A 288358-nucleotide genomic window follows, 5' to 3' on the forward strand; every position below is an offset into this window, starting at 1 on the left:
TCTTTTCAGCTTATTCATTAATCCCCCTCTTTCTCCCCCATACACCCACATGAGAATAGGATAATAGGACATATATTCTATTTCATTTTGACTGTATCTCTAATTACAGTTTTTAAACACAGCCACAGCTTCAGAAAACACTCGTTTAATGAAATTATCACTACTGTTTCGCAGTGCGCAGCAAGGTGAAACCTTTGATTTAGGCAGGGTGCTTAATGTAAACGCACCAATGTTTACAAGGTACTTCCTCAGAAGTACAGCCTTACACTTGCACAGCGTAAAGGGAGCCACTTCTAACTGCTGTTATTTCCCAGCCCTGCAGCTGGTACCTTTACTGAGTTTAATGAAAGTTCATTTATGTCACAGGACACACCAAACAACCTATTTTGGTTTTTATTCTCCTTGCAAGTGCATTTTGCATCAAACTCCCGAGGAATCCTGCAAGCTGTTGTTTGCCTGTTACGACATGCCCTCGTCTCCCATTTCAACCAGTTGAAAAATAATCTGAGACTTTGGTCCTTCCCCAGCTTTTGTTGTGTTAGGCAGTCACCTTTCCTCACATGCTCAGGAAACCATCGTAGTTGTGTCTTTGTCTTTAGACACTGGGCACTTCCCTGGCTGTTAAGAGCTTTCCAGTTCCACCCAGTGCTAAAAAATCAGGGGAAAGAATGCTACAGGTCTGCAGGAAATAAAAAAACCTAACAGTTTTGCATCACCCACTTACTTAAAGATGATCCAGAGCCTTGGCACAAGGGTAAGAAAGCCATTTTGGTTTACAGTTTTCTGCGCATTACAGTGAGGCCAAGGGACGTTTTCTGTGTCTCTAAAGTGATCTGCACTGATGAACTGCTGCTGAGATAAAGATCGACTCCCTGAAAGATGTTGATGGTGAGGGAAGGTAAAGATGGTGGAGGAGCACTGGGCAGCGGGAGTACGAGAGAGCAACTAAAAACCATGGGTTTGGCAAGTGAGGCACTGCCAGGGTTGGGCTGTTTGCCCAACCTCTTTGGTGGGGTATTAACTAGCTCCTTTTTCAGATATGACTTCACAGGAACAGTCAAAGAGCAAATCAACACCCTTAGCTTCCTCATCGCCGCAACATCCTGCATTCCCCAGCCCTGCTGTTATGGCTGACTGACCTCATGGGCATAAACACGAAATTGAATTCCAGGATGCCTGGACAGGGGAATCCTCCGTGCTTACCCTTTTCCAACTCAGCTTCCCAGCATGGTACGATGCTGTGGTTTGAGACAGGATGGTCACAAGTTACGAAAAAAGGAAATTCTGGTCAAATCTAAGGGGAAAAAAGTGTTTACAAAGAAAGCGGTGAAGCACTGGAACAGGGATCCAGAGAGGCTGTGGAATCTCAGTTCTTGCAGAATTTCAAAATGTGTGAGAACAAGGTCCTCCGCAACCTGATCTAACTCAGAGATTAGCTCTGCTTTGAGCAGAGCTTGGCCCACCTGGCCTCCAGAGGCCCCTTCCAACCTCAGTCTTTCTATAAGGCTGTAATTCCAAGTTTGCTTTGTTCCAAATGGAAAAAGCAGCACAAAAGTTGTGACGCTTCTAGCAAAGCAAAATTACTTTTGACACAATCAAACCATTCCATGTTGGTTTCAGTACAACATCTATATATGTATAAAGAGCCGTAGAAATTCTGTCTTACCAGTGACATTTCTTTTATTGTTATTTCTTCAAAAGTAATAAATAACAAATAAAAAATTTAAACAATTTAACTTTTTTTTTTTCTTCAATACTAAATTGAGTTGATGCGTTCCTGGGAAAGGCTTTAGTTGTGCAAAAACAGCACGTTCCAAGGAATTTTTGTCCCATAGGAAAATTTTTATCTACTTGCATCCGGTAATTGTTCTATTTTTTACTTTGAAAAGACCTCAGTTTGATCACTGCAGCTTTCCTATTCTGGTTTACATTTATTTCTAACAGGAAGGCACATCTGTCAACAGCTGAGTATTCTGCTAGTAATTAGAAATCTAATCCAGCATGCAATATCTTTTTCTAGCACATTGCAAGAACGGAAGAAGGGCGTTTGGGACAAATTAGAGGTATTAATATGAATGTGTTTCACATACTAGGCATTGTTGAATCGCCATGGCAATTATCTCCATGGAGATTATTAAAATACCGATTTCTGGGTACAATGGTAAATGTTTCCACTATTGATCATCTGGAGATCCCCAAATCAGTTGGTAATAGGTGTATCTTAGGGGCCCTGGCTTTCGCAGGAAGTAGAATTAGCTTGGATGCAATTTTGATTTGACATTTCCTGAGTTGTCGTAGGAACTGTTCAAAGTTCACTTTAATTCACTTTCACCGTTTTCATTCAGCACGAAAATTTCAATTACGCCATTTACTGTGGTCAAAAGAAGATGACAAGAAATGGAGTGGCTCAGAATTTCTGCAGCTGTTCAAGTTTAGTGTAGATATTAAAAGAATACTGAAGACCAAGGATATATACAGAGTCTTATAGAACACAGGCTTTCAAATCGTAATTTGCAGACACCTGGGATTCTAAGGACGACTACTAAGGGATCCATGAAACACTACTAAGGAAAGCAAACTTATTGTTAGTAGGCTTAAATTCACTATTCAGGGACCACACATCTAGCAGAAAACCTACATCTCGTAGCTGGAAACCTCTGCATGGAATAGATTTGCAGCTAAGTGTGTGAGTAGTACGTGCCTCCTTTCTGCGAATGATGATTTATTTCACAACAATCAGTCAAGGAGGGCGTGAGATCCCATCACACCAGTGTGGGAAGAAGCCGGCTCTGATTCTATTTTTGCTGCTGCTACTAAGCTGCTGTCTGACTTGGGGCATGTTGCTTCCCTTCTCTGTGCCTCTATCCCTCCCCAGCCTCTCTGAGTCCTGCCTTTCAGAATATAATATCTCCAGGCTAGGGGTGAGGAGATATCTATATGTATTGTTATGTATTATTGTACATCTATTTATATAGATGGAACACAACAGAGCCTCACTCCTGACTAGACTCTTGAACCACCTGAACATTTCTGTAATCTTCCCTATCATAACAAACATTTCCATCTGTCTTGCTTAAAAAAAGACACAAATTTTGATTGTGAGTATTTCACAGGCCCAGGTATCATTCTCTATTTTTTCTGCCTCTGATTTTGCTTTAGTACCAGGAATCCATCCATTCCAGGAGTTCTGCAATTTTTATGGACTCCAAGAAATTGAGCTAGCGTCTTTCTTTACACAGTTTAATTCTGTTTGCTTTTGGAGAGGTGTCTTTATTATTTTAGAAAGAGTCGGCAACAACAACTACCTGACCGGAGACTTTGCCTCGCAGCAGAACAAAACACCCTGCGCAGTTCAGAGCATCAGCGTTATGACATGGGAAAGCACCGTCTCTGGAGCTCTCCTCCGTGGGTTGTTGCAGCGGGTAAGGCCTTGAGGCTGTGCTATGTTGTGTGCTCTGGACTCAAACCGTACAGGAAAACAATGAGCATTATCACTAATGAATTCATTACCAGTTTTCCCTTTCAGCACAGATTACATTTAACAGCCATAAAGATAAAGCAACTGTACTGAAGGACGAAAAACTGAAGGATGAATAACACCATAGCTCAGAAAGGGCTCTGTCCCTAAATACATCAGTCAGAGCCTTCAGATTTGTAAACACTGTAAACATCCACATTCACTCTCCATCGGGGATGACCTGCAGGAGTAATACAATAAACTGCTTCAATTCTCTACAGCTCACGATGGACTAAGCTCGCTGCGAAATGACTCTTTCTGGGAAGCCTCTCCCTTGTTTACTGCAATTCCTTGTTTTCTGGAAGAGCCTCTGCAGGATAGTTCTGCCTCTTGTGAATGTGACCTCAGATGTCTCAGTTGTTATTTCTATCACTGGGAGGATTTAGCAGCACGGCCAAGGGACCACAAAGAAATGTCCCCAGTTAGCGTGAAACATTCACTTGGCACCTTTGTCACAAAATGAAGCTACTCCTTGAGCCGAAGTGCCCAAATGGAAATGGTAATTAAACTTCGTTACACAATAACATGTGTCAGAGAAAAGGTGTCTTGGTGAAATACTGAAAGCAAATGCACAGATGGCTTCGGGCCACAAAAAAAATCCAGAAAAAGTCAAGAAAATCTGCAGTCAGGGATCAATTCTTTTTCTCAATAGGAACTCGGTTTGGAACTGCTACTTGCTTTACAGGAAAATATCATTTATTTCCTTAAAATCAGAAGCTATTAGCCAAAGGAATTTATTAATCACCTTGATTTGCCAAGCTTTTCCTTGCTGCAACAAAGTATTGAAACTTTTTCAGGCCTGACCACTTCAGTCATTTACTACCAGCGAATGTTGGGCAGGGGCCAGCTTAGGAAATCTTCACATGATGGACTGGGGAGGAACAGCTCTCCATTCCAGCCACAGCTGGAATGTTTCACAGCTGCTTCCTCACTCGGCGATATCTCATTGGACTCTTAAGTCTTTCCAGTGCTTAAGGAAGAATTATTTGCAGTGATTTGCCTGTGCAGCTTTCCTCGCTTCCCTGATGAAAGGGCCAGGAGAAATGGCTACCCTGATCATCTCCGAGTGCCTCTGAAAAAGCACTGTTTCTTTTTACAAGCATCTTCCCATGCTTCTGGATTAAGTCCCTGGTTCTGTGATCATTAATACCAGACGTCTGCACTGCTGATCTGCCAGAAGCACACATTTGATGTGGATCAGACATCAGCACATGATCGTATTTCTGGTGAAGTAGCTGGAGAGCAGAAACACAGTGTTTACACGTTTACACTAGTTTTCCCCTGCTTAGAAGAGGACAGACAATTTCTGACAGAGTAAAAACTTTGCGGCAGTGGCTGCAGAAGATGCCTCATCTGGGAGTGAGACTTCTGGTTCAACGTAAACTTGTCATTATTTTTCAATACATTTGAATAGGCAAGTTTGCTTACTCTGGATCAGTGCTCTGTGCTACGTGATTCTGTGTCATGACTTTTCCCATCCAACACAAGGAGCCCTTAAGCTGGGTTTATTGTATTGTTGAATCATGACCTCAGGGATTTGCAAGAGAAATGAGCTGCAGCCAAGTGCCAAAGATTTTAAGGCAATTTACAAGTGGAATCTTGGCCATACTGAAGACAACAGCAAAACTCTGTATTCTTTTTAGGGACAAAAACACTTGATTGCTGAAACATGAACTTTCTGTAGGAACACATGGGCCAGGTTCAGTGTGGCTTGAATTTCTGGCCTGAATCTCCAAGGAGACGAATATTCATTCTCTCAGAATGATGGAGAGCCCACCCCACCCTTCATCTGGAAAGGGGGCTGGAGCAGACTCACACTGGGATCCTGAGCATTGTAAACACTTTCCCACCCACCTTCCTCACCGACAATGCCACTCTGCAGTATTTCTGCCCCACTACTGCAATTTATGGCTCCCACATTTACCCTGGTTCAAGCATTAGCTAGGAAGTGCTAGAACGATCTTTGTTTTGAGGAAGGTGTTTAAGCCTCCCATATCTCTCATAGGTGTCCTTCCAGCCAGTGACTAAGTGGTCTGAGCTGGATAAAAGCCACTTCTCCCATCTCTCCCTCAGATTCGTTTCCTAGACATTTTGAAAGGCCCAAGGTCCATTCTGCTGCAGAATGCAAATATTCTGGAAAAGGAGATATAATGTGGCTTATATAAAACTGCAGGGTGGGGAAAGAACCCCTATTCAGATCCCATCAAAGCTTTCATGCATATTGACATCCTTAGCAAATTTTCCATTGCCAAATTTTCAGAACCACTAAACCAGCTGAGTTACTTTTTCATGTTACTTTGATTAAAACATGATTTTTTCTTTCAACCAATAAATGAACTTAGCTAGAAAATGACTTGTATTAGTAGAGTGTACCGGTTGACTCAAAGACAAGTTAATTACAGATTACAATGCAGAAGACCTTTGCTTACTTGAAGGAGAATCCTACAAAAAAAGAAAAAAAAAAAATAATGTGTTACCTCTTATTAAATTAAATTGCCTGTTACAGGGGATGGTACTTTATTCAACATGAAACAGAGCTTAGATGAAATGAGGAAGGAAAGGAAAAAACAAGACTGAGAAGACACTGGGAGAAAAAGAAAAAAACATACTAAAATGAAATTAAAAGGCTAAAGGAGAGAATGAGTTTCTTTTGCCGTATTCTTCAAAAGGATCCGGGGGGGGCTATGGAACACATTGATGCAAGAAGGAAGAGGACAGAACTGAATCATGCTCTATACTCTGCTGATTTAAGGGAATTTCTGCTACAGTTGCAGCAGCTAAGTCCGAGCTGGGCTCTGATTTCTACCAAGAAAAGGAAGTTCTTAACCAAAACAATTTGCAGCTACCACAGACTCCCTTGTAATTGTGCTTGGGAGCAAGGCAAAACCAAGGGCACAGCCTGAGCCGACTAGGCTGCGCCTTGCTTTCAACCCAGAATATCTTCATGCAGAACATATAATTTCAAAAACTACCTTTAAACACTAGGCTGGTATAATTCTGCTCTGTGTTGATTCCTTCCAGATTATATATGCAAATGTTAATTATGTAAGTAAATTTGTCATGGATGCAATTAATTACATGAATTACACACTGTCATGAATATAAACACATGTGTCATGCCCAAGGCCAGGGAGAGACGTGGCTGAAATTCAGAGCAAGACCTTATGGTCCCATTTTAATGACAACAGCTTCTTTGATAAGATCTCTGGATAAGTCTTTCTGCAGATTAGAGCTACTTGTTCCAGTATGGGACCATTCAGAACTGGAAAGTGTTCCCAGGCTTGACCTCTCAGGTCCAAAAACATGGTATCACTAACGGAATTCACCCAGAGAAGAAAAGATAAAAATTGCAAGGTAAGTTTTCCATAGCCATCTGTGCAGCGCATGCTTACAGAGAGTCCAATCATTTTGAGGGCCATTGGGTTTCATTTCAGTGTACAATCCACCTCAAGCTACGGGATCTGAAAAAATTGTGCGTGAATTCAGATCAATATAGTGATACCAGGTTGTCATCTGTGTTACCTGACATTGCTTGCATAGGATAGAAAATTATAGCACTACAGTTATAATTATGTTCTCAGAATCGTTAGGTATTGTGAGCTAGTTGGATACCTGCACTTCGCTCTCTTACTGTTCTTTCCTCATTCAACCTTTCATTTATCCAATATCTGGGAAATGAATAGCATATGAACCAAACACTACTTCACATCTGATAGTCATCCAAAGCTCAGTATAGCTTGATTCATTTTTGAATATACCTTCAGCTCTAGGTCAGAAAAACTGTAGTAATGACAGCTTTTTAGACTCATTTCAGCATTTCACATAAAGAGGGATTTAAGTCCCTGCTTCTCACAGCACATCACTTTTATTGTCTGTATGGCAGGTCTGGACAAGCCTGAATTCTCTGCCTATCAGCCAGCTCTGCTTTAAACCACTACTTGATCATAAATAAAAAAGGAAACTGTTCCTGTAAATATCTGGAGACTTATGGAGGCCTAGGAGTGCAGTGGGCTTTTTTTTTTGTTTTTTTACAATGACTCAGTGCATAGATTATGGCCTAATCACCAGAAAAACACAACACTTAAAACCTTTCCAGGGCGCATGCGTTTTACACATTTGGATTGTCCTGTGTTTTGTAATAACGAGCTCTGAGAGAACCACTGAACAGTAATTTCCACATGTTTTCATGGCTGTAAAAGATGAATACACAATCCTGTAATCCAAATGATGGAAAACATCTGTAGATGCATTTGCCTATTTAAGCTTCACAAACGAGGAATGTCTTCATAATGAATTCTCTGAAAATAATAAAATGTTTCAAAGGTGTCATTAAAGACATAATTTAGTTTAATAAACCATCATTACAACATAAAACCAAGCTTGGCTCAGAAATTATTGCCAGTTTGCACCTGAGTCTAGACTTCCCTTGTGTCTCTATTGGCACGGCAATATGTAGGTAAAGGCTTGAGGCAATTTGGTGAGATTTCCCTGGTGGAGAAGGGCAGGCATACGCTCTGCACTACTGCATGTCCAAGGGGTCTCAGTTGCAGTGGTACTGTGGGGCATCAGGAAAGATGGGGGCAAGCTCCTGAGCAAGGCATGTTGTGACAAGACAAGGCGGAATGGCTTTGAACTAGAGGAGGATAGATTTAGACTGGATATAAGGAAAAAATTGATTACAATGAGGGTGGTGAAACCCTGGCCCAGGTTGTCCAGAGAGATGGGAGATGCCCCAACCCTGGAAACATCCAAGGTCGGGCTGGACGGGGCTCTGAGCAACCTGCTTTCGTTGAAGATGCCCCTGCTCACTGCAGGGGGGTTGGACTAGATGGGCTCTAGAGGTCCCTTCCAACCCAAGCCATTCTATGGTTCTATGATCAGGCTCTTTCTAAAAGGACCTTGACATGTCCCACGAGGATAGAGGGAGCCTTTAGACTGGTAACGTTGGAAGAGATGTGGAGGAATTTTTTTTCCCAAAATCCCTCTTATTCTAAAGGAATTTTGAGGAAGAACAAAATATCCAGCATATATGGACTCTAACCTAAGGCAATCAGGTCCTTCACCCAAACAGTGCTCAGATGTATAAGATCTGAGAGTTGCCCTACTACAGATTTATCCCAGAGCTGGCGACTGAACAGGGATTTTAAAGCCAGTCTGGTGCGTATCTGGGATGTGCTGGCCAGCCAGACATAAAGCCAACCATGTCTTAACTGGTGCCAGTGTTCCCATCAGGATGTAGGCTATTGGGGTGGATACAATGCCTTCCATGTTTACATACTCCCTTCACTTGTCACTGCTTAACATTGCCTAACTAGCAGCTTTACAGAATGCCTTTGGGACATTCTTATATCTGAGCAGTGCCATAGAAAAGCAGTGTTGGGTAGGTCTTGTATAGCATCAAAGTCCGAGTGGAGCTGAGGAAACAGAGCACTTTAACCCTAATTTGACACATTATTAAATTCAAAAAGGACAGGGAAAAAATATCCTCATGAAAGGGGACTGCGATGAGTCTTTTTTTTCCACAACCTGCCAACAGTAAATTAGTATTCAGTGTGCTCTGAAGGAGGAAAGCTTTTCTTGCACTGCACCACTTCAAAAATGCTTCTTCAGAAAGTGTTTCTAAGCATGCAGGGAATAGCTGAAGATCTTGAAAGAAAGGAGCGCATTCAAACCAGCACTTGGCTCTTGCGAAGATTTTAGCTTTCTATGACCCCATGTCCTCCTATTCTTCTGTAACTACCATCCAAAAAGAAATATTTTCACCCAGCTGGCATCCCATGCAACAAAATAAGCCAAGATCTTTGTGAGAGGTACTGTGTTAACTTGTAAACCGAGCATTTCTCTGGGATTCGGGCACTCTGAGCTCTGATTCCTTCATGTGACATTTATTCCCAGCAGAGTGACACTGGCAAGTCACAGATGGGCTGCGGCAGGGCTGGCTCTGGCCGGGGCAAGGTAGGCAGTTACCAAGGAGAGCCACGAGATCTCCTTGAGTGGAAAGTCTCAAATGGCCACTGCAAGGGGCTGGAGGGAGAGTGGTTTTCCCTGCCCCAGCTATTGCCAGTGCCACTGCCACGTTCCCCAGGGATCTCGGCTCAGCTCTTCATGTACATTCTCCCTTTTGCCCTTTCACTGGACAAGGGCCTCCATACCTAGGCCATGTTCCCGGAGTGGTGAAATTCCCTTTTGCCTACTAGAAACCTTGGAAAGATCCAAGTTCCAGCTCATTTCCATTGCTTTGATTTAGCTTAACGTCAGGTCTTTATTTCCCTTTAAGCTTTGAGTTCTTTTACAAAATTAAATCATTTACTTATCTGTTACTGATAATTTCCTTATTTCCTTCTCTTAGGAGATCAAGTGAGATATTATCTGTAAGCACCTTGAAGATGTAAAAGTGCTTATTACTGCATTTGGGAAGTAAACAGAATCGAAGTTACAGTGTACAAATGCTTCAAAAAACCCCCAGACACCACCTCCTGCCTCCTGGACACTGCTCCTTCTGACCCTGCATTATGTGCTGCTGTTTATCACACTACACAAGTAACACCAATTGTCCAGATGAGGACAAAAGGAGACAGCATTTAATTCAGAATCTCAGTTTATTCCTAAATATATCCTCTGGGATCCAAAGCTTTCTTTTCCCTGAAGCAGAAAGGGAATCTTACATCTCCAGTTTCTGGCCTTTTCTGGCCTTGCATGTGTAAGTAAACAGCTCTGGTTTCACGACTTGAATACCATGGCCTACAAATTACAGCATGATTCAGGATGCTGCTTCATACGCAGTTCATCTGTCCCTTCTGCAAGGCTACTAATTGCTGGGAGCTAGACAGGGCAAACTGCTGGCACTTGGTACTTCAGTTTAATCTCTTAGTGCGCGGCAGTCAACGCCCTGAGGGAATGGAAAGGAGGTGCAAGGTGGAGCCTTTCCAAATTTAGGTCAGGAACGCAGAGCATTCGACAGATGGGTTTCCCTGTTCTCCAGTCTACAGTAATCGAAGAATTATTGTGCAATTAGTGACAAAATAATATAGAGCAGAAAATAGATTCAGGGTAGATGTTAAAATTAGGGAGGGGATATTGACGGTGGCAAAAAGGTGTACCGTGATGTCACTTGGTTTATGTCCTTTTACCTCCTGGACATAATTCATCTTGGGGAAGGAATATACTCTGGAACAGGGGTCTTGCCTTCTTTCACTCAGCAGTTTTTGCAGCCAGGCCTTTGAGGTCTCCTGTAATATGAATCCTCAGTTGCCTGAACTGTATTGACCTCCCTGTACATTTTAAAATCTTGTTTTCTTCTCAGAGGCCACCCTGTTGGCTTTTCCAGAGCTTCTTTTCAGACTTGTCGTCTTGGAAAGATTTCAGTCAAAGCAACCGGAAAAAGAAAGAAGCCTCAATTAGAATCGGTTTTCATTGCTCGTAAGTGATGCATCTTGCTGATCTTTCAGTGAATCTATTAACCCTGGTCACCGTGAGGCTTTAATTTCCCCAAACAGCAAGGAGAAATTAGCCACCGAAGGGCCTCAGCTGCAAAGCTTTGCGCTGTGCAATGAGGTTGCAGCTAGACTGTGCATCTCTGTGAGCTACTGGAGTGCAAGGTTCATCCGCCAATCCACGTCGCAACAGCAACCCAAATGCATCACTTCACCTCCAAACTCAGCAAAACAACATACGTTTAAGCTGTAGGAGCAAACAAGCACCAGGACCCTTTTCTAACCCTCAGAGAAGCGCAGAGAATACAGCAAAGGAACAGTAATGTCCGCAGACCTTTGATTCAGATACCTTGTACCTTCTTTACAAAGCTTACAGGGCTTTTCTAGGGTATTGGCTCTCTCCAGAGCACTCTGTGCTTCTCTGACACAAAGCCAAGGCTGCTCAGCTAATGGTTTTACAATCCAAATAACTTATTTTATCTGATTATTTTTTGGCCACTTGAAGTTAGGTTTTGAAACGGCTCTTACAAACGAGCCATCTGAACTGATAAGAATGTGAAAAATTAACTCAGGTGCCTTTCAGCGAAACACCCTGAGTCAGCTGCTGCTGTGGAAGAAACGACCGTGCTGCGCCTAGAACAGGAAGCACCAAGACCTCTTTAGCCCCTTTTTTTTGCATCTAAACAGGAAATTGTGTGAGCATGGTTTAAGGAACAAAGTGGAGAGCTCTGAGATCTGAACTCTGCCCAACCCCAGAGATGGCAGGACTGAGCCTGCACTCCCAGTTTCCAGCAGCTCGGAGGAGTATGCCTGAAACAGGCTGTCCATTGATCTGAAACACGACGATACGACGAGCAATTCAGCACCTTCTCTGTGTGCAACAGAAGCAAAAAGAATTGAACAAGAATAGAAGATGTGTTGGTTTTAATTCTAGATCAGTGATAAGGAATAAGGAAAACAGTTCTTTCAACGCGCTGTCTCTATGGTAACTGTAACAGGGCACTCACTACATGTATTTGATCACTGCTTCTTGAATTGCCCAGGAAACATACATATATCTTCTATATGAACTCCAACATATGTTGATTTGAGTAATCGCACAAAAGACGTGAAAAAAAATGGAATTAAATTATCTAATTTCAGACGTCAGTTTTGCAACTAGACAGCCCAAAACCCCCTCTTTTAACTAACCAGCTTTTTTATTAGTGGGAAAGCAATGAGTGGGAGGGAAATATTCCCTCCAGTGAAAAAGTCTTGACCTTTGTGGGCAGGAGAAGACATTTATTTTTTTTGCCTATGCCAGAGCTGTGTCTACTTTCTCTTCCGTAAGCCCACTGTCTCTCCAGCATGGCTGTAAGAAGGCGGCGTAAATTTTGTTTCTCTGACCAATGATTTCTTCCTGGCCATATAGAAAGGCAGAGTACCTTTTGCTAGATCAATCTGCAGCTTATCAGTAGGGTTGAGCGCATGGTGTGACAGAACCACATGACAAGCTTTGAGGGAGTGCATGGGACAGCCTTCCTTTAAAGCCATCTCCTTCTCTGGAGACACAAAACATGAAGCAGGCATTGAGTTTTCACTGGATCTTTTTGAAATTCATGGAACTCATCTGGACTTCCACAGTCTTTAGTTCTGGCCCTAAGGGAAAACTTTCAATCTCCAGATATATCACCTCCTCAGCACTTCAGCTCTTTTTCCTGACCTGAGTGTGGCATTTCACATCATTTCAAAGGGACAGAGGTGGAAGGAGAGGGTGAGAATGAAATCACAGATAAAAGCAGTGATACAGATAGACATATCTGTAAGGATGAAAGGAAGTGGCTCAGGATGACGAGAACCTCCTTGGCTGTGTCTAACTTTTAGTGACAAAGTATGTGACCTTGGAAATCTCCAGAATGACAAGGAAGACCTCTTCAGTCTAAAATCTTGACATTTTCTTGTTCTGTAAATGTCAGACAATTTGCTGTCACTAAAGCACATTCCAGCGTCAACAAACCTCACTATCTAAAAATATTATTTTTACTGTGAGGTACATCGAGGTAAGCATTGACTCCAATTCGACTAACTACTCTCTCTATGCAGTTACCTACTTAGCATAGAGCTATGAATCGCAGAATCAATAAGGTTGGAAAAGACCTCTAAGATCATCAAGTCCAACCCCCAACCCAACACCCCCAGGCCTCCTAAACCACACCCTAAAGTGCCACGTCTACATGATTTTTGAATGCTCCCAGGGACAGTGACTCCCCCACCTCTCCGGGCAGCCTGTGCCAGGGCCCGACCGCTCTCGCAGTGAAGAGGTTTTTCCTAATATCCGATTTAAACCTTCCCTGATTCAACATGAGGCCGTTTCCTCTCGTTCTATGGCTAGTAACTTGGGAGCAGAGACCAGCCCCCCCCTCACTCCAGCCCCTCTCAGGCAGCTGCAGAGAGCGAGAAGGGCTCCCCTCAGCCTCCCTTTCTCCAGGCTAAACCCCCCCAGCCCCCTCAGCCGCTCCCCAGCACACTTGTTCTTCATGAAGTTTAATAGTGAACATGTGTGCGACATGCTTTCGGCTCAAAGATAAAAGGCTGGTGAAAGACAGTGTCACTGTGATAATGGCTCTTATCATTAACCATTTAATGATGTAGTTCTGAAAATGGTACCGTGAAAGTTTTCTTCTATACCACGCTCAGCAGTGGCAGTAATGCTGGGGGCTTTTGACCATGTTTTGTTGTATGCTTCAGTATGCACTTCCCATTAAAGAAAGTCTGTTCTTTCTCAGTTCCCCTCAGAAACTGTCACCTCTCTTGAGCTGCTGGTGTCATTTCAAGTCTGCTCTCACAGGGCACGTGTACCCTTTACGCAACACGTATCCTGGGAGACCAAAGGTCTTCCATCCCAAAAGCCTCCCAAGTCTGAAGCATGAACGTGGCCCAAAAACAAAAGTGAAAAGGAACAAAAAATGATAATGCTAAGAAACAGACTGGGTTCAAGGCAGATTAACTTACAAGGGGGTTTCCTACTTTTCTTTCCACTGAAGTACAAGGAAATAAAAAAACAATTAAACCGCTTAATTTACATCCTGAAACCAGTAACAAAACCATTTTGGAAGCCAACTGAAAGTGATTGTGTAGTATCTTGTTAATTCTTGTAACGTCTCTGGAAAACATCACAGTGGGCTCTGCTCTGGGTCCAGACACCCACAGAGCGGCTGCAGCAACTACTTGGAGAGCAAGTCCTCCCCAAACTCCCAGGAATACCTTATTCAGGACGCTAAGCTACAGACCGCAATCATTCTTGTGCTTATTGCAAGTGGTTTTATGTATTATAATGTCCTTATTTCAAGGAATCAGTGGCCTCAGCTGACTCCAGCATTCCTAACTCACACTTTTGCTAGCGACAGAAGTAAATGCGATTTTAAAAGATTTTGGGTCAAGTTCATCCATGTTTAATGCATCAGGGAATGATCTGGCCCATTTTGTGCATCTCAATTTGTTTGAGTGTTTAAAACAGCAACTGTGTCTGTATCCGAGCAAAGAACAAGACTTTTGTAGTCAAATGTATATAATTCATGGGGTTTACCGCACTAATGAAAATGCAGCGGCTTCGTGGCTGCGACCTGACATAAACCAATGAGTTTTTACTGTGAACGGCTGCAGCTCACTTAGGGTGCTACGCTGAGAGGAGTGAGAGCAGGAGCGTCAGCACGGCTGGGGCGCTGATGAGGCTGGATCTTTGCCAGCTTCCTCTTGGCAGTGCCTTTGTGCTGTTTCCTGTTTCCAGTCCCAGGCCTCGTCCTTCCTACTCATGGCTCCATCCTCTTTTCTTTTACCCACTGACACTCCACCTTTCCACTTTCCGCCACGGAGGTTCTTCATACTCTACTGCTACGTCCTGCAGCAGCAGCAGCTTTTCCCTTCCTCTCCAGCCACCCTCCTACTTCCTGCCCCATCCTTCTTCAAATCTGGGGTTTTGACACTGATTTCCCTTCTGATCCCTTCCTACACACGTTTCTTTGTTTCCTGTACTTATCCCTGAAATGTTGGTCCCACCTTGCTGTTTTCCTGTGCTTGCCTGTCTGGGTATGTGCCAGGAACTCCGGTCCTATGAAAGATCTAACAAATAACAGCATGTGAAAAAGGGCAGGTAAGGTCCAAGCACCAGCTGAGGGATGAGGTCTAGTAAAAATGTGTTTTATAAAAACACAAAACGGATAGCCCAACAATGAAAGTACGTGCGTGTTTCACACTCAGAGCAGACTGAAATCAAGGTGTGGAAGAAAGTCTAGTAAATTTAGCTGATGACCCAGGGTGATCCACTAGATCTACTTTATCCTTTTGCAGTTTACTCAGGCCATTGCCTCATCTTGGGGGTCTTCATAACAAACCCCACAAGCACACACGAACCCTCCCTCCCACCCCAAACCAAACAGGGTTAGTCTGTATGTCTTAGTCTGTGCTCTGTGTATTGGTCTGTGCTGGGCCCTCCTGGCGGACGCGTAGTTCCAGGAACCACTGGTGTTTCAGGTACTGGCTGACCAGCTGGAACTGAGAAGAACAAGCTGGAAATGTTCAGCTGAAATTCTTGTTACTGAGTGGCAGAATTATGAGCATTTGTTCTCCAAAGTCAGTGATAAATGCCAAGAAATTCTGAAGTTCTAGGCCTGCCTGTGAGAGCGCCTACAATGGCCACATCACAGAGCATCCCTGTGTGCTAAAATACCTGACGTAATCTAATACCTACCTGATATATATCAACAAAAATATTTTAAGTAGATGCTGTAAAATGTAAATGAAACTTACTAATTCCTCATCCACTTTATCCTTACAAAGGAATTTTTAAGTTTATGAACATACCGTAATGTACCCAGGACACGCTGTATATCCAGTGACAGATAGCTAACTCAGATGAAACACAGAAAGCCTTCACGTGTGCACATAACAGCAGCTGCTCATTTAGGATATCAGACCAAGAATAGTATCCGTTTGAAACCCCAAGAATTTAGGTCAGGAAAACAATTACCCAAGTTGGAGTTTGTCCAGGTTACCTGGATTACTGCTGCTAAAAAAAGCACAATGGGACCATCAGTGAGCACGAGTGATTAGGATCTGTGTTTAGCAAAAGCTTTTGAAGAGGAATGTGCATTAAGCATCCCATTCCAACCAACTTTTGGTACGAGTTGTACATCTGTTTCATTAAAATCTCCCCTTTACGCTGCAGCATTCAGCTGCTTTCTGGCTAATCACAGCAGTAAGCGTAATTTATTTTTACCCAAAGTTTAAATGCAAAAAGTTACATATCATTGTGGTATTCTACATTATTAGAAGAGGTACTAAATGCTAAACAACTGACAGCTAGACATCTCTTTTTGCCTTTTGTTTTGGGGCTGTCTGTGGTCTCAGTTCTGCAAGGAACCTCCAGATTGAACAGGATTAAGGGCTCTCCTTCCTATGGGACCTAAGGTGGTATTTCCAGCTCTAAACCTATTAGAAAGTCAATCAGTTTCCCCAAACCTACTGCAATATGCACCTGTAAAGCACGTTATATTTCCAAATGTAGGTTAAGAGGGTAAAGTGGGTAGCAGTCTTTGCACGACGGGTGATTTGGTCGAACATCCTTGGGCACAGTTCATCTCTGTGCTCATGCCAACTCGCGCAGGCTGACCTGCTTTTTTAGAGCCTGTCACAAACCAACACTTCTCTTTGCCTTCTGTGCACTTAGCTTTCAAAGAAATTAAAAATAAGGAACCTCTTATTCCCAGAACAATAGTTACTGCTAAAGGACACAGAGGCAGATTTGAGCATGTTCAGGGTTGAATAATTCCTACCAGTTTTCCTTTCTGTGCTGACCCCTTGCAGGCCTATTTGCTGACTCACAAATCTTTCCATGTGGCAGACTTAAAAGACTTTATTATAAATACACTAATAATCTGAGCTGTCGCTACTGCTAGCTGCTAAGCTCTTTGGGGCACCGGTAATAATGATTTTCTTATATTCTTTTATTTTCTGTAAGGGAGAGCTAAACAGAATGGATTTGTTATCAGACACCTGCCCTGTAGGATTCTACAGCTACTTATTCCTACTTCCACTTTGCGGGAAAGCGATGGATTGCCTTGGTTATTTACTTTGGTTATTTTGCAGACAGAAAAAAAAGCAGCTAATGCTCCCTCCTTTGCCTGGGTGAATTGCGTTATGCAGCAAGAACTGTTGCAGTTATTTATTCTGGAGGGCTGTTGTACTTAACACAAGGGCCCAGGGAACACGTATCTGTGACTCCGCAGCTTGTCAAGAAGCAGAGCAGTCGTTTCTCCACGCCTTTTAACATGAGCAATGAGAACAGGACTGCACAAGCTGCCTCGTGTCCTGGAGAGAGGCTGCGACTTCACTTCAGGAAGGATGCCGCGACTGGAGCTTTACCATATACGGGAAAAGGAAGTCATGCTAAGCCTCTAGCTAGCAAGAGTTCATTGCCAACTGTTATATCCGCAAGGCTTCGCTGCCCACCCTTCAGCCTTGCTCTGCTCCTTCCAGCACCTCAGCCTAGAGGCTGGCAGAGTAGAGTAGCTCCCCCATTCATATTTTTATTCTGTGACACTAATCAAGTAGGCTAATTATATATATGCCAGGGTTGACACTGGCAGGAATCATGAAGTCAGAACCACCCCCCACCCCCTCACACTTCACTTCTGCTCAGACCCAGAGTATTATTAATCCCCTAACACCAATTCAGTTTAAGTCCGTTCTCGTAGTCATGGCAAACGCAAGTGCAAATTAGACCTTTGCCCCTAATTTGCACAGGCGCCTGAGTCTTGAACATTACGCCTCTAGAGATCCCCTTGGGAAAATGGGTCAAAAATCAACGACAACATATGCTGCCGCTATAAAGGAGTGTTTCTGCAAAACCTCTGCTTTCTTTGAGAACACGTCGATTTTCATGCATTAGCATGTAAAAAACTCCCCAAAACATTAATTACTTTGAGGTGGTTAAATTATTCTGCTTTGACTTTATGCCCAGGAAGTATTTTGGGGTTTCATACATATAGTTCTCTTGTGCATTTTCATTGAGAAGTAATAGGATTGATACTATAACTATTGCTAGATTGCTACACCCTGCAAACATTTGCTGTGTTGCATGCTTGAGGGAGAAGGGGTAATCGCTCGTGAAGTATTTCTGTGGGAGAGCCTTCATGCTGCACCACTCATTTCATATGAACTGCAATTTATTCGTTGTCAGAAATAGCATTTGAGAGACTACAGCTGGTCAGACCTGGTATCAAAACAAATAGAAGGAGATTTTCCTACACTAGGCATGAAGGGCACTACTGAACCAACCTCGCTATTTCACAGATATATTCATAAACCACAATCATATAAGGTTGTATGATTAAAATGTACATTCTGTTCTTTAAAACTCAGACAATAACAATATAACCCCTCACATCACCTTTACTTTCTATTTAGTATTTAGTTCCTCAGATTGTTCTTATTCACTTTTGGCCATGCTGATCTGCTACTTTTGTTTAAAAAGAAAATAAAAAAAGCAAGATCTCTCTTTTCATTATATCAAGGAAGTAAGAGACAATCAAAGCCAGATTCGTCTGGAAGCTCACCGAGGCATGTTCTTTAGAGAATTGAAAAAGCCTTTTTGGCTGAATTTTCCCTATTTCCTGTTTCAACTGCTACGATCCAGGAAATCCCTCCACCCGTACAGCTGGTCCCCTTCCAGCCAAGGGATGCAAGTGCAAACATGCTGTTCTACACGTTCTGCACACCATATCCCTTTGTGTGAAGTCTTGGATCAACTAGAGGGAGTTGTTTCAGCAAACAGAATCACCTGAGATATATGAGGGAAATTCAGGTTCATACCTATAAAGATCCTCCAGTTTCTGCCAATTGATAATGTTGTGGTAAATTCTGGGCAGGTAGCAGAAGGATCGGTTGTGTAACTATGGAGCCACTGATAATATCCAATGTGACTCAGAGCAAATAAAGGAGAAGTTTTTCTCAGAAGCAGAGAAAATATTAGCCATGTAGGAATTCCTTCTGTCCAAGGACATGAAGGTCAGTAGGTTGAACAGAATTGCTTTTCATATTTGAGTTCGGGGGAGGAGGATGGTTCTGAAGTGCAGCCAGCATACAGAGAATAAAATATGATGAGAGATCCCCCTGAGCTATCCTGCTACATTGTGGGCAAGCAAAGGAATTCCCCAAATCTCCTGTTCATCACAAAGCTCGTCTGATGGACAGAGCTTTGTATAAACATGTTATTTGCATAAGTAGGATAACGATAGAAAAATTAAAGGTTGATTATGAAACTGTAAACAGATAAGCAAGATGGGACCAAGCAAGCAGCTGGAGACACAAAACCATCACAGCCCAAGAAGTAGCGAAACAAATTCCCATCCACGGAAGCTCACAGCACTCTTCCAAGCTGAGGCTGGAGGTGTGCATGTAGCTAACAAGTAGCTGCTTCTGCAATCAGGTTAGTAACCTTTTGGAGCAGAGTGTAAGGAATAGATGAGGCAATAATCTCTTCCAACACTTCTACAAGATTTAACAGAGCTCATCGCCCAGGGCCCTAGGAGTTTGGCAAACAAAAAATGCACCAAAGCTTTTCTGGCTGTAGTGAGGGAGTGTCTTTCCAAACAGAGCAATGCAAGACCAGCCGTTATTGACCTCACCCCACCAAGATATTCTGGAACTGAAAAGAGCCACCAGACTGGGTGATTTCATTGCAAGGATCCTGCTGATCTGAGTAACTGGAAAACAAACACCTGATATTCCCACTGACTCCAAGGGCAGCTGCATTTGCTCAGCCTCTCAAAGCTGGGTAACAAAGGGCTCCCAGTACACAAAGGGTCTGTGATAAAGCTGCTGTAGGCCCATCTGCTCAGAAGTGATTCTGTGAGGGAAAGAGGGAGAAGAGAGAGAAAAGCCCTTAAAGTATGAGCCTTTCTGGGTTTTAGCATGAATCCTTTACAGTTTGTGATTGCGGTTGCCATAGCAATCCTGAGCCTTTCTGAATAAAGGTAGATCTGAAGCAACATACAAGTGGGCAGTGTTTGTGCCCTCTCTGGCATCTGCACACACTCAGAGCAGCCCTCCTGTAGCTGCCTGGGCACCTGCAACTGCCTCCAACATCACCAAGCAGATGCCTGCATCCCAAACTTTGGGTAAGGATTAGTACAATTAATTAGCACAACTAAGAAGTGCCTTTTAAACACAATTTCTTATTTCAAAGTCTGTTCCCCAGGCATGCTAAGGCACCTTCTTTCTTTGGAGAGGGATGAGGAATAGAGGTTGCTGGGCACAGGCAGTCAGCAAAGCTGGGCCTTCAGAGCAGGTTTTCAGGGTCTCATGGAATGGTCTCACTGGGCTGATTCAGGGCGCAGCAAACCCGGGATCTAGACTCTTGCACAGTGAAATCAATGAAAGCTTGAAGGGACCTGCAAAGAGCAGGACTGAATCTTGGATGGGGGGGGGGGGGGGGGAAACCAAACAACTAAACTGCCCCCTCCTGCCCCAAAACACACCAAAGTGATTTCTTTGGGGTACTGAGAACAACCAGCACCCATTTACTTGCTAGAGCACACCTGGCATCCCAAAGCGGACCTTTAGCTCCCAGATATATGGAGGGTGAGCATGTCATCCTGCAGGCAGTTTCTCTGGGGTCATATACAAAAGAAAGCCTGTAGCTCTGCACCATTATAAATGAGAAAGAGATCCCATAGCAACTTTTATTCTGCAACTTTCAAACAAACTTTTACAGCAGGGAAAAGGAGAGCACAGGAGGTAGGTGTAAAACTACAGCCATGAGGGTATTTGTGCTTTGCTCACATTTCTTGGCACCTGGTTGCATTGTTATTTGTACGGGAGCTGAAGCCAACACTTCTACAAGTCTTTCTGATCACTAGAGAAGGCACTAGCAGCTACGGTTCCAGCTCAGCACCAAGAGAAGCAGCTAATATGTTAAACCAAAAATAAAGAAGGTCAAAGCAGCCAGCTCCAGAGAGCTGTGAGGCCCACTGGGATTAAGAGGAGAGATTTCCAAGAGAGCTGGCATAGACCCATTCTTCTCAGGCATGTTCTTTACTAGTCTGAGACCTGGCGTTTGTTAACACAGCCTTGTATGTCCCAGGGGTTACCCGCTCTCTAAGAAAAGCCGAGATGGGGATGCAGGAAGTAGCCAGCTTATCCTAGCACCTTTGGAGACCTTTGCAATGCACCTGCTTTTGGTGCATAAATTAGTTTGCATTAATGGGCCAGGGTGGCAAGCACATTGACTTCTTCCTTCTCAAAGGCCTGATTTGGACAGTCTGTTTTAAGTGGGAGTTCTCAGCTCAGGGCTATTTGGAGAGAGTTTCCAGAGAATATATTTCTGAAGGCATTCTGAGGAACTCCTAGGAGTTTAGTGACACTGCAGTAGTAGTAAGATATCGGTAACACAGCTGTGAGAGCCAAGTAAACATGATCTAGAACCAACTCTTTCATTGTGCCAGAAGAAGCATCTGTCTGACTGTTTAGATAAGCCAAGTGAAAGAAAAGAACAGGCTATATTGGAGGGAGAGGAACCCCCCCCACCAAATATTTTTAAAAAAAGTAAATTTCCAGCCTAACCAATTCCACAGTTCAGGACACTGGATGGTCAACTAGAGAGTTACATAAGCTGGCATTGCCCCTAAGGCAAAACACATGCCAAACTTCCTCTCTGGCCTTTGTCTAGTTATTAAATCTTTGATCTGTCACAAGCCATGACAGGTCTCACGGAGGGTAAAATCCACAGCCCTTCTTCAGGCTTTGGTACTCAATTTGTATAAAAGCAACAGGATCTACTTCTGGGATCTGAGTGTTAAAGAGGCAAATTATGATTGCTGTGAAAACTCTCAGAGCAACAGGGACTGGATTTTGTCTTTGTTCATCAAATACTTAGGAAGTAACATTCTTGGTGAAAATGCCTGAACTTTTCATGATGTTAGGAAGGGGAAAGAGTTCACCTCCATTAGCCAAAAACTCCACAGTAATCTTGCTTGAGAAGTCAGAGTGTGGCCATTCAGGAGAAGCTGCAAGAGAGCAAGGCTGAGTACTAGAACTTTGCCTAACACTTGAAACAATGTCAATCCTTCATGTAGATTGCAGAATACATTTTCTTCTGTAGACTCACATGCATTTTTATTCTGTTACTATAGAGTTTACCCACTTTTGACTCAAAAGCCAAATAGCCTGTGATGCTAAACATCCAGCTACCAGCAGCACAGCTTTTTTTAACCAAGCTCTTGTTTAATGTTAACTCTGGTATAGTGGCTTTTTAATACCCCCCTAGATTCAGTATGCTTTGTGTTGCTGCAGCTCCGGAAGGGCAGTTATTGTGCACATTACAGCGGGTACTGCATTAAACATCTGCTGTGTGAAATCAGCACACTCTCCAGCTGAGCAAATTGCTGGGTGGTGTTGGGACTGTGCTTGGTGCTGTGGTCATTTGCTTGACTATAAAAAAAAAATCCACCTCTCATGCAAGCCTTAACAAGGCCCTCCTGTGGGTGCCAGCTGTCCGGATGGGAAAAGCACTGTAATTGGAGTGATTAAAAGCTCACAATGGCAACAGACATGCTTCTCCATTTAAGGTGGAGTGAAACTGTCTTACAACAGTGACATGGCTGCTCTTGTAAGGCCTGAAAAGTTGTCTCAGTCATCTTCGCACCAGTATTTTCAGTTCTGCAAAGCTCACCCCTACAAGTTGGCACCTACGTAAACACTTCCCATAAATACTGGGGAACTGAACCACAAAGGGGTCTGCTAACTTCCAAGCTGTGCTGTGGATCTGTGTGTGTAAGATTTTCTACACTTTGGTATGTTATTACAATAGTGGTAATTTTGGTACTTAATCAGTGAGGGCTTTTATTATTACAAAGAGTGCAGGAGCAGTAGCCTAGGAAGGAGAAATTGCCACATGCATTTGATAGGACTCAGTAAAATCTCAGAGATAAGGATTCAGAATCTCAGTAGAAAATAGTGCCATCCACAGCAACAGAATTACAGTTGATTTGAACTGACTACACCAGTGAGCTGTCGCAAACGAATCTGCTTCTTTTTCCCTCAAAACGTTGACCCAAACAGTGTGGGTGGTATAATATCTGACTATTATCTAGGTTACTAGAAAATAGTTTCACCTCTCCCAGGCATAAAAGAGACCTTGAGGAAAAACAAACAGTGCTGTCCTCTATCTCAGAATGCCTTCTCTCCATGCACATTTCACACTGGATAAAAATAGCTTTAAACCCTGAGTTAAGTAAGCTTCTTATATTTGAAAAACCTGTTTCAAGTGGATGAAGGAGGTACAACTGAGACATCATAAAAAGGCCTTTGGTTTCAGCATCTGCAACTTGAAATGCCATCCTGGTATCATTTTGTATCCAAGAGGGAACTAACTAATGTTGAGACACTGATTGCAAAGAGCAGAGTAAGCATGAATATGGAGATGTGTGGAAACAGGGTGTGGCTGTCTAGTTCTCCTTTCTACATTTCTCTCTCAAGATCAGACTAAGTTCCTTTTCAAGACTAACTGGAAGCCGCACAAAAAAATAATTCACAGGGTTAAAAACCTCCAAAATCTATTCTGCATATCTCAGCAATACATCATACATCAGGAAAAGATAGTAAACTTACAAGTTGGTCAAGATCTTGGCTACAGAAGAATTATCTGTGATCAGGCCATTTCCATAGCTTGTAATTTTGAAACTCTCTCACAAATACTAAAGGATTTCTAGAGACATGCACTTTGCTTATTTCTGTTGTAGTTATTTTTGAGTTATAGTTCAAAGGAAAGTTGAGGAAAGTCAGAACAGGATATGAGATTGCTTGGTGCATTTTTTTAATCTGTAGCACATGAAGCACCAGAAGTCTGTACATTACTCCAAAGGGACTGAGGGGGGAACTGAGAAAAGCAAGCCCATTGTCTTTCTAAATTTATTTATCAGGGGTCCACAAACAAAAAAGGGGTGGGGGGAAAAAACCATAAGCAAGATATTTGAAGACCCAATTCTATTGCCCAATTCTACTAGTCTGCTCCTAGCTGGCTACAACGTTTCAGGCAAGCTTGCTCACTTGTGTTTGCCTCAGTTTCCCCTTGTCCCCCCACCCCCAAATGACCCACTGAAAGAAAGTCAGAAGGCTAATCATCTCTTGCAATTACCCGCACCAAGATCACCTTGGAGGATTATGGCCTGAGTTCTGAAAATTGATCTTTGCAGGACTAGAAACGAAAGCATTCTTTCTTACTATCTATTACGTTTCCCCTACGAGCCCTTTTGGCCAAAACCAGAGTTTCTGCTTCTACCTCGGAAATTCCCACAGAAGAGGTAGCTAGCTGATGGAGAGGACTCAACCACCCTAGAGCAAGCCACTCCCACATCTGAATCCCTTTTGTGATGGGGTCCAGCTTAAAAGTGGAGAAGTCTGTTGGATCCCTCACCACACCCACTTAAGCCTAGGTACTACAGCTTGTGGAGGCCATGCACAGATCAGAGTCTAAAAAGGAGAAGAGTTGGAAATAGTAGCCAGAATTACTTCTACATTTTTCCAGTTTCTAATGTATGGAACAAGCAAAAGTATTTCACATTAGCAGATAAGAACTTAAAAATACGTATGTGCAGGAAAAAAAGAGCAGATATTATATAGAGACATGAGAATGAGGCAAAGGAATCCTTACTGGACAAAGAAAGAAACTGCTCTCAAAGGACTGCAGAAGGGCATCACTGCCCCAAACCCAGGGTTTTATGACACACTGGGCTTATGACCTTTCAAGATACTCCATCCTTTAAGGCAGCAAGTCTGTGTTAGTGGTACCAAAGAAATCCCAAGTTGGATCCATAACCCCCTGAGTCCGGGACTCTGAGTATTCCAGTGCAACAGCCCAAGCTGCCACTCCCTTACCAAACTTAAAGTCAACCCACAATAAATTCACAGTTTATTTCTGAGAAGAGATCCTCCCAGACCCCACTCCCAGCATCACATGTACTTGGCATTGTTACAAATAGGGTCACAGACCAAAAGACCAGGAAGCTAGATGAAAATTAGGTGAGTGGACAGAGTTAACATGTCACAAAACAGTTGCTTCTCTAGCCGGAGCTGCACCTTCTACCAAACAACCCTTCTCAGATTGATCTCAGGGTTGTGCTTCCTTTTTATGAGTGACTGGCTTCTTGGTCAGACATTAGCACAGCTTTCAGAAGAGCTGCAGTATTTTTTCCCTGTTCCGTACAGAGAACCCAGCCAACACCACAAACATATCCCTCAGACTGGATTTATGTGGCTAAAGCCTTCACATCACATCACCAGCTCACGATAATACAACCCTTTTCTTCCTTACAGGTGCCCAAAAGTCCACAATATAAACCTGTCATAAGACTGATCTGGATTTAAAAACCAGGTCATTTTTAAGCTGGATCAGTTTCCCTGACCACTTTGCTATATGACAAATTCCTTTGACGAAACTGAGGGCAGGACAAAAGCAGGAACAAGTGAAAATGGAAGAAGAAACTAGGAGGGCAGGAATACACTAATCCATCATTACCACCGAATAAAGTCATTCAAGTCATAAAATCACTGCAGAAATTACATTACTGTGTCTTAGGCAGAATTAGGTATTAACACTGATGATAGGTAGTTGTGGAAAGATGCTTGTGCCCTTGGCCTCAGAAGACTTCGACTTGAGAAACCCCCAACTGAGAGAGCTACTAAATGCCTTGAACCAGAACAGGCACATGCAGCCATTCTTTCTCAACATGACAATGTTTTGAACATATAGATGTAAAGCCCCTTAACTAAGATTTTTACATCCCAGCATGATAGCTCTGAAAACTCTCAGGTAGGGATTTCAGAGTTCCATTTTTAATTCCCCTTCTTTCTTCTAAAGAATTTAATGAGGAAATATCTTGGAAATCCTGGAAAAGGACAGGCCTCCTGTGCCTATTCAGTAATGAGTCACAGGCCAATTCTGCCAGTTTGTTGGTACCTGGAGAGGGCTTTCTGCTCCTGTTGTGCAGTCTGAGAGTAGATAATAAGAAATTATGGCTAATTTAACAACATACCTGAATAAGACAGAAGTAAGCAACACAAGACTGCCATAAATGTAGAACTTACTTGAATTTTCTTTAGAACTTTCCATGGGAGAATTTGCCAGCATGGAAGAATCCTTTGAAGAAAAGGAACAAATGTGTGAGTCACTTGAAAAAAATCTCTCATTTTAAACAGAGAGCTGATTTACCCACCCACTCTAGTAGGGACAGGTATTCAGCCAAAAAATGTAACTCTACTGCTTCAGTATGTTAGTGTCTCATAAGACAATTTATTTCTGTTGTCCAGGCAGGCTGGAAATGGCTGAAGAGCAGGGAAGCTGGCCATGCATGCTCTACAGGACATAAACTGGAAGCAAGGGAAGTATCTCTCTGCTGAAGGGCTAAAAACCCCCACTTCCAGTCTTCATTTATTTCAAAACATAGACATATATTCAGCAGGATTATAACAGCTTTATAAAAGAGACAGGACATGTCTCTTCCCAACAAAAATCGACAGTGATACTGAGCAAGCAAAGCCAGCTGAAGATCATTAAAGTATTCAGCACATCATCACATAGCCAGAGACCAGCTGTACCCTACCCTTACTTGAGATAGTAGCTTCTCAGGGTGCTGCATGTTGCTTTAGGGGTGCCAGCCTGCCTAGGACTGTTGAGTAGCTTACCAGCTCTGTACAACACAGACGTGCCTACAGTTACTAAAATACACTATCTACTTGGGAAAGACAGAGAGTTTAAGGACACCTTCATTAAGGGGAAAAAGAGGACATTTACAATCAGAGCATGATTCCTGGGCTCAGCACAAGAATTATAGGTGAAACTTTGTGGCCTTCACGATGGAAAAAGCAGAATAAAGCACTATAATGATCTCAGCAGCTTCAAACAATTAACACTGTAGGGCAAATAAGGAGATAGACTTCTGCATGAAACCACAATAAGAAGACTAAACAGATTCAACAACTGTCACATTCAACAGGCAGTGTTTCCACACACTACGCTGAAGCCTTCCCAAAAACAGAACTGTAAGTTCTCTCCCTCAGACTAAACAGGGCACAAGAAGTGATTTGGACTCGAGCTGTGTATTATGCACAGTAGAAAGACTATACTGGGGAATGCATTTTGTACCAATTTCAAAACCCCAGTATAAGACGTAGATTGTTCATCTAATTTCTTTGGCAATTTCTTTTCTCACATATTAACAGATCTCTCACGTAAGTTTTTCAATGTTGCTTTCAGTGGGAATGTCACCTTCAAAAGCACATGGCACTGGGTCTTTAAGAATTAGTGGGATGGTGTGTACTCTACAGCAATGAAAAGGCAGCCACACAAAATGATAGGGAGCAGAAAATTTAGCTCAGGAAAAAGCAGACTGAACAAGAAGTTCCTAGAAAGAGTATTTGATATACCTTCATTTAACATTTAAATCACCAGCCTCTCTAGTCATTCCTAACGCATATCATCATGGGGAAAACATTTTAACTTTTCCCTCCCCACTAACAGTTGCAGGTGGTGGTTCTCAGCTTTGAAAGTGTTATCCCCGATGTTGTCACATACCTGCTCTCTTTTCACACAAGTGTTTTGCTAGAGCTTGTTAGAGAAAGCTAATTTCCAACCCTGTTTTTTACCTTTTGTATTTAAATGCATAACTGAGAACACGCCAGGTATTAGCTTGCTCTAGAAGCCATCCAATCAATAAATCTAAATACTGAGAGTTTAGAGAAACTGCCACACTGTCACTTTACACATCTATTACTCCCCATAAGCTCAGTTTACCAGCAAGCTGGGATTTATTTATTTCAGAAATTTATGAATAATTTCTAACAACAAAGCCATCTGAGAATTCTGCAATTTGTCAGCAAACAAAGGAAGTGGCAGAATTTCTCAGATAAATTATTTTTAATGAATTATTCAGTTTCCTGGATAATGAAGTAGAGAACAATTTTACATTGACAGACAGAACTAAGATAACAATCTAACAGATATTTTTCATCTTTTGTTTCTACAAAATAACAAAGACTAGAAACGTTCATATTTGTATCTTTCATCACTGCCTTTAGCACCACTATGACCCAAAGCAGATTTAACTTACAGCATATGATGAAATATTTACTGACATGGCATTGCATCACAGAATTTTTACTTTTTTCTAATAAAGCAAAAATGGGCTCTAATGAATTAAAGAAAAATTACAATAAAACATCTCTAAAAATCTTTAAAAGACTAGTTTGCCAACAGAGCATTCCTTCTAGCAGTCTTACCCCAGGACCTATTCAAAGCCAATCAATCAATCACTCTCCATCCTCATCATTTCCTTTTAAGCAATAGCTGGAAATAGCCCCATCTGCTTTAAAAATCAAAGAGCAGCAGCTGGTGATCAGTCATCTTCATAGAATTCTGTGAGACTTAAGGATATTGTCCTGAGCAACTCAGTCAAAATTAATTATAACCTAGATGGAATTAATTAGCGGCTATCCTTATTTCGTCTCCATTGTTGTGCAGACAATTGTTTAGCTACTCCTCACATGACTTGGTAATTACAGTAAGATGAAACCACTTAAAATGAAATGTCCTGAATGGGCTTTGATTTAGATTTACAAGAGCGTGTTTGTGGAGGTGGGGGGAGAAAGAATGCTCTTCGTTAAATATAGAGCAGATCTACACACACACACACGCAACGATTTGTCAGTTCTTGTTATCGCTCAGTTGTGGCATCAAGACAGAAAAGTTACTTCAGAACAATGCATTTCAGCAAAGCTACATGAGAAACACAAACAGCTGCTTAGATAGTTGGGAGAACACAGGCCCATAACTATAAACGACCAGGACTTCAATACGACTCAGATCATTCGTATGGCTGCGGGCTTGGTGTATCTGTTCTGAAACTAATCCATCAACTCAGCAAAGAAAAAAGATTATATCTAGCCAATGTATAAATATACACAGCTATAATGGCGTGCATGTGTCTGTAGATGTGTGCTTGTAACGTATATTTATTTTACAGACGCATTCACATCCATGTGCTAACTGGATAGCATGCTTTTTTTTTCTTTTCTGCCAGTAGGCTTTCATTTCCTAATTATTGGGTGTTCTTCCAACATGACGATCAGCCGTTAAAATACTTTGCAGCTGGACGTGAGAAAGGTGCTGGTGATTTGCCATACTTAATGAGAAGATATCTTAAAGTTAGAGGAAAATCCAGTCTTATATTCAGAAGTAGCTTTTTTTGTTAATTAAAAAGAAGAAAAAGACTAGCTAGGAGCAAGTTATCTCTATCACAGAGAAACTTTGATGGAGTTCTGCTGTAAATTTTAGAAGATTTTAGATTCAGGAAATCTTCCCCATGTGTTTGAAGGTGTAAGAAACCTGAAATCACTCACATGTGAGAAACCAATAGTTTTGTCTTGCACTGTGGGAGTGAGTTCCTCCAGGCGCTTCAATACCGATCCAGACCAAATGGCTCTAATCAGCATTTCCACAACCTACTATCAAGGCAGGCATGTGCCTACAAGCGATGCAGACGCTTCCCAGACTGGCAGATTTCAGAGACAGCTGAAAGCAAAGAGTCTCATCAGGACTGAAAGAGACAGTGCCAATTTTCTGTTTGGTTAGTAACCACTGCTCTACTAAACTACTAACATCTTTGATTGGATCAGAGGAATCGGATTCTCGAGTTTGATAGTATAAAAAACATTTGAGAACAGCAAAAAAAAAAGCGCCTCTTGCATTTAAGAGTGAGGCAAACCCACCCATCTAGCTGTAATCTCTTGGTGACTTCTCCCTATAAACATAGAAAAGCTAAATTGTTCTAAAATAATAATGTCTCGTGCACATGAGCTTGTGGGAGGCTACATGCGAGATGACTCTCCCAGCGGACACAAGTGCTTCATGCTTCCAGGGGTAATAAATAAGGTATCCCTTGTTGTAACTGGCAAATGCATCCTTGGCACTCCTGGGAATTAAGCTAAGCTGAGTCTAGCGCACAAAAGTGAAGGTGGAGCTGAATGCTTGATTTCTGTGGTGCCTGCTACTAGAAGACCCAGAGGCCCTAGGCCATGGAGACGCTATTTTCAGAGAGTGAAACACTATGAAATTATCATGAGTTTCAGATGTATAATACATGAGGAGGCAGCGAGGTCCGGGCTCAATCTGTCTGCTCTTACACATAGTGGTTCATGATAGAATTTTTGCCTCGTCGGTCATGTGGCAACCTCAAGAGAAGGAAGGCAACAGCAAAGCAATTTGGTCCTTCTCAATCGCAGCAAACTGCTCTAAGCGGTCAGCTTTCTCCTTTCTGAAAACCTCACACACTGGAGCAACACGTTTGGAAAGTAAAAAATCAGCGAGTGTTCGGGACAGATTATAGTTACCGGGGGAGGCATTTCACTGGGAGCCCTCCAAGGCATTCGAGATTAATCCAAAACTTTTCTGAGAGCAATTCAAGTTCAAATGAACTCTCTGCACCAGTGCAGCCGTCTCTGGTGCCACACTGCCGGTTTTCACACGGAGGTACAGTTATACCTAGTATTATGGCTTTGTGTACTAAAATGGCAACAGTAATACAAGACAAAATGTTCAGAAAAATTTTAAACTGAAAAAATTACACGACTGTTATGGTTGTCACAGATATGCAGGAACAACTAACGGTAGCAATAAATGAAAATGAAATGCAAAGATGCACTTTTTCCTTGATTCTAACAATCCTATGACAATATGACTTGATTTCAAAACATACAGATTTTCCCTTCTCTAGCCTCTGGACAACAATCACTGAGTTGCCTCCCAGAAGCACTGCAGTAAAATATTAAAACTACTGTAAGCAGGGAAAGATCATCAATTACATTATGTTCAGTAGAGCATGGCAAAGCTCGATTAATACAAATAAAATGAAATATGTGTGTTTTAAAGATGACCTCTTCTCATTATGTAAGTGGTTTAATGAATAGGAATTTTAGTTTAAATCCTAACTGGCCACAAAAGGTTCTCCATAAATTAGCAAAAAATCTGTGGTTTATTTATGTGAGTAAAATCCTAAATATTTCACACACCATTGTTTAAAGGTATCATTCCACAATACAAGTCTCATTTTAATCTTAACAGCATAAGACAGAGTATTTATAGTTTCTCCTGCTCTTGAAGAGGATTTAAAAACCTTGTGTCCCAAACAGCCACGCTATAATTTCCCACATTTAATTAGAAAATAGATGAGATCGGTTTATTTAAACCGGTACTTGAAGTAAGCAATTAAGTGCTTCACTAAAGAGGACTATGTGCTGTAAATCTGGCCTTTCATTACACATACAGTTCCTAGCACAATAGGTTTCTAGTAGCAGACGGAGGCTTGCAGGCATTGCTTTAATAAAAATATGCTATTTAAGAATATTGTGATGTATTTCCACTGCCTCTGGGGCACTTACGCTAATACAGTCTATTATCTGTCCTTATTACATAGGACTAAGTGTGCAATTAATTGGCAATCTGTAGTGGATTATGGAAACGTTCCAGATGGACGGGGATTTATCACAGTATTTTTCAGCAGCAGCTACTGTAATTTCCTAAGTTTGGTACACCGAATTTACCAAGAATTGATTTCTTTGTCAGGTAGGTCTTCTGAGCAAGAATTTCCATTTCCTTTTACATCAGAGGCAACAGCTCAAGATGTAGCACAAACCACCTGTGAGATAACACAGTATTGCTACAGCAGACATGTCTTTGTGATCAGACGCACAATAGGATGTGTGGGCTGAATGCTCCCTCAAGAAATGAAAATGCTATCAATTGACTTAGTTAATATTTTGCTCCGTGGGAAAAACTCCATCAGGCAGTCTGGAGTTTCATTAATCCATGGCACTGCATGCGCTGAGGCAGCCTAGGCGAAAGAAAGCCGCTGCGTGTTTAATTCTCCCCCTGTGCCAACCCTCCTTCGCAGTTTGGGGGCAGGGGGGAGCTGTTAGCCTTTCTAGCCTTGCCTTCCAGTGCCGCTGTGGTCAGGTAACGCAGGATAGAACTGGGCTGGCATATGCGGAGCTGTGTCACAGATGGCTCTGCTCTCGCCGGGGCCGACAGGAGGGAAAGCTCTCCTGGAAGCTGAAGCCAGACAACACCTAGAGGAGGCCAACAGACCTTGGCAATACTTCACAGGCTAGGGCAGGGGTTTTGAACACACCACTCTCCCAGGAGCTGTTCTTTAAGGTATTCAGATAGGTGTTATTGTGCACAAAGCCTGTCAGTGTGCTCTTTTTCTTTAGGGAGGTAGAAGGTAAATGTATGGAGAGCTCCTCCTGCTCTTCATTGTTTCAGCCATTTTGAAACAACCAGACCACGAGCCCCTGTTTCGGTGCATGGTGCCTATGCAGCAAACGGCAGGAGAGACCACAGGAATAACCCCTCCCACTGTATCACCCTTTCGGGCAATTCCATACAGTTCCTTTCCTCCAGTGGCACTATCATTGTTCATTAGACAACCTAGGCTGGTGCGGATAAAAAGCCACCTTCAAATAGCACTCACGTTATATAGCAGCTCTTATTCCATGGTCTCAAGACTTGTGTTTTCTCCCCTCAGCATAAACACACAAGAAAGCTACTAAAATGCATGAAAGAGAGATATATTCTTCTTTGTCTAGGTATACAGTTCCCTAATAGTGAATAGCTTACTGCTTTTTCTATACGCTTAGCGAGTATCAAAATTCTTGTAAAGGTTTATAAATGCATATTTGCACAGACCACAGTTCAGCCGAGTAACCTAACACTCATGTGAACTGCATGCCCTGCTTTAGGAATTTTCAGTTTAATGTAACTTAAGATACACATCTGACTGTAAAATAAAATATCTTTTTATTCTTCCAGCTATACCTAAGCCTTCTGCTGCTTTCCCCTCCTCTTTGGCACTTGTCACTCACATTTATTTTCAGATTGATAATTGTCCCCTTTACATTTCCATCAACGGACCCACACACATCCAGTGAATCTCCAAATTGCTTTTGCCATGTGTTAGCATTAATAATTAATGAAACCAGCTGACCGTTCCAAGTGACCCATTAGCACATCAGGGCAGAGATGAACCAGAGGAGATAGGACTCATTTCTGAACCTCCAATTTCAGTATCAAAGTTCAAAATCAAAACACCATCAGCAACATAGATCTATTTCTCTCAAGAGATCTATTTTTTTGTGAGAGGTGGCCAAAACAGCCCCACAGCCTGAAAAGCAGATATTACCATGCTCAGGGCTTTTTAAACATCCACTATTGTGTTCTCCTCCAGTATGCGACATTTCTCAGGGCTTTTCTGACTTTTAAGTATCATCCAGGCATTTAATAATAATCAAAAAGAGAAAAGGAATCGGAAAGGGAAACACATATTAGCATGAAAGATTAAGCGGAATGAATATGTATAGGACAGAAAAAAAGAATAAAATGCTGGTATACAATGGGATGCCACAGAGCAGAGTGGGAGGGCTTCTGTTTATTAAGTGTTGATATAATGGATTTAGATAAAATTGGATAAAATCCAATTTAAATGCTCGAATAAAAAGACTTGAACGACCAGCTAGGGAACAGAATGGGTTTCTGCCTCTCAGAGGTCAGATCAATGGGTGACCGACCACAGCTGCAGAGGGTCTGACAGCAGAATAAAAAATAAAAAATTACAGGGTTAGATCAAGTCTGCTTGGTCTTTTTAACCCCATTCTTTGCTGTTCTTCTAACATACGAGTTATCCTCTAGCACCAAAAAAGTACCAATCACAGATGTCCTAACAGAGTTGATATAATTTTTATCGTGACTCAAATTATGTTAGCTTCTATATGCGTGATCCTAAGAGAGTACTATTCAATTTTACAAAAATAATTGATGCTTCAGCAACCAGACAGTAAATTCTCCCACTGAGAAAAAGCAAACAAATAAATGACAGCTCATAAATTTATTCCAAGTCATGAGAAAAGCTTTATTGGAGATAGCACTGCAGAGCTTATTATCAGCCTGCTGTTAATGAAGGGCTCCCTGCTTTAGGATTATTTAAGGATGACTGACTCATGTTACATTTATTTCATCTAAACTTGTCCTGGGCTACATGAAAAGCAGGAATCAGTTCACTATTTGGAGGAATTTTCAGACAGTGCTAAAAAAAAATAATTCAGAAATTCAACACGATGCTTCTGTGGGGTGCACTATCGTGTGAAGTTGTATCACAAGAAAGGAAGACAAACTCAAACATGTAAAAATCATGCCTTTTCCAACGCCCCCGGTTATAAAACCATGACAGTGTTCTAAGTGTGATAGCAATTTAGAGAGGTAAAAGTTGATATCTGGAAAGTTAAAAGTGCAATACGCAAGTGCGTTGATTTTACTGTTTTCAATTTACTTTCTATGTCCTTGCTTTAGTCAAAGCAAAACTCTAGCACTCACCACTCTTACAATCAGCCTTTGCAGAATGCGAGAGCTTTCTTAAGAGTCATCCGACTGCCACAGGATCCATGCGTTTTCCAGCAAATGACTCACTTTTTTAATCCCCTACATGTAACAGGAGGGCACAGAAACCCAGCGCATTTATATGGTTTCTAGTTGGCTGTGCAGCTAGAAATTGCACTGCTATGACTTCATTCCCATCAAGGGACTTGCTGTTACGGCAGGCTGATCATCACATTTTAGTCATCACAAAAGGGAAAACCTGTGCATGGTTATTTAAGGCAATCACTAAATCACTTCTGTGTTTTGTCTGATATTGATTCACTTTTAACTGTGCTTGGCTTTCAATGATGCTTAGGTATGGTCGGCAAGCCCATCCTCCCATGAGATGCATTAGGTATTCCATAGTTAGGGACTACGTGTTCTTTGTTTGGGATTCAAAGATTAGTCTCTAACTGAAATTACAGATAGGATCTCTCTTTGCACGGGTTACAATAGTATGGATAAAACATGCCTAAATGAGATACTTCTGCATTCGGTCTTAATGGAGAATACCTAAGCTACACTTGGATCTTCCACTCCAAAAGATGGCCTGGGAACACCAGCATTTGGATTAAACAATTGGAACAACCCTCTGCTAGTTGAAGGAACAGCTAGATCATTTATCATGCTGCTCCCAGCTCAAATGCAAAAGAGATTAAAATGCTGTAATACAACGGTACCTTAGACATTATGGTTCCATAAGGTCTTTTACTCACATAAATTAAGAAGAACTCTATGGTAAGCCAAAGACAAACATTTCATCTGCAACCTTAGTGGACTGCACATTTGGAGGTACTTATTACCCACAATGATGTAGGTTCATCGTGATTCTTCTCTGCAGGAAAAGAGAACCAAGACCCTCTCCAGGGATTTTCTGAGGAGTTTGCAAAAACCGCCTCGTCTTCGTTTTAGAACAGCAGTTACTAAACCACTTGTACCAGGGAGCACCAGCAGCTGTCTATCCTCATTTTTTTCCTGGAAATGCTAAAAGTGCAAAAAGCACTAGAAAGATCCGTGCAAAGCAGCTGTGGATTATTTATGACACCTTTAGTGCCCACAGACTCAAATGCACTGTTTCACACTGAAGGAATATGGCTGAGCCGTGAACGATCTATGAAAGAAACAGTCCCAGCAGCCCGTTACTACAAAAGGGATCTACTGAGGGGAAAAAATACAGGTAGCGAGAGTCTGTTTCAAACCGTAAAGTGCATTCAGTACTAATTAATCTATAAAGTTACCATATGAACAGCCTGGCTAGGTCCTCTTTGTTTGCTTATTGTCCTATGTGCCAACACAGTGTTATTCAGGGCTACCAGATCAGTTTGTTAAGTACCTAACAGTGTGGTATATGGCTACATTTCCTGCAGTTACATATGCGCCTGACCGTCTGGGTACAAAAAAATCTGACTCAAGCCCATGCTACGTCTGCAGTGCCATTCCTCTCATGCATTTCTCACTCATGTTTCAAAAAAACTGGCTGAAGTTTCTGGTTTCAGGTCTGCAGATTGTCCTTCAAGGCAATCGTTTTGCTTGCCCATCACGCTGTTACTGAGAAAGGGACAGCAACTCTTTCCCACCCAAGATGAAGCACGGGAGAAGAAATAGCCTCAAAAATCAGACCTGTTGTCATGGAAACCAGAACAAGGATTTTTGAGGCCGAATGGGATGCATCTATAAATCAGAGATGAGGAAAATCCTACCCATTTATAACAATACATTAAGTGGAAAATGTCTTTATTAGAGGAAGCCAGATATTTACTAGCTCAACAAATGCTGCAATGTAAAGCAGTATGTGAGTAATTATTTTCTGCAATACAACATGATCTCGTCAGCACCAAGGGTACATGTGTTCGAGAGAAAGGCAGTAGTAGCCATAGAAACAGCCGGCTCTTCCTGAGTGGAGGTATCGTGTAACACAGTTTTGGTGGTGGCCTGAGGCTCCTGCCAGCTGTGTGGATGCTTTTGTGTGCGAGGGGGTTTTTGGTGCCCCTCAAGACACTGGAACCAGCACGTTTTGTTCTGCGCAACTCCCCTGGTTGGGAGCTGCGCTGGCTCTGAAAGGAGGTACCCAGGGGAAGGAGGTTCCTTCTGCAGGATGAGAATGAAAGGTGGTTCCAGGGGTATTTGTAACAACAATGCCATTTTTTCCCTGTGCTGTTAGAAAGCGTATTGCTACAGCACTTGAGTAAAGTCAGGGCCATTATGCTCTGCACTCTTTCAATACTTGTACGGACAATCTCTGCCACAGCACGCTTGCAGCATGACTCCACTCACTACAGAGAGGTACAAGAGAACAACTAACCTGCCTGAGGCCATACAGCAAGACAAGGACAAACCTTGAAAAAAATAGTTTTTTTCACTCAGAGCTTTCCCACCTCTTAGTTCAGGAGCTTATTTTAATCCCCTGGTGGCTCCCAACCATTCACACAGAGTGTTTCACCTTCTTTCTGCCCCCACCTTGAATCTCCTCTTCCCCACGTCAGCTGCCTACAGAGCCCAACCTAAAGGCCTGGCAGAGCTTGTTGGTTTGGAATCTGATCTGTGACATGCCTCCTGTTTAATGTTGGAAATCACTGCTTTAAGGTGCAACTTGAGCCCTGTCTGGGACACACGCACTCTGAGTCAGCTCTAGCAGCAGATGACTTACATGGCAGGCCTTCAAAGCTATCACAGCTCTCTCTTACGATCTCAATCTCACCAGTACCTTACTCAGTATAAAACCACATTATCCTCCTGCTTGTTTAGTACATAATAGGGCCCAAGCTGTAAAAAGCCAGTCTGACCTTCGAGACAGCTCATTATACTGTGGAGAATAGTTGGATTTACAATTTAAGACCATTTGTTGTTAATGACGGTTTTACTCTAATGTAATAAAGTACAACTTGAAAATAGAAAACACAGAGAACGCTGGTATGTTCTGCTCTGGAAAGCACCCATGACACAGAGCCGTGAAGGTACTGGACTATCCACACATGGGATAAACACAGAGATGGAAGGGATTTACTGCCCAGCCTTCCTCCCAGAGCCTATAGCTCTGGTAGCCAGGACAGCTGCACCTCACAGGAAGCTGCTCCAGAACCAGGCTTTTATAGCCCAAAGTTGTGACGAAAATCCTGTACCTGGAATAATCTGGCAATGCTGAAATGTACAGGGATGTGGATGTATCCATGGAGGCAGCAACCTCTGGGAAAGGCATGAGGCAGGAACAGCTTCATCTCTCATGCCTTAAGCTGGTGTCTCACCTTTTACCAGATGCTCCTGGAGCAGAGATCCCAGCACCAAGCAGTCTGCAACAGCTTCGTGCTCTGATAACCTGCACCAATTTGGCAAGTGTTGCTTTGGGCAATAAACATCCTGTTGTGGGCACCTCTTTATGCAGTGAAAGGTAAGCCAAGGACTTCAAACTCCTATAAACATGCTTAACCTGGACAGAAATGAGAAGCAGGCAGAAAGATGAGCTACGTTGAAAAATAAACTGCACTGCACAAAAAAGAAATTGATAGATAAAATCCAGGCCAGGTGCTGGGGAAGAAGCTAGTGGTATGGGAGAAGAAGCTGCAAGTAACAATTAAAGCAGTGCAATGCTGGTTGCACAAACACCTTAAAATTACAAGACATTTATTAGTTTACTTAATGACTCTTAAAATCACACAAGCCCTGATCCTGTTTCCATCACTTCTTTTCAAAACCTAAGAGTTCACCACAGAGCAGATGACAAAACACGGCTTTCTTGTTGCATGGTGGGTGTAAACACCGTATAGTGCCAAGAAACACAGCTGTCCTGCTGAAAAAGACTTCCTTCACCAGTAACTACAAATCTAAGATGTTTGTAGGGGGTTTTCTCCCACTGTGTGAAGAAAGAGACAGAGTCTGTAGGCAGTAAAGAGGTGAACAAGGGTGAAAATGAGTTCAGGAATGTTACTAAGACTTTCCCATCTCCCAGTCAAACACTTTTTTTTTTGTTTGTTTGCCAGATACAATGCTCTAGAATTGTTTGATTTTTTTTCACTGTATTTCCACCTTATTGTCTTTGCTGGTGTTAACCTTTCCAGGGGCTTGGATCGGCACACCAGACAGCCTGACCACAAGAACACAACTGTGACAGCATACTGTGAGACTATCTCTGTTCACATCCAGTTCAAAAAATCTGCAGTGCTACTATGCTTAGTGTTGCCCACATTACAATTGAAATAGATGAAATGCAGGCTGTGCTTGGAGGAAATGAGACCTTCTGTTTCCATCTGGAGCAAAAGGAACCTCTGCTTTTCATCCTGAAGTGCTATATATGGAAAGAACTAAATTTATGAATTGTGATGCTCTGTGGAAAACTTCCTTCTTAGAACAAATACCCTAAACAAATTCTAAAATTCCTTCATGGACAGCAGCCTTTATAAAAAGCAGAACAAAACAAACAGAAACAAAACCAAGGACTTGATATTCAGTGAGAGACAGAATTCTCCCATTTGACTCCTTTATTCAGTTACAGACTTGCTCTACTCCTCTAACAGTTTTACTAAACACAGATTACAAACCTTTGCAAACAATACAGAAGAGTTAGGAAATGCAGTAAGTAATCCAGTGTATTTAATTCAAACAAGGCCTGGGCGAAGGACAAAATAAACAGAAGTTGGTTGTGTACAGTTTCTAAGCATCACAAATTGCATATTTCATGGAGAAGGTTCCCTTGTTAAGGATTATTTGCCTTGTTAAATTTAGTCTAGTTTATATGAAGATTTTAGCAGACGGTTTCTTAAAGTAAAAGACCTCATACTCCAACCTGGGCCACAGGCCTTGTTATGAAATACGTTATAAGTGCTGTATATCAAACTACATTAAAAGCATGCTAAAATGGCCAACATAAGCATCCCAAAACTGGGAAATGTCGGAGCTTAGGACAGCTTCTCAGCTAGTCTTATCACCGGATGAACCAGGAACTCTCTTTCGCAGTTTCAACAGGTACAGCTTCAGAGCAGCACACGCCTGACACCCGAGGCGTGTGAAGGCCTGAGAGTTTCCACCACACAGCCTGCAGAAGCGGAGAGGCCTTCAGATGGGCATCCTGGCTAACTTCTCTCTGCCGAGTGAATCCCCCTTCACTCTGAAGTAGATGGGTATTCTTCCAGTTTGATGCACAGTCCTATTTCTCAGTTGCACGAACAATCACAGTTGTATGCCAAGCAGGAGCAGCTATACAAACAGCTATACTGCTTATGTGTGTGTCTTGTGAACATCTGACCCAGACTATATTCTCTCATATTTCAGCTGGCCTGCCTTTCCTGCATTTAATAAACTGAAAGCAAGCCAACTTGTAAGACATTGGAATCAGCTTTTTCTTTATGTACATCTCTTCTAAGAACAACAAAGTACATCTAGTTCAACATTTTTTGATTGTCAAACTATATATGTATTTAGGCTAACTGATAATCTGCAGTATTTTATAAAGAAAATCTGGGTAACAAGAGAGTAATGTTTTCCTCCAAATTCTCCCAAAGTGGAAGCAACAACAGTATCTCTTCTCCTCACTCCAGAGAGCTTGTTTTTCATCCCTTTTAGCGCTGTGTCCAGAAGTCAGCATGGTCAACATGTCATATCTTCTTTAGTGCTCCATACATAAGTTTTCACACACGAATTATCCCGCCTTTTGTCTATTTGATCTAGCCATGTAAAAATTCCACCTAACTCTTCCCATGAAACAGCTCTGAATCATAGAGTAATCCAGGATTGAAAGAGTCTCTGGATCCAACCCCCACTCAAAACACAAGGCTTGGGCAGCCTAGGAGAAGTTCATATTCCCCCCTCACTATGGGTCATACATTTCTTCCAGTCACCAGGACCTAGTCCACAGCCCAGAGTAGTCTTTGTGATCTGTATACATGCAAGACATACTAAAATTTAGTTTAGTAAAGTTAGGCATTGCAGTTTTGCTGTAGACAGAGGCTGGCATCTTGGTGACAATGTTTCCTCTCAGTTAATAGGCTATGACAGGAGGCTTTTATCCTACCTGTAAGTACATTGTCAAAGGTACTGCATATTACCATTGTTACCCAGCATCAGATTCACCTCTTCACTGCACCCTTTCTTTTTCCTTTTATAGACGGGAGTTGGTTACTTGCAAGCAGAGGTTTTTCTAAAGGGAAGTGCAAAGACTTGCAAAACCCAGAACTTCCTTTGTGACTACCTAAGAATGCCATTCTGATTAGAGTCAGACTCTTTCTTTTAGCCATATATGGCAATCCCATAAAAACTAGAAGACAAATCAGGTAAGTAACTGCAACGTTATAGCTGTCACAGCAGCCAACTGAATGCAGAACTGAACAATACATATATAAAAGGGCATCAGCGTGGAGGTTTGGACTATACCTTTTAAAGTCAAAGGAATTTTGTGCTGAGGTCACAGTACAGGATGATCAGTGGGCTGAGCCTACAACTAGTTTCATCAAATACAAACATTTTTGCAGGATTTCACTTACTGCGACTGTAGGTGGCTTGTAAAAATTCAAGTCTACAATCAAGACAGGAAACACAGAGCCTAATGGCATTAAAAAAAGTTCAATGACTTTTGTGTTCACTAGACCCTAAAATATGAAAAAGGGTCCTTTATAATTTAGCTCCACTGTTTTCACGAGGTCAAGTTTGACCTCTTCTGCAAAGGCCAGAGTTCTGTAACTAAAATGCTGAGTAATAACTGGGAAGTTAAAAGTATCAAAGGTGTTCCCTCCATGTGACTTAAAATACTGTTTATTTAGACTAGGGGCTGGAAGAAAGCTTTGGAGCCCAATGGCTTGTTTTGAAGTCTAGTCCCAATCTCCCCTTCCCAATCGGGGAATATGCCCACAAAATACCCTGCCAAAAAGTGCCACTGACGTGATATCACCATTCTTTTAGAGTTCACAAAATTCTCTGATGCCTGTGGCCTGAGAAGTCTGGTTTTGTGCTCAATGTATGCGTGAATGCAGCTAATTATAAGCTCTTTGGAACAGAAATCATCTGTATCTCTGTGTCTGCCTAGCCTTTGGTGCAAAGGGATCCCATTCTCAGCTGGTCTTTAATAAGAGCAGTGTCAGGTACGTATCATATTGAATCAGAACGATTCTCTGCATCACTGCCACCAGAAGGTAACATAGGTAACAACCTTAACATATATATACAAGACTGATGAGCAGCAAAATTTCTCTCTGTTCTAATTCAGGATAGGAAAAAAATAATTTTAAAGAAACCAAAAGGTAATCTAGGTAAAACAGATATGCTCGATATAAACACACAGCTGCTCAGCTCATCATTTACATTTTAGGCTGTTACCCTGCAACAATTTCCTTTAACTGAAAGAGAATATTATTAGAATTACCTGGAACTAAGGCCATTTAGATTTTCTATAGTCTTGGCAAACTAATAAAACCAAACCTACTCCATTTTATGCAAGTCAAAAGCAGACAGTGTTTTAAACAAAATATTTTGGGGTTTGTGTGTTTGTTTTTTCACTCTGCAAACAAATACGCATCTATCACTAGCTCAAAAAATTAGCCACAACTGTTTCCAGAACCCTTTTGTGTCTTCTTCCTCTTTTTATACACCAGCATACTCTTGAATGTCCTTAAAAGGCTTCCTAGTGTATTCTCTCTTTCTTACTGGCAGAAAGAAAGCAACTTGAAACACCCAACTAGCTCAGCTAGAGCATCTGAAAATACTTGTGAGGAAGTGACCAGTCATTTAAAGTGTTGCAAACTATTACTATTATGGACCAGGTTTCTAGCTTGACTTTATACACTTTCGGTGCAAAAAGGCTATGAAAGTGTTAGCCTGTGACCTGGAAATCCCCCACAGCAGGAGCATAATCTATGCAATTTAGTGTTAGTATCTTGTGGCTTTAAGAGTATGCCTACCCTGCAGATTACAGCCTAGTGTTACAGACAAGTGACAAAATGCCATCCAGTAGCAGCAGGAAGCTCAGTTTAGATTGACAGGCAGGACAAATAAACCCACAGTTTGTAGAGTTACCTCTGTTACAAATGGGCAAGACTTGAATGAAAGAGGGCAAGGCAGCACACATCATCTTTGCAAAAGCGGCTGCTTGGAGCTAAGGAAGGCCACCTACTCTTCAGTGGCTTTTGGCTGGTTCTGAGCTTAATAGTTAGAGAAGAGAGGTCAGGAAGTCGCCACACCATTTGTGAAGATGATACTGGTCAGTCAGTCTGCCAGTCAGTCCTAGCTGGCTGGCAGTCAGTCTTAGCACAAAGTCAGTTAGACTAGAACATCTAGTCCTGTATTTCCACACCGAAAAGATATCCTACAGAGTTACAATATGAAATGCAACCCTTAAAAAACAGAACAAAAAACCCCAAAACAAACCCAACACTCATTTGCATGTGAAGCAATACATCCACAGAAACTTTGGCCTTTAAAAATAAATTACAGAAAATAGGAAAAACCTAACTTGAATTCAAAAGCTTTGTTTTTCTTATTCTGTATGTTTCATTTTTCTTCTCAGGCATTGACTGGAAATTCATTAATACTGATGTAAACCAAACCGTCACAGCAGACCTTTCCAAGGACCTGCTTATATAGCCCAGGGACGGAGCTTCACCAGGAACGGAGTTTTGTCCTCATGGTCCATCTTATGTTTGCGGAGTTAAGGGGAAAGAGATTAAAATAATGCCTTATAGGAGCCTTTATTTCTACACACATACAGTCTCTAAACGTGGGATCTAAGCACACTTTGAACAGTGTTGAAGCACTCAGTGTGGGCTACACAGCTAACTTCTTAAACATACGATGCCACCGTGTGGACAATAAGTTTCAAGCAGTTTCCAGATGAGCTTTGCTGAATTTGTGCTCATATTACATGAACTTCCCATTCATTTCCTCAGGTTTTGCTTGCCATGTCCTGATCCTGCTGCTCCTTAGCTTCTGTGGCTCTAGCGATGGCCATAACAAACCTGAATCAGTATCCACTTATTCAAACATCATCATCTTGGAATTCTGGTCAATGTGTTTCTAACTCTAAGCTGGCAACAAGAAGAATATCCTACAGATTTTTATAAAGTTTTGCATACCATAAAGATTTAAAAAACAAAACCAGGTATTTTTACAACTTAACTTTATCAGGATTTTTTCTTGGTGCAAATGAACAACAAAAAAAAGGGACCTCTCCCACAGGTAGTACAGATAATTTTCTTTCTTTTGTACGTATAAAGGAACATAGATGCTTCCTGTTGAAAACGCACCAATCAGACTATTATTGAAAGTGAAACACCTAAGCTGCTAACCTGTTCCATAGTATCTGGTTGCAGGAACACAAACAACACCAGCTTTGTGAGGATCTGCACGTCTTACCCCTGGCTGGAAGGAGGCCTCTGAGCTCTGCCTGGCTGCAAACAAACCAACCAGAGTTAGATGAACCACGGACAAACAAGGCATCGCTGCTATGAAAGCAAAGGCCTTGATATGTTACAGGAACCAAACCCTGTGGCTGAAAGTACAAGGGGAATACTGCTGAGTAACGTAACTGAGAGGGAAAGCTCTTGATCTGAAAAAAAAGTGAGTTCTAGGACCAGTTTTGCCAACACTGAGCCTATATTTTTTCTCATAACTATTCACGCCTCCTGCTGAAGGCATGGCAGATCCCAAAGCGCTGTCCCTGTAACCTTCTGTGCCTCCCTCAGCCCTTGTACAGACTTTTACTTCTCAGCCTGCAGACTGGTGTGAGTACCAGCCACGAGATAGATGCTTAACATATTAATTGAAAAGTTCTCATGTTTTCTCTCCACTCCCTATTGCCATGGAAACTCCCCAGAGCCTGACTGTATACCTTGAAAATGACATATATGTGTGTCTATGCATATCATACACAGGCACCCACACATTTTTCCTTCCCCAAAGTCTGTTTCCAGCACAGATCAGGGCCAGCAACGCCTTCCCCTACAGACCCTTCTGGGACCCGCCCTGGAACTTTTTAAAACCGCTTCGTCAGGGGGCACCAGGGCGCTTCAGGTGTCTCTGACAGGGGCCGCCGGGGGCGGGCGGTCTGCCCCAGCTGCAACTCTGAATCTTCACCTTTTCTTGAAGGTTTTAGGGCCAGGGAGCCTCAGGGAGGAGAAGAAAGGAGAGGAGAGGGAGAAAGAGCCGCCTCAGGGAGGGCAGCAGGGCCGCCGCGGCGCCGCTCGGCTCCTCAGCTCGCACGCCACCGCCTCAGCACTCCCCAGAGCGGCCTCACGGCACCGCCCGCCCCTTCCCTTGGCGTCGCGGGGCCGAACAGCGCCGGTCCCGCCCCGCCGCCGTCATCCATCCTCCTCATTCATCTACCTCCAGCCCCCGCCGCGGCCCAGCGCCCGCCCCCGCCGCGCTCCGCCCCAGCCGGGCGGCCTGCAGGCGCCGGAGGGCGCCGGCCCCGTCTGCTGGGGCGTGTGTAAAAGTGGAGGGGCCGATCCAGGGGGGCGGAGAGGGGCCGGGGGTGCCGTACCGGTAAGCAGAGAGGTGGGCCCGCTATACCGTGCCGTGTCGCCCCGGAGCGGGGGCTTCTCGCCTCATGCCCATCGCCGGGGTGGGGAACGCCGGGGCTGTTGCCAAGCGGGTGGGGAGGGACGGACTAGGCGTACCGGGAAATAAACCGGCAAAACGGCAAACCGCGAGGGGTTTTTGCCCGGCCCTGCACCGATCCTGTCGGCGGCCCCGCTGCCGAGGAGAGCCCCGCCATGCGGGCGGGAACCGCCCCGGCTTGTGCCTCCCCGGGCTGAGGGAGAGGGGTCAGAGACCCCCTTCCTCCAGCGGTTCCCTGCTTAAATTAATAATGTCTTCACGGTCTGTCCCCCAGGTGACAGTCGTTTCCATTAACCCTTTGGCGTTTACCCCACGATCGACGGCTTCCTCACAGGCAAACACGGCTTTTGGGCCTGTACTGGTCAGTGAAGGTAAAGAAGCCCAACCCAGCCTCTTACGTACGGTTATTTATCAAAGTTAATATCAGTTAATGACAGAAAGATTGGCTTAGGCTAAACAAAGAGTCCTTCTGAGGCCACCGAAGGGCTGTGTGATGGGTTTGTCTGCAAAAAGAGATTTCCGTGGAACTGGGAATCCTGAACCAAAAGTGAGGTGCCAGAAAAGATGTGGAATTTGTGGAAAGAAAACCACAAAAGGATGGTTTATTCTGCTTTTGATCTTTTTTATGTTGATGCCCCAGGAGTCTGCCTACCCCAGATAGATGGGAAGGCTGTTTACAATGGTGAATGTCATTGCGGTTGTGGTGGAAATTCGGGTTTCAGGCCCTACTGTGGCACTGTCAGGTCTCTGCTGTGCTGTGTGTTTGCCCAGACAGCACTGAAAAATTAGTCTCTGTCATGCAGGTGAATCCTGTGACAGTGAGAGAAATCATAATTGTAACATTAATTATATAAAGCAAAAAGAAAAACCCCAACCCCCCACCCTCCCCTTGCCAATCTTAATCCTTTGAGTACCAGCTCCCAACAATTTATTGACTTTGTATGAAGCTGTGTGTTTTTGATAGGTCTTGAGTCGTCTTTGTAAATGTTTTTGTTACTGTGCTTCTTGGCAGCTTTTTGAGTGATTTTTGTATTGCGTCCTTAGAAAAAACACTCTCATGTCATCTTCAGAGACTTTACAGCGACAGTGTTTTAGTACCACATATTATTGGCAGACTTAGCTTTAGTCCATTAATGCATCAGAAAGATGTAGCGTAATCTGTCATAAATAATCCATAATCAGGCTATTCTCTTCATGTTACTGATGTATTCCAGCTGACAGACTTATGGTCACTTTGTGGAAGCTAATTTAAGCTTTAAATCATATTGGTTTTTCCATTTGGTAAGACTTGAATGAGGTTGGAATCAGTAGACAGGGTGTTTTTAGCAAAGAGCTGACAGATTGTTATTTTCTAAAGCATGGTTGCTGTTCACGGATGTTCTTCAAGTTCATTAAGTCTAAGTGACTACAGAGACTAAACAGTAGTTTTAATAAAAGTTTCCTGGAAGGGTAGTAATTTGCTCCTCTTGTAAAACTTGCGCTAGTATGGTAGTCTGTTTGATATGTCTTTCATGGCTATTGTGATACCTTTCTGTGTTTACCGGGTTTTTTTTATTCCTTTTCCTTTGTTTCAGGTTGAAAAGATGGGAAATGCAGAAAGCAATGCCTATCGGAATCACCTTTCCAGATTTCTTCCTGAGGAGCGGTCTGACATTGATGGAGTATTTGATACCTTATCAGGATCAAGTGGCTCAGCTGGAGCAAGAAATGGCAAAGCTACAAAGAAAACTGTGACTCTGGCAGCACTACAGGCAAGACAATCTATTATTCCTGATATATCTGGGACGTGGTGCATTGAACGTAATTCCAGAAAGAAACTAAAGACGTGGCAGTAGTTACTTTTTAAGGACTGTTCGTCTCAATTTAATACTTAATGTTTTGGGGCAGGATGGATATTTAACTTTTCTTAAGGTTTAACATTAGTAGTGAATTTCAGGTTTGTATTTCTCTCTTGCACTGTTGGGTCAATTTGCAGCTTTCCCAATTCTGAAGTAATCTGGGATGTATGAAAATATTTTTACAGAAACCTGAAAAATGGGAAGAATATTCTTCCCCTTGGAGTCTATAGCATGTGATTATTTACAGCTTTTCTTGAGAAGCTGTCACAAACTCAGTTTGTATTTGGTTATATCTTTCTTCCTTAACTGCATCACTGTCTCTAATCTTTTCACTTGCAGTAAAAGGAGAGGATTCAATTTTGCTTGATTAAGCTGTGGCTGCCAGTGTTAGCTAATTAACATACATTATACTTTCGGATTAACTTTGCATTCATTTTCTAATCAAGAAAGAAGAGGAAAATGATTCATTGCAATACTTGAGAACTTCAGTTAGGCAGGAACCGAGTGGCCAAATGAATGTAGCATTACAAGTGTGTTTTTATATATGCTACACAGTTAATGGAATCAAATTAAAACTCCAGGAAAGAAGCAGGATATTTTAAGGTATTTAGCAATGCACCTGCATACAGACCAGCTTTAGCCTTCCTCCAGCCTGGCTGTTTATGAGCTATCACCAGTGTGGAAGCAGTGTTACTGCTGCCGAGCCTTTCAACCCCAACGTGACCGAGAACCTGGTCCTTGGTGTCTGTTGTTTGACTGGGACCTGGAAGAAGTTCTCTTTCTAGCTCTGCCCCTAGATCAATGTGACGTTTGATCAATGTTTGTCTTTTCCCTTCCTGCCTTTTTGTTTGCCAACTTAAATGAAAATCTTTTAAAAGACTGCCTGGAGGTGCCCAATTCTTTAATGCAGGGGCTATTGCGATGGCATGCCTGCCTCCTAGGTGTCTATGCTCATGCCTGAGCTAGACTGATACGTGGTAGATTTGATCTAGCACCAGTCTGATAACATTGATGAGGCCCCAGGCATAACCTCATGTACTCTGCATAGGCTTAGTGCTTTACTAGAAGGAAACTACCTGGCTTCTGGACCAGAGCAAGCTGCACTGCATAGCTTGGAAAGCAGGTAGAGCAGGTATCTCCAGATACTTTCCTAAAGCAATTTAAGACAAGAATTCTGAACTGTCAGAGGTGTTTGTTAGATATGTATTAAAAATTCCCTTTTTACAGTCCTCTTTTTTTCACACCCCAGGTCTACTCATTGGAATAGCTATAAGCATAACAAAACAGTGCAACAAAGTTAGTGGTGGGTGGGAAAGGGCAGGGAGGAGGTAGATAGTGCTGCAGTGTGAAGTAAAAAGCCCCGAGTATAGAGTTTTTAATTATGTTCCCTGCTTCTTGTCTCGCTTCAGCCTTATGTAGCACTTTTAGAAAGTCACAGCTGTACCCCCTGTGACTGTCCCTCCCTCAACATGAAGCACTTCAATGTGCAAGGCTGTGGCTGCTAGTTCTGCTTTTACCAAAATCAATCGGAGTTTTACCACTGACGTCAACAAAAGCAGGGTAGAGCTTGGCATATTGGATCTCGCCCTATATGCACAACAACAGCCATTAACATCAGATAGGAACGGCCCTGGTGGCTTCAGTAGGAGTGGTATTGAGCCAGCAATAGGTTGGTAATAGCAGCTCCACTGAATAGCGCTGGAGTGCTTTTATGCAGGTGGAGCTCCATTGATTTCAGCATAGTCCCAACTGGGCTACACCCCTGCACATAGGAGTCAAGTCAGGTGTCCAGCATGTTACACACAGCGCTTGGCGCAGTGAAGACACTGTGTAATCATGCCCTAGTGTATGGATGTATTTTAGATGATTTATTTTTAAACCATGTAATTATCTTGAACACTGTGAAAGTTTCCTGAACCTAGAGTCAGCTTCTTCCCACAGCCCTGTGAAGTACGATGATGTGTACCACTTAGATTTCAGTTCAAAGGGCCAGTCATGCAATTTAGACGAATAAGTTTTGATTTCAACTGTCTTAACACCAGGGATGCCTTATAAACATCATCAGGTGATCTCAGTTTTGTTCCGTGCTTGAATTAGATGTTGCTATGCAGAGGGAGCCTTCTCAGAATTGTTTCTATGTGTGCATGTAGGGTTAAACGCATGGCCTGCATTGTCTTGAGGCCAAAACTGAGATATGGAAAAAACTTTACTTTCTCTTTGTTTTTAAGTATCTGTGAGTTTCGCTATCAAAAGCAGGGTTAAACCACAATTTTAAATGTTGAACGGGCAGAGCTGTAAATCTTTGCAACAAAGGTATCATACAGAAATCCTTTGCTAGTACTCTGTTAGCACTTTACAGTGGTGGTTCTTTAAGTCCATGGCATTTGTAGAAAAACGGTATCAACTTAAATCATTAAATCGTATTGGAAAGGAGATACTATAAAAATAGATTTTTTTTTTTTTTTCCTCTTGGAAAACCAGTCCTTTGACAAAAGTTTGTTGCTGATAGTAGATACTTGGTATTGAAATCCTTCACATAATGGTGTATCTCAGCACGTATTAGCTGGAATATATTAGTTATTCTTCATTTTTAAAACATGTTCTTTGCTCTTTTTCTTTGTAGGCATATGTGCGGGAGTCATTACCAGAGCAAATGACTGTTCGGTTATACAACGGAATGAGAAGTATTGACCTGACTGGGAAATCATCTGGGCTGAGTGAACAGATTGCTAAGGAGCAGTTTCTAATTTTTATGTCAAACCTCTTAAAAGGGAATGCAGATGAGAAGATTACCATAATAATGAGAATGATCTCCAAGACAGAAGAGCCTGTGAAGGGCAAACAAATCCTAGAGGTAAACAGGCAGTTTAATGGATGTTGGGGGGACAGTAAAAGAACAGAGGTGGGTAAGTAATTTGCATGTAATCTTTAGAGCACAAGATTCAGAACAGGGATTCTTGACTTTTGCATTTTTTTTAATCCCTTTACCACTGACTTGCTGATCTGGGACAAACAGTGTAGGCAAACCAGGTTATCTGGGATGACCGTTTCAGCTGTGGGCTTTTCCATGCTGACTTGCCTACTCTGAGAACCAGGACCTGGATTTTGGGGAGCGCACTGGCAGATTTGTTGGTGGTTCACAGGCTGACACAGGTGCAGAGACTGGCTGTATTTAAGAGCCAGCAAGGGTTGTGGTGTGGCTGGTGCTTCTGGGAAATGAACAGAATGCTTTCTAGAGCTTTAGTTGCAGAACAGATGCACAAATCAAATACGTAGCTTGCAAGGTGGAAGAGTGGGATCTCACAAAACAGTAATTCATTAACAGCTTCTACCACTGCAGAATTTGGACCTCCCCTCCCTCTTTCATGCTGCATTTCGTGAAGATGCTTTGTGAAGTAACATTTACAAAATGTCTTGATAAAGGATATTTTTCAAGACCTATGACACTGAAAAGACGTTTTTGTTATTTCTCACCCGTCATGAGAAGAGATGTTTCTGCCATTGGGATTACAGCACCACTACTACCTGACTTTATTTTCAGGAAGTCCTTTGAAGTTCTTTGCAATTTTATTTAAGAAATGACAAAATGGTGATGTTTTAACCTTTTAAGTTCACAGAGGATCTGATCATGTCTGTAATCCACGTACTGAGCTACAGGAAGGAACTGAAAGGTTGGAATTTGGAGAACACCAGGGATTCTGCAAGTGGAGTAAAGGCTCTGGCTTCTCAGCTGCTGTCAGAATTGAAGCTTGCAGGTAAGTAGCAGTAATGCAGTGTAGCCCAGAATGGCACAGAGCTCACGTAATCACTGATCTCACAAGAATTTTTCACTTTGGGTCCCATCTTTGAACTTAACTGGTGAGACCAGTACTTCAAACCTAGTGCTTTGCAAATGACTTGGGAATCTTATTTATTTTACCTTACCATCTTTCTCTTCTAAATTCAGGAGAGCTTTGGTTTGATGTCCCAGTTTAAGCGGATGTGCAAAACTATTTGTCACGGAACATGCCTGCTTTACAGATACCTGACTTGCACGTGACAGGCATTTTGATGCATGTGCATGTATTTATGACTGTACGTCCTTTCGCAAAGCATAGGTTTACCTTTGCACTGTTGAAGTAATAGATTTTGCTGTCTTGCATATAATGTAACCAGGAGTCCGTGTTTCTTAGACATGATAGCCCAACAATGGATGTCACAGGCAAATGTTTCTCAGTTCTGTGGATGCACCTGTTTAATGTAGTTGAGACTTCACTGTTGCTGGCTCCTTTCATGTCCATCAAAATAATGGATTATTGTGTTTACACTTAAAAATCAACCGATTATTTTCCAGAGGGAAGGCACAGACTGGGAGGCTTACTGCTATTCATGTGTGTCTTATTATTTAGATGGGACGAAACCTGTGGGTCCTCAGCTGATGGAGACGAATTTTGATCAAAGTGTCATTGAGGACTGGGTGTACCGAGTTCCACAGATTTCAGTTTTCCTCAGTGTTGTTATCAGGCAAGGCCTCCATGTTCTGCATTCTCTCCCAGACCAAACCAAAGACATAGTCAACCTGGTTCCAGTCTGCAAAGGCATCAAAAGAAGAGGACTTGTCAGTCTCTTCGACATCCCATCCATCATATACATCAACTCCCATCTGCCTGCAGAGCTACAGCACAAGTGGCAGCTTTTATTTTCTTCTAGGCTTCACGGAGAAAGCTTTTCACAGTTATGTGGGCATATAGTGAACAAAGGTCCTTGCATAGTGATCGTAAAGGACTTAGATGGTTATATCTTTGGTGGGTTTGCATCTCAGTCCTGGGAGGTGAAGCCACAGTTTCAAGGTAAAACTCACTTTTCTAGTATCTCATGGCTCTGGTAAACATTTTATAGGTACAAGAATCCTGTCCCCTTAATGGATACTGTCATTTTGCTTTCATGAGACACAGCATTTCTTATACTTCTAAGTGTATTTTCCTGTGGCAAAGATATCACTTATTTTTGAAAAATAAAATACATGCTAAGTTTTTCGTGCTTTGTACCCAGTCAGGCATATTGCTGATTAATGTTTATAGTTTGTCTGTTGTTTGTTAAGACTTTTAAAATTGCAGATCTTATTGATCGTGGAACAAGTTTTCTTTTCAGTGAAATCAACCCCTGTAATTGCACAGGTTGAAAATGAAATGAAAATGAGGGAAATACAGCATAGACGATGAATTAGCGTTTAAATGAGATGTCCAGCAGATGGCAATCTTCCATCTCAGAACAGCTGAGCCAAACGCTGGGTTAAGCCTCCTGCTGCCATTTGTGCACTGTCTTTGTTTCCCTTTTAAAATCCAGCAGAAAAAGGGTCCTTTGGACAAGCTAAACTTTTTGTCCCCTTGAAACCTTTGGGGAGAAGAGAGGGGTTTTTTGTAACTCTTTGCAAAGAACTTCTGTGATGGCTTTCTGAAAAAGAATTGTACTCTGGATAATCTGGCCTGCTGTGAATCCTCACTTTTGCTACATTAAAAACTCAATCCCTATACTTAATTAGTATTTGATAACTACCACTCGGGTCAGTTCATATAATGTTAGGTTACACTGATTTCAAAACATTTTCCTTGTATTTTTTCCTGATAGAATAATATGTAGCATACTAGACATCATGCCACAGGGGCCTCTGAATACCAGAGTGGGCATAATGAAAACTGTACTCTAAATCATTGACCCTAAACTGATCTATATATCAGTATAGTCAGAACTAAGGGTTTCTGCAGTCATATCGGTTTGTATGGGTCTAGATGTATCATACAATGCAAGGCTGTGGTAGGTGTACCCTTACGTAGAAATGTAATGTACCAGTCATGCCTCTGACTCTGCCCTCGGTCACAGCCATATAACCACATTGATTTCTGTGACCCTGCACAGAGTTAACTGAGAATAAACAATAACTCTAGATCTTGATGAGAGACAGGTATTGGCTTTCTCAGATTGCAGCTGCTGTCTTTGATTTATTCAGTTGCACTTCTTCAATATTTTTTTCTTATCCTATTTGTAGGCACGTTATTGCATGGCCAGTTGTCTGACCTCAGATGCTTTTCTCTGTACAGGTGACAACAGATGCTTTCTGTTTTCTGTTCTCCCCTCTCTCGCTGTATACACGTACACGGGGTATAATGACCACTACATGTATTTGAACCATGGCCAACAAACGATGCCAAATGGACTTGTAAGTATTTAGAAATGACAGTTTGGAAATTGGATGCGTGGCTGGCGTTTAGAAGTGTTTCAGAAGCAAACAGAAGCAAAAAAGCTTCTGTTACTGTGAGTCGATTTGTTTCACTTGTTATCCTCTGGGGAGGTTTTATCCCTTCTCTGTGCTGTTTGTGCCTCACTTTAGTAGGAGGATTTTATTTTTTTTTTTATTAAAGCATCAAAGTGTGAACTGTGGATAACAAAGGAGAATAGCTTACACTACTGATAGAGTCTACTTTTCTTTACAGTTAATATCTATATTGAAGTACTGAATCAATTAAGATAGAACTTATTTGTGTCTGACCCAAGTAGGTGGGCTTTATTTAGGTTAGATTTATGGAGCTTCTGGAAAGAAATCTTCTTACGAAGTTTGGTTATCACGGAAGCCCTTCTACTGCTCCTCTCTGTTGTCTGCAAGAATTGACTGCGTGTGTCCACATCACTGAAGCAGCACAAGCCAGCTGATCTGTGTAACTGAGGATCCTTCCACTGGCTGTTCTCGCTGCCACACTGCCTTTTAAATTATGGAAGGCTGAGAAAACCCAACAGAATTAGAGTACGAGAGTTGCATGTAGGCTCCTGCTCTTGTGTAATTACAGTGGCAGAAGCTCCTTTTACTCAAGTCTCCGAATGAGCTCTCCAGATGCAGAGGAGTTTCTACAGAGCCACAGCTCATTGCCTACTTTTCAAAGTGCCTTCCAGTTTTGTGGCATGGGCTCATAACTTTGGGAATTGCAGCAGTCTGGAGTAAATTTGCTCTAAAGAAAGCCTGCAACAGCAAATTACAGTGTTTCTGTAACTACTTTTCTAAATGGAAAAGAGGCAGCAAAACTGAGCGCTTTCACCCTGTTTATGATGGAACTGTTAGTCAATAAACAAAAGCCAGTGAGGTAAATTTCCAGCACAAGATGCAGCTGAAGTGCTTGCAGGTACTGGTATTCTGTAAAGTGTAGAGGGAGGGCGGTGTCACTCAGGTAAATTCTTGTTTGTCGTCAGGAATACTGGATTTGGGTACAGAAGCCCAGGTTTACTCAGAACACCCTTTTTTTTACTGACCCATGGAAGTGTGGCATAAATATGGAAAATAGCAATTTATACTCTAGGTTTCATAACTTGCCCAGTCTGTTTTAAATGTGCAGCAAGTGCTTAGTGCGCTCCTTTGGTTCACAGGGTATGGGTGGACAACATGGTTACTTTGGACTGTGGATAGACAGTGACTACGGGAAGGGACACAGTAAAGCAAAACCTCGCTGCACCACCTACAACAGTCCCCAGCTGGCAGCTACAGAGGATTTTTCACTGGATGCCATGGAAGTTTGGGCAGTGGGAGACCTCCCTGAAAACGCAGGGGTAGGTGAACAAAATTGAAACCTGTGAAACTGTGTCCTGGTTGGAACGGCAGATGCAAATGCAAAAATTGCAGTTGCAGTTTTTCGGTTAAAAGCTCTCTCTCCATTGTAATGAATGTTTTCTTTAACTGGCCCTGTGATGCAGTATATTTGTAGCAAGCAAATGGCAAAACAGTAGCGGAATTATGGAGGGTGGCAACAAGAAATAACATCAGGAGTCCTAAAACGAGCGAGTCGGAGGAACCATGCTTTAGTCTGAATTTCAAAAGGCCTTTCTGATACTGAGGAATGGTCTCTAGGAGGAGCCTCCTTGAAGGGCTTCACTAAAACCCAGTATTTGTAAAACAGAAAGAAAGCGCTAGAAGCTCACAAATAAAGCCTGACCTATAGTTCAGGAAGATAAACCAAGTGTGCAGAAAGACTAGCATAAAGCTATTGACATAGATTTATGTAATTTATTGTAAAACAATAGTAAATTTAAAGTTAGTGATAAGGAAATCTTTTGGTTTATTTCTGGGAATGAGGAGACCTCTCGCCAGTCTCCTCTGTCCCTGTAATTTATTCTCTTATTAAACTCTCTGGTCTGCACATTTTAGTGGGTTTGGTTTTTTTTCTAAAATCTTTATTTCTGTTCATGCTAAACTCATGTGCTCTGTCTGTTCAGAGGACACATAGCTCTAAAGAGAAACAGAACAAATTTTTTACAAAAAACGTTGAATTGTACTTGAATCTCTTCTTTATAAAAAAGTTCACCTCTGCACTTCAGACTGAGGTCAGGTTAGCCAGGATGTTCTGGCTGGCTTGTAACCTGAATAAACTTGAAATAGTTCATCATCATCTTAGGAAAAGTTTATGGCTATGTTGTGTAACTATGGCAGTAAAAATCATTTGATGTATCCCAATGAATCTTAAATTCCTTACGTTAAAAGTAATATGCTTTATTGTGACAAGCTTGCAAACCAGATTACTTGTGGACTATTGAGTACGTCACTTTCTTGTAGCCTGATAGTGATTAATTCATAATGACATTTTGAGTTGACTATATTTTATTTTGTTTTGAAGACAAAAGGTAAGAAGAGTATCCTGGATGTAGATCCTGAGGCTCAGGCCTTATTAGAAATGACTGGAAAAAGTCGTCAGAGCGAAGGTCTGCGAGAACCCGTTGAAGAGGATGAAGATGATGATAACTAAAAAAATCACAGTAACATGAAAAACCCTGCCTTTTTCCCCCCTTACATTTACCTAATCACCTGGACGAAGCTTAAGCCTCATTCTTATGCAATATTTAGGTCCAATACACTATCCTGCTTGAAGGGTTTTGTTTGGGGAGGACAGAAAAATTAACTGAGTACTTAGTCATTAGATATCTCTAAGTTCTAGCTGAATATGAATTTGCTAGCATTCCTGGTAGATCCTGTTTGCATACAGAATTGAAAACAAAAGACAAAGTTATTGACAGTATGGCTCACTGACTTGGGGAACTGATATGTATTTGTATAAAGACCGTTCAAGACAGTGATTAAGGCTCTTATACCTCAGCTGCACATATTTATTTGCATGCAATGAAATTAGTCAGCGAAACTGAAATGTAGAATAGTCCATGTGATATAAAGGCTGCTAATAATTTGCATTGCTCCAGTTAAAGCATTAGATTTCGTGTTTTCTAAGTCAGATTTTCAGCAAGTGACTCTATATGGGCTGTACGATGTCGGGAATGCTACGTATACACCATCCAATTTTAGAATACTACACCTTAGTGCTTAAGATGTTTCTGTAGAAATTTGCCTCTTGCTTTTTAAACTTAGTAGAAAGAACAGCTGGAGTCATTCAGCCATATTTATCCTAAGAACGGGCCATACCTCAGCAGAAATTCTCTAGGGAAGGTGCCCTCTGTAGTAGCCTCACTTGAGACTGGAGTAAAAGATCAGGCTGTAAAAAGGATTAAGAAAGAAGTATCCACAGTTAATTGGGAGTAGTATCTGCAGATACCTTGTTAAAAAAAAAAAATAATCAGGGTTATGTCTGTAACATGTTTAAAGAAGACTTCTGTACACTTTATTTCCGTGTAATTAATCATTAGCGTATTATGGAAGAAAAATGCCCACAATGTGTAATGTGGTCAGTTGGGGTTTTTGCTCTGTTTTGTTGGCTGTTCACCAGTCAGCGCCAGTGTTGTCAGGTCTCTCATACTCAGGGCTTTTCTACTTGAAAATGTTCACATCTGTCAGTAATTACGAGTCTGACCTTGCTAATTCTATGTGTAATTAACTTGTCAAAAATAACCCTAATTTCTGTCAGGCACTGTCATTTCTAACTCAGCAAATTGTGTTTGGTTATTAAGTACGTGTGATCGTCAGCCTTTCTCCTCCTAAGGAGAGGGACTGTATCAAGCCCCCTTTGTCCTAGCATGAGTTGGTCTTCTGTGCAGCTTAGACCAAAAACTGTGCTGTAACAGTTACTATCATGTGGCCTTCCTTCAAATTCTTTCCCTTAGTATCATCTTATATGTGGTCTTTTTTTTCCACCCCAGGTTTTTCATAGGGAGCCAGATTTGAATATTTTGAATAATCTGCACTCGTGCCTTAATGTAGAACCCATTTTTAAAAACTTCTATTAAGTGATATGAATTTAGCCTTGAAAGGAGAGCATGAAGAAATCTCTCCAACCAGACATCCTAGACCTCAACTGTGCATTTTGTATACAACCTGAACTAATGATTGGGGCATAGATGCTATCTGGTGCAGTACAGAGCATGCTGTGAAAGGCTTGAGCTAGTGTCCTCTTATCTTGTATTTGCTTCAATAAACCAGATAGTCTCCCAAGTTCGTAACACAGAAAAAAATTTAAGGATTAGAACAATTACACCGATACTTTTGTATAATTTTCTTCTCTGTATATTTTAATAAGAGTTTTAAATGGTACAAAGTAGGGAGTGCTATATAGACAGCACGAAGTCCACGAAGCTCGCTGTAAGCGTGGTGATGGTGGCTTTTGTTGTAACATTCTCCCACCATGAGTCTCAGAAGTATTCTTCACTTAGGCACTCACTAAGCATGCTAAATACCTGAAGGGGATGGCATACAGGAATGAGACAGCATTGAATTTCTGCAGTTGCACATAAAATAAGTAACTAGGCTTTCTTTTCCTTCCATTACAAGGCAGAGACTTTTCTTTGAGGACTGAAACCAGTTGGAAGGATTTTTAAAATAACAGTGAGCAGACACCTTTGCAGACTCTGTCTGGGGAGGGTGAATTGCACAAAACTACTCTTCAAAAATAGTTCAGTGCCCAAGTTTTTATTGATTTAAAGTAAACATCAGTATAGAGGTTTTCTAGGCTATGATGCCAATATGTAATCCTGTTTAAACATCCTCTTATGAAGATAGCATAGTGTTTTAACTGCTGAAATTTTGTTTTATGACAAGTTTGTATTTGAGACTCTCCATCTCCACTTTGAAGTGAAGGTGTTAAGCTGGGGCAAGAAGAAAACTGACGCTCTGGCACTTTCACCAAATGTATCAGTGCAACGTTATTTACTAGGCAATTACTGATCCAACCAGCAGGTGGGATTATTCAAAATTGTTCTTTAAATGTAAAAGATTGGCTTGGAAGAGACTCAATTTTTTTTTTTTTCCCTGACCCTAATCTGTGCTTCGTATTCATGCATCAAAAAATGCCCAGGAAGCCTTTGTCAGCAGCGGGCTTAGCTATGACCTAACCACCTCTCAATCACTTTTGTGCAGCTGTTGATCCAAGTGCAAAGCTTGACATCGCTGCTACGTATGCGAGTCATCGCTGTTCTCATGCACTTGTGCAAGGGAGTCCCTTCCCCATTAACTCCATCCACTACTGTGCGTTGGGTCAGATCAGCCTGCCGCTTTGCTCCTATTAGTCACTGCAGCGTGCGGCAGAAGCTGACAGCCGAGGGTTGGCACTTCAGCTCCCTGCTCTTTGTTTGACACCTCCCCACAGTTTCCTTGAGAATCTTGCTGAATCACGGCTAGATACCTGGGGATGTAGAAACACTACGGATTGGCGACAGGAGACGTGCTAGTGAAGGCAGGTCTTTACCAGTCTTCTAATTTAATATGAAAGGACGGGTCTAAATCAAGAGTCTTGTGCAGATACTTATCTGTAACGTTTTAAAATGTAGATTTTATTAATAAAAATCATTTTGATTTAAATAAATATGCACAATAGACTTTTCTGTACAGGTGGGAACTGTGTTATTTTGCCTGGGACTATCACAGCATTCTTGACATATAGATCAATGTTATAAAAATGTACCTGATCTTGGTTTAAAACAGGAGCCGCTCCAGAGGCTTCTGTAGACAGTTCAGACAGCTCAGGCAGAGCACGTAGGAGGAACAGACTCTGGAGTAGGAAGGGCTGTCAGTACAGCTTCACGTGAGTATCTTCAGAAAGGATGTGCGGCGTCAGAAGACAGTGCATTTGCATTATCAATCATCACAGCTCTGTCCCAAGTACATCTTTAGAGGAAGGTCACATCAGTTCTGACACCCCTTTGTGTGCTTCGGTCGGCAGCAGCGTTTTTCACAGAGTTTGACGAACTCGGACACAATGAAAACGGAGGAAGCCATGCCGGTCAGAAACAGCAGGTCTGCCGAGAGGAAACAGAGCGGAGATGGAGGCAGTGCCGAGAGGAAACGGAGCGGAGATGGAGGCAGTGCACAGCTGGACTTTGTGTGGGGCAGGAATCCCCGGCTAAGGGCCTTCCAGCAGTCGGTGTTTGTGCTGCTCTAACTCCACAGACGTGTGCCCTAGCTGTTCTTTTGCTGGCTGTAGAATTAGAGAAACGACTGCGATAGATGGGGAATACCCATACAGTCGGTGTAGTCCACTTGATGGGTGGCAACCTCTACATGAATCATTTGGGCGCATTGCACCCTGCTTCTAATGACAAGCCTAATGGAGGTGCAACACAACGTAGCGTAGCAGAGTTTGCTTAGGCTAGTTCAAATAGTAAAATATGTGTTGCATTTCAGCTAGGAAGCATTTACCCTGCATTTTGCATAATGATCCTAGATAGATTTATGTAAAGAAATACCATCAAAGGGAGCTTGTGGAGAATCTTGGCATGCCTCCATTTACATGCATTTGTGCGCAGTAAATCAAAATTCAAAACCTAGACTGGAATAATATCATTAAATGCTACTACTGTTTGTGCATAGCTTTGTGTATGTATGCGGGCATAGGAGCTATTGATTGATTCCCCCTACCAGCAATCTGTTGGGAGCTATCATGTAACAGTTTGGCAATTGCATCTGCTTTTTAAAATAGCTTTAAAGAGAAAAAAAAAAACCATATTATTTATTTGCAACTTACCTAGTGCTCCTAAATTCTCTGTCTGGAAGATCTTTTGTAATGGACGGACGTATATAACAGCCAGCTGTCCCAAAAATGACCCGAGCACAGAATACAAGAACATGCGGTTTCGAAAAAAGCCTATTTCAAATACCAACTTTGTCTAGAGAAGGAGGGAAAAAAAAAAAAAAAAATGAGAAATGTAACAGTTCCCAATCTCCTGTTGGCACTTAAATATCGTGCTGTTTCTTTGCACGGAAACTCTGTTACTTTTTAAACTTACATGAACGGTAACTTAGGCAGAGCTATGTAGCTGAAAGTGTAGTTGGAGTTGAACTATGATGGATAACTTTATTTATAAAGGTGATAGAAGTAGTGCCGCTTTAAGTGACATTAAAAAAAAACCCTTCCTTTGCAAAATACTAGTATTCTAATGTTTATGTTAGAGTTTTGAGACAAGAACTTATTGCTGACAGAGCAATCTCACCTGAGAGCGGCAGGTCAGGGCATTGAAGAGGTCAAAAAACACAAAACAGGTAAAAGTCATTGTTGTGGTTCGAGGAGTTATGCCACTTTTTGGATTCTGAAAGCACATGTAAAAGTTCAGGTGTTAGTTAAGCCTTGCAAAAATAAGTCAATTCAACAGATGAGTTAAATATTCCCTGTAATGACCCAGTCAATTCGAAGGGTAGTAAAACCAAAGGAATAAATCTAGTTCTAGCTGTTACAGACAGCATTAATCTCTCTCTGCTAATTGTTGCGTTTGTGATCTGATCAGCTATATTTTAAATTCTTAAACTGATGTGGAATTCCAGTGAAGAACATTCTAAATTAAATTACTTAAAATGCTACAGTAACAGTTACTATTTACTGACAGCAATTCATAGTACTTAGGTATGTGGCATTTCCTACTTAAATGGGAAGCTAGAGGCGGAAAGACCTTTAAGCTTTGAAATCATAAGTAATAGGTTTCCTGTTCTAGGGAGGAAGCTCCAAATTAGGGGCAACACAGGAAGGCAGAAGCAGAGCTAGGAGCTGACCCTGGTGTCTTAACCCTCCGCCCGGACTGATCCTTCCCCACCGGGTGTATTTCAGGAAGACCTTTGTGTGTACTTCAGAAACTGCCCTTCACTTTTTTCCCTACCCTGATGAAAACAAGATACAGTTGCAGATTTTCCCCACCTCCTTCCAGAAGACAAAGAGGGTTCCACTGATGATAATTATAGCTGACATGAAGATTTTCAAGATCAATGATTTGCTGAGTATAGTATCCGTGATACGTCGGGGTGGCTGTTTGATAGTATCTCTATCAACAGGTTCAACTCCCAAGCTGCCTCAAAGAGAAGCAGAAGGACGTGTTTAGTTAATGCGCATCGTCCCGAGATGGCACTGTTGATAAAACAGGATGGATCTGGGGGATGAAATTCCTTGAAGTACGGCATGAGAGGTATTGGTGTTCTGGCAGGATTACATAAGGCCCCAGATTTGACCTATGCCAAAGGTCATGAGCTGTTAAAATAATATATTAGACCACGTCATAGCAGTATCCCATCCCAGAGGGTGAGCTAGTGGTGAGACTGCGGACCACCTCGCTTCCACGCTGTGGAAGTAGTAATGGTAATTAGCAGTAGTGGTAATTAGCGGGCGGATGAGGTTCCTAAGTCTTGTAATTTTGGGGCATATGTGCCCAGCACTCTGTTGCCGGTCAGATCTGCAGGGCTACTAGCCGGCGACGCACTTAGGACAACGGACTATTTATAGTAAAAAGTGAAATAGTTAAGTGACTCTACCACAAAACAGCAATATGTAAAGCCTCAGCAAAACCTGAAGCAAACACTTTTGGAGGCCCCAGGAGGAAGCAAAAGTACAACTTGTCTTCGCGAACCACCAGATCATTGGCACATTGATAATAAATCACAACAGCTTATGTTCCTAAGCCAAATTCAGACATACCAAACCCAAGACTATTTTGCTCATTTGACTCTTCCATACCTCTGGGCTGGCGGCCCGTCCATGATGATGTTGATCCATAGGATCTGCATAGCATTGAGTGGATTTGGTAGGTTGAGCACTGTTGACAGAGTAATTAGGCTCAGCGCTGAAATGCTCCTGCAAAGCACAGAACAACATTATACTGAGTGGCCTCGCCTAAAAGGTGCCTTCACTGGAATCGAAGCAAACAGGAACTTACGTGCTCAACTGGAACCGGACAAAATTTTTTATGTTGTAAAATATTCCTTTTCCCTCTTCTATTGCATTCCTGGAGGGGAAAGGAGGGGTTATGAAATAACTAGTACTCACGCTATTGTACACTGAGCTCCCTGTGGTACTCAAAATACAACTTGTCTTCTCTAGCACTTATTTCAGACGAAATTCAAACCCCAGCTTGGGAGAAGGACATCCATGCAGCATCCCAGTTAAAATGACTTTATCAGGACCAGTAGATCTGAAAAGCCTGGTTCATATGGCCAGGTCTTGGTTCAAAAAGCAGGCATGTGACCTATTGCTATCCTCACTCTGCCTACTCTGTCTGTTGTTATGAGCCAACAGAGCGTTACAAATCATGTCTTTCCCCTATGAGCTTCCTGGATGAGGCAGAGAGCACAAGTTACAATATACCCAGACTTCTGGGCGCTTTCAAATCCCCAGTTAGCTACAGCGGTGAGAAACCAGGGCTTTTGGATGAAAGGTAGCTTTGGCACCACCACTTGAAACACGAAAAGTCATTGCTGTGTACGCACCTGAAACTGAGCCAGACCCACACTAGGTATCTCCACTCACTGCCTGTGACTTCCAGGCCCTGCGTCATTTCCAGGGCGAGTCACCTGACAGACTCGTTGCAATGGGTAGCCGGAAAGCATCTGAAGTAAGAAAGCGTCCGATAGTAAGAAAGTGGCTAAACCTACATTACTGTTGAGAAGTCGTCATCCACGAGAATCATGTTGGCAGCCTCTTTGCTGACATCTGTACCAGCTCGTCCCATTGCAATCCCGATATTGGCCGATTTAAGGGCCACGGCATCGTTAACACCATCTCCTGTCATTGACACAACAGCACCAGCCCTCTGCAGAGCCTGTGAGAGTGGAGACAAGGGAGGCTCTGAAGCCAGAAGAGAAGTCAGTCCTGTGGACAATCACAGGATTTGCATGTAATTTTGAAAGAGCAGAAGCGCTATGTGACTTTGAGGGTTAAAGCAGACTCAGCAGCCCAATGAGGACAAAACCCAGACCAAGAATTAAGAGCCTGGATTTTCAGGAGTAGAGGGAATCTCGCAACTCCAGCAGGAGTTAGAAGAGGTGAGTAAAGTCCTGAGAAATCATTCTCTTGATATTATGCTTGCTAATATCTCATTAGTGTCTATCAAATGTAAGAGAAATGCTAATGCCTTCGGTGTAAATAGTGCAAATGCTTTTGCTTTTATGGTCCTTTAGATTGAGCCGATCCTATCTTGGAAGGCCAGGCAGCCTAGAGAACCGAGGGACACCCCTTACATCTTGTTTTTGTGATGCAGACAGTGGATTTGAGAGGCTCTTAGTACCTTTATGATTTTTAGTTTGTGCTTTGGACTTGTTCTGAAGAAAATGGAAACCTGAAAAACAAAAAATACAATCCTATATTGGATGCTATGGAACATGGAACCAGGCCTTGTTTTTGTTATCAAAACCATTACATTTTTGACAGTGGATGATAGCTCTGCCTCTGCCAGTTGGTCCAGCTCTTCCCCAGACATGGCTTTCAGCTTCCCATTGCAGAGTCCAATATTCTGTCCTGCAAATAAAAGCCCCAAATGAGATCTGCCCATCAGCTCTGGAAAAAGCCAACTATTTCCTGACTCAAAGAATAGAGGCAGCAATTAAAGAATTTACTGGGAAATACTTCTGAACACGGGGCATTGAGAGGGCACACAGCGCTCCGGCTCTGAGCCGGGGCGGTCACCCTGTCCTTACTCAGCTGGGGTTATGGAAGCAATACAATACCCAGAACTGGGGCCGATACCGACTCTGCCGTCCTCCTCTCTGCTGCTGGCTCTGTGTATTTCTAATGGCACAATGCAAAAATGGGCTGCGCAGAAGGGCCAAACATTAGCGGGGTCTCTAATTAATCCCAGCAGTGCCATCTGTCTCATTGAAGGGTTTTATGCTGAGATTTTGCCATTTCTGGTGCTAAAATAGTGGAATTAAGCTACTGGATTTTGGCCCATAGTCCATAGCTGCTCTGTTACTGCATTTTATATGATTTGTTTCAATGGAAAAGCAAGAACTCAGAGGCATTTGAAGCCTCTATTGCACACACAGAAAGAATGAAGAAGTTGATTATTAAGCGATGTAACGTTTGACTGATCTGACAGACATAATAGAGACCCACAGGAAAGAAGCTAAGTTTGCTACCTATAGCCACAGCAGTTTCCAGGGCATCCCCAGTTATCATCTTTACTGATACACCAGACTCAAAAAGGACTTGGACAGCTTCTCTCACTCCAGCCCTCGGGGGATCAATGATTCCAACCAGACCTAAAAATGTTAGTTTGCCAAGTTCCGGACCTGAAGCCAAAGCAAGTACTAGAAACAGAGAAGGGGCGGGGGGGGAAGAAAAGACTAAATTATTAATATTGTGTTTCCATACATTACAATGAACATTCAGAGGAGATACTAAATTGACAGTTTTCCGGCAGAAGTCATTAAAAACAGATCTTTAGTCATTATATTCAGATCTTGTATAGACACAAAAATTTGGCCTGGTCAAATAATACCAGTTTATCTGATTCAGAGCATTTCTGTTTCACTTGTTTCTCTTAGGATTTATTTCTGTCTAATTTAAGTCTGTCTCCCAAGTCTTGCCTAAAAACAGATGGGTTAAACTGGGACAGTGCAATGTTAGACCAGACACTCTTAAGCTACTGTCTTAAACAATAGCGCTCCTGTAAAAACGTAAACTTTTTTTTTTTAATCTAAAAATGTGAAATGTAAATTAAGTTAAACCAGTGAAACTTCCATTGTGTAAACATCAAGGCTCTGAACATTTTGTTTCTGTTCTTGGTGCCTAACCATATCATTCAATCACTGTTAAATCACTCAAGGATATTTTGCCGGGGGTTCATGTCAGTGTTGCTTTGATGATTGGATCACAAGCTCTCAGCAGCTGCCCGAGCTAATCGCTTTTCTTCAGAGCAGTAATTTGCCGTTCACAATGGCAGATGATCCTGATATTGTAAAGCAAGCTCCGTACATGAGTTACTAACCGCAAGACACAGGGCTGGAGCATACACGCATTAATATACCGTCTTCCAGACCCGGCTGCCAAGGCTTGCTCTTATCTACTTACATCCTGGGAACACGCACAGGAGACGGCGTCTTTGTTATTGTGTGAAAGTCTAAGAGGTTTCTGAAAGGATGTTTCTAGCGTTGAAGGCAATGGCACTTATATAAAACCTTCTGTGGGCTGTGCACTGACGTGCAGTCAGGATCAGGAGATCATTAGATTTGGCCCTAATAAAGAATTGAACCAAACTTCAAATAAAAATCTCGGTGCACAAATCCATGTTTTGAACCTCTTTCAAAGTTGCTTTTTGTTGCTCTTGGAACAGCTTCTCTAAAAGCAAAACTTGGCAGAGCAGCGCTTAGATCAGGTTCAGCACAGCGGTTTTCAATGCAACATTCAGACCGTATCCCAGGCAATCGCAACACTCCACCGAGGGAAAACATTCACCGTTTCCCATGCTTATTTTCAGTTCCTTTCAATACCACTAATTTAAACCCAGCAAAAAAAAGATGAGTGGAAAGCAAGCATCCAGCAGACCTAAGACGGGCTGCTTGGCAAACTCTCACAAGTATTTTGAAGAGATCGTGCAAGTGATGCTAAGGATCGAGCCCCTGTCCAGCCTGACCAAAACCGGGCAGGAAAGCACTAGGGCATGATAACCTGTGAGCTTAAGTGACGCAGGCAGTAATGACTGACCCCGTAGTCCTGAGGAGCCCATTCGTTTTTCTTCCTGCTGGTAGAAGCCTTTCTGCTGGGGTGTAAGCGCTAATGAGATGCCACCGCTGTTATACAGAGTGCAATATCGAATCACTTCTTCAAATGCGCCTTTCATAAAGTAAATATCATCCTGATCCTTTAAAGTAAGGAGGTGATATACTTCATTAAAAAGATAAAACAGAGAAATGAGCACATTTTAAAAATACTGATAATGCATACGGCACCCTAGATTTACCTACATCCTAGGTAAAAAAGACCTTTTGTTTGCTCTTTTACCTGATTTGTAAAATGTCCAGGTGCATGTATTATTCACAGGAGGTGATATTTTTGCTCCAGCCATTTTTCATGCTCAGCCATCACTGACAGAATGAAAAGGTTGGTGATTTCTTTTAAACTGGACTACATTATCAGCCAAAACGAACTCCTTAACCCGGCAAGGGAAAAATGGCCAACATTTTCTTCTAAACATCGTATCTTTCTTCCCCTGACAGTTATCTCTGAAAAGCTTTTGTTTTCCTGCTCAGACCACTGTATGAACAGTGTTATCTTCTCCCATTCAAACACAGCTTTACAAGCTAAAATTACAGCCAAGTTGGGAATTTTGAGGTTTGCTCAGTTTTTCTCCTGACACAGGTAACTTTTGAAAACATTATTTGCTGAAGAGATACCGTTTTGTGCCCATTGTTGAAGTGCACAATTAGAAACACGAAACCAGCCAACACCAGTGTTTGCTTTACCTGATTTTTCAGCGTGCATTTCACAGCCATCCACTTTTGTTCAGAGCTAAACGGAATTTCCTTCTTTCTTACATAAATATCTTTTATGTCAGCTAATTCCATCTAAAGGAAGATAAAACAAAAAGAGCACTGTAACGCCGAACAATGCCAAAGCTCGCATGTATTTGCCGTATTACAAGCATTGACTGATGACCACGTACTTCCAGGCAGTCATATGCCACAGAGCTCCAGAGGAAGCATGAGGAGAGTAAAACTCATTTTTCAAACTCATCTTTTCCTTTTGGTGCCTGATATGGGGTAAATTAAACTGCAGTTTGAAGCTTGATCCCCGTTGATTTTTGCAAGATCTAGGGAGCTGCACTGCCGTCTCGGTGGGGCTTTGGGTCAAAGAAGACTCAAGTCCATTCCCTAAACCTGTGGCTAAGGGGTGGGCAGAGCTGGTTTCTTCCACCCCAAGCTCAGCCTCCCCCACTGTGGTTATTTCCCAGCCACCCTTCTTGGACGAAAAAGGGAAACTGCAAATCACCGAGTGGTCAATCAGGAATGTGGTTTCAAATTATTTCCTGAGGGGTTAAACTCAAAAAGCAGTTCTCCACAAGACGACTCTTCAGCTATGAGGTACGACAGTCCAAACCAATACACGCCTGCTTTAGCAGCATGTGCGGTGCTCTAGGGGCAGGGGTAGCGATCAGAAGCAGCTTCCAGTCTCTCTCTCTCTCTCCCCTGGCTCCTGCCAAACTTAAAAATAATTATAAAAACAAAAAATAGAAGAGACAACCCCCCTCGTATTCTGCAATCTCTTGGCTACTGAATGGGGGAGCAGAAGGAAGATTTTAAGTTAGCATTTAGGGAAATGAAAGGTTATTGTTTTACAGAAAAAAAAAATCATGGTTTCACTGAGCTACAAGCTTTAAAAACAGGAGGTAAGAACAGATGTTTGCAGGTGCATCGCTTCATCAGACACCTTCTGTGCTTTACAGCCCACCTGAGGACTGTGGATCACAGGCTGTGTAATGCTGATTAGATGTTACCTTGAAGTGTTTTACGGCCCTCTGCCTATGAGCATGGGTGCAATATTAATAAAAAAATCCTTATCTTACATAATTGTGACTAGAAAAAAATAAAAAGCTAGCAGATGACCCAAATCAATGATAATCCTCTGCCATGCTTTCTCATACGGCCTGTTCTTGCTCATTTTTCGCTCTCGTCTTCCTCCTGAACTCTTAATCAGCATGTGCAGAAAATGTAAAAAAAGCAGTCCCATCTGAGCCCAAAAGAAATCCATTAAGCAGCGTAATTGCACCCATTAACCAAGCAAAACAATTATTGCTGTTAGCGCAGAAGCTCAGGGAAGGTGTTTGCCTGTGACAAGAGGTTTATATAGGAGAAGTGTAGATCTCACCTTGGGGAAGAGAGTCAAGGGAAGACTAAAACTGGCCTGGGGGTTTCAAAGAAGTCTGATCACTGCTCTCAGAGCTAACAATTCCAGCTTTTTTAATTTCTGGAAAATTTTAAATCATGACAATCTTACCTTCATTGCAAGGGCAATGAGAGCTCCTTCTGTGGGCTGTCCCATCACACTGTTCCTCCTGATAATGGCGTTATTGACCACGCAGCCAGCCTAGAGAAAGGGACATATTTACGTGGGGTTTTTTTTCATAACTGAATTCATAGCTTTTTCATCTCTTCAGATGAAATAATGAGAGACTGGAGAATGAAAGCAGCCACATCCCAAAAGATGTGCTATTCCCCATAGCAGCGTCTCTTGAGATCAGTTCTTGTGCTTTCTAAACCCACTTATTCCATAGGATATACCAATATTTTGGTAAAATGTTACATTTTGGATAAATGAACATCAAGCAAAACATGACGTGTATCTAACCAGCTCAATAAATCATGGAAATGAAAACTTAAGTCTCTCCTACTATTGCTTCTAGTGTGAGGTATGGACTGAATAAGACCTAATCTGCTTTTGAGGTCCCAGCTCAGATCATTTCACTACCCAAACACTCCACTTTAGCCTACAGTTGAATGCTTGAGATTTTATTTAATGCAAACACGAGACCCGGAGACCCTCACAGTACATTTATATATTGACTCTGTAGCTAAAGTCTAGAATCTGTCCACATTAAAAACCTGATTTTGGTAAAATTAACCGGTCTCTCCTCTGCCACAATTGTATTTTTATCCAAAATGTTATTGACACTTTAAGCTGATGATTCTGGTCTCGCTTTATATGTCTTATGATTGCTACCTTTCACCCATAAGCTCCGTGGATTATATCACAATTACTCAGAGCCTTTTCACGAGAACGCTCTAGCAAGGCGGTTCACTTGAGAGTGACGAAAGTGGCTCTTTTTCACTCTTATAACCCAAAGTGATTTGTGCAAATGAAAATTGAAAATAAGCAGGACAAGCTGGTTCATGATTTATACTTACCTCCACTAGTTTCCCAACTGAGACGTTGGAAAATTCTTTAAGAATCTCCTTTGATGGCAGGAGATAAACATTTCCTTCTCCATTGTAGCCCACCCCACTGACCTGAGGAAGGAAGAGGCAGAAGAGGCAAATGTCCCAGTGCCAGGCAGGACTATACTACATCTGTATACATGGAGGTGCGCCAGAGAAGATTTCTGATTTTGATGGCACGCTGGGATTATTCTTCCTAGCTCAAAGCAATGCTTATAGGAAAGGCTGCAGATAATGACGGTATAATATTACAATAGCTGTACAGGAGCAAAGAGAATCAGCTTGTCTTACACTGAACTTGTTTGCCATGAGTTCAGAGTCTCTTGCAGCTCAGTCGAGAGACCCAGCCCTTCGGTAGCCCTGGGTGCACTGGTTTTACCCTGCTGCTGACTGGCCTGTGACTCCACTGCCCTACATTGTGCATGCCTGCATTTTTCACCCAGTTTGCACACAGGTAAATGAACAAGTGGAAGGATCAGGTCACTCGGATAACAAATATTCCTAGAGAAGATGGGCCCGCAAGGGTCAGCGGCAGGTTTCAGTATCTGCAATAATTGCAGAGAGCAGCAGATGATGATAATGAACATCTTTATTTACGGCATCTGAGCAGCTTTTGCACATTCAGCCCAACCTCTGCCTGTCTCCAGCACCTCAAAAGTCCCTTCTTTTAATGGAACCGGTGACGTGCTAGAAACTGCCTGTTTTGGCCCTGTCTCAGCATTCCTGATTTGGGCCTAATTGAACTAAAAGCTGGCCTTACTGAGCTTGAACAGGAAAGTCCGAATTACCGCCTCGGCCATACCTCTGCCTGGAACCCATCTGAGGTCACGAGCTGAGTCACCGTCATCTCGTTGGCTGTCAGAGTGCCTGTCTTATCTGAGCAGATGACATTGCAGCAACCTGATGCAGGACAGTTTTTAATCAGAGCTAATAAATAATGCAACCGAACAATGGGATTCGGGGCCCCAGAAGAGGGAGAACACGTTTCCCTAATGTTACTTGAACTGTGTCAGTGAGAAAAGGGAGAAAATATTGAGAAATGGATGAGTTTCCTAACAGGGTGTTGTAAGACAAGGATCTGAGCACACATCAGGGTATCGTGCACATAATTTGGATGTGAGATGTGGAGGAGACATCGGAGGAGGGCCACATCATCTTGAGCATCATATGGTGGGTGATCAGAGAGGGCTCTGATCTCCAGAGAGTTGATCAATGTTTCTGAGGTGTAATACCACGCAACAGAACAGCTGTTTTGTTCTGAAAAGACGCGTCGAATGCCCATTCTGCCACATGCTCCCTCAGATGGGCTATTTATTCCTGACTTAGAGAAGCAAGGGTTAACAGCCCTTCCCTGCCTCACCAAGGGATTGTGAGGGTAGATGTGTTAAAGACTGCTACAAAAAAAAAAACTTTAAAATGCACAGCTACTAGCAGGAGGTGCCCCACTTGTGTTCTGCTCTGTGACAATCCCGTTTCAGTAAAGCACACTTCTTCCAGGGCCCATTTACACCTCAATAGAGCAATGGAGTGACTTATCAGAGTCACCACATTCAGACTAGTTGCCATTCCCAAGAAGGGGAGAAAATTACTTTAATGCAAAAAGGAAACAGACTCCAACTCCCTTCTAAGTCGAATATCTTCCCTGGCTCTGGAGCCAACCATGCTGCTTAGGCACAGACCCCAGGAGCATGATGACCACCAGGTAGAAGAGAATAAAGCCGATTGGGCTGCAATTAAATTAATTGCAGTTTTGAAGGATTAGCACAGAACAAAGCTATCACCTCCAGTATTTCATTTTTAGTTATTGACAATTAAAGAATCAGATAAAGAAGAAGGATTATTTTTGTCCTTTTCAGAAGCTTAACAGACAAGGCACAATTAATGTGTGGGAGAGCAGAGTTTTTGCCATGCTTCGACTGCCTTGCAGAGCATCCGGGCATCTGGCAGTTACACCTATTTGGGCACAGCCCTACTGGAACAAAATTCTTCATGAGATAAGGCCGTTTCAGATGCCCTGGGTCAAGGCAGATCAGACAATAAAATAAGGGTGATAAGTTTCCTTAACTGCAGAACAAACAAGGGCAGTTCAAATAATAGCAGCATTTCCAAGGAAGACAGGTTTTTAACTGAAGGATCTGCCTGTGCAGCAGGTATTTGCGAGTGCACAGGGCAGGGTTGGCATTTAGTGTACTTTGTAATGAGGGGTACTAAATACACAACACGTCTTCTCCTTCGTATAACTGCCATACTGACCAAGGGCAGCGCAGGAAGGCCTGGAATACAGTGACCTGGGAATAAGGGCCAATCGGAAGAGAAGGGGAGGTGGGAGAATCATTTCATTACAGCTCATTCTGCCCTGCAGTTGTGAGGATGGGCTGGGCGCCCTCTCAAGGTCCTCCCTCTCCGTTTTCCATGGCTTTTAGGGTACCAGGGAGATGGCCACACAGGCTGTAGGAGGACAAATGGTTTTGTTTATGCCACCAGGCTCAACTTGAGGGGCTGCAAGATTTTTCAGCCAGATACTGAAGAAGCAGACAGGACGGACCTGCAGGATGATCCCAGAGAATGGGGAGGAAGGAGAAACCAAGCCTTTCAACCCAAGCAGGGCACGCACATCTGCAGAGGGGCTCTGGTCCCCATGGGCCAGTGCCATGGATTGGGTTGCACCATTCCTAGTACCTGCCTGTTTTAATGTGACTAAAATAAGATAAAAGGGTGAAAAACACAGGGTAGAAAATGCATTTAAGTCTGAATGGGTTGCTCTGGCCCAGTAAGCGTATTCCAAAGTTAATATTTTTAATCAGGCCACGGCTCATTCGGCCAGCCCGTTGCTATTCGGTTCGGATTTTCAGGCCTGGCAGACGACCAAGCTGCGTGGCCCCTTTGCCGCCTTACCTAAGGTTTCTACTATGGGCAGCTTCTTCACAATCACCCTTTTCTTAGCCATGCGGAGAATGCCCAGCACCAGCGTTACGGTGACCACGATGGGGAGGCCCTCTGGGATGGCGGCCACCGCCAGGCTGGGGACAGCGGAGAGAAAACAGCTTCAACACAGGGATCAAACTACAAGTACCGACAAAAATATGTCAAAGGGACATTTCCACGGGGTGAGTTTTCCTGCTCATATGTGTGTATCTGAATGGGAGAGTGCAGTGCTAACCACTGGGACTCCTGGCACACTGTAAATACAATAGCAGGATATTTATCCAGCTGTTCAACATTTTTCTGGATGATTTTGACAGAGCAATTACTTTTCTTCTTTACATTGCCAAAGAGCGTTAATTTCTGGCTAAGTAGGGATTTAGGGGTCAGATTTCGTTTCATTTATTTAACTTTCTGAGGATGGAAGTTGAATATTCCTTAGTGTCATGGCTCACATGCTAGTTACTGGCTGCTGGCCACACTCAGCCCCTCATCTCCTCTCTTACACGTGGGTACAACTGTGGCGGGACAGAATCAGGCCCCCAGACGTCCCCAAACTGCACACACCGAATAGAAGCAACACTAAAACCTGCAGCACCCGACGTGCTACAAAAATCCAGACACAGTCTATGTCTGTCCTTCAGTTATTCCTTGGGTAACTCTGAACGCTTCTAGGTAAGTGCAAAAAGTAATCAAGGAGGACTTTTGAAACCATAGGCTTCTCTCCAAAACTCAGGCTTAACTACTTTTCTTTGCCACCACATCCCCCCAGGGGACAGGAAGGTGGGCACGGAGCCAGGTTGGCTTCTCTGTTGTCTCCTTATCTGTGGTTTTGATTTTATTTCCATGGAAAACTTTTTTTTTTTTTTTTTTACACCAAACAACAGGTTTCGTGGGTACTACCAAAACACGTGGTTTATTATGCTTGATTAAGAGGTTGTGCATGCTTTTTATGCCCTATAAAATGCACATTCCTATCTTTAGACGTAAATCCAGTAAGATCATCAAAGACCAATATTTGCTGTTGCTACACTCCCACTAAATTCATAGTACAGAAAGGACATTCACAGCAGGATGAGGTAGAAAACCCAGTGAAGATTTTAAAAATACTTTTCCAGAATTAAATAAACCCTAAAACTTGGGTTTTTTCTACTAAACTGCTGTAAAGCTCATATTCATTTCACCAGTGCAGGATCAATACGTATTGATGAAGGGTCTTACTCAAGTTCTCCTTTGCAAAATGTCCATTGTTTTGAACAGGGAGTTGCCTGGGACACGTTTCACTAGAAATCAAAGAGAGAGGTGAAAGGTGGTCTCCAGTGCTCACCTAACTCCAATCGTGAACATGCTGAGGAGATGCTTCCCTTGTAACCAGCCAATAAGCATTATTAAACCTGGTGGGGGAAAACCGTCTGATTAAAAAACCTCAAGAAATTTATAAATCTCTAACCTGCTTTAGCTGTTGGTGGGGAACCGAGTAGGCAGGGAGGCCCCCATTCTCTCTCCTTCCAAAGTGTCTCTGCTTGAATCCCCAACATTCAGGTAACCCACATCAACAAGTACTTTTGAAAAAAGTGGCCCTGGAGCACAGAGGCCTTTCACAGCTGACCATGCAAGTACGAGCATTGCACCCGACTCACCGATTATGCCGAAGGAGAAAAGAGTGAGTTGCTTGCCCAGTCTGTCCATGCTTTTCTGGAGAGGTGTTTTGGGGGTCTGGAAACATTAGAGTATAGCTGGTTTTCTTTGCTTGTTACATGAGATAAGAAGATGACACTCAGCCCAGAACGACTGACGCACACAGTCCTGGTTATCATTTACTGGGGTTGCTACAGCTGCCCGATCTATCCTAGCGCTTCCCCACCCCAAACCCCCAGCGGGGTCTGCTGGGCACAGGCTGGCCCACAGGGAGAGAGTTGCTGCCTCGGTGCACTCAAGACAGGCAAAAAGTAGGAGAAAAAGAAGAATTATATTCAATTACAGCTGGGGAGCCAAGGTAGGGACAGACTAAGGGCTAAAAAAGGACCGTATCGATTGAGTCCAGGACTGGATAATGTGTGTGCAAGACCTCTGGGACAGGGGTGAAAAGTCTGGACCACCCCCATCCTTCTCCCAGAATCTTTGCACACACATTACCCAGAAGTGTCTGCTTCTGCTTCGCTGTGATTTTTTGCATTAATGGCTCAAGAGTTAACTAGTTTCTAGATCCTCATCTGTGTTAGCTCAGAGGTCTGGCCCGTGAAATTTTGCCACGTGTAAAAGTAAAATTTTATATATGTAGTGGAAAGTGGAGGCGGGGCGGGGAGAGAAGCAACCGTGGTGTTTGGGTGACTACCAAGTTAGACACAAGCTGAGCATCACAAGTCTGGATTTAGAAGCCTAAATCCTGCTTATAGCCTTTTTTGGATACAGCACTTTGGTGTCCCTCAGTCACACAGGCGTTTTGAGACAGAAATAGAAATGAACGCGATGCATTAACTCTTGGAACTGCTCCTCCTCACAAGCTTTCATCCAGAACATCTACCATTTCCAGAGAGACACAGAGACTACTTTACCTCTTCAGCTTGCATCATTTTGAACACCTCTCCAAACTGTGAATTTTCACCCGTCCCAATAACTACGCCCTGAAAAGAAGGAAAAAAAGAGAGGGGAAGATGAAAAACTCTGGAGATTCTGTAACTAATGTTGAGGAAAAGATCGAGGCTGACAGGACTCACTTTTCCCTTCCCGTATCGCACCAGGGTCCCCATGAAAACAACATTGCTCAGTGTGGTTATGTCTCCGGCTTCCAGTAAGACACTGTCAGACTTGTTGCAAGGCTCAGCTTCTCCAGTAAAACTGGATTCATCCACCAGCAGATCTGTAACCTAAAAAAGGCACATTTCTGGCACTAAGACAAGAAATTCCCGAAACAGGCTCTTATATGTATAGCTGTATTTACCTCTATCAGCCTGAGGTCTGCAGGAACCCTGTCGCCAACAGACAGATATATGATATCTCCAGGCACAAGCTCTCGTGCTAGAAGATGCTGCAGTTTTCCTTCCCTTAGGCTACGTGAGACAAATGGAAAAAGAAGACAGGAAAGCAGGCTGTGAGGTTTTAATTCCTTCTGCAGGCTTGGGAATGTGACTGGAAAGAAAGCAACAGCCCTGCCTCAAAGACCTTCCAAAGTAAATAAGAACATAAAATCTTCATAACGGTGAGGAGAGGTGATTATGTTTAGTTTGGGCTCAGTTTTAATTCATAAACAGACGGCCAGGTTATGGGAGACTTGCATTTCAGCAATAAGTGACTTAAACTGTACTTATACAGTAGATAGGAGTGACAAGATGGTGCGCATTCCTGTGGCTCATGCTTTAAGGAATGACCTGAAGATTCTTTAACCTAAAAAGAAGCTTTTTAAAGCTAGAATTACCACTGGCATTTTACTTTTGTATTAAGAGTACAGCCTTTCAAGTGGTTAGATGTTTACGGTGTCATATCATAAATAAATAAAGAACAAACAGTGGCATTTGTAAGATCCAAACCTGGATGAACTTTGGACCAGAAGAAAACCCCACGCTGCTTTTGCAGTGCAGGGTTCTTCTGGGCCTCACAGCTTATTTATATTTAATAAAACTCATTTGCAAAGACATAAAGAGGAAAAGTTTTTCCTGTAATCTAAAGGACTGATACAGAACATCAAGGGAGTCAGGGAAGTGATATCTGACAGACCTACAACTGCTCCATGGGCAATGGTGCTTGTGTGTGGCTGATCTGCACCAAAGCACCTGATGTAGTGAGGTGGGGGGTGGTCTCTTCTCCCAAGTCACTAGTGATAGAACGAGAGGAAACGGCCTCAAGCTGCGTCAGGGGAGGTTTAAGTTGGATATTAGGAAAAAAGTCGTCACCGCGAGAGTGGTCGGGCACTGGCACAGGCTGCCCAGAGAGGTGGGGGCGTCACCGTCCCTGGGGGTGTTCAAAAAACATATAGACGTGGCACTTCAAGGCATGATTTAGGAGACATGGGGGTGTTGGGTTGGTGGTTGGACTTGATGATCCTAGAGGTCTTTTCCAACCTTAATGATTCTGTGAGTCTCTGTGTCTGTGCCCAGAACGTACACACAGTGGCAGGCAGGCGTGGGCGAGGAAACCGAGCCCGTGTGCGCCACCATTCGTAAGTCATTTTGTGCCAATCTCCTGGGGAAGAGACTACCCTAAAGCCAAAGAAATATGTAGGTGAGGTTTCTCCTGCACAGGGAGTCAGCGACATGCGAGAGGCTGCAGGGATGCTTATGCAGGGTGTTCAGTGGGACATTTCTGGCACCCTCCTGCCTCTCAGCATTTATTCAATTCCTCTGGGTGCCTACTTTAAAAACCAGAGTTATTTCATCTCCTTTCACGGTGCCTTACAGCTGCACCCACACACGGTGCCACCCCTGCAGGCACTGGGTTCTCATCACATGCACGACAACTTGAAGTGATTTTCTTCACCGCTCGGTTCTTCCCTCATAACCCGCACCCTGCTACACCCCACCAAACCAGGGATGCCTCACCAGTTGCACTCGGGGGGCACCAGCTTGTTAAGCTCTTCCAGAGATTTTTCTGAGCGATATTCCTTTTAGACGAGAAGGGAGAAGAAAGCCAAGTTACACGAGCGAGCCCGCTCATGGCAGCCCCGGCCGCGGAGCCGAGCTCCAGCTGACGTACCTGGATGAAGGCCACGGTGACCACGATGAGCACCGCCTGCGAACAAAGAGGCGTTACAGGCACAGGCACACCAGCTTCAGAGAGCGAAGGGTTGGGTTGCAGGAGAGCTACCACCTACCATGGCGATGCTTGCGGCGTCCTCGTATTCTTTCGTGATGACGCTTACTAAAGCGGAAGCCAGCAACAAGAGAATGAGGGGATTTTTAAACTGAAAAAATAATTTAAAAAAGCAATATAAAGTTAAATATGGCACTGCCGAAGCTGAGCTGGCCTCAGACCTCTTCAGATAGGATTAGGCATGTGGTTTTGCTGCAGAGAGCCTCCTTGCCCAAGACAGCAGCATCGCTCTGCCCCGGCAGAGGGTGCAGCACCCGTGGTTGGGCTGAAGCCAGGTCCTGCGCCCGTACAGGGGACGGGTGGCACCGGGGACAAGCAGGGCAAGGCAGAGGCTCACACCAAATGACACCAGTTTCCTCTTTTCCCCTGTTTGCACAGGCCAGGCTCGCCTTTGCAGACATGCAGCGCAGGACTGAGTCTAAAAGCTTGGAGGCACAAGAGACACAAACAAAAACTTCATTGTCTTTTTAGAATTTGAAACCAGAGATCCCCTTCCCCGCCCCCCCCGCCCTGCCTTCTTTTTCCTCTTTTCTTTAGTTAATCTGCTAAACTCTGTGCTGAACCCAGGGCTCCAGGAGTAAGATCCTCACTTATTTTACTTTTAAACACAGATTTTAAGGGCCTTTCTCCTACCTGAGAAAGTTACAGCTCCATTTAGATAATGTGGGAACTGACGTAAGGGAATTAAGTCAGGTAAAGAGAAAAGTGCCCGTTTTGGGTAACGTGTGGCGATGCACGGTCAGAAACCCAAGGTTTAAATGTATTCCTTGTTGAAACCAAACGTGAGGGTCCCTTCATTTCTCTTTAGAATGACTGGGCCAAAGGGGGTGCTTTACAAAAATAGCAGCTGGAAGAAGCCACGTCAAGTGTCTGCCGAGGGACGACGGTCAAGTGCAGAGGCGTGAATGGTGTGGGGCTGCAAGCAGCCCTTCCAGAGAGACCAACAGGTTGCAGAAGGCTCAGAGGTGCACTAAAGAGTGAGTTTGGTGTCCCCATAGGAGAAACACTTTGTTAAGGATGAGTAGGAAAAAAAGCACCATCTCACTTTCTATTAAGAATAAAAGAGTCCTTGAAGAGACCGAGCGATGATTACAAAGTGCTTAAAGAATATTGATCACAGAGGAAAAAAGGGATAGTCCATGAAATAAAAATAAAGTCTTTCAAAGCAACTAAAATCTTCATGATCCAGCTAAGCAAGAAGAAAATTGGCCAAATAACTGGTTGAAAAGAAACAAAAACCAAAGACCCTTCTTGTTTGGTTAAAAAGCTCTGAAAGGGAGGTCAAAGATGCGTTAAATGCTGATGAGAACCAGTTAATAAAAGCAAAACTCAAGGATAACTCAGCTAGGGAAAAACAAGATAGCCAATACCACCTTCTGCCTGGCTTTTTGGGGGCTGCTGGTTTGAAATCGTGGATCTTTGCTGCACATGGCACCGCGTATTAATGTATCTGTTACTGATGTATTGCTGATAGGGAACCAACGCTCACCTGAGCTCCGCAAGTGCCTCTGCTTTTGCAGGCGTTTTAGGACTTTCCTTCATGGGGGTAACTGAAACCAGAGTGGCTTTGAGCTACTACTGGTATTCCTCAAGCCTTTCATGATTTTATCACTTGCCTTAAAGGGAATAAACATGCTCCAGAAATCAGGCCACTCATCTATGGCTTTTGATTTGTGGGCTGCATGGAGATAAAAAGGTTTATTTTTATTTTAAGATGCTATCTTCACGTTAAATGACCCTGCATCTGAATCTCATGATGGCTTTCCCAGGAGAACAGACAATCTCTGTAGCTGGGGCACAGCCCCTTCCAAGGTTGAATCTGTGGAAGCAGAAATCCTGAATATTTCAATGCAGAGACACACTCAGGCCAAGCCAGCCAGGGGTTTTTGCCAGGAAATAAGAACATGTGCAGAAAATCCTTACCTGGTCTAGATATTTCCTCCATATAGGCTCCGAATTCTCTACTGAAAATTCATTCCAGCCATGTTTTAACCTGCGCTGTAGCACAGAACACTCAGAGAGTCCGGTTTGCAAGTCAACCTAGAGGGAAATTAAAAAAAACAACCCAACCCAAACATTACATATTGTAGAATAGTTATAGGCAATGTTGTGTTAAAAACCTGTAAGTAGACCGGGCAAGATGTTCGTGGTTCAATCCCTCACATAAAAATAAATCTATCCACTGTTTTTTTGTTTAGATATTTATTTTTGTTAAACTATAATGCTTTGCCACCTACCACTACAGAAACCCATAAAGTAAGCACAAGGTAATTAAAAAATTATTTACATAAGTGAGAAGCCATATAATAGATGACAAATTAGAACTCTAAAATAGTAAAGGAAAAAACTGATTTCTAGTTTCACTGTACATTTAAAAAAAAAAAAAACAAACAAAAATACCCTGAAAAAACTCAAAGAGAACAAACGGAGGAGGAATAAGATCTATTTTGCCTGGATTTAAAAAACCAGCAAGGTCAGACACCAAAATATCGCTACACGTTACAGCTTTCCCTGGTCATGGGGACTCAGCCTTTCTAAATTTCCATCTATTTTTCGTACATGTGGTTAAGTGTGAGTTATAACATCACACTGTTTCTTTTCCCAAGCGCTAAGTCGAGGGCAGACGGAGCGACTGGAGTTTCCTTCCTGAGCCCCCGTGTCCCTCCATCCCTCCGGCTACGTCCGTGCTGCGGCTGCAGGGAAGCTCGAGCGGGGCCGGGGCAGAGCGGTGGGGCCGGCCACCGCACACACCCCTGCCAGGGCCGATCTCCCCGCTCCGCGTGGGCAAACGGGTCTCAGCACGAGCCAAGCCAGGTGACGGCTACAGCTTTGCTGTTTGCTTGGGGTAGGGTTGGGGAGGTGAATCGGTGTCTGATGATTCAAACCGCAAGCAAGCCTTTGAGAAGTCATCTAGGACAATAAACGTGACGAGTTTTGCCTCTGAAATGAAACCTGCTACAAAAAGAAGGGGTAAAAGTGCTGCGTGCGTTCGCACAACATTTTCCAAGGAGCTACCGATAACTTGAGTGGGAAGCTGCACAGCCTGCACACGGGGCTCCTCCGCCAGCCTGGGCGCAGCCCTGCCAGCGCTTCGTTTTCCAGGCTGGACAATTGGGCTCTTTCACCTGCAGCTCAGAGCCACTCACTTCAGTGAAATCCTTCCCCAGGACAAAGGGAAGCACAAACGCCCAATGCTGAGCCAAGGCGAGGGTCCGTCCCACGCGAAGGCAGGGGCATTGGGCAGTCCAGGAGTTTGCACGTGAAACCAAAGACCAGTTTTGCTGCTCAGCCTCTTCCCAGAGTCAGATTACACGGACTGCCTTGCTCTGTTCACAAAGACCTCTACAAACCCTTACATTTAAAGCTTTTGCCAAGTCTTCTTTATGGCGTTTACATGCGTCTTTTGCGGGCAGAACCGTCACCTCCTCCTCCTGCTGCTCAATTATTTTCAGCTCACACTCCTCATGGGTCTGAGTAAATGAGATAAAGCAATTGTTAGGCAAGAGCACAGTTCATAAAACTATTTAAGCATCTCTCTGTTTCTTTCCTTAATCCCATTCCCTTCTGTCACCTTGCCAGCTGTGTGGCTGGGCCCCCCATTTAAGAAGGGCAGGGAACTGCTGGAGCAAGCCCAGCGCAGAGCTGCCAAGGGGATCAGGGGCTGGAGCATCTCCCTTGGGAGGAAAGGCTGAGACCTGGGTCTGTTCAGCCTGGAGAGAAGGCTGAGGGGGGATCTCATCAGTGCTTATAAATATCTGAAGGGCGGGTGTCAGGAGGATGGGGCCGGGCTCTTTTCAGTGGTGCCCAACGCCAGGCCAAGGGGCACCGGGCACAAGCTGGAACACGGGAAGCTCCACCTGAACATGAGGACAAACCCCTTCCCTGTGCGGGTGCCAGAGCAGGGGCACAGGCTGCCCAGAGAGGCTGTGGGGTCCCTTCCCTGGAGACATTCACCCCCCGCCTGGACGCGGCCCTGTGCCCCTGCTCTGGGGGTGCCTGCTCAGGCAGGGGGTGGGACGGGGTGAGCTCCAGAGGTGATCTGTGATTCTGTGACTTCACAGGTAGCTAAAACACTTCCTAAATCATAGCACTTCATAACATTTACTAATTAATCTTTATGACAACCTCAAAACCTGGTGCACATTCTTGTAGTGGAAAGAAAGACTATTAGGAGCTGGATCACTTAAAAGACAAGAGCACACCAACGCTGTGGTCAGAAAAGCGTGCCAGGCTCTGCTGTTTGCATGTATCCTGCATGAGATGAGCATTTTTCTGTGCCAGTGTCTCACAGCCCACTGCCCGCTCAATGGTCAGAGCATGGGAAAAACCTTTTCCCCTGTTAAAGACATTAATTTATTTATTATTAATAGATGTGAGATAGAAAAATCTCTGAGCCAGTGGGAGAAAGCAAAAGCCGCCTCTCCCATCTCCATGGCTGTTTTCTTCCACTGCTGGCTGTGCATACACCTCCAAGCAGGACAAACCCTTCCTGTCCCATCCAGGCAGCCCGAGGGCTGTGCCGAGCTCCCAACACCCTGACCTCCCTTGTCTCCTTTTCCAAAACACTTTTCAGAGCAGTGGCATTGCCTGAAACTTCAGCCAGGCACACGATGGAGACTGTGTCAATGCTGCTGCGGGGTAAGTATGGAGAGGGAGAAACCTCACCCTTCCCAAGGGACAGGAGAATCCCATTGCCGCTTGCTTTCATTCATAAAGCACAAGACCGCGTGGTCATTACGAGAGGGACCCCGAGGGAGCGCAGTGCTCAGCCCCCAGCAGAGCTCAGCCATGCAGCCAGTTCACACTCGGCAGGGCAGGAAGAATTTGGCACCGGCTCCTTGCTGCCAGCACCCCGGGGTGTTCGCTGGGGGAAATGTTCAGGTCCGGCTCATAGCAGCACCTGAGCAAGGCCTTGGAGGACTTCAGAGGTGCCTGAAGCGGTATTTGGAGAATTAGCCCTGCCATAAATATTCAAGAGGTTTTTAGAAGCATCCAGCGTTTTGCAATCTAAAGACAGAGATTGATGCAGAAAATCCCTTTGGCTGTTCACTCATGCCAGTAACAGAATTGGTTTCTGTCTTGTGGCTTTGTAGCAGAGGAGATGGGAGCATCTCTAAGCCCTGCTCTTTAAAAAGGCTTTTGCCAGTTCCATACGTTTCAGCCCCCTTTTTATTGCTGTTTACTGACCCACGGCACAGCTGCTAACACACGAGACGCTGGCACTGACCTGCTCCCGGAGCAAACGCAGAAGAGTTTGCTGTGATCCCTCGGTCCGTGCAGAGCTCATTTAGAAGCCATTTTTGCCCCAGGAGCAACCAGCCTTTCCAAAACCCCGGCAATTTCTCCAAGATTTCCAAGGATATTCCACTTCCGTGAATCCCTCATGCTGACGACCACGATTTGCCCAAAGAACCTGCAGCATTTCTCTGCTGTTTTGAGGCCTGCTATGTCCAGGCAGCACCCTTACTTCAGCATTTTCTTAACAGACATCTCTAAAAGGGACAAAAATGCCCTTCCAGTGATTCATTCCACCTGTGTGTCCTACTTGTGCAAGTTCATCTGTTCCCTGTAACTTTGTTGACTCCCAGACCCTACAAGACTGAAAGCCACCCATGCATCTAAGGAGGTCGAAGGACTTGTTGGGAAGAAAATATGGGGTTGTAACATTTAGAAATGTACCTTGCATCCATTACTGTGCTGATTTGATTAATGCTGGTGGCACATGAAGGTGTCAAGGCACAGCCTTGCCTTGAGGAAGTTTAAATTTTAATTAAAGGAGCTGGAGGGTGAGAAGAGACCCAGACACGATGGTGACATGCCTCCAGTCCCTGAGCCAGCGGGGGAAGCCAGGGCTCAGGTCTAACACTAATATTTACCTTTGAAAAGGCGTGGAGGAAATGAACGACAAAAGCCTATGGATGTGCCCGAGCCATACACTGGCAGCTCCTGCAGATACATTAGCAGCTCCTTACAGGCATGGGCTGCTGTGAAATGAACAGCTTTATTGGGATGAGCTAATTTGCATTGATTAGCTTACACCTGTAAGTGATTTCCCCTGGATGAATGGGGCACAGCTTTTCCTACCAGAGGAACAGCTCCAGTGATGCATCAGTGCAGCCCCATCGCTCTTCTCTTCTGCAGAGCGCCTTTGCCCCTAAAAACATCCCACCCGGTGTCTGGTAGACACCAGGCAGAGTCCTGAGCAAACACCTTCATAAACTAACCTCTCCTTGTGCATTACTTTCCTTTCTATTTACATTGTAAAATGGATGCGGGCTAGCAGCACTATCCATTTACGTTTTTAACCTCTATCCTTTAGGCATAACTCAAGCACAAGAGCGCACGGCTCCATACAGCAGGGCAGAAAGAAGTAAAAAGAAAAACAAAAAAAAAATGATTAGTTTATCTGTTGCTTTGCAAGGCCAGGAGATACTGGAGGCTGTAAAGAGCAGCTGGTCATGGTGGGGAGCCCTGCAGCACCCTGCCCCAGAGCACCTCGGAGCAGAGCCGGCGCTGCCGGTACCTGTGCCGCTGCCGCCTCTTCCCTCGCCCCGAAACAATCCATCAATTGTTGTGCTGAGCAGCCTGCGTGGGAAGGAAGAAGGCATGGGGCTTTCTGCAGAGTACTTAGCCCTTTCTGTGCGCTCTGGCAAACAGCCCAAAAGACGAGTTCTCGGGATTTCCCCCAGACCTCTGCCTTTACCAAGGTTTTGCATATTTTTTCCCCCCATCTTGGATTACTTTGCAGCAGCTAATATATCATAATCCAGTCAAAAGTGGGCTGGGTTATTTAGTTTAACAAGAAGCCCTTTAAAAGATTAAGCAGAAACCCTCTCCCTGTATAATCTTCATCCTTACTAAAAGAAACAAATCAAACCATTCCCTCAAAAGCCCCTTGCGTTGCTTTTTTTGGTGCACATGGCAGGCGGAGGACCTGCGTTTCAGGGGTGCAGGCAGCATGCAGAAACCAACCCAGAGCAAACCACAGCCCTGCAAACGACAGGCTGCCTCACTGGGCTTCATTATCCGAGCCCCCCGCCATTTCCCACCCACCGCCGCGGTTTCAGCTCCTGTTGCGCAGTTTCTCGCTCCCCCATTGCACGTCTAGCACAGAATTGAGGATTTTCTATGTGAAATAAAGCCTCTGGTCTCCTGGCTTGCGGATATAAGCCTCAAAATTGACACTTTGATTGTTCAAAAAGCCAAGGTTCTCCCAGAAAAGCTGACTTAAAACTATTCCCTGGATTTTGAGTTGCTCCCAGGGGTAATGGAGGGCTGACTTGGGCTGGGTGGGCAGTGCCCAAACTGTGGGCTGATTGCCCCCAGCTGAACATCCCCCTCCCCTCACCCCCACTGGTCTCTTCCTCCTGCTCAAACCTGCCTTTTCCTTTTTTTCCTTAATTATAAAAAAAGATTTTCCAGCTCCCATTAACCTAAAGCAAAGCCTCTTGAGCTGAAAGGTGGCATTGCCATCCCTGCAGGAGAACCCCGTCACTACAGCTCCACAGCCAGCAGTTGAGGAGCTTCCTCACCCACACAAACCAGTCCCTCCCAGGCCCAAAAAACCCCCAAAACCCCAAAAGTTTATGGCAACTTCTTAGATAAGGTCTCCTAGGAGGGAGGTGCTGCAGCCCTCAGCCCAAAAACCTGTGGGAGCTGGAGTTAACCCCCTGCCTGCTGGAAGCTTTTTCAAAAGCAAGGAATTGGGCTTGACACCTCTAAGGGGCTGAAAACGTGTGTGTAAGTGAAGTCTGTGTCGCAGCTGTGCAAAGCCAATCCCATGGTCTTCCTTTTTTCACCGGGAAGGAAAGCTGCACTATTTGATTTATTTTGAGGGCATATAAAAAAATAGGTACCTGCACAGTAATAAAACGGTTCTCATAAGATGCTCTGCATATCCAGGAGGATATGGAGCCTGGGAAAGTCTCCAGGAGATAAATGTTCATTGGTGTGAAACCTGAAACGGAAAAAAGCCTTGACCCAAACTGGAATAGCAATTCAGGCCTGACCGTAGGACAGGGCTGGGAAATACCCGTGCTCCATCTCACGGCTACTGACTGTGGAATAGATCAGGTGTTGTGGGGGAAGGGTCAAAAGGGGTTTTGGTGGGGAGAAACGGAACAATTGCAAAGGATAATTCCTAGGAGCTCCAAAGAAACTCTGAAGATCTTAATGCATTAAAATCTACTACCCAGACGTGCCTGGGGTAGAAGCCAGCTGTTTCTAAAGCTAACAAGGGAAAATCACAGCAGGTCGCTGGTGGGTTGACAGCGGAGCTCCATGATGAACTCTTCTCCCATGCTCTCCAGGGATGACGCTCTCCAAGACCTTAAAGGTGTTTTTATCTTGCCCTGGGATCCAGTTATTCTGGGATGGAGGAGGCAGAGAGAGACCTGTGCCTTCATATACGGCTCCCTCCCACCGGCACCTGCCTGTGGCTCCTGCGGGACCAGCATCACCAGTCCTAGGGGCACCGTGTGTGGAAATGGAGGCGTGGAGATGGACAGATTGCCCTGGATGGTGTTACAAACCCCACCCATATCATCTGGTTAAAAACTATTGGGGGTGAAGAGCTGCAGCCCCCTGGGAAATCTGCCCTTGACTGTGTCCGTTGGGTGCACTGGGTGCCACGGGGGTGACCCTGGTACATGGTCAAAGGGAAAAGGAGATGTGACCCACACAGTGCACAGAGGGTTTTTTACCCTCAAACACACGTACATGTGGGTGCTCAGAAGAAAAATCTTTGGATGTTCTTCAGATTTCTGAAGGAAACACACGGTTCTCATAAATCATGGATCGGCAGCACAAAAATTCCCTGTGATTCTGAATGGGCCACTGCAGAAAAAGAGTTGCAACCGTATGCGACAGGGTCTAGACATGGGCTGTGCTTGTGCTTTGATGTGAAAGTTAACTCTTCTACCCTCTCCAGGTAACAGCATGGCCAGAGCCTGTGAGCTGGCCATCACCTCACAGCTACAAGCACAGGGGCTTTTCCTTCGCAATTTGTGTATTTATCCTGGCTTGGGTCCCATCAGATAACCTGGCTCACATCCTTAAGGCCCAGGACAACCCTTTGACCAATATACTTAAGAGCTATAAGATTTAAAGTGCTCTGTTTTCAAATAAAGAAACAAAATACCATCCTTAGAGGAAATGTGAATCATTTACCAGCCTAAATCATAACCTGAGAATATGTTCTTGATTTATCAAGTTCCTGTTGTCATTTCACCTTGCTGGTTACTTTCTACACCTGCAGCCAGAAGGCTGGTCATTTCCCTGTCCTGTTATAAATGTATCACACTCTGCGCAACAGAAACGGTACCACCAAAGAGCAAGCCAGACTAATTGCTGGTGGCCTCCTGCCTGTGTGTGATCAGAAATCTCAGCTTCCCGTCAAAGCGAGATGGTTACAGACACTTTCTGTAACCCCAACAAGCTCTTCCTTTCATGGGCTTTTGGGCTATGGCTAGCGTAGAGCAGCATCACACAACACGCAGCTCAATGTCTTATTTTCTTCTCCTTGTAGCGCTGACCAACCCCCATACTGGAAAGACGAGACTCAGAAGGGAGCAGAGGATTAGCTGAAACAATATCTGAGACAAGACCTCAGTCAGACAGTCACAGAAAAGAATGTGAATCTCTTGAAAGTGTGGGGATGGTCCTTGGGGATGGGACAGGACTGAGGGCTAAGCCTACATGCTGAAGGACTTAGACAAATCAGGTTTCTGTGGGAGGGCACCCAACCAATCTGTCACGTGGGAGAAAAAAAAATGGGGCTTAAGCAATGGAAATCCCTGTGCTGAGAAAATGTGATAATAAAATAATCCTGGACCTGAAGGTTTTGTGGTAAAAAAGCAAGGAAAACAGCAAATGTGACACCTAGACCGCCACTGGCCACTCTTTGGTCCATCTGCACCGAGGAGAGGTAGTGAAGGGAGGAGGGGAAAAAATCAGTGTTCACACATCAGCGTTTTTCAAGAAAGGAAGGCGTTACTTCAGAGCAGACTCTGCAGGTCTGAGCTAAAGCTCTTCTCAGGCACTCGTTACCAGCAACGACTGCAGCAACAGAACAGAGAGACGAGGGGTCACAGCCCTTCCACCCACGACCGGCACCAGTGGCAGGGGGGACCCCTGGGGACAGGGTTAGCCTTGCTCTTTATTCACCCTTCTGCTGCAACAGCGTTTGCATTTTGTACGAGCACTCCAGAAAGCCTCACGCAGCGCCCATGGCCCTCCCGGCAGCCGCTCTGCTACGAGTTGTGTTGATTTTGAACCTCGTCGGTGCACAGAACAACGTTCCTGGCCAGGACTTTGGCCTGAGCTATATGTCCTGGGAGTATCGCATAGAAACAAGTATCCCCATCTCACTCTGCTGCCTGGTAAACATCATTAATCTCGTCCCCTGTTGTACAGGGAATGACTCAGCACAGCGAGAAGAGAGCACAGCGGCGGTAATATCCAGTTACCGGTGGGACAAAGCAGACAAAGTAGACAAATTTAACCCCAATTACACAAATTATTTCAGCAGGTCCAGGCAAGAGGCATAGGCAATCCTCACCTCCTCTTCCGGCTCGCCGCTCCCAAGGGGCTGATATTTCTGCACAAAGCGGAAAAATGACCTTTTCTGGAAGAGTTTGGTGAAACCTCCTTCCACCATCTTCGCTGCGCAGCGGCGGGGAGCGCCCCGGGGGCCACCGGGACCGTGCCACCTGCTGCCGGCAGCGCGGGCTCGAATTCCCTCGCAAGCGCAGGGCTATGGTTACAGGCGGGGAGAGGCAGCGTTTACCTGCTGCCAAGTCACGCCTTCGGCCACAGGTGCTGGAGGGAGGCCACGCACCCTCCGAGCAGCGACGCAGGGCGCTTCACCCATAAAACCCTGGCAGCGGCAGCCTGTCTGCGTTCAAAACCGCGGCTGATAGAGGAGTGAGGTGGCCCTACATGCGTGCACGGCTGGCACCTGAAGAGCAGGTTGAGGTCTTGCAGCTCTGTTTTCCTCCGCCCTCTGAAAAAGTGTTGTGGTAGGAGCGTCGGCCGGTGCCACATCTCGGGCAGGCAGATAGGGAGGGTGCTTTGGCGAGGCTGCTGCATGTAGAGGCAAGACAGGTTGCACACACTGCCGAGCCTGCTTGTAAACTTCCAGGTTGGGGAAATCCTCCTTCAGAAACGCTCCTGTCAGCATAACGCCAGTATTTATAAGTATTTACATCAGGGAGAGGGCATAAATGTGTGATGTGTGAATTTGTGATGCTCGTTTATTAAAAAAACACAGTCTTACATTCGGTAGAGAGGAGTGCTTGCATGGTGGATCTCAATATATGGCTGAAGTTAACCAGTTACATCCTTTCTGAGGATTTATAGCTGCCTGTCAGGGAGCATCGTGCACTGGTTTGCACCAGCACACCTACATCCCTCCCCAGGCGTCATGACAGCATTCACTTAGGCTTAAATTGTCTCTGAGGTGTAAACTATGAGATTAAGATCCTCCTTTGACAGTAAAAACTGCATTGAGGGAATAAATGTCATCCCCAGTCAGAGAAAAACGTGCAATTTTCTGCAGGAGCACAGTTTTCTCCTAGGACATCCAGGTGCCACCTTCCTACCTCTGGGGCAGTGGAGGTGGTGACACCCAGCCCGTGATGGGGCCAAGACCCCAGACTCTCAGCGGCGTGACAGCTACCCAAAACCTGGAAGACTTCCATCAAACCGGTGTTTTCCCGTGGAGCATTTCAGTGTTGCCTATCTGCATCTGCCAGGTCCCACCAGCCCTAGCAAAAGCTGACGAGCCCCATGGGACACCCCCCCAGCACGATGCTGCTAACAGCTACAGGTGACACACGCTGTCCCAAGCTGTGTCCCACTGAAGTTGTCTGGAGGAAGGGCTTCTTTCCAAAGACCGAGGGGAGAGTGATGCGATTGGGAAACACCCTGCAAATAGCCAGGTTCTCGTAAGACACAGCTGGGGCTCCCTAGTTCCCTTGGCTCCTGATTGAGAAATGCTTTCTTAATGACCTGGACTGGATGCGTCAGGCAGATGAAGGAAGTTCCTGCGTCGCTGCAACAGCCCTCCTTCCCATGGGAAAATATCCAGGGATAATGCTGGGCTCTGGATTTCAGGCAGCTCACATCCACACCCTGCCCAGGGTTTAGGTAAGGTGCTTAGCCAGGGCTTGACGGCAGCCCAGGCTCCTAGAGGTGTGTAGAGATTTAGACCTTATCGAAACGTATGGGAACTAGGTGGCAAAACTTCTCTGAGCTCACATATGCTTTCGAACCGGTCTCCTCCTTCTGTAGCTTTTGTAAGGATCTGGAGCACAGCCAGCTGGCTCTGCCGTGGTCCTGATAAGGCAAAGCAGCCACTGCCTGGCAAGGAAATACATTCTTCTGTTCATCTGAGTGTGTTTGTAGAAGCCATAGCCTTGGGATCATACTGAGTTGTTCCTCGTGGCTGTGATAGAAAAGCGGTGAAAAACATCTTCCCCCTCCCTAGGCAGGTAGGAAAAAAGATTTCCTTGGGCGTGCCCTTTTCCCATCCCAAAACCTCACCCATCATCCATGCAACCGGCATACGGCACGGGGCGCTGCCACCTGCAACGTGTGCGTGGACCGTGCGGTCCCGAGCGCGGCTCTCTTCGGCCAAGCACTGCCGACAGCGCGGCTAATTGAGCACCAGGCTCTCACTGGCAGTTTCCTTATTTAACTTCCTCCTCTTGGCAAAAAAAAAAAGCTGCTGCTTGTGGAAACACACGTAGCTGGTGCTGTGTACACTAGCCGGAGAGGAACAAAATCCAGAATCTTATGCAATGTGGACACGGGCCAAGACGGCGCATCCCGTGTTGGAGCGGAGACGCCCGCTGCGCTCCGGTGTCGCAGCCCCCTTCCTCCTCTCCCAGCCTCGGCCGGGGGCAGGGAAGGATACAGCGAGGGCTGCGAGACAAACAGGACCTAAAAAGGAGCTGATGAGCATAATAATGCACCATAATAATTGGTGTGTTTTGGTTTATTATCCAGCAGACCTGCAGCTCGGGAGAAACAGCGTTGTTTGGGCTCAGGACCATGGCCCTGTCTGTCATCTTTGTGTTCATTCGGTTCTGTAATTAAATTTTAGCACCGAGGTAATTGAATAAATGCAGAAAGAAAATGTAGCTGTTGCTGACTATTCGCCACACGTTCTGCAAAATTGCTGAATGGACTGAAGTTTTATTTTCTTGCTGCTTTTGATTCCTGCCCGTTAGGAAATCTAGTGGAAAATTCATGTCTTTTGCTCTCTCATGGCTTGGAAAATGCTGTAAATAAACTGAATTGAGACTATAATACAAAGAAAACAACACTAATACAAGTTGTATTTCTTCCTTCTGGTATAAGACATAATTTTCACGCTATAAAAATAGAACACACAGCCCAATTACAGAACCTTTACAGTATTTCCTAGTTAATTGGATAGTAAAGCTCAGGGTCAGACTCCAGTTCTAAGTAGGTTATTTGGGAAATAATTTTATTTTTTTTTAAATAGAAAATACGTGTTGTGAAGATGCACACGGCAAAGCAGCTGTAATCTGAGATTACATGAGCCCAAAAGGTTGCCGCTGCGTGGGCAAGGTGCTGCTTTCAGTTCAAAACTCTCAGCTCCTTCACCTGCTTCCCTGGCCATAACCAGGGCTCGGCACACTTTTGTTCCTCTTCTGCCACCTTGAGGGAAAAAGACTTTGGTGCATGGATAGAATTCACTGAGTTTGCTGCTACCCAAAAATCCAGATACTCTGCTTTCGGGTCGGATTTTCCCCGGGCCCCTGGGCAGAACCTCCACCGCTCCAGGTTGTAAAAGCAAAGGACAAAGTTTTGGGCCACGGCTCCTTTCTGGCTTGCCAATGCTCCCGATAAAGGCTAAGCAAAACCCTTATGCCTGTCCCTAGGTGTGTCCCCAGGAAGGACGGGGGAATTTGATGAAATCTCTTGGTTTCTCTTTGCACGGCCTCCACTGCTGATATTGGGAAGCCCATCTGGTTGGGCGGCTCAGGCCGGGTGAACTGAGCCCCACCAGCCACAGCTCCGTCTTGGAAACTGCCAAAACATCTTTTTTTTTGTTTTGCACAGCTTCTCCCATGGTTCTTGCTACTTTGTCTAGCTAAAAAGGTAACGAGGAGGAGAAAATAATGGGAAGAAATAGGCCTTACCTCTGTAAACTCACCAGCACAAGGCATCTTTTTTATTAATCTTTAAAGGACGCTAAATGATGCTGTAAATGCTTTGGCGATAGACAGGCAATCGATGCTCACCTGACACCACCTCCAGAGAAAAATCTAGCCTGTGCAGATGGTGTGAGGTGGGAGAAGTAAACAGCCCCCCGTATGAACAAATCCCTGCTATGTAGTGGGCAAAGAGAAACTGTCAGTCTCCAAAGCCCCTTCCATGCATGGTCTTGCCCTCATAGGCTTCTTCACTGCTCGTGGAACTAGGGAACAGCTTCCTGAAGGTAACCAAAACCCTTCTGCGCCATAAAGCTTAATGCAGCTCTGAACTAGGCATGTCAAAATTACAGCGACCTTTTTTTATTCTCGTATTTACAACTCCTGCAGACTGCTGACCTAGAGATGCGCGCTGTAGTTTAAACACAGACCCCTGACTTCTTGACGATCTATTTTAGTGTTTGTCCTGTTGTTGATTCCAGCTGTTGGGTTCATGGAAGCACCGACAGCACTTCAGTGTCATCTGCAGATGATGCTTTAGGTCACACAATGATTTTTCCACAAAGACTGTTAGCCATCTACATCAACAGAAACTATATTTGCTTGTACGGAAACAAGTCAAAATCAAAACATAATTTTCTGGTGTTCACTAGATAGATCCTTCTCTTGAAAGGCAAGGTGCTTAGTCCACCTCACACCTCACAGCAGGAGGCACGAGTTATGTGCTCCCCATCCAAACAGGCCATACGACCGTTGCCATGAGAAGTTCAAGTGATCCCAAGGACAACTTCACTTGCAGATTGAAAAGCGACCCTGACACCTAGTGCTAGCTGGCATCTTCTCAAAACCCACAGAAAACCATCCCAAAGCAATGAAACCTGCCGCTATTCCCTCCTTGGCCAAATTACAGGCAGTTTGTCTCTCTGTGACTCCTCTGTTATGGTTTCAGGGCAGAAGGGAAGTGATGCAGAAGGACTCCTGCCCACTCCCGACGAGCAGATAGAGCAAGACCAGCATGGGTGGAGCTGGTGGGATGGTGAAGTCTTGCCTGCTCCTGGAAACACAGTGCTCAGCAGCCCAACCTCTCAGTGCCAGGCTCCTCTTCCAGCTCTGGTATCCTGCAGTGGGCACCAGCCCGGCGCTGGGCTCTGCCTTGGTTTCCTTTTCCACCCTTCAAGCAAGCCTTGGCCTCCTGCAAAGCTGTCTGAGCAGCTGCTTGTGAAGTGCAAACCGCCTGAGCTGGCAGCCAAAACGCATCCCGCAGCGAACAACAGCTCTGAATCACCAAGGATAAATAAATGGTGAAATAAAAGGGTCACCTTCTACTTGGGTCACCGTCCACTTGAGCCACCATCGCCATCCTCTTTAGAGTACTGTCCTTCAACTCCTCTTGGTCAACAGAAATGAGGGCGCCAAGAAGTGAGTGAGCGTCTGCCCCACAAAGGTGGTCCCTCTGAAAGGGGACATGGGTGGTAGTTGTGTTTTGGTGGTCTGTCACCCCCCTTCCAGAGGACAAAATTACTTTTGTGTCCCTGTGCCTACGTCTTCTGAGCTCTCCTAACAACTAAAATTTAAAAGATTTGTCCTTTTTTTAATAATCTGAACCCAAGCGTACGTCAAGAACACACAACAGAAACCAGGCAGAGTTGAAAAATATACTGGTCACTTTTTATTGAGCACCAAAGTGGCAGAACCTGTACATGTCTAAGCACCAGGGGCACACGCCGGGAGGGGCCTGCCTGGGGCTGCCGCAGATCCTCAGCTGCTGCAAGGCAGAGCAGGTCCGCTGGCACCGCCGGCAGCGCTTGAGGATCCCGAAGGCCACGAGCATTGCTAGCACACAGTGATACACGTTGAGTTTATTATAGCACCAAACATGCTTTAAAGTGTACACGGGAACATTAAAACCAACCTGCGTCAGTGATTTGCTACTGTGCTTCGCAAGACTGTTGTCAAGCCATTTGTTTTTGGAGAGAAGATAAGCTGAGGGCAACTCATTTGCTCTGTGTTTTCAACATGTGATGGATGTCAGCGTTGAAAACACAGCGTTCAGACAAGTCTCTTCTGTGGCTTTTGCTTCTGAGTTTGACAATAACTTGAAAAGAATTAACTTGAAAAACACCCCAAGCATTATAGCACCATGAAGAAGGGTGATGTCTTTGATAACACCCAGTAAACAGAAATTCATCAACAAACCATTAATTTGTCAGTTTTCTTTTTTAAAAGTTCCTTTTGCAAGTAGAAAATACCTTTACCATCCCATCCAGCAAGGTGGTCAGGTATGTGCTTTTGTAGCTACAAAAAAGCAACCGCTGAAGTGAATGTGTCCACTCAAATTAAGCATATTTTTGGATGCTTTGCAAGATCAGGTTGAGATCTGACATTTTAATCTTGCCAATTTGTTAATGCTCACGACATGTTTTTCCACTGGATGCTCTGACGTTTTTTAGGCACGGAATTTTTTATGTTAAAACAGAGCAGTTTGGCATGTACTCTTTGGGACTTAGCAGTAACCTTGGAAGGGCTTTGCTCATTCAATCAGAATTGGCTTTTTCTGCAAAAAGTAATGCTGGAAAAAGTCAACCCATTTCACTGCGCAGCACCGAGGAGCAAGGCTGAGTTAAGGCTTTCATTACGAGCTGTGTCGCTTTAAGTTGTCAAGTAGTGTCAGCGGCAAAGCGGCAAGAATCTAGCCTAAACTGAGTCTGGAACTATAAACTCCTGTCTCTCAGCAGGAGTTAAGATATCATTGTGTGAAGCTGTATATGATAAAATTCTAGAAATAGATCTATCCAAATATGGTGTTGCATTTAATACCCAGAAGTTGGAACAAAGGCACAAAGAAGTGAACGGAGTTCACCAGAGGAAGGTATTTAGGAAAACGTGGAGCCCTTCATCTGCTTCTTTGCTCTGTAAAGCGCCGAGGAGCGCGTCTGTTCAGGACAGGAAACAGAAGAGCACTTTGGCAACTTTCATCTCTCCAGCTGCAAATGTCATCTGCAAAGTATCAAGTGTTTTATAGGCGCCTTAGCTTTGGCTTAAAACATTTGGTGAGTGGAAAAAAAAAATCCCATCGTTTGTGGGTGGAAGCAGGCACTTGTATTTGTGAATTGGGTATTTGCGTACACCGCTACTACTCTGCATATTAAAATGCTAATTTTATGCGTGCAGATGGGGACACGTACTAAACAAGGGAGCAAACATGGCTTCTTTTGCCTAGCAGTTCTGGCAGATCTGTCAAAATGAAATGCAACTGTCCCTTTAGGACTGCCACAGAAAAGAAAAACAGTCATAGAAAATGTGTTTTCCATTTTATAACACTGAACAGCCAAAAGAAGCTGTAAGGCCCAAGTACAAATGACTTGACCTTAAGGATTTACGGAAGGCAACATAAAGGCACAGGACTTCTAGAAAGCAGTTGCCCATCTGCCAGACAAGCCTTTTAATCACACAGATTTATCCTGCTCTTTCTTTTCTAGTATGTGCAACAAATAATCCAGACTTCAGCCCTCTTGCTGAGGTCCTGCAGGTACAACAACGCAGATGTACATTTTGTGAGCATTAGCTGTGCTGGCTACAACCTAAAAGGACCGGCATGCATGTGTGTCTACTCAGATAGTGTAGAAAGAATTCTATTCCATCATTAGCTCTCGATCTGCAGCTCACCAGGCTGAGAAGCTAAAGGAAAGTAACTTAAAAAAAAACCCCCACATATAAAACCGGTTTTGCTCCTAGCTCAGAGTTCCTCAAATTCTTAAGATTTCATGTTTAGGCCTGTAGACTGGGTGTCAAACCTGGTGAACCCTAGGTATAAATAGGAAAAGAAGAAACCTGTGGGTTTCTTTGAACTTTAAGCTTATGAAAAGGCTTATTTAAAGTAGTTGTTTGAGATAGGCGGGCACTGGATGGGATCCAGAGAGCCCCTTTAGTCTTACATTCTTGCCTATTTTAATGCAACTTAGATACGATATTTAGGTACAATCCTGACATCACTTCATTTTTGTAATACTGAGTTATGTTCATGGTCGTGAAATCCGAATCGGTCACGGAACACACACATAAAGGGCAGGCGCTGCTCCAGCAGCCTGATAATGGCACTGTGGCTTATAGGAATCCGCTCAGAGGTATTTACATTTCATTGGTAGAAGGGCCGCTGATAAACAGTGTGGTTTCTTTCAGGGGATCGCATTTCTCCCCCTGTTGATAGGCTTTAAATCTAGACTCATCCTGTTCCTCGACTAGCGAAGTCTTTTTATCACTGGTGGGCAGGGATCAGGGTAATGCTGGAGACGTGCTCGAGGAGATTTGGGACCAGGATTCTTCCAAAACAGAAAACTCTTGGGTAAAGCATTCCTTGACAGCTGCTTAACAGAGTGGTCCGGCTGGGTGAAAATCAAACAATAAAAAAAAGGAATTAAAATATTTATCCTTCCTGGGATGTTTGCACAGAACCTGTCCTTATGTAGCTGTGTAATCTTAACAGTCAGACTGACGTAGGTACATAAGACACACTGGACTGCTTTGTTTTCATAACTGCCAGTTAAGCTCGAGTTAGTTTTAAAGTGAAGCCGAAAGCGTTGAGAAATCCATCTTGGGACAGACCTTTGGTATAATAAATATTTTCTTTCTTGCCTAATTCAAAGCCTGATAAAATTACCCCACCAAATCACCCATATGCCTAAGTATTTGCAAGACTGACCTTTACTTCCATCAGCCCAGAGTAAAGAGCTTTTTAATTTGTCTTGCAGGAGCCATTATAGCTGCATCAGAAGAAGCCCCTAAACAGAAAGTTTAAAGTCTTAAGGCTCACAAAGTCCTGCTGCATTTTTTTAGATCCTGAAAAATCACTCCACCCTCTAAACACCCACAAGTTAAAGATTCTTCAAAGAAATCCGGTGCATCTTGTGAAATTAGAATAAAAAGTGGGAGGGGTAGAGTGAGAGTTGGGAAAGAGAGTGACTTCTCCTTGGACGGTTTGCAGAGCTCAATCTCCAATGCCACAGGTCCTTGGGATACTTTCACAGCACCATCTGTCCGTCATCATAGGTGTTTCAGCTCAGTTCATGGAGCCTGAGGTGTGCACCTGTACACAGCTTTAAGGTGCTGTCCTTATGCCGGTGTAAGAGAGGTAATTTCACCCTCAAACAAACATTTCTTTAAATAACTGCATACTAACAACAACTATTTTCACCCAGCTTTCCCTTTACTCACAGGACACTTACCCAGGCACACCTTTGGTTAGCCTAGGTGCTTCTGCTGGTTTTTCACATAGCCGACCACATTGTTGGAGTTGCTTCCTGTAAACAAATATCAACAAAGTTAAATTGTAACTTAGTCCGTGGCAAATGTTTTCTCAAGATTTTCTAAGCAGTACAGTTTTACTGGTGTCATTATTTAGCGGTTCTCTGGGAAAGCTGCGATAGCCCGCTGCACGGAGGAAAGGAAATCCTTTCCTAGTTTAATCAGCTAAACTGGCCAAAGCTGGCTGTTCGTAAATCTTATCATATCAATGATGTTGTCTAGTTGTACCTGAATATTACTTCCAGTCTGATCTGACTGTCCCCCTCTAGATCCAAGAGTTAGCAGAAACCAGGAGCTTTGAAGACACAAGAAAAGACACCTTCTAAAAGTTCCTCCTGCTTTCCTTGAAACACATACCCGTGACTTTGTGCAAGGGACCTGACACCTCTTGTGGCTGCAGATAACAACAAGGGACTGATTCACTGGGCTTCTGCCACCTCTTATCACATACCACAATACAAGCTCTTGGCAAAAACCCCTGCTTTTGACAGAGTTCTGTGTCAAAGGAGTCCTGGGCCATGAGCAAAGCTCCAAAAATCTACTTAAAAATAACAAAAGGTTATTGGATTGGGTGTTTCTCGCCCCTTGAGTGGGAACCCCTGGCAGAAGGCTTGACCATTTAACACATTGCGTCACGGCTGGACATATTGATTCTCCAGGGCGTTGCAGATCTTAAAATAAGGTCTTTTGATCAAGGCTTAGAGAGTTGAGGCTAAAGAATCTCTATTTCCTATGTACAAACCTTCATTTCATAGGCAGAAAATTCCTTGTAAGCAATGCAGTAACTATAAAGCTTAATAATAGCAATAATTTCATGCCAGCAGCTTACCAAAATATTCCTTGTAATACTTATGCCTCAGGTTGCGTCCATCTGAAAAAGAAGGTACATAGTGAGAACATATCCAGTCAGCCTTCACTCTTTGTGTTAAACTCCAGCCTTCTGTGTACAGCACAGAGAAAATATAGAGATGGAAATAATGACCTCACAAACAGGAAAACAAAAGATCTCTGTAGCTGAAGTAGTACGGGCCCTAACCCTCTTACAAAACTGTTTAGATTGTTGAACTATGTGGACAAAAGGCACTTTCCCTGTGAGTGGTTAGCTGCTGGCTACTGGCATGTTATGTTCTTTTCAGTAGCTACGAGTCAAGGAATCACAGACTTTCTCAAATGAAAGAAAATTTGGGTAAAATTTCAGACCATCTATTACTGTTTTATATAATTCAAGCTCCAGCTCAGCTTTTCTGTTTGCCATTCATATAATTATTTAAGCTCTTAGAAATACCTTGTGTCTAAGAGCCATACAGCTATACATTACATTAGCTACTATGGATGTTATTGAAGACAAAGTTATAAATGAATAAAAGAGGTGATGAAAAAGCCCTGGAAAAAATATCTTAGTCTTTCATGGAAGCAGTTCACAGATCTGGTTTGATGCTTCCCCTGGCTTTTACAGTAACCAAATGGCAAAACTGACGTCTCATGTCCCTGCACTGAGATGATCAGTAGCCCAGTGCACACATACATTTCTTACTATTCAATGAAGTTACACATACCTAGACATGTTATGAGCTTCCCTGGAAAATATCTTGGCCTACGTAAGTTCCTTTATTGGACAAATGTGTCAGCAGAATAAAGGGAACAATGTTTTGGATGCAGAAAACAGAGTCAGAAGTCAAAACTGGAATTTGAAACTCATGTTTCTTAGCTAAGTGTGTAGTAATATTTCTATTTTTGGTGCTGCGCAGTAACGGCACATGCAGGTTACTTCCCGCTCTGCTTACTCAATCCCAAAGGACACCGGCACGCAGAGCAAACAAGAAGTGTGTCCCCTGCTTGGGGTATTTCACGCAGCTCAGCCAATGTCAAGGGCATTAGAGACGTGCGATCGCCATGCAGTGGGGACCGTCTCCCAGCCCAGCTGTCCCACACTGCCCTGGGGCCTTGGGCTGCCCAGAAAAGCCAGAAAGCCCATGAGAGCAGATGTACCACCAGACCTCCTTCAAAGCCAGTGAGAGCGCACCTTCCCTTACTGGTGTTTGCATGACAGAACCAGAAAGGAAGGGAGGTTTCCAGTCAACTGACCCGGATTTCCACGGAGCTTGATGCACTGGCCCCTGTTAGGGATTCCTTCAGCCATGTTACCCGGGTTGATGATATGGCATTCATAGCCTGTGGGGCAATGTAGAGGCTCATCTCCATCCTCAGTGGTACTGCAGGCCTCAGCTGAAAAAGAAGCCTGCAGGTCATAAATCATGGCTTTAACACCGACAGGTAACCAAAATACGACAACACGGCCACCTTCTGCATCTCCTCCCAGACAGGATCTCAGACTACTTCCCATGCAAGGGTACCAAGGAGCTAACACCTCCAAGAAGCCTGGCAGAGCAGGGGATCCAGTTCACACCTTACACAAAAACCTGACGTGTCTAGCCCTATATGGGGCATAGAGGTCAGCCCGATTACCTGTAACAACAGCCTGCCCATGGCCTGTTGTGCAGGGTCTGTGCAAGGGCTGGAGAGCAGAGGAGACAGACCTCCACTGACCACCATGCTCGCACTGATGCGTGGTCCCTCCACACGTCTTCTTCCTCCAAGCAGCCGTAAGTCTGTTCCAGCCAGTGTTTCAGGCTGGGTGAGGAATCAGGGAAACGTGACCTGGAAGCTGGCAGTTTGCTGCTTTGTTCTTTGCTCCACACCCATTAACTCACTGGTGAATCTAAACCTCAGATGTGACTCACTATGGAGTAAGGTGGTACCCCTCCCTGTTACAAAAGGGGCTATAACCGCCTTGACCCTGGATTTTCAGCAAGTGCAGAGCAGAATAGGAAAGTAAAGCAGGACTCACAGGCAGTGCCTGTGGCCATCAAATGCACAGACTACGCAGGGACACTCCACCCTTCCATTTGCCAAGATTTTAATTTCAAGGATCTCTGCTGTAATTCTCATGCCATGACTGATGGTTTTTATTTCACTAATTACTCCCTCAAGCTGAGATGAAGGTGTTAAGATAAGAACAAATAATATTAGCGTGACAGGGATGGACGAGGAGGAACCTGTTTTATCTTATTTCTAGCAGTGCAACTCCAACGAGCTGGAGGCAGAATTTTCTCTTAAAGAAACAGGAGTTTCCATAATAGATGAGAATTCGGCAAGTCTGATACCACCTGTGTAACACCAAAGAGGGTAATTTATTCATACTACCTGTGTCTGACTAAAGCTGATCAAAAGCTGCAATAGCCCTTCCATGAAGAAATTAAGACTTCAGGCGTACATACATCTGGGGGTGTCTCATAGAAGGGAAATTCTCTTCCCACCTGCCCACTCCCTCCTTGTTTCACTTTGAGGTACTGGAAAAAAATTAATGAAAAGACCTTTCTCTATGGAATTAACCTGAGGAGCCCAATCTCATTAGCGGTCCCCAGGCTTAGATGCTCCCAGCTCCATGTCAGCTTGACACAACTCTGCAGCAGTTTGCCAGGGCTCTTGTTCAAAGCAGCCTTCAGGCCTGAGAGCCAGAGCCCCAGCCCAAGGCATCTGTGTGGTGAGGCCACTCTGGGTTAAGACACCTCTTAATCCAAGTCTGCCCGCAGTCTATCAGGCAGCTGGCAGAAAATCTGTGTATGCTGACAAAGCCTTTTTCTAAAAATTTATATATTTCTACTTATTTCAAGAATGGATACAAACCCAGTTCTCTGGAGTATTCCTAGTGCTCTGCTGGATAAGCCACAGCCATAAAAAGCAACTGATTTACTGTACCTGAAACTAGCCCCCTGCACAACACAGCATTATTCCTATGGAAACTCCAGACAAATACCAGTAGCCGCAGCATCCCACCAACCCTGGCAAGCCCTGTGTGTGATGAATATACTATTTAGTGCCCTTTGCAAAATTACCGATCTCACACAGAAGACAGGGAAACTTACTGTACCTTGTAAGACTTCCTCTGGGCCATCCAAAAGCCACCCGTTTCCTCCCAGCCAGCGGGGTTTGGGCTGAACCAACCAGTCTAAAACTGTAAAAGACACAAGCAAGAAACCACAGAGTCGAGGTGGAGTAGCCATAGGGGCCACAGTTATGGAAAAGTCACAGACTTCCTCTAACAGCCAGTGATGAGGCTGCCAGGCTCCTGAAGGATGGATTTGAGCTTTCAGCAAGATACTTGTATCCGTGCTATTGTTGTCCCAGTGGCAAGAGAGCCACGGATGTTATCCAGGGCCACAAGGACCTGGTGTCATAAAGGCCAAAGCAGCTGTTGTTTCCCATCCTCCATTCCCATGGCATGGATCGGATGAGACGGCTGCCTGCCTTCCGTGAGCACTGATTCAGACTGGGATTACTTTTTTCCCTAATATATACTCCCAGGAAAAGAACTGGCCTCAAATGATTTCTACCATTTGTGCTGGTGGAAATTTTGCAACGCCGGCTGACCTTGAATAATTTCTTGATTCAGCAATCGTCCCAGAAATCAGAAGTGCCTCCCACCTGAGACCCAGCGCGCATGGGGATGACTACCACGATCTCTGCATACTTCTCTCTACCATAATTTGATCGCCGGGTCCATTCTACCTGGTGGTGGCTGTACAGACTCCAGGCAGGCGTAGATGCACCCGTTGTAGCAGCAGCGCTTGTGCCTTTCACACTCTGAATCCGACCGGCAGCTGGGCACCTCGCAGGCTCGGTCAGGCAAGGTCTGGGGCGGCGGGGGGCAGCGGTCGTTCTTCTGGTAGTGGGAACTGTGAGAATGAAGAGGGTACTCATAATCCTTGCAAAGAAAAGAAAAGGAAACAAAGGTTTGGCATAAGGTGAATACCAAACATCCCATCAGTTGAAACAGAAGAGGGATTTTCAAAGTAGTTTTCAATACTCATTAGAGAGGAGAATTAACCGTTCAGCTCCCCCAGCCCTGTCTTCAGCACACTGAAGAGAGCTACATGATCACCTCAGCACATTGCTTTGGAAACACCAAACCACCAAATTATTGTGTGGAACCCATTTTGTAATTAAGCTTATTGTAATGACAATGAGGAGGTAAATAAAAAAAAAATCCTTTAAAGTCTTTTATACTTGTCTGGGAAACGAAGAGAAAGACTCCAGGCATCCTCATGACGAGCACACCAAAGCACTCTGATAGTAAAGCAGTGGAAATGATGACACTGTATTGTTTTGAGGTCACATCCCCAAATGGGACCTGGAACAAATGTCCCAGCTCGCACCTCTCTCCTCAATAAGCAACTTCTACCTTCATCACCTTCTTCTGGACAAGAACTTATAGGGGAGTCTTTCAAGCTTATCCACTGTGGGGACCTGGGTTGTTAAATTAGAGACCATTTCTAAAACATGAGATGATCTGGGTGCGGTAGGTGTGGGTGGTGTCAGTTCGATCCCAAAGAAAATGAGGCTGTGTTCGACTATAGAGAAAGGAGCCCAGCTGCTCATTGCACACCAAAAGGACAAGGGAGATTTAAAGTGGATTAACAGGCACAGGATTTTACCAGAAACATTTATGAGGCAGCATTCAGGTATTATTCACGCTGGCAGCATTTTAGCAAGAAGCCAACCCCCTCCAACAGAGAGGTGAATCACACAAGCCCACTCCTTTCTCACCTATGGCTAAACTACTCATCTCTGGGCTTGAGCTCAGCTCCCCAGAGCAGCATAAAGTACTCAGAAAGGGCAATCAGTTCTCAGATTTATTAACAAACATTAACAAGATCTAATCAAATCAAAAGATGGATTCCAGAATTGCACTTTTAAAAGAGATCCGTATCTAGCCAGAGGTATGAAGTGAGCAGTGCCATGCACTCGCTAGCAGGCTGTTGAGTTTGAGAGCCCTGTATACACTTGGCACGATCACTGCTGTGTTACAAAATCAGTGATGAACAACTGGGGTTGTTATTCCAAGAAACAACATGGTGCAACTCTCCCTGAAGGGTCTCTAGGAAATTTCACCATCAGACTATGGAGAAATTTGAGGTGAGACTAATATCCCTCTTTATCTACATGCTGCTACATCCTCATTGTTGAAACCTCCCAACGGCTTCTGTGGAGCACGTGTGCCTTTGCGAAACAGCACATCCCCACATGGACTGTCCAACAAAATGTCCTAGGAGAGGCCCCAGGAGGTCCATTGCCCTGGGGACTGACTGCTGGCCCGCACGGCCCCTGCTGCTGCATGTGACTGAGCAGCAATCAACCACCAGTAATGGTAAAACCAGTATCATCTTCACTCCCTTGGCATAATTTGTAACGCAGAGAATGAAGGAAATCCTAGGGGAGACCGAAAGAAATGGCGATGCACGTTGTTTGTGGTACTGATGTGAAAAATTGTGCTTCCATATTGTACGTAGCACAGAATTGTATTGATAAGGTGGTGGTTTTTACACCAAAGCGGACCTCCGTTCTTTGAGCCATAGCCAGGGGGAAATGGAGAGCAGCAAAGCTTCTCTGCTGCCTGGTTGCACAGCGATTGAGTGTCAGCCAATGTAGAAAGATAGAGAAAAGTCAGGATGATTAAAAGTTTTAATTTCTGTTACAAGGTGTATGTTAAAGAAAAATACATGTCCTGGTTATAGCTATAACTGGCCAAATAATGTGTGCGCGTGCGTCTGTATGTGAGAGACAGAGAATTCCTAATATTTCCCCAAACGACAGCCTCCTGCCCTGTTCCCAGTGTCAGCCTTCCCTGCTCTCAGTATCAATAAACATTCTTCCGCTGCTTTTTCCTTAGTTGTTTCCATTCAGTGAACAAGAAACTGCTCAAAACCCCCCCCGTGAGGTTGTTTTCCAATGAATTGCTAGGCTGTTTGAACCACAAAATAGGTCTGAAATAAGTATTTCTTAATTTCTACGATGTTTTCAATGTTAAAGTGTAAAACAAGGTGTAAGCTCTCATGCCATCCCATTCCTCAAAACGTAAAAACACTCCAGCTTTGAAATGACGTGCTTTTGAATTGAAGATACAGCAAGTTCAACTTTTTTTGCTGTAGTTGGATTTTAAATAGAGGAAATACTTGAACCAAGTATATTTTTGGGATGTAAGAGGCCATTTAACTGTAAATCTATGCGGTTCCAAACATTTAACAGGTCTCCTTGTTGGAGGGAGCGCTCATCCTGTAAGGTCGCAGTTTACTATTGTATTATTTGAAATGTCAGCTGCAGACTGAAATGTGGCCAAAGTAATACTGGCAAATAATGGACACATGAAAAAAACCAACCCAATTCCCCAAACAATTAATGGAGTTGCTTCACAGATGATTCAGAAACCAAGAAGCCAAAATTGCAATTAACAGTTGGCTCAACGACTGAGATTTCCGCCTGGGAACAATGCAACATTTTTAGCTGAATAACCCTGTACCTCATGACCTCCCTGCCCATTTTCCCTGCTCACCTAATCCTCTGAACCCCTTTCCTTCAAAACCTCATGGTCAAAAAAAGATTGTTTGACCATTTGATCTAATAAAGCCATTGCCACTGGCTTATGTATACAGAAACCATCCCAGTGGTTAAGGATGTCTCCAGGTATGGGTTACAAGGTCTTGTTAAAGGCTCTCCCAGGATTCACAGTTTGGCTCTGAGAGTAGCTCAGATTTATTATTTTTACAGATTGTGACAACAGTCAAGATTTCTTCTTTGCAGAATATTTTTCAATCCAGGAGGCAAACTGCTGTTTCCCATGGAGACCTCTTAAATCATTTTAATGACAATATCTGCTTTAGACATATCCAGAAACGAAGTAAGGGGAGAAGTTCAGAGTTCAGCTGAGGAACCCTGGAGTTCAGTAAGGATGACTGGGAAAAACCAGAATGCAATCATTCACTCTCAACCCATATTTCAACAGTGACTGTGAGATGCAGTCTGCCTCCAAAAAGTCCCAGACCTGCTCTATTATGTGTGCCTGAAAGTGGACCCTGGGCTTGTGTCAAAGCACAGTTCTCTGCTAGTTCATATTCTGCTGGCAGGTATTTCCAAACACTGGCCATAAAGCACATTTTCTCTGAAACAAGACACAGTCAGGAGGAATTTAGATCCCTCCGATATTTCTAGCAAAGACCTGGAAAGGCACAGATCATCGGTGATCAAAGTTGCAAATATCAGGCTGAAGGAGGGTTAAAGAATCTGAAGGACAAGACCAAAACAACAGGAATAATATTCTCCTGCTGCTGACTCTGGATTAGTCGTTTTGGTTCCGATGCCTGCAGCACTGGAAGATTGTCGCAAAATTAGGGTGAGCTCAGAGAAGATGCACGATAGCGATTAGAGGACTGGAAAACAGGGAACACAGTGCAAGACTTCTAGGTGCATATGCAGGTCTCAAAGGGGAGGCTGAAGGCTGCTCTGCCCATACAGCATGCTGAGGCACATGCAGGGCAGGACCCGCAGGGGAGGTGTGCTAATCTGGTAGATGACGAGGGTATCTCTGTTGATTTATGACAGCTAGCTGGAGGGTAAATGAATTGTTGGAAGAACATTACAGCAGCTGTGAGGAATTCTTAATTTCTGGAAATCTTTAAAAGTAGGCTGGATTTCTTTCTAAAATGCTTGATGTAATTGACACTGGAATAAAATCAAGACTGCCCAGGTATTTCCAATAGACATGTGTGTGTCTTGGTAATGAGTTGAAGAGCATCCCCCAGTACCTTCCTCCTCTGCCCTTTGGGAACAGCCCATGGCCTGTGCGGGGGCTGCAAAACACCAGCTGCAAATCACTAACTTGACCAGAATCCCTCTGGTGGTAAAATACACGGATTTGCTAAAAGCTGGAAGCCAGTTCCTCCATCCCACTATAACTGCCAGTTTTTCCTTCTCACTGCATTCCCTCTCCTCCTTCTCCCTCCTCTGTTCCCACTCGTCCCCTCCTTGCCATCCAACACCCTTCCTCGGAGTCCTTAATGAAAAACTCCAGACCTCAAGCCAGCTCCTCATGGTAACACCTGCTCGCCGTTCTGCAGCCAGCAGTTTGGTGGATGCATTGTTCCTACCATGGAATCAGATTTTTGGACTCAGACAACATCACTCTCAGTCAACTCCCTACCCCTCCCCACCTCTCCCCCCTGCAGACCTTGCCCGCGTCCTCCTGGGGGTCCCCCAGGGATGTCTATGGCCCATCTCCTGTAGGGCTGAATGTTGCCATGAGCACCTCCATCTGTTACTCCTCTATCCAAGTGACTCACAAATCAGCTGTTCCACCCACAGCCTGTGATTTCCGAACTGTAGGGAACATACAGCATTCGGTAGAAAAGAAAGCATCTCTCTGAGAAGCAGGAGGGGCTGCCAAAACAGTCTCTTGGTGGATAAGAGGATGGAGAGCGGATGCCTTCCTCCTTACAAGGCTTTGAGGAGAAGGTTAAAAAAAAAGCCAACATTTTCTGTTTTCCCTAGATAAGATGTTTCTGTCAATATAAGCAATTCTAGCTGAGCTTGCCAGATCAGTAGCACCTGGATTCACGGCTGCCAGAAAAAACAGCCCTTTGAAGAACTGCAGACTGAAAGAAGAGGTTATATCCTCAGGGGAGTGGGCACTGTGCTTCTACAGAGCACATTATCTGAAGATCAACATGTAAATTCCTGTTCTGCTCCTGTCCTGTCTCTCTGGGTCATTTACTTCATCGCTCCTACTGAATTTGAGCTCTGCATTGAAATATGACAGAAGAACATACTAATACATACACTTTCCAGGGAGTGATTTTGCAGGAAACACAGCTCTTCGCATCACCATTTGCCACGTAAAGTGCAAACCAGATGATACCCTGTCCCAAGGGAGGCTACAATGAAGAAAATTTCTTACTGCAAAGTACTGGGTGCCTTTCAAATATTGGCACGAAGTTTTCTGCAAAATTTCGAGGAGCCAAGAGTACTGTATTTCTGTTCATTCAGCACGGGCAAAAGACACGTGTCACACTTCTGAGTCAGCAGTCGCACAAACCAAACGTAGCTGCCCCCAAACACCACTCGAGGTGTCACGGGCAAAAAAGCATCCCTTCTAAATTAAAAGCTTTTATATGTGGTTGCAGAAAACAGGTGGAGGAATCCCTCTGTGATAGCAAGGAGCTGCATATGCACATGCAATCAAACCCGAGCATGAGAAAACAGGCTGGCTGGGGCTTCCAATGAAGTGATTCAAGGGGCAGAAGCCTTGGGTCAGCGCTGGCTTCTAAGGGGACTTAATGGAGTAAGTCAAAATTTCAAATTCTTTTTTTTTTTCTTTCTAAACAGCAGGTCCTGAAAGTCAAGCTATCAATTTTTTTTTTTTTTTAATTTTTTTTAATTTCCTCAATGGCCTTCTCTAAGAGTCTTTTGGCCCAGACACACCAGAACAGGCCCCAGCACCATCCTTTTCTCCACTCACAGTAGCTTGTTGCCGCTTCAGTTTCAATTCCAGTACTGCTCCAAGTACCACCGCGGGTTTGGAAGCGGTGGTTGCGCTCAGTACCCCACTGGTGAGTAACCACGTGGGGTACCCCCATAACACACCGGGCAGGCACAGCAAGTGCTCCAGCACTCCCTGGGCACACAGGGGACGCTGGAGCCTCTGCAGCTCCGTCCTGTTTTCTTGCACAGCAAGTCTTCTGCCCTTCCCCGGTTTGTTCTTACTCGTGATGGCTTGGGGATAAGAAGGTGGCTTGACATGCCATCGGCACATTACTCTGACACGGCACACCTGGAGGCCTCTGTGCTCCGGTGATTTACAAAACCCTAGGCAATGCCCCATCCCTCTAGTACACTTTATCACTAGAGTTGGAGACATTTACCCAAAGGTACCCCAAAAGGCGGTGGAAGAACTGGGCAGGGAACCCTCCTCCCTGCTCTAAGCAATGAATAACTTCATCTTCTTTTCATTAAATCTATCCCCAGACACACAGGTTTTGCATTCCACGTCTCCCCACTCACGCTCCCCTTGCTGCCCTATGAAGTTTCTAGGAAAAGCGGCGACGGCTGCCGTACCAGTGTCTTCTCACTGTTCCAAGCACGCTTTACAAGTTTCCCATTGCAGCAGCTAGGTGGCAAATGTTCAGTACAGCCTGGGAAACTTAATGCAACCCTTTTATGAAGAGACAGCCTGCGGATTCAAATACTTCTAAAGTGATACACACACGTAAAGAAAACTCCCCTTTCACGGTGAGCATACCCAGCTCCCCCAAAATCACCCCACTGCAGTTTACTCACATCGTATTTCTCCGTCATTTTCAGATGTAGAGCACGCTTCCAGAGATTCCTTGCACAGCCCGAATCTGGCAGCAAAACTAAGACACACACGGCTGCAGTGAAGATCTTCTTACAGAAACGCATCTCTGACAGCACCCTGGAATCCATTTTCCCAAGGAGAGATGAAATAAGGAGCCCAGCACGGCTTTCAGGACCCAGACGATTCAGAGCCTTGGCAAGGAGGGAGGGAGACGGGGAGGGAGGGAGAGCGAGGGCTGATCGCTGGTGAGAGCCGCTTTTCGCTGCGCAGCTTCTGGGAAGGGAAAGGGGGGGAAAAAAAAAACCAAAACAAAAACAAAGGAGCCCAGAAGCCAGAAGCAGAAGCCAGGAGCTGCTGTTGAACTTCTTTACTCAAAGTTAGATCAGGTTCTCGGCTCACATGTTCACACAAAGCACATGCTCTCCTTGAATGATAGATGGGAAGATTATTTGGAAAGATTATTTTTAGACCTTTGTTCCCAACATCTGGTATCCTCAGAGAGCCCCATTCAAAGCCAAAGCGTGGGATCAGATGACAGCTGCCGCAGGGGGAAATAAAGGTCTTGGAGGGGTGGGCTCGGCAGCTTGTAGCAAACAGCTCACCCAAACTTCCCAAGCTACTCAGCTCTCCCTTTGTGAGCTTCCCACCGTGCCCTGAGCTGTGGCTTTGGATCATGTTTTGACAAAGTGATAACTTCACATGAAGATTCCTTGAAGGAAATGATTTTACGATAGGATAAACATGCAGGGGCTTTAATTAAACCAAGTTGATGTTGGCTTTCTGTGAATGATTTCAAAGCAGGGGAAGACATGGCCATTGGGGAAAAATAAATCCATATGCATGGGTGGGGATCGGGGAAGGAAGGTGGTTTAGAAATCACATGACCAAATGGAAAGCAAGGAAGGGGACGTGAGTCAGGCTGTGCCTGACAATGGGAGAGACAGAACGACTGGGTGTGGGGTATTAGACACCTACATGGACATTCAGGCACCCAAGTGCCTGACGGACAAGAATGGACTTATGAAATCAGGCTGAGAGCATCCCAGCATCCTGCTTGGGATGGGGACAGAGGCAGGTGCCAAAGAAAAAGTATGACAACAGGGCAACGGTATCTATCCATGAGTATAGACACATATATACATATGTATATGTGTGCATGCATATACTTCCACAGCCTTCGGTAATGATGTTCAGGGCATCCTGGGCCAGATGTGGGGGGGTTTATTTTATAATCCCCCATGAATTTCTCCTCCAGCACCTTGTCCAGCCTCCACCTGCAATGAAAGAAGAAAGGGAACCACATAGATAGTCGAGATACGAGCACTAAGCCCTGCTTGTCTCCAGTTTACCCTGTCTGCAGCCCTGCTCTATAGCCTGGGCAGAGCAGAGTGGAGGCTTGCTGGATGCATTGAATTTATTTTATATCTGCTGTAAAATGGGTCTGCACGGGAGTGGATTTGTGGACAAATACAAAAAAATCTTCCAATTCTTCCTTATACCTGAAAGCTGTGGCAAGTCACTTCGATCCTTGCCTTAGTGTCAACAGCTGCATGTAGGTGGTAGCTAAAGGATTTCATTTCCAAGCTTGCCAGAATACAGTGATGGGAATCTGAAGGACAAGTGAGATGTGGGTTTTAAAAGCTCTGTATTTAACAGAATATATTTGATTTATTTAGAGATAAGAGGTTTACAGGGTTTCTAGCAGTAACCGTGCTTTGGGACAGTCCTGGCCATATCTCTACTGCTGTAGAAAGCTTCTTAGCAACAAAACCTGTTCAGTTCATGCTAGGGGATTTAGTTGGTAAGAGAAACCAAGCAGGGGCTACTGTTATGGGAGGAAAGCAGAGAAAGAAGGGTGGGGAAAGAGAACAAAGAGTTAAACTGGGTTAAACTCCCTCACAGCCGCACCAATATAAGGAGGTCCTCCTGGGACTTGCAGAGCAAGCTGCCTTGCCTCTGTGTGGAGCCTGTGGTCTCCCAAAGGAGCTCTGGCGGCATGTGTCTTAGGAGGGATCTCTATGGAGATGCAATGACCATATATTGCTCTGTGTTCGCGTAATTTTCATCACCGCTTGACCCATAGGTTGCTCCTGCAATAAGATGACAGTCACTCCCTAAGGCGTGAGTGGGGTTTTGGGGGGCTGACAGGCACAGGGGACTCCATGGCACAGTTGTTTCAGGCATGGACGAGAACAGGGAGTGTGCATTTGAGCTGGAGAGCCTTCCATGGCACAGGAGCTTCATCATCCTCCACCAGGCTGCTGAGAAGACCGTCTCAGCAGAAAGCATGGCTCCTGAGGGGTCCAGGATGTCCTTCATCCTCCAGGACAGGTCCCTGTCACCTGCTTTGCACCATCCTGCCAGTTCTTCTCTCTCCCAGAGCTGTAATCACCCATTTAAAACAGGGTTTATCCCAGTTTTCCTTTAAACAGGCCAGTTCACTCAAGCTACCTTCTCTTCTGCACTTAATAAGGACAACTGTGGACAACTCATGTCCACAGGTCTGTCTATGGCTATGGGAAAGTGACTCCCCAATGACTGAAGTGTTACCTTCACATGAAGGCAGAGCTCAGCACCTACAGGTCACTGTCATCTCCACCCAGATCTCATCCAAATGTCACCTGAAACCAGCAGTTGTGCTGGAGTTAGTGAAAGGCACTCTCAGACATCTTCAGTACATCCACAGAGGAATATACCACTACCATAAGACTTCAACTTGTGGCTTTATTTTTTCTTGCTCAGAGAACATTGTCTGACACAACAGGGTGCCTCTAATTCCTTTTAAAAACAAATCTTCCCTGTTTGCTGCAATATTAATATCTGCACCTTGATAAAGCACCTTTCAGGCACAACCAGGAGCTCCCACCGGTGTCCTGACTCCTGTGTTGTAAGATGACAAATGACACCGCTGGTTGCACGGACTAAACCAGATTTTTTCATAGAGTATTCCTACTTAATTTATGTCTTTTGCTGATATTTCACTTCTCTGTGCCCTCGCTGAAACCCAAACCAGCATGAAACAACAACTGTTCACGGTAACTCTCCCTAATTTAATTTCATTTTTGTTGTTTGTTTCATATACTTGCAATCTGGACTTGGAGCAACTAATTCTGAAGATCAATAGCTACTTCAGACATTAGTTACTGGCCTTTCTTTTGGCAGATATACAGCTTTGACATTTACCTGGGAAAAACCAGGCTCTGTGCATTACAGTTCATGGACTGTGTGCCAAAGTGAGAATTCTCCTGCAGGACCAACCATCAACAGCTGGTCATGATCTTCGCATAAAAATGACTGTTGATGTTATAACACTTAGGCCTCCCAGTTACAACCATTTCACCTTAACTTCCCAAAGTACTGCATGCAATGCCTGGACTGGATTATCCTTACTATCAGCTGGGGAAACTGAGGCACTGGAGGGGTGATTTGCTGAAATTAGACCTTATTCCATCGGTATGACCAAACTGCTAGGGCTGTAGCAGCTCAGCCTAGGCCAGGGCTCTGTGCTTCAATGCTCTATACTCACATTCAATAGGGAATTCTTCATGCCACCCATTACCATCCCTCACATGCATCTACCTCCAGTCTGTCTTGGAAACTAGGCAAGGGAATTTACTTTTTTTAGAGGATTAAGAAAAACTTCTTTAGCTGGCAAGATTGGAAAGAATGTATTTCTCACCTTTTCTAGATATTCTTCTTCTTGGTAGTCCCTGGCAGGGCTGCGTCGTCGCAGGACAACTGCAGGACAGCTTTAGCCCATTTCACACCACATTGCCCTCCCATGTGGAGCCCAGGGCACACCTAAACCAAGAGAGACTTTAGTCCACTCGGGTGCAGAGGCTCCTCGTTCCCACTACAGAGCCGTTCATGTCTTATCTAGTTCACTTTTGAATGGCCCATTCAGGCAAAAATAAAAAAAAAGGGGGAAAAAAAAAAAAGAGAAGCAGCTTTGATTTCTGAAGAATTTCTTGTTTAACAAAGCAGTTCTCTGCAGGTTTATGGCTCCAACTATTAGTATAATGCATTCTTAGCAGCTTGAGAAGTAATTATAGGAATCAGGCACAAATTGTTAGCAAACACAGCCGCTGGTAATAATTAGAAATTTAAAATTTACTGCTAAGCAGATTTCTGAGTTGTGTTACTTTAAATGCTGGGTATTTGATGGCGTATGTTTTTAAAACTATTACTACAAGAAAGAGAGAAAATTACAGGCCATTTTCTCTTAAACTACCCCTTACCTACACACAACAGTTGGGCCACAGCCGTTTATTCTAAGTGGAGCAACTCCCTCTGGTGATGGCTGCATCCATATAAAGCTGCTGTATGGCTATCCTACCCTATGCAACGTGGAATAAGTGATGCTGCTATAAGACACCCTTGTATTATTACAATGTCTTGGCTAGATTTGGCTCCTGCTTGTCTGGAATCTTGGGCAGTCAGTAGGCAGGCAGTTAGACTGACAGCTGGAGAACAGCAAAAAGTATAGTAATGTATAAAGTCGTATCCACGCTGAACAAGTAGCCCAGGGAAAGCGCTAAAGTGAAAAGCCACACGCCTAACCAGCACATCTGGCCAGGTGCAGAACACGTGCGAACCAAGCGGTAAGCAAATTTTCTACTAGCGAGAGTTTACGGTGTGCTCGGTTGTGTCATTCATAATAAAATAATTCTTTCCTATATGCTTGCCCAGGGAATATGCAGAACATCTCTAAGTCAAGACTCCTCTGCTTCAAGATTTGTGGTGCAGTTCCTCACACAAAATTCCCGCTGCCTTCAAGGATGTTAAATGAGATCGCTTCATACATCATCACGAAGCAGAGAGTCATCTTCTGCGCATGAATCTGTGCAAATTTCCATTCCGCAAATGGTTTCAATAAGGCAAATTCTGCAGTAACATAAATTGCAGTCAGACAATGGTGGAAGAACATGGCCGAGACTCAAACGTCTCCCCAGGACCTGTGAAACCTTCAGCATAATTTGTTACAGCAAGGAAAATGTATATGAGTAAAAGGACAGGCATTTTATCAGGCTAGGAGAATAAAATCACTTTTGCAACTAGGATTTGTGCTGCCTCATTATAATGAATCAAATAATGGTTTTTTAATATGTTCTCAGGGAGGTTCTGAGTGAAAGTCACGGGGTGTTTGTGCAGCCAAGGAAAAATGTCTTTCTCCAGCCAAAAACAAGTAAGGTAGGTCAGTCTAAGCCAAGACTTCCCCTTTCCCAGAGGAAAGATCTGACTTTTAAGGAACGATTATGTCAAAGAGAGAGTTTCCTCGGAGCGCACAGCTCCACCAGCGTGAGGTGACTCATTTTAGCATGATACAATCACAGTGCCTTCATGCCAGGGGTTGCTGCAATTCCTTATCCACGGCGCTTACAGGCCTGCTGTTTCCTCGCCAGCGCTGTATAGGTTCTGTTGCCAACAGCCAAGGACAAGGGTTTTCTGGGGGTTAAGGAGGTTAGAGATCGTTGATATTACCTGATCCAGTGCGAAGGCCAGGTTACAGCCGCGCTGCCTCCCCCCCATCTGCTGCACCCCCAGCTGCTGGTGGGCAGCCCAGGGCATCCTGCCCGATGTACCACTCGGGAACGGGGTTTGTGTGGCCTGGGGGAGACCCGCGGGTGTGTGCTGGGATCAGCAAAGGGTGATGACCACTGCCCAGGGTTTCTCATGGGTCAGATACATCAGGAGAACAACTCCACTCATCGCAGTGACAAAAACACAAGCGAACGCTCCTCCCTGCTACTCCCAGCTGCCTTGTGCAGGCTCAGCCCTGGGGGCTTACCAGTCAGGCTTTTAGGAAGACCAGTCAGGTTTTAGGAAATCAGCAAAAACAAGTAAATCCAGAGTGTTTTTGTTGTGAATATGCGCACAGAAAAACCATAGCCCTGTTTCAGTTTCCCTCAGCTAAACCTGCCATGTGAAATTCAGGGAAACGTATAGGAAGTGCTGGGCTCCTCAGCAACAAGAGACGGCATCCCTTTCATCTGTATGGTCACCCCTCCTACCTGTCCTTTGTGTAAGATATCCCAAAGCAGCAATATTATAATTGTTACTTCTTTTTTTTCTTGCCTAAAAGCCAGCCAGTGACTGGGATTGCTCACTGCGTGGACTAGCAGGAAAAGGAATCCCTTACAGGTGCCCACCGGGTGAGGGGATGTGATAATCAACACATAAAAGAAAATGCAGCATCTCTCGAGGGGTGCCACTGAGTGCAGATGATACACCCCCTCACCGAAGGAGTTCCAGCTCTGCAGGAAGACCCCAAATCTGGGTTTTCAGTACGGATTCATTCCTGTCTGAGCAGGAAAAGCTGGCTATTGTGTCTGTGCCAGATGTTTGCTACCAGGGAGCTCCACTGGGAATTTATAGGATGAAATAAAAGATCAAAAGCAATTCAAAACACAGACAGGTGATTCTCTTTAAGCATCTGGCCTCAAGCCCTTGCGAAGCCTGGCAGAGGTCAACGTTAAGTGGCCCCTACCCATTCGGAAAGGCCTATAAAGAAGAATATAAAGTGCTTCTACTTTTAACTAGCTTTATTGCATATGAGATATAAATTAGATGAATGTTATTAGAGAAGCACTCATGAGCGCTGCACCCCGCTAACAAAATCAGCAGGAAGTCAAATATATGATCAAAACATTGTATTAATTACGAGGCGGAAAGGTATTTAGTCTGGAGGAGAGGCTCGCCTTCGGGGTGCAGCATGCGGCCGTGCCTCCGCTGCGACGCCGTGTGCCCCTGGGAGATAGCGGCGAATCCCAAACAATTCCTCTGGGCGGGACTGCCAGAGCTGCGGTTCTTGCCCACACGCTCCCTTGTGCCAGTTCCCTCTGGAGCATTGTTGTCCCAAAGTCTTTTGTCTCCGAAGAGGCCTCTGTGAGCAGTTAGCATCCCGCAGGGAGGCGGGAGAGGAGGTCGGAGGGGCTGGGGAGGAGTGGGGGCCCTTTCCCTCTCAGGCCAGTGGGGACTGCTGCATGTTTTGGATGGGGGGAAACATACTGTGAAGCTCTCACACTGCGACTGCCGAGTCACGGACTGGAAACCTCAGAGGAATCTCCCTGGAGGACAGATTTCACCCTCAAATGAAAGACATGGGGAGTTAGTATCTCACATCTCTGACCCACAGAGACTTGGCCAGGGCCAAGCGGTTTGTTTTGGGGGCTGCATCTCTCGGAGTTCAAAACCTGCCTGTCTGTAGCCCCAGAAGGAGATGGTTTCCCATAACAAAAGTGTCCTGCCCACATCCAGAAATAACAATTCAATAGATGAAGTGCTGTCAGTAGCACCTGCAAACACTGAACAAGGCAGATGGAGGGCCAGATATATATCAGCATTGTGCTTGCATATGATTTCCTTCATGAAACCTTTAGCCTCTGCTTCCCACACACAATTACAAGTGAACTCCCTCCCTCTTTGCTGTGGCTGCTCTGAGGCAATGCATGCTTTGGCAAGGACACTAAATGATTTCCCAGATCCAGCTACAAGGCAAATGTCTTGAAAGCTCTGAAAAATCTACGGCTGCTTACGTCAGCTCTGAGGATGTCAGTGCTCTCCAGAATAGCTGGGGTTGTGCACCTTGAGCTGTGCTTCTACCACAGCACAGCCTCAGAGCTTTGTGGGAACCAGCAGGCGTGCAGGGACCTGGCAGGGCAGGGAGCATCACTGCAGCTCATCAGCCTTATGGGGACATTAAGACTTGCAGTCGGCAATGGTCCTTCAGAATTTCTTAGAAGAGATCCAAGGATTTTGGACCCTGAGCGTCACATTTGCTGTATCATCCCATTGCTGTTAAGGACCTTGCTATGAGAAGGCAGAGTAGTTTTTCCTGTCTTCTCTTATCCAAGGAGCAGGGTTAAACAAGCTATAGAAAATCCCACTTGCCTTTGACCTCTTGATAAAGGTCTAATCTAAAGCTGGTTAAAGACAGACAGCAGTATTTTGAGCTGTTGCAGACTGGGCTTATCTGTGAGTGTTCCCTTTTATGTCCTTCAGCAGAGTGTCTGGAAGTCAGTACATGTGTTTCCATCATCTACCTGGTTTGAAGGGGACAAGCAGGCTCTCTCCTGTCCAACAGCTCTGCTAAGTGGGCTGGATCTCATTCACCACTGAATCCTGGTGCCCAGGCGGAGCTCAGACTCTGGTTTCCACCCTTGCACTCTCCCTAGGCATTGTTTGAATCCCCTCTTGGCTTGGGCGTTAAATATAATTAGATGTCATTTCAAAATCAGAAATCAAGAGGTGCAAAACTGGCATTGCAAAGCAAAGACTTCCTGCAAGAGAGCTCTGAAAACTGCTTCCTTATATCCACACGTACCCTTGAACACCTGGGGATAAGCCTTCTTGAAAAGCCCTCTGGGTAGACAGACAACTTTTACAAGCTTTGGCATGGCAGGAAACGATAAGAGATCTCAGCTAGCCTCCTTTTTTTGATGCATGTACCCCTAATAAAGAGGATGCATCTCATAGCTTATACCTCAGCCAATTCTATTCCTCAGCTGAGCAAGGGACTTCTTTTAGCAGTCAGACATAGCTTAATTTTTTTTTAAGGTGCTGGAAGAAGTATAATAGAAGGTGTTTCCTCCCCTTGTGTCTCTGTGTGAGGTCCTGAACAGCAAGGTTTAGTATTCCAGCTGAATTCCTTCTGAATCATTCAACAGGCTGGGAGAGGCACATGGAGAGTTTCCACCTTTTATCTCAGCACAAAACTTTTCATCTGAACAGAGTCTCTCTACTGGGAAAGTTACTGTCCTCCAGTGAGCCACTCATTTTTAGGATGACAGTAACTTGCATTTTGCCACAGATGTTGCCTATTACAACGTTTCCTACTCCTGACATAAAGGGGAAACATGAAGGTACTTTGGATGCGCGGTGCCTCAGCCGCAGTCAATCGATGCTTTGCATTCACTGCTACGTTCACTTCGCTTCCGCGCTCTGCTCTCGGGCACCTGTAGTAAACAATCTAGGCAAGGCAGTGAAAGGAGAACAGAGAAGGATGTTTGCATTATGGGAGAACAACAGCATGAGAAACGGTGACATTTCCATTACAAAGCCAATGTTTTGAATATTGCACTTCACCAATATTCAATATGCAAGATAAGAAGGAGACTTCAGCGATGGGTGTCCCTACTTCTACAGCAAAACAATCTGGATGTTGTTAGCTAAGCACGAAGCAAAAACTCTCTAAACACCCTACTAGCACGAGGCAGAGATTAAAAGCTGTGCTAAAAACCAGATTGGCTACCAAATCTCTAACTTTATGAGAATACACTCCCAGCTCTGCATGGGACAGCTGCTTCTGCCATTTGCCATGTGAAGTCTACATGCTGGAAAATGTCTATTTCAGTTTTGGTTCAATGTTCGAGTTAAATATCACAGGTCATATAACTATATATTATTTAAAAATCATTTATATATATTTCTATATCATTATATATGTTTACATATATACACAAACTTTAATTCCAGCATGTTTCTTGTTTGTTCATAACCTCCCAGCCTGCCCCCTCAAAAAGTAATGGAGCAACATAATCAGTGGAGCAACAAATCCCTCTGCTCTTCCTAATGCAGGCTACTTAATACCTGCAGACTGGGTGCAGGGCTTACCAGAGTTTGAGTTCAGCTTTACACTCAAGTTTTGCCCCACTTGGCAAGTTTTTTGCTTCTTCAGGGTTCATTCACCTGAGATTTCCAGTGCCCAGCAATTCTGGACATGTTCCAATGCAAATCATTTCTACAGAGCAAGCAGTTGTATATTTTGTCCAGCAGCCTAAGTCCTCTGTGACTAGGTATCTAATTAGTAGGAGTAGGAGCATTGTAGAGACTCTGAACACACTAGTTCCATGGGCCAATTGGGTTTTGGTGGACTTTGTGCTGGTTTTGTCAGTGGAATCATTACTGTTTTGCCAGTCTACATTGAATGGTCTGACACAGGCATCAAGGTGAGCGGCCTGCCCCGTGCATTAGGCTATGAGACATGGCTACACATGGAGTCATATGATCAGTGACACTCGAGCCCTACTGTCTGTTCAGGCATGAAACAGGCCAAGGTCTCTGCTTCCTCCTTGTTGGCTGAAGTTCCCACTGTTGTGTCTCAAAATGGGGACTAAGGGAAAACGCTGTATCCTGGGCAAAAGAGAGGGAAAAACCAAGACCCTCCAAACTATTATCAGGACACTCCAGAAGTGCCCAGGCCAAACTAGGAGATCTGCTTTGTTTGGACCACTCTTTTCACAGTGTGGGGTAAACATTTGATTTGGCATGAGTTCCAGACCCCCGTCCAAATCTACCTTTCAAAGCCATTAACCTATTCTTGAGTGTAACAAGCCCCAATAAATCACCTTTTTTCTGCCTAGCCTTCCCAAAGAAGCTGCATTATTTAATCTTTCATGTTTTCTGCATTCTGAGAGTATTAAGGAAATTGAAGGAAGTAAATAGCTGAGCATTCAAATACTGTTTCATAATATCTCTCCATCTTCTCTTTAAAGTCTTGAATTCGATTTTTTTTCCCAACTTACATCCAGCAAGCTCTTTGGCAAGAGAAAGCTCAGATGAGGCTTGACTCCTTAATTACGTTATTGGCAGACTGTGGCATTCCTTTGTTACTTTCTTGATCTAATTCCCCCAAAGAGCTGAAAAAAGGAGAATGGTGGATTAATTTAATCATAGCTTCTTGTGTGGTTAAATACCAACTCCTTTATTGTCCACATACATTTTGGTGTTCTGAATTTCATCTCTTCCACATTTTCCCCTTCAGACTTTATGCCAAAGGAGTGATGCAGACTGAAGTCCATGTGTAGGGATTAAGTGGAGACTCAGTTGCTGGAGTAGAGGCTTCAAAGCATTTTATTCCATCAAGCCCTTCAGAGCTAAAACTGCAAGGCTAATTCAGCTGGCAGCTGAAGGATACCTCCCATGGCTGCTTGGAGCAGCTATAGGCACAGGAAGGGTCCCTGTAAGGAGGATGCACTGCAAAGTCAAAAGTCAGCACTGGAGCAATGGGTCTACTAGACCTTTTTGGGGCACTGAGATTTGCAAGTCCCATCACTTTCTTATTTTGCTGAGCATGCATGCATATATAGAGGGAAAATCCTTCTCAAGACAAGGTAATGGAGACAAATGCTGTACCAGCCCTTTCATCTGGGGCTTCATTTCAGCAGAACCTGCAGTTATTACAAACTTTCTGTCTCAATTAACTCAACACTTCTGCCAAAGAAACCCAGAACATGCTGTTTGCAGCGGGGCAGATTCACTTTTCTGTGCAGACTTAAACAGCTGTTTCAGACTGTGACTGAAAAGTTATGGCATTTACAGTTGAGCTTTTCCAGACTCGTAACTGAAATGCAACAGTGGAAGCGTTAGCTGTGTCTCTTCATCTCTGGATGCACCTCCCTCAGATGCGAGGTCTCCCATCTTTGTCTCAAGGGGTGAAATCATGCTGCTCACAAATTAGCTTTGTAGAAAACCTATGTAGCTCCATCTAGGTTCCCATTCCCCTAGCTCTTTCCTTTGGGAGCTGGCTGCCGGCACTAAGTCCGAGGCAGCCTTTGCAAATCAAAGTACTATTTAATCTGAACATAAGGCTCTAAAGGGCGAGTAACAATCAGCACCCTCTGCACAGCTTTGTGTTGGACCATTACCAGCTAGATGACGGGATAGCCCTGCTTCTAGGAACTGCAAGGCAGCTCTCTACCTCCTCCAAACATCGTCCCAGCAATTGCTTGAGCAGAGAACCCTTCATTCTCCATATTCATCTCTGTGTCAACGTTGACAAAGCTGCAAAACTTGGCTGAATTAGGACCTTCCCAACTAACAGCTTAGGGTTCATTGCTGAGCTGCCTCAAGGAAAGGTCTTGTTTGGAGCTGTGGTCTTGAATTCCCACACAGGTAATTTTTCACACTGCTGTTATTAGTCTAAACTGGCATATTTAAGCATCAAAATAATCAGCTTATATACAATAATCATGAATTATCTCAAAGCAATTCCTCATCCTCAAAGAACTATCAAGGAAAACAGATTTAAACGTCGTTCGAATCAATAGAAGGAAGTTACTCAAATTAAGGGAGAATGAAGACTAATAAACTGCTCCTGCAGTCTATGTTGTAGAAAAGCACCATGAGAAAACATTGGAATTTAGGTCAGAAATTCCATAACTTGCACAGGGGTCACACATGACCTGGCACAGCAGCCAAGCTCCTACAGTATTCCTCTCTCTTAGGAAGAAAACATGCCGCTCTCCCTCCTCTACACCAACTTATATTTATAATTACACGTAACACAGGATGATCCTGATTGCTTTGCAAGTAATTGTTTGCTGAGAGATTGCATCAGATAATAACTGAGAATAAAAGCAACTTCCTTCAAGTGAATATTTGCAAGATCAGCCCTTTAGTGGGAGTCGCAGTCAGCAATTTCCAAGTGGCTGCTGGGACAAACGCAAAGTCTCAGGAATGCGTAAGCAAACGCATTCGACACACTACATGTACTGGAGCAGTGATTTATTAAACAAAGCAGCTTCTGGAAACATGGGAAAAACATGTTCAACACAGAAATAACTAATGGTTCTTCTCCCAAAAAAGGGAGTAATTATTGTAAGTTGTCACTACTTACAAAGCGGCCACCTAATCGTGTATACTTTAGCTAGTAATACTTTTAATAAAAATCTTTTTGCCAGGCATATCGCAAACCCAAATGCTAATATATTTCATCGATTTCCAATTTTTCAGAAAAAAAAAATCCTATGGACTTAAACTGTGTTTGCCTGGAATGGGAATTTCAAATAGAAAGGCTGAGAGCATGCCAACCTGTTTCATCAAGAGACGTTTCGGCCGGTTTCACCTTCTCCTTGTTATATACTAGCTCAAAGTGGTTTAAATTTCCATACTCAGTGGAGAACAGATGCAGAGAATAATTTCTGGTTTGTCTGAAACATAAGCAGCATATTTTTGATTGAGGGCTTTGTAAACTAGCTCCTTCCAGATCAGAGGCTTGGGGCTGCCATGAGCAGAGGGGCTTGCTGATCAGAGATTAGCGAGTGCCCTGATGTGCTGCCCAGTAGACGAGGGGTTACTGGCAAAACCACTGAGATGTGGAAAGGGCCCCAAGGAGCCCCACTGAGCCTGCAGATCCACAAGAAATCTTGGCCTTAGCCCCGCATATCTGGGGACATGAGTAATGTCTGCGCTTCTGCTGCTGCTCTGGTCTAACAAATGCCAGGCTAAATGGCTAGATCATTACCCTTCCCAGTATGGGATGGATCCAGCTCCCACCAGAGCCAGCTGGAGCCTTTCCATCGAATGAAGTGGGGGTGGATCAGCCCATTGCTGCTGCTGTTTGTCCTTGTACGGTGCAGGCTGCCTCCCTCCCACCATGCTGGGAGGCAGTGGGAACCCAAGGTCGGGAGGCGAGGGCAAATCCTGGAATCCACATCTATTCCTCAGAGGGGACGAAACTCCTATTTAAGGAAAGAAGAACAACTAAGAGAGGGTTTTATGACCAGGTCCAGAATGAGGCAAGGAAAAACATTAATGTGAACAATTCAAGTCAAAGTAGATGGTTTTTATGTCTCAGTCAGCTTGGACTTTGAGAATTAATGGATGGCACCACCAAGGTACACCCCAAAATGTGTCCCTGTGAAAATGTTTTATCTGCTGACATTGCAAGCATGAGTGTAATACTGGGGAGGTCTCATTGCAGAGCAAGACTTTGTTGTTCCAGCTACTGGACAAGATGAACACAATGAAGGTCACCACCCCAAAGCCCAATTAACACTTAGAATTGCAATTATCCTGTGTTCCCTAGTCTGCAAGTTTTGACCCTTGGTGGGGTCACGGACTGGTGGAAAGGGACCAGTGAAAGGCTGGAAGAGCAGTGATGGTTGACAGCAGACCAGTGTTGACAGCAGATGAGTGTTTCCAAGAGGCAGGGATGAGCAGGGTTGCGTTAACCGGCTCTGAGGGTTCTCTGGGTCAGGGCACACTGAAATGTAATACAATCCCATCCCACCCCACCCAGGATAGGGAGTAAGGGTTTACAGCAGAGTATGAGTGAAATTCTAGTTTATAGAAACCGAACTTCATCAGAGGGCTCTACAGTCAACCATCTGTGCTTGGCCCCCCTCTTCATACACGAGGAATATTTTGGGATTGATTCTCATTTATGACTGGCTGCCCCGCTGTTTGGGTGTACGTCGCAGAAAACAACAGAGAAAAGAAAAACCCAACCCTATAAAGTAGGAATGTGGGGAGTGTAAAGTCAGAAAACTGACAACAGGGACAGAAGAACCTGAAACTATTTCTAGTTCATTCTTTCAAGTCGCAAGGTTTCAAGGTATGACCCTCCTGCTTTAATTTTCCCATTTAGTAGCAGATCCTCAGCTGGGATAAACTGCTCTGCGGTCATTGTATTTTAGGATGAAATCCTGTTCCCATTACAAGTGAAATTGCTATTGACTCTCATAGCACGGGGATTGCAGCATTTGTGCCGAAATCTGTGGGTTTCACACTCTGCAGGGGGGCAAATATTGCCTTCAGATGCAGTTTTCATTGAGGATTTTATGCAAGGAAACATTCCAATTGTTCAAAGGCTGCATTAAAAAATGCTGGTTCTGCAACATTTTTAATTCAGAGCCAAATTTAAGTTAATACATACCCTTTCCCCATGTCAGAATCAGCACTATGAAAAAAATGACAACAGAATTCTATTTAAAATCTGAGAAGTGAGGTCACAGAGGTTAAGGAGCTCTGGAAAACAGAAATCCTTAAGGCACATGTCTGGTTGTTTTTGCCTGAATGGGAAAGTTGCTTTGTTTGACCCTTTTAAGTGACAGGGTTTGCAGAATGGAAACAATGGCTGCTGATAGAGATGAAGAAAAGCCCCAAATCTGAGAACAAAAATGGAGCTGAGACTCCACCTCAGGGCAGCAGAGATGTTGAGCGCCTTTTGTTTTGGAGGAACTGACCCCAAGGGATTTGAAAGTCAAATACGTGACCCCAAAGAACAAACATAAAGATGTTACGTTATTTTTTTTTTTTCAATTACTGCAAATATAAGGACCACACATAAAGATGCAAATTCAGGTGGCTTTCTTCATGAGGAGACACAGCAGCCTGCCTATTGATGCTCTGCAAAAACCTCTGATGGGCCATTCATTGTCAGTGCCAACACACGCGGAGAACTGCACTCGGTGTTTCAAAATACGGGGGAGTCAGAGAAAATACCCTGCCTGCCTCCACAGGGCGATGTGATTAGCTCCAAGACTTTGCCTCCTGCACTGTGACTTTTCCCAACATTTTGCTTTTACCTCCTGCTTTTTTGTCACACTTTCTCTCCTCCCTTGAAAAAACAGCTTGCTTATTTCTACCTTCACAGCCCTGGGCCGCTCGAATTGCTGGTGTATCAGGACAGGCAAGGATGCGCCAGTGGTGAGAACTTGAAAGGCCGGAGCCCCTTGGATGCCAGCTCTACAAAGACATCACACAGAATCACAGAATCACAGAATCCCAGGTCGGAAGGGACCTCAGGGATCATCTAGTCCAACCTTTCTAGGAAGAGCAGAGTCTAAACAAGATGGCCCAGCACCTGTTGCATGGCAGTGATACGGAGCTGGCTCACTGAACTCTTCCCTGGACTGCGGACAAACGTTTGCAAGCTGTTTCTTTTAAAGAATGTTCCAATGTGCATTCCTCTTGGATTGCAAGTTAAAATGTCTTTCGAGAAAAAAAAAACAACTCTCAGTTGTTCTTATTTTCTCTAGAATATGTTGCGTAGGAGTATAATAGGAGTCTAATTACCTTAAATGAGACATAGACCATGAAGGAAACAGATGCTTATTTCTTTTAGAGATTACACAACCTTGCAGGCTGCCCAATAGGAAACAGAGTAAAAACCAGGCAATATATCTCATAAGCATCAAGCAAATTAGTACATTGCTCAGGAAATAAGTAGATTTTATGACTGATGGGAAAAAATAAGCTTTTATAAATGCAGGCTATAGCAAGATTTCAGTCAAGTTGCCAGCCCCTCCAGCAATCGCACTTTGGCCAGCTACACCTTCTAGTTCTGCCTGGCGGTTTGAAAGAGGGCAAAAAGTGTTTTTTGTTAAAACTACCTGCAGCATCTATAGCACAACAACCAGCAGTCTTTCCTGAACTTGCCATTCGAGGATTTTGGGGTTCAGGATTTCTCAAGAGCTGCTGGTCACCACCCGCATGGACTTCAAAGCCTAAATACCTGTGAGGACCCGGGGCTGCACCCCAGATTGGATCAGTCCCATAAGTAGCATTTTTGCTTTCGGAGTTGACTATCTGTCATATGACCAGCTTAGCAGAGGTGGGAACCTTAAAGCATCCCTCTGGCCTCTGCTTAGTGCAGATTTTCTGGTTCATTAAAGCCTTGATACATTAATGGCCTGTGCGTGATTTCAGAGGCTGGTGCCGAACTCCTGCAGTTCAGGCCTGGAGCTTGTTAGTGTAATTTTCTAAAGTGTAGCAAGCATTGATTCCTCTGGGAAGCCTTGGGGAAATGCTGTTAATCTCTTCTGACTGCTGCAGCACTGCATTTTATGGCGGGTGCCTACTGGGGTTCTCACTGCTGCTGGGGAGATGGGATTCTTAAGAAAAGTGTTCCCTTTAGAAAAACTGCATCAATTGCAATCGAGAACCATTAGCTAATGGTAGTTTCAGTGAGTCAGACACTTCATTTTACTTCTCCCAGGTTGTCTAAGCCCTGGAGGCCTTCCACAGAAGATAGACACTGACTCAGTTCTGGCTTCAGTTTCACTAACGTAACTCCTATTAACCTCATCAGGCTGGGACAGGTACGAATCAGGTGGAATTTTACCTGCTGGAAGGACATTATATAAATTTTAACACAGAAGAGCTGTGTATTGTTACACAGTGGAAAAAGAAAACCAACCTGGATGATTCAATTTGCTAGCCAAAAGGTGGAAAGTACTAAAACTAAGTAGAGGAAGTAATTCCATTTTCTGGTTACGAAACAGAACATTCTTGGTAGAATTAATGAATGAATGCTGAACCCTGGGCCAGTGTTTACAAATCAAATCTCACAGTACACAGGTGGGAAGGGACAATAAAAAGCCTAATTCTACATTAGGGCCACCCAAGGAAGAGCTTGGATGCTGGTTGATGTTTTTAAAAACTTTTTATCAATTCTATATAAGCTATGGAGTTAGGAAGGTGAAAGCTGCCCTTCAGTGCCCTGTTCCAAACACAGGATGATTTTCACTGATTTTCACTTTTACACTGGTGTAAAGGTCAGCAGAGCCTTACCCCAGGGCAAGTATTAGCAGTTGCACATCAGCAGTCTCCAAAACAGAGAAACAGTGAAACCTAGAAAGAGAAAAGCTAAGTGTCTAAAGAAAGACAAATTGTTTGGATAGTCCAGGCATTGTTTTCTTATCTTTAGCTAAGCCAGGGAAGTAGATTTGTTGGTCCTGACAAAAAAGCCCCTGGTACATTGTAGGAGAAGGAGACCCTGGGGGATGGAGAACAATAGGTTTCCTTTGACACGGGGATTGATTACCTTCAGGAAGCACATGTGGATTGCGCCGAGTGATTGAATTCCAGTATTGCTTTTTCAGGATCATCTAATTATATTACAGACTCTATCATGGTCCTTTAAGTGGCCACAATCTCTTTTACCACAGTAATGAAATAACCACTGCTTAAAATAATGATTTATTTTTTTTTTAAATGGGCTTAGCAGCCAGTGCTAGAGCTGTTTCCTCTTTGACAGTGAAGAGAGCCACAGGGGTGTGTTGTAACATCCATGCAGGCAGCGTGGAGTGGACCTGGCCCTTTGGTGCCACGCTTCATTGCTGGCTAAATCACGTTTGCAGGAGTGTGTAGGAGCAAGACAGCTCCATGCTGCTCCTCGCCGCTCACAACCAGCAGTGAAACAGCTGCTGACAGACGTACAAGAAGAAAGAAGCCACGGGGCAGTGCTGGGTACCCGCTGCATCAGCAGTCGCAGGGGCTTTGAGGACATTATGGCCATTCAGCGATGGAGGAGACAAAACAGGCATAAATCTTTTGGTAGTGAGGCCAGATGTCCGTCAATGCCACTGGCATGCAGGGAGCCCCACGCTCCTTCAGCTGACCTGTGCTGCTTTACAAACCAGTGCAAACCCTTCTGAATTTGCCTGCACAACACCGGGCTCACTGCTCACCATCACAAACCAGCTTCTTGCAAACTGCAGACTTCTTTCTTAAACAGCCTGGTGTAAGAAAGCTTGCCATTCCCCTTTGCCTCACAATATTTGGTTTTTTGGGGGATGTCTGTTTGCCCCACAGCTGTGGCACTCATGGAAGACCTTGAGTGGGGCATCCCCCACCACTCGAGGGCTGCCCTCCCCGCACAGCAGCTACTCAGCACGCTGCGCAAGCAGGTCCTTGTGAAGAACAAAGGAGGGTCATGGCTGTTGGCTTAGAAACTTTTAAAAGCACAACTGTAATTTATGGGATACTTCCCTTTCACGTCATCAGCGTTAGACCTGGAGGAAGGCTGTGGCCGACTTACTGCGGTTACCCACGGTCTATGTGTACACAGTCCTTCAATGCTGAGCTACCAAGGACATGTTTCCTTCACAGATGCTGATTTTTTTTTTTGCTGAAAGTGATGAATTCCAGAGATAACAAAAGCTAAAAAACTGTCAGCAAAGAGCTTGTGGCTTGGGGAAAGAAAAGGCAGCTGCTGGGAGCACCTCTCCCCATGGGGCCCCTGCCATGACCTCCACCTCTGGCAAGGAATCATTGAGGAAGAACGGTATTTCAGTGCACGAGCTCGCTCCCACGTGTAGGTCATTGACAGCAACGGCAGAGACATTTGGGGACGAGGAGGTCTCCCAGAGTTTTAAAGGCTTGTGAATAAAGGCCATGGGAGTGGTTTACAAAAGATGCTTTACTAAAAAGAGAACCCAGATTACCAGATTTCCTCACCACCACTCCTTGATATCATAGCAATATGTCACAATCTACTTAAGTTTTTTCTGATTCCATGCTAAAACTGTTTGTGACTTTTAGAGCCTGAGGAGCTGCCCAGTTCTCCTGTGAAAGCAGAGATAGGATATACGTGTAAATCATTCCTCCCTTTCAAACTGACCTTTTGCTATGGTGGATTAAAACTTCCGCTTTATTTATAAACACCAGCTTACTGAATAAGCTATTAGGGGCTGTAACTGTTGATCGATGTTAAGGCCATCCGAAACATCAAAGAGAAGGGTATTTATGAGGAAGGGTTGAAAAAACATAGCAACTTGCCTCTCTTCCTTTCTAGCTATGAGCAGCAGTGATGATGGCTCAATCAGTTCAGCTTCTGTCAGTGTATTTTAGAAGTACGGGTTGCAACTCTTACAGGCTGAAGATTAAATACCAAATGTAGGCCTGATGGCAGGAGGCACAAATCTCCTGATTCCTCAGAGCTACAGTGGCATTTACTTCTGTGCAGTGAATAAATATGGAAGTGGAGGCACGGGAGATGATGGTGAGGTTAGACATGGGTTTTGAAGCATCAGCGTTGGATCGATGTTGAAGGCACTGCGTTAGCAGAGCCCTCTGGGCTGTCTTATTCCAGCAATTAAAATCACTGGCATGAGAAGTCAAAATGGCTTTATCAATATAATCAAATTAATATAAAATCCCTGCTCATTCCTAACGTTATGTTAGCAGACAGATCTCTTTATCCCCTCAGTCCTAGGACCTAAATCCAAGATGTCTCCTTGAGATTATCTCCCTCAGCTTTTCCAGGCTGCAGATCCCACAGATAACCCCTGACAGGATTTCTCCCCCGTTAATTTAGGTTTTCCTCAGTCCCATTTGAATGAAAATGTTTTGTTGCTTTTAACTTCATTTTGGATGTTTTTTCCTTCTTTTTTTTTTCCCGGTAGGTTGAAAAGATTAGAAGGAGCAATTAATTTTTCACATAAAGTATTTCACCGAACACCTCCTAGTCAAGAATTGGGATGCTTGTAATAGTTTTCAGATTCGCACAAGCAACTGCTCTCTATTTTTCTTGCAAAAAGCAAATCAATATGCAAATCAAAGCTATCAGTGGTTTAGGTTCTCATCAGAAACCATAAATAAACATGCAGTTTATTCAGAGAAAACACATTTTGGAGAGACTTTCAGCTTTCAAAAAGGCTACAAAAATGTGCAAAAGGAGAGAAAAACTGGGCAGAGTTTCCTCTTGCTCCCACTCCTTTTATAGTATTTTACCCTGACATTTGCTATTTCGCAGATAAATGATGTGCACCAAAATGGGAATATTTCCATTGATGGGAGAGGATGTGCACAGTCCAGAAGAATACTTCTGAGGGTGGTTCCCTTCTGTGTTCGGCTGCTGACCTCACAAGACTATTTTCAACTGTGAATGACACTCAAATATAGCTTTGCAGGATGTGCTTGGCTAAATATAGCAACCTAAAGTAAAAAAGGCATTTTTAGAAAAATGTACCAAGACATCAATTTCCCCGGGCACGACAGCCTTTCTGCTTTGTTTTGCAATCAAGAAAAAGTTTGGACAAAACAGCTGACAAACACGTTCTTATGGTGTTGACCAAGAGATGGTAATATTACACGGTCTCTCTAGTTCTTTTCCTTGCCATGCGGGCAGATAGCTCCCATCTGGGAGAGAACACTGCATTTATCTTGTTAATTACAGGAGGGAGCTGAGCCTAGTAGACCTAAAGGTGGTTCAGAGCCTTTACCTCTGTCTAAGGTTGTTTTTGTGGTAAAGCTGTTTCCTGGAACCCAGGGGTGGGTGTTAGAACCTCAAAACAGACCTTCCCCAATTACTGTTGGGGAAAGCAGTCTGTTTTGCCTGCAACCACAAGTCCCACATCACCTTGGCCCTTGGTAACATTCTTCCTTACGTCCTCGCACTTTCCTGCACCTCAGGTCTGTCTCTTCCTTTGAACTTAGGCTCAGCCATGGAAAGAGAAAATGAATGCGTAACCTCATGGAGCCAAAGAAGAGATACTCTGCCACACACAATTTCTTACAACTTTCTCAAAAACTCTTAGCTATGTCCTTGTCTCGTCTTTTGAACTGATGTCCTACCTTAGGCCCTTGTATCTCCATCACACATAAATGCCAAAGGGCCTCCATCTCTTCCTGTGAAGACTGCAGGCATTTTGCACTTTTCTAAGGCAGTCCCAAGACAAAAATCAAATTACAAGCCCAGAACATTTCAGTAATCTTCAGGTGAAGGTCACTCATAAGTGTATAAAAGCAGAGCATTTCATTTTCGCAAGGCTTTAAACATATGCTTAACCTTAAATGAGTAATTCCCGTAGGAGGGCTCATATGCTTAAAATTACAGACAGGCAGTAGGGTTTTGCTGTTTTGGGATTTTGGACCACAGAGCACACTGAGGAGATCTGCCAGGCTTCAGATAAACTACAAGAGCAGATTTAGTGTCCTTAGAAATGGGCAGCTGACTTGGTACAGATTTTCACAGAATCACCACAGCATGGCAGGATTTGGAAGGGCCCTCTGGAGCTCATCCCGTCCCACCCTCCGCCTGAGCAGGCACCCCCAGAGCAGGGGCACAGGACCGCGTCCAGGCGGGGGGTGAATGTCTCCAGGGAAGGGACCCCACAGCCTCTCTGGGCAGCCTGTGCCCCTGCTCTGGCACCCGCACAGGGAAGGGGTTTGTCCTCATGTTCAGGTGGAACTTCCCGTGTTCCAGCTTGTGCCCGTGGCCCCTTGGCCTGGCGTTGGGCACCACTGAAAAGAGCCCGGCCCCACCGTCCTGACACCCACCCTTCAGATATTTATAAGCACTGATGAGATCCCCCTCAGCCTTCTCTTCTCCAGGCTGAACAAGCCCAGGTCTCAGCCTTTCCTCCCAAGGGAGATGCTCCAGCCCCTGATCCCCTTGGCAGCTCTGCGCTGGCCTTGCTCCAGCAGTTCCCTGTCCTTGAACTGGGGGGCCCAGAACTGGCCGCAGCCCTGCAGGTGTGGCCTCGCTGGGGCAGAGCGGAGGGGGAGGAGAACCTCCCTCGCCCTGCTGGCCACGCTCCTTTCCATGCACCCCAGGACACCGCTGGCCCCCTTGGCCCTAAGGGCCTGGTGCTGGCTCAGGGTCACCTCGCTGCCCCCCAGCACCCCCAGGGCCTCTCAGCAGAGCCGCTCTCCAGCAGGTCCCGCCTAGCCTGTGCCGGTGTGGGGGGTTGTTCCTCCCCAGGGGCAGGGCCTTGCACTTGCTCTTGTTAATTCCATGAGGTTCCCCTGGGCCCAGCTCTCCAGCCTGGCCAGGCCTCATTCTGGTACTCTGGGCTAGTTTGTGTCTCCACGTACAAAATGGAGAAAAATGGAACAAATGTAAGAAAACAATGAATGGGGTTTTAATCTATGAAACATTGCCAGCACTTGGTAAGAGACCCTGCCTGTTGGCTAGTAGCAAAGACTGGGGAATGCAGGAATTTGGTTGCTGTCCTGCAACTGCTTCAGACAAACCCCCAAAACTGCTACAACTACTGACCCGGGTGGTTTGCTGCTGACTTCTTTCACCTCCTTGGAGAAAATATGTTCTTTCAGCCTCCTGGGAGAAGTGGTTAGGCAAAAGTGATTCCAGATGGGAGAAGATGGGATGGCTTTTGTATTCCCAACATCTGTACAGCATATATGGCATAGGACAATCCAAGGGGCTCAGAGAATTAGCTGACAAGTTGTGTGGCTTTCTGAGGTCGCTGTTGAAATCAAAGAGTAAAGAAAAAAGGTGGCTTTGAGGCATCTGATCTGTTTGGACTGTCTCTCCTGTAGGCCCGTGACATGCTACATTGCTCCTCACATAAAGGAGTCACAGCCACGTGCTCTCAGTAGCATAACTGCAGCTGACGTGGCCTGACCAGCAGGACATTTCCATCAGCCTGCCTTCTTGTCCCAGAGGAGATAGGGTGTAACTTTGTGACTACCTGGATCTAAGGAATAAAGTAACAGTGTTTGTGGGAGAATTTAAGCAGCAAGGTTGAAACGTGCTCAGAGCAAGAATGAAGATCTGGTGTTTCTGTGAGCAGTCATAAACCAGGACTCTGTACCCTTCCCTAGACAGGATCTTGACAGCAATCAATAACTAGGAAAATGAAGTCAATTGTTGGCAGCAGGATTTAATATCTCTTCAATATGGTACTTTGTTTTATTTCTGTGTCTGGCTGTCATCTGCTAGGACAAGATCTGGGAGCAGTGAAACAAAACCCAATTTTTGTTGCATCTTCCACAGTAGGAGCAAGTCTGTTTTGCAGTGTAAAATGAGACTGCACACTCCGCAGAATAACTGCTCTGTCCTCTGTTTGTCCCCCATCTCCAAATTCTTGAATTCCTCTAAAATGTTAAACATAGTTCTGCTTTGACCTGGAAAACAAGATATGTCTAATGAATCTTTAAGGATTAACTTTTCCAAGGTGCATTATTTAACTCATTACTTCGGTGCTCAGCTGAACTGTCAGATTTGCTTGCTGTTGTGACACTTGGAATAATCTCCAATTAGACATAACAGATTCTGCTGGGAAACCAGATGTAAATCAGGTAGCGCTGAGCACCAAGGCTAAATGGGCAGACTAAGCAACACATGCTTAGGGGTCCCCTGCCACTCTGCATGACTAGACATGATGAGATTTCCCGGGAGGTATGTGATGTGGGCCAGCAGCGAAGTGTAGGTGTCAAATTCTTCACACAGTTGCCTTGCAATGCGAGGAGACACCAAGCAAATTCCTCAGATTGTACAAAGGCAGGGACTGTCGTAAGGGCAAACACCGGCAGAGCCCGGCTTTCCGCTGGCTCCGTGGAAAACAGCTGCCTCCTTCTGCAAAGACACAACAATTTCCTTGCATTGGTGAGATACTGGCATTATCAGTACTAGATGGCAACAAGTGGCACAGAAGCATCTGCTTGTTCAAAGCCAAACAAGATCTGAGAGTCAGCAGCTCTTTTGCACAGAAATGATACTGCGAGTTATCCTGGCTGCAAAGGGGCTTCAAAGCAGCACTTACTGCCTGCAGGGAGGAATGATGTATCCATAATTGAGGCTGGTTTAGGGAGCTGTGCAGGACCTTTTTGTTCTGAGTGTTTAATGGGACAATCCCTACTTAATCCTAGACTCTGCTGTAATTTTCAGATTACTGGTTGAGACTGTTTATTCTGAGACTTCCAGGCCTCCATACTACAGGGTTGTTTTTTCCTTTAATTTTGTATTCAGCCTCACATAAAATGTCCCTGTAGGAATAGGTAACAGATTACTTGCCTTACAGCACTGGGCAATCCCAGCTATGCGCCCACTCAGTCCTGCAGTACATTGAGGTCTCTTCTCATGGCACAAGTGAACAACAGAGCAAGTAAGCACACACTTATCCAATGTCTGATAGTGGAGGTACAAGACTTATTCCTCTGACTAGCTTTAAACAGGAGTCCTCACCTTAAAATAAGTATTATTTCCTAGTCCCAGAGAAGTCCTGCTACTGCAGACACTAATACTAATCAATGCCACTCATCCCAATCAGTGTGAACAACAGCTTTATCTGGAATTCAGAAGGGTGATAAACAGATATTTTCATGTTTCATTTACAGACTCTCCCCTCATTTACAGACTCTCCCCTACCCCCATCAGGAGAATGTATGTTTAGGAAATACCTCTGATGACATGAAGCACTTTTTATTGTTTGAGTTAAATGAATGTCATAGACTTAATCAGTTACACATTTCCCTAGCAGGAAATGAGGAGCCATTAAAACCATGCATTAAAATATCCCTCAATTACTGCTTCTTTGCAGATGATTTCAATTTTGTTCATCTGCCTTCTCCTGTTGAGTGGTTTCAGCAGAGATGCTTGAGGAGCGGCACAGGATGAACTCCTGCAGCAGAGAAGTGCTGTTTGCAGGTCTCGCTGTCCTGCCACGCACACCCACACCGCCCTGAGCCAACAGCCCTGCACCCTTCCCACAGCACCCCTTCCAACAAGGACTATCACTTCATGCTCCCTCCATCCCTTCCTCCCTTCCAGCCTGACACCTCCATTTAGTACCTCAGTTCCCCAGGTCCCTAACTCACCCTGATCTGTACCATTCCTCTGTCTCCAGAAGGAAAACTGCACTTATTTCCAAACCCCCATCCTCCAGACACCTCGTGTGCCCATACCCCTGCGATTCCAGCCCTCTGGCGTGCCGGTGCTTCCCCGTCACCTACAACACAACAGGAAACATTCAGCCTTTCAACTTACAGATCGTCTCCATAACAAGAACAAGCAAAGAAACAGAAAAGGCACGAAGAAAGAGGATGAGCAGACATAAAGCCTTTTAATTTGTGCGAGTTCAAAGCAATATGCTCAGAGGATAATGAGGATAATGTACTGCTCGTTTCAGTTCAGGGCCATGTTGAAATAGGCTGAGCCATTTAATTAATGAATACCTAGGACAAGGAATAGAGGGATAAAAATCACTGAGAGGTGTAGTTATTTTGACAAATGTTGCAAATAAGGTCCTGTAATTCCTCATGCAGCGATGGTGCTGAGCTAATTGTAACGCAGTGATTCCACAAACAGGCTCTTTTTGGGGACCCTTGTGCCTCGATTGTAAGGGCTAGAAGTGGTCCTTCACTGGGACTTCATTCAGGGACTTCTGAGACCTCATCAAAAGCTGAAAAGTGTTGCATTATACTATCAAACATGTTATGGGGCAAGAATGACCATTGCAGCTTGGATTAGTGAGCTGAGACAGGATCTTAGCATCAGACACTGTTTGTATTGCTGTTGAACGAGAAAGGCACTTCCAGACAGACACAAACATGGCCTACACCATCGCGGGGGTGCTGTAGTACCTCCATGGTGCCACGGTGGTCTGACAAATGAACAAGGGCAAGGGCTTGTGTATCCTTTTCAGTCAAAGGTGGTCACTGAGATTCTTTAACTCTCTGCCACTGCAGACTGAGAACAGCGCACCTGGAGAATCGAACTCTTCCTCAAAACAATTATCCATGATTCATGTCATCTCTAGCTTTCAATCCTTTTCATAAGTCAAAACACGTATTTTTATCTTTTTTCAGAGTACCCTAGATTGTTAGACAAAGTTCAGAATAAATCCTTAAATTCCCTGAAATCCACCTGCTCTGAGATTCTAGGCTTGCTTTATGCAAGTATAAACTGTAAGTTTCCGCAGTGAGGGCCTAAAAGTCAGGGCTCAAATTTCTCAAGAAATTTGCCATTTAGGGATGAATACAGAGGGAAGTATTCATTTTGCGTCTGCTTTTGTTTGGGAATTAAATTTATTTACACAAGCACTTTGCAGCTTAACAGCTATGGTTAAATCTCTTGTAACCCCACACAGCATTATCACACCTGTTTGAGTAAGGTACTGGAAGCTGCAAACTCACATTTTCTAAATTCAGAAACCTGTTTACTTTCCTATTTGAGAGCATCCTCTCTTTTCTGATGTTTCATTTCTTCAATTTCCAGTTACAACTGACTCTTCCATTACTTCAGGACTATCAAATATTGCAAAAGATTAATTACGCGGAACTAGATGTTTGGTGCTTTGTTAATACTACTCAGCAGTAACAATAGAAAAAGCATTCTAAGGAGCCTAAAAGCCACTCCGAAAAATAGATAACATTCATTTAATTTATTTCAGTGATGCTGTTAGTGTCATCCTCAAATGTCATAGCATTTATCTTCTTTTAAAGGCAATTGAGAATCTGACTGCAACTCTGTTTGCCATTTTGCTACAACTGTTAGTTTAGGTTGAAAGGATGAGTGTTTTTATTGTGCAGAAAGTGTCACCAGAGGAACAGCCTTGCTCCAGAATACAAGGATCCTCCCCTCCACCTTCTGAAAGCATGGCATGGCACTGCAAACTGGGACTGGCTGGGGGGCTCAGACCCACTTTAGAATTAAACTGGGAGATGTCTTTGCCGAGACATTTAAGAGTGTCTTAGTCATTTTTTTTAAGAATGCAACTGTCCCAGTCAAAATAAAGAGGTTTTTTTTTAAATGAGGATATTGCAGTGTTCATGCATATGATGCTTTCTTAATAGGAGGAAGAAGATGTTCCATCTTTGCTGCTTAAATACAGTTGCCCATGTAATGACTTGCAAAAACATCTGGATATTCAACTGAGATTAAGGAGCTATCTGAGAACCCCTGCTTCCAAATGGCAACTGATAAAGTCCCGCAGTGTGGAGACTGGGTCCTCGGCAGCATCTGGGTCCTGAGCTGCAGCTCAGCTCTCCGGACTGATTCCTGGTTTGCCGCACTACTTGCTAGTGTAGATGTTACAAGGTACCTGGGACACCATCTATTTTTCTGCCTTTTACGGCATTGATTAATGTCAGCTAAAAGCTTTGCACTGATTTTCACATCCCATTGACAACCTCTGATTTAGATTTGTCTCCACAGACATAAACTACATGTTCTACAGAAGAAAATAGAACAGATGAAAGGCAATGGGATTTTTTATTTTTATCGCATACTGGTTCTTTTAAATGTATAACCGGATATTGATGTACTGCCATTTTTAACACTGAATATCAATCTGAGAATAGAAGACACTACACAGACATTAGGAGAGCTCTTAACATCAGCTGGGTATATGAACCGCTTAAGACAAAGGACTTCTCCCAGAAACTCACATGGCCTCCCCTACATTAAAAGAAAAATCTATCCACGTTCCCATGACAGACAGAAGCCGTACACCCATAGCAGTTACAGCTGCTGCATTAACACAATTGCATAGAAACCTACTTAGTACACAGTTCTACAACAGCCTTTAACCCTCGTCACGAAGCAGTCGCTCTACAGTTGAAATGAACGGACTGTTCCGATGATCATGCAGTGATGTTCCAGAGCTGGTGTTGTGGACATCGCCACACCGGGTAATCTTTCTTCAGAGATACAGTCAACATGAATGAAAGGGAATTACTGAACAGGATTGTAATCAGCCAAACTAAGCGCTACAGGTTAAGGGCACACATATCCCTTCAACTGCTGATGTAAACAAGCACTCAGTTATACTTAAAGCCCAATAAAAAAAAATCATGAGGAACGCTGAATACAGGAAAAGCACTTCAGAAAGAGCTTGTATGAAACAAAATATTTACTAAGTCTCAGAGAAACCTACTGGTGGGAGATGTCTGACTTCCAGCATCACCAAGGAAATACCCTCTTACAAGCTCCTTGGAGCTATCGGGAACTTCCCAAGAATATTCTTAAAGTTAGTCCTAGCCTAACATATCTGCTCTTCAGACTAATGCTCCTCTGCTTCTCCCAGGTTCCCTCATCGCCCTACGTAGCCAGCACAGAGACTCTGCCTGAGACCTGCATCTCTGAGTACAACGTGGGAGCAGCTGATGAGGACACATTGAAACCGGCATACAAAACACCAACGAAGGCAGCAACCTCACTGTGGTGCCATGAAAGAGACCTAATTATATCCTTTTTCATCTGCAATTAACCTTACAGATGAAACAAGAAGGTATCTAGTCCAAAAGTGCTCATGAAAAAGGAAGGTAAAACACAGCTAGAAAAATCTCTTTCTTTGCAGTGCTACCATGAGCAAAGTGGAACATGTAGAAACCAAACCTGATACGCCGTGTACCTGCCCTATTAGCCTGACACATCGTGTGAGTTGTACTAATGGAAAATTCAGCTTATACCAACAGGCAGGCATTTGGGCACACATTTGTTAACCCACACTGCAGTTTTAAAGCGAAGCTCTAGCAGCTTAGGGGAGAGACAAATAAAAAGAAGTGGAAAATATGTGGCTTTAGAAGCTGAGCATTTAGAGGATTCCTGTTTGCAACAAAGTGCAGAAATAAACAACTTCTTGTAGATACTGCCCTCATGCTGCCTTTTAATTGAACTACATAGATCAAGGAGTGCTAAAGGGAAGAGAAAAACAAACCAGTGAGGAATTTAAATGAGTTTTAGGAAGGAATTAGGAAAGTTGCATTCAAGCCAGGACACAGTTATAAATATCACAGATCCAAGTACAACAATAGAATGGATTTTCACATAGATCGCTTGCAACAGCTCTTACGGATGCCTGTGCAGATCATCCGCCTTAAGCCAGACCCCGCATTCTTTACTCCTTTCTCGTACGTTATGGATGTCTTTACAGATCCCTCCTGTGTAAGCCCCCATTCCTGTCATAACATCTGTATGTGCAGATAACACCTACACCTCCGGCCAGGACTGCCTGTCTGGCTTTTATGTGATCCACTGAGCCCTTCTCATTTGGGACTGATAATTCTTCTCATTAGACCCAAACACAGCTCTTCAAAGAGGGCTGGCTGGCCCCAGGAATGAACCCTTCGGTTATAAGAAGGTACTTCTGAACATTTTACCCACGGTGAAAGGAAAGCACTATGTTATGTTTTTCTAATAAACCATTCACTGTTATGACAAGCTTTGTTAGTCTCAAGGCCGGCTCTGTCTCCTCACCTCTCTCCACCTTGCCTAGCTCTTTCATTCAGCACCTTCTTCGGCTTGGCACATTGAGTATAATGACCTAAAAAACAGATAGCCACTCTACCTGCCCAGTGCCATGAGGCCTGAGCTCTAACTGGAGATCCCAGATGGTACCAGATGATAAATAATTATAATGACCTTCTTCAGAAAAGTCCAAAACCCAAAAAGCAAAATCTGAGTTCCACTGAAGTCAATGGGAGCTTTGCCAGAAAATTCAACACTGGCAGGATTTCATCCAACATTTCTTTCACATTAGATTTAATTAGTGGTCGATAATGAGGCACTCTTAAAATTCTCAACATCTGGAGAAAAAGAAACATGATTAGATTTGAGTGTACAGTTATAATTCACAAATTGGATTGTTAGAACTAGTTTTCCTCTGCATTTTTTTCCCTTCTTTGCCAGGAATAACAGAATTAAACTCAGCGTCTCCACACATAATTCAGTCAGGAATGACTAAAGCAAGGCGGTGTTGAAGAAACCTGCTGCAGAGTACTGAAGTGGAGGCCTGATTTAGGGTTCTCATTTCAGATTCGATGAAAGTCAGATTACTTCACATATGCTACTTTACAAATTAAGATTACAAATTAACCACAAGTCGTCCAAGAACATGCCTTCAGATGCAAAATAAATCAAGGGAAAATCAGTCAAAAAGTAAACACCTCTTTTCTTCCATCAGGTTAATGAACACAGACCATTTTTCTTGCCAATGGTGTCCTCAGCTAAATCAGATGAGGTGGGGTTGCTGGGAAATGAGCACCCCTCAGAAAATATCAGCTGCGAGTACACCAGAAATGTGTCTCTGGTCTTAAGAGAGGACCCCCAGAAGCCACAGTGCTGATGCACACTCTGCAATGCCATGCCACACCACTGCCTGCTCAGTCCAAATCATGGACTGGCTTAGCCCTAATAGTGAGGCTCGTTCAGCCTTATTTATCACAACACTGAATTCCCATTTGATCTACTGAGTCTGCCAGACCTCTCCTCTGAGGACCCCCAGGTATCAGAAGCCGAATAGAGGGCAGCATCTCGTTTTCTTACACCGAGCTGCGATAAAAATGTACGAATGCACACCCAGATGTAAATGTTGCACTGGAGTTACAGCAGCGGTTGTTCCAGAAAAGGGATTCTGGTGAGAAACCTCCTAAGTGGCTTCACAGGTCTGTGCAGGGATGTCCCTGCACTAGGGAAGGAATAGGTAACAGTAGGGGGGGGGTGACATTCCCGCCACAAAAGATGCTCATGGGATAAGCCCAACAAGAAGGTTGCGCACATCCAAAGGGGAGGCAAACTGGGGTGATAAACAGAGGAAGTTCAGAAATCTGGCACGTAATCTTCATATTTCTTGGAAAGAAAATACAAATAAAACAAGTTTGTTTATATTTGAGGATTCCACAGGAAGCTGTTTCTTTGATTTCCTAAGCAAGGAATTTCTGGGTCACGTCAAACTCCTTTAAAATTCCAGGTCAGGAAAGAACAAAGACCGGAAGCTGAGCTCGACATAATACTGCAACATAAAACCAAAGTCAGACATTAGCTGTAATAATGGCTGGAAATGTGGATTTTCTTTCCATTTTCTTTCCTGAGTAAGTGCTCCCTGCTTTTCATTAACATTTGGAAGAAACCATGCAGACTCCAAACCGATTAGAAGGGGAAGCCAGTAAATGTAACACGGATTACAGGGTCACCGTCTGGATTAAGCTGACCAGAGAATGGCTACAACCTTCACTGTCACCAAATACAATAGTTTCCATTTGTGAATGCAAATGAGCGAACAGCATAGTTACAGCTATATTATTTTATCCAGGACTATTTTTTCTTTCACTTTCCAGAGGATTACTCCTTTTGCTTAGAATAATAAGCAATAAAAAATGAGTAGGCTGTAAAACCCAGTGATCTGGACAGATTTACCCCCAACCTGCTTCAAAGCAGCTAATGTTGACGATCCCTAGTCACGACTGACAGTGATAACAGACCGTGGCCAGAAGTCAGTCCCAGGAAGGACAGACACTCGTGACTTCCACACTTGCAGGATGCAGAAGCATGACTGTAGAGGTAGCCTTCTTCAGGGAAAATTCGCGTTTTCACACCCATAAGATTGTTCCTGCCCTTCAAACATCCTTCAATATATCTCCAGGGGTGTGGGAAAGTGATATTTGTTTCACTCTACAGCCTAGAACAGGAAGTATTGAGCTTCTAACCTGCTTTTTCTCAGTTAAAACCAAAATGAGCAATGACATTCAGCATAACTATAAGATCAAATGTCATAAATAGCCCGGTGCCTTAGTTCTGCCCTGAAGGTATAATTTTCACCCTCATCAAGGTATAATTGTGCATATCTACCAATGTCACATCCACAGGGAAAAAAGTCCACTTTGCATTTCACACACAATCCGAGATGCCATCAGTGATGTTAAAGAAAACTTCTATCACCGTGTAGGCTATTTAACACAACCAGGCTCCCATACAATTTACATGAGTCTGTTCCTGGCATCAGCTGAAATCTCACTAAAACCACAGAACAGCGGCTGACCTTGCATAAGCCTTTTTCTGCTTAGGAAGTACTTATCAAGAGTAAGTCTGCAACGAAAAGACTCATCTCACTCCTCCAAAACACTTCTGAGAATATGCAACCTTCAGAAAACAAGGTGATACTTTATGCTCTGAGACTGATGAGCAGCTAAGCAAACGTTTTTCTAATATTTCATGTTGTTACGGGAAACAGGCATTCTGCTACGCAGACTTCCTTCAATTCGTGACTGCAATGGTAAATCTAGGGACTCGATCCTTAGATACACCACAGATCACATCGAACTGCTCAGGACAAATAGAAATATACTTCTGAGAAAGCTCCCCCATATATATATTATATAAAGTTTCTCCCTGTATAAAACTGATACATATTCACAAACTTTAATCCATTCACTCGGGGAACGTTGACTATATTGGCTGTATGTCTCACAGCCTTTCTCTTTCCTGAACCTGGAGCACCCCAAGGAGCCGTATACCTAATTTTACTGATTTGATGATATTATATTATAGAATTGTACTCTGTCACTGTCTGGCCAGCCTGTGTGATACAGAGGGAGCGAATCTCTGCAGAGGCTATTTCTGTTCCAAGCAGAGGAACAGAGCTGTTAAAAATTAAGTGCTGTCAGTGTACCGGCCTTTTCTCAGGATCCAGGTCTGAGAACAAAGACGTTTCCCTCCAGCAGCAGGGCAGGGAGGCTGAAACTTGAACAATGGCTTCTTTTTTCCGCAGGACTTTTTCACTCCAGCGTAAGAGCACGCCTCTCTTTCCATTTCAACTCCTCGGAGAGCAATCACCTTTTCTAATGGAAGTGACGCCAAAACTCCCAGGAGCACAAGCACAGCCCAAAAGAATATAAATCCTTCTCCCACTTTGTCTCTTAATCTCCACTAAATCCCCTTACATTATGGTGAATTAGATAACAGGGAGGGCATTAATATTTCTGCAGATAAGAAATAAGCTGCCCTCAGTTAAACAGCACTTATTATTTATATCCATGTGAGCAACGATTATGGTTTAGAAGATGCTGGCTTCCCTGGCTATTTCCTTTTTTTTTTTTTTTTTAAAAAAAAATCCATTTGCATATTTCAAATAAACTTGTGAAGCTGGGGGCAGAAGTTATTAGAGTAATGGGAAAAGCCTGATGGAACAAAGCTGACACAGAACATGGATTGAGAAATATTATATAACTCTAAAATGTTTCCCAAAAGCAAGTGAATATTGCCCTGAATCTGCGGAGATGACATCACCACCTCCTAAGAACTTAATTCTCACAGATCCATTGTATCTTATTATTATTTACAGGGAAAGCACTGAGATTGTCTCCAAATCGCACGCTGTGTGCGGCCATTAGGCTTAGGCAGTGCTGTTGCCTGTGACGGCTTCGGTAACGGGCTTCTCTCTTATTATCGGTGCCGCTGAGAGGTGGGTGCCCTTCGAGTCCACCTGCCTCTGCGATGGGGGGGAACTGACTGCTGTTGATGGCTACTCTTTTTTAAGCGACACTCACCTGTCAGGAGAGAGTATCTGAATGAAGGTGGAGAAGGTTCTTTAAATGCTTTGTCCAAGCCACAGATGAGAGCATTAAAAACCCAATTAGAAAAGTACATTTTTTTATTCTCGCTTGAGCTGAAAGGTTAATCTGAACTCTGAGTATGGATGACACAACCCCAGGTAGAACAAAATTCATGTAGCCATTCAGCAGGAACTGTCGATGAAACAATTACCGAATAAATCGCCTGAATTTGCACTTCTGAGGTACAGGTCTGACTGTCCAGCAGTTAAATTAATGGCCAGCTGAAAGCTCTGCGCTCAAATGATTCAACAGAATATTCATTTGCCATCACTAAACACATACAACAGGAGCTCAATGAGAAATTCCTTGTATCTATTGAAATTAGCAAGATCTGGGCAAACTACCTACAGTAATTTCTCTGATGAATGAAACTTTCCCTTCTTGGCAGAAAGCACATATAATTTTCTGAATGTGCTTATTATTTTAAATTGCTTGTTCTATCATTGTCTCAGCAAATGAAGGGAAATGGATTGTTAGGAAATAAACACCTATGGTTATTCAATCTGTATGTTTAGTCACAAAAAGTGCATCGTTTTCTCTTCCTGAAGAGAAATCTATTCTTCCCCTGCAATATTTGCTAAGTGTTTTGCTGCAAAACAGGACACACTTGCAAATAAGCATAAAGAAGAAAGAGTGACAAGCAAAACAAGGGCTTCCCAGTCAGAGTACCACATGCTTTTGTTTCTGTTCAGCTAGCCGCTACACTGGGAAGTCCTGCTGGCATGTTTCATTTCAAACTGTGAACTGCATCTACTACTCCCAGTCTGTCTCACGTATCCACACCGTTCTTCCCCTCAGTCCCCCTCATTGTCCAAGAAATGAACCTGCAAGTTCCCTGCTACTTCGCAATTTCAATAAACGCAATATAAACCCAGCTGCAAAAATTTCACAGCATCAGGCGGGGAGATCATGTTAATAATTTACATCTGCAGTGTTTAAGCCATATAAATCTCTGCAGGAATGATTATGTGCTCAGCTCTGGCTTCAGACATTGCTATGTGAGGGAGCATAAAGTCAGACGAGCAGAGGGAAGGTGTCTTCCCTTTCCTCCTCCCAAACGCTGCCCTCTCCCCTCCCTGCCCATATGATCGATTTTTGCCCGAGCCCTGGAGAAGCTTTTTGTGTAGTGAAGTGAAGAAATAGCCTGACAGACTGCTCCCTGGGCCTAATCCTGCAAATCAGGACCAATAATCGTCTTAACTGTTCAGCAGATCTATTTTTAATGAGTGCCACCCACTAGCTGACTTTTGGCTCCTGGTTCCAGATGTGAAGCTATTGGCTGGTGGCTAATACTGGACTTTCACTGGGGCCGTATAATCCGTCGGGATTATTCAGTGAGACGCTTCCCTCTTCTTCTTACATAACCAAGGGGACCTTTCTTATTTAGCATCGGAATCGAGTGCTTTCTAAATTCAGGCCAGAAAAGCTGTTCTATAAACTCACCCACTGTACACTGGTATTTATCCATCTATACATACAATATACTGAACTCGGACAACCAGCCCCCTAACTTTAGGGCTTTTGGCTTTTCCGTAATTGTTGCAATTAAATCTCAAATAATAATATATTTAATTTTTCACTAGATTCAAATTTTCCCTGGGGAAAAAAACCCAAAATCTTAATCATAGCCCAAACCTTATATAACTCTTCAGGATATGATTCACAGTACAATTGCATCGGATGACAACTGCATTTTGAAAGATACACACATAGACATTAATGTTGTCTGCCAGAATATCAATTTTCGTTGACACATATAAACTCACACTGCCTTCCTCTGACTGAAGGAAGAAATCTGTCAATGTTTTTCAAGTTCAATATGAAATACCTCCGTTGCGACAAGAACTGAGTGGGAAGATTTTTCCTGTTCCCTGAAGAACTGTAAGATTTTGGAAATGTTTCATGTTGTGAATCAGGACAATCTATCAACACTTTGAAAATCTTCAAGGAACAGAAATCAGATTTCTTGTCATCGGTTCTGCGCAGCCAAAAAGTTTCATTCCTGTAATTTGAAAACATTTTGTTCCTATTTGAAGCATTTGCATTTTTTTGAGCTGGAGATAGTACCTAAAATATTGAAATGAAAAATTAATGTGTTCTAGAAAAACACCAATTTCTTAGTTTGAAAATTATTTTTTAAATCCTTACAAATTAAGCCAAGAAATTTCTTTTAAAAATTGTCATTTACAAAAGGTAAAATTCTATTATTTTCAGGTAAGAATTTCTCAGGGTGACTATTTATATAGGAATCACGAGGTCTGTGGACCCAGTTACCTGTATTAAAGTGTCCAAATTAAAATAGTCAGCCTGAATAAGAGCCAGAGAGCAGTACTATACTTTGGCATTGTATTGCCAGTGCTAAATCCAGGGGGAGACAGGGAACAGTCGAGGGCATCTGGCCCTGTTATCTGTTTAATGAAGTAGACATATGTTTCTAGCCAGGAATCTTACAAATACTAAATATTCCCCATGGTTTAATTAAGGAAAATACTGCTCCTTGGATTTATTTTATGGAAATTGGAAGTTTACAGAGACAAAAGCTGTCCCCGTTTTGACTGCAATGGTTTTGGCTTTTCCTGTTACTCTCCAAGATCTCAATCTAAAAAACGTGGGATCTTTTCTTTACAACCTTTCTAAAAGAAAATATCTTTTTGAACACCCACTCAATAGATAGGCAGAAGTGTAAGAACCAAGGGATTTCACAAACAAAAGCATTAATGAAATATATGTGTCTGAGTTTGACTTTTGTAATTGAAAACAGAAAGCGTTTCTGCGATTTCTTGACTACACCTACACTATGTCTTTCCTTCACACCTCCCTCCCCATCCTGCCCCACCGAGTATTTCCGCAGCGACCTGCACGTCGCTGATGCCAGCCACAGAAAAGCGCCTGCCGAAGTCTGACACGTGCCCTGCCCAGCCAGAACTGCTGGGAAGGCTTCGTAACTCAATTGGTGGGTTCACTCAGCCAGCCGGGGGACACGGACAGACTGGGCAGCTGCAAAAATGTGTTTCCTAGGAAACCAGAAAATCCTGAAAATGCAGTATTGCTCGATGAAAATAGCTCATTCAGTGATTTAACAAGTTCCTCTAGATTTAATGTGGTCTCAATGACAATTTTTTAAAAATTTTTTGACTCTTTAAGTAGAAAAAGCCCTCTTATTATACTTTTAACCACATTTTAAAAATGATGTCACAGACAGATCAAAGGACTTGGGCAAAGATGCAACAAAGGTTGCTGGCAGGACTGGAGGCTGACCTGCGATCTCCTGACCTTCTCGACCAGTGCTTCAACTGTTCTTTAGATGATTAATTTAAGATTTTTTTAATAAATTCTGTGGTTCTGTTTGAAGGTTCAGGTTTCTTCGTTATCATGTTTCAGTGACTACAAGGGGTTTCAAACCGATGGCATGCACGTACCTGCTACCACAAATCAGTCACACAGCTAAATGCAACGAGATTGCTCTGCGTGCTTTGTCCTTGAGTTTTTTTCTACATTACAGAGCTGGAGATTTTTTTTTAACTTGTGCATTTTTTAAAACATTTGATTATTTTTGAAAGGTCAAGTAAAACATTTTCCCATGCTTTGCATTTAATGTCATTTGAACAAAGGCTGGAACAAACAATTATGAGATGCGGCAAGAGATTATGGGTGTGCAATCAGTGCCTGCTCAGCATGACTGGCTTGGGAAGAGCTGGAAGCAGACACCATGACTTGTTACAGTGCTGTCCGAATGAGCCATCACATACAATATCCTTTGTTACTTTAGGACAATCCCTAATGGACTGAATCACTACATCACTGTAATCTGATTTAAAATGAGAAATAGTCATAAACATCTGCTGCATCACCATCCAGTTTGGCTTTACTAAACTCCTGGGTGAATTGCAATGAAGAAGCCACCATCTGCTGCTGAGGTCTTGCCCTTTCCATCCTCTATGCCTCTACTAACAACCTCCAAGAACAAGCAAATCCATAGAATGACTCGGAGGTAGCGCAGGACTGAGACCAGAGCTCAGTGGAAGATGTCGCATTGCAAGGTAGGCCAAAACATCCATGCAGTCACTCACAGCTACCCACGCACTCCCACATAAATCATGAGTGTACTTGGAGAAGCTCTGGCTGTGGAGTCATCCCACAAATATCTGTGCTATTTGCTACACTTCCTCCTCCAAAGGATCATGGCAATATGGGTCATCTTTGGAAGAAGCTAATTAACTTCCCCGACCTAAGAGGGGGATGAGAAAAGACTGACTGTGATTCCATACTATGAAACAGGAATAAAAGCAACCCCGGTTGCTGTATATATTGGTACGTTCATGTCATCTTCTTGCTTCCTATTCTACTGTAAAATAAACTATAAGAGATCCATCAGCAGCTTTTTCTGGCTGCTTCCAGCTATGCTGCTATAAATACCACGGATTTGGAGAATGCATAATATTTCCTGACCTTCCCAGTCAGGCTCCAACCCCAGTGAAACACATGGGTGAGAGCAGCAGGTAGCACCACAGACCACTTTTGGGGTTATGGAAGACCCTGTGCCCTCACTGGCCACAGATTTTCCCCAGCACTTTAGTTCAGCCTCAAACATTCATTCTGGATCCCAGCGTTTTCATTTTCCAGCAACTTTTGCCAATGACAGACCCCCAAAAAGTAACGAGGGACTTTACACTGTAGTAAGAAAAACAACCCAGAGAAACTCCTCAGCAAATTGCCTTCTAGAAAAACCTGTTATTTATACACTGAATTAAAAATAAAACACATGCATGATAGAAAAAGAGAGAAAGGAATGAGTCACTTGCCTTCACTGTTTGGCTTCTTGTGTATTGGCTGTGTTGTGAAGAATATATATATTATTCAACCCCTCAAGAACATTTCACTTTCATGGACCCAAAGGCCTTAGGATTTCAGCAGACAGTTCTCATACAGTTCTTTTGGTCTTAAAATCTCTCTGCTAAGCAAATGTATGTAATCCAATGACAGATCGGACTCTTACTGAATAGACAGAAGAAATAGTCAAGTACAGAACAGAAAATCCCAAACACCCGTGCGACTTTACTGCCAGAGAAACCGGTCGGTTTCTTCAATTACACAGAACATGTCAACAAATAGCAATAATGTAGTGACCTATGGCACGGAACGGCTTGATCCCTGCTCTAACACAGTGCTTGGCTTGTCCAGCTCGGGTCTAATCTTTCGTCTTTGTGGTCAGAGAAAAAGAAATGCAAAGTTGGCACGAGTCTTGCAGAAAGATTCTGGGGGAAACAGAGACGCGTGTCATCTCAATTTCATCTCTCATTGTATATTTCTTTGGTAGCTAAGTGGGATCAGGTGTGGAAAGAAGACATTTTTTCCTTCTAGTTTTTCAGAGGCTGATTCTTTTTGAAGTAAGGTCTGTTTACATACATTACAGCTCTCTGCCCTGTGGCACACAGGTTAGCACATCCATAGCACGGGCTCCGTGCCGGGAAAGGCCGCTGCAGCGCATTGATACCAAACTCCCTCTCCCTTCCCACTGGGGAAGTCACGGAGGTGGGACTCTGCTCCCTGCTACAGGCTTTCTCTTATTTACAGTGAAACCCAGACCACAATGTTTATATGTTTCAAATGTCACCTTACAGAAATCCTCCCTGTGTTAGTTACCACAGGCTCCCCAAACCCTGTGGAAGACATCTGTCTTGTGTAGATGATTAAATAGAGGAATGGTAATGGTGTGCAATTCAACCTCCTTCTCCGCAGAAGTCAGGGACCACCCCCAGAGAAGCTGCCTCTCTCCCTGATCACGCATACAAGAAGAGAATTGAAGCAGATCTTAGCAGACCGATCCGTGATGAGCGTTTCAGCCCAAGACTCTGAAGTCTGGACTTGCTGAAATAGGTAACAAAGCTCTCAAAATTATAAAGAAGCCAAATCTCATCCCAGCTCACTGTTTTCCAAGCCTAGGGCTATTATATTTGTCCACGATACTCGTAAACAAGAGACAGTTTCCCACAGATAAAACATTCAGCCATTAGAGCCAACAGACTGGACTTACCCAGGTAACTTTCCTTCTCTTCTAGATAAGCATACAAAATAATAGAAGAGCAGATATTCCTGCTGTTCACATTTACAAACAAACTGGCATTCGTCATGTTGTCCGCCCCTGCCTCAGAGTCACTGCTCTAAGTGAGAGAAGCACATCCATCTGTCCAAAGCCTCCAGTGTGCTTGGAGGGAAGGAAAGCAAAAAAGAAAAGGCAACCAACCACCAGTGCAAGGGCTTGGGACATGCTGACACAGGTGTGATCCTTAATCTACAGGTGTGATCCTTAATCACAGGTGTGCATCCTTAATATACAGGTGTGATCCTTAATATCTTGTGACAAATCACGGGCTCCAGCTGGCCTCCAGAACAGAGAGGGAGGTCAGTGCCTGTGCAGCAGATACTCGGCACCTGATAGACACTGTTCCCTAAAGAAACGAATGGAAAATGTTTTCTTACAGGTGTAAACATCTGTGTTAACATCCACCTTCTTCCCCATGTCCTGCCTGCTTTTTGGCTTCTATTTTGTAACGTTTCCTTGTTGAACCTGGATGGCTGTAGGCTTTTGCAGCTTTAGGCAAACATTAGCAGACTCTCCCTTGTTTCTATCCAAACTCATTTTCTAATATTTTTTAATTGGGTTATTTAGCATAATGTCACAGAACTACCCTTTCAGCTAAGAAATAACAAATATTTTAACAGATTTTGTCTCCCTTGTCTTGTTTTTCATTCCCTGATCAGCAGTACCTTGCTCAGTGTTTATGGAAAAGATGTTGCAGAAAGGTTACCGCATCCATCAGACACTCTCAACGTTGTTTTTTCCCCCTCATTTTTCTCTATCCCATGTTATTTTTTTCCCCCTCCTCATTTTACTCTATTTCCTTTGATTTTCTGTCGTCTTTATCTTTCTGCTTTGTCTTGAGCTGCAGGTGCCCTGCAATACCCCAAGTCCTTCCAGCTGCTTTTGTTTTTCAGATCCCTGCAGCTGCAGCCAGGAACAAAGCAGGAGGGATGAGAGTCCTGCAGGTGTGTGCTGGGAAGCAAGAGGGGAGCCAGGAGCCAGAGGTGGGCAATCTGACCGAGGACTGTGAGGGGCAACAGCCTTGAGAAATGAACACACTGTGAATGTAATTCGAAAACATAGCTAACAATTATGCCCAGAGAAGCTGAGGGGGATGAGGGTAAAAATTTCCACTTAATTTCAGTGCCTCCTGGACTCCTCACTCCCTTAAGATCCTTTCAAATTGAGTTAAATCTTGTGGTCCTCAGGCAGGCAACATTCCCACTGACCGTTATTAGGTATCCTGCTCACACACCTCCTGAAGGACGCATCAGGCCCTGTTTCCACAATGAAAAAATTATTTATTCCAAACTGACACACCAGATGGACATACAGATCTCCAAAGATGTTGATTCCAACACCCAGCCTCTAGTTTGTTTGAGGCAACCACGGTAATGAAAATAAATGCTTTGGGTCTCACAGAAAGCAGGCGTTGGATTACATTAAGAGCTAGCTTTCCAGACAAAAGTGGTAGCAAATTAAATAGCCATCTGAGATGTTAAATAATAAACCCATGTATTCTGGCACAAATTGCCATCTGTGGCTTGCTCACTGAGGGTTCAGTCTTCAAAGGCACCGAGCGCCTTAGCCCCGATCCAGCAAAGCACCTGAGTGAGTGGTTAAACGTGTATTAGCAGCAAAGTGCAAGAAACAACTCAAATAATGAACATTAAGCCTGTATTTAACTACTTCGCTACAACAAAGGCAGAAAATTCAACTGAACATTTAATATATATATGAACAAGTACCTCCTTAAGTAAAGCAAATGATGAGTCACTTCAAATTTGCACCATCAGGAATAATATCCTGCAGTAGATACAGATAGCCTGTATTACTTTACAACAGTTAATATTTAAATCGGAAGCAATAAAATTATGGTAATTCAGAGAAAAGATTGGACATGAATTTCTAATATGATTATTTTAGCAGATGCCACGAGCAATGTTTCTTGTAAAGGGTGATTTCATGTTTCTGAGGTTCACAGGCTCCCGTGTAACCACTTGCTCCGCACAGCAATGCAGCCGAAGAAATGTCAGTTCTGAAACATAAAATCCTGCTTCTTCAGGTCTCACAGGTTACTACCCAGGTGTTCAAGTTCTCTCCATGGGAGGTAGCTTTGTGCGAAAATATTCACTCTAAAAATTGTACGCTTTAAATCAAAAGCTTTAGAAGTTAAGTTCCTCTGCTAGATTCCCAGAATGGATGTCTCCAGTGCTCACATTAAACTTGTGTTGACATATGAAATGAATGAATGATGCTTTATGTTGTCTTCCATATACGATACTTGGCAACAATATGCAGGTTAATGTCTTCGAGGCTGGGAAAGTGAGAAATAAGAGCACCCCTGAGAGCGCTGCCAGGTACAGTCACAACATACATTCTCAATAGGACCAGGGTCAGTTAATTTTATAAAGATCATTTACAATCCAGGCGTTTTCCTGCCAGCTATTCTGTGTTCAGAAATTATTACATCTCTTCCTAACTGCAATAATACATTATGCAAGCTAATCCCTGCTTTGCAGACTCAGCATATTACTGGGTTGCCTGAACTGTCGCAAACACTGTGCAAAAATCCTCAAGGGCTTGATCCTTTGCTAAGTTGGTACCAGGATTCCATTATTTCTGAAAGTGCAGGATAGAGCTATAGTTCTGTGGCTGTGGGTCCCCAGCCAGACTGCCAGCGAGGTGCTGCACAACGCCCCGAGTTCCCGCCTTTGCAGTCTGAACTATTTTGGTATCTGTAGCCCAGGGGTGCAAGGAGTATTATAGCATGTCTCTGGAAATAAGAGGAGAGCAATAAAGCTGATGGGAGAGCTGGAAAACGTCACTTACAAGGAAAGAGTGGAACCGGGCATGTTTAGTCCAGACACTAAAAGAAGTTATAACAGCCTTAAGCTACACGAGATGATTTTGCTGACTGCTCTTCTCTTTGCAGATCTCCACATCCACTGGCGATGGGCAAGGAAGAGCGGGCTTGAATTGCAGAAGGGAGCTTGAAAACTAGCAGAAAACCAACAACTGCCTTCCTGCTGTTAGAGAGAGTTCAGCACCGGCAGCACAGGAATGGATCAACACGGGAAGTTCTGAGTTGGCCATTATGGCAAGAGCGGGAATGGACAGCAAGGGGATCAACTTAGGCAAGCATCTGTTAGAAATGGGATAGAAATAGTTTAAGCCTGCTTTGGGATCAGGCTTATGTGGCCTCTAGAAATTAGTTCCCTCTTTTTAAAATTATTATTATTATCATTATTATTATTATATTTTTATTTTTATTATTTTTAAATTATTCCCTGTGTGTTAAGCATAGCCAGAAGATTTCTGCAGTCCCTCTAGGCCAGATGATTCTGCGACAGCTCAAAGGTAACGGTATTTCTCCCAAGGAGAGTCTCACCCAGCAACAGAGGATATATGGGTTGTGTTAACTATTCCTGTGTTCCTCAAGGAAGTAATTCATGTGAAGTGCACCTTTAAGTGCCTCCTCCCTCGATTTCTTAACAAAATGGTTGGGGTAAAAGCAAACTGTTAGGTACTCAGAGGTCTGTGGGACAGTCTAAACCTAAAATGCTTTACAATTAGACTTATCTCCTACTTATTCCAACCCAGAAATCATTTTCAGCCCCACCTGATGTTTATAAACCTCCACAGTCACACTGTCCTCCATCCTAATGAAAACCACCACAGTATTTGCACATTTTTCCCCAGCGTGTATATTTTTTTGCCAGTAGCTTATGATCTGGGTACTTCCCAGACTGCTGGTGTTTCAAAATTTATCACATTGCCCTTGTTCTGTCCCTCCGAGGTACTCATGTTAGGCTGAAATTATAATCCAGGTATTTCGTTCAGCAACGCTATGTCACTTGTTTTAGAAAGACATCCACAGCAGGAAGGGAAATAAAAAGAAATTATTATTTTATTGGAGCACATCAATGGAGCTGACAATGTATCCTCGATCTTTCTTTCTGTTTTACAATTTCATTGTTTACTCGTGATGTAATACATGAATAGACACATCAAAATCCAATGGGAGATTTATAGCCATGAGAAAACTAACCACTGAGCAAACTTGCAGTGTGAGGAGTGAATGCTCTGGGACTGGGAGGGAAGCTAGTGGGACTGACAGCAGACCCGTGGACTCAGGTTTGTGACCCTGTCACACAGATCAGAACGGATGCTATAGATCTCTCCGGTTATACAGCTGCCTCCGGTACTCGTGTACGCACAGAGGTATAGGGACAGGTATTTCACAGCTCTGTTAATGGAGCAAGCTGAAGTTTCTCAGCTGGTCTTTCAGAATAGAGAGTTGTTAAGGGCAGAGCAGTATGGATGCTTGAAATAGTACTAATGCTGGGAGGCTGTCACATACTCTATTGTAAGTACTTAAATTCTAGCATGCTGCAAGAACACCGTGTATTCGAGATGAAAGGTGTTGGCTGACTCATGCTCTGCAGAAGCCTGTTGACAGGTAAGAAAGTGGCATAATCAGGTATCAGATGTAATTATACTTCTTAGGGTAAGCTGTAGTCACACAGCTCCGTCACTCAAAAACTACAGTAAGTGCCGCCTGTGGGTATCGGAACTGCAAATGAATGCCTGGGCACCCTTATTATTCCTTGCCATTGAAACAAATGCTTTTCTATTTAATTATGGCAGAGAGCTGTCAGAAGAACATGTCAGACACAGAGGAAGGTAAGGATTAGTTTCTTCTTGCTTAATGAGCGCCGTGTTGCCAGTGTCTGGTATACGGAAAAGCAATCTAGAAATCAGCTCCACATCCAGTACGGGTCACCAGGAGCGGGCAAGGAACCTGAAGACAGCTCGCTGCCCTGTCAAGACAGGCCATAACGAGGCACTTTTAGTGCTTAACAGTGCAGGCACAGCTTGTCTTCTTCCCTGCTTATAAAGCTAGAGTTTGCTCGTACATCTGCTTCTCCTTTTTCCTTTACAGATCTTAAGTGGACAATAATGGTTAAAAATAGAACCCCTTCCCCCAATTTCAAACAAAATTTAGTGCTGAGAAATAAAACATATTCCTAAGCTATTGCAAAGGCGGAGTATTATAGCTACCACATGAATGGACTGCAATGCTGCTCAGAACTCTGAATTCAGACCAGAAACCGTGTTTCATTATGTCACTTACTGTAAGAGAGAGACAACAGTTGTAGCAGTTTGATGAACTTGACAGAGTAATTTAATTAATTAACTTCTGCCTTGCTCACTGTTCTGCTGCTCCCGAGACTGCTAGCATCGTTAGAAATCTCTGAACACTAGAAATCAGAATAAATGCACCAGTAAAGTTTGTTTCTCCTCTGAACACGCAGAAACCCCCGCTTAAGAGGACGGCAGCTTGGCAAATATCCACGCTCGCAACAACAACCTGTCTGCGAAGTGTCTCATTACTGCAGTCTTTCCTGGGTTGAACAACAGCTTTAGATGAGCAGAGATTTTCTAGTGGACGACATGGCAATTAACTTGCTTCTAGCCCTCAAAATGATAATATAGCAGATGATGCTTTTTGATAAAGAAGTTACTGAAATGATTTTAAATTTAAAACCTGTGACCAACTTGTCTCAAGTCTTAAAGAGAGACAGCAACAAAAGCTGTATAATCAAAATCACTGGGAATGTTTTAAAACTCCTGAAAACGTTTTTTGTTTTGATCACTGCTGGATAATGTGGGTGCAGCGCAGGGTCCTGGAGGTGCTGGCTCACACCTGCCGCGACCACAACGCGCTCACAGCATCTCCACAGAGGTCCTAAGTAGGGATGGGGCAAGAACACACCAAAAAGCAGATCTTCAACCTAGTGAAGCCCCAGGCTGCTGCTGATTGTAGTGGGAGGGAGGTCTGGAAGGTAAAATATCTTCTTCTATGCATTTTGGGCAACAGGGTGAAAAATGGCAGGAACACAAGTACAAAGTGAGACCATGCCCTGGTCAAGAAAACCCATCCCAAAAGCACCACAATGTCACCTCCAGTTTCTCAATGGTCCTGAAGTCAATAAAATTTTTCCATTGGCTTTACTGGGCTTACGCTTTTAAAAATACACATATACGTAACACATTCACATATATGACATACACATTGCCACATAATCTTAGACACTAAGGCTGGCACGACTAAAACTCCTTACAGTTAAACAAACATCACCTCATAATATAATCTCAAAAATGTTGTGATTATTTTCCTGAGTAAGTCTGTGGCTGCTGGACCCAGGCTCATGGCAGTCAGAGATGGGCAGAAGTACACGTTCCTTTTCATTCTTTTCAAGCTCAAATATAATACTGGAGATATTAAAATATTCATGATACTAGATATTTAAATTCTTCCACCCTGCTGGCCTGAATACTTCTACATTCACCAAAAAAAAAGAGAGAAAAAAAGAGAGTTCTAACATATGCAAAAAACATATATAAAAAGCTAAACAAAAAATGTGTGTTCAGCAAACAGGGGCATTTGGGAAATAACAGCTTTAGTGGAATGGTGATAAAGCATTCCCTATGAAATAGAGATGAATATATTACAAAGGCATGACAATAAGAAATTACCTTTCTCCCTGTACAGTGGCACACAGAGAACCAAGGGTCACAGTCAGCTCATTTTATACACCTTAAGGGTTAGATTTAAAATTTAGACCCAGATTTGATTCTAGACCTCTTCAAACTTCAGGGTCAGACAGTCATATGCCAGAGGCCTGCTGTATTTTATTAACACCATCTACTTTTCCCTGTTAGAGCATCCAAATGCGCGGATGGAAGGCACTAGTTAAACTCACAAATAGGCAACGGGCCAGGCACATTTGGGTTTGACTAGAGGGCAGACCTATTGAAAATATAAAGCTACAGATCCTCAGGTGAGATAGCTTTCCCTTTTTTTTGATATCTTATTCATAGAAAGTGGAGAGGAGGGAGAGAAGTGGGAGATTAAAACAGATTAAAACAGATACTACTGGAGAACCCAGATAGAGAAAGCCCTCCTCGACGGGAATCTCTAAGCCAGGTACTGGTGAGTGCCATGTCCCAGGAGCAGACTTCAAACCCGCCTTCAGACAATCTGCAGGATTTCAGATGAGGGAGCACTGGCTTATGAAGGCAACTGCCCCTCTCTCAACTAAGAAGGATATTCTCAAGTCTTGATGGGTGACCTTTTAATAGGAAACACTTTTGAAATATGTTCTAAGAACCACTAGATTGAGTCCAAAATCACCGCTTCTCTTTAGATGCTTATCAACTGCGACATCCAGATCCTCTCTCACACTTAAGTTTTACGGGTCAGCCCTTATGTTTTCCAGAAGCACGTGAGACAGAATTATCCACAAATCCATGAAAAAAAATTGTTGATGTCAGTATGCTGAATATAGAAAACACATGAGCAAACATCTTCCAGATATGTTATTAAAACTAGAGTAATAAAGTTTATCTGACTCTGAAAGCATAAAGCCCAGCAAATAAAAGGCTAGTTTGACCTTGGCAGTTTGACTCTCAAATGCAAACCCAACACGCTTGAAAGAAATAGAGCATTTCTTTCATTTCCAGCCACGTGACTGACGCCGAATTAATATATAGGTCACATTTGAAAGGCTTTGCTCCAACATCAGGCCTTTGAATACAAATTTTGTTCCTTATTTCTTTCTCCCATTCTCTTTTTCAATAATCCTGGGGTATGTGAGGCACTTTAATCCTTTAGATCTTCAAGGTTTTATTCACCTTGATACAGGTGCAACCACAGCACCAGGGCACTTTATTGCAATACCAAAAATTTGTACTATTACTCATTACGCTGTGATCAGCAACAATAATTCAGAGCTCATAGGGAAGAATTAATCAAGAGTAAGACATTTTCAAATTCTTAGAATTTGAACTCACTGAGGGCAAATTGCCCCAAGTTATGAAATTTCAGAGATCACTTCATTTTTAAGATTTTACATGAATATGATATAGGGTTCTTGGAAATTTAATTCTAAACTTTTCAACTAAATATTTAGCAATTTTAAAAGCTGTGTATTTTATGAAATGTTTAGAGTACAACATTTATACAACATTATAAAATGTATAAAATACATTTTATACAGTTACGTCGAATACGGTGATTTTTTTCTTTCTCTGCGCAGCCCTGTGGTGCCACGTGCTTCACATCTGCACCCATTTCGCATCAGAGCACCCATGCGCTCAATGTGAGCAAAGGGGAGGGCAAGGAGGGACACCTGACCTTGCACCGGAGTGAGAGTATTCATGCCTACATGAAGCTTTTTGTTCTTTGGCTTAATTTGGTCTGCTGGAACCGATTTGGCTCTGACCAGTACGGCGTAGGCAGGAAATCAGCTTTTTGCCAAACAACAGACTGATCTTTGAAAAAGCTGATGGGGTAAGTAGGATCCTGAAAAGTGACTCTGACTGTGGCAAGCAGCCACATGTTCAGCTCTGACCCTACTGAAACACGACGGCAGGAACCTGAGCCACTGGACATGGCTTTGTTTCTCAACACAGCTGGTTAGCATAAACAACAACAACAAAACAGGAGAAAAAAAAAGGGTGATTCTCACCCTTTGTGTAAAAAGAGCGATTCCCACCCTTACATTTTGAGATGGGTTTGAACTGGATGGTTCACATGCATGTTTTGAACCCAGAAATGCTCTGCGGAGAGACACGCGGAAGGTGCATCTCATTTCTGGGTCCCTCTTGGACTATGTCACGGGGTGAAGAAGCAGAAGCAAAGCACTGGGCTCCTTGGGGAGATTTAAGACCTCAAGTATCTATGGAGGACAGCTGCTTCCAAATGGGGATCGAAACCAAGTGTGGGTTTTTAGGACTGTAATTCCACCATCCACTACCCATCTCCCCCACCTCAGTCTCATTTTCAGTATCGGTATCATCCTTTCTTGCCCTGGCTCTGCCTATCGCACAGACTGCAGGAGCACTTCCACATTCCTTGATCCAGGTATTCCCTTTGGCTGCACTGTGATCCCACACTGCAGCAAGATCTGGCAACGTGAGGGATTCCTCCCGGCACCGTGGCTCCCCAGGAAGGAAACCTGCGTGTGCAGGAGGTACGACGTGGTCTGCACAGGGTTTGTGGCCCGGATAATGAGGGGATGAGGGTCCTGAAGTGCGCCACAGGGCACTCCAGTAGGCAAGGAAAGGTGCAACCTCTGCAACTCTGTCCTCTGTAGAAAACATGGGGTTAGAGTTCCTTACGCCTCCTGAGATTACAGAATGCAAAGGTACTTGCCTTAAAACTGGCAAGATACTCAGATCCTGTGATAACGGACCCACACAAGCAACTTAGACTGGACGAATGTCATTTCTAGACAACAATCTCTCCTTACTTCCTTTTCTGTCAAAGACAAGCGTTAGTTTTTACACAGTTCATTCATTAGGACTTTCTACACAATTTTCAAAACCTTTCCACACTCTGCCCCAGAGATGCTTAACACACGAAAGCAAAAAGGGTGAGGAGCCCTGTTATGCTACTCTCTTTCCTCATCTTTCCTTCGACAAAATGCTTAACATGAGCACAATCTGCCAGTGTCACCCACATGACAGTGCTCTACATCTGTGTGGCCATATGATTGCTTAATCTGCCTGTTTCACAAGATAATTACTGAATGAGACATTAATATTAGCCATAAGCCACAGCCTCACCAATTGCAGGGGCTGGCGTTTCGCTAGCACGTCTGAACTAGTCAAGTTCACACATAATTTTGCAAGGAACTTTGAAATCTTCATTGTACGTGGAAGTTCGAAAGGACAAAAAAAGGCCTGAGCCTGAAATCTGCTGCTTGCGAGCTCCGAGTCCACAGTCAGTACAACCCTTCTGATTGTTAGCAACAGCGAGCCAGCGTGAATAATCCATCAGCCATTTAAATAACTTCCCCTTGACTTCTCTTGCTAATAGAAGAGCATTAGCTCTTTCAAAATAATTGTATTGAAATATAAAATGTTGTGAAGTATGCTAAATCTCTTTACAGGAAATTATACATAACACTGAAGCGTTATGCAGAAATTATTCCTGCGTTTTGTGATCAGTCCTGCAGAAATGTTAAAGCGAAAACTCCCCGTTCCTGTCTAGTGAGAGCCCAAAGATTTCTTAAAGGAGACAGAGCAGTGATTTTGCCTCCTGTATTTGTCAAAACCAGGTATGATACATTCACCATTTGTGACAGGTCTATATCCTAGAGTGGGTATGTGTATATATATTTATTTACACGCACACACAAATATATTCAACACAGGTAATAAGAATTAAGAAAATAAAGTCAGGCAGCGCTACACAGTAGAGATAACAATTCTTATCAAACATGCATGGAAGTGATGCATATAAAAATGGCGGTGAGGAAATGTTCTTTATACATCATCTTCTGCATATACACTGCATGAAAATAAAATGCTTCTGAGATGACATAAATATGAGTATCTCTCAGTAAATTACCGATCCTTGCCAATGCCGGAAAAATACTTTGAAGCCTAACAAAATGTTTCTTTATGTGTTTTCTTTGGATATATTTTGTGACTGCTTCCAAAACCCAGCGCTAATCCCCTGCAAACCAAGCGGCCGTGACGTGACACCTCGCGATGCTGTGGCACTGACGGGGCGTGGAGGAAGCCCCAGCCTCAGGTTTCAGCATTGTTAGGGGGCACAAAGGCAGAAGAGCAAGATCATCTGCTAGGCACACACCACCAAAGAGGCCGATTTCAAAACAAACACGATACCACTGAAGAGATGGGCTCTTTGACGACAGACTTCTAAACCTCCTCTCGTGGAATGATTCTTTCCATGGCTGAGTCGTTAGTTTTAATTATGATCTCTCACTGCTCAGGACCTTACTCAAACCATGCTGTTTGATTAAACCGTTAATAAGATATCTGACAGCAGCAGGACTGTATATTAAAAGGAGGACAAACAGCCTTTGGGAGGAGGGGTATTTTCCTTCATTAAATGTCAGAGTTCCAAAAACAGAGCAAAACCAACACTTGCCAATGAAGAAAACTAATCCTCTGCCACTCAGCTCTACTGATTCCAAACAAAAATGACAAATTCATGGAATAGGATGGTTTAGCAGGTGTTTGAGGTGACCCCAAATTTCTGGCCTTCTCTCCTCTTGCTGTTTGCCAAAGAGACGAGAACTAACTCTTGCCAGAGAAGGTACCTGTCCCCAGCTGGCACAACCCGAGCGTGGAGAGCGGGTGTAGCTCAGCGGCCGATTGCCTCCCCAACGCTTTGGAAGCATTCCCACTTGGTTCCTGCTGGATAATTCACTGGATCAGGCCATTTTAGGAGCCCAGCTTTCCCCCTCTGAAAGAATAGGATGTCTGTCATGGGTCAAATGACCCAGAAACAACTTTAATAACAAGGAAGCAGAAACAACTTTTCCTTCAAAACAGTAAGATTAGCAACAGCGGAACCAAACTGCAAAAGGATGAAGCAATGAAAAATATTAAGCTTGACAGTAGCATCCTCTTTAGATGCTGTCATTGACAGCATTAAAGGCAGAAATACAGACGATAACGGTTTATTCACAAATGAGATGACTCCATTTGGTTTGCAATAACATTATTATGCATAAGTGAACAGTTTTAAAAAGAACATTAAATATACAGTTTAATCAAAATATGTCAATGCAGTAAATAAATTTCAACATCCCTGGCCTGATTTTCTCCTCACTTAAATCTCTCTTAGCTGGTGTAATCCATGGAATATAATAGCTTTGTTCTTGAGGGGATCAAATCAGATGCAGACACAAAGTTACAACTGGAAATTGTTCCAAAAAGACACAACGTCACTTGCTTCCCTGTGCAAGGTGTCACACAAAGTCAGAAACTGGCAAAAATCATGTGTCTGTATTTTGTCTAGGTAAAAAGACAAATGAATAGGCAAAAATTAAAGGTCATGTTACTCAGCGTTAGACAACACCCTCTGAATACTCCCTGAGAGAAGTGACCATTAAATTAATATCTAAAATCCAGAAATACCCAAGCAAAAAGTCATGGTTCACTATCCTTCAATACGTGCCTTCGTTTTCTCTCCAGCATGGCCCAGACATTCCAGACTCTGCAACTTCAAATACACACGTGGATTACTCCTTACTCCTACAGGTATTAAAGTATTTATGTCCCTTCAAAGCTAAATTCTAAATGCCAGGATATCACAGGCACTGAAAGTTTATTCACCGGCTCAGGCTGAGAAAAAAGAAAATTTTTTTAATCTGTATCATTTCCACATCCAGCATTATTACAACACAACCGTTGATCAGGAAGAACCATATGGAATACAAGGTCAAGGAAGAGATACCAGGACCCTAGAAAAATCACCCTTTTACAGGATCCGTGAAACTGGCTTTCTGAAATGAAGAATGTTAGCCGTCGTTCTGCCGCTAGTTTGCGTGAGAGTTCAGTCTCTGATCAGACTGCAGTTCATCTATTCATGCAGCATGAATTCTTTAAAATCAGCGTACTACTTACCAGAATAGAGAAGGGAAAGCTCCAGCAGCGAACACTAGCGTAAAAAACAAATGCTGGTGTCACTAGTGTTCACCCAGTATTTCCTGCTCAGCTACGGAGGGAGTTTGATGCGGGTACAAAGTACAACTTACACAATAAAATAATGTTGGACTGCAGGGTGAGTGCTTCTGCACCAAATTTTATCATGCATTTTTCTACGCATATCAAAAGCAAACTTCCCTAATACCTGACTGCTTTAGGTTGTTTGGATTGAAGTCACTGCATATAGCTTTAATTGGTTTATTGTACTGCTGCCTTGGACAAGTTCAGAGGTACCGAGTCCCCTCTTTTCATAAATATTACAAAGTTTCCTCCAAAACTTATTATTTCTTTGTGAGGAGCTCCTAGAGTTTCCTAGTAGAAGTAGCCCCTTATGTACTAGGTCTTGTGCGGACACATACTGAGAGACAGATCATCTCCCAAAGGCTTTAAAGCTACAGAGAGAAGAAACATTATCAGTCTACAGATGGGAAACCAAAGCACAAAGGGTCAGATCTTCATTTAAGTGCACGCCTGGGGGAGCAGGAGACTTGGGAAGCAAAAATGAGGTTAAGCCCAAACATGTTATTTGATATCCTCAGGTAACGAAGGAAAGCTATGGCATAGATTAAACTCTGAAGGATTAAAATTAGGTTTCCTTGAACCCACCCAATAGGACAAATAAACAGCATGGCAGGTAACTGCTTTAAGAAGATGACACTATGGGAATAGTCTCATGTACTCTCAAAGCTAATCTATCCACAGATGAATGCAGATTTTTTTTCCCCTCTTGCCTTTATTTGAAACAAATGCTAAAAGAAGGAGCAAAAAAATAACTTCCCTGTCAATTATGTATTGAACTGCAAGGCAACTAACTGAGGAGGTTATGGTTTCTGCATAAAAATGATCAAACATAACAATAAAGAAACTGCTCTGGAATTTTTTTTTATAAGTAATGTCATGAAAATGTTAATAATAAGCCAACTGGCACTTTTTGGGGCTTTCTCATGAATACGGCATCTTAAATGAGTTAGTCATGAGACTGTATTTTTGAAGAGGCTACATTCATACTAAAAGATGACATAACTCTTAGTAAAATCAAAAGGATGCATAGGTTCTATTTTCGTCTTTAAGTCAGCCCAAACAAACTTAACTGCAGCTGAAGGTGTCTAGAGAAAAGAAGGAAAACATGTGCTGATATTGTGACGTGTCCCCCCCGACCTCGTCCTGTGAAGGGCGCGATAAAGGACAATCTCGAATCCAGGAACATGCAGGGCGGTGGGGCTGGGTGAGATGGTCACAAGCACTTTGCTAGGCTAACAACCCTAGAAAGGCAATTAGTAAAGCAGCGTTCTGCATTCCAGACATGCTTGGCATCAGTAATTAAAAAATTATTTTTAAAAACTTTGATTTAATGGGAGTACAAGGATGTGGGAATGCTTGGATCCCCATATTGCATCTCCAACCAGAAGAGTTTGCCCCTTATAAGAAAATCCAGCTTCCGTATACTGGGAGGATAAAATCCAAACACTTTTCAAAAAAACACCAAGTGTTGCACAAAACTTTTTGTTAGAGTTGTATGTGTAATGAAATTAAAATCTTTTCAAAACAAGGTATTTTGAAGATCACTCAGTCTTTTATCAAGGTGTATAGCTTCTGACTACGTAACTGCAATCTGCTCCTACTATAAAGACACCCTAGGAGAGATACATGGTGTGAATCTGACAGGACAAAACTTCAGAAAAGCAAAGAATTATCAGTGGCATTTATTATTGAAAGATGAAGTTCAAACATATAACCATTAGCCAATTAAGTCCATTATAAATTGATTCTGGAAGGGACTACGATTCAAAGCATTCATTAGCTTAAGATGTGCTAATATCAGCCAAAGACTCTTTTGCTGCCTGAACTGAATTTAAAGTTGAAAATATGAATGATAGTAATGCTTTTTCCCTACAGACTTTTCCACATGCGATCTACAGCTCAGCATTACTTTACTGGAGTCTAAAGCTTTGGCCTTGGGCTGAGAACATATGGTCCTTCCTTTTCTCGAACAAGCGCTGACAGATTTTGCTTGTCATGTCCATATGACCATTTCCTACTCACAATTAACAGGACAGCACCCAGTATGACCGAAATGAAGAATAACCCTGGGACAGAGGCAAACAGGATTTAGGCCTTAAAGTAATGTATCAGGCAATCGGCCAGTCAATGACAATTATGGCATTCGCTCAAGAGTCAGTGAAACGAGAGACCTAATTTTGCCTTGAAAATGGTAAATGTTTTCATATGATACCGAAGTCCAAACAAACCCACAGTGCCTGGCTTAGTCTGTTGTATCTATTTCAAGGGTGAACTTTCTGAGACAACAACCATCTGTTTGTCCTGTGTTTTTACCAAATAAGAGGGTGTTCAAGTCTTTTTTCTTGCATTCTTAAGCTCTGCTGCAACATCACTAATGACCAAGTAATAGCAAACCCAATCTTTTCTCAGTTTTCAAAGAGACAGCATTGATTTCTAGACAATATTCATGTAACAAAATGTTGGGTTTTGCTGGAAATCAGAGCTATAATACAACAAAAACATTGGAGAAAGTACATGGCAAGGAGGATGCACTGCAGAGGTGGTTGTATTCCAGTACCCTGAAACACTTCTTGCCTTGAGTTGAAATATAAATTATGAGATGATGTCAGTTTAGATGAAAAAAATAACACTTCTGTAACAGTAAAATAATTATCAGCCCTACCAGAATGTGAATCTGGAAGCTACTAGTCCTTCCACAGCCCTGGAGCCAGCCAAAATAGGTTGGAATATGAAGCTTCACAAAGCTGTTTCTTAAAATTAAGTTCTCATCCTAAAACCAGGAGAACATTGTACCACTTTCATTTTTTTCCAGTCAGCTTTAGCTTTTTCCTTCTCATATCACCAGTAATGAAGAACTTGCAGTCCCAGCTATGCCCTCCATGCCCTTGGGTCCCTTTTAGCTTGTGTTCATCACGAAACTGCCTGAACTCAGTGGCCAGTTCTGCTGACAATGCACAAAAAGGAAGATGATTTAGATGCTTTTCTGCTAGCAGGATTGCATCCCCAAAGCTGGGGGAGAGCAGCATCGTCAGTACCAGCAGCAGTTCAAGTAGGATATTGGAGGTGCTGACTGAAGCAGCACAATTTTTTCCTTAGTCACTGTTCAGAGTAGACTGTGCTTGCAACTGATGCCCTCCGCTAATCTTGTGTTTAGATCACATCACCTCAAGTACTCTCCCTGTTTCTGTCTGCTGATGCATTTACAGATGAAAGGAACAAGTATCTGCATTGATTTTACAAGCTTTTGCAGTAGCATATAATCAGTAGGGCTCAGAGGAGAATACAAGCAATAATACACTATGCTGTCACCTAATGAATAAAAAAATGCACTATATTGCCTGGTTCTGTCAATGTGGACTGATACACCGAGATGACTCCTGAGAGGAAAACAGTTTGGTGAAAGTTCCTCTGAAAAAGACAGTTACTGCAGAAGTAGTACAAAATGGCAGCACCAACAAACCACAGCAGCCGTCAGAGCGGGGAGGGTTATGGAAACTCATTAGATATATGATTAAGAGCCCGGGAGTTGAAGGAGCCCATCAAGAGTGATACTAGAGAAAGCTTACTGATACTTCTGCTGCCTGTATTACTTTACTATCTTATCACAATTAGGATTATTTCATTCTAATCAAAATCTTTTCATATTTCTAATCCCTTCAGCAGATTAAACATCACTAGAAGGAAAATCGACACCCACGCACAAAGCCGGGGCTCATCCACTGAGTTTAGTTATCTAATTGAGGTCATTACGGTTGCAATCCAGTCCCTTTTGGCCAGCTATATAGCCGGCTGAGAAGGACAAGCTACAGGAGAGAGCCAGCCTTTGAGATCTCTATCACCCTCTAAGTAGTTTCTTGGGTTTGCTATCCAAATAAATAGTCTGGAAGGAATACATTTCAAATTAGTGTCCTTCGTTAAGTGAGATGGATCTATGCCAAGCGCTGCCATTTACTTACGTCCTTCTACAGCTCTATTAAAAAGGAAAGTTCTAAACAGTGACACCCTGGAGACAGAATTCACCCTCTGAACAAAATGTAGGCACTAATGTAAAATTACCAATGACTTAAAGTTTCAGCAGCCCATGCCTAAACCAAGGAAATTTTACTGAGGGTAAAACCACTTCAACTAAATATGATGATAATTTCTGTTTACCCCAAGAAAAGGGGTGCATTGAGACATGTCTATTGGGGTTTTCCATGTGAAATGGCTAAAATGAACTACAGGAATTCTGACTTCAGTACATGAAGAAGTATTACAGCCACAATGAGCCTTCAAATTCTTTTTCCCCTCTTCTTTGCTGCCATGCATTTACAGTAACACGACTGCCTGGTTATTTCCCAGGCAAGCAATAAGAGACCAAGGGGTAATTAAGCTATCTCACCCAAACATCAGGTGTATTTTGAGCCACGGTAATATCTCAGCATCTCACATACCTTTCATGTCCTGTTGTTTAATTATCAAAGGAGCAATGAAAAGGAGCACAGGAATGAGGTGTAGATGAATATGAATTATTGAAAGGGACTAGGAAGAAAGAGCTGCAGAAACAGGAGTATCTGTCATTTAAGCTCCACGTAAGAGGTTTTAAAGCACAAATGAGAGCAGTGAAAGTGAAAATGCTCTGGCTGGTGGCTGTACTGCTTAATAGAGAGTAGGGAGTGCTTGAGTTCCCACAAAACTTACCTCTCCGGAGCATGGGGAGGTCCAATACTGGGGGAACACCCAGCAGTACCCAACGTGTGCAGCCAGCTCCTACACAGCTACCTCCTCCTCTCATCACAGCTTCAGGAGGCACCTCAGTAAAGGACTGGGGGATACTGGCATTTTCCAATGCCTCCTCTCTGCCTGACCAGCCCTTCAGGACCATTACTTTTACAGTTATCAGCGGTGTGTCTTGCCTTTACTTGACCCAAGGGTAAATATCATTCTCTCACACAACATTCTCTCCTGCTTACACCACACCAAGGGCTTGCACTCATCCAGACCAGCCACTGGCTGCTAACACCTCCTGGCAGGGCAAAACTTCTGGGTAGAAGAGCAGCTTCACTGGAAAAGCTCCCCTCCCTTCAGGAGCCTAAGTGACCTTGTTGTTTACGGCATTTTCTGTCATCTAGCCCAAGCGTTCAGACTAAAATTTTGTGTCTTTACCTGAATCATCCAAAGCAGTATTTCCTTTCACTTCATGTCAACACCCATTCAACAACCGTGGGTGGCTGTAATGTCACTGTGCTGGTTTTGGCTGGGATAGAGTTAATTTTCTTCACAGTAGCCTCTATGGCGCTGTGGTTTGGATTTGTGCTGGAAACAGCGCTGATAACCCAGGGCTGTTTCAGTCCCTGCTGAGCAGGGCTTGCACAGAGTCAAGGCATTTCTGCCCCTCACCCCACCCCACCAGCGAGGGGCTGGGGGGCACCAGGGGTTGGGAGGGGACACGGCCGGGATAGTGACCCCAACCGACCCAGGGATGTCCTGCACCACATGGCGTCAGGCTCAGCACATAGAGCTGGGGGAGGAGGAGGAAGGGGGGACGTTTGGAGTGATGGCGTTTCCCTTCCCAGGTCACCGTTAGGCGTGATGGAGCCCTGCTGCCCTGGGGATGGCTGAGCACCCCCTGCCCGTGGGGAGGAGGGAATGGATTCCTTGGTTTGCTCTGCTTGTGTGCGCGGCTTTTGCTTTCCCTATTAAACTGTCTTTATCTCAGCCCACAAGTTTCCTCACTTTTACCCTTCCAGTTCTCTCCCCCGTCCCTCCGGAGGGGAGTGAGCGAGCGGTTGCGTGGGGCTTAGTTGACCACTTAGTTAAACCATGACACGCTGATAATCTTTTAAGTTCTTCTTTTTTTTTTTTTTTTTTTTGCCTTTTTTTATAAGACAAAACTTTCATGTCTGTAAATGACTTTGCCAAAACTCCTTTCAAATTCTGCGAATCTTTTCAAACAACGAAATCCAAAGCCCCAGGAACTGAAAACTTAACACTACTTCCATTTAATCCATGATCCATAGCATCATCTTTTTAAATACAAGCATCTTTTGATTAGTTTGGTGGCTGGACTGCAAGAATGGAGTAATTTTATGTTTTGCTTTATGCTGCCCCATCATATTATAAAACCAAACAACACTTCTGCTTTCCAGACACTTGCTTTTCATTGCATTCATCCCTCTTCCTACTTTATGGCTGTTTTAATTTGGATTAGTCCCCCATAATGGGCATTTTACTCTGTTTTTCCCCAGGTTCAGCCTAATTCTGTTAATGCCTACCCTTTTCTCTAACCTCTCTAGCTCTGTCTCTGTCTCTCTATCCATCCTGCCAGACATTTCCCTCCATTTTATCATTAAGTAATGCATCTTTGTAATGTTTACAACAAAAGCTGGGTTATAAACATGAATCACATATCCATTCGTGGCCCAGCCACTCAGAGTCACACCTTTTCTGAATCAGTATGCTGATAATATTAAGATTAGAGTGAATGAAACACTTTCTGGTTATTTTTCCCCTCCACTATTTCAGCCCTCACAGCTGATAAGTCTTCCTGACTTCATAGGTTAGGAGGAGGTAGGGAATACAGATTGAGAACAAAATGATCAGTTTGCAAAAGGTAATGGCCCAGAATGTCAGCTTCAGGCAGGGAAGCTCACAAGGGGCACTTGTACCTTCCTAATCCTTGTGCCGTTGCATGCCAAGCCAGCTCTCTAGTGTACCTTAAAGCAATCCAAAAGTTCCTCTACATGAAGGGCTGACGAAGCAGCCAGAGATCAGGGAAAGTGGAAAATACTTATCTATTGACAGCAGGACAGGAATCTGAGCAGTCCTTTAGGTTTTGCAGCACTGAAGCTTTTCACTGTACTCTGAGAGGGATCTGTCCCTGGGTTGCTGATGCGAATCTCCGAACAAACGGGGAAAGAGTTTGAGGGAGGAAAGTGCAAACCAAGGGCTTACTTTTGAACATGGCTATGCAGCTCTTAATTCACTTTTGAAATATGAACCTGCAAAGAGTAAGTGTTGTCAGATTGATTGAAAAATGGGTCTGATGAGGGGGTTCAAGGGAAGAGCTCGGTCTCTCACCTTGTGGTGGGCTTTTAAAAAATGTTCAGTGTTGACCTAACAAAGTTGTCCCCAAAGCAGATGGTGGAAGAACCTGAACCAGCACAAGAAGGAAAAATTCTCTCCTTTCCTCTCAAAGGGAATCACAGAATCCCAGACCGGTGGGGGTTGGAAGGGCCCTCTGGAGCTCATCCCGTCCCACCCCCTGCCTGAGCAGGCACCCCCAGAGCAGGGGCACAGGGCCGCGTCCAGGCAGGGGGTGAATGTCTCTAGGGAAGGGACCCCACAGCCTCCCTGGGCAGCCTGTGCCCCTGCTCTGGCACCCGCACAGGGAAGGGGTTTGTCCTCACGTTCAGGTGGAACTTCCCGTGTTCCAGCTTGTGCCCGGTGCCCCTTGGCCTGGCGTTGGGCACCACTGAAAAGAGCCCGGCCCCATCCTCCTGACACCCGCCCTTCAGGTATTTATAAGCATCGATGAGATCCCCCCTCAGCCTTCTCTTCCCCAGGCTGAACAAGCCCAGGTCTCTCAGCCTTAAAGTGACATGAAATAAGTGAAAAAAAGTTAAACAAGGAAAAATGAAACAAGTTATTCAGAGCTCAGTGGATGGGGTCTTCCCACAGGTTTGCAGAGACTGAAATGCAAGCACATAGCCTCTTTCTACTAGTTTCATACTGGTCTGATCAAATCATAATATTTTTGTATTTTAGCCCGAATGAGGCTAACATTTCATTGATTAAAATAGATACAGACCTCAATGAGGAACTAGCTAAGTTATTAAGAAGTTTAAGAGTACTTTTAAACAACTGGGTGGTACTGTATGCACAACAATGTTTTTTACGTATATTGCTTTTTAACACAAGGTCTCCAGACTTGGGAATAAATAGAATTGGAATTATTCTTTTTTTTTTACATTTAATGCATCATAAATGGGGAACTGGATTTGTATGGTAAATCATTTGAACAGTATGGTATTAGAAAAAACAAGATGAAGTAATCCATCTCAGCAGTAACAACTATAAAAAAATAGTCTCAGACTTTCCTTTGCTAGTTTTAAATGATTCGAGAAATAAATCCAAACAGGAGAGGGGAAAAAACCCAGCAACATTCAGTATTCAAACCCACCTCACCTGCTTAGCAATTCGCATTTTAATCTGGCAGTTCGTCACAGTAGCTAATGTAATTTTAACACTGTTTTTGCTTTCTATTTGAAAACTGAAAGCACTGCTTTATTTTATACTTGAGCTACATAACTTTAAATAATCAGCCTTACTAGTAACTTATCCATCTATTAAAAACCAGGCTTCTTCAGCATAGCTAGATCAACTTTTTAATACCTCCTGTCCTTCTCCCCGAAGGGGAGCTTGCTGTCATATCTTAGTATTATAAACAGAGTTCTCCTTACAAGACCATGGCAGTTATATTTCATAGAATCATAGAATCGTTAAGGTTGGAAAAGACCCTTAAGATCATCAAGTCCAACCGCTAACCTATCACTGCCAAGTCCACCACTAAACCGTATCCTCAAGCACCACATCTACCCTTCTTTTAAATACCTCCAGGAATGGAGTCTCAACCACCTCCCTGGGCAGCCTGTTCCAATGCCTGACAACCCTTTCGGTGAATAAGTTCTTCCTAATATCCAACCTAAACGTCCCCTGGCACAGCTTGAGGCCATTGAGGCTTGTTACTAGGGAGAAGAGACCAACCCCCCCTCACTACAACCTCCTTTCAGGTAGTTGTAGAGAGCAATAAGGTCTCCCCTCAGCCTCCTCTTCTCCAGGCCAGACCCCCCCAGCTCCCTCAGCCGCTCCTCATACGACTTGTTCTCCAGACCCTTCACCAACTTCGTTGCCCTTCTCTGGACACACTCCAGCACCTCAATGTCCTTCTTGTAGTGAGGGGCCCTAAATTGCACACAGTACTCGAGGTGCGGCCTCCCCAGGGCCGAGCACGGGGGCCCCATCCCTGCCCTGCTCCTGCTGGCCACACTAGTCCTGATACAAGCCAGGATGCCGTTGGCCTCCTGGGCCACCCGGGCACTGCTGGCTCATGCCCAGCCGGCTGTCAACCAAAACCCCCAAGTCCTTCTCCGCCAGGCACTTTCCAGCCCCTCTGCCCCAGGCCTGGAGCGTTGCCTGGGGTTGTTGTGACCCAAGTGCAGGACCCGGCACTGGGCCTTGTTGAATCTCAATTTATTTGATTTATGACTAGGAAACCAAGGCACAGAGATATTAAGTGACGTGCCTGGGATGACAAAGAAGGAGCTGTACAATGGTAAGAGATAAATAAAGACCTTAGGACTTGTAACCACAATACTACCTTTTCTCTTTTAATACTACATTGCCCGATGGCAGGCATTTCAGTGGCACAGTAAGTCAGGTGTGTGTCTACATATACAGAGAGATACCCACTACCCTGTGATCTCTAAAATCAATGTTACTTGTAGACGTACATATCCCCTGCGTGAGCATCCTCCTTGGCACGTAACAACAGTGTTCGTGCTCCTTGAAACATCTGGTTAAGTGTCTCTTCAGTTTTTCTTCCCAGCAAATTTGCAACACCTTCTCCTGCCTGTTTCCCTCTTCAAATTCTGAAATAGGTGTTACTTTTCCCTAACGCATAGTGGCACAGATACAATTTCTCTGTTACCCTATGCTGATACCCTTCAGATAGCTTCTCTTTGAAGCAAAGCTTTCTCTTTATCACGTCTCTTGTTACCGACTGTAGAAATGCATAAGAATGGTAAATAAATCCCAACCTAGAGACTCAATTGGCAATCAAATATCAGGTTTTAGAGGGTCTTTGGAAATAGTAGAAGTTGTATGTGTATAGCTGTACCCAATACTATATATTTATTATTTGTAGTATTTCAATGACCCTGAGGTGGATCACTGAAATGACTCTTTTAATACCAGTCATGAAAATGGTGTGATTCATAAATGCTTTGGAATTTTGAAAGAAAAAGAACTTGGTAAGAAAAATATTTATATCATTTCCAATTTTTTTCTCACCAAAGGTTTTACATTGTCAAGATGTTTTCAACTTTGATAGAAACATCAAAATGCACAGTCCAAATCTGCCTGCAGAGTAAGAGAGAAAATGGAATTTTGTACTCTTGAAGAAAACTTCCATTTATCAGCAATGGCCTCTCGTCGATTATCCGCAGGAACTCTGTTTTAATTCCCTCAGTTGCTAGGCTTTCAGCGAGGTCAAAAACACCGACCAGATTTTCTTCCTGATACGCACACAGTTAGACAGATGTGCCCTTTGGTTTGGACTCAAGGAAGGGAAGGTTGCATGTGTTTCCCATAAAAAGTTTTGGCACCTCCAAACAGACCAGTGCTCAGGGATGGTAGAAAAACTTCTTCCTCGAATGCTCAGCTTGTCTGCGGTGCTCAGGGCGAGACTGATCACCAGAGCTGCAATCAGGAGGGAATTATTCTCCAGATCAGGTTATGAAAGACTTGAGATTGTCTTCCTCTAAAGCATGACTCTCACATTACCTGGGCACATCTCACCTAATCAATCTCTTGCTCTGTGGACAAATAATAGCACTCAGCTCTAAGCCGTAGCATTCATCTCTGTTTCCTCTGCCCATGCCACACAACATTTTAATCCCCTAAAACCTTTTAAACCTGAGTGATTCAGTCCTTATGCAAAATTCATTTGGATCGACATAGGAATGATTATCCATTTGAAATTAGTTTCCTCGTGCAGTGTCCATTAACAGGTACAATTTTCTAGGCAGTCCAGAGGAAATGAACACAGAAAACTTTGGGAAGCTTACCTGAATTTAATTCCTAGGTTCAGTCTTCATGCATGAAGAGTAAAAAGACACAGAAATTTGTGCATTACATATCATGAACCTTATTTTACACTTACATTTACAGAGCGAAGAAATGCTCGAAATACTTCATTTGCTTTAGTGGTATTTCGTCTAATGAGAATTGGCCCCTTTTGGCTTTCACCAAAGCCAACAGAGGAAAAAAAAACAACTTTTACAAAGACAAGGATGGAAATAAGGACTAAACCACTGCCAGCAATATGTGACTCAGTCTTCCAAGACAGTTTGTCGCACAACAGGAGCATGGATCATGACTGGGGTTTCTAAGGGCTGGTATGAACTAGCAATATATTACAAAAAAGCTTAACAAATCAAGGGTACCCACTGCCTGATTTACCACATATTCCTGGGTGATTGCAGCATTATTCTACTGGAATCAATAATGCTGCAACTCAGTAAGACCTGAATAATGAAGAGGTGAATCTAGCCTTTTACTGTCAATTTAATTATCCATACAAACTAGGCACTTGGCAAGAAAGGGTATTTCTGCTGCTCCATAAAGACAAATTATGAGAAATAGACAGGAACATGAAGCTAACATTGCTGTACTGAATAAAATGTTGGCATAAATCCTGAAAGTTTACTTTGCAATGTGTAATGTCATAATTAAACCAAGAAAAGAAGGCTAAGCTACTCTTTATACCCAATGAGTAATACAGGGATCTGCAAAGATGTTGAATTTCCATGTAACAAGGCTATCTAAATCCAATTACTTCCAGAAGTGTTAACCACCTGTGAACACAATGGAAGAATTTAAACTAATTTTTGAATGTTAAAATGCTCTTTTCAATTCCCTGTCAATTATTTTGTAAATAAATGAAAAATTATTTTATTTATCATGAGAGTTCACATGGCACAAACATAAAGAACCTGGGAAAGGCCAGGTCTATGCTTTGGCTGAGGCTTAGAGAAGAATTAGCCCTCACAGACAAAAGGCTGTATACTCAATTGATAAAAGAAACAACATCCAGTAATTTTGCGATGAAATTGCACCAGCTGAGGATTCAGCACTGGGATAACTTCTGATCCAATGAATGAACATAGTACAGGTTTTTAAAATTATTTTCTTTCTTATTTTTTCTGCTCTTTTTCAGTGCATTCACATTTCCTTAAATAATTATTTTGATTTACACTTTTGTTTTCTCTCTGACTTTAAAAGCCTGAAATGCGTCTTCTGTTATAGATGCCAGGCAAAGTAATTATCTTGGTATTATATTTAAGCGTTACAAAAAGCCCAGTTGGGAAGGAAGGAAGATTGACAACATTGCCTTTATTAAATTACATGCCTGCTCCCCGCAGAATGATTGGAAGACCTGCAAGCACATACAATTTCAGACTGTACAGTCTACCCCTTTGTGAGATTACCCATTATAGACAGACATCATTAGTCTTGAATATATACACATGCACACGCATATATAATCAGAGCGCTGTCTCCAGCTCTGTTTTGCTGTTCTGACAGAGCAATCCTGCCAGGTGTGTAGTGCACGAACAACTCGGATATGCGTGACCAAACTAGTAGAGCCTAGGCCACCCTCCTCAGGGTGCTCAGCATGACAACATCTCCACAGGGTCCCTGCAGCCCCCATGTACATCATCTATCAAAAATCTAGGGAAAAAAAGAATGGGCAAGCACATGCATTGCAGAAAAACATCTCCCTGTTGCCCAGCAATATGTGCGCTACTGACTTTCCGTGCCAGACATTGGATCTACCTGGTGGACCTTCCTTGCCTAAATTTTCTCAGTCCTTTTCTGAATACTTCGTGCTTTTGGCCACCGCAACATCATGTGACAATAAATTCTACAGCTTTATTATGTGTTTTGTGGAAAAAAAAAGTGCTTGCTTCTGTATATCTATATTCTGTATGTAGCTGCCGCTTGATACAGGATTCTGGCATAATTTCAGAGAACAAAATACAGGAGATGAAATCAGAGGTAAGCAAAGGACAGTGAACGTCACCGGCTTTCCCATCTTCTACAGCATTTAACTATTATCAATACCTAAATATTACTCTTGTGAATGATTTCATTATTGAACTACATAAGAAAAATCCGCTCACCATAACGGATGTCTCCTACCAGATTCTCCTGTGCGTGCCACAGGGACACGATGATAACTGCACCGTCATACCCACACGGTTTCAGGCCAGCCTAGTAGAGCTCTGCCCTGTGTGTTTGAATTTGAATTCAGCAAGAGTTACACTATCAGTTACCATACAGCCTAGACTGAGGCTTTGACCTTGGTTTACACAGGGCTAGGCTTAGGCCATCTGAGAGAGCTGTACACCAGCGTGCAATTGCTTTGTCCCTGGAGCCATCTGGGTAAGAACTACCTCTTCTGCTCAGTTTTCTTCTCAGCGGTAGCATGTTGCCCTTGTGCAAAGGGGATGCGAGAGGCAGGTCTAAAACAAATGAGAGTAGAATGGCAAAACAGCAAAAGGGGGAAACAGCAGGGAGAAGACAGGAATGTCATTCATGTCAACAAATAAATGAAGCATATGGAAACTGTATTGAAGGCATGAAGGGCACGTACAAGAAGTTGATATGACCAGATGGCTAAGGAGCAAGGAGAGAGCGATTCCAGAAACTGTATGGAAAATAGAGAACAGAAAAAGATTATGAACTTCATATTGAATAGGGTAAATCCAAAGGGAATTTAACAGGAAAACTACAGCAGTAGTTACGAAAAACAAACAAACAAAAAAGTGAAAAAAACAAGTCAGCAGAGGTTAGAATCAAGCCAGGAATATGCATTTCCCACCTCAGGAGAGATTTCAATTTTGTGGTGTCAGCATTAATAGTTTTAGATGCTCCACTACTAAGGAGGATCTCGTACAGGCATGGTAGTAGGGTCCAGGAGAGCAGAAGGCAGAGACTGGCCAGGGCGGAAGGACAGCTCTGGGGCTAAGTTACGTGTTTAAGATCTTCAGAGCTGGGCTCAGGACCTGGCTTCCTCAGACACCAAATAAAGTATGTCTCTATTTTGTGCTTTCACCTCCCACTAATAAAATTCAGATAAAAATATTTCTATCCTTCCTCTGTCTCATTTATGAAGACAGGTGACTCTTAAGGACTGACTGACAGACACTTGCATGGTTCTAGCTGGCAATGTAGTCCTGATCTAGCTACAGACACAGCTGCATATCCCAATAGAGCAAACATTAGAGTACCCAGTATTGGAAGCGAAGCACTAAAAATTAAAATATGTATATTTCTTGATGTATAACACTCAAATTACCCAATTATGTACAATATTTACTCATTGGTTTGGATTTATTCACCTACTTGTCAGCTGGTTTCAGAACTACAACCTTTAACACCACCACACAAGGGCTTCACAAGGTAAGAAGGAAATGCTAATTGGTTTCATCCTTTTGTGAAACAATCCATCCAAAGGTAATTAGGTTTGCTTTTTCTTTGCAAAAATAATCCATAAGAAAGACTGATAGGCAGACCAAACTGCATTTTGCACAAAGGTGGTAGGATTTAAGTGATTTTGAGCTGTGCTCCCAGAACTCAGTTGCCTTCAGGCATCTATCTGGTCCTTCTCTGTGGATGGCATAATTAGGACTTGAGCGAAAACCCCAGTGGTGAAGCCTGATAAGAAGTTAATCTTCTGGGCACCACGTGGGCCAAGCGAGATGTGCCAAAAAGTCCAATTAGCAAAAGCTTCCCGTCCTAGGCTGTGCCATAGCATTGCTCAGCCCTGATAAACAGCTGCAGCATCCGCTTCCGAGGTGCGTCGGTGCAGCAGTGCCCCAGTCCCACACGCTTAACAAGGGGAAGAAGCACAGTGCAAGCACAAATGGCAGAAAAGCAGCTCTGTGATCCAAGCTCATAGCACTTCTCCACATGACCTTCATGCTCATGGTGGGACAGATTCACACACCTCTCTAAGTAATAGGATTCCAGTTCGGTGCTTCCAGCCACACTGGGGATAAACATAAGCTAAGGCATTTCTTACTGCATTCGGGAGTACCACGGAGGGTACTTGCCAATAGGATCTCATCACAGGCTTCTTGAACCCACCGACTACCGCCAAGCAAGTAGAATACGGGTCAAATCCATGTCATCCCAATTTTAGGCTGAGGCAGCCCAACACCTTCTGGCAGTACGGAACCAAAAGCATTACAGCAAACTCAGCCCCTCCTCCAGCTGTGTATGAGAAAAGTGAGGAAAGGATTATGTTTGATTTCCCATCACCTGCAAAGAAGAGAGGAGAATGTTCTTGGCTGTTGGAAAAGCACTGCAGGTCTGGAAAAGAGAGTGCTCGGCAGCTATTCTTTGCATGCCGGAGACCCTTCCTTTTACTGGAGGAAAGCATGTCCCTAGCAGCCAAAGGAATGCTGAGGCCCAGCATGGATGGACCCAGCAGACTTCCCTCTCCGTCTAGGGATATCTAAGACCAAATCCCAATTTCAAGAGGGAAGCAGGACATGGAAACTGCTCTGAAGATTTGACTGGTGTCTCCAGAGCAAGCAACTGTGGTGGGACTACAATGGAAGGAGTTAATAAAGATTGAAATTGTTTTATTAAGTAGGTTTGCCAGAATTTACTTATTATTAAACCTCATTAGTCGGAGACTGTCCTTGTACTCCATGTTCTTACCCAGTTGCTGCCTGCTGCCTGCTGAATAGACGGAGTGATGCTGGAGAGATTATTTCTAAGCCCTTCCTCCTTCCCTCTCCCCTCCTCTTCCAGGACCACACTGACAGTCCCAAGGGAAACAGAGAGACAGGGAGAGGGCAGGATCCACCAGCTCTCACTCAGCGTATTTCTCCAGGAAGCCCCAGGAGTCTGGACAAGGAGCTGCCACTTAGGACACTGTCTCCTTTGCAAGGGATCTATTAGTACAACATATATTATGTGAACACATACGAATATTTTCCCCTTCCAGGGAAGAAGGAGAGAAAGAGAAAGAGGATAGAGGCTGCTGTCTCCAGAGTGCTAGAGTGATTTTTCATGTAATCAATACCACAGAATAACCCCAGGTCTTCCGCTGGATTGTAACTCAGAGGACAGCTGATCAGTTTGCGGCATGTGTACTTCACCTGCAGGGAAGCCAGGCACCGGGCAGCAGCCCGAGGCACGGTGGTAAGTAACTTCACAGAAGTTTCCTTGCCATTTTTGCAGTTCACTGACTCGGAATAATATATGCCTTTGAATCTTCAGAGATTATGAACAAAACCAGGGGTTTATTCCTGGAAGGGGGAAGTGAAGGGGGGAGGCAGGCATCTTTCAGCTGCTTCCCCCCACCCCGAGCGGGTAGCGTACTTTGCTTTCTGTCTGCGTAACAAAGTTTCCTCCGGGGTGGGCAAATATTCCCTATATCTTCTCAGTAATTTGCAGCAACATAAGACCGGGTTGATAAGAATAGTCATCATTTATACAGCACTTTACCTCTTAAAGCATTTTACAAACATCTACTAGCTAATCCTTGCAATTCCTCGGGGAGGCAGGCAAAACAGGCGTGCAGTGAAAGGAAGAGGAATTGCAATCTGAGCATACAAGTTAAAGCAATTAAGAACTTCACATCCAGCTGATCGCAGGTAATTCACCACTCTAATACCCATTAAGCAGCTTACTTGAGTTAGCATATATTTAAGGGTTTATAGACATAAGAAAGCGATGCGACAGCCACTGGAAAATACAACGATCTAATGCTGACCGAGACCGGCTCAGAGAAGAGATCGATCTGTTCACGTTCGGATTTGCAGGCAGCCGAGCCTTCACGATAATTATGAATGAGACTTTAGCTCTCCTCTGTGCCTGTGTGTTGCCAGACAACCAATGAGGCTGCAAAGCAAATCGCATTCACAGGCTGCAGATTTCAGGAAGAAGCATAGAGGTGACTTACTTACAAAACAGGCACTCATTAATTCTGTGATTGAGGGAAGTAGCCTGAAACACCTTTTGCCTTGCAATAACCTCTGCTATGTTTTCTCCTCCTTCCTATATCTTTTGGCTGACAGATAACCCTGCTCTGATGCCATTTCGGATGTCCCAGTGAGAACTTAGCGATGCCTATTCTCTCCGGAGGCAGTGACCAAGACTATAGTAACATTAGCTACACTTCTTGTAATTCCCTGAGCCACTTCTTTCCTGTCTCTGTTGAAACCCCTTCTGTCAAAGGGGTCCATTACCAAAGAGTGAGGAGGATTTACCACCCTGATCAAGTCTCTGCAGTCGATCTAAAGACAGAGATCATGATAAATGTTGGAGGCATCAAGTACCTGCTACCCTGGAGTACTTTAGATGAATTCCCCCTGACCAGATTGAGCAAACTTAAGTTTTGCAGCAGCTATGAAGAAATAATTCAGCTGTGTGATGATTATGATGAAGACACCCATGAGTTCTTCTTTGACAGGAACCCCAATGCTTTTGGGATGATTGTCAGCTTTCTAGCAGCGGGGAAGCTGATGCTCTTAAGAGACATGTGTGCCTTGTCTTTTCAGGAGGAGCTGAGATACTGGGGGATTGAGGAATCCACCCTGGAGAACTGCTGCTTTCGAAAACTATTTCAAAAACTGCAGGAGTTGGCCGAGGTACGCAAAGAAGAGGAGCTTCGGAGGAGCAAAGAAGCTACGTGTGTCTTGGATGAGAAAACCAAATTTGGACAGTTTATGAACCGACTCAGAGATATGGTAGACAATCCCCAGTCAGGACTCCCAGGGAAAGTCTTTGCTTGTCTCTCCATTCTCTTTGTGGCCACCACAGCTATAAGCCTTTGTGTTAGCACAATGCCGGACTTAAGAGCTGAAGAAGACAGGGTAAGTCAGTCCTTTTTAACTGGTCTAACTACGGAATTAAAAGAAATTTGTCTGTCTTGCTAGGCACACGTCATTAAAAAGATAACAAAAGATACAGAAAAGCCACAGTGATGAGGTTCAAAACTGTCGCTGGTAATAAAATGGTCTGTAACAGAAAATTCAACCATGGCTTAAACTAGTTCTATCGTTTTCAAAGTGATATTCGATTAAGAATAATGTGAACAAAGTCTTTTACTAATTGTTAGCTAAAATACAGGAAAGAGCTTCTGGACAGAAGAGATATTGCAGCTTTCTAATACAGCATTGGTTCTCATTCTTAAGAAGCAGTTGCTGGCGCAAGTTATATTAACTTGTTAGCACTGAGACTCTCTGACATTGTGGAGTTTTCTCTTTGACGTGCTTTACTCTCTAGTTACAAGCAATCTCTCATTTGGACACATCAGCTAAAGAAACATTTGCCTCTGACATCTTTACTTTTAAAATAGCCGGGTATCTTCCCTTGTGATAACACAGTCAGAGCTTTAAAAAGGAAGAAATAGTCATTAATTTTTATGATGTTATAATGTTACATTTCAATAGTTGCGCAAAATTCAAAGGATGAGGGACAGATGAAGTATTTTCACAAATACTGATACTTAAAAGCTGTGCCTCCACAAATCATAATTCCATGCTAATAGAATTCTGTATTTGCCCACATATATGTACATATTGTAGGAGTAATGCCAAATACCAGCTGAACTGCTAACTGCCTTTAAAGCCTTTCCAAGTAAGCCATCTACATTAATTCAGGGCAAATAAATCAAGCCTGTATCATACACGAAGGATCTCTATAACATTGTTGTGAATATTTCAGCATTTTAAAGGTTTGTTATTCTAATAATAAACCAGAGGAAATTAACAATCCAAAGTGATTTCAGACGTAGTAATGTGTCCAAATTCATCAAATAACCTCGACTAATCTCTTTAATGAATCCTGCACTTTGTTTGCAAACTGCCCTTCCAAAGTGTTGAAGAAATCCACGTCAAATGAAATCCCTGCCCCAACCACTGCTGTAAGGTAAGACACTCCTGCAAGGATTGTGTATGGATGAATAAAGTCATTTTTACATTTTTAGCACGGCGTGGAGTGCACAATACAAAAATCTGTATATATTTTATTGCTCGAGCTGTAAGTCAAAGCAGCACAGTCATGGTGAAGATATGTCATGATATTTAATATCTCTGAATAAAACTAAGGGCTGCAGAGACGGCTGAAATTTAAGATCATTCCCTGTTCCATTTAACCCCTCGAATATTAACTTACATTTGCACAGGAAGACTTTTACCTTTCAGTAATCAGTCTGGTGCTCTTGTAGCCTTCCACAGCTATTACTTTTGGCAGGAAAAACTGTAACACTGTTCCAATGCTTCTTCCAAGGAAGTGCTTTAAATATAGAACATCCTTCTTACAGCTAGATGTAAAAACATTACAAACTCTGCTCTAGCAAGTGCTTCCTACTAACTTTGTTAATGGAAGTAGCCCCATGCATTTTATCTTAATCTCCCAGCCACTGCAGAAAAGCTTTTATAAATACTTTTCACGCAGAAGAACAAGCACATAATGTTTCAGAGCTCCGCTAGATGTAATGTGTTGTGTGTTTTAAAAATAATTAACCGTATGTTAGAAAGGGAAGCATGCTGAGGGTTATAAGTATATCTGGTAGCTGCAGGGTAGCTGCTGTTCCTGGATTTCCTATAAAACACAGATGACATTACTAGTTAGAGATCTGCATATATATCACTACTTTGAAAACAAGCATACGGGATTCCATCAAAAGATGGAATGTTTAAAGTGCAGAGGAGGGGATGAAGGATGAACTTGAGCAAAGGACCACATCTGTCCCAATATTTGGAAACACTACATAATTGACACTCGCAGCACCAGTCTAATGCACTTTGTCATTGTGTTCCAGAAGCACAGAGCAGAGTATTAAAAGTCCTATTATTTGAATCATTTAAAATTATGCCAGTGAAAACATAGGGGAATATATGAGACAAAATACTCATGCCTTGTGGAAAAGCAGAGAGTATGAACTACTAAACAGTAGCTTTTCCATCCCTAGGGATGGAAAATTCCCTAAATTCCCTAAATTTCCATCCCTAAATTCTTAGCCTGCAACACCTAAAATTTTCTTACTGAGACCTCAAAAGAGCATTTTAGCCAGAACCGGACAAATAACTCAGAGAACTTAATTGACTAAAAATCCAGGTTGCGGCTGAGTCATACCCAGGCAAACTGCAACTCTACGTTGATTTGTAATTTTCACAAAATTTCACTGGCTGACCTCTGAAAGTGATTCCAAGATGGGGCCAGGCTTACCAGCAAGCTGGGACAGGCATGCAGAATCTGAAATTTTGGCTGTTTGGGCTAAGCATAAAGATCACACGATATCCGTTTGCTCAGTGACAAAAGCCAGTCAAATCCTTTCAATAAAGTTTCTGAACAACTTGTAATTTCCCACCTGAATTCAAAGATGCCCTATCCTGAAGTTTATTCAATTCTGAGTTAAAGCTTGGCAAACCTCTATGCATAAATGTGCTTACAAGTACAGCAAGGATCTGTTTACCAATGTCACTAACACTGGAAACTGAATTTATCCATTCTGAAATAAAAATTAAAAAGGCTTTACCTCTGCTTCATATGTACCACCCTAGGGTCCTTTTTCTCATCATCACAGCCACATTAAGAGAGTGAGAACTGGCAGGACTCCAGCTCAAGGAGAAGGATCAGAGTCAAAAACAAAAGGAAAAATATACAAGGTGACTTCCACTTCACTCAGAGGCTTGGCTGATCCCACCCTGCAGGCACAAGAAATCACTTCTCCTTTTAGCCCTTGCTAAACCAGGTCTGCTTAGAAGGGAGAATAGCTGCCTAGGCAGGCAGAAGAGCAAACAGGAGTCCTCACCATCCGAGGGAAAGTGAGAACTCCGGTCTCTGGGAGAGGGATGGCAAGGAGCCAAGGAAAGAGCATCTGCATCAGGGAAGCCCAGTCACCCTGGCAACCAGAGGGGAGGGAAGGAGCCACCTCTAAGGGCAGCAGAAAAGGGGTGGGGGGGGGTAGCTTAAAGGCAGGAATGCAGCCGAAAGTAAGATAAAGAACAAGTTGTTATAATTGATACCATGCACACCCTCTAGAATATGTCAAATGACATTTAGAAACCTCCTCATTAGAGATATGAAAGAAAAACACAGCTAGATGGGCAAACAGTTCTGTCACTACATATCACATAAGCACCCGCCGTGAATCCCAACCCAGAGGGAACAGCTCCGGGTGAAGGAGGCCAAAAGTTCAGGAAAACTCTAGAGCAGCACACGAATAGTTCCAGTGATCTCAAGTTTAAGTCTGACCATGAAACAGATATACAAAAGAATTTATCATACCTCATGCTAAGGAAAGAGGACCCACTAGTAACAAATTATGTTATTTGGGCATAAACCAGCTGAAATGTCACATCCCCCAGCGGCAATGCATCCTTATCTAGGATATTTGCGTCTGTTCTTTATGGAGACCAAACTGCCTTCAGTAAGGAAGCAAATACAGTATCACCAAAACGTAGTTATCAAGGCACGTGTCTATGTAGAGGTAGAAAAAAGGCATATTTGGAGGTGAGGAACTCCTGTTTATTATTGATCTGAATTCAGGCAGCCTGAGACAACTACAAATCTGAATCAGAGGCCACACATACAGGTTAAGAAAGCTGAAGCGACAAAATCTACCGGTATTTCCTTCAAATGAAGGAATTAAGATTGCCCCACAAGAGATGAGGCAAAAGCCCCACCAAAGCCTCCCAAAAGTCCCAGTCCCACATGAGAGTTCCAGTCGGATCCAAGAGGTGTAAGTGAAATAGTCACTGCTCAGTACATCTGACCCAAAGGAAAAAAAAACATCATTATAACAGAGAACTATGGAATAAAAGCACCACAGAACAGGGAGACAGCTTTGAAGCACTCTTGGGATTTTCTTTAGGAAGAGATATTTCTTTTACTGAGTCCCTAAAATTGGCATCCTCTAGAGAAATGACTCAGCAGGAAGGATACAGCAAGGTCTTCAACAGGCAAGCAAATTAAGGTCTGGGGGGGAAAGAAGAAACCCCAGACATTTCCATTCCCTGTCCCTCAGCACAGTAACAACCAAATCATTTTCTCCCGGTGCAGACGGCTCCCAACAAACCACACTTACATGATGCCGTACCTAAGTGTGGTTTAAGAGAGAAGGAAATGTCTATTCTCTCCTCTCCATCTCTCCTCTGGTGATCAGTGAGAGGTCAGGCCTTGATACTACTAATTTTTATATTTGCTCTTAACTGACCTTGATGAGCTTGTAATTGCCTTCTGTATTGTATATAACCTAATGAAACATCAGCTGCAACCAGAATTGTCAGATCTAGTGTTTTTATCTTGAAACTTAGAATATTCCTGTTTTGAAAGCTCCCATTCCTGGGGCTGTTTGATTATGTGAAAACCTAATTCCTTTTAAAAGAGTAAGTTTTTAGTCTCTGATTGCACTGAGAATCCAGAAAACACGAACAGAGGAAAAGAACCCAGTGCTTTATATGTAGAACCATTTAAAAATTATTTTTTTTCATTCTACACCATTATTCTGGAGGTCCTGACTTATGTTTTCCAGTGTTTGATGTTGTCTGTATGATACTAAAACTGGCATATTTGTCTTGTACCCTAGATGAAACTGCCAGGAAACATTTTCTTTAGGAGTGGTTACTTTTACTTTATAGGGGAAAATACCAATTTATTGGTTTTACTCTGAAAAGAAAGAAAATCAAACAAGATATTTGTTTCATCAGGGTTACCGTTGCCACAGCTAATTGTGTTAATTATAAAAATTCACACTGACTTGTATCTAGCCCGTTCAGTACGTGCAGGTATACTGGCAAGAGGTATATCCTCAGTATTCAAGTTATTAAATCCATTACAAAAGCATTAGAACGTAAAGCTCCAACCCTGCCCATAACCTGCAGACAACATTAAATATCCCTAGTGAACTTCTTAAAGGAAAACCCAAAGAACTTGGGAGTGACTGGAGGAGATAATAATCCATATGGAGAGTGTCAATTAGAGGAGCATAAACCAAGTTGTGCTGCTCGGGTAGTCTGCAAAGGTAAGACTCTTCATCAAAGTGTAATTTGGCCAACTGTTAGAAGCAATCACCTTCGGTAAATTGAATATGACAGCCAAATTTTGATAGATACTGCTGGCTACCATCTTTATAGCTTTTAAACACCAAGGTCTAAATATTGATCAAAAAAAAATTTTCTAGTTGATTAGCCAGGGCAAAACAATTCCTGCTTGAAAATATCTTTTTGAATGACTGGTACAGAGTACTGCTAATGAAGTGGGGCACTACTCAGAATGTACCTGAAAAGCAGGAGTATTTCAAGTAACTGGGGTTCAAACTTGCCTTCTAACACAAGCATACATCACACAAAGCATGGCCCAGAATGACTTTCTCTACTGCAAAGAGATTAATGCAATCCTGACTTTTAGAAACACTTCTAATGCTCATTTGAAAGAGTAAGACTATAAAGCTCTATGTGTGCATGCCCATCTCTAAATATATCGGTATGTACATATGACTTGGAATTACTCGGAACAAAATAAAGCTGGATGTGCTTTGGTTTTATTGCATCTGCTCAGTGCATTTTGCTGGGTTCTTATCAGGACACTTACTGCAGACACGCACTCTCCTAGATTATCCAGTCTAGTACAGTTCTCATTTCTTCTAACCATTTTGAGCAGCAATGAAAGTACTGCAGGAATACTAGGCTCCTAAAGTAGGAAAATGTGCTTCACTGAACCACCAAAAAAATCCCAGTCTACTAGGTGCACTCGGCACAGTAGGACTGAGTTAACTTATTTGCTTCCTGGATTGAATTAGTTAAATTATATAACAATTGAAGAAAGATAATGAAATAAGAAGCTGTGAAAAAACAGAAATCAGAATATTAAAGCCTGGGACTTTGAGATATATAAATACAAATTACCACTTTACAGGATCTGCCTTTTTCTGAGGTTTGCATATCCATTCAGCAACATCAAAAGCTTTGACCTTGAAATTGCACCATTATCTTGTGACTCTGATTTCATAGTTCCGTATTATTAGTACCTGGTTTCCAGCATGTGCAAACAGAATTGCCTACTGCAGCGTTATATCTAATATGCACAACATTGGTGAAGTTCACATTACTTAAGCCCTGCTCTACATGACCAAAGAGGGGCACCAGCGGGGGGGCAGGCTCAGCTTACCCTCACTGCCATAGAAAACAATTTTTAGAGAGTCCGGACGCTTCACTGCAATGATTACATGGCTTCTGCATGGTTTTCAAAAGCTGGCTCTGCCAGTACAAGGTCCAATGTTCAGAAAGCACAATTAGACATTATTAGTTTGCCTTATGTTCATCCAGTTTTGGCTGTATCCCAACAGCACTAAGTCTCCTGGCTTTGCACGCTACCCTGGGGGGACCCCCAGCTGTTCCAGCTGCTCTGCAGCAGGCAGTCGATCAGCTGCTATGCAGCGTGCCAGCACGTGTTCCTCTCTGGGAATCATGCTTTCCTTTCCCTTTTGCTGCTTTCAAGTTTGAAATACTCACAATGGGAAAAAAAAAATCCTGTTTACTTTCCTCACTTGACTCATCTCAAGGGTTTCAGCACAGATGATTGCTTAATAAATGCCTTCTCTGGGAAGGTGGGCACTTCCTCTGAGAGGGGCACTCTGTCTTCGGAAAACACCCTTTGAAACCAATGCACCCTCCAAGTTCGTAGCAATAACGCACCAAGTGTTAAAAATAAACCACCACCCAAATTTGTATGTTTTAGAACTTCCTCTTTGAATACGATGGAAATCTTTGAGGACTCTTCAGTCTACTGCTGCAGTCACAATCTGGTATTTTAATTCTGAACAAATCTAATTGCTAATTTCATTGCAGCATCAGGTCTATGAACTGCATATGTGTGTTTATTCCCACAGTGGCAGCACCTCCTGTTAGCAGTAGTTTTTTTCCCTTATAACAGATTCAACCATATTTGGGACCCCGCTGTACACCCTGTACTACACAGGTACAATAACAAGCAGTTTCTGCTCCAAAGAACTTAAATATGCAGTGAGGAAAGAAGCAGAGACAGTAACAAGACAAATGATTTGACCAGCAGCAAAACTGGAAATTGAAGGTCATCCTTCTAAGTCCCAGATAAATACCTTGTCATTTTGACTGTATTGTTCTTCATGGTTACAAAATGCAGTCTGTGAAATTTTACTGGAAAATTTAGAAAAACATAATACTTCCACATCTTTCTCCTGACACAAACACTCTGGGGTCACCAATTGGTTTAAATCAAATTCAGATTCTTCAGACTGATTCTCACGGTGTTTGCAGAACAAGGACCCAAGCTTAAAAGTTAATGGATATATTTTATTTTAGTTACGCTTCTGCCCCGGAGGAGATAATTATGTGTTGGATACAGAGATAATAATTTCCTTCTATGTTTTTTCTAATGTCCACATTAATATAACCCCAATATTAGTTTAGTTTCCTCAAATGTACTAGTTGTAGTAAATGTTTTCATAAGTCCGGGCTTCTTTCCCATAAAGCGAATGTGTGGGAAACTGTTCTGTGATCAGAATACGCAGCACTCCTTTAACAAGCTCATCATTCTGTAAATCAGGTTACAGTCTCTTTCTCAGCAGGCTGTAAGCCTTTTGATTTGATTGCATTGGTCTGTAACCATAAATCCAAGCATCGAAGTGATCCATAACGTAGGGTTTTCAAGTTCTCCCTAACCATCATTTGATTCAGCAGAGCATGGTTTAATTATTCAAATAATAGCGGCAATGCGGTCGCAGTGATTCAGCAGTACCTGCAGCACTGCAGCTGGATCCCACAGCTCCAGGTAGACAGGGAACATGCACTGGCACAACACTTACTAACCGAATCATCATTTTACAGCCAAAAGGGATTCTCCCCCGTGTCTGTTCACTTCCTGCTGCTGACTGGGATCAGAACAGCCGGGAGCCGGTCAGGTATCTCGGCTCCCTACACAGAGGGCTTGATCTGCCTCTGCTCCTCCCTAACCACTCTCTAGACTTGTAGCCTCACCCTGTAGACCCACCACTTTGGATCTGTGGACAGGAAAAAGCAAGAACCAAAGCTTGTTTTTTCACTATTACATTAGCTTGCTCTTTTTTTCCATGGAGGGAATTGCCTGGGGAGAAGCTGTAGACCAGGATGCAGTGCCCGTGTGTAACCTTGGGAGAAGTGCAAAAGGCTGGAAAACAGCACCCTGCCCAGGAAAAGTCAACTATGGGCACCGAGAGGAGAATCCTGTGAGTTTTCCTTCTAAATTCTCCACACAGAGGGCTGAATGGTTTTTCTCTGAGTCGGCCAAGAGGCCAGACTGCGAGAAGGACAGTCTTGCTGAGATAAGCCTCTCTACTAAGTGTTGGATAGCACAAGCAGGCAGAAGGCAGGTTGACAGCCACAATGCAGACTGATCCCATCTGCTACCACTTCAGTGGACACTGGCCTCTGTCCACAGAACAGTGTGTGGATCAGAGGGAAGGATCTGAGCAGTAACTGGCTGTATTTGAATGTGCCAAGCAAAATCTGGGCCTGCCAGCGTAGGTTTAGCAGATGCTAATTGTGACCTTGCATCAGCCATGGAGCCAGCCACATTTCTGGTATGAAAGATGATGTTCTGGCAGTCTATCCTCCGTCTGCCGAGTGCTAAGCAGGTTCACATCCTATGTTTAATGAAACTCTCCTTTAGGACTCCAGGAGGAGTCTAAATCAAGAATATCCAGGCATATTGCTTTATGAGTTCCTTCCCTGCTTTGTTTTGAGACTGTCTGTTTAGTATAGGTGACTGAACACCCAAACAGCCTGTACTTGGAAGCAATCCCTACTGCATCTAGGGTAGATCTAGCTGGAAGACGTTTCAGATCCTTTCTGTCCATCGCTCGTTTGTTTTATGATGATGAGCCAGCTGGTTTCCATCAAGGTACCCTGGGAATCGCAGTGTTTGCATGCGGTGGTGCAATTGTGACTTCTAGCTGAGTTCAAGGACTTTTATCAACTTGGCTTCATAAACAGTATTAGTTGCCTTTCTCATATGTATGCTGAATAAGCAACATATATACATATTGCTGATGTACGTGTTCATTTCCACTCTAAAGCTTTGAAAATATGAATCTCTGTAGTGATGATGTGACTCTGAAATAATCCATATACTGAACTAGCAATACTGATTAGCAAAGTGTTCTACAAGCATTCGCGCAACTTTCACTATTTAACTAAGAAATGGATTATTTGACACAAGAAAGGCTTAAAAGCCCTACCGACCCCATGAGCAGGGTTAACCCGCAAGCATGGAAAGGCAATCATGAGAAATGCTGTGGGCCTGCCTGGCTTACATCTCGGACTCCACCCTACCTGGGGCTTGTGTGAAATCCCAAATTACACACCAGGGCAAACAGGTTCAGATTGCTGCCAATGAACTCCCACTTAGAGTCAGTGACACCACGGGCAGAAAGTTGGTACCTATCCAATTCCTATCCCAGCACTGTGCTTCCAATAGAATGGGAAAACCAGGATTTCTCTCCCCGTTTTTCCTCAGATTAAGATAAACTTTGCACGCCTCCCTCTGATGTTTTCAGATAGCTTCAGTTCCCTTTTTTACACTCTGGAAATTGCTTTAAAAGGATTTGTTTGGGGTTTTTTTGTTTTTAAGAACGAGTAACAAACCATGAAGAGTCCATTCCATGTCATACAGTGGGCAGGGATATAACACCCCTTTTCAGAAAAGTGCCAAACTTTGCCAGCCTGCCGCTGCCTCACCATCAAAACTGTGCCACTGATTTCCACGGTGCTCTGCAGAGGTTTAGAAAGAACAGATCTGTTCCAGCTGATTCTGGTGAGGGGACGAGAGGTAAAACCTGACACCTTTTCCATCACTGTGCAACACAGCCTTCAGCTGCTAACAGGCCAGACAGACTCAGGCTCACACGCTCAGAATCCTCAAACAGTTCTATAAGAGGAGCAGACCCAAGCGTGTGATTTGCAAAACAGAGACTGTCACTCTGGTTTGCGTTTGCTCCAGCATTTATGGAAAACCACATTACAGTGGACTAAAGGCTCAATAACCACTGCAAAAGGTATCGGGGTAAATCTTTGGCAGCAGGAAATCAATTGGCAGATCAGGTAGTGATTCAGAACAAGTTTTCCAGAGCATATTTTAATTATAAAGTGTCTTCGAGTGCAACCAAGTGGGACACAAATGGTCAGCACAAAGCAGATCCTGAAGGCGTAAGAATAGTTCCCTGGTGTTCTCATGCATCTCATCCATCTACAGATAATAATTTTTTTCTTTGTCCAGAAAATGTAACAAAGTAAGTTGCATCTGAAAAACAAGGTGCATAGACAAGATGTATATTCCGCGGGGGAAATTCTGATTCCATCTCCCTGGGCATTACTACAATTATTGATGTATGTAAAGATATTATTTTCACTAGATGAGATTTATATCTCTTGTAAGATAGGTTAGTGCAGCATAACTCTGAGATCTGGTTGTGTTTATTATCCTAGATGCCATTATGCCTTCACTAATGTTTCTGGTAAACTAAGAAGGCACTTTGCCAGGAGATTTATCTCATTTAGTTTATCTTGTGAGTGGCACATATCTCAAGTTCATTTTGCTTGAATTCACTGTTAGGGAATCAATTTCTTTGTAAACTCACCTGTGCAATTGAGGTCTGAGATTAAGCCACCAGACATGTGGTCCTCGGAGGTGCTGCATTCCTGAGCCTCAGATCCTTTTGAAAAAGGTAATGCAAGAAAGGTGCAGCAACACTTAGAGTTACACAATTTCTCACTATTAGAGATATTACATTCCAAGCATTGTCCCTACAGAGAACCAACCTGCTTCAACTTTTGTAAGGAGTATGCAATAAAAAGCAAAGTTTATTGAATTTATTATAAAAATATATAAATCGGACTATATAAACCTACAGTTCACGCACACTTTAGAAGTGCAGTCCCAGTCCCTTACACCTCAAAAAGGAGAAGGGCCAGGGAAAGGCGAGGATGGCACGACTTCATGCAAGGACTAAGGCCGGCAGAATTCCTCAGGGTGGGAACAAGCTGCTACAGCAGCTGCAACAGAGGTCTACAAAATCACAAACGGAAGGAAATGACTAAATGTCAATCAAGCAACCAGCGCCCCTTCCAGTGACAGAGCTTAGGGGCATCACATGAAACTAGCAGGAGCCTAGTTCAAAGCAAAGAGGTGAGTCTCCATGCAACAGGCAGCAGATAAAAGGACGGCCAAACCTGATAGAAGAGCAATTCAGTTTGCTTACATGAACACCGACTTCAGCTCAAGAAGCTCTGGAGTGGAAAACAGAAGCCAGGAGATTTGCCTTGGGCATCTGTTGTCTCAGGCTGTTGGAACAGGGCACTGGGCTAACTGGACCCAGTACTGCCATTCTTATATTTTATTGTGAGCCTGTTTTTTTCATATTTATAGAGAATTTAATAGAAGTATCCTAAAATGAGCAATTTTACTGCACCACTATAAACATTCCAACACATAAGAGAATGCAGAAAATGAGCCATTGCCTTACACTGCAGAAGGCAATAATGAAAAGGAAGCATGAATTGCTTATTATCTCTGGTGGCACAGAATTTTGAAACAGCCACTTTGCTCTTTGAGGTGGTTTATAAATTTAAGAAATCACTCGATATTTCAGGCATCAGGCTCAGTATATATCCTTTTTACATACAAAATATTGTTTCCTTCACTGCTGAGCCAAATGTCCTTTTCATACATAAGATCAATACCAGGCGCTCATTCTATTACATTTGTATCATACGTTGTAGAATTTCAGCTTGAGATGAGTCCTATAAATCCTGATAAATTCTTGCATTTTTCAAAAGTAAATCTGCAGGATGAATGAAGTACAAAGAGTTAGATACTCACTCACCACTGCCTGTGTGATAATTGTTCTCCCACCAAAGCCGATGAGAATTCGAGTACTGACTGATGCTACAGTAGTGTAAAACATGTCAGAGGGTTTTGCTGAAAAAGCCCACCCAAAATATGTTGTGGTCAGTTATAAATAAAACCTCATTTTCCCCTCATATTCACAGTCAACACCGTACTGGCTTGGAGCTTTTATAAGTTCCACTACACCCTGGTACAGGAGGAGAAAGAAATCAGTTACAAATTTGACTCAAAGATATGAAAATAAAAGCTCAGAATTCTGCTCTAGTTAATGGTGAGGTCAAGTGAGGGAGGAGTTTGTTGTGTTTTGTGTTGGCAGGCATCGATCACTCAAATTTCCCAAAGGTGCTTGCTTTGTTCAGGAAGAGGAAATACAGAGAAGTTGTCATGGCACAGAAATTCCTTTATAGGCCTTTTATGCAAAAAATCCCTTTCATGGATCAGAGCGTTTGGGCCATAATTTGACAGTTCACTGAATGTAACTAAGATCTAATGGGATTCTGGTGACAACAGCAAATTTGAAATCTATCACTGACACGGGCATTGTATTTTGCTAAGAACATAGTATTTGAAGCCAGTATGTTATTCTGCCTGCTCTTTCAACAACAGTTGTAAGCAGAACATAAAGCACCCTGAGGTCTAAAACTCATCAAAAATACTGGGAGAAACAGAAATTGGCTTTGTTACTTAGTATTTCCTCTTATTCTAATATTTGCAGCTTTTGAACAGGATGTTCAAAAGGATCAAGAATCTTCAAAGAGACTGACATTGGAGAGGGATATGCTATATAAACCATATCACATATATTACGCATTATATACAAATATTCCTAATATATAAAAGATTCACATACAAACTTACTGGATAAAATCTATCTCCCAATGTGGAATCAATGAGCACGTTCTCATTAAATCCCGTAGAGCCAGGAGCTTATGCTCTCTTTCCAGACACTGGTGAGGGAGAAATAAAGACAGGCAGGGACAGAGGCTTGGAAGTTACCAGCAGATGTTGTAGATGGACTGACTAAAGCACGGTACATCCACACTATGTAACGGAGTGAAATGGCCCTGCTGCGAGATGGTAGCCCAGCTGCGTTATTTGTAAGGCTCGAGTTAGTCACCTCTGCGCAGAACGGCTGTGCTGCATGGATAAATCAGTTCCCTTTGAGAGAAACAGGGCTGGTTTTGCTGCAGGCCTTCACGTAGTCTAGGCGTATCTGAAGCAAACACATCCTTCTTCTGTCCCTTCTGAAAAAATGAAGCACAGAACTCTCTGCATTAGTCACAGTGTCAGAGACTGTGATATCGCCACTCTCCTGTTTGCTGCAGCAGAAAAAGGGACTGTGGTTTGAATCATATGCAAACATTTCTGAAAGGTTTTTTGGAAAGTACATAAAAAAGATAAAGTGTGCTACAGGGGACAACTCACTGTCCGTTACACCAACAACTATGCACAAAGGAGGAATAAAATGCACAGTAACAGTCCTAAAAAGTTCCATTTGAAGGATGCTGTTCTGAAAAATGAAATAGGCATTTAGGAAGTCAACTGCACAAATCCCTTTCTCTAAATATGTATAACTTTCTATGGGCAATACTGAGGCAACTGAGGATGGTAAGAAGAAAAAAAAATCTCCCAACCAGTCATTATAATTCTACACCTTGAAATTTCACACTTAATTCAAAAGACACCCTAGATCTTAATGGTTAAAACTTCCAGCAAGCAAAATTTATTTTCTTAGAGTTTCTAAGGAAGGAATAGTGAAAGCTACATGATGGTCTGAGAGCAATGTCACCTGTATATGTATAAAGGTAAACAAGTAACAGACGTACTGGAAATTCAGCGCAGTTAACAAAAAATAAAATAAATCTTGACGGAGACAATGAATAATTCACAGGCCACATCACTAGAGTGACCGGAGGCAGGTCTGCGCAGAGTCCAGGCTGCACGGTACAAATAATTTACAACTCAGAAAAAGTGAACACTGCATAACACAAGTGCTGATTGTAAGCAATCTCATCAAGCCAAGTCAGCAGCTCTGCAAACATCAACGCACTCCAGGCACTGCCATGGCAATGACTTCAAACGGGGCCATAACCTGATCCCGTACGCGTAACTCTAGCAGGGCCAAGTCTTCATTACCTTTTGTGATGTTTACCTTAAGAGATAAATTATGATCTTGACAGTCTACTCTTCAGAAAGAGGAAAAATCCCCAAACGGTGCTACAGAGCTAAATTGTTTTGAGGGTTAGACAAGGTAAAACATATACTTAAGGGATATGTTACCATTTTACCTGCGGAACCTCAGATAGCCAATGGTGTAAATGTTGCCAGAACAGGGAGACTTGTTACTCCCAAGAATAGCATAGTAATATATATTATAGCAATAGTAGAGCAATAGTATAGTATTAATAGTAAAAGTAATAGTAATAGTGTAGTAATAGTAATACTAATTCTATCACAAGGGACACTAAAAAACCATCATCACATTGCAATGCAGAGGGTAACTGAACACTAGTAGTAAGTGTAATTAGTAGTAGGGGCATGTGTTTCCTGTGGTGTTTTTAATCAATATTGCTCATGAAATTTGGCTGAGCATGGATGACACCGTATGAGGAATTGTTGCTCTCAATGGCTTAATTTCAGAGACAGGCTATCAGGAAAGATGCATACAGCAGCCAGGCTTCGGTCTACAGAGGTGACAAAAAAGCCTTTCACAAACCAAGGGTCTGCAATTATTCCTGAAAAACACACGGCCACTCTGCTCTCCCAAAAGGAGGTTCTTTCCCTCCACAGATCCTCCTTCGTCATCCCTAGTTCTGCTTGATCTTCTGCCGCTGTGAACATCTCAGAGATGCAAGTCCCGGTTCAGCAAGACTACAAGAAGAGTCTTTAACCTTGCTAAGGCTTCATGTACCAAAGTTGTAGCTGGAAAGGGCTATCTGCTAAATATTAATTTTCAAGCAGCTTAAAAGTCTAAAATGAAATCACCACCTTCTACATTTAGGTTTTCTGGAACGTGCAGTGACAACCCATATTCTGAGTCCAGTCTGGAATTTCAAAGCGTTGCGATACTAGTCACAGAATCACACAGAATGCCAGGTTGCAAGGGACCTCAGGGATCGTCTAGTCCAACCTTTCTAGGAAGAGCACAGTCTAGACAAGATGGCCCAGCACCCTGTCCAGACGACTCTTAAAGGTGTCCAACGTGGCCGAGTCAACCACTTCCCTGGGGAGATTATTCCAACGGTGACTGTCGTCAGTGTGAAAAATTTCCCTCTGGTAGTCAATCCCTTTCTCTGGTTCCCCGTTATAGCTGAGATTTCTCATTTCACCAAAAATTCAAACCCTGTACACTTCACATGCCAGTGTTTTGATAACATGTTCAGCAAAGAAAAGCACCCAAGGCTGCTTCAAAGTCAGCCAAAGTCCATCAAAGCTTCCAGCTCATTTGAACTGGTTTTGGGTAAGAACCAAATATTCACACCGATGCAAGAACTTAATGTAAATAGCAGCATGCCACCGTGAAAATATCATACAAGTACCTGTTAGGTGGAATTCTTCAATAAATTTATTCACAATGCTTAAAAGCAACAAAACAGCATGAGTTCAATCACAAGATCAGTACCGGAATGTATTTATCAATAGGAGGGATAGGATGTGTAAGAAAGCAGTGACACCAGCATTTAAAAATAATGCGTTCCTTTCAGGGGAGGTGTCCAGCTGCTAAGCAGTACATGCTGCTTTCACTGCTATGTCTTATCTCCTAAAAGGCAAAAAATGGTAGCAGGACCTGGTTTGTTTTCTACCAGTTGAAATACAGACACTTGTGCATATGAAGGAGGCAGTATGTACACCCCAGTCCCTGTAAGCGACGTGCCCATCTGTCAGCTCACTCTTTGGGTGGGTGTAACCTAGGGGCTGCCCATCACTAAGGGGCAAAGCTCAACGTAGCCTCTTGCTTACCCAAATAATTATGAGTTAAATTTACATTTGCCTCTTCGTTTCACTGGAAGGCCAAAAGCAGTTTCATTTTTTAAGCTCGGCTCAGGAAAATAAAAACCATGAATCCAAGGTAGTTCAACTAAAGCAATTTCCTTAATAACAAAACAAGAAAATGCTGCTCGTAGCTTGTGGCCTCAATAGCGGGAGAGGATCCTTCAAGGGAAGTTTCCCCCACTGGGCAGATATTTATTTTCCTTTAGATTAAAACATTTGCATGTACAGAAAAAAACCATGTTTTATATACAGCATAACTGAGCCAAGAATCCAGATGACTTAATGAAAATCTCTGATCCACTTTTAATTGCACCAGGGTACACAGCATTTGTGAAAGCACCATGCATTGAACAGCACCAGAAATTCACTGAGACATTCAAACATTAATATTTCTTTTGAAGAGAAACTGATTTTCGTAGGGGCTTAAAAACCAGTCAAGTTTAAATTAATTTCTGTTTGAGAACAGAAAGTGGGACTTGGGAATTACAGGCTGCATGCCAAGACTTTGTACAGAGACGAGTTTCATTCATTTAGGCTGGGAGAAGCAACACAATAAAAATAAGCAGGTAGATATGTCTGTTCATTCAGATGTTTCACGTGCCCGTTATTGTCTATACACCATTGAGAGATAGCTGCCATACGACTACCTGCTAGCTGGGATTTGTTCGTTTCTGACACCAGTGGCTCAAGCAGATACATATTGCTTCTTCCTTAGTGTTTCTGGACACTGGTTCACAGACTGTTCTTTTATTTATTTCTCTTTTTGTTTTGTGTCAGGGCGAGTGTTCCCAGAAGTGCTATTACATCTTCGTCATAGAGACCATCTGTGTGGCTTGGTTTTCCCTGGAGTTCTGCCTCCGATTTATTCAGGCAAGGAGCAAGTGTCAGTTCTTCAAAGGACCCCTGAATATCATTGACTTCTTGGCTATTTCACCGTATTATGTTTCCCTCATCTTCTCAGAGGATGATTCAAATGAGGAGGACGACAGGCCAAGCAGCAACACCTATTTGGAGAAGGTTGGTTTGGTGCTACGGGTTTTACGTGCCTTGAGGATCTTGTATGTAATGCGCCTTGCCCGACACTCCTTGGGCTTGCAGACTTTGGGCCTCACAGTTCGGAGATGCACACGGGAATTTGGCCTGCTTTTACTCTTCTTATGCGTGGCTGTCACTCTGTTTTCTCCTTTGGTCTATCTCGCCGAGAACGAATCCGGAAAGGTGCTTGAATTTACAAGCATACCTGCTTCTTACTGGTGGGCTATCATCTCAATGACCACTGTGGGGTATGGAGATATGGTACCACGGAGCGTCCCAGGCCAGATGGTGGCTCTGAGCAGCATCCTCAGTGGGATTCTCATCATGTCTTTTCCTGCAACATCAATATTCCACACTTTCTCCCATTCCTACTCAGAGTTGAGAAAAGAACATGAACGATTGCAGTCTCGGCTAAACAGAGTAAAAAATGCCAATCGCTCTGGTGAAAGCGACACCTTCAATGAGACAGACAGCTTGATCCTGGAGGATCAAGCATCACCAATCAAATACATTTACACAGGGAAATAAGCCTGGTTGTAAAAGATTCCCAAGAACAGGATTAGAAATATACATGTATGTACATCAACATAACACACAAAGCAAAGCAACAACGTAGGTTACGATGCTGATTTTCTCTGCCAGCATAGGTATAATAAGCAGCCAAGCCAACGCAGCTAGCTCCGACACATCGTTATGAAGCCGGAGGTTTTGAGGATGTCAAAAGTCAGAGTTTATTCAATAATAAATGTTCACTCTTCTTTATGACTAATAAGAATAAACTTTGTCTCTGCCAGTCATGTATCTTGTTGAATACCCAATATTGAACAAGTAACAAACAAAATAGCTTCTGTTGGCACAAATACACTTGTTATTTTATTTGCCTTTGAGTTTCCAATGTTCTTGCAATGAACATCTTGAGCCAAGCATTAGAATGGATTCTTTCAGGGCTACGCACCTGTGTTGTTTCTACAATGCTCATCCACCAGGCACACAGAAGAATCCTCAATACGAATCTGAATTCTGTAGCTAAAGCCACTAATAAGCTTAAAATAAAAGCGCCCTATGTGAAAGCTTTCAAAGTTTGCCTGTAGCCAGACGATCAATCTATAAATAACAAATTGCACTGCTATTGTATAAAATACATAGTGTTTGCAAGAGAATTTGCTTGAAATGCAGTTGCAGTCTGCAAACTGTAAGCATTCCATACTAGAGAGCAAGAGGTTTCAAACTTTTTCATATACTTATTTAAAATAATAATGGAGAATAAAAAAAACAAGCTTATTGACATATTAAAAAGAGTTGGTGTTATCTTTTTCTGAATGGTGATGGCTCCTCTGGAAGAAAGATTAAAAAAATAGAGCTATTGAAAATGAGATGACAGCTCAGAAGTATCCAAAGGTATAAACAGTAAAGGAGGTGAATGATTGCCAGAGAGGCAGTGGGAGTGATTTCCTAATGCAAATGGAAGATGTCCCTTTTGGGATATCCAGGTATAGCCAGAAGAAAGCGATAGGACTACACAGAAGTCAACAATGCTACTTCACGGGATAGTCTAGATGATCTTTTACAAGTCGACCTTTTAGATGCTGTGGATGCAGCCAGTGAAAACTGACAGCAACACACGAAGGCCAGGTCTGTGCAAACACCTGTGTGTGTTTAGGGCCTGCATCAGCTCACAGGTCCTCAGTTTGTAAGCGGTCCTCTTGGTACCCGCAGAAGCTCGACACGCTGAATGTCGGGCAGGTATTTACGTGCTGAGACGAATCAAGGCCTACATTATTTTTAAATCAGATTTCCAGCGGTCGTTATTCCATTTCTTAAGTCTTACCAAGGTCTCCATGACCTTGTGATGGAGCAAAGCTCAGTGAAGTGACGATTCAGTTCCAGTTTTCAGCAGGCCCCATTCTTGCACAGCACGGTGCAGCCTGGGGCCCTGGGGGTACTTCCAGGCGTTGTGACCTCCCTCCCACGGGAACTCCCACACACAGTCACTTGCACAGTTATGCAACTTCACGCAGGCATTTGGGGGTTTCGGTTTTTAGATACTATCCTCGCCGCGCTGCATAGCTTAAGTACACAAAAGCACAGTTGTTGGCACAATTTGCATCACGTGACTCAAATTAATCTCTTGGATTTATCTTACTTTGGCATTGACCCTATGATTTAAACCAGAGAAACTCTAGCGGATTATAGACGGGATGTTCCAACACAATTGGAACAAGCCGACACTAGATGACAGGCATTTATATTTGCCACATAAAGGGCGGAATTTCATCTGGTTTATGCATAGGTCCATCTGACTTTTTATTTTTCACCATTAGCATTTATTTTTTGCCTGCAATTCTCTACAATAGGACTACTTAGATGGTAAACCAGGCAAAATCCAACCACAATCTGGACCACGACCCAGATCTCTCCAGGGTCCTACGCGTGCTGCTGCCACCTGCATTTCTCTAGGAGCATCTGTATTTCTTTACAGTTATTCCATCTTCTTAGGAAAAACAATTGCACACTGCCACAATACCCAGCACAGTCTACTTCTGTCCCTCTGGTCTGACAGAGCCAAAGACAGTGCTTGCTCCCTGCTGACTGATCCCGGCTCGAACGCGTGCCCTGATGCAGAATAGTCACGTCTTTAAAAAGACATTTCTGCCCACTGACACACTCTCTGGAAATACAAACAATTAGGTAGTGCAACGGTTTGCTTTTTCTAATTAACGGTTTTCTTTCTAGTTCAGGAGTTAGTTCAGCATGGTCCCACAGAAAATTAGCCCTGCCACATTGCTCTAAACATGTAGATAGCTGGAAAAATATCAGAGCTTTTACTGCCCAAGTACTTATAACAGCTTCATGTCCAAAAGGTTCTGTGATGTAGGTGGGGTTGTGGACATAACAGGCATCCAAATTCACAGCAATCCAACCCTTGACTCAGTCAAGCATTTAAGCTTGAGTAAGTTCTTCCAAAACACAATGTAAGAATGTCCTGAAACACGGTGGTAAAACAAATGAACAAACAAACAAACAATCGTGAGTGTTTAACAGTGACGTAAGTGCTTGTACTTTCAGCAGAATCAGGACCATAACATATATTTCTGTTTCTAACTTAATCTCTTCCTATAGCTGAGTCTGGGCTGCACCAGCTTTCACAGAAAATGTCCTTCATGATTCATTGTGTTACTAGGGAGGGAAAAACATGTTGAGAGGAACATTTAGTTCCTGTGTAACCCAACTGAGTAACAAATTCAGAACAAGCAGTTACAATTAGCAGATATTGTTGTTGCCAAGATCGTATCATTTCATAACCAGACTTAATTAAAAGAGCAATTTAGGTGCCTGGCATCCAGCTTCTCTTAGTTCAAAGCCTTTTCACTGAATCTGAATCCTAGAAGCAGCAGAGGAACAGCACCCATTATGCAGGGGAAACCGTGTGGTTCAGCCCTCACCAATGCTTTCTATCTCTTTTTAAGCTCCTAATTGCTACGCTGATATAGCAACAACTCTACCGTATAACAAAGGGACCCACAAACATCCCCCTCCCCACCCCCCAACTGCTTTGTTTGGGGAAGTCGATAGATATCCTGCTCGGCAAACCAGCTAGGGACACCAGACAGAGAGTGACAGAATCCCGTGGAAATGCAGTACAGGACCCTTCCAATTACTGGTCTGACTTGGAACAGAGATACAGTGAACGGGTTTTGATCACGGACTAAATGCAAATTTTCTATGATGCCAAAATAGTACTGAGGGGCTAAGACCTTTGCTTTGACCTACCTCCTATTTCCTCAGGGGTTCTGCAAATTGCTGCAAATTCTCACTGCAGCCCTGGTACCTCCCAGCTGTTCTCCAGCTGTTTCTCCTCTTTGACATTCATCAGTTCCTCTGGCATCGCATCAGATGGACGTATTATTATTTTAGTAATGAACTCCCATCAGTTTCATAGTTTCAGTATTTCATTATTTCAACCTACTGTTAGATCTCCTGCAATCTGCTTTTCATCTGTCTTTGGCAATCTGAAGTTTGCATCCAGCCACTAGTATTCATAATACAATTAAAGTTACCAGGTTTATTATTTAAGTCACATAAATTCATTGGAGGGAATAGTACATTATTTTAGGAGTAAATTGCAAAAGAATTCACTAAGTGTACTGCATATCCTATGCATAAATTACAGCAGAACTACTTAAAGCTTCTATTGGTCAATATTTTTATTTCGAACATACCCAAACAGTATTTTGCACTTATTTTGAACAATTAAGCACATCTGCTGATAAAAATTCCACTCTGCACGCCTCCTCTGATTTTATTCCTAATGAAAGCTGGTTTTATCCCCCTTTTTGGTCCAGAAAATTGTTTTAATACATTGCAGTGATCTATAAATAATGATGAAAACCTAGAAGGTCAAGGAAATTAAAAGTACAGCACATTCCCTGAAGGAGGGTTAGAAAGTTTTTACTTCTACAAGTAATAAATTATTAGTCACATGTTAAAGTTAAAACCGGTAAAAGGCTGATATAATACTCCAGTTTCCTAAATGGAGTCTTGTTTCTGCAAAATAAAAAGCTAGATATTCTAGCATATTTTACTGAAGGTATTAAATTCCTTCCTGTGAACTACGTCTGTGAAGCATATGTCTAAAAGGGAAGGGTTGTAGAAGACACTTTCGGTGTTTCTCTTCCGAAAGTTATAGTCTATCACCAGTAATAAGTACCATAACTAAGTAATAAAACCTAATCATCCCGAAACAACACTTAAAGTTTTTAAATCTTAAATGCAAAGGTCTACTGCTTCATACCCGGCAATTTTGTTTAAGAAAAAAATCCTTTAGGATTTAATGTATTAGCATAGAACTCTATACATGCATATAATAAATCCATAATATCTTCCAAAATTTCGTGCTTGCCAGTTCTAGCATTCAGCCAAATGTTAGTCAGCTAGACACTAACTACGAGTCAACAGGTTTTACCTCAGCTTCTTCACAACGATCTCTTTGCATCACCTTTCAAGAAACTCTGACTATTCTTGGTAAGAACAAATGGAGTGGTACAGAATCTTTCTTCCGCCAAAAGCTAAAGTAGATGAGGTACAATTTACATTGACCTTGCAGGGCAATGAAGCCCTTGCAGTGCCTCGGTGAGAATCCAATGATGTTTCACTTAATTTCAGACCAACAGCACGATCATTTGCTGATGTTCCACCGTTTGCTTTACCTCCGCACCCAGGTGTATGTCACTTCCCGCACAGACACAGCACTGACCGAGAACCTTCCTAGTTCCACAGCTTCTTTTGGTTTTGCCTGCCCACGCTGGAACCCCATATCAGGAGTTGTTCATTTGCCATACGAAAAACCATCTCGTTAAAGAATTTTAATAAGAAAATTCATAACCTTAAAGGTACCGTGAGACAAATACTAAAGACAATTGGATCGCACTCATGAACAGAGAATGCTAATAACACAAAAGAAATGGGTTTATGTCCTTCAATCAACAGGTCTTGTACTGTCCTTCAAGTGTCTTACACTGTCTTTTAGGAAAAGATCTGTTAAAATTTTCCAATTAAAATTTCACTTGCAAATCACTATTCTTGAAATCTCTTCACCAGAACAACAAAGCAGGTAACAATCACAAAACTTTATGCCTTGAGGATCTACTTCTCCAAATTACATAAGTTTTCATTAGTCTGATGTTTTACTTTTTTCCTAGCTATCCTGAAGCTTTCCTAACTGCCCAGTTTCACACCAAATTGCTTAGAGCTGTTCTACCTCTGAGAGACTTTGATATAAGAAATTCACAAAAATTATCTCAGCTCAAAGACGACAGACTCCAGGAAATTCCAAAGCTTCAGAGAGACGAAAAAGCTATAAGCCACTCATGATTAAAGGAAAAAACATTATTACACAGTTCAGCCAAGATACATCAATAGACTCACACAACACGATTACTATGCTTTTTTACAGGATACTTTTAGGAAAGAGAAGGTGAAATCACATAGGTTGAAACCAGCCCTATCTGTAACTCCGATACACAGGTTCATACCTTGAATGGTGCCTGCAGTCAGTAGGATTTAGTACATCCATTTCCAGAACTGATAAAGATAATGCTGTCAGCTCATTAAGGTGTAAGTATGCATGCTTAAACAAATTAAACTAATTTGTACTGATACAAAGATACCTAAGGGAAATCAAGGTCAAAGGTTTGTGCCACAAGTGATTCAGAGGTTGTGAATTGTCATTTTGTCTGCGAAATTTTGCATTTCTGAATAAAACTGTAATCAAGGGTCCATTCCTCAGAGATATTACACAAGTGGCATTAAAAAAAAAAAAGAAAAAACAAAGAAAGACAAACCCAAAACCACAGAAATGCATTTCAGAAGCAAGAATATTTGAGGGAACACTACACAGATAAATCATTTTCAAATTATCTCCCAAAGGAGCAAAACGTGTCAGCAGTACAGGATAATAGGTTTGCTGGTCCTTAATCACTGTTGAAATAACAGCAAATCAAAGGCCTGTTTTTGCAGGTTGTCAGATAATTCCTGTGAGCCGCTAAGTGCCTCTGGCTTTGCGGAAGTCTAGAGAGTTTGAATCACCCCGCATGCTGAAAACTCGGAGAAGTGCAACTAAATATTACAATAAGGTAGTTAAATTTTATACCTGCCTATACTTTATTTCACTGAAGTAACACAGATTCTGACTGGGTTTAGAAGACCTCTGTGTTTCACACTGCCTGCTTCTGTATCTCAGCTTGGGATAACAAAGGGAAAAAGAAAAGCAGAGCAGCCTAGGTGTGGTGTAAATCAGTATCACTCTTAAAATCCATAGACTTAATCCAACTTACACAGCTGAGAATAAGGCTGTAAACACTTCCACATTGCTGCAATATGTTCACTGTCGTTCTCCTCTTTCATCAAATGATTCTGAAATGTAAACAACAGTCAATCAGACAGCTGAAGAGAAAGAACAACCTTCCTTTTACCACCAACCACGATCACCATTTCAGGCCTCACAAGTTTTGTTCGACTGTGACCCCTGCAACCTGTCGACAAGAATTGCAAACCCAGACACAAACACAAGCCTTTGTATTTCCAGTCTTATCTATACTCCTACCACTGCATGCTGTGGTTCTATATATACGTTGATCTTCCTAAAAACACAGTCTGTGTACTCTCTGAAACAGCTACACCGAACGCTCCCGAACACCCACGTTTCCAAAAGGGAGGGAATTTCATAAGGCATTCGAAGATTTCCACGGTGGCTGATTCTGGGTGGGAAACTGGAAAAGGGATGCATCCTGTTTCCAACAGAGAAGAGGGGCCAGCAAGGGGTCTCTAACAGCAGGGAATATCCCAAGCCATAAACCACTATTAGACAGTCATTCTGTTCCTGTGCATGGGAGAGAATACTCTCCAATTTTAACTACAAGGAGGTGCTGAACCTGCTCCTTAAGGGCACGCTTATTTGAGAGAAAAGCTGGCATAGTCATAGCTGTTTGCTTGTTCAACTCCAGCTTAAAAGCAGCACTGAGGACTGCCAATATTTATGTGATTCTCTCATTTTACTCAGAGAGCAAGAGCAACCAGCCAAAATGTCTTGGAGCACCCTGAACGTAACAAGACAGCAATAGCACTCATTTCTCCTAACTGCTTTTCTGTTGAATAATCAAGCTTATATTAGTTTTGGAACTTTTCCTCTTCCAAGATGCGTTGGGTAAGTCAAGTGGCTTCTAAGCTGAAGACTGCACAGAGCTTAACCTTGCCAGAATGTACGCATGGGAACTGTCCCAAGGAACTGTATTTGCATGACCTGATTTCATGAGATAGCAGTAAGGCAGGTCTAGAGGAACAAGAACTAATGGAGGTTTTTCCTCAGGAAACCTGTGGGTTTGCCCATAAGAAATTACTCCAATTTCCACAGCTTGCTGGTTGCCACAGAAAGAGCATCCTCTTCATTCTTTCCCTTCCTGCTTTTTGTGCTACACGGGGGCAAGCCATTTCTTATTCATAGGCTTTAGGAGGATCAGCAAATACGCTGTGCCACGGCAGGCACTATTCAAGCTAACATCTCCCCGGCTGCGACCTGCACTTGCACATCTGAGGAGTGAAGCATATCTTTGTAACATTGCACTGGCCTCCCTCCCAAGACAGTCACTCGGTGTACTTTAACTGACTGAAGAAAATTATTGAAGAGGCATCTTATCAACATATGTGCCACATGTCCAGATGAGTGTAAAACCATATCTGCAGGAACACCACTGTGGTGTTGAACCAATATTAAGACATCAGCCTTCAGATTTTCTCCCACTCTTCCAGTCCACAAGGATGTGAAGCACACACAGACCGATGATGTCCTTACTTTTCAGGGCCTCCGTTCCAGCTCTGTTCCAGCCAGACCTGAGCCTGAGACTAGGGGCCAAACAGGACCCCCACAGTCAAGTCATTGTGCCGGTCCCCTTCTTATTCAACATCTCAGTTTTGTTACTGCCTTCTGAGACAAACACTTTGTATTATCACAAGGCAGCTTTAAGATATGCTTCTAATGCTGTTACACAAATTATAACACTAAGTTGAAAAAAGGAAAATGCTCCAGTGATTCAGCCCTTTTTGCCTCTGAGACCTTCAGTCTCTTCAACATATGAACTACCAAATCAGAGTTCACTTAACCTGACACCAGCGGCTCACAGAGATGTCTCCAGCCAATGAAACCCCGTAGCAGACCGTGAGCACCCTGCCTCTGAATCGTGCTTTCCATACCAAAACATCAGTTCATCACACAAACACAATTCAGCATGATTAAGTCTCTCCCCCCATCCAAAACTTTCTGATAGTTAAGACTCCACCTCAAAATCACTTTGTAAAGACTCTGCATTGAATCTTGATCTGCCCTGGATGCTCTCCCAGAGGTCCTCACGCCTTCTGTCTGACAGCCATCTAGTGGTACCTGCACTACTTAGCAAGGTAAAGGAGCAGCTCAGTGCTCAGATGGATGGGTCCTGTCCTGTTAGAACCAGAAGCTGTTCTGGGAGGACAGAATATATACTCTATACGTAGGTCACTTTATTTATTTGCCATTATTCTATTAAAAAAATGACTATGTATAATACATCAGACACATCACCACAATGCTGTTTGTGGCTGTCAACATTTTATGGTTGCCAACCGTACTCTCTGATGCACTGTGCCTCTGAGGTGAGATAACGGATAACAGGGCTAGCACAGCTTCTTCCTTCAAACAAACATTGGTGCAAGACCTCCCTCCTTCCTGCAGCCAGGCCTCACCGCCTCTCTAGGGGGAAGCTACGCACAGGGTATTCCTGCTTTCTTCCTGCACCGCTGCCCAACAGGTGATTGCTCCAGGACTTACACAAGGTATACAAGGACTTACACAAGGTATACAAGTGGTTTAACCACAGACACAGGCACTGAAGGTACCACTCCAGCCTCCCTGAAAGTCTTGCCGAAAGGCTTTCATTATGAAACACACATGGCAGCGACTCTTACAGCTGCCTTTAACTGCTGCATACTCCTCCCCCTCTTATCCCTGCCCTGCTTTCAAGCATGCATCTTGTGCAACTCCATTAAAAGCCATCAGATTCCTTCTGCAGGCTAAGCTCCTTGCTGCAGTAATTTCCAGTTGACTCAAAGGACTTCCTGCCTGCTGTAACAAATACAACCTGAGCTTTTCTAGTTTCTTCCTCGGTTATCAATTGCATCCTTTTGTATTCCAAATGCTCAGATTTACACCACCTGCCCAGAATCACCTAGAGATCTTTGTCATGCTTTTGTCTTCACATATCCCCTTCTGTAATCTCCTTTTACTTGAGCTTTGGTCTGCATTGTCCCCAGCATTAACAATGACAGCTAGATCTACAAGATACTTCGCATGACCAAGTAACAGAAACCCACGTAATGCTGAGCACATTTCTAAGCTCAGCAGACCATTGCACTCATTCCTAACTATTGACATCATTCACTAGTTTTGAGACTTTACAGGTGCTACATTGCCTTGGGTTCCGAGAACTGTGAAATTAACAGTAAAATATCTTGGGTAGCTTAGCATGAAGGCAAGAAGATTGCAAATTAATGTTAAGTTCTACTCAGGTTTACCCAGAGGGCAGGAATGTATTCTAGTGCTATGGGAAGAAAAAAAGGAAAAAGAAGATTTAAAAAGTCGGCATGAGTATTCAGAGTCAGGTATGATTATTCCATATATTACAAGCAATGCAAAGAAAACCAACTACCTCCAGTGTTTGCCTTTAGCTGTATATGTAGGGGATAACTCATAGGAGATGTATTGACAGAGCGCAGGAGAACACTTCATTGCCAAAAGGCATGATTTGACCCCAGAACACAGTCGCTAGGCAAGCTACTACCCGAGTGGCATTGGGCAGATTGCTCAGCCCAGGGTTCCTACTAGAAAGAAGTGTTATAAAAAGGATTCGAAGGAACACAAGTTCTGGTCAGCTACAAATATAAAGGTATTGGCAGATATCAGCATACTGGACTTCAAGCTTGCTTTTCCTCTACCTTCAATACGTTCAAGCCCTAACTTAACTAACCCCCTCAGCTTATCTCAGCAGGGACGGCTTGTGGAAAAACCATGTGTAATGTTTTCCTCCAGCACTCAGAAGGGATACATAAAACCCTAAACCAATAAATAATGCAAGAGAAACTAGTTCTGACTTTAAAGATTGACAGAGACACCCCCCACCCTGCCTTATTTCCTCCAACCTGAATTCTCTACAGAAAATACTTTTCCTTCTGTCTGCCAGCACACTGCCCATCCAGCCTCCCCAGGTGTCCAAACCTTCTGTACTGTTCCTAGCAATTTATAATGATCCCCAGCTGGCCCTCATCCCCCAGCCTGATTAATTAACACAGATGTTTCTTCACTTGCTGTGGCTCTATGTCCCTTTGTAAAGTCCTGCAAGCAACCAAATGGAAGAAGAGAAGGAGAAAAGCTATAGCTGGAACTCATCAAACATATATCTTTCTGTAGGAGATAATATTTTAGGGAGGAAAAATGACACAGTAACTTTCTCAGGACAAAGTGCAGCAAAAGAACGCTGTGTTATGCACTCTCTGAGAAATTAACTTTCAGCTTTTTTGCACCTATTAAAAAAGGCAGCGGGTTTTGTCACAGACTTTATACAGGCTCCTTTCACAGTTCAGAGGCATCAATCACAGAGAGGTCTCAGGACCGGCCCTCCTCCACGGTGAATTCACACTGAAAGCAGCAAATAGACTTGATCGCTGATGTGTACCTTTCCAGAATGGAAGCTCCGACTAATAGCTCAAAAGCTACCTGGGAGATCCTAGTGAAACAAATTACTTTGATTTTTTAACGCATCAGAGCAAGTGGACCACCTTACAGGAGTATTAAAAATCAGGCTAGTATTTTGTCATTTACAACTGCAAATACAGCGTGCACAAGAATACTGAAAAGCAAAACTAATTACTCCCTATCCCTCTGAAACCTGATAAGGTGGGTGGGAAGAAAATGTAAAATGAATTGATCTTTAGACCTCAGCCTTTTCTCTGCAGATAAACACAAGTAAACCAGATCAAAAAATCTAACCGCAAAACCAAAAAAGAATTCAAGTTAGTAACTGTTGTGGTTTAACCCCAGCTGGCGACTAAGCCCCACGCAGCCGCTCGCTCACTCCCCTCCGGAGGGACGGGGGAGAGAACTGGAAGGGTAAAAGTGGGAAAAACTTGTGGGCTGAGATAAAGACAGTTTAATAGGGAAAGCAAAAGCCGCGCACACAAGCAGAGCAAACCAAGGAATCCATTCCCTCCTCCCCACGGGCAGGGGGTGCTCAGCCATCCCCAGGGCAGCAGGGCTCCATCACACCTAACGGTGACCTGGGAAGGGAAACGCCATCACTCCAAACGTCCCCCCTTCCTCCTCCTCCCCCAGCTCTATGTGCTGAGCCTGACGCCGTGTGGTGCGGGACATCCCTGGGTGGGTTGGGGTCACTGTCCCGGCCGTGTCCCCTCCCAACCCCTGGTGCCCCCCAGCCCCTCGCTGGTAGGGTGGGGTGAGGGGCAGAAATGCCTTGACTCTGTGCAAGCCCTGCTCAGCAGGGACTGAAACAGCCCTGGGTTATCAGTGCTGTTTCCAGCACAAATCCAAACCACAGCGCCATAGAGGCTACTGTGAAGAAAATTAACTCTATCCCAGCCAAAACCAGCACAGTAGTGTAATAGCAATGGGAAAACAGGGAATACTGAAAATGTACATCTTTACATTGGCAAAAGATTAAATGCCATGCTTAAAAGATTTAATTTCCATCATCACATCTTTATATTACATTAAATTTACTTAATCCACAATTGCCATATTTCTGACAATGGTTTGGTTTTACTAAGTAGTGATATCCAATGCTATTTGAAGTACAGCATAAAATTCTTAAAACGATTATTCTTGAACACAGTGGTTATCACCGTACCATGCTACAGCGACAAGCACCTACAAGTGTGGTCCCGTTGAAGTGGAAGCTCAAAACCATGACTTTGATCACCCAGTCTGGCCTACAGACTTTGCCTTCACATTAAGCCACTGAAATGACTGGAGAGAAGTCTAACACAGGTTTAGGCGTCACTAATTGCCTGTAGGTCCATCAACATTGTATCGTCGATGCAAAAGGTAAAGGAGGGAGAGTGATTTATTATAAACATTTTCCACGTGTCTTAGTGGTTCCACATTTTTATGTAATGCTCTTATTTTCAGCCACCTATTTTTAAAACATCTCAGAAGGATGTGCTAGTAAGTGAGGCAGCGGGAAGATCTGAAGGAGTCAAATTAAAAAGAGAAAAATGAAGCACAGTGGACAAGGTTAGGGAGGCAAATCCGTGCACAGGGAACTGGGCTAGAACATGTACCATGTAGGAGAGCTGTCTCACTGCCATAAAAGCACATTTTGAAATGTGGTTTTAACTGTAGTCCTAAAGCTTGTCATCACCAGGCCTCACCTATTTTCACTGTCCTACTGACTTGCCTGTGAAGCACTGGGAAGCCTGCATTTTGTGCGCCGTGCTCCCAACGATAAAAACAGGGCCACTTCCCCTTCCACACGACGGCAGTAAATAGGCAGGAAGGTTAATAGTAGAGGCGGTCTATTCATTAGTACTATTTAACAGTAGATTCTCCCTACGTCAAGAACAGCGCAAAGTCATTAATTACGTTATTGACAACATGTGCAGATTCAAACCCTGGGAGAGCACCACACAACATTTTCACAAATTCCCGCTGAAACCCAAGCCTGACACCTGACTTAAAGTTACAAAGCTCAGTACTGACCCAATTCTCTACCCCTCTGCTCCTTACACATTAATGTACTGGAAAGGCCCCTCGGCTGTGTGGGATCACATTCTAAGCGTGAAGCAGCACAGCAGGTCCATGGAGAGTAGCTGAAAGTGTACGTCTCGGCCTGAGACATGTGGCTGTTGGCCTGGTAGTTTTTAAACTTGCTTAAAGTTACCTTTTTGCCAGCTTGTATGATTGCTGCTGTGGAACCCGGAGTCTCAGGAAGACTTGATTATGCAGAAAATGAGCAGAAAGTGGCAGATTAGGAATACGTATCTTCCCACTAGCATAACACTGCTGAAATGTCTTTCAGAGAAACTGTTGATATGACATTTTTGGCTCAAACTGTCCTTTTTTTAAAAAAATCATTTTTCCTCTTACCAACATAAAATACTAATTACGTCTTGCAGATTTTTTTCTATCTATAGATTTTTTCTTTTTATCAAACCGCTTTTTTTCTTCCCAAGACAATTAAAATTGTTGATTTCTGTGAAGCTAGATCAGCTCTTTAGACATAAACACCACCTGTAATTAACAGGTTTTCTTTTCTTACTTGTTTACTGAGGAAGTAGAAGGGTGGACCTTTGCTCTGCTCTAAGAGAATATAAAACAAAACCCAGTAAGAACTGGCCAGCTATGATGAGGATCCCTGAAATAACTGAGAACACTGTGATTAGAGAGTTCACTGGAAGAAAAAAAAAAAAATTGAGGAGAAACAAAAAATCACGTTTCATTTTCTTTTCTGTAATAGGAGAAATTTTAACATAAGTTTTTAGCTGGCAGCAGTAAGACATGAATTCTTCTCAGGCTGAATTATCACTACATGCTTCATAAGGATTAACTAGTTTGTTGTTACTAGAGTAGTCAGTGATTCAGTATGCCAGAAGATTGGGAGATTAAACAAAAGCTAACCTCTAGAAAAGTAGGACAAAATCCTTTGTTTCTTTTTCAGGAAAAAGAATTCACGGCTTGCAGGTTCTCAAAAGCTGGCTTCCCGCTTGCTGTCTCACCAGCAATGCTTTCCCGTCCACCTCTCCCAGAGGAACGCAGCTTCCAACAACCGCGTGTTACAGGACATCAGGGATCGGGAAGCACCAGTGCTGTTCATTTTTTTGACAGCTTAGCACTAACAGCAATGAATCCTTCTATAGATCAGGCAACTCTCGTTGCACTGGTCGTCAGAGTTTGACACAACTGGCTGACACGTCAGATTGACGCAAAGTTTGAAGAGGTCTTTAGCAAACCACTGATAAGCAAAATGCTGTGAGCAGTGTTTATGTGTATTTTAAAGGAAACTGTTGGCCAAGTCAACATTTATTTGAACTCGAATGCACAGTATAAAGCATATGTCAAGTTCTCATCACTGACTTATCCATCTTCTAAGAGAACAACAAGATCGGTTCCATACATCGTGTTCTACCAAAAATCCCTTACAACAAACACATTGTCACTCTCACATAACTGTGAGGGCTGCCAACCTTCAATTAGTTTCAAAAGAGAATAACAATCCGAGTTTTGGATGCAAAACCTGAAACCAATTTATTCCGGTTTATCAGCAATGCCTCTTTATTCTTTCCTGTGTTTCCATGATGGCCTGTAAATCCAAAGCAGATGCACGCTCAAGTCTTAGCTTTTGGCACCCTGTTTCTAAATGTAGAACCAATGAACTATTGACAGAATAGGTTGATGGAAGAGGTTATACCCAGTTCTTGACTAGGCAGCAATGTCACACTCTTCAGAAGAACAATGAAATAGATACATTTTCATTTAGCATGATATTTAAATAATGTTAGCTTTTTATATGATAGAAATGGTGAATTTAGAGCCAACCCCCTAATACAACTCTGCATCAGATTTTCCTTTTGCATTTAGAACATTTGCAGCAGCGCCTCTCACCAAGTTCTCTGCTGGAAATATCAGTGGCACTCCGACAAATGGGTAAAAGATAACAATGATAGATACAGTTCTTGGTAACATAAGACACAAACAGAGCAACTCACATGCCTCCTACACAATACTTAAGACTTTTAAAGGTGGCTTAGGTTCTGCACATTTTAAAGTGATTTTTAGTATTTAAGGGACCTTTGACAGCTGTCAACAAAAAATCTGGAAGTTTAGCCCTCAGCTCACGCAGAAAATTATGAAAATGGTCTAAAATAGCCTTTGAAATGTCCAAATATCTTCAGTAGATCTGGAAAATATTTAGTATCATTCAAACAGAAAAATGCCACGTATTAAGTAGATGTCTTGTACACTTCTATTAAATATCGTCCTGCACTGAAGAAACCTCCCATCCAAGTGAAGGAGATTAGCCAGGAATGGCAGCGGCACAAGTACCACAGTTCCTGGGAAGATTTATCCAGGGGAAAGTGAAGCTTTAAAACATTTGCAGTTCATACCCGAGTGATCTCTTACTTTCCTCCAGGCTTCCTCTGCAGACATGTTCTGCTGAGAGTCCCAATTAACCAGATGAAGCTGCTAAAATTAGTTATCTTAACGGCAGTGCATGGGTTCACGGCTCTGCTTGGGACCAAAGGCACCTCAGTGGGAGCGACTCTCTGACAGCTGGAAAGGTCACCTAGGAAGTTCCTGCTCATCTGTTCCAGGGTCAGGCCTTCCCTGTGGCAAGGTCTGGACCCAGCAGTGCATAGTGGGCACTTTTGGCCTACAGGGAAGTTCGCACATGGATGCAGTGATCTGCTAAGAAACCGGCAGCAGCAGGACTAGGCTCTTAGGTCTGCACAGTACACCTCCTTCAACCCAACTACGTAGGAAAATTTAAGAACCGACTTTGACTTCCTGAATTAATTGATTTTATTATTTCCTGTCAGTCTTGCAGCACACAACTGTCCATCCTTTCAGATGGAAACTCAGCATAGATTGACAAACCAGAAAGAGCGGTAATCTGCAGGAGAAAAGTGTAAAGACTACTTATCGGAAATAAAGTACATGAAACATTCATCTCAACAGGATTAGGCAAATTACAACAAGCTTAGAAGTCTTTGTTCTTTTTGTCTCTATTTTGCTTTGCTCTCCATCTCCTACCTATCCCACTTATGCTACCTGATGCGATGTTGCCTTCTAACTTCTCTCAGGAAACATGAACCAAATCAGCATTCAGTGGGGAGGGCTCTTACTAATTCGTAGTTTCAGTGAGGTCCATGTCTCAGGCATCATTGCATAAACAAGTGGGAGAGTGAGTAGATTTAAACGCAGGGCATTCCAGCCTAAAGGCTAGTATGGAATATTTATTAATCAGATCATAGGTTCACTTACTAGCTTGTTCTGTTCCCATAAGTTCCTCTATCCAGTCCCTTAAAATTAGGGTAACCATTCCTCAGTAACTAATAAAGTTCCTAGAGTTTCAGATCTCACGGTAAAAAAAATAACTCTTATCAGTTTAGCATCCGCTGCAAGTCACTCACAGCTAGTTATCAGCTCTTCTATGGCTCCCTAATGATCTTCCTGGAGCGGGAGAAGCAAGGATGAACTACATTCGATCCACAGTGAGATGATTTAGCTCATGCTGGCAGGAAGATTTGGCAAATGTTTCTCTTGAGTGACATTTTTGATGGACACCGCTGCAATGACACTTGCCAGAGCAGCATCTGTAGAACTGTAAGGGACGAGCACATCTATACCCGTATCCTGTGCAGGCCAGCTGAAAAAAGCTGTAAGGAAGAATTTACCAGACGTTACTGTTTGCAAACAGCCATTTTGGAGGATTAATAGCTCCTGTAGCCTGTATAAAATAGCATAGTTGGGCTTTTTCCACTGGAAAATGTCTTTCCTAACAGACCCAGAATCAGAAGGCAGAAGGTCTGTTCAGAATATTACATGTATCGTTCTAATTTCAGCAAATGTTCTGCTTTGAAATCAAAGGTACGAAAAGCATCATTTCCAGGGTTTTGGCCCAAATGCACCTGCATATATTTGATAGGTGGGGCCCAGAGTCCTTCCACACACAACGTATCTCAAAACCCACACAGTCAGAAATTTTTATTCACATTCACAGGTATGTATTCCCAAAATACTGTATGTGCGGTGATTTGTGGAAGGTCCAAGGAAATATCCATCATATCCTCAGCTGAGGTAAACCAGCATAATTCCCCTGAAATAAATAACACCAGCTTCTAACAGATTCAGCTCATAATTCCTTAAATAAACTGTATGAGATTGATTCTTTGTCTGAGGGACAAGAAAGAGGGCACAATGATGTCTCATTTTTAACAGGCTACAAAAGGCACCCTAAGCACCTATGGGAATTATTAAACAGCGATGACCTACATCTCCACAGCTGTCCTCATTCTGTGATCGGGTATGGTCACCTGCCTGCTCAGTTACTTAAACTTCCATTGAATAATCATTTTGGTTGACACCAGTTCCATCGTATTTTATTATTCTGGGCTCACCATTCACTTCAAGAAAGAAGCTGAAAAATTGACTGTTCCTGTCAAGACTTAGGCAGTGATGTTACAAAGTGTTTTGTTAACTAAACACATACCAGGACATACGAGTTATGGTGAAAATTCTTAGTTTTCGTGAGAAAGCTGGCAATTAAAAGAACACAGAACCTGGAGACTTTTATGATCTTTTTACTAAACATGAATTAGACATGAAAAATCATTTTCTACATACTGATTTACAGTTACCTGAAGGTTCAGGCCCGAAAATAGGGATAATTCTTAAAGTGTCTTTCAGAGACATACTAATTGTTCGGTCTCAAATCAGCTTGTTTCCCCACGCATTAACAGTTCCTTGGTGGGCGGTGTTTTACCCCGAACACATTGCGGATTTCTAATCTACTTTCGTACCTCCATACAGTTAAATGCTGTAAGAAGTTTTTCTGTTTACATCCAAAGCTGTAGTGGCTGGTTGGGATCTTAAAACACACAGTAGGACGGCTGGCCAGCAAGAACGCCTGGCGTGGCCTGGAGAAGAGGAAAATATCATGGGCAAACCCAGTAATGCATCCCTCCCCCAAAAACCAAGCGCAATCTTACACAACTCATAGCTTTTGGAGCAGATCTGACCAGTGAGAGAAATCCCACCAATATGCCATATCCACATGGAAGGAAATGGTAAAGTTGGAGGATGCCTTGCCCAGTGCTCCCATTTAGGTGGGTAACTGGGGTCCCAGATTATCCCCATTTCCACTAATACCTTGTATCTGGCTATTAGAGAGGCTGAACTACTGTTTATGACTGTTACTCAGAGCGAGGTGCATTAATAAGGCTCAGAGTGAAAAGGCATTAGAAATTAAGAAACCTGACTTTTTTTCTTTGCGTTTGTCAGAGGTCCTAACAACGGGGTTATTCTGTACTCAGTCTACTAAACAGACATAGAGAGAATTACAGTTCCCTAGCTGTGAATGATTGATTGCTCTCCTTGACTTCTAATTTTGCCTGAGTAAATATTTCAGGTTCTGGTCTTGAGGTTGTAAAATAAATCATAATGTAATTATACCTTGCCAGTGTTTCAGAGGAAAAAAGTGTATGAATTTATTATTTCTGATAAGCAGTCTTACAATAACAGAAGCCTGAGGTTTACCAGCAAGACAAACAAATTAACTTCTTTTATCTGTGCATTTCATTCCAGATTAAAATGGCTAAACTCAGAATTTAAAAATAACCTCCCTCATTCTGGAAGATGAGCAGGGTCGTGCTTATAGACACAAGGATCATGCAGCAGGACAAGCACTTGTACCTTTGGAAGGCAGCTATTTTGAGGCTAACAAATACATCAAGCCAAACAGTGTGCACTGAAGCATTGTATCTGCTGTCAATGGATATAAATTGCTTTATTTTACATAATGAAAGTGCAATTTGTAAAGCCAGCGTTTGGAACTCAAGATAGGGAATTTATGTTGTAAGCAACCTGATTTTTGGCTGTCAAGCTAAAAACCTGTCTAGAGAGGATAGAATCAAAGGCTGAGATTCACTCTAATTCTGGAGCAAGGCTGCCATGACAGATTGGACCTCAACCGTGTGGCAGAAAAGAACACTTAATTGTATGTGATAATTCTGTATGTTTGTAGTTGGGAGCGTATTTGCTTTGTAACCTCATCACTGTCTAGCTCCAGAGATGCCTGCCTCTTCCTTTCCTTTTCTTAGGCACACAGGTAATAACTCTCCTCCAGCGCTTGAACAGGCGTTGCCCTCAGTCACCATGCAGAAGAAGAAAAGTGCAATTTGGAAAGGCTGGATTAGCTCAAACACTTTTGATCTACCCAAGCAAACAAGGAAGGCTTGATCCTGAATTTGTCCCCAGATGTAAGAGGCAGACACTTATCTGGGACACCTTCCTACCCACCCTGTTGCTAGAAAAACTGGACCTTATTCAACAGCCATGATGGATAATAATATAGCTATTTGAGTTAATGCATACTCACTCAGCCAGAACAGGACTCTGCTTGGCAGTAATCATGACCCAGACCCATAACAGCACTTAATGTCACCAGTCATCTAAATTTACTGCAATAAATGGAATATTTCAGTGGATCCCTAATGATTTCCATTATGAGGGTATAAAAGGCAGAGACCTGAAAAACCTAAATCACACATCTCATTGCTATTTGAATGATAATAGCTCTGCTGCCTGTTTGCCTGGCAGGCAGGGTGAGTCGCACGGAGTAGAAAGTGGCAAGCTCTCACTGCATTTCTTTTCTCTAACCCCTTTTAATCAAGCAATGCTCGAGCTGGGAGACGTTCATGGTACATCTGGCATATTATCGGAAAGCAAAGAGAACTGCAGCTTGAAGAAGCTGGAGTCCATGCTTGCTCTGGACAGCAGGTAGTCTCTCAATATGGATCACTTTCAGCCTTCTAGTCTTTTAAATTTTCTCTTTTGAGAAAAATTAAATTCTCTCTTAAATTCTCTTTTGAGAGGTTCTGAGTTAGCACTGGAAACTCATTTTAACCACTCTTCTTCCTAATCTCATTGCAGTTGTAGCATTCAAGAATGAGAGGGTCTCAAATGACATTAAACTCCTCAGCAGACACTCTGGGAAATGTTTTAAACATCAGATAGCAACCCGAGCCATAAATTCAGAACAATGGACTGTACTAACTAGATAAGGAAAAGAGAGTTAATTTCAAATTACCTGATTTAAAAAGACATTCAGCTGTAGTCTTCCCATAATCACCAGACTAATCCTTCAAGGACTCAACTCAGTTAAAGCATGTCATCTACCTAGTGTGATTCCTGTGGTACTCTATTTCTTGCTCATTTCAAAGATATGGGATTGTTAGAGCAGCTCTGTGAGATTTTTATTACCTACCGTTGATGCTTCAAGAGGGGAAGGTATGCTTAAAAATTAGGGGTATGGAGCCCACATCCTTCACAAACACAAGAGACTGAGTATCTCAGTTGATACAAGGCATGATCACTGTGGGGGAGAAGATGAACTCTTGCCTCTGTGCTGCCGGGAGTCTCATTTCCAGCTGCCCTTATCAGAAGACATCACCTCGTGCAGGCAAGATCAACAAGATCATGCTGATCATGACAACAGATCGTGCTCTGCGCTGGCATTGGCTCAACTGAAATGTCCTGGAAGGAAGACAAAAGTTTAGGAAAAGCATGATCTCTAAAAAAAATAGGATCTAAATGCATTCAAAGCTCTAAAGCTCAAGTCTAATGTCTGTTACACCAATATCTAAATTCAGATACAAAACAATGTGTTTGGCCAAATCCAGATATCTGGTGAAAACACTCCAGAGTTGTGGCTTAGGTTGCATCCGATTTGAAAACGTATATACTTAAAAATAACCTTTCACAAAAGTAAAGGAAAAAGCAGAGAATCCCCAACAATACTAATTTTGAATGCAATGAATTTCGAAGAACTACATAGTCATATACTGAGAGACTGAAATTTACTCACAGTGGGTTGAACTCAGAACCTAAGAAGGACATTGGTGGATCAGAGGCTTCGTGACAAGTCCTTGCTCAAAGCGGAGTTTCTTTCTGAATGCCTAATTCCCTGTGCGTACTTCAAAAAATTCCAACTTACCCAGGCTTTTAAAACTCAAATGATCTCAGAAACTGGTGATATTCAAATGATATATTCATATTCATGATATATGCCATATTCAAATGGTTACCCAAATATCAGTTCAATTCTTTCCTGTTTGCTTCAGAACTTCCTGTTTTGACAAAGACTGTAAATTTCAGAGCACCAACAATGATGTAGTGATTGTCATCATCTAAACCATAAATTGAATTGCTCAGGTGGTGGTCGGACTGCTACAGTCACTCTGGATCAGAAGACTGCTATGATTCACTAAGAATATCTATTCAATTAATTAAAAGTTCCACAGAACGTATCTGCACAGATTTAAAGCTACGTGGCCGCTGAGGTGTGAATGGGTTTAACCTGAGGGTAACATTAAATGAAGAACAAAGGTAAACGACATGGTATTTGAATGCACAGTAATGCCAAGAAATAAAAGTTTCCTACATGGAAAAGGAATTTGAGAACAAAATCTTGTATTAAAAAGCTATTGACTATTAGAGGATATTAAAAAAAGATTTCACGCAAGCCACTGCTAGGTAATGTAATTTTGTAGAAAAGCCTCAGCGAATTGAAAGAGTTCAGAGAGTGGTCAATGGAAGATTAAAATAATGAAATTTTGAACCCACAAGATATTTTAAAGCATATGATTGGGATATGGCAATCCCATTATCTGGCTCATCATCTGATATTATTGAGGAAAGTAGCTCAGAACATTTCAGAGAGTGGATTAGATGCTGTGAATAAGGTCCTTGATGGCTGGGAAAAACAGCCAGGGTGTGGAAATGCAACCTGTAGTCTTTGCAGCAAGCCAAAATGCTGAAAATAACATAGTTATGGTGACACTGAAACTCTAACATGCGTGGAAGGATGGGAAATAGATGAAGATCCCTAAAGATTTCCTTAATGATTCCCCAAGAACTTGACATTCTATAAAAGCACTAGGAAACCCACAAGGATGAGGATACTTCTTCAGCAACAACCATCAATAAAAGCACGCAGAATAAATAATGAATGCTAGATCCAATAAGCCATCAGACATTCAGAAGTCTCATTTTCCCTTATGGGAACTATTAACATAATAAAAATCCAAAATGGCATTACACAAACAGAATTTTGCAAACATGCCTGCTTCAGGGACCAACCCTATTGACTGCGGAGCACTCCCAAGGTGAGACACGTAGAAATGTATTCCTCCTCGTATCAGAATTCAGGAACATGCTGGTGAACAAAAGGCTTTGTGCTAGATGAAGCTGAGGCCCATGATTCTCACCACAAATTCTGCTATTGAAGGAAGGCTCCTTCTACAGAATATCCCATTGAAGAGAAAAACTTTGCCCCAAACTGATGGCTTTATTGCCATTGAAAGCAGTCTTTTAATAACAAGGAAGAGGTTTTATGACAACAGGTTTCTAGTTCACAACCCAGAGGTATCTATATCACAGCCCAGGCTACTCAAGTGCTAGGGGAATATGGCTTCTCCACCAGTTCCTTCTTTACCATCAATGTTTATGAGAGAAAATGGAACCATGATTCAAATGGTGAGATATAGGAATTTCATTACAACAGCCAGAACTATCTACATTTTCTTGAAAGAGAAAGTTCTTGTTTTTCTTGCTTTGTTAGGAAAGCACCAGTGTTAACTTTACCATACCAGTCGCTTCTCTTTAGCTTTGTATTTCAGGTGAGACTTATCACCTCATTTACACATCTGTGGCTAGCATCGACAAAATATCTTCCTTTTCAATGCACATGCAAAGTCTGCAGCAAGCAGCATTGATCATTCTATTATCACTCTGTTATGCTTAATTTCCTTCAAGTCAAACTCCATCTCAGACTACATCGATAGTGGTGGCAACACACTGATTGATTACCCTTGCCGTTGGCAGGCATGCGTGCTTCAGGTACGTTGTAAGATTGCTTTCGCGTTACCCCAGCACGACTGAGCTCTCCTAAACTATTCAAAGAATCAAATTAACAAGTGCATTGCGATCTTTAAGCACTTCGATATGACTTTGTAACAAGCAATTAACTGATGCGGCCAGACAGTTTGATAAAGCACTAGAAATCTCTGCCAAGAGGAGGACTCTGCTGCAAGCATAAACCAGCTTCAACATTCACCTGGGCAGCTCCTTGCCTCAGTTCTGCACCAGACAGTAGCAGGCAGGGCTTAGATGATCCTACCCTTTCTTAGTCATGCAAAGGAGGCAGAATGACTGCAGTATGGAAAAGCAGGGATAGTCACTCCACATTCTCCACTCTGAATAAAGGCAGAGCAGAAAATTAAACACACAAAACCGTGAAATGAAGCAACTCCTTCATCCTTCTAGAGCAAAGGAGATTTTGTCCCTAGAGTTCCTCCTGAGAGTAGCAGTGATTTCCTCATTAAATCAATGGTTGCCATTGGCTTTGATGTTAAGGATGAAAGAATTGCTTTTCCTCTTCCTTCTGCTTTCCAGATCCAGCCAAACCACCAGCGCTTGCTGTCCACAGCCCGGCCAAATGGTCCCATAGTCCTGTGGCCCCAGAAGTTAAACCACTGAACACAGTACACATTGGGATTATGAGAAATGCCAATTAAAAGAAAAAAAAAACCACCTCATCAGTCCACCTTTTCTGATACCTGAAGATCCTTTGAACCTCTGGCATTTCCAAACATACCCAGGGTGTTATCAGTAACTTGATTTCATAGTTTATGAACATAGTATCTTGCAAACTGTCCTGCACAACAGCATTCCACAGACGTGCAACTCGGCACACAGAACAGAAACTGAACAGCGGGTCAGAAGCACAATGTGGTGACCCTTTCTTCTCTTGCTTTGTGAAGCTTTTTCCCTTTACGTTTAGTTGTGCTGGCTAAGGCCCAAAGCAGTGCAAGTTTGCTTCCCACAGGAGCACAGGTATTACCTGGAGATGCTGCTTTCAAACCTGTGGTGCAATCTGCGAGCCAGCGGCAAATAAGGGAAACTGCTCTATTCCAAGATGAACCAACTCAAACAAGAATATTCCACGAGTTCCTTGCCACCAGAGCAGAACCCTCACTTGCAGACTGTAATGAAGAAATGAGTCCTTTTTAATTGCCATCATTTTGTAACATTTTTAGAACATTTAAACCAATTTTCTTAAGACATCAGCACCTAATAATTGTGGTGTGTCTCAGATTAGTACATGTAAAAACGCAACGCCCCAATTCCTAACAGTACTTCATCCATCATTTACCACCCTAAGTGCATCTCTCCGGTGCCTGCTTTTTCTTTATCTGGCCTATCTCCATCCTATACAAACAAGTTACAAAAGCATTTGAGAAAACTAATTAACAAGAGAACTTTTGCTCGATTTTTTTCTGGCAAGGTCAATTTAGTAATTTGCAGTAATAATTACAGGTGCCCTGAGTCTGCTACTGCTTGTGTTCTCCAGACACTACTGGTGCAGATCCGAGCAGAAGCAATAAGTAAAACAGCCAGCCTACGTTGTTAGCCCTGCACTGGTTTAATTTCAACAGTCTCTGATTATGGAAAGTGGAGGAAAATAACCACTAGCTTTAGATGGCCCAGTTTTATTCACGGCTGGCTGAATAATGAAATCACAATGTGTACAAATAACACGTTGACAAGTATTGACTCAGAAGTATTTATCACATTGTTTCTAGGATTGTTTTCCAGTTCCAATTTATTTTCAAAATGCGACTCCTCTCAGTTTCCAGCTTTCTCTTACTTCTATGACTATGTGTTACTGACCCTGCTCAAGTTACTTATTTTGACATCTGAAAGTAGGAATCTTAAAGTGCATAACCTTAACTCTTCCCCTGGCAGTCGTGCATGCACACACGATTTTTGAAACAATACATCGCTTGAAATTTTTCAGCCCCTGTAGCCTTAGAGCAGGGAAATGAAAGATGACCTCTTCATGTCCCTTTGAGGTTAGGCTTCTAATGGATTTATTTCTTCTACAGCTTAAGGTTCAGTAAAAGCATTTCTAAGATAATGTAACCAGAATTATAAGGGTTCAATTTTACTGCCATGCAATTAGGGTGCTGTTAAAGTTTAATTTCACTTCTTAAACTTGCTGGTTGTTTCTTCCAAAAGGGTTATGACTCTATGACCCTTTCAAGAACCTTCTGCTTGGCATAGGCTTCACATTTTTGCACGGAACTAGACAAAACTATATACATGCAACGGGAGATTATAGCAGCAATCCTACATACACTTTTATAGCTTGATATTGTATATTGTTATGCATTTTACTGCATAAATAAGCATTCACTATTGAGTATCAAAGGGAACGTATGGAAATGTATTGGATCCAAGAACTGAAAATAATTGTGTACTATCAATGCAGTCTAAAAATAGGCAGTGTTTTGAGACCCAAGAACAGATACGTTCTCTCACACGCAGACAAGTGTAACTCTCGATTACCACACCCTCTCAACGTCTTTATACAGTTTTTAACAACACAAAGAAAGAACTGGTTCTTTTCAATATTAGCCACTCATATTACCAATTATATTGGGAAAAGAGATCAAGATGTTAAAACCTGGTCTTCTTCGTATCTGGCATGGATATAAATCGTAACATATATATGTTATAACATATTCCTAGCACTGTGTCACAGATATAACGCACTAAATCCAGCGTGAAGAACACAGCTTCCCATAGGAAACAGAAACAGAAGAAATGTGGATGAGTGGACATTTTGTCATAGCCACGGATTAACTGCCTTCCCTGCACCGACAGTCTTATTCATTTTAGCAGAGACACAAGTCCAATGTTAGGACCGATCTGCTGTTAAGGTCATGTGAGGAGATCTTGTTGCATGATGATGAATAGAGACAGAACGGCATTGACATAATCTGAAACGAAGGTATAAATTGAGGCGGTGTGGTAGCATAAAAGGCTAACAGGATCTTTAAATGTGTGTGTGCGGGGCTAATAAGTAGGAGTAAGGAAGTTGTTTTACAGCACGGCTGAGGCAGGGACTGGAAGACTTCGCAGTTCTGGTAGCCACGTTAGAAAAGGATCTTGAAAAACCACAAAATGATGGACAAGCTGTACCTGGTACCCGGGGTTCTGCCCGACTGTTGCATGGCAACAAAGGGTGCACACTTTTGGCCCAGCTTCTGTTCGCAAAGGATTGCCTTTAGAGGGAATAGATCTGCCGGCTGCAATCTTTCCTATAAACCCTCCTCCATAGTCTGACCTAGTAGATGGATTGTCACAGTCAGGCTCAGGAAAATGGTGCAAAGTTCTCATTCCTCTCACAGGTAAAGGGAAGGGGCCCAAAAAAGAGACAATCTAGGAATGGTACATCACTATGAGATACCACCTATAATTAAAGCAGATTTTTTTTACTTTGAAGCTCCTCATATTACCGGTTACAATGTCCTTGAAGAACCACCTGTTTTTCACTAGTGGTATTTCTAGTTTGCCAGTGATAACAATTTTCTATATTTTTTCTACTGAAGATAATTCAAGCTTTTCTTGAGGAGGAGAAGGGACTAAAATAAATTTTTTCCCCAGTATTGGAAGAAAAAAATCTAATCTCCTTTGTGCTATCAGTTCTTGCTGTGTGGTAGAACAAATGATACATATGTGGCTTCCGTGCCACATTTACAACCTGAGGAAATCTAAATGTCAAGGCTTGAATTTTACAGTACCATTTTGCCATTTTTGCAACACACAATCTTCCGTTCCTGCAGCAGGGGAACAGGAGTACACCCCCCACCCCATTCCTTACCCCCTGATTCTAGGGATGAAAAAATAAATCCATCTCCCACACTGAAGCAACTGATATGGATACTGTCTAGCGCCAGCAGCTTGAAGATACAAAAATCCAAAGTCAGACTCCACACCTATGTGATTGCCCCCAGACACGACACAGTTTACTGAACAAAAAAAATGATGCTTATGTGCACAAATGTATTCTGCCCTTCTGCCCCACTGGCTGTTGCAAAGGCTCCCCGTAAGCCCCAGATCCCACCAGGGACCAGCAGTTTCAGGTGTGGATTCTTGTGAGCAAACTACCTTTTCCTTTCCTGATCCGTACTCATTCGCACCCCAGCCTGATCTAAACTGGCCTAAGGGCAGGGAGTGCACTACCATTAAATGATGAGGATCTTGCCTTCACTTTATTAATGCCTCCCTTGGGAGTGCTAAAGACAGACCGGGAGAAGATGATCACATTATCAAAAGAAGACGATCACATTATCAAAAGCTCCGTTCCTCAAAGACACAAGTCTTGAGAGTTTGTTTACATCAGGCGTAGTGATTGAATTTCACTTGACATGTCACAAGCATCCAGTCTGTTGGCCACAGAATAAAGTGAATAATTTAGCAGCAAACTGCTGTATGCCAAGCAAACAGGTGGTAAAACAGTTCTGCACAAAATCTGGGGAACCAGCTGTCTAGATCTGAGGTACAGAATAGTATTTATTGCTTCTGCATCATGCTGAATTGCTAACAACGTGGCCCAAAACTGGGAAAAGGATGATGAACATGGAGGAATTATTTCTTGTTGTCCATCATCAGAAACTCTTTTAGCACATTGACAACTACACGGAACCGCAGGCATTACTTTTAAGGTTGCTAACATTTAAAGAAGCGTGTTCTATAGCAGAGATATTCATGTTGCAGACAGGGGAATATTAAGTCTACCTACAACAGATGAGACAGCTGCAGATTTCTATGTGATGAGAGCACTGGTGCACAGTTTGGGCAGGAAATGAAGAAGTCATTCTAATGAGTAATTTGGGAAACTAAACGTACACCCGTATTTGCCTGGATGTTGCAGGCAAAAAGAAAACCTTTCCTTTCCTATCATGATACTGAACAAACAAACGCTGCTTTTATGCATTCCTCAGTGGGTGGATTTTGCAAAGGAGCTCAGCATTGACCAAACTGCGATCGCACCGGAATCAACGGGAATTTAACACCAGATTCAGCCAGAGTAGGAACTGGCTATCACTGCCCCAGGATATCAAGTGTTAGAGATCTACACATTCTGCAAAGCCTTTATAATTACCCCGTTATTCACAGTGGCTGCACAACCATGCAATTGCCCCCTTTTCTGGTCTAGCTTCCCTGCTGGCTTCCACGGTTGTCCATTTGTTTTCCAGGTGGCACCTCTGCCCATTTACAAATGATGTCTTTCTCCTGGCTTTATAGAGTTGGAATTGGAAGGAAGCTTTTCAAATTTCAAGGAGAAAAAAAAATCTACTGTCCTTTATTTTAGTCTAGGATATGCAGTTGTAAATTTGTAATTGATTTGCCAAACTTCTTTTAACTCAATAACAGAGGGAAAAATGTCTTAGTGGAACAGGCACTGAGAATAATTACCCACCCTCCTCCACATATGAAGTATTTATAATTAAATACATCCAGCTTTGAAGCAGCAGAAATGCCATGGAATCCTTCAAGAAATATTCAGGGAAATGTCATCCTTTAAATGTTCAGCTAATTCTGGGTAAATTGTCAACATTCAAAAGGTAAGACGTACCTAAACTTAACTGCTCATCCAGAAGGCAAGAAATAAATTAAAGGAACATTTCATTGTTGTGCATAAAAATCCTAAAACTGGGAAATAAATCACTGTATTATATTTGTGGAGAGAAATGAGGACTTCTGCAAACAAGTTGTACATGGAGATATATTAAACAGAGACCACAGCTGTAATTCGAACAAAAATGTATAATCATTAGAGCACAGAAGCTCTTTTAACAGAATGACAAATACAATGAATGGAGTTAGAAGGCACGAGAATAACAGTATTGACGTCTCCTAGAAACATCGAAGAACTAACAATGATTATTTTTCAGGAAAACAAAGGTGAAATAATCTTACCATGTTGTTAGAGTCACTTTTTTCGGATATAGTTTACAGCACTCGAGCCTCAACAACCATTGGATGGAAATTCCCCACTCACCCCACCGGAGTCTGTACCCTCCAAAGCACTTCTCTTCCCGTACCCCACACTGGATTTTTACACAGGAGTAAAACAACATAATTTGTGTCTTTTACTGAGGTTGCTGTTATAACCTTGTATTAAATTTATTTTTTGCTCTTCAGACTTTCCCAGCTGAGATTAAATATTATCACCTCATTTGTAGCCCAAACATCTCTGAGAGCACTTTTAGTATTTAAACCAGAAACTGGCCAACATTTCATTAGTGTCTGGCACACTCTCTAACCTACAGTGTCTATCCCAAGGAAATTACTGTAGTTTTGCAGGCTGTGTTTTTCCACCTTCTACATGACACTGACCTAGGCCTGCAGATGAAAAATGGTTCAATCCTGCAATGTTCTGAGGTGCTTCAGCACCTGCAATTCCGTGTGACAGCTGTGGATAATCAGTAACGTGCAGGATCACACTCTTCTTTTTTTGGCAAAGAAGTAGACAGGGCTAATTACCAGGATAAAACTGTAAAGACACAGGCTTATCTTTCTGTGAGTTAAACCATAAAGTAACTTCATTGTACTGTACCCTCGTGAACCTTCAAGCAATTCCCTGGTTTGACTGATTAGACTCAAAATGCAAAGACTACAAAAACAGCATACAGGTGTTCTATTTGTTATAATTTCAATTTAAAGCTGCAAGTAAACTAGCCTGCTGCCCAAGCGCAACTCCAGCTCCCCTTGCTCAGGAAAACTACTGCAAAACTAAATACGTTCTTTAGCACTTACTGACTATCCTTTCCCTGATTTGGGAGCGTGAACACTAAGACTGCACGCTCAAAGGCAAGTTCAAAATGGTTTGGCTCCAAAACCAACAGATTTGCACTGCAGGGGGTCAGATGTTAGTCTGACCTCCACCCTTGAGTGCTCAGCAGCAACACCGTAATATCAATGCAATGTTTGTGGATAAAGCACTGAAATGTCTCTTGATGCATAAGTGTATCTCTCTGTAGTTAAAAGCCAATTCTTCTCCCCGCAGGACAACCTACAAAAGCTTGATCTGCCTCTGCTCTGAAGGTGCATCACCAGGAAAAGCCAGAATTCAAGACGAAGATTACTTCCAATGCTCCCGTACACAAGCTCCATATCTCACTGGAGCCTTGCAGCTCCTAGGTTAGGATAACAGCAGCCACTCAAGTACCCCTAACAGCAGCACATCAGTGACTTTAACAGAGGTGGGGATCTGTACTAAAAAGCACCATGAACAACCACCTACACCACAGCCAAAACCTGCAAGGTACAAAACATTTCACTGGCATCTCTTCCTGGAGAAGAAATTGAATGTCCATTAAGAGCTCCTCTCTTTCTGCACTGCAAACCTCCCTTTGCCAAGAAAATTTCAGCCAACATTCCTAGTAATTACTTGATGGAAAAATCCAATCACTTACATTTAATTAGCACAACGCAATTATTCCTTGTATCTGTGGCATGCTTGCTCTTTTCAGGAACCTTAATGAGATACCCCCTGGAATGCTTACAATTGAAGGAGAAAATGGGCTTCAAGTTTCTAAAAATGAAGGTCTTCAGGCCATAAATGTCAATGTATGTGAGAAGAAAATATTTCGTTTTGGTGCATGGTCCACGCTGCACACAGTGACGACGAAAGATTCCTATCTCTACATTCATTAACATTTTACCTGTAAGGTACTGGGCATCCAGAGAGCTCATTCCTTTCCACTGAAGTTGGACTCTCCGATTCTTCAAAGTAAAAACAGCTGGTATTTGGTGCTAAGGGGCAACACGTCAGGGATGGACCTGAAAATGGCAGTGAAAGAGAGGGGTGTCAGAGAGACTGTTATCTCTAGAGCCTCCCAAGGGAGATGGGACAGCAATACTTCGTGTTAGCAGAGTATGGCCCTTTCTTTTCTCCTATTGCTGCCTTAGCTACAGTAGCAATGAAGCAAGGAGCAGCTCAGACAACTTCACACTAATAAAGGCTTTTTCTTTTCAGCAGGAATTGCTCCCCGTCCTTTGGCACTCAGCTGAAACAAGTCCACAGCCTGATTCTTCAGTGCTGTGCCCATTAGAAATAATGGGATTCTGGATTCAGTGGTCCTCATGAAAATTTTATCAAGGCAGAGTTAAAACTGGAAGGCGCAGTTTTAAAGTCAAGACTCTCTTTGAGCTCCACCCTTCCTTACCTCTCCCATCTCACAGTATTTTCTCATGCTTAATTTAAAATGTCCCCACATAAAAAATACCAAAATCCAAATACCTTTATAAAGTTACTACACTTTTTTGCTCTTGTACAATCATGCATTTCTCTTGGTGAATTTAATTATTGCATTTAATGGACTGCTACCAGATGAATTGTACACATGCTGATCATGTGGATCATGTACCTGTTTTATACATGAGCTGATCATGGATTCGTTGACCAACATCTCCAAAGACTGAATCTACCAGAGGACAGATGGCTGCGTGAAGCAAAACATATCTTAGTCATTTCTTTTAAGGCTCACCTGTTGACAATGAGAGTGCCTATATTTATTTGACTTTTCTACCAGTAAAATGTCTAATTTTGCACACGACTTGTCCTTTTCCTTACAGAACTATCGCTTCCACTAAAGATAAAGTATAATCTTATAATCTCTTCACTGTCCTCTTATAGGTTGTTCCTTGAGCACAGTTCCTCCTGCCCTTCCCCCAGAGATGCCAGTGAGCAATACCATACATTACCATGAATTACAAAGCAGTTGTTATTAGGCCACTGATTTTGCCATGCATCCTCACACTTTGGCATTGTTTCTGATTGCTTTCTGCTGCTGAAAGCTTAGTAAATCTAAAGGAAGAACAGTGTAACGCCCTTCTCCTTCCAGCACCTCAGCAGAGTTTTGGAAGGAGCTTGTGGCTTTGCAGTCATTGACCATCAGCAAGATTTCTCTTCAGGAAAGTATAGACTACAAGAGCTTTTCTCCTCTCAGTCACAGAGGGTTTTGTGGCAATGCTAAGGAAGTAACATTCTGAAGTGCCTGTGTACAAGGATGACGTGGGAGAGTGAGGAGGAAGGAGACAGTGAAAGGGTAATGTATGAAATATGATAATATCCCTCCTATATCCACCTCTTACCTTTCCTCTGGTCTGACCTTCTGCAATGAAATCTGTTCACTCTTAATGAATCCCTGCTTGTCTTTCTCGTCCCTCCTATGGCCCAAAAAGCCTGAAGTGCCCAGGGAAGTACTCCTCCATCAGCTCTGATGGCAGGTAACAGCAAGGTAATCAGAGACTGAAAGTGCAAAATATAGGATTAATTATCAGAGGGAAATAACTATAGCAAAAAATATTTCATTTTGTAACAGTAGTAAAATTCACGTGAAAACTACTCATAAAAAAGCTATTTGTTTTAGTTGCTGAAGAATAATCTGAAAAAAGCACAGTGAGTTGTTTCTGTTTTAATACAAATCACTCACATTTACTCTAAACCTGTTTATGCTGTTTCCATAATTTGTGCTTTATCCAGTTAAATATTCACAAGTCGTGATATTGAAAGTTTACTTTTCCCTCGACAGTTGTTTTCTAAGTACAGTTCTTTGTTTCATATATCCTGACCTCATGTATATTTGACAGCCTCTAAGGAGCGTTATTGCACTGGAAGTAATGAGTTCGATTTGTTATACTTTTATATTTTCTCAAGAATTTCTGCCATGAGCAACTCAGGCTGAAATTGAAATATTAAAATTTCATCCTCAAGGTTTCATCGTAAGTCTTTGGCTCAAACACAAAAAATATATCTGTGATTTTATGTGCTGAGTATCTTAAGAACCATAAATTCAGCACACTCAAGTGAGGGAGCTGGCAAGAATGGCTGCAACAGTTTGAGCGCACGGTCATTGTCCAAGTAATACTCAGGACTACCACAATTATCTGAAAGTCGTCAGGGAGCCCAAATAAGATCTGATGGTCAAAGCAATTAAAGTATAGCGCATATTTATTGTCCCACAGAACACACAGACGTAATAATATAATCTTTTCTAAACTGTTACCACTGAGCTAATGCACCAGGATTCTACCAGTAACACAGTCCTCTGGAAGAGCTGCTATTTAAAAGACTTAAATATAGGACCACAAAAATTTGAGGTCATAACAGAATCCACGAGCGTTTTTGGTAAGAACAGGCTCTTTTGCAAAAACATCTGTCTTTGCAAAAATTACTTTTGGGAAATTTTATTCTGCTTTTTTAAACTTAGGTTTCATTAGCTGCCTCCCAACCCCTGTGTCATGGTTACTGAAAAGGAAGCCTAACAACAAATATACAATTAATTCTGCAGCTTTAACTACTTAAGGGGATTTTGGCATTAACCGGCACAAAAATAAGCTGTTAAATTAACAGCCTTTTTCAAGTGGTTAGTTGATGAGAATTATATTGAACCCTAAGCCTACGTCACCAAAGGAACAAGAACTGAATCAGACCTAAAGACGCCAGTACCAGAAATGCCTGTCAGGCTTCCACAAAGGCAAAGTTCATTTCGAGTTCTCTGGAAACCAGAAAGTCTGCCGGCTTTTGTACAAAGCCCGACCATCACTTAGGGCTGCGTGAGGCCCAACCGTTCTACTTCGGAATTACATATCCCCACATTTTAAAGGAGTTTCATTCACTGTTTTTAAATTAATCATTGTAAATTTCCCTTGATTTTGAAGAAAGCAACAGGCTCTTTGTAAATTTTTAAGCTCCTCCTTCTCTGTATACTTTAATTAAGACTTTGTCAGTAAAAAGCTAGCAGGAGAAGTCAGCCTTCTACAGCTCCATTTGTTTTAGTAATCTCTGAACATGACTGTGAAAGGACCATTAATCCTACCAGTCCTCCGTGCATAGCATTTTCTTTCAGTCCAGTCTCAAAAAGGAGACAAAACCCTGCACATTTTGAGTCATTGTTTAACTGTGCCATGCTAGGACGCAAATGAATAATGAAAATATTTTATTCTGACATGAAAAAAACAGTCCCGAAGTTATGAGAACATGCGTGCATCCATTCGACACTTTTTAAAAATCTTAACGGCCTGAGGAATCATCTTATTTAGTCTGATCTGACCCTGCGTAACAGGGGCTTTGCACCAGTTCAGCAGACGCACATTTTAAGCGATACGACAAAACCCTCTAGGGCTTGTCCTTACCCTAAGGTGGGACATGGTACTGGGATGTCTGAGGGAGAGGAGGCACCAGCAGAACCTATAACATGCCTCATCTTAACTTGCCACAATTAGTAACAATATGGTGTATGAGGTTTCCCTGGCAAGGTTTGGGGACTGGGTGGGGGGCTACAGGGTGGCTTCTGTGAGAAGCTGCCAGAAGCTTCCCCCATGTCCAACAGAGCCAACGCCAGCCGGCTCCAACACGGACCCGCCGCTGGCCAAGGGCGAGCCCATCAGCAGCAGCGGTAGTGCCTCTGGGGTAATGTATTTAAGAAGGGGGGGGAAAAAAGCCTGCACAACTACAGCTGAAGAGAGGAGTAAGAAGTGAGGAACAGCCCTGCAGACACCCAGGTCAGTGAGGGAGGAGGGGAAGAGGTGCTCCAGGTGCTGGAGCAGAGACTCCCCTGCAGCTCCTGGCGAAGACCATGGTGAGGCAGGCTGTCCCCCTGCAGCCCGTGGGGGTCAGCAGGGGAGCAGATATCCCCCCACAGCCCATGGGGGTCAGTGGGAGAGCAGATATCCCCCCTGCAGCCCGTGGGGGTCAGCGGGGGAGCAGATATCCCCCCTGCAGCCTGTGGGGGTCAGCGGGGGAGCAGATATCCCCCCTGCAGCCCGTGGAGGACCCCGCACTGGAGCAGGTGGATGCCCGAAGGAGGCTTTGACCCCATGGGAAGCCCATGTTGGAGCAGGCTCCTGGCAGGGCCTGTGACCCTGTGAAGAGGAACCCATGCTGGAGCAGGTTTGCTGGCAGGACTGGTGACCCCACGGCGGGACCCACGCTGGAGCAGCCTGTTCCTGAGGGACTGCGCCCCGTGGGAGGGACCCACGCTGGAGCAGGGGAAGAGTGTGAGGAGTCCTGCCCGAGGAGGAAGGAGCGGCAGAGACAACACGTGTTGAACTGACCACAACCCTGCTCCCCGTCCCCCTGCGCCGCTGCAGGGGAGGAGGTAGGGAAAATCGGGGGAGAAGTTAAGCCCAGGAAGAAGGGAGAGGTGGGGGGATGGTGTTTTTAAGTTTCAGTTTTATTTCTCATTACCCTGCTCTGATTTGATTGGAAATAAATTAAGCTAATTTCCCCGAGTCGAGTCTGTTTTGCCTCTGAAGGTAATTGGTGAGTGATCTCTCCCTGTCCTTATCTCGACCCAGGAGCCTTCCCTTACATTTTCTCTCCCCTGTCCGGCTGAGGAAGGGAGCGACAGGGGAGCTTTGGTGGGCACCTGGTGTCCAGCCAGGGTCAGCGCAGCTCACACGGTCACAAAGTGGTGAAGTCAAATCAGCAATGACTCACTCTCAAGATCAAGCTGCAACAAAATCATCTACAAGAAAAATGCTGGAAAATCAGGCCAATCCTTTGTTTTTTCTTGTGAAATGATGGACTACTAATAACGCATGTGCATTGTCACCTGCTGAAACTCCTGGAGAACTGCTGCAGGGAGTGGGCCTTGGACCATGTGTCTTCTCCTGGTAGGCATCCAGCTACAGGCTGTAGCTTTGTCACTGCGTCAGGAGGCCAGAAACAGCCTCCGATAGCTTGATATGTGAAGCGGCTTCCTGAGAGCTCCCCTCTTTCCTGCACTTCCTATATAGCAAATACTAAGAAGATAATGGGATGCAGCAATTTAGTTTTGCCAGAAGAACACACAACAGAATTAAGATCACCCTCAGCTCGGAGCGAGAAGGCACAAGCATACCTGTCGGACCTCTCCGGCTCCGTGGGCGTCTCTCCCCATTGTGTTTGCATCTGCTGGACTCCCTGCAGGAAGCCACGCATCCCCTGACCGAGCAACACACAGCCCCGCACACGGGGGAGAGCCCGTGCCGCTGAGCGCCGTGTTGTCTCCCTGTTCAAAAGCATGCGGGGGACGACACGGTCCCCGGACAGACACTGCTATGCCGCATCCTTTGGGGTCTGGAGTGGGTGGGCAGCAGCCACAGCCCACCCCAGTAAGCACCACCATCTGCCACGGGGCTCACAGCAGCAGTCGGGGAGCAGAGAGATCTGCACTTTGACGTGCACCAGGAGACCAAGAGACAGCCTTTTCAAAGCAATAGTTTCTGTGATTCAAAATAGCACTTGCAAAAACAACCACCTTTGGTAAACACATCAAACAAATAAATTGGAGTTAATTTCTTAGCATTTTTCAGACCTAGAAGCCATATTTACTTTTGAATAGACAACAAAATTTCCCAAAACTGGCACCGTGTAGTTTTTTATTACTACTGCAGTGCTCCAAAAGGCACATTAATAATGCAAACGCCCTGCATCTCACATTTGTTACCAGTTATGGGATAAGGCAGAGTGTGTCAGCGCATTGTATTGGCTTTCAGGCGAAATGTGACATTTGAGAATCATCTGCTGCTAATGGAAAACGTTCTTCATTGACAAATTCAATGGTTTTGTTAACTTCAGTTCCAATCTCAGTACACAATAACCAAGCTGTGTAAACATCCGCTCACGTCACAAACAAAAACTACAAGTTTTGGTCTAAAAAGCCTATGAACTTACACTTAGGAAACGCTTATCCGGGGTCTATCCCCACTGCGAAAATCCAGCCTACGAAGCTTCAGAGTATCTTAAAGACTGTGTCACTCATCTGTGGCAGACCTGAATTTAATATACATGCATATATATATAACATATATATATATATAACATATATATATAACAAAGCATGCAGCTTTGTTATTTGTACCTTCTTTCATGAAGACAATATGCCACAATATTATATTCCCCTTAACCATCAATCCATTTACGCAACACTTGAGGCTCCCAGCGCTTATCTGCAAGGCTGCCCTGCCTCCAGCGAGCCCCTTTCTGAAGCCAGGTTACCTGCACGTGTTTGCTGGCCAGCCTTAACCGCTCTTTCCCTTTTAAATTAAATGATAAAACGGCAGACAGCACTGTTTCTCAGCTGAGGAAATATATTTGTCATCTCCCCAGCTTGCAAAGTTACTTTTTAAGAGCAGGAGCAGACCTGTTACATCTCACTGTGAGGAAAGCTTTCATTCTAAGTGTAAGATTACCCGTAAACTCCACGCTCGGGGGGAAAAAAGCCATGTTTTAACGCCTTCCCTTCCCCCGCAGCCGTGCACCGCGCTGTTACACCAGACTCGGCCTCCCACGCCGAGGCAACACCCGGAGGGGAGGCCCGGGGCTCCCCACTTCTCACCGCCCGCGGCGCCCGCAGCGGCGGCGAAGGGGAAGAGGCCGGGGGCGGCTCTCCCCGCCGCGGCGGGGCCGGGCGGCCGGAGACGGGGCTTTTCGGCAGGTTCTGCCGCCGCCGCCCGCGCCCCCCCGGTGCCGGCCGCCCCTCAGGCCCCGCGGTGGGCGGACTACACTTCCCATGACGCCCCTCGGGGCCTCGCCTCTCGCGGCTGGCGGCGGCGGAAGGCGCGGGGCGCGGCCCGGAAGCGCCGCTGCCGCGGAGCCGTGAGGGAAGCGCCCGCCCCAGCCCGCCATGGCCGAGACCGACCCGAAGACGGTGCAGGACCTCACCGCCGTGGTGAGGCCGCCGCCGCCGGCCCCGCCGCCTCCGGGGGAGTGGGGAGCAGCAAGCGCCGCGCCGGGGCGGCCGCAGGGCGCGGGGCGGGCGGGCCGCGGCCGCCCTGAGGAGAGGCCCGGGCGGGCGCCCGCGGCCTCGCCCCGCCGGCGGGCCTGGCGTTACCCCGGGGCAGCCGGAGCGCGGTTACCGCCGTGTCTCCCATCGCAGCCCCAAAGCCGCCCGGTTACCTGAAGTGCTCCGTTAGTGCCGCCTCCCGGGGCAGCGGGGGCTCCTGGCGTGCGGCGGAGTTGCTGTGCCTGGGAGGGACGTGGTGTGGGTCTGGGAGCGGGGAGGGGAGGTGCGAGCGAGGGAGCGAGCGAGGAAGGTGTCACCGTGTGGTGAACGCGGGGCGCTGGAGGCAGCTCTTGTTGGTTTAGTCCTGGTTGTGGAACGCAGGCGTTTTCTAGGTCTAAAATTGCTTACTGTGAGCCTCGGTTCTCCTCTGTGTACATTTGTACATATATGTAAAAATGATACATAAATACGTAATGATATTGTTTATGCACAGTTGAGCTCAGCAATGGAAGAAAACAATGTACTTGCCTCGCTACATGAGATTAAATTCTGTAACAACCTCGCTAATGACAACAAAACAGCCTTCTTTTTTTTCCTTTCTATTAGGTGCAGACGTTGCTTCAGCAAATGCAGGACAAATTTCAAACCATGTCTGACCAAATAATTGGAAGAAATATCCTTTTTTCTTAAAGTCAGATGGGTGTTAAACTTTACAAGATGCACAAATATTTTAAAGTATATTTACTAGTGGGATTTGTAAGATAAATTTAAAGTGGCCATCAGAGCTTGAGCAAACAAACGAAAGAAGCCCAACCACTGATGGATCGCAGTCATATTCTTTAACTCCAGTGAACTCGATGACATGAGCTGTCGCATAGATGACCTGGAGAAGAACATAGCAGACCTCATGACACAAGCGGGAGTGGAAGAATTGGAAGGCGAGAACAAGACCCCTGCTACTAACAAGAGTTAAAGTGAGACAATTGCTTGCTGGCTTTGAAACAAGTCCTCAGGTCACTTGAAATTATTGACTTTAAAGTAGATGGACTTTTTCCTTTGATCTGTGAGGTAGCCTGAAATTCATGCAGAGCAGCTCTGTACGTGGTAATACAAGCAGTTTTAAGAAGCCCTCCTCAGCAAGCTCCTACCAGCTGCCTCACCAAGGATGTTTTCCTCACCAGTACTGGGAGGAGAGTTATTTTCTTCATGTCTAGTTAGTTCTGAGGAAGTGTGATAGCTGTTCTCATCCTCTGTTAGACGTTCACTCTGGTATTCCTAGTAAGATCTGAAGTAATGACTCTCTGCTGCCTGGGAAGGAGAAGAGATGGGGAAAGTATTGGTGGCAGAGCGAGCTGTTCTTTTCCCTTCTCCCCTCATATTTGAGCCTTCTGAAAAGGACCCTAATCTCATGCACGTTACCAACACCTGCTCCGGTTCCCATAGCTAGAAAGGTAGCATGAGCGTGGTGCTATGCTTCCGTCTTGTGCTGCATCCTGTAGGCCTCAGCACCTACCAAGCTCCTCAAGCTTGTGACTTGGTGCTCTGCACGGGGGCTAATGAGCGAGTCGCTGATGGTCAGCTCTAAATCCCTCCCGTGTACGTTAGGAGCTTGCTGGGAGTACGTGACTCGCACGTGCCACCACAGAGCAGCAGGTCCTGGCTTGGCCAGTATGAGATGACGCTCAGGTGTGAGGTGAGGCATATTCTAGGGCAGCACTCCCTGGAGGAAGAAGTTTCTTACTGAAAGATAAATGTGATGATATTACATGTTCCTCTTAATTTCTAAATCGATAACCTGCTCCCATATTACACAAGAACATTGGAGAAGTAGATGGTTCATCTACTTGGCAAGCAGCAGTTTAAAATCTAGTACAAAAAGGTGTAAATATATTCAAGTGGTCAGGCAGCACCACGCATAGCATTTACAATTGCTAAAGGCGTTTCAGAAGACGAGGGCAATGCAAGAGTGCCAGAACTGTTAGGGCATAAATAAGGAGGGTGTGTGGTGCTTAATTATAATCTATAAGCACTAAGATTTCACTTCAGGTTGTGAAGAATTTTACTTTTGTTATCCATGGAAGGCAACTGGTAAATAAAATACTCGATGTATTGTGTTAGACTAACTTTTCTTTTTTTAAGGTGGCTAAGTAAGATGTGTCTCAGCCTCTCTTAGGCTCAAAATTCTGAGCTCAGGTCTAGAATACTCCACAGCCTGTATAATAGGTCTGTGTGTTTGAAACAGGTGTCCGTCTTGCTTGTTCAGGTACCTATTTCTTGTGACACTTTGACAGAAACACAAATTATTATGGGCTTCACCGCCCCCGGTGCCAGCTGCCTTAGCCTGAACCCCACAAATTAGAATTTCTGGTGAGCATGATTCCCTTAATGCTTCTCAGTAATATATTTTTTAAAATTATTTTTTCCCCAACAGGTTGCCAATAACTTAAGAGGAATCCCGGAAGACTTCTTTGGTTTTTGTTTTTGTTTTTTTTCCCTACAAATCCTTGGAATTACAGAACAGCGTTTTGCAACTACTGTGTGTAAAAGCATTTTTATATTGCTGCAGAGCTTGCATTCCTAATGTATATTGTATAGTTAGGGGTAGGGTAGTTTCTATTTTGATTCGTGTACTGTAATTTCACTTTTTGAATTCTTGTTATGAGGATCAATTTGTTGTGTTATTAAAACACAGATCTTATGGATCAGTACTGGGTGTATTTTTTTGTGAAGTCACTTTTTTCTCCTTCCTATACTTTTTCTAGACGTTTGTTTCGTTTTTGATAGCTGAGCATCCTGTGACTCCCACCAAATGAAAATCTTAGCTTGTCCTGCGTAACCTTGTGGAGCGAAGCGCTAGATTGAAGCTTAGCATTGATCTTAGCTCTGAGCGTCAGCCACTCAACGGGCGGAGGACTCTGTGTTGATTTCTCGTAAATGTAATAAGGTGATTTTGCAAACGTAAGACACTAACTGTCGGAGCTGTATCTCCTGGTGTTACCTTACCTGGGTGTCAGAACATAAACCACAAGTACAGACCTAACATCAGAGGCACCTGTACGCAGCTGAGCGGCCACTGCCTTCAAATCTGTTGTATTTAGGCAGCCAAGGAACTACCAGCTCTGAAAAACTCTCACTGTGGGATTTAAGTTTTGTAGCACTGTAAAACTCTCTGCTTTGAAACCAACTGTCATTTAGCGTCACCTTTGAACAGGAACTATGACGAGAGTAGCGGCACTGGGCAGAACAGGTGGGGTTGCGTGAGCGTCTGCACGTGCCCCCGGTTTCAATCGCGGGCTCGTTGTGTGAAACAGTTTGCTAACAAAGCAGTGATTTGAGTGACGACAAGGGAGAGCAGCCAGGTCGAATTGTGAAGCCTTGCTTCTCTTTGACTAACAACTAGCTGGAACTGTTCAAAGTACTTGATTTAGAAAGGTGTTTGCTTTTATAATCATATCCACATTCATGGGCCTGGAGTTTAACAATTACTTTAGAGTATTTTGGCAATGAAAAGTGGGTTTAGAAGAGTTTTTGCTGTGCCGCTTGTGAAGAAAAATGACCGACGCGGGATCCTGCTGACAGTTGTTGCAGCGCTCCTCCAGCTTGGGATGGAGATCGAAGAACACGCGTGGGGCAGGCAGTGGTTACGTGCGGACCGTGCCCTTTGACCGCCACCAGGGTAGTGCTTGTGTATCAGGAAGGCAACACGACAGGCCGTTTCTCAAAACTGAGGGGAAATTGTAATAAAAGCTTGTAATAATAGGGGAATTTTGTGAACGTAGGGTATGTATCGATATGACTTGTGATACCAGCCTTAGGCTCTTTGTAATGTTGTTTAAAAAACTCTAATAAACTATTATGTGGTAACAAATAGTCAGGTCATATATATTGAAGGAAGATCTAGCATAAATATGACATTATATGGGAGATTGTATTTAGTTGTGAGTTACAGCAGCTGAAGCTGCCAGGATATAGTCCAGAATATAGGTGGGTTCGGTGTAATGCGTGGGTGAGCGCGATTCGAGCCCTGCCAGGTCTGGATTTTACTCAGTAAGGACAGCATAGACCAAATTCACAGGAAAGTATTAAAGCAGAGGATGATGTTGCGTGGTGCTTGCACAGCTACTCGGTCTCTTCTGGCCGCCTTCCTCCTGTGGGAGAAACAGTCGCTCTTGACCTTGCTCGCACTGCCCTACCCGCAGCGGCAGCAGGCCTGCTCTCCTGAAGTTCACTGTGTCGGAGTAACTTACTGGAAAATTATTTCAGCTTTAAGCAGCAGCTGGAGTGTTCATGTCATTGGAAAGGTTCTAAACACTTTTCAGTGGGGGTATTTTTCCCTCATAAATTTAACAAGCTGAAGATTGCAGGAGCTGTGTAGCTGTCGTGGTTTAGCCCCAGTCAGCAACCAGGCCCCACGCAGCCGCTCGCTCACTCCCCTCTGGTGGGATGGGAGAGAATTGGAAGGGTAAAAGAGAAAAACTCGGCTGAGATAAAGCCAGTTTAATAGGGAAAGCAAAAGCCGCGCACACAAGCAGAGCAAACCAAGGAATCCATTCCCTCCTCCCCACGGGCAGGCGGGTGCTCAGCCATGCCCAGGGCAGCAGGGCTCCATCACGCCTAACGGTGACCTGGGAAGGGAAACGCCATCACTCCAAACATCCCCCCTTCCTCCTCCTCCCCCAGCTCTATGTGCTGAGCCTGACGCCATGTGGTGTGGGGCATCCCTGGGTCAGTTGGGGTCACTGTCCCGGCCGTGTCCCCTCCCAACCCCTGGTGCCCCCAGGAGAGCGTGGGGAGCTGGTAAAGTCCTTGCTAGTGTAAGCACCACTCAGCAGCAGCTAAAACATCGCCACATTATCACCACTGTTCCCAGCACAAATGCAAACCACCGCCCTGTACTGGCTACTATGAAGAAAATTAACTCTATCCCAGCTGAAACTGGGACAGTGGCCTGTGTGTTCTACACCGGGCACCAGAAATAAATTTGAAACTCCTGTCTCGTCTCGCCTGGTGTCCTAACGTCTATTTTTATAGCAGGAATGATTCTCTCTCGGTACAGAGGAACAGCGTTATAATAAATCCATGTTTTGAACCACTTAGGCCCGCTGATACGTGATCCAGCATTACAGTTTCCTTAAGAGGATTTTTCATTTAATCTCTGCCCTAAAGACAACGTACAGTAAATAAGACTGCACACAGCTACCCCGTTGGCTAATATGATCTAATCTAATATGATTCATGCGCTAAGTGAGGCTGGTTAAAGGCCAGAGACACTCGCTGCCTGCACGAGTTTCGCAGCCCGCCTTTCCCCGAGCCGATCCCAGGCGTCCTGGGTGCGCGGCACAGGCCATTGCCCGCGCTGCTGCCTGCGTTGGGACTTCAGCTTGCAATTCTCACACCCCATTGCTGGCAGCGGAGATAGGGAGCATTTGTGCAAATTCATGTCATCTGGCCTCCTCTAGGCTAAGCTCGACCCGCGCAGGAAGGTACCCTTGGCTCCTTTCCTTAGCTGAATGAGGCACGGGGGACTGGGTTGCCTGAGATTACTGTGGAAATCCGTGAGAGGCCCAACCCGCCTGCCTGCCAGACCCGGGGGAGGGCTGGAGTCGCTCAGTCGTTCTTCCTCCAAACTTGAAAGCTCATTAACTTCATTCCTTCCTACTGTAAATACATTTGATTTGTGCCTTCAAAAAGAAATTAATTTTGATTCCGTGTGGTTTTGCCGTGAAACACCTGTAACCAAGGCCAGAGACGCTGCCCGTCCTCTCTCTAAAATGACATCTAGCTGCAGTTTTTCTGGACTTATTCACATGGAATTATTTAATGAGTTTTTTTAGTTTCCCTCGAGATTATAACTCTCTAGCAGATACTGCCTTCTAGTGGGCCCTCTCTCACTAACAGAAGGAACACCGCTCAGATTAATTATTTGGTTACCTTTAACGCACAAGTTCAGATGTTAGGACTTTAATGAGCCACATGCTGTTTTGAAATGTGGTTATAACACAAGGCACTGAAGCTGTGTTTACAATTAAGAAAATTAATAGGATACACAAAGCCCTTCCTGAGCTTTAAGCCTTACCGTGTTTTGAAAAGACCTGATGCTTGCTGAGATTTTTTTTTCTGACTCTGATGTAGAGTTGATGAAATCAGGTCATTAGGAAAATAAAGCATGGGAACAGAGACTTTACATCATAGGAGCACACCAAGATAGAATGGTTTAACAGGTCTTGTCTCTCAAAAAAATGCACATGTATTAGGAGAAAGTAATCTTTTATGTCTTTTTGCTACACACCTGGCATTTTTATTTATCAAGCTCTTGTAGTATTTACATACGTAAAAATTTCTTCAGTTTACAAAGCTGTAGAATATATAATCCTTGCTCAAGCAATTAAATCCTGTTCGAAAAGAGCAGCTGGAGAAGCGATGGAGTTAAGTGTTTCTCAGGGCTCAGATTCATAGGTGTTAATACGACACCTGGATGGAAAGCCCACGACCCTTTCGTGCAAGCCCCTGTGCAGGTATAGAAAATACAGCAAAATAATCTATCGTTTTAGGGTCAAAATCGAGAAAACAGGCAAGGAGCTACTTGAAAAGTGGAGGCAGAAGAGAGGAGACAAATTACTTAAGGCTTCACAGCAGATCAGTGGCTGAGCCAGGCCTTAGTTTTCAACCTTTGTTAAGCGACCTGCAAAAAACCCTTGAGACAGACTATGTCGCACTTGCCTGTCTCCCAAAACAGGTAGGCTGGCAGGTGTACCTGCAAAATAAGATCTGCGCCTTCACAGCTGAATTCCCTTAAGCGCTGAGATTGAAAAAAAGCACACGCTGCACAGTCTGCTCGTGTTCAGCAAAAGGTATCCCGAGTTTTGGTGCAGCGTATGTGTGGGTGTCAAGCGCGGCAGAAATGTTTGTCCAAATGCTGTCTCAAGGCGCGCAGGACTCTCCCCAGCTCAGGCGAGGCGGGTTACTGACAAAGACCCGCCTGGTATTCTGCCCGCTGACATTTCCAGTTGCTTGGGCTCGGAGTACCTCACCTGCAGGGCACCTCAGGTTTTGCTTATAACATTCCTCCTTAGTCCAATTCCTCCTTCTCTAAGAATATGAATTTCTCATTGGATAAAAGTTTCTGATTCCCACGCAGCTCTAATAAATATTTCACTTATTTCTGTTGCAGACGTGCTTGGCGTTGAAGCCCAGATCCCTGTCTCATTAAAGCATATTAGGGAAGCTTTTTGCATTTTAACCTGCACCACCACACTGGAGGAAATCACTGAATTCAGCTGTTCTCTATCCACCGGCATAGAAATATCCACTCTTTAGGAGCAACACTAGAAGGTTTCCAGGATGTTTCTGCCTGTCTGTTTGTTTATATATGCACTTCGAGAAGTCAGGAGGCCAGGGACATCCAGGACAGGCAGTGTATAGTTTGGGAAAATTCAAGCAACTGATAACACGGAGTTAAAAGAGACCAACTGTAAGACCGGAGGCTAGCTCCTAGTTTCGAGGCATTTTAGACCCCACGTGTGAAGACTGTGTGTGATGAAGTGTCCACCGTGGTCTGAGCTCGGACATCAAACACATCCTAGTGGCAATAACGAAGGAGGGTTCGTTATCTTCCCCAGAGGCCGCTCAACAGCAGAACAGCAGCTACCTTTGTTTGCCAAGGGCTATAAAACAGGAGAAGTCTGTATTATACAACAGGTGCCCAGTTCAGTTAGACTGTAAGAGGCTGAACCTCAGCCAAATTCTCTCTTCAAAACATGTTCATGCTAAAAAGTATTCTTTAGAGCTAGAGGGCAATAAGAAAAAAAATCAGAGGGCACTGCGATAGTTAAGTATCTAAGGCCCCAAAGTGCAAGTGTCATCCATCTTTGCAAACAGATTGATTCTACAAGGATTTTGTTCACCTGTGAAGTACCAGAAGGAAGAGTCTTCAAGGCTCATCACCAGATCTTTCAGGAAAAACTATATGAATTTCTTCCTGGCTCTACAGAGCAGTAAATTTTTACTGCAAATGACTGGGCACCAAAGGTAAAACAACCTGAGTGCTTGCTTGCCTAAATTCCTGCTGAGAAACACAAGTACAAGGCCTCAGTCATGTTATTCTCCTTTAAAAAATCCCCTAGTTCCAACAACCGAAAGAGTGTTTGTTAATGAACGTCAATGGGATATAAGGCGGGAAAGCCAACCCACACCCTTGCACTGTCTCCAGTGAGGCCAGCCCTCCTGCTATTGACACACAAATGTATTATAAATCAGACCAAATCTTCTTAAAAAATTAATGGGACTGCAAATGTTAAATTTAATGACAAATGCAATTGACATTTATTAGAAGGGACACCACTGGGATCTCCAACAAGTCAGGCAAAAAATTTAATCAGGTTCTTATCAGAGGGTTACAAATAGATGTGTCATTTTAATAAATTTGACAAGCGTACCGTGCAGCTGAGAATTGGGTGCATCTTAAAAGACAATTAACTATAGATCCTTGAACAGGATTCACTGCTCTGGAAATTCTTTGCAAGTCCTTTTTTCCAAATTATTAGTGTTACCCTGTCGTGTGAGAAGGTACAGAATCGTGCTCTTCTTCATGAGTAGCCCCAATTCTCACTGTTTTAAGTGAACATTTTAATTAAAAAAATGTATTCAGAACCAGTACAGAATCTATAAGCAAGAGCTCTTCAATTCTTTGAGCGTTGCGGGTGGCAGTGGAGGAGATGATTTGGGTACCTTTGATAATCTGGTTTTAAATGCTCTTAATTTAATTTTTATACAAGGCCTTCACATTAACATTGTTTTTCTTTCAGGGCAGAACAACTTTTAAATAAAGATCAAGACAGCGGTTTAAGACTTTACCACTGAGCAATGTGGAAGTGAATATGACCATGAAGATTTAATTGCTTCACAGAGACCCCAGACGTGATCAAGGCCTTCCCCCCTTCGTCCCCACTGAAGACACTCTTTGCGTTTCAATGTGATTGACGAGTTAGATTATTACTGTCACTCATTGGCAAGAAATGTAGTAAATTGAAGCCCTTGAAGGAAAGGTCTGTCGCTCACACCATAAAGCTCTTGTTTCAATTCCATTTTGAGTACTTCTAAAACAACAGGCAACAGTAAACAATATTTAGCAGAATGACACCATCTGCCATTTATTTTTTTTATCATCTTTCCGGTGTTTTAAGCAAGGATTTGATTATAAATACTGACAATTGGCACGATAAATTATGATTTTCTGCTCTCTGAATAGTGAGGAGCAAAACCAAATAGAGTGCAGATTTAAGTCTCAGTTTTCACACATTGCTGAGCTTGTGAGATGTGTTTCCCGATTAACCCACTCCCGCCTCATGTTCGTGGGAGGGGACATGGCACTGCTGAAGCACATTCGCCGAGGTTCGTCATTGGTTCTGCATTCAGCTGGGCCACCTGGAACCGGGGATCGGGTTCTGCTTCGTGGAGATACCGACAAGATGAATGGCTGAAGGAGCGGAGCAAGACAAACCAGTTACCTTTGCAACTTTATCTGGTGGCCCTTTATGTCCCGGTGCTGTTCCTTCTAAGGCTCGGACTAGAAGTATCCTGTTCTTCCATACGTGGCAAAATTTACAGGAGCTTTGTGTTCTTCCCATGATACAAGACAACAAACAGAATGGAAATTTCTACCGTCTTTACGCATTTGTAGCCTCATTGATCCAGAGTGTTTTAGGAAATCCTGCTCCACCCCCTGAAAGCACTGAACAAAGTCACTGTTTCAGACATCGCGGAAAATGAAAAACAGATTTATTGGACCTGAGGCATGTTTAAAAATCAGGAGGCTTTACATGCCATAAGTTATTTTAAAACATCTTTGAAACTACTCCATAGACTGAAGTTAAACAATTAAAATGCATAATCACATTTAAAAAGCAGCACCAAAAATATAAGTAATTTTGTCACAGAGGCTGCTCCAGCATGGTTTGATTATTTAACGTTATGCTCTAAAACCAATTTATACCCTATACCCTTGATCTCTATTTCAATTTCAGGATGTTAATGCATGCACCATTGCTGTATTAGCTGATAGGGCAGAACAAATACTTCAGGAAAAGTCATGATTAGAATTTGAAATCTCTCTCAGACATGTTTAATACCCAAACGTACTCACCTCGCTGGCTTTTCCTGCAGATTTTCCCCACCGGTACCCCGTGTCTTATACCTGGAATGAATGATTATTTAACATCAGTAACAGGTGAGCGTAGAGCTCTGCAGGGAGTATAGCAGTCCTCCTGCCATGAATGCTAAAATTATTGGGCATCAGCTAAGTCTCTTCAAACTGCACTGTTACACGAACGGCCTGTGTCTCCAGGCAGGGAGAGCAAGCGCTCGGCACGTACCGCGCTACGGAAATCTTAGGACCCAGATAGCCCAGTGTGAAGGTGCCAGAGGCTATTTGCTCATTTTCCTCTTTGCGCTACCTGCGCCTCCAGCTTCTGCAAACTTTCCTCTAGCCTTTGCTCTGACTTTGTTTCACTGTGTACGACCCTGCAATGAGAAGATATTAAGGCGTTTGGATCGCTGAAGCACACCGCGTGCTTTGAAGCCTCTAACGTGGCCCCGAGTTCCATTCATTTGCTACTAAAGGAAACCACACGCGAGATGAACAGGGAGACAGAATCACCAGTGCAGGGTAAATGATTTTGTATTCTGAACGTTGGCAAAGAAATGAGTGAAATTTGAGAAGCTTATTTACAGGAAATTAGCCGGCGGGCAACGTTAACACAGGGGCTACCATCCCCTGTATTATTAATGCCTTATTAATTGCATGCATACAGCTAGTAAAGTGATTCATTACCTTTTCTTGTTTGAGACATATTGTGTATAAATATAGTCCACTATCAGAATATGCATCCCCAAGCATCTCAGACTAACTGCTTGTCTAGCAGAGGGATATAACACGTACTCGTGCTCTTTGCAGAAGGCACAGGGTGGTAACTCTTCACATCCTCCCCAAATGCCTCTAAGAAAGGAGGAATATTGCAGATGATTGCTTGAAAGGCACAGGTAGATGGGGGCAGCATAGAGCATGTATATCCATGTCTCAGAACCCAGCTGGCATAGATGCAAGTCTTCACCCCTCCAAATGAACGTGTAGATATGATTCAGTGCCAGTTACCCACAGGGCAGTTGCCATTTCAGGTAGCAGAGGGATTTGCACTGGAACTGGGATTTACAAGGCTGGTGCCTGCCTTGGGGAAGGCAGAAGTGTAGTGCAATGCTTCATAGTGGCCCAGCAAAGACTGTAGCAACCTTTTCTATGTCTGCAACAGGGCTGTCTCAAAATCCCTGCTAAATAAGCCTGATTCCCATAAAAAGGAGCAGATAATCTGAAGGAGACAGCTTTCCATAGAACTAAGTGAACAGTTATTTTCACCGGATACTCCAAACTCACTCTTAAAGATCTGCCTGGTGTTTATGTAATGGATATGCGTTCTGAGAACAGAAAGCTTTCATTTTTGGTATCAGTTAGTCTTTTTCTTACTGTTTTACAGCTTGTCTCAGAAAAGGATGAAATCTTTCCCTACAGCAACCTCTTAAAAAAGACAGAAACAAGTGGCTCATCTTTGAAAGCAACACCCATATATTTCCGAGGAAGGTTTTCTAAGCAAGGGGACCGTAACACTTTGCAAAAGTTCTGCAGTTTTTCTTGTACAAGATAGGAAGGAATGGTAAAAGTATAGAGTTGTCCTTCAAGTGCCCTTGCCTAAACAAAATGAACAGCTTGAGTGCCTATCATTAGCAGGCAGAACACCTCTGCAGGAGGCACACGGCTAGAAACCCAGAGAATTCTGCATGATTACAGCTAAGTAACTTGACAAAAATCAAGCAGAAAGTTTTCCTGAGGGAATTTATCTATGAAAAACTGTTTACACTAAGGTTAGCATGTATTAATGGGGTCTGAGTATAAAAATTGTTATTTGGAGATAAACAGGGAATTTCAGCTCTCAGAGGGAGAAGGGGTTGAGGGCGCATGCCCTCACTGCAAGGACACAGATGATATATGCTTCACCTCAGGGTACTGCGAACAGTATCTCCAACTCCAAGGTTATGGGTGAACACACACTCACAGCAAAGCATAAATATACAATTTTTGGAAATTTTCTTTAAAGACAGAAAGGCTACTTGAAAACTGTCTGTTTCTGTTGAATGGGAAATTGGAACTGCTAACCACAATTACGCCATACCGAGGTTTTTCTAGCTCTGTTTTCTATGATCCTGTCTTTAGAATGATAGGAATAGCTAGAAAGTACCTTGAGAAGCCAGCTATCTCTCAGTCTGCTCCAAAGCACAACTATGCTATGAAGTCTGACAGATTTAGTTTAACTGTTCCTACAGATGCTCAGTGATAAGAGATTTCAGTGAGGCTTTGTGATTCTGCAGGACTCCCACTCGACCATCCTCTTGGACCAGCCTGAAGGGTGTTGCTCAACCTGTAATTCTTTGGGCTTTGGATGGTGCATGCCGAGGTGGAAGAGCAGAACCAGTGCGAACAGGTCAAGCAGGTCAACTTTTTAATGAAAAACAAGGCTCTTGTACTTCTGTAGGAGGAGATCCTACAGGTTAAGCTTTATCACAGACTGAATATACACAGTGTAATTCCTCAGAATTATTACACAAATATCACTAGCATTTTTATTTAGCTAAGGAGTTTGGATCCATGGCTAAAAATCCTCTAATCTTCACCCAAATATCTATTGTTATTTAAACATCAGCCCATCTTACTTGTTACAATGACCGTTTGGTAAATCCTAGTCTTACGGTAATGTTAACTGATTAGATTCCCACTGTAGTGCACAGAATTAATTGTCAACTGGGTGGCGAAAATCTTGCTAACAGAGGAAATACTTCTATAGGTTCAGCAGCACAAATGTATTTTTTTCTGAGTAGCCCTTTCTGGACTAGTGCTACATTTCTATTACAGGAGATTATTATAGCTGAAGTTTTGCTTCGCTGTGAAATTAGTCCAGGTTTTTGAGAGTCCAGGTAGGCTGGCTAGCATGGAAAATACATAAATCTTCAACTTTAGCCATTGCTCTGGTTTTACCGCTTTTCAGGTATAGTTGTTGGAACTGATTAGCTTCTGAAGAGACCACATGAGTGAGCAGACACATAGCCCAGACCCAGCCTAGCCCCTGAATTTCGGTAAGGTTCAGAGTCAAACTTCCTTGTCTTCACAGCCTTTAGGAAGATAGTTTGACAACCTGTGAACCTGCAGTTGTTACATCGGAGTCAGAGCCTCGTGATGACACCAAGAACAATCCCTTGATTTTTCCTGTTCCAAAGAGCAGGAACAGATTTATTGCCTGAAGGGAAGGAGTGAAGCAGCACTAAAGCATTTACAACTGTCAAACCTAGAGCCTGTGGGATAGCAAACCTCCCAGGTTACATGAAAAGAGCAAATGTCATCCATTTTCCCCTTTAGATGGCAGGTGTGTGTAGTCTTTAAAAACACCCAGGACAGTACTATTTAATTCATTAGCTATAGAAAACCTCAATATTTGTTTGAGTTAAGAATCAATCTCCATTTACTGTAGGATTCTGGCCCACCAAGTAGATCCCATATGCCCTTCCTCTCTCAGAACAGCCATGTTCTGTACGTTTGTCAGTATAACTGGGAAGCTTTAAGTGGCATATACAATAATCATTCACAAACAGCTAAGAGTTCAAGAGATATACAACTGCAAAAGCATATAAAAGCTGATGGAAATATATGTGATTTGGATAAAGATTAGATATTTTCTATGAAACTTGTCAAACAGTCTTCAAACTGACACAAAACCGTACAGGAAAGTGGCTGGAATAATGTGATTTCAAAATTGCTTGTGTGACTATTCTGCACTTCTGACGCTAAGTTGTTGTCCATTATTTATCGTTAGTGTATTCAGCTCTAGAGAGAACATACAGAAGGACTCAGACTGAACTGAAGGAGCGGAGAGCGCTATCTTAAATGAATAGTCAGCAGAGAGCACTAGGGTAAATCTATAAACATACAAGATCGTTTCACATCTTTGAGGCAGGTACAAAAGCACATTGTCAGCCTGGTTCAGTAGATGGCACTCTACCCTCTGTAATGAAGCCATGCCTCAGCACAGCGTTAAGGGAAGAATCCGGTTCTGGATGAGAAGTACTGTTGAGATCCTTACTCCTTGTAGTCATTAGATGCTCAGATACCGTGGCAGTAAGTGCCGCTGATAGGCCTTAACAGATGGCAGGATCCAGGGTGCTTTTCAACTCCAGGCTTGATGGCCCAATGACCCAGTTGTAGTTTGGGTATTGACAATCTGCCTCCCAAAATTCCTGTGAAGTTGAAATTGGGCATAATGGCGTCATTCATTTCCTGTCCTAAACTCCTTGGTCATTTCAGTGCCATGTCCCAAGCCAGCGAATTGTATTCCAGCCTGTGCTGGATTGTTTCCAGATGTGTAAGTATAACACTTAGTAATCCACTGGGGATGAAGAGATGTCTCAAACGGTAAAGATATTTTGCTCAGGCTTAGGGGAGGTGCGAATAATTAAGCGAATGAAGGCATAGTCCTTCATTTTTTCACAGCCAGTCTCCCTCATGGCATTCTTCCCTTTTTTTCAGCTCTTTCTTTGCTAAGGGAAGTCATTCTCTGACCTCAGTCTAAAAGAGAGAGACAGACCCATTTCAACAGTAGCACCTTTGTGAACATGTCCTCTTGTTGCCGTACGGGGTCAGGCTGCAACCAAATTCATGGTGTTAAAGCTGGACAGAATGGCATCCTTTGCATCACGTCTTAAATCACTGCTGATAGCACTATTCCAATCCAGTACATAGGCTGCATATCAACGACGAATAAACCACACGGGCATGCATGTACAGCATTTTGGGGATATAACGGGTGTGGGAAGGTACTGCAAAATTCAACACAGGCAGTACAACAATCAGAAGGTATTTTACTCACTGTAAATATGGTGACTGAAAAATGAAATGGGTCAGAAACGTAGCACTTGGATTGTCTTGGTGACCAAATAGGAAGCAGCATTGCTGGCCCACTTTCTCCTACAAAAATAGATAAAGAAGGTTTCAAACTTCTTTCTCAGCAAAGCAAGAATCTGTAGAATCTCTGTGTTCCTCTGCAATAATCTTATTCTCTTTTATTATCCCAGCACAAATCGGAAACAACTCACTTCAATGGGGCGGAATCAGAACAGTGTGAGGAAATAAATCTCTTTGTTCCTGAGGGCTGGCACCATGAGTGAGGTGGGATGGATGGGTGCATTACTGATGTCCTCCTCCTCCCCCCAGCTCAGGTGACAGCTTGGAATATTTAAGACCCATGACTCTACGGATGGTGAGGCAGAGAATCCACAGATGGAAGCCACAGATCACACTGTTTTTTGACTTTTGAATGAAAATAACAACCTTCTCTCTTCTTATAGTCACTTGAATTTCAAACCCGCTCTTGACAAACACAGGATAAGCGCAATTTCTGATGACAGTGAAAGTCAAATTTACATTGTACTTTTATGCCTGCACTGTTCCACTCTCACAAGTCAAGAGAGATGATGTTTCGCCTATCATGCTACTCCCATCTCCCCAAGCAAAAAGACGAAAGAATGGCAGATTCGGTGTTCTCCTACTGAGAATTCATCCCTGTCCATCAGTGTTTTGGTGTTTCAGTCCAAAAAAAAGCAAGCCTCTGCTTTAGTTTCGAATAGTGTTTTTTCAAAGTAAACTTATTCTGCTATGATTCTTCTCATGACACTTTCCATGTTTTTTCCACATCAGCAACTTTCTAATAGCAGCCGAGAAGGAAAGAGGAGCTCCATAAAATAGTATTAAACAAGGACACTCATTGGTAATTAAAGTGGGAATGGAGACACAGGAACACTGGGTAAAGCTTGCTGGAACACCTCTCTTTGGGATATTTCAAACAGTTTTTTGAAATAACATTTCTGTCTTTCTAGAGCTAATTATACATTTGCTGCACACTAAGCAGAAGGCTAAATTAATTGGAAGAACAAAGGTAATTTGTTGTGGGTTGGAATGAGGCCATGGATGCTTGTTTTCCTCGTGGGAGAGGAACTGATGACCTATCCTAGGTTTGTCATCAACGAAAGATGGGATGCAGGACCAGAACGTGCATCCCACCCAGCCCATCGTGCAGCAGTAGTACCCTCCAGCCTCCTCCTCACCCCTAGCTGTGCCAGCCACTGTGACTACTGACTAGGTAGCAGCAGGTGGAAAGTCCCTCTGCCTCTCCTTCCAGCCTCCCTCCGTTCTTTCACCATCTGGCAGTAGATTGCTTCAGTAAGAGGTGCCAAATTCAACATGTCAATATTAATCACCAAAGTCACAATGGAGTATTTGTGAGGCCCGTACTCACGTTCTGCCTGTCAAATAGATCATCTCCTTTGCACTGGTTCTTCATAAACAGCTGGAGATTTTTAAACACCTTATTAAAACAGAATAGATCATCAGCAGCTGGAGCATTTCAAAGGTGAATGGGCTTTATGCCAGTAAATATGGTACTTGCCAAAAAACAGGTGGCAACCATAACTGCAATGCTCCACAAGACTGCTGCCCTTCCTGTTGCATACATTGTTTTGGACAGGCTACACCACGTGGGGCAGGTACTGAATGCCTACCTCCTTCTCCCAGGTTGTCAAAAGTTGCAAATATAAAACATGTATTCTCAGACTTCCAGAATGTCTGCTTAAATATGAAGTGATACAGTAGTTCCTTTTTCTGATGAGGAAAGAAGAAAAAAAAAGTATGATAAAAAACGTCTGCTGAACATCTGCAGAAAATCAATTTCTCTGAGGTACAAGAGAGCCTGTATTGCCAAACTTGGAAACCGTTCAAAAATATACATTTCAGTTCGAGGTGTTAGTGCTTTTATCGCAAAACATACATGTGCAGTCGGTGTCTTTAAACTCAATTTTATTCCCCTGTGAAAAGGATTTAATTGGCTTCAAATAAGAAATCACTGGTTTACATAGTACAATCTTTCACTTAATACCCAAGAATCCATGTCATGTATTTAAATTACAAGTAAAATACTTACTAATGAGCTAATGTTTTGCAAACACCCACAGAAATATTTGAACTTAACCACTTTCCTTTTAAACAGGACATGGTGTAGAGAGGGAGGCAGCTTTCTTGGGTAACCGCAGTGTTGGTGAGGGAACAGGGCTGTTAAACAGAATTGTGGCCCTTTATTTTCCTCTTAGCATTTCCCTCTAATTTACTGTTTAACTTCGAGAAAGACACTTAACCTCTATGTGCCTCAGTTCACCCGTCTGTAAAATAGTAGATAAGTCACCTAATTCACAGGGATGTTATGGAGATTAATTAACTAACGTCTGGAAAATGTCTCAAGATCCTTCTGTGAAAGGCATTATAAGGGCAAAGGATAGTAGTATAACCATATGCAAAAGGTTTTAGCACTCGGCACAAGACAGTTTGGTTTTATCCTCTTTCCCTCTGCAACATCACTGAGTATTTTTATAGAGACCGTTGACTAATAGCAGACTCATGCAGCTTTGAGGAGTACCATTATCTTAAGTCAAAGCACATGTTACTTCAACCCAAGTAAAATTGTATTTAGTCAGCTCCTGATACTGCTTCAAGATCCCCAATGAGATCAGAGCCCTGGCAGGCGAGATGCTGTACACAGAGTCCTTGAAAAACAGTCCTTGAATATGTAGGAAAGCTGCATCTATTTAACATAAGAGGTCTTTTTAAGCTAATTTAATTGAACTGACAAATGCACTATACTGGCTGCCTTTAACAGCGGTCTCTTTTCAAGGCCAGCGCTAGGTAGAGGCGAAGCAGGCGGTTGCCGTGAGCAGCAGACTCCTGTGACTAACAAAACGGCCATGGGCTTCCTGCCAACTTTGCCTGTGCCAGATCCATGAAAATTCTGACTGGCTATGGCTGCTTCCTTGCAAAAGAAGAGTTGGGATGGGCTGCAGTGTTAATTAGTGACCCCTCCTACCCCAAAAAGCAGTGGCAGCAGGCTCCCACCCCTGCCCTTGCTTTCCATTTGCCATTCTGAATATGCCACTTCACTCAAACTGAAAGAACAGATTGCAGCTCTCTGACATGAGTTTGAGTCAATCAGTTGATCTGAAGTCAGACCTTACATTAATCCAACTTTGCGGCACCCACGGTCACTGCCCTTTGGTGCTTGCCACATGAATAGGGAAAAAAAAAGGTGGAGCAGAACAGGGACAAAGTTGGGAAATGAGATGCCCTATGATAGCATAGTCAGAAATAATTCCCAGAGTCCCTCGTGCCTAGTGTCCTATTTCCCAGATCTAGCTGGGTCCTACTACATATTAGTGGTTTGTCTTGGTCTACCTGCTTTTCCATCAACGCTTGTATCATCTGATAGAGCTTTTACCCAGGAAACTGAATTCCACCATGTCATCTTCTTCACTGAGCTCTGCATGCAGCTTGATATGCTCCGCTCCCCTTCACTTGTTACCTGCTCTAAGAGTCAATTTTAAAATAGAAAAGTATCTGTCACAACCATGCTTCTTTCAACTGTAGCACAGCAAGTTGCAGTAGATTTTTATACTAGGAAAGGAACTGGCAAACTTTGTTTTAAAGCAGCTGTTTATCTTCCTGAGCTATTCTGATTCAGTTTCCTCTTTGAACAGCAGACCTGGAAGGGCAAGGGAATGGGGAGAAAGAAAGGTTTGGTCCAATTTAGAATCATTTGTTCCTGTCAGAATTTATATGAGCTAAATCTCAAGACTGGACAAGCCTTAATAACTATCATATTTAAAGTTCAGCTTTACAGGGGAAGACTGCGTGGCCCAAGGGGATAAGTAATAGAATATAGAATAGTTCACCTTTCATATGCCCATTCATACCCTGTCCGGCAAAGACAGGCTGGCGCTGGCCTTTCAGAGACATGCATGACATGAATTTAGCAGTGTCTAGCTAATCCCATTGGACTAAACCACTGCTAATTGGTGTCCTTGCTGGATAAAGTCACTCAGTAGGTCACTGACAAAGTCAAAAGAGCTAGCTTTACTGCTAGTCCTGCACTGGAGGGATGGGAAGCCTCTACTTTCTCGTGATGAACTGACCCACCCAAACAATTTTTAATGTTCCTATACGTACTTTATCTTTACAACCATGCAAGGTTTGTTTCAAGAGGATGCACCCTACTGAGACAGTAATCAAAAAATTAGAAAAAGCGGCGTGTGGGCAGGTGGGTTTTCTGTGGAGTGAGGAGCACTGTGGATAGGCAAGACAAGAAACAGAGCCAAACATTCTTCTCCATTGAGGTGTCACAGGTCACAAATGGAAGTGTCCTCAGAGAAATCTCAGAAATGGCCTTAGCATATTTGTACCAGCGCAGACTGCCAAGAAACGAAGAGCGAAGCAACAATCTGCCAATCACCTCTTCAGAAACTGGCCGTAAACAAAGACACGTCTCCCATTATCAGCCCCGCTTAAGTTCAGAGCTTCCCTGCTCAAGATTACAATATTATATGTTCTTGTTCCTGACCAGAGGAGACCTAACACAAGCAGTAGGCCTTTACCAGAAATATTTCTATTTTAGTTGACAGAAGCCAGTGCTTTCTGCGTGGAAGGTCCCAGAGTTGCTCACTGCTGGCCTGTTGCTGTGAGGTTTACGATCAAGAGGCATGAACAATACTGCTAAGAAATCCCCCTTGCCGAAATAACTTCTGACCCCAATGCAGAATTCAAAGCTAGCATGTCCAGCAGTAACTTATGTCTTGTTAGTGGTTCAGTCACGCAGGTTATCCACGGCAGCAGGCAGCATTCCCCGTGGACCTTAATGGAAGAGGCAGTTGGTACAGATGGGTGTCTTTTCAAGGAGAAAGTGAGGTAGAGCAGGAGAACAAAAAAGGGAAAAAATGTAGTTAGGAATAAATTCAGTTGGGCAATGATCTTGGTGGGGACGTGGATACATGCTAATGGGCTTGAATAATTCATGCGTAATCTGGTGTGAAGAGGTTCAGCCCAACAGCCTTCTGTGGTATCCCTCTGGAGCAAGAAATCTCATTTAAAACAAGATCTGAGAGAGAGACCGATCTGGTGAAAAAAACAAGAGAAAGAGGATCCTCCCGTAACAGCTGTAGCTAGAGAAGACATATTTCTCCAGCACTAGAAGCTGACAGCTTTCTCCAGCACTACATTTGTTTTGGCAAAAGGACAAACAGGAAGAAAAGGTCTGACATTCTGCATCGAGTCCTTAACCTCTCTCCCTCTGTCCCCAGCTTCTGCGCATCAAGCGCTGCAGAAATAGATGAGGTGAACCCTGACAGCAGCTTCTGCACGCAGGTTCACCTCACCACAGCACACTCTGGATGCAGCCACAGCCCAGAAGTGCAAAGGCTTAGTGATGACCAGAGAGCTCCCCATTCCTCAGTGCTGCCAACCATTTCTGTTGAGGGGCAGCAGCAAAGTCTGAGGTCTGCAGACCGCTGAACCTTGTTACTCCTTACAGCCACGGCACTGTCACAGGCTATCAGTCACACAAAAACTTGCCCACTTTATTAGTCTGCTGACCAGAATCCTTACTTGAGGGGATCCCTTTTGTATCTCCCCATATAATATCCTTCAGGTGGAAGCTGGGACCTTGTGAGTAGTTTTAATCTATAATGTGCTTACTATTAGTGGGGGTCCTCAGTGAAGAATGTGTGTGCATGGAAGATAATGTAGGGGAAAAGAAAGTTTCCTTATTTTTTAAAATCAATCTCATGATTTGTTTTAAATTCTGTAAATTGAAGCTGAGGCCAATTTACGATTGGTAACACCAGGTTTGCATAGAAGAGAGAAAGAAACAGCTCTAAAATTAGAAGACTAAATAATCTCTGGTTTAAAAGCATCACAAATGCTGGTTGTGTAAACACTCTCATCAAGAGAAATAAAAGTATGCTTGCCATGTAATTGCATATGCAAAAATAATACGGAGAGAACATTTTGTAAAGAAATGCAAATTTAGCACTCAAGAAAGGTCCTGTCTGGACAGCTTACAGAAGGAAGCTGCTCCGCTGACTCACTAAGGTGATATGGCAGCAAGGCAGGTCGGTCTCCCTTCAGTTCTGCTCACAGTGGAACAAAAGCAGCACAAATAGCCCCTCATTTACACCTGGCGTTCCTGTAGTTCACTCCTCTTGCCCCAGAGGTTTCCAGCCTTTCCTTACACCAACACAGACAGCAGATCTGTAAGGGTACAAATTCACTGATGGTCCTTAGCCATTTTGCCTCAAGAGATAGATTGTCAATGAAAGACAGAAAAATACTTGCTGTCATAACTTCATTTCCTTTGACCTCCAGGCTACACGACATTCAGACAAAATCCTTGCTATGCCTCTCTTTTACTAGAAACTCCATATTTTTCCAAATCCTTTTCACCCTGAAGAAAAATTAATAGGGATAGGGAAAGATGTTTCAACATGAGGGAACAAAAGGGGTTAAAATAACCTCAATTTTGAAACACTTCAGGGCCCTGGTGTAGGCTAAATCTATCTCCAGATATCTCTAGGGCTTCTGGGAGGTTCAGGATCCAAATATGAATTTAAGTAACAATCACTCCTGTCTCTTCAAACTGGAATACATTTCAACTATTATGAAACTGAGATGCTGCTAGTCCAATGATCTAAGCCCAGACATTCCTACTGGTGAGTGCTCAACCTTCAGACCCAAATGTTGCAAGTTAGAATTAGCTTCAGTTTTTTTCACACTTACATATAATGTCGAGCAAGGGATGGATCTACAGAGCTGCTGCTAAGTACTGAACAAAGGCATATTAGGGGGTTCCTCAGAAAACTGTAGAGTTTCAGCTTCAATGTCTCAAAAGGACGTTTGCTAAAATAACCCAAAACATCACCATTTTAAACCTCTGCTCATGGCTTTCACACAGGTCTAGGATCAGCACAGAGCTACCAGATGGTGTCACATGCACTTACTGAGCTGCAACTCAGGGACATGACCAAATAGGCTTAAAAAGCAAGGGAAGAAAAACCCTGTATCTGGTGTAAATAATAGACTTGCAACTCTTGCAGCACAATCACCCACAGACATGTTCTTCAAATAAAATCTGAATCTCAGCTATAATCAAAGGATATTGAGCAGTACATTTTGCAGTTTAAAAATAGACCCAGAGACTGGTTGTACCAGTTACTGTAACTTTAATCTGCAAGAAACTTTTTATACTGAGGCATAAATAGTTCCTGTCAAGAGCATAATACAAATCCTATCTGGTAAACCTGAGCATTTAGATCCCTTCTGAATATATGACCTCATTTACAGTGTGTAAGACCCAGAGCGAATCCTGCTGAACAATGTTTTCCATGTTAAACTTGAGCATATTCTTCCAAACTCATTCTAGTGAAATATTGGTTTATCAAGAGAAACTACAAAAAAGGGATGGATGCATTACATTCTCATTGACTTTATTCAGATACTTCGTTGGATGCATTTTTAGTGAGAGCGAGATGGAAGCGGGGAGGAAAGCAGTATGCTTTGAAAAGGCACTTTGAAAATACTTTAGTGGGCTCTTTTTAATTAGATTCATGTGATAAGATCTCTTGTAACTCTGCCTCTGCAGCTGTGTCAGTCAGAAGCGATAGGGAATGATAACTGCAGCGATGGAGGTCTCCAAGTGTTTCCAAAAGGAATTCTCCATTTTATCGCTTTCCATGTGATATTATGTGCTTGTAATAGTGCCCAAAGACTTCAAAAAAGCTGCCCCTAGGGCCTGCCATGCTAAATTCTCTAGATCTACCCGGGAAGACACACGCCCTGAAAAGCTCTGTCTTATTTAGCCTTGCTAGTACAACACGCAGGATCTGTATTGAGAACAGTAACACAGGGTGAATGAAGATTTTACTGGCATGAATATGAGTTGACCATCTTTTTGAACAAAACAGCAAGGTTATATGTAGCTGGGAGAGTTTAGCAGAATCTACCATGATTAATCAGGGTACGAAGAAGGGGCGTTCTCCTGCCTCTGGTAGAGGTTAACACCACCCAATTATGACAGAGAGCATCCTGGGGAGTTCAGCCACCTCACCCTTAAGGGTCTTCCATTCAGACAAATCAAACCAGCTTCCCATTCTGCAATACAGACACTTGAAGCAAAATTTATGAGCGATGTTCAGCCGGAGTGTTTGCTTTGCACTAAGAACCAACGTGTTTACATCCAAGCTCAGATCAGATGTAGCACAGAGTATATGCACTCCCTCTAAGGATTAATCATCAAAATAGGGCTGGAAGAGAGCCTCAGAGGTCATCCAGTCTATCTCCCTGCCTAAGGCAGTCTCAGCTACACAAACTATTCTTGACAGAAGTTTCTCTAATCTGTTCTTTAAAGCCTCTAAGGATAAGGACTTCACCACCCTCAAGGAAATCTCTTCCATGCTTAACCACCCTTGCAATTCCAAAGTTTCTCCTAGTAAGTAAAATCTCCTGTGGTTTAAGTGACTCATGAAATAGCCAAACAGTGCAAAATGAGGTCAGAGAGACCTTCTTGTCTCCATCTTGCACATTTCATTGCAATGAATTTTCTAATTTTTTTTAGCCAGAGCACATGGCCACAACGTATTTGATAGATCCCCGTATCTTGTCTGTCCGAGACACCAGCCAAGTGATAGGACTGTTGCAGCAAACTTCATTCTAGTTGTGATTTTATCTTTCAGAGTGCACGGAAACAAAAGTTTGAAGTAGTGCCTGTAAAAAGAGTGCATCTATGAAGTGAAATGAATTTAAATTTTATCTTAACCTGACTGTTAATCGGGCCCTTTTCACATTTAAAGACTTCACTATGTTTCCACCTGTTTTTGCTGTGACACGGGCAGAAGAGAGCATTGATTCAAAAGAGATTCTTTTGGCAATCATGCTTATATGCACTCAGTTTTTAAAGACAGGCTTTTCATAAGGTTTCCCTTGACCTGAACGAGCATCAGTTCCATCCACAAATCTCTCCCAGATCTCAAGTCAATGATACAATCTCATATTGGACCAAAATTGGGTCCTCGGGACAATTTCTCCTTCAGATGTTCAGAGTATTTCTGAGGGACTTGCCGTTTTGTCAAGATACACAGACTTGAATGCTCAGAAGGCAGCTCAGAAGAATGAAATTAAGGCCAGAGCAATTAAATGAGAGGCCAGAAGGGGGAACTCAATTCAAGAATACAATGAGAAGCAGGACCATGCAGAGAAGTACCCAAAGCCAGCCAAGAAATGCAAGGAATTCTGAAGACCCTCCCCAACTCTGCCACTAACGAACAGGTCAGAAGGCCATGCCTGCAAAAGCAAGTGAAAAATAGTCCAGAGAGAGCTTTCTTATTTGTTAAATAGAAAACGACAGCAAGTCCCCCACGAGGCACAGGTTTACAAGCTTTCACTTCTCCATAGCAATCGCCCCCTTCAAGCAGAATTTAACTCAACCGCAGTACTCCCAGAAACAGAGATACACGACATCCAGAAGATGGTGCTCTTGGGTGAAGCACAATTTCTGGACACAAAAACCCCGGATTTCTTTAAGATTCCCTTGGCTTTCATGGTATAGCAAGGATTCCTGCACATTTTGTTCTTAATTCACAGAGGAAGCCCATGTAATAATCACCAAGCAGCAGAAAGGAAGGCATAAGGAGGCAGACAGATTAATGGAAATAGCACTGTGCCATTGAGAAATGCCCCTTGCCCCTTGCGAGTATTTACACACAAACCATAAAGGAGCAAAAATAAACAATTTTGCCAGCAGTTTGATCAAGATTTATTCAGGATCAAGGGACTACTTGGAGTCCTCCTCTAAAACCCACAGTAGAAAACATGCCAGAAATTGTGTGGGGAAGAGAAATGGATAAAACATAAAGACCATGTCCAGCAATTCCCTCAGTCATCACATCATCTTTCGTGGGATACTCATCACGGACCCGGGCGTGCAGGGAGCACCACCACTGACTGTTCCCTACACAGGAGGAGGGCTTACTCCCAAGGAACCAGGAAACAAAGCAGCCGCATTATGAAGCCTCATGAATCAGTATTACTTAGCCAATGTTTAATTTATAAATGCATCTATCAAATAAACAACATTTTCTCTCAAGGATCTCCAAGTATTTAACATAAGAAAATAAATATAATTATCTACATAACAGAGATTGAAATGGAATTATTTTCACTGCCAAGGAAATCTGTTTTCCTTCCCCTTTAAAAGAGCAAAACAACCATTGTACTGTGGAGATGATGCACTGGAGTAAGCTATTGTGCCTTGCTCCTAGATTTCAATATATGCACACTCGAGAAAGAAAAGAAAATATATGTTTATGTAGATATCTAAAAGCTTGATTTGCCAGACATTCAGCTGTGCTTGCATTCAAGGCATAGTGAATCAAAAGCAGACAGAAGACTTAATGGATATTAAGGTAAGCTTCAAGTGACTTCCAAGGCCGGAGACTGAATCTGAAGCAGTGCCAAGGGTAGGGCATCGCTCGCATTCAGCCGAACCCTTGCTGCCACCTTCTTTAAGCCCTTTGTTTCCAAACAGGCAACCACACCAGCCAGCCTTATGGTGGGTGTGCAATGAAGCCCAGGCTGCCTTTTTGTTAGAATTGGGCCACCCAAGTGAGATGCTGAAAGCAGAGTTTCTTTTTCTGTTAATGTAAAAAGAAGTTAATAACTGGTTATTTCTTTTGGTTCGGTTTGGTTTTTTTTTTTTGGGTGGTGTTGGATTTTGGTTTTTGTTTGTTTGTTTTTTGTTTGCCTTTTTTAAAAAAAAAAAAAAAAAAAAAAGAATAACCTTGTACCTCAGTCCTGGGCTGGAAGAAAAGGATTTCACCAAAAATAAATTAAGATCAGACCAGCAGGCTCAGAAACCTCTATTCCCTGAACTAAGAGTCAATTAGTTATAATCAATTAAATAAAATTAAAGAAAACAAAGTCACATGGGCTTGGGAAAGGAAAAATGATAAATGAACTACCATTGTAGTCACTCGGGGAAAAAATGTCACCATCAAGGAGAAAAAAAATGGAAGCAATTAAAAAAGTTAAAGACTTTCCTTATTGCAGGGAGACGAGGGAGTGTGCCAGCCCTCCAAGGTTTTCATCAAGACTTTTCAATTCATTTCATTTTTGTGTCTTTGCTGACAGTTTCTGGTGGGCTGTGGGAAGTACTTAAGCCATGGGGCCCAGCGCCTTGCAGAGTGCCCTACTTTGCAAACCCAAGCTTAGCTGCCATCACTAGTGCTAACACAGGCCAGATGCTTACAGCTGACTTCAACCCAAGTGTTTTGTCCCCATTACATTTTAAGAAGGCCCTCCACTTGCAAAGAACAATCCAAGAGTCTACACAACTGTCAGCTTGAGAAAATGGATATTCACAGAAAAGGACTAATTAGACTCCATGAGCACTCTACTAGCTGCATTTAGCAGACTCCAGATAAGACCCGGAGAGAAAATATTTTAGATGACGCACACACACTACAGTCGAAACAAACTCAGAAAAGTCCAAACTGCCCAGAGCATAGGGAACCTTCATGATGATACCTTTGAAGCCTGCACTGTCTGGATTCGAGTCCAGACAAATCTGACAAGTCTAGTATTAATACATCTCACTTTTAACATAGATGGAACTTCCATGACACACTGCCAACAAGAATGTCAATGAATAGCAGCCTTGGTGGTAGGTTTCAAAATCAATATAATCAGCACAGTGTTCTATTCACAGCTTATAAATTGCTGTCACAGTGGCTAACTTCACAGTCCTATCAGTTCCAGAAGCCTTGTTAAAACTGCCAGTGAAGTTTGCTGGACACAGTTTTGTCAAGAAGTATTCTGCCTGCAGCTTAACATGGGCACACTATTCAGTCTCTGCCCAGAAACTCCCCACACGGCAATAGCAGATGGACGACAGAAGAGGAAAAAAAACACGCTGAAAAAATTGCAAGAGATAAGGTAGAAACAGAAGTGGCATATTTGGAAATACAAGTCTTTTCCTCCCACCCCCCAAAGAGGCATTCTTAAAGGCCAAGAATTTGGGAATCTTCAAACAGAAGCAAAAGGTAGAAAAATAAAGCAAATATCATGTAGTGTTTTCTACTTCAACAGTTCACATTAACACCACAGACTTTCAGACATGAAGCACATGAAGGCTGAAACAGGCTATTTTTCACCACAGGACAATCCTACACCACCCTCAAGGCATATATCCTTTCAACACAAATTCACATCATTATCAACCAATTAATTTAGCCTTTCACCTATCAGGGAATCAGGCAGAGATCTCACCACCCACTTTCAAAGCTCAAATATGATTTCAGGATTCCTGTGCTATGTGCCTTGGATCTGTATTTTGCAGTATTTCCTAACCTTTCACTCACTACTCCAGAAGTACCTCATTTTTCAAATAATTTTAATAAATCAATCCTTGGTATATCTCCCTTGATTTCAGTTGAGTTATACCTTTCAGTTTCAAACTTGCCAATATATTCTTAAAGTTTTGAATGAAGTGCAGCTCTTCCTCCAAACAATCCCTTAAGGCCGCAATGTTTCATCATGACCCTTAGTGGTTAAATGTCACTTAATAAAATATTTTTTCTCTATTGTATGCTTTATCCTGCTACTGCTAAGATCTTCAGAAATCAAACCACCACCCAAATAAGGTGGAAAAGTACTACTGCAAATCTACAGAGCGGGATGTAGACACAGCATTAAGCCATTTGCCTGAGACAATTGAGGAAAACGTATCAGGGCTGGGAAATTAAGAGATGCCCCTTGGCTCTTCATTCAGCACTTTATGCTTGGGATCACTCTCATCTTCCTTCAATAGCCTGGAAAAACAACATTCAAGTGCCTTGGGTGGCGGCGTCTTCTTTCATTCAGCCCTGCAGCTCCTACAGCAATGGCATGCCCAGAAAGCATGAGTCACTTTCATGGATGAAGCAAGTTTTTGCTTTTTAACAAGAACACTTGCCTCAGTAATAACTTTTAGTTTCTTTTTTCCCCAAATGATTTCAGGAATTTTTAATCCACAGAGATTAGCCATTATTCTTTGGATTTTCTCTTTTCTTCACAGCGTTGTGAAACAGATTGAATCTGTTGCTGTCAAACTCACGATGCCAAAACAGCAAACTGCTACAGATATAAGCTGTATTAGGTAAATTGGTATTTCTGCTGAAAGAGATAGACCGTATAGGAAATATCCAGTGTATATATATAAAAAACCCTATATACCTTGAAAATATCATGTATATTTTTAAAATCAATACAGTTTAGATTCTTCGTATATGCATTTGGAACTGAACTGGTCTTTTCTCCATGTCTATAGAGAGAAATCCTTGGAGAAGTTGCATAGGAGTACAAAAGCAGCTTGCTGGAAAAAGGAATCACAGATCACTATCACCTGTCCATCATCTTTGCTTCCCTAAAGGACTGTAAAAATACACAGCCCTTATTGATGATATTCTACTCTAAAAGCAGGAACATCTCAGTTTCTTTCCCCCTGCTGATTTGTTTACGGGCATATCTCACTTGTGAGAGGTGGAAAAATACTACCCCTTTTGTACCTAACTAAGTGGAGGGATAGAAAGTGTCTGCCATACAACCTGACTAGAAAGCTGAAAACCATACATCTCATTTTCACCTCCTTCCTCTCACTTCTGCGCCATCTCTTATAAGCCCTGACATATCTACTGTGAATTTTCGTGTACACATCCGCCTGAACTTTTCCTATTTTTCTGGAATACTTTACTGCGTTCAGAATGGGAGTCACGTGAGTGCACTTTGCTCAGATTCTTCTGCATCTATTACCTCATGTGACATCAGGAATGTTAGTGATAGACTCAATACAAATTCTTTCAAACGTCAGCTGTCACTGTTAAGAATACTAAATCAGGTGAAAAAACAGACCTCGCTAGATTTTCACCACCTCTTTTCTATACAATCCCTCTGACTTGCTCACAGATCTGTAGCAAGATAATTCTATTTAAAGATAAAACTCCACAATTTCTGCTATAATTATCCCCTGCCCCTCCAAAAAACTATAAGTTCTTGTTACTTCAAGCTGTATTGCTGCTCATTTTCAGTGTGCTGGAAATCTCTGCCATTGAGGTCTTTCAAACAGGCCTGGTTTTAGTATGGCTAAAATACCTCTGCCCTTCAGCCTTACATCGCTTCTGCAGTCACTACACAGGTAGACTCAAAGGCCTCCTTTCATAGAAGGGCCATATTTTTTCAACAGGAATGCAGGACGGGTGTTTTTCTTCTGCTGAGTATTATCAAACTTGCTGAGTTACTCATACCATCTAGCTACAGGTAATTAACTTCAAGTGTATCATATTGCATGTTTGAACCCAAATCCCAGGCCTTTGGTAAGCAAACCTTCTGACCCCTGCCCCTGCAGGCCATGACGGATGCTCCTTACAGCGTGATGTCAGGGCTCAGGCTTTGCAGAGGTGGAGCTGCAAACTCCTGTTTTTCAGTCACGTGGGGCCCAGACTTGTCAAAATGTTCTTCTCTGTTTATGCTCACAAGAGAAGCTCGTGCACATCCTCCTACTCTCATCTAAGGCATCACATCCAGCACTATCTTTTAGTCACTACATGTTTGTGGGCCTGCATTCATATAGTCTTATTTGCTTATAAAAAAAGAGGGGTATTAAGGTACCTGCTTTTCCTACAGTGTATGCCTCCAAGGAGGCTCCTAAGCATTCTCAGAATGGAAGCCAGAACTGGGCTTGAGACTGAAATATTTGAAAGCTCAGTGGAACTAAATTCCACCTTAAATGCTGGCTTGATTAACTTACTGGGAGCCCTTTTTCACCACTGACTTCTCAAAGACTATGAAGACCTTCAGTGTCTCCTTAGGGTGAGATTCAGCTGATCATCTCCACTCCTCTGAGGTGGGTGTTGAGCCTACCCTAGTCCTCTGTGCTCCCTCACAGCAAGAGATACAGAGGGGCTTCCAGGGAGCAACTCATACACTCTCTTAGCATGCAGTAACAACCTCCTGGGCATGCTGATCTTCACTTTTGCCTATAGAGAGTGAGCTTAAAGGAGAGACCTATCTGAGGACAACTAAAGTCAGCTGAAAGACTCCACCCTTAACTTCACTTTCATAGGGCATCGTATATAGAGCTCACATCTTTCTGCCATACTAAGTACAGAAGATGATGTACACTGACACAGTATAAAGACCTGTTTTTCCAAGGGAGTAATTGAGGTAAAATAAAAATCTGTGTTCTTTGCCTGCCTTGTGCCACTGATTGTGTATGTCACTCCGGGCAAGTTGCGTTATTTCTCTTAGCTAAGTTAGTTTCTCAAGTGTTCCATATAAGTGAAAGTAATAAGAGAGCCTCACAATAGCAGTGCCCAGTGTAAAATTAATGTCTACTGAGAACATTCAATCCTCCTGTGAAAGAGGCAAGATCAAGACAAGGCATCACTTACATGGATATTTTTAAAGAGGCAAAGGCTATAATGCATCTTATTTCATTTGACAGGTATCACAGATTCAGATGAAGTTACCGTGGGTTCCAGCACGCTACTTTCCTATAATTATGTAAATTACTCTGGTTACAACCACTGGATATATTCACATAAATGACCCTGATTTTTCAGAAACACTCCTCTTTTTCAGGTGTAATTTTGCATGCACAATAAACTGTGGATTTCAGAGAAGCACTTTAAGCATCTAAATATCAGACTGTGCCTACAAATTGTTTAGACAGACATTTTAATACTGTAATTTGTTAGTTCAATTACTTAAGTAGGCAAGACTGTGTGCAAGGAGGCAGTAAATAATTAAGATCACCAAACTGGAGCCTAGGGCACCATTTTAAAATCTTTTATCTAATATCTAAATTTGGCAAGTGGAGGGAAAAGGTGCTTAAGGGGAACACACGTAGGCAACCAGCACATAAGCCTCCCATTGCACCATACAATTTAGTTTCCCTTATTGCTGAAGATCATTTTTGAATGCTCTGATTGTAAAGTTATCAAAATTGGCTATTGTAAGTAGTTGATGCTGCTTGGCTTTTCAAAGCCTCATCAAGTTTTTAAAAACACAGATGGCTGTTCTACAATAAAAAAGAATCTACCTGCAGTGATGCATTTACACCAGAATAATCAGGCTGTAACAAGAGAAAGAACAAGCCATATATTCAATATGGAAAGTTACATCCATGAACTCCAGTGCTAACTGTCAGTATAAACAGGTGCTAAACTGAAAATGTAAAGTTTCATTAATGCATCATTTAATAAAATGCCCCATTTTCTTATCTTGCAGGTCTCTTTACATCTTCCATAAAGACGTGCTTTTCTAAGTTACTCATCTCCACCCAATGATGTGATAGATCTCGAATCTCAGAAATGGTTCTGACTACAGCAGTTGACAACGTAAAATGCCATACAAAAGAAATACTAAAACCTTTATGTATGTGATTAAGGCTACTCGGAATGCTCCATCTATAGTCCTGAAAATAAAACGCTTTTCGCTGCTCGAAAATGTTGCTCCAGCAGCATTTTACCTCAACAACATTGTAGGAAGAACAAATGACAAAAAGCCTTCAACAATCCCCCTTGCAGAAAACCCATTAAACACAACAAATTTCACAATGTCAAATCAGTAGCTTGCAGCTTTTTCACAGGCTCAGTATTTGTAGTGGGGAAACTGTCCAAGCCAACAGAGCATGGTATGAGAGGGACAGAAAAACCTTGCAGAATCAATGCCGGAGGAATCCTGGAGCCAAAGAAAATAAGAGGCAGTGGGGTGGAGATAAAACTACCCTTTGGAAAGTCATTTCTCTGTGGCCAGCAGAGAAATCCCTTTAGAGTCAGCAAGCTGACAAAACACTGTCTTCTCTATGAAGAGGAGGTGGGCAGCGTGGTCTCCGTCTGTGTGTGGGTACGATAACAGACTTTCAGCCTCTGGACATTAGGCAGAAAGACAACTAGGTTGCTTTGGCTGAAACTGTTTCTGGGAAACAACTGATCTACCCCAAAAAAGTGAACTGCAGCTTTAAAACCTTAATTTTTCCTCACCTTCTCAGATTAGAATAAGCTTCTGAACTGCTTCTGGATTTCTCAGCTTGAAAAGCTTACACCCTGTAAAGCTCAAGAACTCTGGGTTTTGAGATGCAAGGATCCCCAAGGATTTCAGATCTTTAAACAGGAATTTTCTCAAGAAGTCTTCACCTTTTGCAGTTTCCACAAAATCTTTGTATCAAGATGATCAGTAACTTTCTGTAAGTATATTTTGATTTCACAAGGCTTAGATTTAATTGCTTGGTAGACATTTCAAACTTAAATCCTGCTTCCAGATCAGCTCCATTTTCCTATGGAGCTGCAACACCTTAACAGGACCTGCTCTTCAGTCGTCTTTTGCTTTGCTTGGTGGGCGAGGGCTCCACGCAGGCCTGACTTCTATAAATTCTCACTGCCATAATTTCTCTTCTCCCACCAAAGTCGGAAGCAAAATTCCCCTGACTTCAAGGAAAAGTAATACTAGGGACATCTTCAAATTCAGAGAAAGGCAAAAATGGCCAGCCCAAGGAAACTGAAATACTTCAGAGATAAGATCAAAATGTAGTGCAATAGCTGTTACCTGTTTTGGCAAGATAGTATAGAAAGTCTATAGAAATAAAAAGGGTAACAGAGGTATCTGTTGTATCTGCATAAAAGTACTTTTATCTTGTTATCAACAGTAATTGTTTCTTCATGAGACTTCATAAACCCAGCTTACCTATACTGTCTTGTGTAGAGTCACTAATGTCTGATAACATGACTAAACTTACGTTGCAACCTTTTCCACTCTAAGGCCATCCCCTTGGCTTTCTTCTCCTTGCCCAGCTCCCTGTTTTCACAGAGGCGTTAACAGAAAATATCACTGGTGCCATTATATCTCTATCAAGTTTCACTGAAAATAGCTAATAAGATCAAAAGCTATTAGAAGAACAAAGAAGAGACAGTGAATTCATAAATCTGTTTTTTTAATAAATCAAAATAAAAGGGATAATATGCTGTATTAAATGAAAAACCTGTATTAGAAATTTAATATTTCACCTGTTGATGATAACATGTATTTTAAGAAGTGCCTTTCAGTCAATTTCCTTGAGGAGGTAATTCTCATGGCTTAAAGTTATGAGGTTAAACTGTGGTGTCCCAATAATCTCTTAGAGAGCAGCTTCTAATTTAGTGAGCTAAGAATCTTTCATTGAAATGGGGATAAATAGATGGATCAAAGTGAAGAAATCTTTTGTTTAAACAGAGATGACAACCATCCAGCAGGTACAGTAGAAATATTCAGGCACTCATTACAGCTGGGCACATATTTGTTTGAAGTCATGTTGCGTAGCTCCCTCTAGGATATGAGCATGTTCCTTCTATTAAGTCCTTGTGTGCTGCACCCTTATACATAAGGAGAGATTGATTTTTTTAAACTGTACTGTTATAATCAAAATTCTGAAGACTTCTAGCGACAAGCATACCATTAACTCGTACTCTAATACTTAACTGGAGAGTCAATTAAATAATACTGAATTAAGGGGGGGTGAAAGCCAGAGAGTTATTATTTGCAAAGTATTCAGAGATTTTAAAATGAGATCTAAAGTGGTACTACATCACTACAAATTTTGCTAGCCAAATCCACACCAACCATTCGATGAATAAAACAGTAATATCGATAACGTTGCTTAACTGTCAGACTACCTAAAAGTTGTCAGGTTTTGTACAATGTGCTTGTCACGTTTCTCTGTCTTAAAGTACACCATTCCCTTTGATCCTCAAATCTCAAGTTAAAAACAAACAGAATTCATATCACATTCACTCACAACCTTTTCTCCCCTGTTGGACCGGGTGTCCTTGGAATGTTAGCACCTACTCACAGTAGCTGCTGAGACTATCTGTTGGGTTTGGGGATTTTTTTCTGGTTTTTGTTGTGGTGGTGGCGGTTTTTTGTTTGGCTGGGTTTTTTAGCATCATTTGTTTAAGGTTATGCCCTTGTCCTCAGAATAAGCCAGGAACATTCTATGTTGAAGTTACCAGCCTTTTCTTGATAAGGGTCCAGGACAAATTCCTGCACAGTTTTTTCATTTGCTTCCTTCATTTCCTTAAATTAAAGAAAGGGGGCATCTTTAACGCAACTGAAGACAGCCCATAGCTGGCTGTTCTATGTGTTCTAATGTATGCGAGAGTCAGTCAGAACCAAGTCAGATCATGTTAACAAAACCTCGTGAAAGAATCCTTAGCCCCAAGGAGCCTGCCCAATCAGAGGAAAAACATGAAGAGGAGGGGGGAAGTGGACACACTACAGAAAGATATAACATGCTTGAAGGAGGAGAAAACAACCCAATGCAAGAGCTTTAGGGTTCCTAGGAGCATTTCTGGGAAATTCTTTCTTGCTAGACAATCCATGAACAGTTTGTGTCTATATTCCGCCTTGTAAGAATTGCTTCAGCCTTAACGCACCAGAAATGCTTCACACCATTACCTCTGCAGGGACCTTCTGTCACGTCACTACCAACTGAAAAGGAAAACAGAAGCAAGTACGTGCTATGCAGAACCCATTATTTTAGATAAAGCAGCAATTCTATTTTAGTCTGAACCGTTCATATTTTTCAAATAGGAGAAAAGATGCTTCCTTAAAAATAAGGCTCTAAAAACCAGATAGCTGACATACACGTTGGTTCAGCGTATGACACTTCTTGGCAAGCTTCAGAAGAGAGATAATTTTTACCTTTTAGCAGATGAAGTATTTTGGGATGGGAGGAAGGCAGTGAAGTGTCCTTAACACTGATAAATCCTTTAGGTAACAGTAGCATGAGCAGAGCTACAGACAGACTTCAGTACAGACCCACGACCAGAACAATTCTTGCTGAAGTGCAATCTTTGATAGTGACTATTAACAAATAAAATAAACACAACATGAAAGGTTAATGCCCCCTTTGCTAGCACTTTCCTAAAGTTTATTCTTTTGTGCAAAATGCTTAAATCATGCTGAATGGTATTTTTACTTTAAATATAACCAGGGAGAATGAGAAATTAATATTCTCCAATTGCAATTATGAAAGAAAGTATGTAACATTTTAGGTGCTTCATTTAGAGAACACTCCAGGTTAATTACATGATTTTTGTAATGAAGATATTTCCATGAATACTTAGGATTGTTGTATTCATCTCATTTGGTAATGAATAGATTGATATGCAGATGATTTCAGCATTTCATTAAAATAGCTGCAGAATAAATGCAGAAATTCATCCAAGTGAATTGAGAATGCTAGTTCCAATTATGCTGCTTCCCAAGTTTAATTAATAAGTTGTATTGTTACAATTAATCATAGTCAGATGGTTACAAAAAGTGAGTTTCTATGATCCAATCGCTTTCTGAATGCACACTGTGATACGTCTACATCATTCAAGTCCGCATGCAGTAAATCAAGCAATATTTACAATAATATCCAAGTACCTGGTATAATAACCATGAAGCTGCTGCGAAACTCTCTGTCGAACTATATGTTACCCTGCTTCTTGGAACAACTTTATCTAGATGCCCACCTTAAGGATGTCATTTCCTGTAATAGGAAGTCGTGTGTAAAACAAGCAGGACTGGGGCTCCAGGCTCATCTCTTGCCAGAGCAGGATCATAGAAAACAGAATGCAAAGTTTGAAGGATCAAGGGGTAGAATAATTGAATGACATTTATATTGGGTTGCTGAGTTTGCCCGTATGCACAAATGAGCAGAGGAACGATGACAGGTGGATGACCCTAGTATCTCATCACTTACAACAGGAGCGCCGTGACCCTGCTTCTCCCTGGGCTATCAGAGGAGGATGGTTAGGCCACAATCCACACGTGTTGCTTACCACGCACATCAACAGTAGAGGCTGCCACGTGTAAGCAGGTCAGTATACTTGTGTGGCCATGCCCTGCGCCAAATCACAGCAAACTCTCTTGTCTTTTGTTGAGCTCCATTTCCATTTATTTTCTTGGGGAAGAGGATCACAAACCTGTGTGCATGTGGAAGTTTGAGAATCAGCCACTGAAGATGGGGCCATGGGTCATTCAGGTCCATGTGTTTCAGATACCAGCAACTAGAGAGACTAGAGTACATACACATTGCGTGGGGGTGCACGTCATGTGTGTATTTGCTAGTGAGCATCAAGCTAGATAAGTCAGCAGGTGGAATAAGAGGCTTGAGAGCCAAGTAGTGGCGTGGCCATAAGTCTGGGCTGGATACTGGAGAAAAGAGGTGGCGTAAGAGCAATCAGTGACTCACATTTGCACATCTGTGTGTGTTTCTGTCCCTGCATGGGGCAGTGGGGAGATCAGAGGATCCAGGGGCTAGCTACTGGGTAGACTAAGACCAGCTGCTGAAGGGATCTATAGGTAGATCCTTTATGTATACATACGTATTCGTATACATAGGTATACGTTTTCCACTAACAGGCTCTCATCCTCACTAGTGGTGCTGCTTTTGTTGATCAGGGAGGCCAGCCACGTGCATGTGCATTGTTTGCATGCACACAGTGGCAAAACAGGCTCAGCGTCACTCCTGTCTGGACCTGGGGAACACAGAGCCCCTATTAGGCTGCTGCACTTGGCAACTCCTGACACCAGTTATTTCAATTGGCCCTGATCAAAATAGATCCAACTGTGTCTAGGGGAGCAGGAAACTTGTATGGATATTTGCAAAAGGAAACCAGAAACTCCCCCACAGCCGCCTTTTTTATTTTCTCCATGTGCATGAAGAAACAGAATTTGCAATCTCTTCCCAGCATCTGCTAAAAATCCTGGCTAACCAACCACACACACAGCCTGGCCAGTTCCAGGCACCACCACAACTGCTGCTTCTGGCCTTCTGTCTTTCTTAGAATCAACTCTTGTCACTATTTCTTACCTGAGTTCTCCCTTCCCTTTAATTTATGTCATAGCCATAGGAGTAGTGAAGGCACTTCAGAACACAGTTTACATTGATACCCATTACTTTCCTTGAACTGAAGTAGTAAAAGTCTTACTGTCACTCTCAGTTGAGGGCTTATTTCTAACTGTAAAACAAGTGACCTTCTTTTGACCTGCTAAGAAAGCATTTGGTTTTCTACCTTACCTGGTCATTCTGAAGTTTTCTAACCCTCCATCCTTTATGGTGTATTAAAAGAGAACCTTTTGACACTGCATCTCAAAATGAGTTTTAATAACTTTTCACTGATAATAAACCAAGGGCCTGATCTGAGGGCCAGAGATGTCAATAGAAAGACTTCCATTTGTCCTTTTCAGTGGGATTTAGATCACAACTTTGGTTTACAAGTAGGTTTTTAATCCTTTCCATGTGTACTTTTGTCGCAGTTCTGCATAACTGAGGGACTTGCATTGTGAAGAAAGAACATTATCAAAACCAGAAGTTTTTGTTGACTTTTTTTTTAAGAGTTGAATCTCCAAGAATAATACAATTGAAAAGGATTATTTCAGATTCCCTTCCTTTTTTATTTCCAATTACAGTTAAGATATTAAGTAACACTGAACTGCAGGCTCCTCGCAGAAGATCAAAGATAAATTGCTTTCATTGGATTCTGATTTCTTGAATATAAAAACTGTGTTAATGTTTACACACACCTTTATCTGCAAAGAACACCGAGGTTTCATTTCTACACCAGAGTGATACATGGTTTTCTAATAGTGTTCCTTGAAATTACGTTGTTTGTTCTTCATTTCAAAACTGCCATACTTCGGGAGCTCCTGGAATGTCTTGCAGGATGATCTGTTAGCAATGTGTTGTTTTGACATGCTGTTTATTTTGGAGTGGACTTGGAAAAGCAGAGATGACTCGAATAACTAAGCTGAAGTTATTATCTGACAATGATTTTTGTTTGAAGGTTTAGGCCAAATTAATTTTAACACCAATGTGATTTATTTCTGGATGCCTTTGTGCTAGATGTGATATTATTTCTATAAGGATTATTTGGTGACGAAAAATATATCTGTTTTTAATAAATCAAACTATCACTGCCAACTTTTCATTCTGGTCAGGAATAACTTGGTATATACAGTTAAAATATTCTTAATTTTTGCCTCAGAACCAACTATTGGAAAAGGAATGGAGACTTCAGGAGGGTTACAGCTTTCATAATTGTGAAAATAAAAAAGTTACATAGGAAAAATATTGATTTTTTTAATGCAAAATTTTGAAGAGAAGGAAGAGAAGGAAAAACCCTCTCACCCTTTCCTCAAGCCTGGCTGGATGTACAGGTTTTATCTACTTTCTTGTTAAACTGCTCAAGAGGTTGAGAATTTTAGCCCATGTATCATGACTCCTGACAATATTTTGTGAACCATGATGTAATGATCTTAAGATCTCCACAGAAATGCTGCTCGGCTAACCAGTGTGCAAAGCACGATTTTTAGTCTTGCAATCCTCACAATTCCCTTTGATCTTTTCTGGAATCCTCACATCAGACAAGTTAAAAGTGACCCAGCTGAAGTCAGGCTTTGCTGCATGACATGATACTCCAGTCCTGCAGCGCTGCTACAGCCTTTTTGAAGTAAATGCTTGCTTTAAAGTTGTTAGTGTATAATTTACGTTCCCATTACCAGATTTGCTACTTGAACACACCTAGTTTTGGTATTTCATACACCGGTGTGCTGAAGGTCAAACTATAATATTTTAGAACAACTGTAATATATTCCAAAGATCTGACTGTAAGAGAATTCTTTGGCTAAAGAATCCAACTCTACTAGGATTTCTAGATTTAAATGTTCATTCACAGGAGATCCTAGATGAATCATTAAGTAAGGGTCAAGGAGGCAGAAGACATTACACTTCAATAAGACCTCAGTTTAAACAACTATTAAGTCATAAAAATACAAGGCAGGAACAATAAGGACTTCACTTCTAAGAGGTGTCTTTTAAGGCAGTTGGCAAACAAGTGTTCTACAGAATACACACGACACTCAGTCCCGCCTGGGCACATCTTTAGATACAACAGGTACAGTTTGGCAACAACACAAGCTTGCTTTAAACATGCCTACGGCCATACCACCCTGAGAATGCCCGATCTCGTCTGATCTTGGGAGCTAAGCAGGGTCGGGCCCAGTTAGTACTTGGATAGGAGACTGCCCGGGAATCCCGGGTGCTGTAGGCTTTGTGCAAGAAGGACATCGAGTTGCGAAGCGTGTCCAAAGAAAGGCAACGAAGCTGGGAAAGGGTCTAGAGAGCAAGTATTATGAGGAGAGGTTGAGGGAACCAGGGTTGTTCAGCCTGGAGGAAAAGAGGCTGAGAGGAGACCTTATTGCTCTCTACAACTACCTGAAAGGGGCTGTAGTGAGGGGGGGGTTGGTTTCTTCTTCCAAGTTAATAGTGATAGGACGAGCAGAAATGGCTTCAAACTGCATCAGGGGAGGTTTAGACTAGATATTAGGAAAAATTTCTTTACTGAGAGAGTGGTCAGGCATTCGAACAGGCTGCCCAGAGAGGTGGCCAGGTCACCATCCCTGGGGGTATTTACAAGATGTGTAGACATGGCACTTTAGGGCATGGTTTAGGAGACATGGTGGTGTTGGGTTGACAGTTGGACTTGATGATCCTATAGGTCTTTTCCAACCTTAATGATTCTATGATTTTTCACCCATAGGAAGGGAACTTGACACTACAAAGTTTGATGGTATTGCCTCATTCAAGAAATATAGTTTCTTCTCCCTAATGAGCAAGGGCAGTACCGCAAACCCACCATTGACTAAGATGACTGGTCTTTAACAACCACTTCTCTACATTTTATACCAGGTATTGGTGACCTAAGATGCACAGTCAAGTTCCAGAGCCATTAAATCAAGTCCAGGAAGCACAGCATCTTGGTCATACCAAAGCAATATAAACCGAGAATTTATTTTCTACAGCAGTTCCTGCAGGTCATTTATGCTAAAATGCGTTCCAAACCATTAGCATGGTATACGCAAGGAGACCTACATTTCTGGGAAGCTCCATTATAAAAAATAATAATAAAAAGTGATAGTTTTGTGATGGCTCTCCACATTAATTGGTTGATGTGGAAAAGGATGTGCAATCAAACCACATCACGGCACTATGATTTTTTAATTAAACAATAAATTAACAGTGTGGAGATCAATACTCAATTCCATTTGAAAATGCCAGATGGGCCCAAATTCAGAAAAGGTCACACACATTGTAGATTAGCTCTCCTGAAATAATTAGTAAAAGGAGATGCACTGTAGCCTCTTAATTTGGAGCACATTTTGAAAAATGTGACTAATTACTTATTTTCAGTATTAGGAAATTAATACAAAGATTATTGAAAGGCTGGAAATTTTACAGCAGCTTGAAAAATGTGAAGTGAGGGTTGCAAGGTGGATGGTACATTTAAAGGAAAAATTTAAAGCTAGCTGGGCAGAAGTGGGAGAGGGATGAGGTGTTTGCACTTTTGTTCTGATCTCCTTTAAAAGAACTCTCCAGCACAGACATGTGGTTTCAAGCCCTGAGGAATTTCTTTGTTTCAGAAATGAACAGCCAAATCAGGCTTATCTATTTAAGCAAAAGAAGAGGTAAGTAGAAAAATGCCAGGAAGGAAGCTAAATAAAATTATAAACAAATTCCACCCATGGGATCTCAAGTGATCTGGCTACCTTACTTTCAGAAATAATTGAGATTGAAAATGCAGTTCTTCTAGATCCTGCAATGTTTGATATGCTACATTTTACCACATATATAACGGCTGCAAGGCAAATCATACTATTGACATCAGTTTTCCCATCTACCTGTGTGACCAGCATTCTAAGAAAGCTGAGATCCAAACTAAAGATAATTTGATTCAGAGATGCCAAAAGCACCAGGGGAAACTTACACCAGGTAAGAATTTACTCAGGTGTCTTCTGACCATCAAAACTGTGTGGCATTGTGCCGTGTGGAGTGATTTTTTGATTACTTGTGGACAGACAAGCCCACCTCTTCCTGAAATAGGCCAAGCATTACTAAGCCCTGCAGGAGTGCTCTTTGGGAGGTTACGATCAGCCGCAGCAGTAGGCGGATGCAGCACTCGGGTAGTGCTAAACGGGAGAAACAGATGAGCTGGATCCATCCCGTGACAGTCAACCTACGTAGTGAGTTTTCCCACTTTCAACAGACAGTTGGAAGTTACTGCTCTTTTCTTGAAAATCCTGAGCAACTCAGTAAGTCGCTCTGTTAAAGGGGGAAAAGGGGAGAGACCCAAACCACCTACCCCAAGTACCCAAGTCTGGATTCCCGTTCCCTGGAAGAAAGGTAGGTTCTTATATTAGGCATTTCAGAGCATGGGCTTACCTTCAGAGCCCTGTTCTCTATTTATCATAATAGGAGATTAGTTTCTCTAAGCTTCTAATATATATTGCTAAAATTAGGCAGTACTAATCTCTTTGCCTTTCCCCATTCTCCCAACTTTTCCCTGCTAAGGTCTCCTATTACTTAAGCCTCAAGGATTACAGACAAGAAAGAGGGTCTCATCCTAGTGAAAAGTTCCTTAGCATAACTGACAGAAAGAGATGCCTAATTACTTGAAGCAGCTGTATTAATGGGACTACACTCCAGGAGACAGGCAGACTTCTGAAGCTCAAGCTAACCTGTGAGGACTTCAATCTACTCATATTAAGAACCTAGCTCAGAAGCGCTGAACATAGAGCAGCTTTCTTACTTGAGATTCCTTATATTATTGATGAAGACGATACTACATTCTCCAACAGCTTAAAAAGGGCAATAAATGGAAATGGACACCCCGTAGAGGATTTCTTGTGTTCCAGCAAGCTAGAAACACACCTTCCACCTCTCAAGTATCACTCTCTCAAGACGAGTATGAGCCTGCGATTGTCAGGAAACAGTCCCTGCAGATAATAAGAGAAGTATCAAGCTGGAATCAGTCCTCAAAATGGGAATTACTAACTTAGCAATAACTCCATCATTAGTACCCTGGTAACCGCAGGTCCTAATTACATCTAATATTTTGTAGTCTATTAAGTATCTGATGCAGTGTTGAAAGAAAAGTGCAAAGAAGGACACCGAAGCCAATGAGCAAACACTCAAATGAAGCATGCATCTTTTATGAGAGCTTTTTTTCTTCCTCTTTACAAAGCAAACTCTGTTCTACAACAGACTGGAAGATCGATTTCACACAGCAGCTGATGACTTTCCCCACCCCCCCTCCTAAAGAAAGTGCTATTCAACCAAGAAGTAGGTGCCAGTCTGTCTGACACCTTTGGCAGAATAAATACTCTTGCTCTCTCTTGTACCCTTTAACGGCCTGAAAAGAAAACATAACTCTCAGGTGGGAGAAAACTAGAAGGAAAATGCATCCACTCACCTAGGAGGAACGCAGACTTCAGTCTAAAATAATGTGTACCGTAATTCCAGTGCTTCCATTTGTACTGATATAACTAGAGCCTGAAAGAAAACACACTTTTCCATGGGGCACCTACAGTAGTATATGAAGGAGCTGACGCCCTTCTTAAATAAAATTAGCATTTAAGAAAAAATAGCAAAAGTCCTTGAATTCAGGTCCGAACAAATTAACAGAACTAGACACTCCTCTGTCAATTACAAAAAAATACAGGCTTTTCCCTCGCCTTCATTGTATTACTTCAGTGGTATTTACGGAAGAACCTGTGCTTGGAACTGCTGCATCTTTAGGATAATAAAAAATGTAAGTAGCTGAACAAACAGGAATATTTGGGAAGGGGCCAGAAGGAACCTGTGCATCTCACCCAGGCTAGTAACATCGGCACATGCCAAACAAGAATCTGAAACAGGATATGTCAGATGTTACATTTCAGATCAAGCTCTTGAAAGACCAGTTTTCCTTACAATTCTGTTTCTAGGTAACCGAATCCCTGCCACACACAGCTTTCCACACTCTCACAGAGGACACTGACACGAGCAGCACAAAGACCACTGCTATCAATAGGTAAATGCTGTATCTTTACCTTTTTATAAAATGTCACAAAAATGTCACGTTACATTGTCACCCATGACTAGGGGTAGAATAGAGCCGAGGCTGGGCTGCATATGTTCGAATGGTTGTGCGTGCGCTGCGGTAAACCGCTACATTTCTGTAAAAGCGCTTCACAGGCCTGGAAGGCAGCAACTTCAAGATCTGCAAGAGCATTCTTGGTTGAGAACTGTGCTGTCACAAGGATTAGCCTGAAAGCTGTGAATGCCTGGCAGACTTTGAGCTATTGCCATCTGCAGAATGAACGGACTGATGAGAAAGCAGCTCAGAAGCTAGCAGCCACTTTGCATGGCGATGCCAAAGTCTTGTAGTAGCAGCTTCCTAGAAGAGATGACAGTTCTTACAGACAGTTATTCAAAAACAGACCAGCATAAGGACCGGCTTGTAAACAGCAGATATGGCAAGTCAGAGGAGGATAGCTCAGTGTAGGTTTTGGGGACTGATACGACCCGATAGTGTGCAGAGAGCAGCATCACCTCGGCTATAACACAGCAGAATTTGTGCATCAAGTCTGAGGCTGTCCGTGCAGCAAAGGGCCACGACGATTTAGCGTGAAAGGCAACCAAGCAGCTGAGCTGCTTCCTAGCATGCTGATAAACGGAGAAGAGGACATTGACAAGAAATTCCTTGTGAACAGTGGGAGCAGACACAGAGAGAGTGGAAGGGAGTGGGGACAAGTAACACACAGTGGCTGCAAGTCTGACAGCTGGGCAGCTCAGAGCAGGCCAGTTAAGTGATAACGTGATAGTCCTCCAGCTTCCCTATTCATGCTGCTGTTCACCCAGTCCCTTCAGGTGCCTTCAAAGATCAATTCCAAGCCCAGCAGTGGCACTCCTGCCAGATGCAATACTATTTTAGAAGGCTCTTTCCATGAGGCATCCTACGTTCTCCATAGAGGCCTCAGGACAGATAATATCAGCACTTGAGAAGCCTCACTTAAAAGCCCCAAAATATCATAATGAATTGAAATCCCATTGTGAATAATATCCTTTGGATGGGAACAGGAAGATGTATACAGACTATCTGCATTTTTAAGAGTTACAGCACACTACTTTTCTACTTTTACTAAAACATTTTTAGCTTAAAATGAAAATAGCCAACAAAAAGAACTACATTTCAACCAGGAGGGAGTGCCAGGAAGCATTACAGAACTTCTCTGCTTTCATCTAAGCACCTTCAACAGGCCCTATAATTGCTCAATGCAAGGCAGGTCCTCTCCTACTCTCAGGACAGTATCTCTTTTAATACCTATTTCTCAGAGAGATGAATCAAAGCTCAAAGTAGTAAAATAATAAGCCAATGACCAAACTATTCAGGCAGCGCTTGGACCAAATATCAGAGACCTATTTCCTGGCAAGTAACAGAAGACTAAAGGCAATAAATGAAATTAAATGTTTGAAACATACCACCAGTGAATATTACTAGCAATGAAGTAAGTTTGGGAAGAACCGCCAATGCTTATGTCTTTCCTACAAAATTATGCTTCATATGTGGATCTAGTTGAAAACTGATATACCAGAAAGATCCCCATAAGCTTTTAACCTCAGTATAAAGACTTCATTGCAATATATCCAAATTGTAGACTTCATAAGCTTGAGGTAAATGTTTGCTGAGAAATTATAATGCCTTTTAAAATTCACCAGAACCGGGTCAAAAAAATTCAATGATGTATTGATAAAAATTATGTCCATCAAAACACAATTACTTTGCACTCAAGCCTACATAAAGAGCCCTGGAAGTCATCCCTGTTTCTCACAATCAGGTGGTTTTATCTATTTTTAAATACAGACAATAAGGGGAATTGAATTTATCTTAAGGTTCTTGACATCCGCTTTGAAGTTTTAAGACTCTAGCAGTAACAAAATCTTAGCTTCTCTCATCAGTGACGACCTCTCCTCTCTCCTATGAACTGCACCAAATGTTTGGTTGTTGGCATACCAGATGATGGCTGGAAGAAAAGTGGAGTGGCATTTCAGCCCAAGTGGAATAGACAGATTGGCTGGAATGATAAAGCTGCCAAGCTAAATATGGCTCTGAAAAAGCCCTCAGCTTTAGTCTGGTCCTGCTATCAGTGCTCACTGCTGCTGCATGTGCCTGAGAAGAGAGAGCTAGATGAAAGGCAGCAGGGGATGGAGACATCTGACACCAAGGAAGGAAATTTGACAGTAAATGAGTTGATTGATCACTGTCTTATTCAGCTCATAACCCTTAAATGTATTAAGCTGCAAACAGGTTGCATGGACTGACAGCAGCATAGCCATGACAAACTTCAGAGTCAGCCCAGACTGCAAAACCTGCCTGCCATTTTGGTTAAGCACTGAGACAGCCAACTTTGGCACCCTTCTGTGCCGCAGAAACCCCACTGCTTTCCAGGCCCCATTACCACTGTGTGAACCAGTTCCTTTCCAGCTGTTTTGTCCTGCAGTCGCCCCCATTCCCGCAGGATAACACTAACAGTACAACAAGACGACAACTCTTTAGATGGGTAAGATTCCTCAAATACACATTATTTTTACATATGCAGCTATTAACTGCATTCGTACCACCCACCTTTATAGTCACAGTTCAACTTCTGGCTTCACAAAACACATTGCCTTCTTCAATTGGACCCAGGAGCTGCTGGGTACCCAGTTTAAAATATAAAATAATAATAAAAAAAAAACAACCAAAAATCAATCAGTGAGCAAGTCCACAGATTTACCTAAGAAAAAAACTTATCCCCCATTTTATTCTTGCAGCAAGTTATAAAACTTAACAACTCCATCCCTTTCAAAACTACTAGAACAGTGAAAGGTACCTTTAAAGGGCTCTTGTAGTGAGCCTGGATTAGGTTCTTGAATTTTCAGCTCAGTCACAGCCTGTCAGACATGTTTCCATCTCTTCCACTAATTGTTTTATTACTCAAGTTTGTATTTTTCCAAGACGGATATCCCTGTTGTGGCCAGAATTCTGCCTGAATATTCTCGTGATTCTGCTGCAACGATGCCAGAGGTCTTGTGACACCTGTGGAAAAATACTGTACCTTATGCATCACTAAGAAAAAAGTGTTTCACTGCTGATGCGGAGTACAGCACTGATTCCCACCCACAAGACTACTGGGAAAGGGAAAAAAAAGCTGCAGGAGAGGCTCAAAATCTTTGAATCAAAAGAAGACATATTTCTTCCACTTTCTGTTTGAAAACATCACTTAGGAGAGCTTCAAAATTCTTGCTGAAGTCAAGACAGGATAGCTACTGTTTTCCCTGTAGCCACAAGGGTTTTCTCTGTCAAAGAAATAAACTGGATAGATTTGTCAGGAACAAATTTCAAAACAATTTTGGTTCTTACTCATCTCTTTTTTTTTCTTTTCTACCTTCACAATCATTTGGTAACTTTTTCGGTACTTTTCTGGGAACTGAAGCTAGGCTGAGTTTCCCTTTACTTCCCTGAGCCCTCTGAGCAATGTCCCCTTTTCTACTGTTTCTAGCACCTCACCCATTCCAAACAGCCAGTTCTGAGACAATCACTAGCACTGACTGAAGCCATCTCCAATAAGAGTTCTGTCATGTGTGTCTTCAGGATTCCTAAATTATAGAAATATTCTGTAGCGTGTTCTTTGCCTGCTTTAGGTAGAGGAATTCTGCCATTAACGGAACTAACAATCTCATTGTAAGTCACCTTCTTTGTGAAGGATAACGCAATATGAAAATGCATAAACAAGGAAGTTTATTTGTATCAGTTTATAAGCCTACTTTTTATTGTTCGGTAGCAGGCCAATGTTTTCTTTGCTGTTTCTCTTTTTAGATACTTGTATGATAATCAAAGTAACGTTATATATCTACTGTATTTACAATGGACTATATCTTTCCAACTGGTCTAGAAGTCAAACTGACAGAATTAGAACAAGCTATTTATGTCAAAGGCTTTAAATTGCTGACATCCCCCTCAGACTTTTGAGATACTAACACTTTGCTGTGCCCTTTTCTTCACATACTGCTCCAGTTATACACGAAGCATGCATTGCCTCTTGCAATTATTTCACACATTGGCAGAGTTTACTAACTTGGCAAATAGCACGAACATCCACGCTGCTTTAAAAGACAAATTCAGAACAAAACCTTAGGAAGTCGATATCTATAAAAGGATAGCTGGGTGAGTGGTTTACTTTGTGTCTTCAAATTATCCAGTAAAGGGTTTGATGAACACAGATGCAGAAGCTACTACTGGGAAATATCTGGACAGGATTCAAGTTTGCACTGTTTTGCTCTTCTAACTACAGGAACCAATGTGATATTTAAATAAAGTTTCCAACAATAAACAACTACATTCTCAGTCCGGAAAGATTATTTATTGAAAAACAAAGGTGAATTCAAAATGGTTTCAACTCCTCAAAGCAAATTCATATACTGCTATAATCATTAAATGCACGGAGTATAGCAGATTTATTGTTTGCAATTTGTGTTTTCCAGCACCAGGGTTTAATGTGATATTGTGTATGCATCACTATAAATGAAATGACCATTTTTTAACTCATGTGAACTCAGGGCACAGAAAGGTGCTGCTCTAGCAATTGCAGAGACCATTTCTCTGTTTATGCTAACAAATACAATACTGAAAGCAACTTGTACTTCTCATGGGTTGCTTGTCCCTTCTCACTCCACAATAAACAGAGGTTTAACACCAAAGCTGTCAGAGCTTTCCATTCTTTCTTTTTCTTCCATTAGAACTTAAATTCATTAAGATCAACAACTTTTCAAAAATTTGTAGCAATTTCTTGAATACTTCAACACCGCAATGGAGTATCTGGCCAAAACATCCAATAATGCCACAGTTAAGCTGACAAATTCAACCCCCTGTCAGACGAGATTGAACCCAGGACCTCTATATCTTCCATATATCAATAGAGGGTCCAGACTAAGGAGCTACAGGGTATTCAGATTTCTATCTTTCTCAAAAAAAAAAAAGAAAAGAAAAGAAAAGAAAAGAAAAGAAATCATCTTTTGGTCAGAGCAGAACGGTTATTTCAAACAAGAGAAAAATTTTGCAAGAGAAGAAAGCCACTTCCAGCCCAGGAAGAAAAGCAGCTGCCAGAGGCTGGCATTCACGCAAGTATTTACAGCTAGCTTGCCTGTTCGTGACCAGGCTGGGTGCAGACCACAGCAGCCAGTACCAAATGTGGTGGTGGGTGGGCACCAGCCTCATGGAATGGAACCAAGACCAACGAACTCTTTTCAGATGGACTAATCAGAGGTTAATGGCAACTTCACAGCTGTTCAATGCACTCATCTGCAACTACATATTAGTGATTCCAAGGATCAAGGATTCCAACTATATCTGTGTTTCTTCTACCCCAGGTAGGGTTTACACAGGCGAAGCACAACTATATGTCACTGGTACATGTCATATCAAAAATTGTTGCTTTTGCACTTTCCCTCACCATGTGAGGCTCGTCTTATAACAACATGTCAACACACTTCATGTGTACAAAGGGAATTACTTTGGTAATTATAAAAGGACTTTCCTTTCATGGTGATATCAGATCTTCCATTTGGAAGTTGAGTTTTAGACAATGTTAGCATTCTTCTTAATCCTAAAACTTTGAAAATGTAAAAAGTATATATATTTTAATAAGAATCTGAAGTTAGGGAGTATTTTTTGCTGAAACTATGGAATTATTCCACTAGCTTTCCTTATTCAGCTATATGGTGACTATTACTGTAATGCCATTTTGTCAATTGCCCTTTCATCTTTTTTTTCTTAACACGGATCCATTTTTAAACCTATCATAGGTTTTATGACACACCACTTTAATGTGTCACTTATACTCTTCCCACTTGAGTTTCAGCCTTTGTCCAAGACTCCAAAGCTACATGATAGGCTGTTCGATTTTAGAGCAAAGCAAAATAATCCCATTTCACTTACACAGGAGCAACCCATTTTACTTTGAAATGTAAATAATTCTAAGTGTTGGAGAAATGTGAAAGAAATTTCCTCACACAGATTTCCTATTTAGCAGCTTACAAAGGAGTTCTGTCCCGCTGCCACTAAACTCTAAAATTTCTGGCTGCAGCTCAGCAGAACGGATAACACACATTGAAATCCTGCTGATCAATATGAGACTTATATGCTTTGTCAGATCAAGATCTATGCAAATACAAAAAAGTTCTTGGTGCCTCTATATGCTTCACGTTAAAAAAAAACCCTGTAACTCCAATCTGCAGACAAGCATATAGATAACGAGCTCACAGACAACCCTAGAACACATACACGTATATATATGAAATCATTCACGAGACGGTATTTTGTGCATCGGTGTGGTTTTGTGTTATGCTGTAGCAACTGCAGGGCAAAGTAATTTATTTCATCACATAGCAACAAATGTGCTTACAGCTAGCTGCAGTTATCCTTGGGGAGCAACAGAAGCCCCAGGTGATCTCAATTAAACTAGCATCAGTTCAGAAGAACCCCAATGAATCCACGCTGTAAGTGGAGATGGCATTTAGTCATTTTGATACAGGTAATGCATTAATAAAACTCGTAACATTCTCTCAAGTTCGTCATTTAATAAAATTCCACAACTTTATTTTTTAAAAAAATCTGTTTTAAAACATATTTGGTTTAAAAACACAGGTTTTTTTGGAGCTAGAAAATCAACACTTTAAGACGATTCCAACAGGTTCTGAAAAGCCACTCAAGTGTAATGGTATTAATAAAACAAACGCTACTGATATTCTGGAAATACCACCAAGTAGTTTGGGGAGCCTGTGTTTTCCCACAACATATTTTTGCTTTTAGTCCCAATTGCTATTTACTGTCATTGGCACTCAGATATGGAAATAGAAGCCTAGCAGACGTTTTTACAAAATAATCAGAATGGGCACCATGTTATTTATCCAGATTGGCACCCAGTTCTGGGTTATGTATATAACGCATTCAGTAAATGTCTTCAGTAAAAAGCAAGTTGAATGTTCTTTAAAATCAAGTCAGATTATTGGCTGGAAAGGTTTTTGTTATTGCTCTTACGCAGAGAAATACTGTAACATTTTATTGCTTTTTCAACAGCTGAAAAAGGTCCTGTTCCCTCTGCACTTTCTAGTGCATTATTTTTCAGATTTTATGAGGCATTTTATTACATGAATTATGGGTGGTAGTTCTGACCCTGTTGCAATTTAAATTGACCAGTTGTGGGCCAACGTTCACAAAAAAATGCTGAGCATGTGAAGTTTATATAAATTGTTGAAGCAAGTTATAAAATAATAAAATTAGTCAAGAACAGCAGCATTTTTAAATTCAAGTTGAAAGAAAGATAAAGGGAAAAATACATCAGGATTGATGCTGCTGAACCTAATAAAGTTTTAATATCTTCTCTCACATGCATCACCTTTTGTTTAACTTTGAATCAATTGCTAAGTTCATGCAAAACTCAATGGATATGCAATTACACTACCTGATCTGAAAAATGCTCAAAGCTTATTATACACGGGCGGGGGGGGAATCAGCAAATGGGAAACTGTTCTATATAACACACCCCCATAAACAATACATTCATATTTTATCTATCCAAAGCCAACTGAAAATGCTCTAGTACGTGCTCAGAACTTAGACAAAGCTCTGACATTTTGGATCAAGTCTCATGCAACCATTTATTTGTCCCTCTGTACGACGATGTATCTGCCACATCATTATAAAGACAGTAGATATATTTCAATTCCTTTGATAGGCTTTAGATCAGAATGGTGTATGCACATTCATTCCAGAAAACGCTTTTATCACAGCATTTATGAATGAGCACTACTCTATTTTTAGAGGAAGGCATGAGGTACAAAGGGAAGGCAATCCAAAGATGGTTTCAACATCCTTTAAATAAGGTATTTTCCTACTACTGATCTCACTCAGTTCTTTTATTAATAGTTACAGCAGAAAACAACTTCCTTGGTGGAGTTAAGGTATTAGATATTTTTTTTTAATACCCTACTATTAGTTGATTCAACAGCAGGATCTCTTGGAAAGGATCAATCATATAAACTACTAAGGTTGTTTCTGTGGCTACCCTGATGCCAAATAAAAACCCACACTGAAACAATTAGTGCTCACAAGCTCATTACACAAGACATTGAGGCCCATTGATCAATAATCTCATCAAGCAGGTGATTATCATCATAAAAAAAGCTTCATATCTCCAGGCAGCCAGCCAGAGGCTGGGATGAACAACAGACCCTGGGCTTCTAGAAACTTCTATTTGATACCATCTTCATATTTCTCCCCGTCCCACCTACAATTCATAAAAGAGAAGGTGAGGTTTCTACAGACACCTACCAGGAGCCGTTGACAAGACAAATACACCTCTAGGGCCTGAAGGGCTTTTTGGCTTTTTTTTTTTTTTGTACCTTATTACCTCTGGCAAGGAGGTGATGTGATCCTGACTCCCAGAAAGACAAATCCTCAGAATAGGAAAAGCCAAATGCCATCCTGGCTGTTTCTGAGCACTCTTTTATTTACACGATAGGTAAGGAAAAAGTTAGAGACATATTTGTCACATTAAACTATTACCCAGCCTAACTTTAATATCAAAGTAAATTATTCTTATAACATATGAAATAATTTCGCCTAGACTTTATTACCATCGAAATTAAGCATATGGTCATCAAGGGTTTTCTCTCTGCTGCATCATTTCAGAACTGTCTAATCTCTACCCCAAAATAAAAGCAATCACTTCTGACACACTTTAACTGCTGAATTTGGCAGCACGATTCTAAAGTTTTCCTGCAACACTTGGTCAAAAAAATGATAAGCTTTTCACCTTTAAAAGCCCAAATATTAGTTCTCAATAAAGCGCATCTTAAGTATCTTCATTTTACAGAAAAGAGAACACTCATTAGTCACTATGATAATACAGAGAATCAATTCTCCAAAATTATGTTGATGGGAATGTTTCAAGTATAGCAGAAAATCCTGACTTCCAGGATTATGCTCAGACCACCAAACCGTATCTTTTTGTGAAAAAAATCTGGAATTAATGTAATTTAATTCAGTAGCATCTCATTAATAACAATTTGTCTGCGATTTGGCACTGATATGACTCTTTTGCAGCTGTTGCTTTTACCAGCCAAATGGTAAAATACTATGCAGAAAAATGGTCCCTGAGATACATGCCCTGTAAATAAGCATTGCTCCTTCAGGTAATGCAGCAAATTAACGCTCAGAGCACTATGATGCCACCATCACTGAAGTAGTTTGAAATTTATTTTAATGTGCATAGCAGAAGGTTAGCTAAAGAAAAATGCCTACTTAAAATATAAAGCAATTATCAGGACAATAGCACAAATTTGTAGGTTGTTCCTCTTTCTTTTTTTTAAATAAAGCACTGAGGTGTTTTTATTGAAGCTTTATTCTTGCATAAGAATAAAAGCCTTGGAAAACCCTGGGGAGCTGAACACAGGAAATGTTTAATCATTTTTCAATATAGAATATTCTTAAACTGATTATTATGCTAACTCGCAGTGGGTGGTTGAACATTTAACAATGTTGAATCATTTGGATGCTAGTTTGTGAAATTACCTTTGAACTTTTCATAATCACCCAAACAGGAAAGAAAAATACTCTAGACACAGGTCATCCTATTAGCATTGAATCTTTTCTTCAGAAGAGATTTGTCTGGTTTCAGCACCACGTTACAACTCCGGATCCTTCAGTCTGTGCCACTGACATGGGGCTGCACTAGGAAACTCGTACACCTTCAAATAATCTGTTGCTCTCACTCCCCGAAGTACTAAGAGGCAGTAGCAGTATTCATAAGGGAGTGTTTTTATCCTGAACTCATTCAGGATAGAATACCCCAATCATCTTACAGTGATGATCTTCTGTGGTAAGGAAAAGAAAAGCCCTTAGGCTGGACTGGCCATTCCGCCTGAGCTATCCTGGGTGTGGAGCGCTGATATCGATTTATAAACAGCTATGAGATTCAGCCATAGGTACTATCCAAATCTAATTCTAACAATACATTTCAAGTAATAATAACCTAATTTCAAAAAATATGGAATTGGGTTTGGAAGTTATAACTCATTCATATGACTGCCATCCATAAGCTAACTTGAGAAAGTTCAGCTTTTTTTTTTTAACTTGCGAAAAGACAACGTAGTAACCACAGATTTATTTACCTGCATCCCGTTGTATGCAACAGTTAAAACAAAACAGGGTATTGAGAACAAGAAGAGAAGACAGAGTCATGGAGGAAGCTTACAGATACAGTATGGGGTTTAATTTCCTCATTCTCCCCTGCATGCAGAAGGGAGAGCAATACACATGCAAAATGTGCATGAAAAAGCAGATTTAAACTGGCAGAGTAGCACTGTGCAGCCAAACGAAAAATCTCGTCATTACGACAATGTGAGGCTGTAAACATCTGTACGGTGCAATATGATGCTCCTTAGTATCAGACAGTAGGAATATGGGTATGATAAGGCTTGGTAATCCACAGCGACTAAGTAATTTGAAAGGTTTTCCAATTCCTTGAGGCAATAAGTGTAAAGTGGTGCTTCAGTACAGTTCAAAAATTTTTGTTAGCATAAATAAAGGACTGGCACACTGAGGTGAGGCCAGATGGAAAATTCCATCCTGTTTGAGGAGAGGTGGGACAAAACAAACTGCTTTGTTCTTAAAGCTGGAAAAGTTTAACAGCTAGACAGGAAGGAAACCATGCAGCTTAAATAAGAAAACTAGTGTGTTTTTTCTCATTCAGAACTCTTCTAGGCCAGCCATCTTGTAAACAGCTGTCTTTCTTCTATAGACATGAGAGGGCACCACCACAAAATCAGGAGGCTTAGATTTGTTGGGTCAGTTCTGTCTCCTGTTGTTTCTTCCATCATTGGAGGAAGTCACACAGTACTTGGCTCTCTGGTTCTTTAAAATCAAACCTCCTCTCAACAAGGCCCCAAAATTTGGAAGGGAGGAAGGAAAGAAAGTCTATATATGAAGGAAATAGCATTTCTAAAAGGGAGGAGAAAGCCGAACTACTTTCAGTGTCAAGCATTAAGAATGCTAAAGCATTTGGGACCAAACCTCAATTACAAGGTTCCATATAAATCTGAATCACAGAAGAAGCTTTCGTCAGAATCTAAGTGACATCTACACCCTGGGAGATACATCCCTCAGAAAAGGTTTCCAAAGTGTAACTGGAGTTAGACCAAGGACAGAAACTCCTTAAAATTGGAGAAGTTACTTGCAGCAGAAGAATCAAGGGTAAATATTAAACCAAGTTTGCTTCCCATCTAGGCAATATAGCTTTTAGCTATGTTCACTGCTGGGCCTGCAACATCAAACTGACAAGTTTAGGGGTAAATAAAAGTGAGTAAATAACCACTTCCTAGCCTCACTGAGTCTGTAGGAACGATGTAGGATGTCACATTTCAAAGGCTTCCCAAATAGATACAAAACGGTTAAGCACCATGCCCTGACTATGCTGGAATCCAGAATAAAGCATTAATAACTGTACTTTTTAGCTGTTGTCATAAGAGTCAAGAAATTTGCTATAAGTAACTAGCTTTAAAAAGTGATTAATCTGAAGCTTGTCCAGGAATTAAAACATCCCCTTGTCTTCCTCATTATAATTCTGGGGTGAAACGTCCAAAATTGCTAAGCCAAAACTTTATCCATATTGAATTTCCAGGAACTCATTTGCCTCGTGACTATCAGATTTTATATTGATTTAGTAGAATAACCTGTATTTTATTCAAAGAAGTGACAGAACCATTCCCTTTATAACTCTGAAACAATAAATAAAGGATATCAAAGAGGAAAACCTCTACTTTGCTTCTTGTCTGTGAAAGTAACTTGGGATTGAATACCTACTGAATACTAACTTGCTCTAGGGAAGAAATCCAAAACAAATAAATATAGGTGGAATGTTATCTACAGCATAGGAATTTAAAGTAATTCATAAATCTGGGGATCAGCCCAGATATTAATTGCAAATAGCACAGGCTAGGAGAAGAAACAATATGAAACAGATGCAAATATGTGAGCAGCAAATGTGTGATGAAAAACAGACTTCAAAGTACCTTATTGTGTCTCAGCAAAGCTGGAAGCGGGTAGAAAGAAGTCCCCATTTGAGAAACAGGCAAGTTTTCACTTTAAAAAACCCAAGATCCTCCACTGAGATAAGAAAATGGTTTTTTTAAGTCCCCTTACTACGCACTGAATGATGTCTCTGAAGTGCAGCGCTTGGAGTTCAGCGAGCTGCAGTTTATCTCCCCAAAGACTGACACTGCGCAAATTCCTTTTAGAAACTCTCTTAAAAGTTTCTTTGGAAAACCCAAATACAGCAGCCACTTACACTTTGAAATACATATTTTAATCCTTGGTGGAAGACCATTAGGTTGACAAGCAAGACCTTGTTTTCTCTATGCACACTTCCTTACTTTGTTTTTTGTTTGTTTAAAACTGTACCTCCGAAAGGACAAAGAGTATGTCTCAAATACAGATTAGGCACCTTACAGCTGAACCACAGTCAGCTCTTCTCAAATTCACCTTTTGCAGTGACTTTAGAGTTTAGTCCAAAATACACCCCAGTGCTATCTGATTTTTAAAACATCCCTACCAGGATTTCTGAATTTAAGTCAAGTTCATCAGAAAGTGGGAAAACTTTCCCTTCTCTTTAAGAGCCCTCACAACCCAAACACATCAAAAGAATACTTGCTGTATACATGAAAAATTGGGAAAGAGGATTCTTATGTTCAGGTGATGATGTCAAGCATTTAACTGTGTTTGGAAATAAACTGATACTGGAGCATCACATCATTCAACTACTAAACGATAATGCAAAAAGAAAGTGTTTACAAGTGAGTCCTTCAATTTTAAATCAGTAGTGCAATATGTACTAACCTGGCAATGAACTCTGGTATTTATGGGTAATTGCGTTGTGAAAAAAATCAAAGCATATTTGCATCGATCGTGGGTGCCGTATGGGGAACACAATTCATTTCAAGAGATAACAGCAGCAAGTAGCTGGAAAGAAGAATTTTAGTCTGCTCCAGTGGAAAAAGAACAAATAACTACAAGTAGTAGAGTAATGAAGGAAGCGATTTGCAAATGCCTTTATGATGAAGTATCGCAAATTAATTCTTTCTATACTTACATTTGTAATGTCTGTTTAAATATCTTCTAATAGATTGGTTTGTCTGAAAACATTTATGACCCCTGAAGCTGCAAGAATGATATTTCATTTGAAATACATT

General features: G+C 42.9%; 5 protein-coding genes and 1 non-coding gene across 15 annotated transcripts; 4 read left to right on the forward strand and 2 right to left on the reverse strand.

Annotated features, from left to right (window-relative positions):
* Window positions 1-44790: 44790 nt before the first annotated feature.
* Window positions 44791-58574, forward strand: MEAK7 (MTOR associated protein MEAK7). The gene is made up of 9 exons (XM_075101256.1): window positions 44791-44902; window positions 45252-45348; window positions 46552-46728; window positions 49439-49669; window positions 50426-50570; window positions 51204-51644; window positions 52893-53011; window positions 54208-54387; window positions 55449-58574. The coding sequence occupies exons 3-9, from the start codon at window positions 46561-46563 to the stop codon at window positions 55575-55577; spliced, it is 1413 nt and encodes a 470-aa protein (XP_074957357.1). The 5' UTR covers window positions 44791-44902; window positions 45252-45348; window positions 46552-46560; the 3' UTR covers window positions 55578-58574.
* On the reverse strand, window positions 58517-87580 carry ATP2C2 (ATPase secretory pathway Ca2+ transporting 2). Its single transcript, XM_075101255.1, has 27 exons — window positions 87180-87580; window positions 79978-80091; window positions 78545-78661; window positions 76623-76712; window positions 76505-76540; window positions 76351-76412; window positions 74757-74865; window positions 74533-74682; window positions 74371-74439; window positions 73456-73531; window positions 73143-73209; window positions 71789-71913; window positions 69696-69793; window positions 68864-68965; window positions 67956-68045; window positions 66425-66526; window positions 65667-65823; window positions 64100-64270; window positions 63382-63479; window positions 63250-63300; window positions 62618-62784; window positions 61903-61971; window positions 61704-61820; window positions 60894-61041; window positions 60199-60294; window positions 59733-59874; window positions 58517-59007 (listed from the first exon to the last, which is right to left on the reverse strand). Exons 1-27 carry the CDS (start codon window positions 87276-87278, stop codon window positions 58895-58897), a joined length of 2835 nt encoding a protein of 944 aa, XP_074957356.1. The 5' UTR covers window positions 87279-87580; the 3' UTR covers window positions 58517-58894.
* Window positions 87581-92445: 4865 nt separating this feature from the next.
* Window positions 92446-232494, reverse strand: WFDC1 (WAP four-disulfide core domain 1). Of its 9 annotated transcripts, XM_075101268.1 has the most exons (14): window positions 232358-232460; window positions 231134-231232; window positions 226567-226723; window positions 225840-225914; window positions 225135-225252; window positions 201077-201155; window positions 110970-111091; window positions 107272-108564; window positions 100675-100870; window positions 100037-100120; window positions 98191-98331; window positions 96935-96976; window positions 96027-96101; window positions 92446-95186 (listed from the first exon to the last, which is right to left on the reverse strand). In XM_075101268.1, exons 8-13 carry the CDS (start codon window positions 107416-107418, stop codon window positions 96043-96045), a joined length of 669 nt encoding a protein of 222 aa, XP_074957369.1. In that variant the 5' UTR covers window positions 107419-108564; window positions 110970-111091; window positions 201077-201155; window positions 225135-225252; window positions 225840-225914; window positions 226567-226723; window positions 231134-231232; window positions 232358-232460; the 3' UTR covers window positions 92446-95186; window positions 96027-96042. The 9 variants fall into 9 exon arrangements, with proteins under 9 accessions (XP_074957369.1, XP_074957364.1, XP_074957365.1 ...); XM_075101263.1 differs by lacking the exon at window positions 225840-225914; XM_075101264.1 differs by lacking the exons at window positions 225840-225914; window positions 232358-232460 and adding an exon at window positions 231652-231968.
* On the forward strand, window positions 176414-194996 carry KCNG4 (potassium voltage-gated channel modifier subfamily G member 4). Its single transcript, XM_075101275.1, has 2 exons — window positions 176414-177163; window positions 193986-194996. Exons 1-2 carry the CDS (start codon window positions 176414-176416, stop codon window positions 194769-194771), a joined length of 1536 nt encoding a protein of 511 aa, XP_074957376.1. The 3' UTR covers window positions 194772-194996.
* On the forward strand, window positions 231999-234889 carry HSBP1 (heat shock factor binding protein 1). 2 transcript variants are annotated; one of them, XM_075101274.1, is made up of 4 exons: window positions 231999-232130; window positions 232791-232857; window positions 233039-233197; window positions 234616-234889. In XM_075101274.1, the coding sequence occupies exons 1-3, from the start codon at window positions 232086-232088 to the stop codon at window positions 233155-233157; spliced, it is 231 nt and encodes a 76-aa protein (XP_074957375.1). In that variant the 5' UTR covers window positions 231999-232085; the 3' UTR covers window positions 233158-233197; window positions 234616-234889. The 2 variants fall into 2 exon arrangements, with proteins under 2 accessions (XP_074957375.1, XP_074957373.1); XM_075101272.1 differs by having other exon boundaries at window positions 233039-233158.
* Window positions 234890-271185: 36296 nt separating this feature from the next.
* On the forward strand, window positions 271186-271304 carry LOC142061680 (5S ribosomal RNA). The gene has a single exon (XR_012662205.1). It is a non-coding gene; the product is annotated as a 5S ribosomal RNA (ribosomal RNA).
* Window positions 271305-288358: the final 17054 nt, after the last annotated feature.

The sequence above is a fragment of the Phalacrocorax aristotelis genome, chromosome 8 (genome assembly GCF_949628215.1).
Source record: "Phalacrocorax aristotelis chromosome 8, bGulAri2.1, whole genome shotgun sequence".
NCBI lineage: Eukaryota > Metazoa > Chordata > Aves > Suliformes > Phalacrocoracidae > Phalacrocorax > Phalacrocorax aristotelis.

Coding starts and splice junctions, on each gene's coding strand:
- MEAK7 (XM_075101256.1), top strand. CDS start 46,561: ATGGGAAATGCAGAAAGCAATGCCTATCGGAATCACCTTTCCAGATTT. Junction 53,012..54,207: donor AAACGATGCCAAATGGACTT/GTAAGTATTTAG, acceptor TTTGGTTCACAG/GGTATGGGTGGACAACATGG. Junction 54,388..55,448: donor ACCTCCCTGAAAACGCAGGG/GTAGGTGAACAA, acceptor TTTGTTTTGAAG/ACAAAAGGTAAGAAGAGTAT.
- ATP2C2 (XM_075101255.1), bottom strand. CDS start 87,278: ATGGTGGAAGGAGGTTTCACCAAACTCTTCCAGAAAAGGTCATTTTTC. Junction 76,541..76,622: donor ACGCCGCAAGCATCGCCATG/GTAGGTGGTAGC, acceptor CTTTGTTCGCAG/GCGGTGCTCATCGTGGTCAC. Junction 61,821..61,902: donor GTCCGGTTCCAGTTGAGCAC/GTAAGTTCCTGT, acceptor TGTGCTTTGCAG/GAGCATTTCAGCGCTGAGCC.
- WFDC1 (XM_075101267.1), bottom strand. CDS start 107,418: ATGGATTCCAGGGTGCTGTCAGAGATGCGTTTCTGTAAGAAGATCTTC. Junction 100,121..100,674: donor GTCTGTACAGCCACCACCAG/GTAGAATGGACC, acceptor TGTCTTTTACAG/TTTTAGACTGGTTGGTTCAG. Junction 98,332..100,036: donor CCCAGAGGAAGTCTTACAAG/GTACAGTAAGTT, acceptor CTTCTTTTTCAG/CTGAGGCCTGCAGTACCACT.
- KCNG4 (XM_075101275.1), top strand. CDS start 176,414: ATGCCTATTCTCTCCGGAGGCAGTGACCAAGACTATAGTAACATTAGC. Junction 177,164..193,985: donor TAAGAGCTGAAGAAGACAGG/GTAAGTCAGTCC, acceptor GTTTTGTGTCAG/GGCGAGTGTTCCCAGAAGTG.
- HSBP1 (XM_075101274.1), top strand. CDS start 232,086: ATGGCCGAGACCGACCCGAAGACGGTGCAGGACCTCACCGCCGTG. Junction 232,131..232,790: donor TGCAGGACCTCACCGCCGTG/GTGAGGCCGCCG, acceptor CCTTTCTATTAG/GTGCAGACGTTGCTTCAGCA. Junction 232,858..233,038: donor TGACCAAATAATTGGAAGAA/ATATCCTTTTTT, acceptor ACTCCAGTGAAC/TCGATGACATGAGCTGTCGC.